This window comes from Podarcis erhardii (assembly GCF_964252035.2).
Source record: "Podarcis erhardii genome assembly, chromosome: 4".
In the NCBI taxonomy this organism is placed as follows: Eukaryota; Metazoa; Chordata; class Lepidosauria; order Squamata; family Lacertidae; genus Podarcis; species Podarcis erhardii.
The window spans coordinates 57,266,409-57,474,560 of record NC_138508.1 but is presented as its reverse complement, the minus strand read 5'-3'; the positions used below and the strand labels follow the sequence as shown (position 1 = coordinate 57,474,560).

The following is a 208,152-nucleotide window of genomic DNA, read 5'->3' as shown; positions in this document are numbered from 1 at the left end:
GCTTGCCTGTTCCCGTACTTGATAAGCCGACCGAGGTGCTGGGACCCGCTGCGCTTTCTGTCCCGGAAGAAGTAGCCGTCATGTGGGAAGAGGTTGCGGAGCCCTCCACCTGTGGAGAACTTGGGCTTCTGGAGAAGGACACAGCAGGGGAACCGGTGGCCCCAGCCACGCTTGTGGCTGGCGCTGCAGAGCTCTGGCCGCCCAGGGTGCTTGCAGCTTCCGAGGAGGCTGTCTCTTCAGTCGGGCTGGCTGCGTTCGGAGTGGTGCTCCTCAACGATGCAGCAGGCGTTGGTGCTAGTGGAGAGGTGACGTGAGCTGTGGCGGCTGAGCTGGACTCCACGGAGGTGTCCCGCACTCCGCTAGGAGAGGTCTGCCCGCTTTCCAAAGACGTGCTGGATGAAGCCATGATGGAGGCACTGGATGCTGGGCCTGCCGCCCAAGTGGTAGCCGGGCTCTCTGTTGCCACTGGAGCTGCGGAGCTGTTGTCAGCAGTGTGGGTTGTGGCCGAGAACACGCTTGTCCCTGAGATCCCGGGAGATGTTTCTGAAGAAACGTGCTCCGTGGTGGTCACCTGAGGTAGCGCTTCAGAGCTGGAGAATGCCCTGCTCCCAGAGGGTCCAGATGATATGACGGACTCTGTCGTGGAAGAAGAGGAGACTTCCAGCTTGCCTGTTCCCGTACTTGATAAGCCGACCGAGGTGCTGGGACCCGCTGCGCTGTCTGTCCCGGAAGACGTAGCCGTCATGTGGGAAGAGGTTGCGGAGGCCTCCACCGGTGGAGAACTTGGGCTTCTGGAGAAGGACGCAGCAGGGGAACCGGTGGCCCCAGCCACGCTTGTGGCTGGCGCTGCCGAGCTCTGGCCGCCCAGGGTGCTTGCAGCTTCCCAGGAGGCTGTCTCTTCAGTCGGGCTGGCTGTGTTTGGAGTGGTGCTCCTCAACGATGCAGCAGGCGTTGGTGCTAGTGGAGAGGTGACGTGAGCTGTGGCGGCTGAGCTGGATTCCACGGAGGTGTCCCGCACTCCGCTAGGAGAGGTCTGCCCGCTTTCCAAAGACGTGCTGGATGAAGCCATGATGGAGGCACTGGATGCTGGGCCTGCCGCCCAAGTGGTAGCCGGGCTCTCTGTTGCCACTGGAGCTGCGGAGCTGTTGTCAGCAGTGTGGGTTGTGGCCGAGAACACGCTTGTCCCTGAGATCCCGGGAGATGTTTCTGAAGAAACGTGCTCCGTGGTGGTCACCTGAGGTAGCGCTTCAGAGCTGGAGAATGCCGTGCTCCCGGAGGGTCCAGATGATATGGCAGACTCTGTCGTGGAAAAAGAGGAGACTTCCAGCTTGCCTGTTCCCGTACTTGATAAGCCGACCGAGGTGCTGGGACCCGCTGCGCTTTCTGTCCCGGAAGAAGTAGCCGTCATGTGGGAAGAGGATGAGGAGCCCTCCACCTGTGGAGAACTTGGGCTTCTGGAAAAGGACGCAGCAGGGGAACCGGTGGCCCCAGCCACGCTTGTGGCTGGCGCTGCCGAGCTCTGGCCGCCCTGGGTGCTTGCAGCTTCCGAGGAGGCTGTGTCTTCAGTCGGGCTGGCTGCGTTCGGAGTGGTGCTCCTCAACGATGCAGCAGGCGTTGGTGCTAGTGGAGAGGTGACGTGAGCTGTGGCGGCTGAGCTGGATTCCACGGAGGTGTCCCGCACTCCGCTAGGAGAGGTCTTCCTGCTTTCCGAAGACGCGCTGGATGAAGCCATGATGGAGGCACTGGATGCTGGGCCTGCCGCCCAAGTGGTAGCCGGGCTCTCTGTTGCCACTGGAGCTGCGGAGCTGTTGTCAGCAGTGTGGGTTGTGGCCGAGAACACGCTTGTCCCTGAGATCCCGGGAGATGTTTCTGAAGAAACGTGCTCCGTGGTGGTCACCTGAGGTAGCGCTTCAGAGCTGGAGAATGCCGTGCTCCCGGAGGGTCCAGATGATATGGCAGACTCTGTCGTGGAAGAAGAGGAGACTTCCAGCTTGCCTGTTCCCATACTTGATAAGCCGACCGAGGTGCTGGGACCCGCTGCGCTTTCTGTCCCGGAAGAAGTAGCCGTCATGTGGGAAGAGGTTGCGGAGCCCTCCACCTGTGGAGAACTTGGGCTTCTGGAGAAGGACGCAGCAGGGGAACCGGTGGCCCCAGCCACGCTTGTGGCTGGCGCTGCCGAGCTCTGGCCGCCCAGGGTGCTTGCAGCTTCCCAGGAGGCTGTGTCTTCAGTCGGGCTGGCTGCGTTCGGAGTGGTGCTCCTCAACGATGCAGCAGGCGTTGGTGCTAGTGGAGAGGTGACGTGAGCTGTGGCGGCTGAGCTGGATTCCACGGAGGTGTCCCGCACTCCGCTAGGAGAGGTCTGCCCGCTTTCCGAAGACGCGCTGGATGAAGCCATGATGGAGGCACTGGATGCTGGGTCTGCCACCCAAGTGGTAGCCGGGCTCTCTGTTGCCACTGGAGCTGCGGAGCTGTTGTCAGCAGTGTGGGTTGTGGCCGAGAACACGCTTGTCCCTGAGATCCCGGGAGATGTTTCTGAAGAAACGTGCTCCGTGGTGGTCACCTGAGGTAGCGCTTCAGAGCTGGAGAATGCCGTGCTCCCGGAGGGTCTAGATGATATGGCAGACTCTGTCGTGGAAAAAGATGAGACTTCCAGCTTGCCTGTTCCCGTACTTGATAAGCCGACCGAGGTGCTGGGACCCGCTGCGCTTTCTGTCCCGGAAGAAGTAGCCGTCATGTGGGAAGAGGTTGCGGAGCCCTCCACCTGTGGAGAACTTGGGCTTCTGGAGAAGGACGCAGCAGGGGAACCGGTGGCCCCAGCCACGCTTGTGGCTGGCGCTGCCGAGCTCTGGCCGCCCAGGGTGCTTGCAGCTTCCCAGGAGGCTGTCTCTTCAGTCGGGCTGGCTGCGTTCGGAGTGGTGCTCCTCAACGATGCAGCAGGCGTTGGTGCTAGTGGAGAGGTGACGTGAGCTGTGGCGGCTGAGCTGGACTCCACGGAGGTGTCCCGCACTCCGCTAGGAGAGGTCTTCCCGCTTTCCGAAGACGCGCTGGATGAAGCCATGATGGAGGCACTGGATGCTGGGCCTGCCGCCCAAGTGGTAGCCGGGCTCTCTGTTGCCACTGGAGCTGCGGAGCTGTTGTCAGCAGTGTGGGTTGTGGCCGAGACCACGCTTGTCCCTGAGATCCTGGGAGATGTTTCTGAAGAAACGTGCTCCGTGGTGGTCACCTGAGGTAGCGCTTCAGAGCTGGAGAATGCCGTGCTCCCGGAGGGTCCAGATGATATGGCAGACTCTGTCGTGGAAGAAGAGGAGACTTCCAGCTTGCCTGTTCCCGTACTTGATAAGCCGACCGAGGTGCTGGGACCCGCTGCGCTTTCTGTCCCGGAAGAAGTAGCCGTCATGTGGGAAGAGGTTGCGGAGCCCTCCACCTGTGGAGAACTTGGGCTTCTGGAGAAGGACGCAGCAGGGGAACCGGTGGCCCCAGCCACGCTTGTGGCTGGCGCTGCCGAGCTCTGGCCGCCCAGGGTGCTTGCAGCTTCCGAGGAGGCTGTCTCTTCAGTCGGGCTGGATGCATTCGGAGTGGTGCTCCTCAACGATGCAGCAGGCGTTGGTGCTAGTGGAGAGGTGACGTGAGCTGTGGCGGCTGAGCTGGACTCCACGGAGGTGTCCCGCACTCCTCTAGGAGAGGTCTTCCCGCTTTCCGAAGACGCGCTGGATGAAGCCATGATGGAGGCACTGGATGCTGGGCCTGCCGTCCAAGTGGTAGCCGGGCTCTCTGTTGCCACTGGAGCTGCGGAGCTGTTGTCAGCAGTGTGGGTTGTGGCCGAGAACACGCTTGTCCCTGAGATCCCGGGAGATGTTTCTGAAGAAACGTGCTCCGTGGTGGTCACCTGAGGTAGCGCTTCAGAGCTGGAGAATGACGTGCTAACGGAGGGTCCAGATGATATCGCAGACTCTGTCGTGGAAGAAGAGGAGACTTCCAGCTTGCTTGTTCCCTTACTTGATAAGCCGACCGAGGTGCTGGGACCCGCTGCGCTTTCTGTCCCGGAAGACGTAGCCGTCACGCGGGAAGAGGTTGCGGAGCCCTCCACCTGTGGAGAACTTGGGCTTCTGGAGAAGGACGCAGCAGGGGAACCGGTGGCCCCAGCCACGCTTGTGGCTGGCGCTGCCGAGCTCTGGCCGCCCAGGGTGCTTGCAGCTTCCCAGGAGGCTGTCTCTTCAGTCGGGCTGGCTGCGTTCGGAGTGGTGCTCCTCAACGATGCAGCAGGCGTTGGTGCTAGTGGAGAGGTGACGTGAGCTGTGGCGGCTGAGCTGGATTCCACGGAGGTGTCCCGCACTCCGCTAGGAGAGGTCTGCCCGCTTTCCGAAGACGCGCTGGATGAAGCCATGATGGAGGCACTGGATGCTGGGCCTGCCGTCCAAGTGGTAGCCGGGCTCTCTGTTGCCACTGGAGCTGCGGAGCTGTTGTCAGCAGTGTGGGTTGTGGCCGAGAACACGCTTGTCCCTGAGATCCCGGGAGATGTTTCTGAAGAAACGTGCTCCGTGGTGGTCACCTGAGGTAGCGCTTCAGAGCTGGAGAATGCCGTGCTCCCGGAGGGTCCAGATGATATGGCAGACTCTGTCGTGGAAGAAGTGGAGACTTCCAGCTTGCCTGTTCCCGTACTTGATAAGCCGACCGAGGTGCTGGGACCCGCTGCGCTTTCTGTCCCGGAAGAAGTAGCCGTCATGTGGGAAGAGGTTGCGGAGCCCTCCACCTGTGGAGAACTTGGGCTTCTGGAGAAGGACGCAGCAGGGGAACCGGTGGCCCCAGCCACGCTTGTGGCTGGCGCTGCCGAGCTCTGGCCGCCCAGGGTGCTTGCAGCTGCCCAGGAGGCTGTCTCTTCAGTCGGGCTGGCTGCCTTCGGAGTGGTGCTCCTCAACGATGCAGCAGGCGTTGGTGCTAGTGGAGAGGTGACGTGAGCTGTGGCGGCTGAGCTGGATTCCACGGAGGTGTCCCGCACTCCGCTAGGAGAGGTCTGCCAGCTTTCCGAAGACGCGCTGGATGAAGCCATGATGGAGGCACTGGATGCTGGGCCTGCCGTCCAAGTGGTAGCCGGGCTCTCTGTTGCCACTGGAGCTGCGGAGCTGTTGTCAGCAGTGTGGGTTGTGGCCGAGAACACGCTTGTCCCTGAGATCCCGGGAGATGTTTCTGAAGAAACGTGCTCCGTGGTGGTCACCTGAGGTAGCGCTTCAGAGCTGGAGAATGCCGTGCTCCCGGAGGGTCCAGATGATATGGCAGACTCTGTCGTGGAAGAAGTGGAGACTTCCAGCTTGCCTGTTCCCGTACTTGATAAGCCGACCGAGGTGCTGGGACCCGCTGCGCTTTCTGTCCCGGAAGAAGTAGCCGTCATGTGGGAAGAGGTTGCGGAGCTCTCCACCTGTGGAGAACTTGGGCTTCTGGAGAAGGACGCAGCAGGGGAACCGGTGGCCCCAGCCACGCTTGTGGCTGGCGCTGCCGAGCTCTGGCCGCCCAGGGTGCTTGCAGCTTCCGAGGAGGCTGTCTCTTCAGTCGGGCTGGCTGCGTTCGGAGTGGTGCTCCTCAACGATGCAGCAGGCGTTGGTGCTAGTGGAGAGGTGACGTGAGCTGTGGCGACTGAGCTGGACTCCACGGAGGTGTCCCGCACTCCGCTAGGAGAGGTCTGCCCGCTTTCCGAAGACGCGCTGGATGAAGCCATGATGGAGGAACTGGATGCTGGGCCTGCCGTCCAAGTGGTAGCCGGGCTCTCTGTTGCCACTGGAGCTGCAGAGCTGTTGTCAGCAGTGTGGGTTGTGGCCGAGAACACGCTTGTCCCTGAGATCCCGGGAGATGTTTCTGAAGAAACGTGCTCCGTGGTGGTCACCTGAGGTAGCGCTTCAGAGCTGGAGAATGACGTGCTCCCGGAGGGTCCAGATGATATGGCAGACTCTGTCGTGGAAGAAGAGGAGACTTCCAGCTTGCTTGTTCCCTTACTTGATAAGCCGACCGAGGTGCTGGGACCCGCTGCGCTTTCTGTCCCGGAAGACGTAGCCGTCATGCGGGAAGAGGTTGCGGAGCCCTCCACCTGTGGAGAACTTGGGCTTCTGGAGAAGGACGCAGCAGGGGAACCGGTGGCCCCAGCCACGCTTGTGGCTGGCGCTGCCGAGCTCTGGCCGCCCAGGGTGCTTGCAGCTTCCCAGGAGGCTGTCTCTTCAGTCGGGCTGGCTGCGTTCGGAGTGGTGCTCCTCAACGATGCAGCAGGCGTTGGTGCTAGTGGAGAGGTGACGTGAGCTGTGGCGGCTGAGCTGGATTCCACGGAGGTGTCCCGCACTCCGCTAGGAGAGGTCTGCCCGCTTTCCGAAGACGCGCTGGATGAAGCCATGATGGAGGCACTGGATGCTGGGCCTGCCGTCCAAGTGGTAGCCGGGCTCTCTGTTGCCACTGGAGCTGCGGAGCTGTTGTCAGCAGTGTGGGTTGTGGCCGAGAACACGCTTGTCCCTGAGATCCCGGGAGATGTTTCTGAAGAAACGTGCTCCGTGGTGGTCACCTGAGGTAGCGCTTCAGAGCTGGAGAATGCCGTGCTCCCGGAGGGTCCAGATGATATGGCAGACTCTGTCGTGGAAGAAGTGGAGACTTCCAGCTTGCCTGTTCCCGTACTTGATAAGCCGACCGAGGTGCTGGGACCCGCTGCGCTTTCTGTCCCGGAAGAAGTAGCCGTCATGTGGGAAGAGGTTGCGGAGCCCTCCACCTGTGGAGAACTTGGGCTTCTGGAGAAGGACGCAGCAGGGGAACCGGTGGCCCCAGCCACGCTTGTGGCTGGCGCTGCCGAGCTCTGGCCGCCCAGGGTGCTTGCAGCTTCCCAGGAGGCTGTCTCTTCAGTCGGGCTGGCTGCGTTCGGAGTGGTGCTCCTCAACGATGCAGCAGGCGTTGGTGCTAGTGGAGAGGTGACGTGAGCTGTGGCGGCTGAGCTGGATTCCACGGAGGTGTCCCGCACTCCGCTAGGAGAGGTCTGCCCGCTTTCCGAAGACGCGCTGGATGAAGCCATGATGGAGGCACTGGATGCTGGGCCTGCCGTCCAAGTGGTAGCCGGGCTCTCTGTTGCCACTGGAGCTGCGGAGCTGTTGTCAGCAGTGTGGGTTGTGGCCGAGAACACGCTTGTCCCTGAGATCCCGGGAGATGTTTCTGAAGAAACGTGCTCCGTGGTGGTCACCTGAGGTAGCGCTTCAGAGCTGGAGAATGCCGTGCTCCCGGAGGGTCCAGATGATATGGCAGACTCTGTCGTGGAAGAAGTGGAGACTTCCAGCTTGCCTGTTCCCGTACTTGATAAGCCGACCGAGGTGCTGGGACCCGCTGCGCTTTCTGTCCCGGAAGAAGTAGCCGTCATGTGGGAAGAGGTTGCGGAGCCCTCCACCTGTGGAGAACTTGGGCTTCTGGAGAAGGACGCAGCAGGGGAACCGGTGGCCCCAGCCACGCTTGTGGCTGGCGCTGCCGAGCTCTGGCCGCCCAGGGTGCTTGCAGCTGCCCAGGAGGCTGTCTCTTCAGTCGGGCTGGCTGCGTTCGGAGTGGTGCTCCTCAACGATGCAGCAGGCGTTGGTGCTAGTGGAGAGGTGACGTGAGCTGTGGCGGCTGAGCTGGATTCCACGGAGGTGTCCCGCACTCCGCTAGGAGAGGTCTGCCCGCTTTCCGAAGACGCGCTGGATGAAGCCATGATGGAGGCACTGGATGCTGGGCCTGCCGTCCAAGTGGTAGCCGGGCTCTCTGTTGCCACTGGAGCTGCGGAGCTGTTGTCAGCAGTGTGGGTTGTGGCCGAGAACACGCTTGTCCCTGAGATCCCAGGAGATGTTTCTGAAGAAACGTGCTCCGTGGTGGTCACCTGAGGTAGTGCTTCAGAGCTGGAGAATGCCGTGCTCCCGTAGGGTCCAGATGATATGACAGACTCTGTCGTGGAAGAAGAGGAGACTTCCAGCTTGCCTGTTCCCGTACTTGATAAGCCGACCGAGGTGCTGGGACCCGCTGCGCTTTCTGTCCCGGAAGAAGTAGCCGTCATGTGGGAAGAGGTTGCGGAGCCCTCCACCTGTGGAGAACTTGGGCTTCTGGAGAAGGACGCAGCAGGGGAACCGGTGGCCCCAGCCACGCTTGTGGCTGGCGCTGCCGAGCTCTGGCCGCCCAGGGTGCTTGCAGCTTCCCAGGAGGCTGTCTCTTCAGTCGGGCTGGCTGCGTTCGGAGTGGTGCTCCTCAACGATGCAGCAGGCGTTGGTGCTAGTGGAGAGGTGACGTGAGCTGTGGCGGCTGAGCTGGATTCCACGGAGGTGTCCCGCACTCCGCTAGGAGAGGTCTGCCCGCTTTCCGAAGACGCGCTGGATGAAGCCATGATGGAGGCACTGGATGCTGGGCCTGCCGTCCAAGTGGTAGCCGGGCTCTCTGTTGCCACTGGAGCTGCGGAGCTGTTGTCAGCAGTGTGGGTTGTGGCCGAGAACACGCTTGTCCCTGAGATCCCGGGAGATGTTTCTGAAGAAACGTGCTCTGTGGTGGTCACCTGAGGTAGTGCTTCAGAGCTGGAGAATGCCGTGCTCCCGTAGGGTCCAGATGATATGACAGACTCTGTCGTGGAAGAAGAGGAGACTTCCAGCTTGCCTGTTCCCGTACTTGATAAGCCGACCGAGGTGCTGGGACCCGCTGCGCTTTCTGTCCCGGAAGAAGTAGCCGTCATGTGGGAAGAGGTTGCGGAGCCCTCCACCTGTGGAGAACTTGGGCTTCTGGAGAAGGACGCAGCAGGGGAACCGGTGGCCCCAGCCACGCTTGTGGCTGGCGCTGCCGAGCTCTGGCCGCCCAGGGTGCTTGCAGCTTCCCAGGAGGCTGTCTCTTCAGTCGGGCTGGCTGCGTTCGGAGTGGTGCTCCTCAACGATGCAGCAGGCGTTGGTGCTAGTGGAGAGGTGACGTGAGCTGTGGCGGCTGAGCTGGATTCCACGGAGGTGTCCCGCACTCCGCTAGGAGAGGTCTGCCCGCTTTCCAAAGACGCGCTGGATGAAGCCATGATGGAGGCACTGGATGCTGGGCCTGCCGTCCAAGTGGTAGCCGGGCTCTCTGTTGCCACTGGAGCTGCGGAGCTGTTGTCAGCAGTGTGGGTTGTGGCCGAGAACACGCTTGTCCCTGAGATCCCGGGAGATGTTTCTGAAGAAACGTGCTCTGTGGTGGTCACCTGAGGTAGTGCTTCAGAGCTGGAGAATGCCGTGCTCCCGTAGGGTCCAGATGATATGACAGACTCTGTCGTGGAAGAAGAGGAGACTTCCAGCTTGCCTGTTCCCGTACTTGATAAGCCGACCGAGGTGCTGGGACCCGCTGCGCTTTCTGTCCCGGAAGAAGTAGCCGTCATGTGGGAAGAGGTTGCGGAGCCCTCCACCTGTGGAGAACTTGGGCTTCTGGAGAAGGATGCAGCAGGGGAACCGGTGGCCCCAGCCACGCTTGTGGCTGGCGCTGCCGAGCTCTGGCCGCCCAGGGTGCTTGCAGCTTCCGAGGAGGCTGTCTCTTCAGTCGGGCTGGCTGCGTTCGGAGTGGTGCTCCTCAACGATGCATCAGGCGTTGGTGCTAGTGGAGAGGTGACGTGAGCTGTGGCGGCTGAGCTGGACTCCACGGAGGTGTCCCGCACTCCGCTAGGAGAGGTCTGCCCGCTTTCCGAAGACGCGCTGGATGAAGCCATGATGGAGGCACTGGATGCTGGGCCTGTCGTCCAAGTGGTAGCCGGGCTCTCTGTTGCCACTGGAGCTGCGGAGCTGTTGTCAGCAGTGTGGGTTGTGGCCGAGAGCACGCTTGTCCCTGAGATCCCGGGAGATGTTTCTGAAGAAACGTGCTCCGTGGTGGTCACCTGAGGTAGCGCTTCAGAGCTGGAGAATGACGTGCTCCCGGAGGGTCCAGATGATATGACAGACTCTGTCGTGGAAGAAGAGGAGACTTCCAGCTTGCCTGTTCCCGTACTTGATAAGCCGACCGAGGTGCTGGGACCCGCTGCGCTTTCTGTCCCGGAAGAAGTAGCCGTCATGTGGGAAGAGGTTGCGGAGCCCTCCACCTGTGGAGAACTTGGGCTTCTGGAGAAGGACGCAGCAGGGGAACCGGTGGCCCCAGCCACGCTTGTGGCTGGCGCTGCCGAGCTCTGGCCGCCCAGGGTGCTTGCAGCTTCCGAGGAGGCTGTCTCTTCAGTCGGGCTGGATGCATTCGGAGTGGTGCTCCTCAACGATGCAGCAGGCGTTGGTGCTAGTGGAGAGGTGACGTGAGCTGTGGCGGCTGAGCTGGACTCCACGGAGGTGTCCCGCACTCCGCTAGGAGAGGTCTGCCCGCTTTCCGAAGAGGCGCTGGATGAAGCCATGATGGAGGCACTGGATGCTGGGCCTTCTGTCCAAGTGGTAGCCGGGCTCTCTGTTGCCACTGGAGCTGCGGAGCTGTTGTCAGCAGTGTGGGTTGTGGCCGAGAACACGCTTGTCCCTGAGATCCCGGGAGATGTTTCTGAAGGAACGTGCTCCGTGGTGGTCACCTGAGGTAGCGCTTCAGAGCTGGAGGGTGCCGTGCTCCCGGAGGGTCCAGATGATATGGCAGACTCTGTCGTGGAAGAAGAGGAGACTTCCAGCTTGCCTGTTCCCGTACTTGATAAGCCGACCAAGGTGCTGGGACCCGCTGCGCTTTCTGTCCCGGAAGAAGTAGCCGTCATGTGGGAAGAGGTTGCGGAGCCCTCCACCTGTGGAGAACTTGGGCTTCTGGAGAAGGACGCAGCAGGGGAACCGGTGGCCCCAGCCACGCTTGTGGCTGGCGCTGCAGAGCTCTGGCCGCCCAGGGTGCTTGCAGCTTCCGAGGAGGCTGTCTCTTCAGTCGGGCTGGCTGCGTTCGGAGTGGTGCTCCTCAACGATGCAGCAGGCGTTGGTGCTAGTGGAGAGGTGACGTGAGCTGTGGCGGCTGAGCTGGACTCCACGGAGGTGTCCCGCACTCCGCTAGGAGAGGTCTGCCCGCTTTCCGAAGACGCGCTGGATGAAGCCATGATGGAGGCACTGGATGCTGGGCCTGCCGTCCAAGTGGTAGCCGGGCTCTCTGTTGCCACTGGAGCTGCGGAGTTGTTGTCAGCAGTGTGGGTTGTGGCCGAGAACACGCTTGTCCCTGAGATCCCGGGAGATGTTTCTGAAGGAAAGTGCTCCGTGGTGGTCACCTGAGGTAGCGCTTCAGAGCTGGAGAATGACGTGCTACCGGCGGGTCCAGATGATATGGCAGACTCTGTCGTGGAAGAAGAGGAGACTTCCAGGTTGCTTGTTCCCTTACTTGATAAGCCGACCGAGGTGCTGGGACCCGCTGCGCTTTCTGTCCCGGAAGACGTAGCCGTCATGCGGAAAGAGGTTGCGGAGCCCTCCACCTGTGGAGAACTTGGGCTTCTGGAGAAGGACGCAGCAGGGGAACCGGTGGCCCCAGCCACGCTTGTGGCTGGCGCTGCCGAGCTCTGGCCGCCCAGGGTGCTTGCAGCTTCCCAGGAGGCTGTCTCTTCAGTCGGGCTGGCTGCGTTCGGAGTGGTGCTCCTCAACGATGCAGCAGGCGTTGGTGCTAGTGGAGAGGTGACGTGAGCTGTGGCGGCTGAGCTGGATTCCACGGAGGTGTCCCGCACTCCGCTAGGAGAGGTCTGCCCGCTTTCCAAAGACGCGCTGGATGAAGCCATGATGGAGGCACTGGATGCTGGGCCTGCCGTCCAAGTGGTAGCCGGGCTCTCTGTTGCCACTGGAGCTGCGGAGCTGTTGTCAGCAGTGTGGGTTGTGGCCGAGAACACGCTTGTCCCTGAGATCCCGGGAGATGTTTCTGAAGAAACGTGCTCTGTGGTGGTCACCTGAGGTAGTGCTTCAGAGCTGGAGAATGCCGTGCTCCCGTAGGGTCCAGATGATATGACAGACTCTGTCGTGGAAGAAGAGGAGACTTCCAGCTTGCCTGTTCCCGTACTTGATAAGCCGACCGAGGTGCTGGGACCCGCTGCGCTTTCTGTCCCGGAAGAAGTAGCCGTCATGTGGGAAGAGGTTGCGGAGCCCTCCACCTGTGGAGAACTTGGGCTTCTGGAGAAGGATGCAGCAGGGGAACCGGTGGCCCCAGCCACGCTTGTGGCTGGCGCTGCCGAGCTCTGGCCGCCCAGGGTGCTTGCAGCTTCCGAGGAGGCTGTCTCTTCAGTCGGGCTGGCTGCGTTCGGAGTGGTGCTCCTCAACGATGCATCAGGCGTTGGTGCTAGTGGAGAGGTGACGTGAGCTGTGGCGGCTGAGCTGGACTCCACGGAGGTGTCCCGCACTCCGCTAGGAGAGGTCTGCCCGCTTTCCGAAGACGCGCTGGATGAAGCCATGATGGAGGCACTGGATGCTGGGCCTGTCGTCCAAGTGGTAGCCGGGCTCTCTGTTGCCACTGGAGCTGCGGAGCTGTTGTCAGCAGTGTGGGTTGTGGCCGAGAGCACGCTTGTCCCTGAGATCCCGGGAGATGTTTCTGAAGAAACGTGCTCCGTGGTGGTCACCTGAGGTAGCGCTTCAGAGCTGGAGAATGACGTGCTCCCGGAGGGTCCAGATGATATGACAGACTCTGTCGTGGAAGAAGAGGAGACTTCCAGCTTGCCTGTTCCCGTACTTGATAAGCCGACCGAGGTGCTGGGACCCGCTGCGCTTTCTGTCCCGGAAGAAGTAGCCGTCATGTGGGAAGAGGTTGCGGAGCCCTCCACCTGTGGAGAACTTGGGCTTCTGGAGAAGGACGCAGCAGGGGAACCGGTGGCCCCAGCCACGCTTGTGGCTGGCGCTGCCGAGCTCTGGCCGCCCAGGGTGCTTGCAGCTTCCGAGGAGGCTGTCTCTTCAGTCGGGCTGGATGCATTCGGAGTGGTGCTCCTCAACGATGCAGCAGGCGTTGGTGCTAGTGGAGAGGTGACGTGAGCTGTGGCGGCTGAGCTGGACTCCACGGAGGTGTCCCGCACTCCGCTAGGAGAGGTCTGCCCGCTTTCCGAAGAGGCGCTGGATGAAGCCATGATGGAGGCACTGGATGCTGGGCCTTCTGTCCAAGTGGTAGCCGGGCTCTCTGTTGCCACTGGAGCTGCGGAGCTGTTGTCAGCAGTGTGGGTTGTGGCCGAGAACACGCTTGTCCCTGAGATCCCGGGAGATGTTTCTGAAGGAACGTGCTCCGTGGTGGTCACCTGAGGTAGCGCTTCAGAGCTGGAGGGTGCCGTGCTCCCGGAGGGTCCAGATGATATGGCAGACTCTGTCGTGGAAGAAGAGGAGACTTCCAGCTTGCCTGTTCCCGTACTTGATAAGCCGACCAAGGTGCTGGGACCCGCTGCGCTTTCTGTCCCGGAAGAAGTAGCCGTCATGTGGGAAGAGGTTGCGGAGCCCTCCACCTGTGGAGAACTTGGGCTTCTGGAGAAGGACGCAGCAGGGGAACCGGTGGCCCCAGCCACGCTTGTGGCTGGCGCTGCAGAGCTCTGGCCGCCCAGGGTGCTTGCAGCTTCCGAGGAGGCTGTCTCTTCAGTCGGGCTGGCTGCGTTCGGAGTGGTGCTCCTCAACGATGCAGCAGGCGTTGGTGCTAGTGGAGAGGTGACGTGAGCTGTGGCGGCTGAGCTGGACTCCACGGAGGTGTCCCGCACTCCGCTAGGAGAGGTCTGCCCGCTTTCCGAAGACGCGCTGGATGAAGCCATGATGGAGGCACTGGATGCTGGGCCTGCCGTCCAAGTGGTAGCCGGGCTCTCTGTTGCCACTGGAGCTGCGGAGTTGTTGTCAGCAGTGTGGGTTGTGGCCGAGAACACGCTTGTCCCTGAGATCCCGGGAGATGTTTCTGAAGGAACGTGCTCCGTGGTGGTCACCTGAGGTAGCGCTTCAGAGCTGGAGAATGACGTGCTACCGGCGGGTCCAGATGATATGGCAGACTCTGTCGTGGAAGAAGAGGAGACTTCCAGGTTGCTTGTTCCCTTACTTGATAAGCCGACCGAGGTGCTGGGACCCGCTGCGCTTTCTGTCCCGGAAGACGTAGCCGTCATGCGGAAAGAGGTTGCGGAGCCCTCCACCTGTGGAGAACTTGGGCTTCTGGAGAAGGACGCAGCAGGGGAACCGGTGGCCCCAGCCACGCTTGTGGCTGGCGCTGCCGAGCTCTGGCCGCCCAGGGTGCTTGCAGCTTCCCAGGAGGCTGTCTCTTCAGTCGGGCTGGCTGCGTTCGGAGTGGTGCTCCTCAACGATGCAGCAGGCGTTGGTGCTAGTGGAGAGGTGACGTGAGCTGTGGCGGCTGAGCTGGATTCCACGGAGGTGTCCCGCACTCCGCTAGGAGAGGTCTGCCCGCTTTCCAAAGACGCGCTGGATGAAGCCATGATGGAGGCACTGGATGCTGGGCCTGCCGTCCAAGTGGTAGCCGGGCTCTCTGTTGCCACTGGAGCTGCGGAGCTGTTGTCAGCAGTGTGGGTTGTGGCCGAGAACACGCTTGTCCCTGAGATCCCGGGAGATGTTTCTGAAGAAACGTGCTCCGTGGTGGTCACCTGAGGTAGTGCTTCAGAGCTGGAGAATGCCGTGCTCCCGGAGGGTCCAGATGATATCGCAGACTCTGTCGTGGAAGAAGAGGAGACTTCCAGCTTGCCTGTTCCCGTACTTGATAAGCCGACCGAGGTGCTGGGACCCGCTGCGCTTTCTGTCCCGGAAGAAGTAGCCGTCATGTGGGAAGAGGTTGCGGAGCCCTCCACCTGTGGAGAACTTGGGCTTCTGGAGAAGGACGCAGCAGGGGAACCGGTGGCCCCAGCCACGCTTGTGGCTGGCGCTGCCGAGCTCTGGCCGCCCAGGGTGCTTGCAGCTTCCCAGGAGGCTGTGTCTTCAGTCGGGCTGGCTGCGTTCGGAGTGGTGCTCCTCAACGATGCAGCAGGCGTTGGTGCTAGTGGAGAGGTGACGTGAGCTGTGGCGGCTGAGCTGGATTCCACGGAGGTGTCCCGCACTCCGCTAGGAGAGGTCTGCCCGCTTTCCGAAGACGCGCTGGATGAAGCCATGATGGAGGCACTGGATGCTGGGCCTGCCGTCCAAGTGGTAGCCGGGCTCTCTGTTGCCACTGGAGCTGCGGAGCTGTTGTCAGCAGTGTGGGTTGTGGCCGAGAACACGCTTGTCCCTGAGATCCCGGGAGATGTTTCTGAAGAAACGTGCTCTGTGGTGGTCACCTGAGGTAGCGCTTCAGAGCTGGAGAATGCCGTGCTCCCGTAGGGTCCAGATGATATGACAGACTCTGTCGTGGAAGAAGAGGAGACTTCCAGCTTGCCTGTTCCCGTACTTGATAAGCCGACCGAGGTGCTGGGACCCGCTGCGCTTTCTGTCCCGGAAGAAGTAGCCGTCATGTGGGAAGAGGTTGCGGAGCCCTCCACCTGTGGAGAACTTGGGCTTCTGGAGAAGGACGCAGCAGGGGAACCGGTGGCCCCAGCCACGCTTGTGGCTGGCGCTGCCGAGCTCTGGCCGCCCAGGGTGCTTGCAGCTTCCCAGGAGGCTGTCTCTTCAGTCGGGCTGGCTGCGTTCGGAGTGGTGCTCCTCAACGATGCAGCAGGCGTTGGTGCTAGTGGAGAGGTGACGTGAGCTGTGGCGGCTGAGCTGGACTCCACGGAGGTGTCCCGCACTCCGCTAGGAGAGGTCTGCCCGCTTTCCGAAGACGCGCTGGATGAAGCCATGATGGAGGCACTGGATGCTGGGCCTGCCGTCCAAGTGGTAGCCGGGCTCTCTGTTGCCACTGGAGCTGCGGAGCTGTTGTCAGCAGTGTGGGTTGTGGCCGAGAACACGCTTGTCCCTGAGATCCCGGGAGATGTTTCTGAAGGAACGTGCTCCGTGGTGGTCACCTGAGGTAGTGCTTCAGAGCTGGAGAATGCCGTGCTCCCGTAGGGTCCAGATGATATGACAGACTCTGTCGTGGAAGAAGAGGAGACTTCCAGCTTGCCTGTTCCCGTACTTGATAAGCCGACCGAGGTGCTGGGACCCGCTGCGCTTTCTGTCCCGGAAGAAGTAGCCGTCATGTGGGAAGAGGTTGCGGAGCCCTCCACCTGTGGAGAACTTGGGCTTCTGGAGAAGGACGCAGCAGGGGAACCGGTGGCCCCAGCCACGCTTGTGGCTGGCGCTGCCGAGCTCTGGCCGCCCAGGGTGCTTGCAGCTGCCCAGGAGGCTGTCTCTTCAGTCGGGCTGGCTGCGTTCGGAGTGGTGCTCCTCAACGATGCAGCAGGCGTTGGTGCTAGTGGAGAGGTGACGTGAGCTGTGGCGGCTGAGCTGGATTCCACGGAGGTGTCCCGCACTCCGCTAGGAGAGGTCTGCCCGCTTTCCAAAGACGCGCTGGATGAAGCCATGATGGAGGCACTGGATGCTGGGCCTGCCGTCCAAGTGGTAGCCGGGCTCTCTGTTGCCACTGGAGCTGCGGAGCTGTTGTCAGCAGTGTGGGTTGTGGCCGAGAACACGCTTGTCCCTGAGATCCCGGGAGATGTTTCTGAAGGAACGTGCTCCGTGGTGGTCACCTGAGGTAGCGCTTCAGAGCTGGAGAATGACGTGCTCCCGTAGGGTCCAGATGATATGACAGACTCTGTCGTGGAAGAAGAGGAGACTTCCAGCTTGCCTGTTCCCGTACTTGATAAGCCGACCGAGGTGCTGGGACCCGCTGCGCTTTCTGTCCCGGAAGAAGTAGCCGTCATGTGGGAAGAGGTTGCGGAGCCCTCCACCTGTGGAGAACTTGGGCTTCTGGAGAAGGACGCAGCAGGGGAACCGGTGGCCCCAGCCACGCTTGTGGCTGGCGCTGCCGAGCTCTGGCCGCCCAGGGTGCTTGCAGCTTCCCAGGAGGCTGTCTCTTCAGTCGGGCTGGCTGCGTTCGGAGTGGTGCTCCTCAACGATGCAGCAGGCGTTGGTGCTAGTGGAGAGGTGACGTGAGCTGTGGCGGCTGAGCTGGATTCCACGGAGGTGTCCCGCACTCCGCTAGGAGAGGTCTGCCCGCTTTCCAAAGACGCGCTGGATGAAGCCATGATGGAGGCACTGGATGCTGGGCCTGCCGTCCAAGTGGTAGCCGGGCTCTCTGTTGCCACTGGAGCTGCGGAGCTGTTGTCAGCAGTGTGGGTTGTGGCCGAGAACACGCTTGTCCCTGAGATCCCGGGAGATGTTTCTGAAGAAACGTGCTCCGTGGTGGTCACCTGAGGTAGTGCTTCAGAGCTGGAGAATGCCGTGCTCCCGTAGGGTCCAGATGATATGACAGACTCTGTCGTGGAAGAAGAGGAGACTTCCAGCTTGCCTGTTCCCGTACTTGATAAGCCGACCGAGGTGCTGGGACCCGCTGCGCTTTCTGTCCCGGAAGAAGTAGCCGTCATGTGGGAAGAGGTTGCGGAGCCCTCCACCTGTGGAGAACTTGGGCTTCTGGAGAAGGATGCAGCAGGGGAACTGGTGGCCCCAGCCACGCTTGTGGCTGGCGCTGCCGAGCTCTGGCCGCCCAGGGTGCTTGCAGCTTCCGAGGAGGCTGTCTCTTCAGTCGGGCTGGCTGCGTTCGGAGTGGTGCTCCTCAACGATGCATCAGGCGTTGGTGCTAGTGGAGAGGTGACGTGAGCTGTGGCGGCTGAGCTGGACTCCACGGAGGTGTCCCGCACTCCGCTAGGAGAGGTCTGCCCGCTTTCCGAAGACGCGCTGGATGAAGCCATGATGGAGGCACTGGATGCTGGGCCTGTCGTCCAAGTGGTAGCCGGGCTCTCTGTTGCCACTGGAGCTGCGGAGCTGTTGTCAGCAGTGTGGGTTGTGGCCGAGAGCACGCTTGTCCCTGAGATCCCGGGAGATGTTTCTGAAGAAACGTGCTCCGTGGTGGTCACCTGAGGTAGCGCTTCAGAGCTGGAGAATGACGTGCTCCCGGAGGGTCCAGATGATATGACAGACTCTGTCGTGGAAGAAGAGGAGACTTCCAGCTTGCCTGTTCCCGTACTTGATAAGCCGACCGAGGTGCTGGGACCCGCTGCGCTTTCTGTCCCGGAAGAAGTAGCCGTCATGTGGGAAGAGGTTGCGGAGCCCTCCACCTGTGGAGAACTTGGGCTTCTGGAGAAGGACGCAGCAGGGGAACCGGTGGCCCCAGCCACGCTTGTGGCTGGCGCTGCCGAGCTCTGGCCGCCCAGGGTGCTTGCAGCTTCCGAGGAGGCTGTCTCTTCAGTCGGGCTGGATGCATTCGGAGTGGTGCTCCTCAACGATGCAGCAGGCGTTGGTGCTAGTGGAGAGGTGACGTGAGCTGTGGCGGCTGAGCTGGACTCCACGGAGGTGTCCCGCAGTCCGCTAGGAGAGGTCTGCCCGCTTTCCGAAGACGCGCTGGATGAAGCCATGATGGAGGCACTGGATGCTGGGCCTGCCGTCCAAGTGGTAGCCGGGCTCTCTGTTGCCACTGGAGCTGCAGAGCTGTTGTCAGCAGTGTGGGTTGTGGCCGAGAACACGCTTGTCCCTGAGATCCCGGGAGATGTTTCTGAAGAAACGTGCTCCGTGGTGGTCACCTGAGGTAGCGCTTCAGAGCTGGAGAATGACGTGCTCCCGGAGGGTCCAGATGATATGGCAGACTCTGTCGTGGAAGAAGAGGAGACTTCCAGCTTGCCTGTTCCCATACTTGATAAGCCGACCGAGGTGCTGGGACCCGCTGCGCTTTCTGTCCCGGAAGACGTAGCCGTCATGTGGGAAGAGGTTGCGGAGCCCTCCACCTGTGGAGAACTTGGGCTTCTGGAGAAGGACGCAGCAGGGGAACCGGTGGCCCCAGCCATGCTTGTGGCTGGCGCTGCCGAGCTCTGGCCGCCCAGGGTGCTTGCAGCTTCCGAGGAGGCTGTCTCTTCAGTCGGGCTGGCTGCGTTCGGAGTGGTGCTCCTCAACGATGCAGCAGGCGTTGGTGCTAGTGGAGAGGTGACGTGAGCTGTGGCGGCTGAGCTGGACTCCACGGAGGTGTCCCGCACTCCGCTAGGAGAGGTCTGCCCGCTTTCCGAAGAGGCGCTGGATGAAGCCATGATGGAGGCACTGGATGCTGGGCCTTCTGTCCAAGTGGTAGCCGGGCTCTCTGTTGCCACTGGAGCTGCGGAGCTGTTGTCAGCAGTGTGGGTTGTGGCCGAGAACACGCTTGTCCCTGAGATCCCGGGAGATGTTTCTGAAGGAACGTGCTCCGTGGTGGTCACCTGAGGTAGCGCTTCAGAGCTGGAGGGTGCCGTGCTCCCGGAGGGTCCAGATGATATGGCAGACTCTGTCGTGGAAGAAGAGGAGACTTCCAGCTTGCCTGTTCCCGTACTTGATAAGCCGACCAAGGTGCTGGGACCCGCTGCGCTTTCTGTCCCGGAAGAAGTAGCCGTCATGTGGGAAGAGGTTGCGGAGCCCTCCACCTGTGGAGAACTTGGGCTTCTGGAGAAGGACGCAGCAGGGGAACCGGTGGCCCCAGCCACGCTTGTGGCTGGCGCTGCAGAGCTCTGGCCGCCCAGGGTGCTTGCAGCTTCCGAGGAGGCTGTCTCTTCAGTCGGGCTGGCTGCGTTCGGAGTGGTGCTCCTCAACGATGCAGCAGGCGTTGGTGCTAGTGGAGAGGTGACGTGAGCTGTGGCGGCTGAGCTGGACTCCACGGAGGTGTCCCGCACTCCGCTAGGAGAGGTCTGCCCGCTTTCCGAAGACGCGCTGGATGAAGCCATGATGGAGGCACTGGATGCTGGGCCTGCCGTCCAAGTGGTAGCCGGGCTCTCTGTTGCCACTGGAGCTGCGGAGTTGTTGTCAGCAGTGTGGGTTGTGGCCGAGAACACGCTTGTCCCTGAGATCCCGGGAGATGTTTCTGAAGGAACGTGCTCCGTGGTGGTCACCTGAGGTAGCGCTTCAGAGCTGGAGAATGACGTGCTACCGGCGGGTCCAGATGATATGGCAGACTCTGTCGTGGAAGAAGAGGAGACTTCCAGGTTGCTTGTTCCCTTACTTGATAAGCCGACCGAGGTGCTGGGACCCGCTGCGCTTTCTGTCCCGGAAGACGTAGCCGTCATGCGGAAAGAGGTTGCGGAGCCCTCCACCTGTGGAGAACTTGGGCTTCTGGAGAAGGACGCAGCAGGGGAACCGGTGGCCCCAGCCACGCTTGTGGCTGGCGCTGCCGAGCTCTGGCCGCCCAGGGTGCTTGCAGCTTCCCAGGAGGCTGTCTCTTCAGTCGGGCTGGCTGCGTTCGGAGTGGTGCTCCTCAACGATGCAGCAGGCGTTGGTGCTAGTGGAGAGGTGACGTGAGCTGTGGCGGCTGAGCTGGATTCCACGGAGGTGTCCCGCACTCCGCTAGGAGAGGTCTGCCCGCTTTCCGAAGACGCGCTGGATGAAGCCATGATGGAGGCACTGGATGCTGGGCCTGCCGTCCAAGTGGTAGCCGGGCTCTCTGTTGCCACTGGAGCTGCGGAGCTGTTGTCAGCAGTGTGGGTTGTGGCCGAGAACACGCTTGTCCCTGAGATCCCGGGAGATGTTTCTGAAGAAACGTGCTCTGTGGTGGTCACCTGAGGGAGTGCTTCAGAGCTGGAGAATGCCGTGCTCCCGTAGGGTCCAGATGATATGACAGACTCTGTCGTGGAAGAAGAGGAGACTTCCAGCTTGCCTGTTCCCGTACTTGATAAGCCGACCGAGGTGCTGGGACCCGCTGCGCTTTCTGTCCCGGAAGAAGTAGCCGTCATGTGGGAAGAGGTTGCGGAGCCCTCCACCTGTGGAGAACTTGGGCTTCTGGAGAAGGACGCAGCAGGGGAACCGGTGGCCCCAGCCACGCTTGTGGCTGGCGCTGCCGAGCTCTGGCCGCCCAGGGTGCTTGCAGCTTCCCAGGAGGCTGTCTCTTCAGTCGGGCTGGCTGCGTTCGGAGTGGTGCTCCTCAACGATGCAGCAGGCGTTGGTGCTAGTGGAGAGGTGACGTGAGCTGTGGCGGCTGAGCTGGACTCCACGGAGGTGTCCCGCACTCCGCTAGGAGAGGTCTGCCCGCTTTCCGAAGACGCGCTGGATGAAGCCATGATGGAGGCACTGGATGCTGGGCCTGCCGTCCAAGTGGTAGCCGGGCTCTCTGTTGCCACTGGAGCTGCGGAGCTGTTGTCAGCAGTGTGGGTTGTGGCCGAGAGCACGCTTGTCCCTGAGATCCCGGGAGATGTTTCTGAAGAAACGTGCTCCGTGGTGGTCACCTGAGGTAGCGCTTCAGAGCTGGAGAATGACGTGCTCCCGGAGGGTCCAGATGATATGGCAGACTCTGTCGTGGAAGAAGAGGAGACTTCCAGGTTGCTTGTTCCCTTACTTGATAAGCCGACCGAGGTGCTGGGACCCGCTGCGCTTTCTGTCCCGGAAGACGTAGCCGTCATGCGGAAAGAGGTTGCGGAGCCCTCCACCTGTGGAGAACTTGGGCTTCTGGAGAAGGACGCAGCAGGGGAACCGGTGGCCCCAGCCACGCTTGTGGCTGGCGCTGCCGAGCTCTGGCCGCCCAGGGTGCTTGCAGCTTCCAAGGAGGCTGTCTCTTCAGTCGGGCTGGCTGCGTTCGGAGTGGTGCTCCTCAACGATGCAGCAGGCGTTGGTGCTAGTGGAGAGGTGACGTGAGCTGTGGCGGCTGAGCTGGATTCCACGGAGGTGTCCCGCACTCCGCTAGGAGAGGTCTGCCCGCTTTCCGAAGACGCGCTGGATGAAGCCATGATGGAGGCACTGGATGCTGGGCCTGCCGTCCAAGTGGTAGCCGGGCTCTCTGTTGCCACTGGAGCTGCGGAGCTGTTGTCAGCAGTGTGGGTTGTGGCCGAGAACACTGAGATCCCGGGAGATGTTTCTGAAGAAACGTGCTCCGTGGTGGTCACCTGAGGTAGCGCTTCAGAGCTGGAGAATGACGTGCTCCCGGAGGGTCCAGATGATATGGCAGACTCTGTCGTGGAAGAAGAGGAGACTTCCAGCTTGCCTGTTCCCGTACTTGATAAGCCGACCGAGGTGCTGGGACCCGCTGCGCTTTCTGTCCCGGAAGAAGTAGCCGTCATGTGGGAAGAGGTTGCGGAGCCCTCCACCTGTGGAGAACTTGGGCTTCTGGAGAAGGACGCAGCAGGGGAACCGGTGGCCCCAGCCACGCTTGTGGCTGGCGCTGCCGAGCTCTGGCCGCCCAGGGTGCTTGCAGCTTCCCAGGAGGCTGTCTCTTCAGTCGGGCTGGCTGCGTTCGGAGTGGTGCTCCTCAACGATGCAGCAGGCGTTGGTGCTAGTGGAGAGGTGACGTGAGCTGTGGCGGCTGAGCTGGATTCCACGGAGGTGTCCCGCACTCCGCTAGGAGAGGTCTTCCTGCTTTCCAAAGACGTGCTGGATGAAGCCATGATGGAGGCACTGGATGCTGGGCCTGCCGTCCAAGTGGTAGCCGGGCTCTCTGTTGCCACTGGAGCTGCGGAGCTGTTGTCAGCAGTGTGGGTTGTGGCCGAGAACATGCTTGTCCCTGAGATCCCGGGAGATGTTTCTGAAGAAACGTGCTCCGTGGTGGTCACCTGAGGCAGCGCTTCAGAGCTGGAGAATGCCGTGCTCCCGGAGGGTCCAGATGATATCGCAGACTCTGTCGTGGAAAAAGAGGAGACTTCCAGCTTGCCTGTTCCCGTACTTGATAAGCCGACCGAGGTGCTGGGACCCGCTGCGCTTTCTGTCCCGGAAGAAGTAGCCGTCATGTGGGAAGAGGTTGCGGAGCCCTCCACCTGTGGAGAACTTGGGCTTCTGGAGAAGGACGCAGCAGGGGAACCGGTGGCCCCAGCCACGCTTGTGGCTGGCGCTGCCGAGCTCTGGCCGCCCAGGGTGCTTGCAGCTTCCCAGGAGGCTGTCTCTTCAGTCGGGCTGGCTGCGTTCGGAGTGGTGCTCCTCAACGATGCAGCAGGCGTTGGTGCTAGTGGAGAGGTGACGTGAGCTGTGGCGGTTGAGCTGGACTCCACGGAGGTGTCCCGCACTCCGCTAGGAGAGGTCTGCCCGCTTTCCGAAGACGCGCTGGATGAAGCCATGATGGAGGCACTGGATGCTGGGCCTGCCGTCCAAGTGGTAGCCGGGCTCTCTGTTGCCACTGGAGCTGCGGAGCTGTTGTCAGCAGTGTGGGTTGTGGCCGAGAGCACGCTTGTCCCTGAGATCCCGGGAGATGTTTCTGAAGAAACGTGCTCCGTGGTGGTCACCTGAGGTAGCGCTTCAGAGCTGGAGAATGACGTGCTCCCGGAGGGTCCAGATGATATGGCAGACTCTGTCGTGGAAGAAGAGGAGACTTCCAGCTTGCCTGTTCCCGTACTTGATAAGCCGACCGAGGTGCTGGGACCCGCTGCGCTTTCTGTCCCGGAAGAAGTAGCCGTCATGTGGGAAGAGGTTGCGGAGCCCTCCACCTGTGGAGAACTTGGGCTTCTGGAGAAGGACGCAGCAGGGGAACCGGTGGCCCCAGCCACGCTTGTGGCTGGCGCTGCCGAGCTCTGGCCGCCCAGGGTGCTTGCAGCTTCCCAGGAGGCTGTCTCTTCAGTCGGGCTGGCTGCGTTCGGAGTGGTGCTCCTCAACGATGCAGCAGGCGTTGGTGCTAGTGGAGAGGTGACGTGAGCTGTGGCGGCTGAGCTGGATTCCACGGAGGTGTCCCGCACTCCGCTAGGAGGGGTCTGCCCGCTTTCCAAAGACGCGCTGGATGAAGCCATGATGGAGGCACTGGATGCTGGGCCTGCCGTCCAAGTGGTAGCCGGGCTCTCTGTTGCCACTGGAGCTGCGGAGCTGTTGTCAGCAGTGTGGGTTGTGGCCGAGAGCACGCTTGTCCCTGAGATCCCGGGAGATGTTTCTGAAGAAACGTGCTCCGTGGTGGTCACCTGAGGTAGCGCTTCAGAGCTGGAGAATGACGTGCTCCCGGAGGGTCCAGATGATATGGCAGACTCTGTCGTGGAAGAAGAGGAGACTTCCAGCTTGCCTGTTCCCGCACTTGAGAAGCCGACCAAGGTGCTGGGACCCGCTGCGCTTTCTGTCCCGGAAGACGTAGCCGTCATGTGGGAAGAGGTTGCGGAGCCCTCCACCTGTGGAGAACTTGGGCTTCTGGAGAAGGACGCAGCAGGGGAACCGGTGGCCCCAGCCACGCTTGTGGCTGGCGCTGCAGAGCTCTGGCCGCCCAGGGTGCTTGCAGCTTCCCAGGAGGCTGTCTCTTCAGTCGAGCTGGCTGCGTTCGGAGTGGTGCTCCTCAACGATGCAGCAGGCGTTGGTGCTTGTGGAGAGGTGACGTGAGCTGTGGCAGCTGAGCTGGATTCCACGGAGGTGTCCCGCACTCCGCTAGGAGTGGTCTGCCCGCTTTCCGAAGACGCACTGGATGAAGCCCTGATGGAGGCACTGGATGCTGGGCCTTCTGTCCAAGTGGTAGCCGGGCTCTCTGTTGCCACTGGAGCCACGGAGCTGTTGTCAGCAGTGTGGGTTGTGGCCGAGAGCACGCTTGTCCCTGAGATCCCGGGAGATGTTTCTGAAGAAACGTGCTCCGTGGTGGTCACCTGAGGTAGCGCTTCAGAGCTGGAGAATGACGTGCTCCCGGAGGGTCCAGATGATATGACAGACTCTGTCGTGGAAGAAGAGGAGACTTCCAGCTTGCCTGTTCCCGTACTTGATAAGCCGACCGAGGTGCTGAGACCCGCTGCGCTTTCTGTCCCGGAAGAAGTAGCCGTCATGTGGGAAGAGGTTGCGGAGCCCTCCACCTGTGGAGAACTTGGGCTTCTGGAGAAGGACGCAGCAGGGGAACCGGTGGCCCCAGCCACGCTTGTGGCTGGCGCTGCCGAGCTCTGGCCGCCCAGGGTGCTTGCAGCTTCCCAGGAGGCTGTCTCTTCAGTCGGGCTGGCTGCGTTCGGAGTGGTGCTCCTCAACGATGCAGCAGGCGTTGGTGCTAGTGGAGAGGTGACGTGAGCTGTGGCGGCTGAGCTGGACTCCACGGAGGTGTCCCGCACTCCGCTAGGAGAGGTCTGCCCACTTTCCGAAGACGCGCTGGATGAAGCCATGATGGAGGCACTGGATGCTGGGCCTGCCGTCCAAGTGGTAGCCGGGCTCTCTGTTGCCACTGGAGCTGCGGAGCTGTTGTCAGCAGTGTGGGTTGTGGCCGAGAGCACGCTTGTCCCTGAGATCCCGGGAGATGTTTCTGAAGAAACGTGCTCCGTGGTGGTCACCTGAGGTAGCGCTTCAGAGCTGGAGAATGACGTGCTCCCGGAGGGTCCAGATGATATGGCAGACTCTGTCGTGGAAGAAGAGGAGACTTCCAGCTTGCCTGTTCCCGTACTTGATAAGCCGACCGAGGTGCTGGGACCCGCTGCGCTTTCTGTCCCGGAAGACGTAGCCGTCATGTGGGAAGAGGTTGCGGAGCCCTCCACCTGTGGAGAACTTGGGCTTCTGGAGAAGGACGCAGCAGGGGAACCGGTGGCCCCAGCCACGCTTGTGGCTGGCGCTGCCGAGCTCTGGCCGCCCAGGGTGCTTGCAGCTTCCGAGGAGGCTGTCTCTTCAGTCGGGCTGGCTGCGTTCGGAGTGGTGCTCCTCAACGATGCAGCAGGCGTTGGTGCTAGTGGAGAGGTGACGTGAGCTGTGGCGGCTGAGCTGGATTCCACGGAGGTGTCCCGCACTCCGCTAGGAGAGGTTTGCCCGCTTTCCGAAGACGCGCTGGATGAAGCCATGATGGAGGCACTGGATGCTGGGCCTTCTGTCCAAGTGGTAGCCGGGCTCTCTGTTGCCACTGGAGCTGCGGAGCTGTTGTCAGCAGTGTGGGTTGTGGCCGAGAGCATGCTTGTCCCTGAGATCCCGGGAGATGTTTCTGAAGAAACGTGCTCCGTGGTGGTCACCTGAGGTAGCGCTTCAGAGCTGGAGAATGACGTGCTCCCGGAGGGTCCAGATGATATGACAGACTCTGTCGTGGAAGAAGAGGAGACTTCCAGCTTGCCTGTTCCCGTACTTGATAAGCCGACCGAGGTGCTGGGACCCGCTGCGCTTTCTGTCCCGGAAGAAGTAGCCATCATGTGGGAAGAGGTTGCGGAGCCCTCCACCTGTGGAGAACTTGGGCTTCTGGAGAAGGACGCAGCAGGGGAACCGGTGGCCCCAGCCACGCTTGTGGCTGGCACTGCCGAGCTCTGGCCGCCCAGGGTGCTTGCAGCTTCCCAGGAGGCTGTCTCTTCAGTCGGGCTGGCTGCGTTCGGAGTGGTGCTCCTCAACGATGCAGCAGGCGTTGGTGCTAGTGGAGAGGTGACGTGAGCTGTGGCGGCTGAGCTGGACTCCACGGAGGTGTCCCGCAGTCCGCTAGGAGAGGTCTGCCCGCTTTCCGAAGACGCGCTGGATGAAGCCATGATGGAGGCACTGGATGCTGGGCCTGCCGTCCAAGTGGTAGCCGGGCTCTCTGTTGCCACTGGAGCTGCAGAGCTGTTGTCAGCAGTGTGGGTTGTGGCCGAGAACACGCTTGTCCCTGAGATCCCGGGAGATGTTTCTGAAGAAACGTGCTCCGTGGTGGTCACCTGAGGTAGCGCTTCAGAGCTGGAGAATGACGTGCTCCCGGAGGGTCCAGATGATATGGCAGACTCTGTCGTGGAAGAAGAGGAGACTTCCAGCTTGCCTGTTCCCATACTTGATAAGCCGACCGAGGTGCTGGGACCCGCTGCGCTTTCTGTCCCGGAAGACGTAGCCGTCATGTGGGAAGAGGTTGCGGAGCCCTCCACCTGTGGAGAACTTGGGCTTCTGGAGAAGGACGCAGCAGGGGAACCGGTGGCCCCAGCCACGCTTGTGGCTGGCGCTGCCGAGCTCTGGCCGCCCAGGGTGCTTGCAGCTTCCGAGGAGGCTGTCTCTTCAGTCGGGCTGGCTGCGTTCGGAGTGGTGCTCCTCAACGATGCAGCAGGCGTTGGTGCTAGTGGAGAGGTGACGTGAGCTGTGGCGGCTGAGCTGGATTCCACGGAGGTGTCCCGCACTCCGCTAGGAGAGGTCTGCCCGCTTTCCGAAGACGCGCTGGATGAAGCCATGATGGAGGCACTGGATGCTGGGCCTTCTGTCCAAGTGGTAGCCGGGCTCTCTGTTGCCACTGGAGCTGCGGAGCTGTTGTCAGCAGTGTGGGTTGTGGCCGAGAACACGCTTGTCCCTGAGATCCCGGGAGATGTTTCTGAAGGAACGTGCTCCGTGGTGGTCACCTGAGGTAGCGCTTCAGAGCTGGAGGGTGCCGTGCTCCCGGAGGGTCCAGATGATATGGCAGACTCTGTCGTGGAAGAAGAGGAGACTTCCAGCTTGCCTGTTCCCGTACTTGATAAGCCGACCGAGGTGCTGGGACCCGCTGCGCTTTCTGTCCCGGAAGAAGTAGACGTCATGTGGGAAGAGGTTGCGGAGCCCTCCACCTGTGGAGAACTTGGGCTTCTGGAGAAGGACGCAGCAGGGGAACCGGTGGCCCCAGCCACGCTTGTGGCTGGCGCTGCAGAGCTCTGGCCGCCCAGGGTGCTTGCAGCTTCCGAGGAGGCTGTTTCTTCAGTCGGGCTGGCTGCGTTCGGAGTGGTGCTCCTCAACGATGCAGCAGGCGTTGGTGCTAGTGGAGAGGTGACGTGAGCTGTGGCGGCTGAGCTGGATTCCACGGAGGTGTCCCGCACTCCGCTAGGAGAGGTCTGCCCGCTTTCCAAAGACGCGCTGGATGAAGCCATGATGGAGGCACTGGATGCTGGGCCTGCCGTCCAAGTGGTAGCCGGGCTCTCTGTTGCCACTGGAGCTGCGGAGCTGTTGTCAGCAGTGTGGGTTGTGGCCGAGAACACTGAGATCCCGGGAGATGTTTCTGAAGAAACGTGCTCCGTGGTGGTCACCTGAGGTAGCGCTTCAGAGCTGGAGAATGACGTGCTCCCGGAGGGTCCAGATGATATGGCAGACTCTGTCGTGGAAGAAGAGGAGACTTCCAGCTTGCCTGTTCCCGTACTTGATAAGCCGACCGAGGTGCTGGGACCCGCTGCGCTTTCTGTCCCGGAAGAAGTAGCCGTCATGTGGGAAGAGGTTGCGGAGCCCTCCACCTGTGGAGAACTTGGGCTTCTGGAGAAGGACGCAGCAGGGGAACCGGTGGCCGCAGCCACGCTTGTGGCTGGCGCTGCCGAGCTCTGGCCGCCCAGGGTGCTTGCAGCTTCCCAGGAGGCTGTCTCTTCAGTCGGGCTGGCTGCGTTCGGAGTGGTGCTCCTCAACGATGCAGCAGGCGTTGGTGCTAGTGGAGAGGTGACGTGAGCTGTGGCGGCTGAGCTGGATTCCACGGAGGTGTCCCGCACTCCGCTAGGAGAGGTCTGCCCGCTTTCCAAAGACGTGCTGGATGAAGCCATGATGGAGGCACTGGATGCTGGGCCTGCCGTCCAAGTGGTAGCCGGGCTCTCTGTTGCCACTGGAGCTGCGGAGCTGTTGTCAGCAGTGTGGGTTGTGGCCGAGAACACGCTTGTCCCTGAGATCCCGGGAGATGTTTCTGAAGAAACGTGCTCCGTGGTGGTCACCTGAGGTAGCGCTTCAGAGCTGGAGGATGCGGTGCCCCCGGAGGGTCCAGATGATATGACAGACTCTGTCGTGGAAAAAGAGGAGACTTCCAGCTTGCCTGTTCCCGTACTTGATAAGCCGACCGAGGTGCTGGGACCCGCTGCGCTTTCTGTCCCGGAAGAAGTAGCCGTCATGTGGGAAGAGGTTGCGGAGCCCTCCACCTGTGGAGAACTTGGGCTTCTGGAGAAGGACGCAGCAGGGGAACCGGTGGCCCCAGCCACGCTTGTGGCTGGCGCTGCCGAGCTCTGGCCGCCCAGGGTGCTTGCAGCTTCCCAGGAGGCTGTCTCTTCAGTCAGGCTGGCTGCGTTCGGAGTGGTGCTCCTCAACGATGCAGCAGGCGTTGGTGCTAGTGGAGAGGTGACGTGAGCTGTGGCGGCTGAGCTGGATTCCACGGAGGTGTCCCGCACTCCGCTAGGAGAGGTCTTCCTGCTTTCCAAAGACGTGCTGGATGAAGCCATGATGGAGGCACTGGATGCTGGGCCTGCCGTCCAAGTGGTAGCCGGGCTCTCTGTTGCCACTGGAGCTGCGGAGCTGTTGTCAGCAGTGTGGGTTGTGGCCGAGAACACGCTTGTCCCTGAGATCCCGGGAGATGTTTCTGAAGAAACGTGCTCCGTGGTGGTCACCTGAGGCAGCGCTTCAGAGCTGGAGAATGCCGTGCTCCCGGAGGGTCCAGATGATATCGCAGACTCTGTCGTGGAAAAAGAGGAGACTTCCAGCTTGCCTGTTCCCGTACTTGATAAGCCGACCGAGGTGCTGGGACCCGCTGCGCTTTCTGTCCCGGAAGAAGTAGCCGTCATGTGGGAAGAGGTTGCGGAGCCCTCCACCTGTGGAGAACTTGGGCTTCTGGAGAAGGACGCAGCAGGGGAACCGGTGGCCCCAGCCACGCTTGTGGCTGGCGCTGCCGAGCTCTGGCCGCCCAGGGTGCTTGCAGCTTCCCAGGAGGCTGTCTCTTCAGTCGGGCTGGCTGCGTTCGGAGTGGTGCTCCTCAACGATGCAGCAGGCGTTGGTGCTAGTGGAGAGGTGACGTGAGCTGTGGCGGTTGAGCTGGACTCCACGGAGGTGTCCCGCACTCCGCTAGGAGAGGTCTGCCCGCTTTCCGAAGACGCGCTGGATGAAGCCATGATGGAGGCACTGGATGCTGGGCCTGCCGTCCAAGTGGTAGCCGGGCTCTCTGTTGCCACTGGAGCTGCGGAGCTGTTGTCAGCAGTGTGGGTTGTGGCCGAGAGCACGCTTGTCCCTGAGATCCCGGGAGATGTTTCTGAAGAAACGTGCTCCGTGGTGGTCACCTGAGGTAGCGCTTCAGAGCTGGAGAATGACGTGCTCCCGGAGGGTCCAGATGATATGGCAGACTCTGTCGTGGAAGAAGAGGAGACTTCCAGCTTGCCTGTTCCCGTACTTGATAAGCCGACCGAGGTGCTGGGACCCGCTGCGCTTTCTGTCCCGGAAGACGTAGCCGTCATGTGGGAAGAGGTTGCGGAGCCCTCCACCTGTGGAGAACTTGGGCTTCTGGAGAAGGACGCAGCAGGGGAACCGGTGGCCCCAGCCACGCTTGTGGCTGGCGCTGCCGAGCTCTGGCCGCCCAGGGTGCTTGCAGCTTCCAAGGAGGCTGTCTCTTCAGTCGGGCTGGCTGCATTCGGAGTGGTGCTCCTCAACGATGCAGCAGGCGTTGGTGCTAGTGGAGAGGTGACGTGAGCTGTGGCGGCTGAGCTGGATTCCACGGAGGTGTCCCGCACTCCGCTAGGAGAGGTTTGCCCGCTTTCCGAAGACGCGCTGGATGAAGCCATGATAGAGGCACTGGATGCTGGGCCTGCCGTCCAAGTGGTAGCCGGGCTCTCTGTTGCCACTGGAGCTGCGGAGCTGTTGTCAGCAGTGTGGGTTGTGGCCGAGAGCATGCTTGTCCCTGAGATCCCGGGAGATGTTTCTGAAGAAACGTGCTCCGTGGTGGTCACCTGAGGTAGCGCTTCAGAGCTGGAGAATGACGTGCTCCCGGAGGGTCCAGATGATATGACAGACTCTGTCGTGGAAGAAGAGGAGACTTCCAGCTTGCCTGTTCCCGTACTTGATAAGCCGACCGAGGTGCTGGGACCCGCTGCGCTTTCTGTCCCGGAAGAAGTAGCCGTCATGTGGGAAGAGGTTGCGGAGCCCTCCACCTGTGGAGAACTTGGGCTTCTGGAAAAGGACGCAGCAGGGGAACCGGTGGCCCCAGCCACGCTTGTGGCTGGCGCTGCAGAGCTCTGGCCGCCCAGGGTGCTTGCAGCTTCCGAGGAGGCTGTGTCTTCAGTCGGGCTGGCTGCGTTCGGAGTGGTGCTCCTCAACGATGCAGCAGGCGTTGGTGCTAGTGGAGAGGTGACGTGAGCTGTGGCGGCTGAGCTGGACTCCACGGAGGTGTCCCGCAGTCCACTAGGAGAGGTCTGCCCGCTTTCCAAAGACGCGCTGGATGAAGCCATGATGGAGGCACTGGATGCTGGGCCTGCCGCCCAAGTGGTAGCCGGGCTCTCTGTTGCCACTGGAGCTGCAGAGCTGTTGTCAGCAGTGTGGGTTGTGGCCGAGAACACGCTTGTCCCTGAGATCCCGGGAGATGTTTCTGAAGAAACGTGCTCCGTGGTGGTCACCTGAGGTAGCGCTTCAGAGCTGGAGAATGACGTGCTCCCGGAGGGTCCAGATGATATGGCAGACTCTGTCGTGGAAGAAGAGGAGACTTCCAGCTTGCCTGTTCCCATACTTGATAAGCCGACCGAGGTGCTGGGACCCGCTGCGCTTTCTGTCCCGGAAGACGTAGCCGTCATGTGGGAAGAGGTTGCGGAGCCCTCCACCTGTGGAGAACTTGGGCTTCTGGAGAAGGACGCAGCAGGGGAACCGGTGGCCCCAGCCACGCTTGTGGCTGGCGCTGCCGAGCTCTGGCCGCCCAGGGTGCTTGCAGCTTCCCAGGAGGCTGTCTCTTCAGTTGGGCTGGCTGCGTTCGGAGTGGTGCTCCTCAACGATGCAGCAGGCGTTGGTGCTAGTGGAGAGGTGACGTGAGCTGTGGCGGCTGAGCTGGATTCCACGGAGGTGTCCCGCACTCCGCTAGGAGAGGTCTGCCCGCTTTCCGAAGACGCGCTGGATGAAGCCATGATGGAGGCACTGGATGCTGGGCCTGCCGTCCAAGTGGTAGCCGGGCTCTCTGTTGCCACTGGAGCTGCGGAGCTGTTGTCAGCAGTGTGGGTTGTGGCCGAGAACACGCTTGTCCCTGAGATCCCGGGAGATGTTTCTGAAGGAACGTGCTCCGTGGTGGTCACCTGAGGTAGCGCTTCAGAGCTGGAGGGTGCCGTGCTCCCGGAGGGTCCAGATGATATGGCAGACTCTGTCGTGGAAGAAGAGGAGACTTCCAGCTTGCCTGTTCCCGTACTTGATAAGCCGACCGAGGTGCTGGGACCCGCTGCGCTTTCTGTCCCGGAAGACGTAGCCGTCATGTGGGAAGAGGTTGCGGAGCCCTCCACCTGTGGAGAACTTGGGCTTCTGGAGAAGGACGCAGCAGGGGAACCGGTGGCCCCAGCCACGCTTGTGGCTGGCGCTGCAGAGCTCTGGCCGCCCAGGGTGCTTGCAGCTTCCCAGGAGGCTGTCTCTTCAGTCGGGCTGGCTGCGTTCGGAGTGGTGCTCCTCAACGATGCAGCAGGCGTTGGTGCTAGTGGAGAGGTGACGTGAGCTGTGGCGGCTGAGCTGGATTCCACGGAGGTGTCCCGCACTCCGCTAGGAGAGGTCTGCCCGCTTTCCGAAGACGCGCTGGATGAAGCCATGATGGAGGCACTGGATGCTGGGCCTGCCGTCCAAGTGGTAGCCGGGCTCTCTGTTGCCACTGGAGCTGCGGAGCTGTTGTCAGCAGTGTGGGTTGTGGCCGAGAACACGCTTGTCCCTGAGATCCCGGGAGATGTTTCTGAAGAAACGTGCTCCGTGGTGGTCACCTGAGGCAGCGCTTCAGAGCTGGAGATTGCCGTGCTCCCGGAGGGTCCAGATGATATCGCAGACTCTGTCGTGGAAAAAGAGGAGACTTCCAGCTTGCCTGTTCCCGTACTTGATAAGCCGACCGAGGTGCTGGGACCCGCTGCGCTTTCTGTCCCGGAAGAAGTAGCCGTCATGTGGGAAGAGGTTGCGGAGCCCTCCACCTGTGGAGAACTTGGGCTTCTGGAGAAGGACGCAGCAGGGGAACCGGTGGCCCCAGCCACGCTTGTGGCTGGCGCTGCCGAGCTCTGGCCGCCCAGGGTGCTTGCAGCTTCCCAGGAGGCTGTCTCTTCAGTCGGGCTGGCTGCGTTCGGAGTGGTGCTCCTCAACGATGCAGCAGGCGTTGGTGCTAGTGGAGAGGTGACGTGAGCTGTGGCGGCTGAGCTGGATTCCACGGAGGTGTCCCGCACTCCGCTAGAAGAGGTCTGCCCACTTTCCGAAGACGCGCTGGATGAAGCCATGATGGAGGCACTGGATGCTGGGCCTGCCGTCCAAGTGGTAGCCGGGCTCTCTGTTGCCACTGGAGCTGCGGAGCTGTTGTCAGCAGTGTGGGTTGTGGCCGAGAGCACGCTTGTCCCTGAGATCCCGGGAGATGTTTCTGAAGAAACGTGCTCCGTGGTGGTCACCTGAGGTAGCGCTTCAGAGCTGGAGAATGACGTGCTCCCGGAGGGTCCAGATGATATGACAGACTCTGTCGTGGAAGAAGAGGAGACTTCCAGCTTGCCTGTTCCCGTACTTGATAAGCCGACCGAGGTGCTGGGACCCGCTGCGCTTTCTGTCCCGGAAGACGTAGCCGTCATGTGGGAAGAGGTTGCGGAGCCCTCCACCTGTGGAGAACTTGGGCTTCTGGAGAAGGACGCAGCAGGGGAACCGGTGGCCCCAGCCACGCTTGTGGCTGGCGCTGCCGAGCTCTGGCCGCCCAGGGTGCTTGCAGCTTCCCAGGAGGCTGTCTCTTCAGTCGGGCTGGCTGCGTTCGGAGTGGTGCTCCTCAACGATGCAGCAGGCGTTGGTGCTAGTGGAGAGGTGACGTGAGCTGTGGCGGCTGAGCTGGATTCCACGGAGGTGTCCCGCACTCCGCTAGGAGAGGTCTGCCCGCTTTCCGAAGACGCGCTGGATGAAGCCATGATGGAGGCACTGGATGCTGGGCCTGCCGTCCATGTGGTAGCCGGGCTCTCTGTTGCCACTGGAGCTGCGGAGCTGTTGTCAGCAGTGTGGGTTGTGGCCGAGAACACGCTTGTCCCTGAGATCCCGGGAGATGTTTCTGAAGAAACGTGCTCCGTGGTGGTCACCTGAGGCAGCGCTTCAGAGCTGGAGATTGCCGTGCTCCCGGAGGGTCCAGATGATATCGCAGACTCTGTCGTGGAAAAAGAGGAGACTTCCAGCTTGCCTGTTCCCGTACTTGATAAGCCGACCGAGGTGCTGGGACCCGCTGCGCTTTCTGTCCCGGAAGAAGTAGCCGTCATGTGGGAAGAGGTTGCGGAGCCCTCCACCTGTGGAGAACTTGGGCTTCTGGAGAAGGACGCAGCAGGGGAACCGGTGGCCCCAGCCACGCTTGTGGCTGGCGCTGCCGAGCTCTGGCCGCCCAGGGTGCTTGCAGCTTCCCAGGAGGCTGTCTCTTCAGTCGGGCTGGCTGCGTTCGGAGTGGTGCTCCTCAACGATGCAGCAGGCGTTGGTGCTAGTGGAGAGGTGACGTGAGCTGTGGCGGCTGAGCTGGATTCCACGGAGGTGTCCCGCACTCCGCTAGGAGAGGTCTGCCCGCTTTCCGAAGACGTGCTGGATGAAGCCATGATGGAGGCACTGGATGCTGGGCCTGCCGTCCAAGTGGTAGCCGGGCTCTCTGTTGCCACTGGAGCTGCGGAGCTGTTGTCAGCAGTGTGGGTTGTGGCCGAGAGCACGCTTGTCCCTGAGATCCCGGGAGATGTTTCTGAAGAAACGTGCTCCGTGGTGGTCACCTGAGGTAGCGCTTCAGAGCTGGAGAATGACGTGCTCCCGGAGGGTCCAGATGATATGGCAGACTCTGTCGTGGAAGAAGAGGAGACTTCCAGCTTGCCTGTTCCCGTACTTGATAAGCCGACCGAGGTGCTGGGACCCGCTGCGCTTTCTGTCCCGGAAGAAGTAGCCGTCATGTGGGAAGAGGTTGCGGAGCCCTCCACCTGTGGAGAACTTGGGCTTCTGGAGAAGGACGCAGCAGGGGAACCGGTGGCCCCAGCCACGCTTGTGGCTGGCGCTGCAGAGCTCTGGCCGCCCAGGGTGCTTGCAGCTTCCCAGGAGGCTGTCTCTTCAGTCGGGCTGGCTGCGTTCGGAGTGGTGCTCCTCAACGATGCAGCAGGCGTTGGTGCTAGTGGAGAGGTGACGTGAGCTGTGGCGGTTGAGCTGGATTCCACGGAGGTGTCCCGCACTCCGCTAGGAGAGGTCTGCCCGCTTTCCGAAGACGCGCTGGATGAAGCCATGATGGAGGCACTGGATGCTGGGCCTGCCGTCCAAGTGGTAGCCGGGCTCTCTGTTGCCACTGGAGCTGCGGAGCTGTTGTCAGCAGTGTGGGTTGTGGCCGAGAACACGCTTGTCCCTGAGATCCCGGGAGATGTTTCTGAAGAAACGTGCTCCGTGGTGGTCACCTGAGGTAGCGCTTCAGAGCTGGAGAATGCCCTGCTCCCAGAGGGTCCAGATGATATGACGGACTCTGTCGTGGAAAAAGAGGAGACTTCCAGCTTGCCTGTTCCCGTACTTGATAAGCCTTCCTTGGTAGAGCTAATTGTCATCTTTTGTGCTGGAGATTAGAGCATGATTATTTTTATGTAGATATAACATAACAGCATTGTTTATCATCCTAGGAATAGTATATGTTGTTTAACAACTCAAATCTTTTTTTCATCATTTTTTGGGGGCAATTTAAAGTTCGTGTTTAAATTGCGTATAGTCATTTTTTTTCAGTTTGGACCTCAACATCTATTCTTTATTCAATTATTTTCAGCTCAGACAAGGTGTTCTGTGGTGAATGAGAAGACTCCTTTTGTTGTTTTCATTATCTAAGAAAAATATGTTTCTGCTGTAGCCTGGATATTCCCTTGAACTCTCATATCTGGGTTCTCCACTTTGTCGAGATAGGATAGGAATATTTCTCCTTCCATGTGTAATATGAAAATGTTGCTCTTCCGTCTTTTAATTATCCATGTAGCTTTTTGTTGGAATTCATTTATGTTTATAGCTTTTTTAATCAAGTCAACTATGCACTTGTGGTTAATCTGCATCCAGAACAACCATCTACATATCCATCTACCGTATATATCCTGCATCCCCAGTCTTTATGGTGTGTTACATGCACACAGTAGGGCAGCCATGATGGATCATGATGGATGACACTATCGTATGTCTATTACACTTCTGTATAAGTTGCTTAGATCTTTGTGGACATTTTTTGTATTTTGGGTAAGGCTAATTAAGATCTTGGCAGCATGATTAGTGTTGCAAATAAACCACCATTAAGGCAGAATAAGGGTGAAAGCAAAATATGTTTAGCCCACCAACACTCGAGTATGTAAAAAACAAACCACAATTTTAAAAAACTCCCGGTGAACACATACCAATAATCTGAAATAACACAAACAAGTCCAAGATGATGTCTGTATGTTTAGCAAGCAGAATCAATGGATTTATTAAAAAGGTGATAGGTTTACTTTAAAATGTGAAAGTCCTTTCCTGAATGAGGTCAGGCATTGTAGATAAAATAAACGTGTACTATCTTTACATTATTCTTTGGTATGGTCATGTTTGGAATACAGCATTCAGTTTTTAGCCTAGCAAATATCACAAAATTCTAAAAGCTGAAAAATGGACAGCTTAGATGATCAAGGGACTGGTCTAGCTTCCTACAAATAATTCCTTGGCTTATTCAGTTTATGCAGGGGCGAGGGATCCAATTATGCAGAGTGCTTATTAAAAAAATTAAAAGCAGATTTCCCCCCCAAGAAAATTTATGAAGGGGGAAGATTGCTACCTCCATGCTAACAAAGTTCCTGGGAACTATGTTGCATCATTTGTCATACAGCAATATTCCCAAGCCAGCCATAAAAACACTTTAAACACTCCTTTAATTGTCCCACCCCACTGATTAGTGGGATTGTTTGAAATAATAACAACTCTTTATGTTGGGACAATTCAAGGCGTGGCAGAAAATACTATCAAAGTTCATCCGGCAAGGGGGGGAAACCAAGAATTAAATATAAATTTCTTAGAAATATAAAAGAGAGAGGTGGATTCTCATTGCCAGATTTGAAAATTTATTATGAAGCATCCTGCTTATGCTAGTTGAGGGATTGTATTCTATTGGAGAATATGGATTTATTAGACCTAGAAGGATATGTCAATAGATATGGTTGGCATGCCTACTTATGGTATGATAAAGTCAAAGTACATAGAGGGTTTCTGAACCACACGATAAGAAAATCAATTCACGAGTTGTGCAATTGATACAAAAGCTTATTGGAACGGAAAACCCCTTGGTGGCTCTCTCCACTTGAAGCAAAAGCGGTAAAAAGACTAAATATGAAAGGAAAGTGGACCACCTACAGGGACATCTTGATGGAGTACACAACAAGCTAAAATTAAAAACATTTGATGAAATATTATAACTAATGACAGATTGGTTGCAATATCACCAGGTAAACAATGTGTTTAATGAGGATAAAAAGAATAAAGGCTTTGAAACAACAAGATCTCAGCTAGAGACAGAGTTGTTAGATGACAAGAGAATTTTTTAATCGAAAATGTACAAATTATTATTAGAATGGCATAAAAAAGATCAAGAGGTTAAAGTGGTCATGATACAATGGGCTAAAGACTTTGGTTATAAAATTCAGTTAGAATCATGGCGAAAGTTATGGAATGAAGGAATTAAATTTACTGCCTTAAAGAATTTACTGCATTAAAAGAAAATGTTATGAAAATGATGTATAGATGGTATATAACACCAACTAAACTTGCAGAAATGTACAAGACTAGAAATAAAGAATGTTGGAAATGTAAAGAAAAAGAGGGGAATTTCTATCACATGTGGTGGACGTGTAGTAAAGTAAAAGCTTAATGGGACATTATATATAATGAGTTAAAGAAAATGTACAAAAGTACATTTGTTAAAAAACCAGAAGCATTTTTATTGGGTACAGTAGGTGAAGAAATTTCAAAAAGAGATCAAAAAAAGTTTATGTATACAACAATGGCAAGAATTCTTTTAGCCCCAAAATGGAAGCAACAGGAATTACCAACAGGCAGACAAAGATGGTGAAACATGCAGAACTGGCCAAGCTGACCGAGGAAATCTGAAAATAGCATGATCAAGCTTTCCAAAAAGATTGGAGTAAATCTGCACAATATTTGAAGGAAAATTGTAAACAATGAACAACGCTAGTAGGGTTGATTTGAAAAGACTTGCAATGTTAATGATTAATACCTTTTTATATTTATTTAAAAATATGTGAAAACTGGAATGAATGAATTATAAATTGGAAAGAGGTAAAAATGCTATGATACAGAAATGAATTATGGAAACCATGAGGTGGGAAGGAGGGAAGTCGACCAGCTCATATGAGCAAAAATATATGTGAATAATAAGGGTGTATTTAAATGTTATGAAATGGAAAACTTAACAAAAATATTTTTTAAAAAATAACACTTTAAACAGACCTAACATATAACTGCTGTGCTAAGTGCAGCACATTGCCTTTCTTTAAATATTTTTTTAAGGCAAAGGTTACTGAACCTCCATATGTGTTGTTTTTTGATAACATTTTATTAATTTTCCAAAAATAAAAAAAATAAAAACATCACAAAAACAAAACAAATTGACTTCCCTCTAGACCCTTCCTTGGTTCCATTATTTGACTCCCTATGTGTTATGACCATCACAGGAACACTGCAGAAGATTTTCCTCCCACCTTAAGTGGAGACTGAACATAAGTATTGGAGTTTGGTAAATATACTGCAGCAGTGTGCAGAAAGAAATAATCTAGTTAGGACTGCTGGTTGAAAGAATAAAGAAACGTACTGTTTATTACACATGGCAAACAAAAGCCATGCGGAGTATAGGTTTTGCTTTTACCTTACCTCTGCCCACATTTCTCAGCAGAGGTCCAGGCTTTCCAGGGCTGCGTCTGAACAGTCCCCCTGCCCAGCACTTTCCCCATGAAAACGTGCTTTTTACTGCTGAATCGGAGCAAACAGCAATCCGTGGATGAGCTCTAATCACAAGTGTTGTCATTTACTCCCAATAAAAAAAAGAGAACCTGCTGGATCTGGCCCTTCTAGTCCAGCATCCTGCTCTCACAGTAGCCACTCAGATGCCTGTGGGAAGCCCTGAGCACAACAGCCCCCTGCAATTCCCATCATCTGATATTCAGAGGCATATGGCCTCCAACAGTGGAGGTAGAACACAGCTATTGCGGCTAGTAGGCACTGATAGCCAGGGCACAGGTGACAGTAATGGCAGGGCAGGGCGGCACCAAGTTCAGCTCACTATCCCTATTAGCTCTGCACCTATGGTCAGCACCTATGGTCAGCATCTGACTTGCCCATCCCTGAGGCCACCTCTGTGCACAGTGAAAAAGTACCATAATAATCAAGGACAAGTACCATAATAATCAAGGACAATAGGAGCCTTCTTAAGAGGAAAAGTATGTATAAATTGAAAATAAAACTAAAACAACATAAAATAAACAATTGGGAATCAGGTGCTGATATTCAGATCTTAATAAAGGTGCCAGCATAAAATGGCTTTCATGACCGCAAAAAAAGAAATGATGGTATTCCATACCAGTGAGTACTAGCACACAAAATGTGCTACATAAATTAACACATTACTAGTATACCCCCCCCCCATGCTGTCATATCTGGCTCTGGCTGTAAATTCAAATCAGGCAGCTGAAAATGAAAGAAGGCCACTCTTTGTTTGCCTCCTCCATGTGAGGTCCAGAGGGTGGCAACAAGAGAATGGGCCTTTTCTACAGTGGCTCCCCATTTGTGGAATGTTCTCCCCAGGGAGTTTCGCCTGGTGGTTTCATTCTATATTTTAAGATGCCAGGTGAAAATGTTAATCTTCAACCAGGCCTTGGGGTGATTAATATCGTACAGCCTTTTTAATGTGTCTGTGGGAAGGAAACCAACCCAAAAGTTATAAAGTAGTTGGCAAACTGTCAGATTCTTTTTCAGACTTACACTTAATGAAAATGGTAAAGAGGGGTTTTGCAGACATTGCATGTGTTTCAGAAATGTAGAAAACATTTCAGATGGGGACTTTATCACAAATTTGTACTAGACCCCAAATAAGGGTAGGGCCTTGACCTCAAACATGCCAACACATTGGATCCTCATCTCCCTGATTTTTTCATAAAGTTATCCCAGCAGCTAGTGATAATCTGATAGAGTCATGATCTAATTGGAACTGCGCTGTTCTTGCAGTGTCCAACCATGCCTCTGGAAAGCACACAAACAAGATATAAGTGCCACAGCGCTCTCCCTACTTGTGCTCCATCATAACTGGTACAGTGGTACCTTGGGTTACATATGCTTCAGGTTACAGATGCTTCAGGTTAGAGACTCCACTAACCCAGAAATAGTACCTCGGGTTAAGAACTTTTCTTCAGGATAAGAACAGAAATTGTGCTCCGGCGGCGCAGCGGCAACGGGAAGCCCCATTAGCTAAAGTGGTGCTCCGGGTTAAGAACAGTTTCAGGTTAAGAATGGACCTCCGGAACGAATTAAGTACTTAACCCGAGGTACCACTGTATTCAGAAACATTTTGCCTCCGAAACTGGCTAGCAGCCATCAACAGCCTTATCCTCCACGAATTTGCCTAAACCTCTTTTAAAGCCATCAAATTTAGTAGTCTTTACAACACCTTGTAGGAGCAAATTCCAGAGTTAATGTGCTGTGTCTGTCCTGAACCTTCCAACTTTCAGCTTTGTTGGATGGTCCCAGGTCCTAGTATTATGAGAGAGGGAGACAAAATTGTCCCTCTCTTCCCCCCCCCCACTATGCAGGGTTTTATACACATTTTGCCACCCCTCCACTAGCCTTTATTCTAAACTAAAGAGGTCCAATCGTGATATACCTTTCCTGAAACAGAAGTTGCTCCAGTTCCATGATCAGTTCCCTTTTTCTGAATCTTTTGGTGCTACAATATCTTTTTTGAAATACAGCAGACAAAACTGAAGACAGTATTCCAAATGCGGCCACACCACAGATTTGCATAACAGCGTTATGGTATTGGCACTTTTATTTTCATGGTCTTTCCTAATAATCCATATAACATGGAGTTTGTCTTATTCATAGTTGCCACACATACACTGCTGTGTACCTATAGAGGGGAAATTAAGAGGAGCAGCCTCTGGACCCAAATAGTCATTTAGCACAGCAGCACCACTAAAATTGTTCCAGAGGGTTGAGGGATCTTCCACAACAGATTGGGGGGGGGGGCACAAGACTGGGGGGGAGGCTGGGGGGGAGGGGAAAGGGAAGTTCCTGCATCACATGCACAGATCAGCCTTTAAAAATGTACATCTTGAAGTGAATGCCATTATGGTGAAGAAGTGTATTGTGCCATACATAAATGCATCACATAACATACATTAAATGTTAAAATTAATACCAGGTAAAATTTGGGAGACTTCCAGAACAGATAGGGGACCCCAGCAGAGCCCCCAAGACTCTGCAGCCAGTGCAACTGAACCAGTCACATTTCCCTAAATCTCTCTCTGCCAGCACTTCTTCAAAGGGCTGCAACGCTGAAGGGAAGCATCCTCTGCCTTCTGCCATCAGCCAAGAGTCTTAGGCCCAAAGGGGAGGCTTTGCCCCAGGCAGAACATCACAGCAAGGGGGATCTAACTGGCTCCATCCACTGGCCAAAGAAGGAACAGCTCCACACAGCCTGCTTCCCCTTTACTTCCCAGAAAGAACACTCTGTTCCAACCGCTTGTTCAGAAACAAGGGGAGAGGACACTCTGGCCCCATCCTTGGGTCAAAAGAACAAGAGTCACTCATTGCTATTCAAGCAAACGAAGATCAGCCTAGTGGGAAACAGATGTATATGCCTGTAGCCAACCACTTCGTAGTGACTCAGAAGGACTTATTTCCCACCTCTTCCTTTCCTTCCACTCCCTTTCCATAATGTGTCTTGTCTTTTTAGTTTGGATCTCGCTGTGTCTCTCTTAATTGATATGACCTGCTTTGGGAGTTGGCAATTGCCTGAAAACATCTTCCATCATCTGCAGTCGAATACCCATATAGTAGTACATCAACTTCAAATTCAAGAATTTAGTATGCTAGCAAACCTTGCCAGAGAGATACGTAGTATGAAATCATTAGGAATACTTCTCTCCAGCTGGGGCCTAGATAGGCAGATTTTTTGCATTTCCAAATGCTTTCTTGCTGCTATGCATGTGGGTGCCTTATTTGTACACTGATAACATCAGCAACAACAGGGAAAAGTGAATAAGTAGCATTTAATTCCACTTGAAAAGGAAGTTTTCTTTCAGGGGGAATAGAAATGGGCTCAGTAGAATTGTTTCCTAATCCTATCACTCCAGAAATCTAGCAGAAAAAGCCTCAAGGTTTAAAGGAGCCAAACCGAAACACAAACCCTTGGCACATTTCGAGCCAGAACCAAAGTATTTTGCTATTACCTTGAAAGCTTGCTATACCTGTGCATCTTTTTTTTAAAAAAGAAATCTGCTTGTCAACAGTCTTTACATACAATAAAACACAGAATGGGCTTTACAGATTAAGCAGTATGGAGGGGAGAACACCTGAAATGATTTACGTAGACAAGGCTGCTTCTAGCTCTTTCAAATCACTTGTTTGGGACGCTTTGCGGACAATTGCATAAGAAAAACACACAAAAAGGTTTTGTCACTAAAGAGAGTCTCAACTTACCAAGCAAAATGTAAAGACTGAAATTCCATACATATCTCCAAAGCTCCATGGTTCCTTTGGGGTTCCTTTCAGTACCTGTTCCATTTGTGAGACTGCCACTTTGCACCGACGCTGTCTGTGTTATAAGAAGGGTGAGGCTGTATTGTCACGTTTCCACCTGAAGCAATTCCTCATGCCATCAGGAACAAAAGTTACTTTACTGTTCCAACACACACGCATACTTCACACATACTTGCACAGAATGGCTGTAAATTTTAAAATGACACACCAGGGGATGTTCTTGGTGGTTGTTTTTTATTGCCAAGCTGCAACTTCATCTGAAGCAGAGTAGCAAAATTCACTTTCCCTGTGAATCGCCTTGCAATCTAGTGTTTATGTACCATTAATGCTGTGCCACACAGCATCACAACTTGCTGACATTGTGAGCAGCATCAAGATATTGCTGGCAGAGAAGCCCTGCTACACAGGTAAAAGCCACCATTGCTGCCAGCAACCTAAGCAGCCCCTTCTAACTTGCAGTCTAACATATCCCATAAATATAAGCACCTGAACAAGTCTGGTCCTCCACGAGGCAGAATGAGGCAGCCGTCTCAGGTGGCAAGTGCTGAGGTGCAGGGAATGGAAGAAGCTATGTGCACCACAGGTTCTGTCTGGTGCCTCCTAAACATGCTGCTGCCCTCAGGTGCAGTGAAGGAAACTATTCCATTGCCAGAGTCAAATTAAAATGCAATTGCCTGTCTGGTCAGCTTTCATACATGGGACAGGGGGAGTCACCATCTTGCCTCAGGCAGCAAAATGTCTTGGGCCAGCCCCACACCTAAACTATTGAGATTATTTTTTTAATGTAACAGTGAATCATATAGGGACATCCATCAATTGAAGTTTAATAGATACTATATTTACAGTCATAGCTCGGGTTAAAGACGCTTCGTGTTAAATCATTTCAGATTGCGTCCCACGGCGACCCTGAAGTACCAGAAAGGATTACTTCCAGGTTTCGCCGCTCGCGCATGCACAGATGCTCAAAATGATGTCACGTGCATGTGCAGAAGCAGCGAATTGTGACTTGCGCACATGCAGACGTGGGTTGCGTTCTGCTCATGTTGCGAACAGGGCTCCGGAATAGATCCCGTTCACAACCAGAGGTACCACTGTACTAGAATTTGGAATTTTGGGTAACTGAGATTCAGATAATGGAAGTTCTACGCCTGCCAGGTGGGTGAGTGGGGTGGTCCAATTTGTCATCAGTTCTGAAAACACTGCACTGGCTGCCAGTGAGCTACCAGGCTCAATTCAATGTGCTGGTACTAAATGGCTTGGGACTCAGGTGCCTAAAATAGCATCTTCCCCAATATTAACTACCTCAGGCCCTACAATCGACAGCGGAAGGCCCCATTGGTAGTACTGCCCAGTTGGCAGTTACCCATGACAGGGTCTTTTCAGTGGTGGTTCCTCATTTGTGGAATGCACAACCACCCACACACCCCCGGGTGAGGTGTGTCTGTTTCCCTCATTTATTATATTTCTACAGGGGTTAGTCTTTTGCAGAAAAAAAACAAAGTCTTGCAGCATTCAAGGGAAAGTTAAAGATATTCCTGTTCACCCAGGTATTTGGTGTCTGGGAAAAAACCTGTTCCTGGCAACTTTGATATGATTAGCTGAGAGAGTATGTGACTGTTTTTAAGAATATTTTAAACATTTAAAAAATACTAAGTTTTTATCATATTCTAATTGCATTGTTTGACTGTTTGATTGTTTGCTGTCATGGGCTCCTTTTGGAAGAAGGGCAAGATAAATAAAATAGAATAATATAAAACAAATACCAGATTATTCTTGGTAAACTGATCTGTTGTTAAGTGAAATGACTCAGTCAGTTTCATGTTGCCGTTCAGCAGAAGGCCAAGACAAAAGTGTAAAAAATATAGTTCTAAAGGGAGGGGAGAAAGAAGCACTAAGGCTGGTACTTCTCAAAGCATAGGGTTTGTGCTGCTGTTCCCAAGCACCAGCCAGCCAGCTGGTTGCTGGATGCTTGGGAAGCCTGCACAAGCGCTTTTGACATGTGGGAGGGGCAGCCCACCCACCAATCAGGTGATGTATTAATGATGTCATAGCTTCTCTGAATTATTCAAGCCCCTTCGGCACGACAAGGAAATGATCCATGAAGGATCCACCAAGAATTGATGCTTTTGGATTATGTTGCTGGAGGAGACTCTTGAGAGTCCCATGGACTGCAAGAAGATCAAACCTATCCATTCTGAAGGAAATCAGCCCTGAGTGCTCACTGGAAGGACAGATCCTGAAGCTGAGGCTCTAATACTTTGGCCACCTCATGAGAAGAGAAGACTCCCTGGAAAAGACCCTGATGTAGGGAAAGATGGAGGGCACAAGGAGAAGGGGACGACAGAGGACGAGATGGTTGTGAAGGACCACACATATCTGCTATTTGGGTCCCTGAAGCACAGATTCACACAAAGCGGCAAAATGTTCTTGCAGGTTATTAACAGGATTTTTTATTTGAAGTGCATATGCAGAACAAAGGCACAAGGCAATCAGTACGCAACCTGTACACAGTAGTTAGGTTGCGCCCCTTTATATAGATTTGCAAAATAGAATACCACCTGATCTCTTGTAAGTCACCTGATTTCTTGTAAGTCACCTGATTTCTGGGAAATCGAAACTTATAATAAGTTCCTCCCTCCTTCCTGCAACCTCCCTCATCCTGGTGTGACAATAAATCCTTGTTCTTTATCTCTATCTGCCCAGGCTATACATTCTAACGAAGGGCCCATTTGCAATGTAACATTTAAGCATGTCCTACAATAATAGAACAATTATATTGTAATATGCTTCTTCAGTTGGATAGTGTTCTCGAAGCTATCAGCATGAGTTTGACTAAACTGCAGGAGGCAGTGGAAGACAGAAGTGCCTGGCGTGCTCTGGTCCAGGGGGTCATGAATAGTCGGACACGACTAAACAACAAATTAATGATGTCATATGATAAACAGATGGGTGGCCCCACATACCTATCAAAATTGGCCAGTCCTGTTGAGGATATGGGCCATAGAGCCAAAAAGGTTCCCCAACCCTGTGTTATGAGTGTTACTGTTGTGATTCCATATTCTGCTCTGCCTGTATATTTGTGTAAATAAAACTACTTATCACAAATACACTACAGTCTCCAGTGTTTTTCTTTCAATAAAACCAAATCCAAGCTCTGTGCAGGCCTTTTCTGCAGTGTCTCCCTGTTGGTGGAACGCTCTCCCCAAGGAGGCTTGCCTGGTGCCTTCATCATACAGTGGTGCCCCACAAGACGAAATTAATTCGTTCCGCAATTTTTGTCGTCTAGCGAATTTTTCGTCTTGCGAAGCACGAAATCCCATAGGAATGCATTGAAAATCAATTAATGCGTTCCTATGGTCAAAAAAAGTCCAAACAAAGCCAAATTTGGTACAACAACAGTTTATTAACTGCTCTTTAAAGTCACACATACTGTAAAGAGCAGTTCAAAAATTGAAGGGAAAATAAATTAACTTTATAAACATGACAGAAAAACATTTAAAAATCAACAAAGTGTACAGTACATTTTCTAAGACTCTGGGGAACCACTCGAAGAAGGCTCCTCTTCCACTCTTTGCTTCTTGGTCAAGAACCTGTCCATAGTCTGCTGCTTTATCCGCCTTTTCAGCAGCTCCCTGAAAGACGACATGACCCTCGTATCATAAAAGTTCCCAGCGTCATGTGCCACGTGCTTCTCATGGTGGTGTAGATCTGCAAAAGTCTGCACCTCCTTCCACTTCTGGCAAATGTCCCTCAGTCTTTCGGAGGACAGCCGTTCCTCAGTTGCTTCCTCCTCTTCCAGTGAGGCCTGCTCCTGCGCAGCCTCTGCCTGCAGAACGTAGCCCTCCGTCGTCACAACCTCCAGGAACTCCGCTGCAAAGTCTTCAGCCGCAGGAACATCAGAACTGGCAGCCTCTCCATGCCTGACCACACTGTGGATGCCAGATCTTGTCTTGAACCGGTCAAACCAACCTCTGCTAGCCTTGAAGACTTCTGGCTCGGCTGAGGTTCCTGGCTGTTCCCGGATGAGGTCAGCGTGCAAGGCCTTGGCCTTCTCACAAATGACGGCCTCAGACACTGTGTCCCCTGCACGCTGCTTCTCTTCTATCCAGATGAGCAGCAACTTCTCGACCTCCTCCAGGACAGCTGGGCGGTTCTTCACGATCCTGGTGACTCCCTTGGCTGCATCAGTCGCCAGGATCTTCTCCCTCATCTTCAGGATGGTCCCGATGGTCGATGGGTTCCTGCCGTACTCCCTGGCGATGTCCGTCACACGCATTCCGCCGTCGTGCTTCCAGATGATCTCCTTCTTCATTTCCAGCGTCACCTTCTCCTTCTTCCTCTCGCCGGCCACCGCAGCAGCAGTCTTCTTGGGTCCCATGGCAGCACAGCTCCTACCTTCGTAAACTCAGAAACAGAAAAAAAAATCAGTGATGTGCTTCAAACCCAAAAAATACAAAAGCAGCCAGCCACCCACCACACAGAAATTAAAACCCAGAACCAAGGCCTTGAATCCCAAGCACCCCAACCCCAAATCCAAAATCCAAAACCCCCCAAAAAAGTTTTAAAAGTTTAGCTTACCAAATGGATGAAAGAGAAGTTCTGGAAAAGCTTCAACAATCAACCACCGACGTCCTCAGAAACCTCAAATGGCTGCAAAATAAGTTTAGGAAAAGCTTCAAAAATCGCCAATGTCTTCAAAAACCTCAACTGCTCCCACAGACACGCACCAACCCACCCACAACACAGAAATTGCAAACCCCTCCCCAACTGCTCCCCCAGCCCCTCCCCAACTGCTGCAAACCCCTCCCCAACTGCTTCCCCACCCAGACAAAAAAAAATTTCAAAAAATAACAACATGGCCAGCACTCAGAAATTCAAACTCAGAAAATTTTTCAAAAAAAATCAACCTGGCCCAGTGGTCACAGAAAATCATAAAAATTCCCAAAAAAGGCCCACAAGCCCCCAGATTATCGCAAACCCCTTCCCAACACCAAGTCCTTGAATCCCAAACACCCCAACCCAAAATCCAAAACCCCCCAAAAAAGTTTTAAAAGTTTAACTTACCAAATGGATGAAAGAGAAGTTCTGGAAAAGTTCTGGAAAAGTTTTGGAAAATCTTCAAAAGTGAGCAAAGTCTGAGAAAAGGCTACCAAACCACGTGCTAACAGTTGCTCCTCGAAGTCAAGTCGCAACTGCAGCTGCTCAAGCTAAGCACCCTTGGTTTTAACGGTTTTTACACAAAGGAAACAAAGTCGCGAGACGTTTTCGTTTTGCGAAGCAAGCCCATAGGGGAATTCGTCTTGCGAGGCAAATCGCGGGCGAAAAAACCTTTCGTCTAGCGAGTTTTTTGTCTTGCGAGGCATTCGTCTTGCGGGGCACTACTGTATATTTTTACATGGCAGGCAAAAACATTCCTCTTCTCCTAGGCCTTGAGCCAATTAAACAATCTATGACCTTTTAAATTGGGGTGTGGGTGGGTGGGTGTTACTATGGCATGTATTTTTGTGTTTTTATATTGTAAACCACCCTGTGATCCTTGGATGAAGACTGGTAAATAAATTTAATAAATAAATAATATATAGGCCATTGGCAACTTTTTTTTTTAACTTCCCAGATTTCTCATGGAAAGGGTAAATGTTGGTTTAAAATTGTGTGGATGGGAGGGGGAAATCACAGACTGACATTTTGATGCCAATGTCTGCGGAGCCTGAAAAAAACTTGCATGCATGAGTTGCACCCATCCTGCAATAAGTAGTTACCTGGAAACATTTTTCCATTCAACTGAATTATTATAAGAGTGGAGGCTGGTCAATTAGGGTGATGGGGGCACTATCCTACCAACCTCAGTCTGCCCTCAACCTGTCCTCACCTAGCTTACACCCAATTCAGGGGGTCGATCCTGGCTGTTATCTTCCTGCTTCTTAGTCCCAGTTTTGACCCTGTAGAACTCAGCAGCAGGGAGAATGGGGACAAAACTAAAATTAGTTTTCTCCTGCTGTCCTTTGTTCTCGCTATGCTTTCTTTTGGCCTCTCACCTTTCTACCCTACTAGTCCCAATAGGCACCAGCCACCATTGCAGCATATTATTATTATTATTATTATTATTATTATTATTATTATTATCCTGACCAGTGTCTCTCTTTGAGGCATATACAAACTAACTCAAACAAAACTGCAACACAAAAAGAATTTCAATTTGCTAAAAAAAGAAAAGAAATGAAATAATGGAAATAAATGAAGGATATTCTTCCTTCTAGCAAGAGTTCTATGGTTAAACTCGATGTTATCACACAGAATCATTTCAGTTTACCTTACTCACCTGCTTCCCTTTCTAAAGTCATACAAGTGGGTGAGACTGAACATTTAAAAGAATCATGGCATTCTTTTAGACATCTTTCCATCGTAGCTTTGTACAAGGTTTTACAGAGTTAATAATCAGCTAAACAGAAATGGGAATTTAAATTCTACTTTAGTAATTTAATACTTTATTGTGTATGTGAATGAGTCAGACACACAATAAATGGCCAGACACTCATGCATGGCTTCCTGAGTAATTTTAGTCAAGAGCTGCAGTCCTCTCAATGCTCACCTGGAACAAGTCCCACTGATCAAAGTGGGGCTTGCTTCTGAGTCAATGTGCATGTTATCAAGCTAAAGGAGGGGTGGGAAACCCAGGGCACCAAATGTGGCCCTCCATGCCTCACTATCTGGCCCTTGGGACTCTCCTAGGGAATGCCCCTTTAACCAGGCTATGTTGTAGTCTCATTGTTGAGCAACAAAGTGCAGAAATCAGTGACATGGGAGGCCAGACGACCAGAAGAGGCTCTGAAGTTGACTTGCCTGAGGCAGAGTCAGCGTTCGAAGTCAGGTCCAATCCTAGGGTCACACAAACAGCAATCCACATGGCCAGACAGTCCAGGGTCAGGGTATCTGATGATCATTGGATCAGGGGTCAAGGGTCAAGATGAGCAGGAAGCAGCAAGGTAGGGCCAGGAATTACAAGCGTTGTTAGCAGTATCTGACTGCTGCTGCTTCTGGAAGCTCTGCTTAAGAAGGCTGAAGTTAGTTGATTCTCATCAGTGCCTTCTCCTCCAAGTGCTTGAAGGCTGATCAGCTAGCTGCAGGTGGAGTCACTCTGCCTTCTCCCCCTTTAGGCTGCTGGTCAGCAGGTGAAGCTGACAGGCTATCCACCTCATCAGACCTGCTGGACTCTTTCATCAAGGGACTTTGCTGGCTAGAATGTATTGTTGAATGGTAAGAACAGCATTTGCTTGCCTGGTTGGAGGATAAAGGGTTGTTCCAATATGTGCAGAACAGTGGCGTAGCGTGGGTTGTCAGCACCCGGGGCAAGGCAAATAATTTGCGCCCCCTAACCCGCACGCCTGGCACCACCCCCCCTCCACAGTGGGCGGCGACCCGGCGGCTCGGCTCGGATTCGCACAGCAGTGAGAGAGAGTGAGTGAGCCAGGTAGGGGCAGAGAGCTGCGAGTGCGAGCGCTCCCCCCCAGATGTTCCGCCTGGTGCGGCCGGCCCCCCCCCCTGCACCCCCCACGCTACGCCACTGGTGCAGAAACCCCTTAGTTGTATGTGTCAATAGAGAGCAGCCTACTGTAGAAATCTGAGAATCCCACCCTTTACTCTGCCCAACCTGCCTCTGTCATGCAAACCCTGGTTGGTTCTCCACAATGCAATGCAGCCTTCAGTCCCACCCCAGAGCTATAGCATAAGGATGTGAAATTCTAAGTATGTGTTCAGAATCAGACCCCCTGTTGTAGCCCCTGTTAATATAGACCACCCCATAAGTTTTGTCGTTTGGTCCTCATCAACCGGCAAAATGTTTTTGAATTTTAAGGGCTATCCATAAGCAGTCTGTCACAGTAGTATTCCTAACTTGAAGAGTGGATTGGACTGAAAAGAAAGACATCTATAAAATCAGCATCGTGTGTTAGACTTTAAGGTGCCACAAGATTCTTTGCTGTTTTTGCTGCAAAAGACTAACATGTCTGTTTGCATGGGTTTTAAAATGTCCAAATCACCCCAGATTGCTTCAGATTGCTTCAGATTTTAGGAGCTTCTGAAGGATCCTGGGGTACACAGCCCTACTACAAACCATTGTAAGGATTCTGTTATTCTTTAAGACGGAACTGCTGGATATATATGTTTGGTGTGCTTGGGTGGTAGGGTGACCAACAGAGGATAGGACTAGTATCCTATCAAGTTTAAATTAAGCAACATAGAGTCATGCAGGGCTTTTAAAAACCTGCCCTCTAACTGACTTTTAAGCAATGTTCCCAGCACTCTTCTTTTGGCACATCTCTTCGATGTACTTCAAGCCTGACTTATTCAGCTTGTCTTTTATGCATGCTTTTCACAATCTTTGAGGTGAGTTTGCACTGCAAACACTTGAGCATAAAAAAGTAAAGCCTTGCAAACCCATGTTATGTACAAAGCAAGTAAATGAGGAATTGTATATGTTAAATCAGTAATAGATCAGAACCAGCTTTAGATGCAGGCAACTGAAGACACACCACCGATTAAAAGCACATTGAAAGCACATTGAGTGCACATAGCTTCCCCCAAGGAATCCTAGGAAATGTAACTTACTCCTTGTGGCAATTTCCAGGATTAATTGGGGGAAGTCATGTAGCTGAAATGTGTTTTAAATTCATGGTGTGTACACAGTCACAGACTACTATATGGGCAGAGAACTACCATATTTTTCGCCCCAAAGGACACACCGGCCCATAGGATGCACCTAGTTTTTTTTGGGGGGGGGGAAATAAAGAAAACAAATTTTATTTCCCCCCCCCCAGGCGCGGGGCTGGGGCTTGTGGGGCTGGCGGCAGGGAGAAGCGCGCTTCTCCCCATCGCCAGCCTCCAAACCAGGTCAGGGAACAGCGGGATGGCGGCGCTGCGCCTCCCCGCTGTCCCCCGAGCTTGTGGGGCTGGTGGCGGGGAGAAGCGCGCTTCTCCCCACCGCAAGCCTCCAAACCAGGTCGGGGAACCAAAGCCCGGGGCGCGCCCCAGGCTTCGAGATGCAGGCTACTATCCGCAAGCCTGGGGAAGCTGATGGGAACTTCCGCGGGCTCCCAAGGCTTGCGCAGAGCTTCCTGAAGCCTGGAGAGCGAGAGGGGTCGGTGCACACCGACCCCTCTCGCTCTCCAGGCTTCAGCGAAAGCCTGCATTCGCCCCATAGGACACACACACATTTCCCCTTCATTTTTGGAGGGGGGAAAGTGCATCCTATAGGGCAAAAAATACGGTATATGGGCATCTCTCTCTCTCTCTCTCTCTCTCTCTCTGTGTGTGTGTGTGTGTGTGTGTGTGTGTGAGAGAGAGAGAGAGAGAGAGAGAGAGAGAGAGAGAGAGAGAGAGTTAAGTGGGGCTTTAAATGTGCATTTGCTCCCTTCCCCTTATATTGCACATTAGACTGCATTGGAAATTCAACAGAGTTTAAACTTTGAATATCTGTTTGAGATATGATGGAAGTTTCTATTATTCGTGGAAAGAGGAAACATTGCACTGGCCATGCCCATGTAGACAAAAGCTTGAGCGTGTGAAAGCTAACAATTTGAATATGTTATATTTTAACACATGCACCAAATAAAAGAAAATCACGCCCTCTTTGGAATTAACATCAGGATATTTGCTTGCCAGTGACTCATATCATCAATTAAATTGGCAGCACAGATAACAGAAGCTATAAAAAGCCACAAGTGTTTTTACTACTAAAAAACTCATTTTATTATGACCTCAGTTTTGACAAAAGTCACCCTAACCCATTGGTGGTTTACTGTTTGGGGAGTGGGGAATAAATAGAGGAGGTGAAGGAATGATGCCTCTGGAAGATAGACAGCCTTTGCAACCTGCAGCACAAGGCTGGGGAATCTTCTAAAGCCCAAGGGCCACATGCCCTTGTGGAAAACTTTTCAGGGGCCACCTGCTAGTGGAAGTCACTGCCAGAAGCAAAAATGGGCAGAGTAATGAATTTATTTATGAGTTTGTTTATTACATTTCTATCCCAGGTAGAAAAGCTGGTTCTTCCCCTCTCCATTTTATCCTCACAACAACTCTATGATGTAGGTAAGGCTGAGAGGCAGTGACTGACTGAAAATCACTCAGTCTGCTTCAAGGCTGAGTGGGGATTTGAACCCTGGTCTCCCAGATCCTAGCCTGACACTCTAACCACTACACCACACTGGCTCTTATCACCTTTGTGCAGTCGACTTCATTGCAGTCTTGCAAAAGTCAGTTTTGTACACCCCCAACACACACTGTTGCCTCTACCCAGGCAAGCAAGAGGCACAGTTCAGGAAGGCATTGCAGCCAGGCAAATGAACTCAAGGGAGGCACAGAGCAGAACTAGTGAGGGATATGGACTGAGAGCTAAAGGCCACAGTCCTTAGTGGAGGCCAACCAAACCCCAGGGGCTTAGGGGAGCATCCGAGGATCTCAAGGCTCATGGTGGAGTGTAAAGGAAGCACTACTGTATTGTTATGGGTTTGTGGGGGATAAATGTCAGTGTGTTAAAATGGGATGTCAGATCCATGTATCTTGAAATATGTGCTAGATGCTTTAATCCCCTGGAATTAGCATATGTAAAAGCTAATTAAGCTAGGTGAACTTTCTACATTGTTTATTAGGCACTTGTTAATACTAGGGAACTAACAAGTAAAAAAAAAAAGAAAAAGGTACAGTGGTGCCTCGCAAGACGAAAAGAATCCGTTCCGCGATTCTCTTCGTCTAGCGGTTTTTTCGTCTTGCGAAGCAAGCCCATTGACAGCTTAGCGGATTAGCGTTATTAGCGGTCTAGCGGCTTTTAGCGATCAGCTGTTAAGCGGCTTATCAGCGGAACAGCTGATAAGCGGCTTAGCGGCTTAGGAAAGGGGTAGGAAAAGAGGAAAAAACCCGCGGGAACTCGCAAGATTTTTTCATCTTGCGAAGCAACCCCATAGAGAAATTCGTTTAGCGAAGCGCCTCCAAAACGGAAAACCCTTTTGTCTAGTGGGTTTTCCGTCTTGCGAGGCGTTCGTCTTGCGGGGCACCACTGTAATTGAGTTAGTCTAATTTCCTTTTTTAAAAAAATTATTTTCATTTTTTTTTAAAACAAAATTTTTAAACATTCACATCACTTTCAAATTTTTCACTCCTGGGATTACCTAGATCCCTTGGACCTCCCCCCACCCCCCAGATTTCCAAATTTTCCCATATTTCTTTGCATCTAATTACATTTTTCTAGATCATTTTGTCACTCTCCCCCCCTTAGCTAATATTACATTATATGTGTTACAATAATCCTGCTAACATTTTTAAGTATACACAGTGGGGAGTTAGTCTAATTTCCTTGGAGGTGGTATCCTGGAGGTAATGAGCCGTTAGCACAACATTGGATCCATTAGGATTAGAAGTCAGTGTTTGGGTAAACTAGATGTTATGTGTCAAGGAGAGAGCAGGAGGCAGAGAAAATGGCTAGTCTCTGTTTGAATCCAATGCTGCACTTATTGAAGAGGCAAGGCCCTCTTGCAGTGTAATACTGGGGCTCCTCTAACATAGACTCAGGCTGTGCATACGTGTAAATAAACCATATATCATAAAAACACCACAGTCTCCACTGCGCCTCATTTTCCAAAGGAAACACAGAGCCTGGTGGATAAAGTGTAGCTGGAACTCTCAAGAATCTCGCAGTGCTCTGGAGATTGGGGGTGGCATGCAACAGTAAGTTTAGGACAGAAGTGCCCCAAACAATCAAGCCTAGCTGTGGTTCAGCTCATCATTTTAATGGGTTTAAGCATACCTAACTCTATGTTGAATTTAGGTTCTCACAGCTTAAATATGCTCTTCATGGAACAGTGTCTTTGAAAGGGCTAGATTTGAAAATTATATTTATTCTTGCTTCTGTAGTGGGAGAAAAGGCAGCTATCTACCCCCTAGAAGCAAAGTATACCTAGAAGCCTATTTGTACAAAGTTTTCTTGAGGTAATCATGCATTGCAGTGGCACACAAGGTCCAAGCCTGGGCTACATGGTAGGCAATGGAAACCAGCTGTTAATCCCCATACAAGCATGACTGCTGCCCAAACAACTTTATTTCTTTCTTTTTATAAATTTATTTGATTTTTCAGATTAAAATTATGCAGTCACATATCCAACATACAGCATATAAACAAGATTCCAAGGAATCTCTTGGACTTCCCTCTTCCCCTTTGTGGGTCCTATTGTCAATCATTTCCTCCTGCACCTTTTATGATAATCCAAATCTTTTACTTCTCCATTTGTGTCCAAGATTCACCATTAAACTACAAGTGATATTCCAATCCACGAATGATTCTAACTGTATACAATGGGCTTTAAGATAAAGTTATAAATTCACCCCATTCCTTATTAAAATTTTGGTCTTTCTGATTTCTGAATTTTAGCCATTTTAGCATAATCCATCAACTTGATCTGCCATTCTTCTCTGGTAGGGACTTTATCTTCTTTCATTCTCTCCCAAACAACTTTCATCCCTTTTCCTCTGCAAAATCTTTTTCTCCTTAATTCAACAAGAAGCTTAAAATAAATTCCAGGTTAATGACATTGCAATGTATTGCTGAATAGTTAACTGCTTTTAGTTATTTGCTTAATGTGTTCCTCTATTTTTAATGTCTTTACGTCAAAGTGCGTTGAGAAGGTTCTGATGAAAATAGTACAGCTCGTGAAGAGCTTAAACTGTGACTCAGTCAGAATTTGTTCTGGCATGTTTATTTAAGTTTTAAAATCAGTTTGTACGGACCTGTTGCTTGACAACACATAGTTAACACTAGCTCTTCCATGCGTTGGAAGAAAATACTTGTAAACCTTTGATTCTTATGTGAAAATGTTGTCACATAAAGACTGACCACTACATCCAGTTTGCAATAAACTTTGTGGATAAAATTGCTCACAGCCTACAGTTTATTGAGTTGAAGTGAAGGTATGCATAGTGTCTGTATGGCAGATTTCTATGCATAACCTTCATTTTTTAAAAAAAATAAATAAATTTTTATTAATTTTCCAATGCATTTATACATTTTTAACCAAATTGTAACAAAACATCTCTTTTGGACTTCCTTCAGCTTCTCTGACAATCATCCATATTTATCTCTTAATTACGCATTCCCTTTACACATATTGCCGTTTGTCTTCCCTCTCCCTTCTATTTCTTTTTTGACAATATCTCTCAGTTTTTACAGCGCCTCTCGAAACCCCACTAGCGTTGTTTGTATATCGCATACATTTTTCAGATACTCTACAAACTTTCCCCAGTCTTCGATGAACCTTTGGTCTCGGGCATATCTGATTTTCCCAGTTAATTTGTGCAATTCCGCATAGTCTGTCAATTTCAATCTCCAATCTTCTATTGTCGGTAATTCCTCTTGTTTCCATTTTTGAGCCGATAAAATCCTTGCCGCTGTAACTGCATACTGAAAGAGTTTACAGTCTTTTCTTCTTATTTCTTTTCCTGTAATTCCTAAAAGAAAGGCTTCTGGTTTCTTCACAAAATTAAATTTTAACATCTTTTTCAATTCATTATAAATCGCATCCCAGAAACCTTTCACCTTCTTACATTCCCACCACATATGGTAAAATGTTCCTTCTTTTTCTTTACATTTCCAACACTTGTTACATGTCTTATACATTTTTGCTAATTTTACTGGCGTGATATACCATCTGTAAAACATTTTCATAACATTTTCCTTCAACGCAGTACATGCAGTAAATTTCAGATTTTCTTTCCATAATTTTTCCCAATCATCAAATTGTATATTATAACCAAAGTCTTTGGCCCATTGTATCATTACCGATTTAACCTCTTCATCTTTCATGTTCCATTCCAACAGTATTTTATACATTTTTGACAGAATTTTACATTCATTATTTATTATATCTACTTGAAACTTTGAATCTTTTTCTCCATATCCATTCTTTTATGTCTTTTTTAAACATTTCATTAACCTGTAAATAATGCAACCAATCATATACATGTTCTTTAATTTGTTCATATGGCTTTAACTTCCATTTTCCCTCCTCTTTAATCACCATATCACCATATGTGATCCAATTACCTCTCATATTAATTGTCTTTATACTCATAACTTCTAACGGAGATAGCCAGTGTGGAACTTTTGGTTCCAATAAATTTTTGTACCTGTCCCATACCTCTATCAACGAATTCCTGAAGATGTGGTTCCCAAAACCTTTATGAATTTTCTTCTTATCACACCATAGGTATGCCTGCCATCCAAATCTGTTATCAAAACCTTCAAGGTCAAATAATTCCTTATTGTCTAATTTTATCCATTCTTTTAACCAGCAAAGACATGCTGCTTCATAATATATCTATGCATAACCTTCAGCCGATGTTGCCTGAAAACTGTTAGTGCTCTGATTGCCTCTGAATGCCTTCTCAGTGCCTTTCCGTCATGACCAACTACGTAATTCTAACAGGCAAGCTCTCTGTCTCATTGCAAAGCATTAATGTTGTCATTGGACTCCAACTCCCATTTGCCCCAGCCAACATGCTCTATTATCAGAGATTATGAGAGTTGTAGTTCAACAGCATTTGAAGGGCCCAAGTTCCCCATCTTGGATCAATGAAGAGGAATTGGAGAGGGAGGAATTTCTTCCTTCAGAAGAAACATTTTTTTATACTCTGTATGGGAGGGGAGACAGGGTTAGGGTCAAAAAAAAGAAACTGGACCCAGCAGACTTTAACACCTGAACACTGATTTCAAACCTGTCATTTCTAAGTATGGTGGTCAAGTGAGCTATGGTGGTCCAGATCCAGGGATTCTTGGATGAAACCAATAATCTAGACTCTTTTCTAGACCCATTTTACTCAGATGCAAGTCAAAGATCAGGACATGAACTGCTTTAAGGGCTCAGATGGACAATCAGCATCTTGAAGATTGCTCTGCTCATTATTCTGGATTTCTCCATGCCTTTTGTGTCAACAAACTAATCAAAAACGTTTGAACTGCTTAGAATGAATTGGAGCTGGGGCACTGCATGATAGGGGTTCCATTTGGGGGCAAAATCTGAAGGCAGCATTGGGTAACTTTTCCTCTGTTCTAAGGGATGTAGCATGTAGGGTACAGTGGTACCTTGGGTTAAGAACTTAATTCGTTCTGGAAGTTTGTTCTTAACCTGAAACTGTTCTTAACCTGAGGTACCACTTTAGCTAATGGGGCCTCCCGCTGCTGCACGATTTCTGTTCTCATCCTGAAGCAAAGTTCTTAACCTGAGGTACTATTTCTGGGTTAGCGGAGTCTGTAACCTGAAGTGTCTGTAACCTGAAGCATCTGTAACCCGAGGTACTACTGTACTAACAGTCTTCATCTTGTCTCCTATACCTTGTAACATCTTTATATAATGTTTAAAATACTGTCCCTAGGAATGAGGCTGACTACACCCAATTCTAAATATTGGTTCAGCAGTAAGTTCCTTAAATGTGTTTGAGCTCAGTAATAGGTTGATTGAGGTATAATAAACTAAAACCAAACAAGGAGTGTCAATAAGCACTTGGATAAGGATGAACCAGTATATCATTAGACTTTCAAACAGCTTGTGATACACGTGTTTCTAAAGGTAAAGAAAATCTAGAACAATTCTATCCCACCTGGTGGGACTTAAGTTCCTATTCTCCAGAATCAAGCACACAGGACTCAGCCCATGGTGTATTGTGAAATTTGGATATTGTAATAGAACTTACAATTTACTTTCTGTTTAAATGAACTAATGATTTCTGCTCTGCCCTTGTTATTTTTGACTTTATCTACTTTTTGCAACTGTTATAAATCAATTAACAGAAAAGGAAAAGGGTAGTAGTATCCATATTGTTTAATATGGAAATAAGATATTGAGGTAATAATAGAACAAGATGTGTGGGACAAAATATGGCTAACTTAATCAAATAAACCTACATCAACAATTGTGGGTTTTTATATGACACCAATGCTTTAACGTATGACTGAGTAGTACAGTTAGCCAACCTAGCAACAGTAGCACAACCAAAGCCTAATGCTGCATACTTATATGAAATCAAATAAAAGATTAGCGCCTTCACTTTCTGTTTACTATGAATAACATAAAATGCTAGTGTTTGTTTTATAGTGCAAATGTGTGTTCTCCTGAGCAACTGCTCAGTGGTTTCCCCTTTTGGTAATGAAGATAGAATTTCCCTGAATCTCACTCCATCACACACTGTCAAATTGCTTCACTAGAATACACCCCAGTTGTGTGTGGGATGTGATCCAACCACTATTGATGATTACTCAGAGAGACCTTAACAGCAAAACTCAGAAGTAAATCCCATTGGGAGATAACCAATGAAGCACAAATTTCCACTGTGCAGAAGGACGTCACTTACCTCTCTTCCCCCTGCAGTGCTCTGTACCAACCTCACCCCGAACCAGACTTGTAGGGGTGTTTGGGGGGGGGTTTCAGAGACAAAGGGGAAGTTGTTTGTGGGAGAACAAGTCAGTTTTACTTGTGTGCTGATGCTGTTGAATGCCAGCCATTGACTTCAACTGGACTTACTTTCAGTAACATGTACAGTGGTACCTCGGGTTAAGTACTTAATTCGTTCTGGAGGTCCATTCTTAACCTGAAACTGTTCTTAACCTGAAGCACCACTTTAGCTAATGGGGCCTCCTGCTGCCGCTGCGCCACTGGAGCACGATTTCTGTTCTCATCCTGAAGCAAAGTGCTTAACCCGAGGTAATATTTCTGGGTTAGTGGAGTCTGTAACCTGAAGCGTATGTAACCCGAGGTACCACTGTATAGGATTACATGCTACGGCTAAGTGTGTGTGTCTTCCTGGGAATAAATTCTATGAAATTCTCTGACTTCCAAATAAGCCTGCATATATGATCACGGCCTATGCATCCTACAATGAGGAGTTAGTTACTCCTGTTAAAATTGAGGATTTACAAATATGCCTTGCAAAAATGAAACCAGTGTTCTGAGAAATGGACAAACCACTTGGAAATAGCCATCAAAAACTAGGCATCTCTTATTACCTGGATTTAGTAATTCCCTGGGGACCGTGGAAGTTTACTTTACCTGCAGCTATGTATACAGACTTTTGAAAATAATTCCTGTTGTTTGCACAATGAGAGTTTACAGAGAAGAGAAGTATTTCCAGTATACAAGATCAACCTGAGTCATTGGCACACAATACAAACTGTTCTGTGTTAAACACAGAACAAAATCACACCCTACAAGAACTGATTTTAAAAATACAGGTGGGGAAGTTGTCTTCCATACCTGCATTTGCACAGCTGCATTTAAAACTGTTGTGTTAGTTGAGGCTTGTGTTCATCATTTTTTTCTAGGCAAGAAATAGTATGTGGTGCAGCCTTACCTAGTCTGTAAAGGTAAAGGACCCCTGGACGGTTAAGTCCAGTCAAAGGCGACAATGGGGGTACCCACTTCAGACTGCAGGTAGGATATGGTATGCTTGAATCCTTGCCATGGAAAAAGTCCCTGAACCTGGAAATCTAGCATATCAGGGGGAAAGAAAGAAAAACTAGCATGTTAAGTTGGTTTTATTTGTCTTATTTATTAATTAAAGTATGTATGTATAACATTTCATTAAAAATAGAGTGGTTTACAACCATTGTACATAAGACCATACAATGAAAACCACATTAAAAAGTTTAAATCAGGGCATGGAATTGCATCAAGACATGTACAGTAATTTCCCAACTGTTATCTGAAGTGGTAACTGTCTGGACATGTACGTGGTTCCTTCCAATTCTATGATTCTGTCTATGATTCTGTGTAGACTGACTATCAGATCTTCAAACTGAGGATTTCCTGCTTTGCTGACTGACATAACTGCACCAGTTTGAAAATGAGACTGGGAATGGTAGTCTTCAGGTTAATCAAAATAGGTCATGTCAAGGGACCAGCCAGTTGCACAGCTGATTTAGCACTAGTGTTTAAATCAAAATGATGCTTGGGTGGGTGGGGTGGGATCTATGCCTTAATGCATAAGTTCTCAAAAAAATATCTGAACTACAGTTTCTCTTTGGGACTGGATCCCCTGCGCCAGCCCTGGTAGACCCTGCTCTGCTGCTTAAAGGTATGATAGGAGTTGTGGTCCAACAACAGATGGAGTAGGCTACCCCTGCTGTATGGTACCCTTCTTTCCTGAATTTTTGCTGAGCTCATCCCACAAACATGCAGGCATGCTATACATTCGCTCCCATTTCCACACTGGGAGAGAAGCTGGCACCTGCTGGCTGGCCTGATTAGGCAATTTCACCTGTGTAGTGGCTATCTCAGCAAACCAGTCCAGAGTGCCACCAGTGGCTCCCAGGAATCACCCCTGCCATTATTTACATGATCTCCAGAGGTTAACCCCATTCTTGTGTCATTCCCCAACCCATCTGGTTGTCAGAGCTGGACAGGGTGATAGTGCCACCTATCCAGGGTCAGGGATGGGCTATATAGTTAGATAAAACAGTCCAGTTTCTTCCTTGATGTACAGTATTATTATTGCCAGCAGTGAGACAAAATAGCTACCAGTGTTACAAGTGCCAGGAGCCACATTAACGGCTTAATCGCTCAACTTAATCTCTAAAATACCTCAACGGCTATTCACCTTCTGGGAAGAAATGACAACCATTTGGCTCTTGTTTTGTTGCCCGGTCAGATTGACCAGTTATTTACTAATTTGAAACTTTTCCAAGAATTATAAATCCATGTATCATTCTTTGGTTAACAGTGAATTACAAAGTGTGTGCACAATATTAACTTGCAGGCTGCAACTGCTTGCTCTTTTTAGCTTTCGTAACTGATGTGAGTTCTCCTGGACTTCTAAGTTTCGATGTGTTTGTCTATGCTGGATTCTATTATTGTCTTTTTGTTTGCGTAGTTTTATTGTTGCTGGGTTGCTTTATTGATTTATGCTTTTACTTAGTTGCTATATTGTATGTTTCACTTTTGTCTATTTAAATGTGTATATTATCTGGATAATTTTAGTATTATTAGACAACTCATATGGAAACAAATACTGAAGCCAACTGATGTCTCTTTCCAGATATTGATCAGTTTCAAGCTAGAATGCATGCCCTTTTTACCTATAACTTACTGCCCATATATTGCTCAGATTTTATATTATATTAAGGTGTCCATACTATTGCAGACATATTCTTGGAAATCAGATAAGGGGCTGCAATGGCAAGAAAAAAAGCCAGGCTAGAATGGGCATGCCACCTCTTACATGGCACACTGGGGCAAAATTTGACTGTCTTATTCACAACTATGTTCCTATACAGTGGTACCTCGAGTTAAGTACTTAATTCGTTCTGGAGGTCCATTCTTAACCTGAAACTGTTCTTAACCTGAAGCACCACTTTAGCTAATGGGGCCTCCCACTGCCGCCATCTCACAATTTCTGTTCTCATCCTGAAGCAAAATTCTTAACCTGAAGCACTATTTCTGGGTTAGTGGAGTCTGTAACCTGAAGTGTATGTAACTGTATAGTTCAACATCTTAGGTGTTGCTGATGAACAGAAATAAGCTTGATAAAAATATCATCTCATTTGTCCCACCAACTCTGCATTCTTCAAGTATTGTCCCATGGTTGTGGGTCTTGGGAGCTACATATTGAGAAGTGGACATCGCTGCCACTCAGTACAGAGAGGAACTCAATACATATAGGTTTTATCTTCTTGTGCCACTGCATTAGCCCGATTATTTCCAGTTGTGGTAGCATACTAAAAGGCTATCTGTACTGAGTTCAGCACGTGTCATCAGGAGCCACACAGTCCTCTCTCGTTCTTTCAGTGCACACTGCTAGACTGGATTTCAGCATGACTTGGCCCATAATCTTGGTCTGATCCAGCAGCGCTGCCACCAGTGGATTTCTGGGATCCCACATGATATTGAATGCCTCTAGTACAATCCCTACACATTAGTCATGGGTGAATTTCCATAACAGATGTAAATGACGGCAACCACTGTCTCAAGTAATGCATGTGTCTGCAATTATATTCTGGTTAGGGCAGCTATATGTCTGGATTTTCAAAGATGGAATTGACGTCCGGGGGGAATTTTGTAAATGCGGCACTTTGTCCTGGATCTTAGGCAAGTCAATCGAAAAATTGTGTCCTGGTTTTTACTTTTTTAAATATGGCAACCCTATATTCTGGAAACTTCAGTAAACTAATAAGAACAGTGTTTCAAGTAATAGTGGTTCCAAAACTTTGCAATAATGATATTATGGATGAAACCACTTTCCCCAAAGTAACACAGAAAGTTTCTTCTCTGAAAAACTTGGCTCATAATAAAAGGTACTACGTTGTTGGTTTTTAAACTTCCTCAAGAAACCTTAGGATGACGGATGTATTCATGGGTCAAAAGTGCTCTTCAAGTGAAGCATTTCATACTGAGCATGCAGGAAGCCAAGTATCGGTTGAGACGGAGGTGAAAAGGTGACACTTGTTTGCTGTAAATTATGCTTTATGTGTATCTGTTTGTACACTAAGACCTACAGTCTCATATCATGAAATGAATCTATTGTAACCCTAGTGCAACCATTTACCAACAGGGCTCCCTGAGCAAGTGGGGCTTATTCATAGGTAAGCATGCCTTGAATTTAGCACTGAATTAACAACTTTTCAAGCTACAATCATGTAAGCCTTTGGACTTCAAAGGATGTTAAAACAAAATCAAAAACCATAAATAAGCTTAAAAATGCATTTATTGAAACAGCCAATAATAAGCTAATAATATTACTTTGTATCTAATTCAGCACTAGGGTTTTATTCAGCATAAATCAATTGGAATTTGCCCCATTTTGTTTTTGACTATTCTAAGAGCTTCCAGGATTTTAGCTAGCCCCTTTCATTAGCTAGCTGGGTTACTTAAGATAACCCAGTTAGGGTCACTTTTACACCTCCAGCACTAAACACCACTATGTGGAAGCAGTTTTGGGAGGTTTCCATGCAGGTGATGTAACATTTAAAGCCCTACTAACTATGCTTAAGTAGCTCACGAGTGACCATGTCAAAACTATCAATATTATTACAGCATAGAAACACAGAAATTGCAACCTATAAAAATAGTTTCTCTTTTCATATATGCACAAAAGCCAATTAAATTGTGGAAATGTACAATAAATGTACCAAAAATATAGACTCCTAAAAAACAACAATGGTTTAGCATGTCTCTCAGGCTATCTCAACAATTTTATTTGCACATCAGACATTTTACCAAATCGTTACCTTCATGTTAAGATTTAACTAGCACTGCGATGTAAAATAAGGATTGAAAGAAAGAAGTGCCCACCCTTTAGAATCTTTTAATTACCTTTGTATGGCTGTGGGAATATCTAAAATCAGTATGTACAGTCCATATATGATTACATGTCCATGGGTCAATGCTAAATTTGTAAGATCTTTCCCCCACCCCTTTTGAGGGATCCTGTGCTTTCAACATTTGAAACTCAGCAAATAAGGCTTTCTCCACAAGTAGATGTACAACAACTTAATGTCAAGTGGAAATTCTGCTGTTATAGGCACTGGATATTTGTTGACAAGCCTAGTCTATGCATACAATGGCATAGTGAGAAACGTTGAATAATTGCAATGTATTGCCACTGAAGTAAACAATAAATAGAGGCAACATAGAATGGACCCAGCAGGGACATGATTGCTGCTTTGTACATTGGAATAACCCATCTCTCATTCCTCTATTACTCTAGATGCTGAGTTGCCAGTCAACTAAAGCACAGTTTGCTGTGGTACATAAGGTTGTGTCTGAGTATCATCCTTTTCTCTAGCATGTCTCATGTTATTGCCATTGTCGTTCCTATCAGTTTGGAATTTAAGCAAGTTCATGGAGATGTCTAAATTCACCTAGTGGTTCTTGTACTGCAAAAATATCATAAATTAGGGAAGTGCTTTAATGATGAATATTCTTGACTGGCGAATATTCGGGGGGGGATGACCAGACCAGTTGCAGAAGTGATTCTTTCTCTTTGTAAAACCAATTTAACATGTGGTTAAAAGCAACAAAGTTTATATATAACAGTGTTGAATTGGTTTTAAACAACAGCTTTAAACATGCATTTCTTCCTGAAAATGCAGATCTCATAATGCATTCTAGGAGTCAGGCTTTTGCATCAAGATGGCAATGCTACAGTCCTTTAATTAAGTGCCTGAATGGAAAATCAAAATGCTCTGTCATTGAGTAAACGTTCTGCCTTTCTTGAGTGAGTGATATCAACAATGACAGTACTATGAGGGGAGTGAGAGAGGTTTTTGGGGTTTTTTAAGTGAATGTTATTTTTTCCTCCTGAAAGGATGCAAGAACTGTAAAGTGCTTCAACATAGCAACAGAAAGTAGTAAGTTCTTAGAGGACTTATGTCAAGACCAGGAGATACATCTGAGCATTGGCTATTTGTGGTTAAGTTTGGTGGGGTGCATCAGGTCCAACATCTTATGGAGCAGCATTATATTCATAGAATGTTTCCAGCTAGAATACCAAGAGGGGGGAAAATACTTGATTAGTGGCATGACACTGGCTGTCCTCCTATTCATCACATTTCTATCGCACTCTTCTTCCATGAAGCTTCATTTCATCCATTGGGGTGATTCTATTTTATCTTCACAAGCCAATTAGGCAAACAGGGAAGGCTTGTCCACACTGGTGTTTACTGCGGGTTTGCAGCTTTTTCCAATCCCATTTAATCTGTGTAGTCCACAAACTGTTACCCTCAAACAACGCCAGTCTTGATGCTTCCCCCCGTAACTTCAAGCTCACTCAATACCGAGATAATCAGATAAACTGAGGATAATGAGTCTCCAAACGACTCTACTCAGGATCACAGAGTGGGTAGATCAATCATCTTCTTTCTCCTGTCCACATGCACTATTCTCTTAATGTTTTCATTTCTCTTCCAACTGTGCTTGTACTATTTCTAGTGTGCTCCAAACAGAGAGAAGCATAGCCTTATTTCCCCCTCTCTTGATCCCTCAAGTTTTGCACAAATCCAGAAAGCTGTGCAAACAAGCCATGTTACAAATATCTACACCAGATACTGCACAGCAATCAGAAAAATGTGTGCTAAGAATTTACAGTTGTCTGACTATGTGCTTTTTGCACTCTTCATGGGTGGTTGTTTTTTAAGGTATCAACACATGATGCCCTGTCACGACTTAAGCAGCATAATCAACTCAACAAATTAAAAAGCAGGGACAAACACTAAAGGAAATGCCTGCCGGTATGTACCTGGAAAAAACTAGTTGCATCTTATATACAAATTCAAAGACATGCAAGTGGATGAACAGTTACTAATGTTGGCAAACAAGCCCAAAGTGAGGTGGCTAAAGCTGCCCAACGAGCTTTAGTACTGAGTAGGAGTTTAACTTCCCATCTTCCTAGCCTTGCTTCCTAATGGTTTGTTCACCACACTGTACTGATTGATTGTGGATACTGGATGCATAAAGGACAAATTTTGTAAGGAAAACTAGTTTTTACATGTAGATGGCCACACACACACACACACCACACACACACACACACCACACACACCACACACACACACCAGAAAGGAGCAGCAAAACCCTAATTAGTTTCCAGTCCATATATTTGCACTAGGGAAAACTCGTTTTAAAAGATTTCCCAGGGACCACACAAGCTAGCCCTTTGAACAATAGTTCAGTGAAAGGTAGAACTTACATTTGGAAAACTGAAATGTTCAGTCATAGAACACTTGGTAGTTAAAATTGTCAGACTTGATTTTGAAATTGTACGCCCCGGCCTTGCGTTGGTGTTGGAAAATTAAAAGACCTGTTATTGCCAGTATAAAAGCAAATACACCAATGACAATGAGGACTATGTAACCTGCTCCTAAGCCATGCTTTTCTTCAGCTGAAATGAAGGAAATAAAAATATTAGATGTGATGATATATTGGCTTGCATACACACAATGCATTTAAAGTATATCCTTTTCCAAAACAGAAGCCTGAGAACTGTAGACTACCCAATACAGAGCTATAATTCCCATCACCCTTGACAAACTACATTTACCAGAATTCCTTGGGTGACTGGGTGCTTTAAATGTGCTTATAAAACATAAAGGCAAATGAGGTAAAATGTTACCAGATTTCAAAAGTGCAATCCTATTCATGTTTTCTTGGAAGTAACTCCTTTGAATACAAACTCCTGTTGTATTCAGTAGGGCTTGCCTTCAAGATAAGGCTCATCCACAAGTCAGTTTACCCCACCACTTTCTCCCAGGAAAATCCACTCTTTACTGATGAATTGGAGCAAATATCAACTGGGTTTTCCGCAGATTGAAATTTGCTACAATTCAGTGGTGGAAAGCGTGTTTTTCCAGATTAAATGGCAGGGCAAACTATTCACTTCCATGTCTAGAAAGCATGGCACAAGAAAAAACAACCCCAATTGGACCTGTACTTTCTAGGCACAGGCAAGTGGAAGAGTGGATGATTCCTACATCTGTATAGGATTGCAGCCTTAATGTCTGCAAAGATAATCCCATCTTCTCACTATCACAAATCAACAAACTGCTGCTCCTGCCCAGGGAGGAAAGGGATGGGGCCAGACAGAGAGAGATGACGATCTTGTGAGCTAAGCAAATCAGCAGTGGCCATGCTGCCCTCTTCCTCCACATACAGCTGGTGGAGAACTTTCAGACAACCACCAATGAAACTTCTTTTTATTAACGTGTGGGGACTGGATAAATGCAATAGTCATGAGATTAGAATAGTGCCAGTACAGCATTAACAAACAATAATTAGTCTGCTGTGTTATCATCTTGAAGCACTTCAGGGCTTGCTGTGTGGCCCTCATTATGCTAACTTTAAGGAGGGAGAAAGGAGAGTCAGAGGCAGTTTTAGGGTAGTATGACCAGAATGGAGTGTGAGAGTGGGGGGGAGGGCATATTTTAGTGTCGCACAGGGTGCCGCTGAAATTTGAGAGCCTACAATCTGCCACTGAGTGCGTGAGAGAGCCCAGCATGAGCCCATGCTCTGAGGTGGGCCAGATGTCCGGCTGCATCCCAGCCCTAGGCCTGCTCCTGGAGCCAAGTGGCTGCTCTGGTTGGTTTGGGCAGGGAGTGTGTAATTCCACAGCACAGTTCTGTTGCTTAGTTCACAGCACCCCCAACCCATTTATGACCATTCTTATCATTTTCGCTCCTAGCTGTCTCTCAGTATTAATCTTTGCAAGCCTGGTGACTGATTGCTTACCACCGGATTTGCGCAGAGGCCCCCAAGATGCACTGGGCATTGCTATAGTTTCCCCAGTCCTCATCAAACGGAAACCATTGCAGTTCTGAAAGAATAAAAATGAAGAAACATTCATTGGTGGCCTTCTCTTTTTCCAGTGTGAAATGTTTAGGTGCCTACCAATCTGCAGACCATCTTAACAGATTTTGCAAGCTCACTGGAGGAGGAAGAGGAGTGCGGGGGGAGCGCACCGTCCCTGGCAGCACGATCCTGGCAGGTGCCATCATGGCTGCCCCACCACCACCCACACTGGGCGCCCCACCCCCGCCTGCTCTCCACACACACACACCCCCCCCCCGGTGCCGGAGCATGAAGCTGCGCCACTGTGCAAGCTACTAGTTTGAGAACTATTTGTACACCACCTAGACATTTAATGATATGGCAGTAGAGAAATACTTATATAAGTAAAATTAAAAACAGAACCGCTTGCATGGGAGAAAATATGTATCACATATTCTCTGAATTCAGGGGAATGTTTCCTTTTACAGTTCAGAAATACTAGCAGGTCTAAGAATCCTCCATTAAGATCTCTGCCAATACTAATTTCATTATCACCATATTAATTTACTTAATACCTAAGACTACTATAGGAACTAGTTTTCCATTGTACAGTTTATACTTCTACTAAGAGATTTTTTCAAAGTCCTTTTCCTGGACCTTCAAAGCTACTGCTAAGTATTGACTTCAATCCATAACACTCAAAGTAGTCATTTACTAATAGATTTCAAAAGGTCATCTAAGAAGGGTCAGCAACTAGGGATGGGAGAAATTTGGTTTCTCTCATTTTCTAACTTTTCCTATCTGAAGCTCACTTCTCCATATAAATTTCCAATTTTAATTTTTTTAGAAGAGTCATCATAAAATTTATCAGCAAACGTATCCAACTATACACATTTTGCCTAGCATAATGCCTTTTTATATAATCTTCACTAATATCTTCACAAATAAATGCATTTCTGTGTACACTGCTTGACTGAAGAACTGCACCGCAAAATTCAGAGATGTGCAAATTTTGAATGGTGGCTATGTTTCACATTTTGAGGGTGTACTGGGGGCTGCAGGGGCAGTGGTGTAGCGTGGGTTGTCAGCACCCGGCAAGTAATTTGCGCCCCCTAACCCGGTAGGGGCAGAGAGCTGCGAGTGCGAGCGCGCCCCCCCAGATGTTGCGCCTGGTGCGGCCGGCCCCCCCTGCAGCCCCCACGCTACGCCACTGTGCAGGGGGGGAGTGAAGTCCAATGGGACAAGCAGACATCTGCTCACACAACATTGGAGTCTGCCTTATATGTTCTTGGGTAATTTTACTGTTGTAGTTGGGGAATACATGGGAAATATATACCCCCTTCATCTTGTTTTCCAACAAGGTTTTCATGTAGGAAATAATAAAAGCTGCCTTACCGTCTTGCAACTACTCCTTGGAATTTCCAGACAAACATGGATTTTGCAATGTAGATAAACCACTGAGTCATTGACAAAGGAAAATATTTTCAGTTTAAATTGGGCTTTGTTGGATATCCCATTCGAAATCATAGTGGTGTGTGCATTTGGAACTGGACAACTGAAAAGAGAACAGAATATAATTCAACACTGTCCATGCTAACTTGTATTTCTGTTTTTGAGCTTCCTTCAAAAATTGATGGTAGCCGTCCAGAGAGAGAAAGTGAAGCAGACACACTTCCATTAGCAGCTATGGAATAGCTTATAACAACAACTGCAGTAGCAATACCTAGCAATTTTCATTTTATTTCCCAGGAGTATTCATGCATTATAACAATTTAAACAAGGCATATATGGGTGTACATTATCTTGTACTTGATCAAAAATAAACCCAACTTTTCAATACTGCCTTTTTGCCCCAACATAATTCATTTAATCCAGGAAGAAATACCACGTTCCTTTTTATAATCAATCCATGATCAAGGGTAAGTTTTGGTTTTTTGTTCTTGTGAAAGCCCATTGTAGCTGCAGTCAACTTGGGTGTTCAGCATTTATATATACTGCTGGGGAGGATTCAAGCCACTTCATATTCATTAACTTAGTAATCTTTACAACTACCATTCACAGTAGTTCAATAAAATCATGCCAACATTACAGACAGGGGGCAGAGACTGAGAAATAATGGCTTGTGTTAACCCTGAGTAATAAGATGAAATCTAAAGAATAATTAAACTAAATATTAAGTAATCACAGACTTGCCAACTTGAAATGATGCTCTTAAATGCTGTATTTTAATTTTCAGATAGCACTACCTGGTACATGGTTTTTGTGTGACACCCTGAATATATTGCGTGTAACATACCTGCCATCTATAAAAGGAAATGACTGAGGGTCCTTTGAGTTATTAGTTGGAGTTGCCCAACATTCGCTGACGACCACCTTGAGGTTGCTATCATGTCTCTGTATTCCCACTTCAATCATTAGGTCATCACTAGCAGAGATGGTGAAATTTTTGGGAATTGGGGCATTTTCAATGAATAGCTGCATTTCTGTTAAGAAGTGTCCTGATCCATGTAAATCCTCAAAAATGGCATAAACCCTGCAAGATAATCAGTTGTTAAAATTCATGGAGTGCTTTTTTATGAGCTCTGTTCCTCTGTCCCATATACACATAATACCAGTATTCTTTCTAGATTCTGTGTACAACACTATGTGTGCACGCACACACATAAAACAGAGTCAGACACAACAAATATACAACAAAAACCAGAGAGCTAGACAGTGCTATATTCTATCCTAAAAAGCAGGTGCAACTACAGCTAGGACCAGAATTGGGGAGGATTGATGGTAACTGACTCCCCTAATAACAACCAACACTCAGCAGATATTAACAATATTAACTAATTTAAAAATTACAATGTGCAGAACTAGATTTTATTAAAGAAAGTCTTCAGAGAAGCATTGGTATGGCCTGGCATTAGGAAGAAATTAGATCCCTTAAACTGGAAACTAAGCATAAACAAAATCTATATCACTCCACCCAAAATGTTTCCAGTTTCTTTTCTCCTAAAAGAGTGTACTCTGAAGAGGAATGGAAAACCATGACACAGTTCTGACAATTACCTCCATTTGGCCCTCCCAAAACCACTGTGATTGGAGAGAGCCCTGGTAAAATTATTCTCTGTAAGCTACAGCTGCCTGTCACAAAACCCCATCTTCTCCCTCTTATCTTTTATGGAGGTTGTAGAGAGTGTATCCATTTTTAGTAGGCTGTTATCTGAGTGTTAGTGTCCCTCTGAGTCTCTTGGAGGGGGGGGGAATCTTCACTACAATTCCTTAGTGCAGTGGTTTTCAACCAGTGTGCCATGGCACCCTGAGTTGCCTTGAAGGATGGTCAGGGGTGCCATGGGCAACACTGGCCTCTGTCCCTCTTTCCTTCCCTCTCTCCTTTAATGCCCTCTCGTGTATCTGCCTCCCAAAGGCTTGCATAGCTGTTTTGTTGCAGCAGCCCTGGCTACAAGCTCCACAGGCAAATGGTGCCTCTGGGGCTGGTCAGAGGGTGCTTCCCAGGTCCCTGTGGGGCAGTGTGACAAGGCACCTCTCTTTGGGGTGGAGGGGGCAGCTCAGAAACCAGGGCAGCGGCTGCAACTGCCCAGAGGACTCCCAAGGAGAGGGGAGATGAGGCTGAGGGAATACTCCCCAAGGGAGAGTGTTCAAAAAAGGGTGAGGGGCTGCCAGCTCTGCAGGCAAGGGGTGACATAACTGGGCTCCTGAGCCCCAGGGGGTGATGCAGAAAGAATGTAGTTGGTTAAGGAAGCCGTGGACTCAAAAAAGGTTGAAAACCTCTGCCTTAGTGTATAATGAAATGAAGGTACACTGAACCATTTGGATTTGGGGTATTAAAATTCCCACTTACCCTTCTGGAGTATATCCAGATGAAGTCAAGAGATCATTTTGAAACACACAAAGGATTGGACTGACAACCTTCAGGTGGCGGAAGACCCTTGAAGAAAGCAAATCATTCCGAAGAACTGATTTTACTATGGTGTGTGTTGTGTTCTGGGGGGAAAAACAAATGCAACAGAAGAAGAAAATCAGGGTTTGTTTGTTACATTTTAAGAATAACTTTGGAGGACACACTGGCTTCAGCAAATAAAACAGAACAATCGGGCATGGAACCTTTTCCATATGAGGAAGGATTAAAACAATTAAGTTTAGTCATCTTAGAAAAGCACTAGTGAAAATATGGTATAAGAGTGAAAATATGGGCATTTGGTTGAAGGGTGGTATATAATTTTTTATAAAATAATTAATACAATAAAATCAGGAGTGAATGGGGGGTTTTCTAGAACTGGCACATATCCACTAATTCACACAACTCTCAGTTCATGATGGCTACCAGGAAATGTCACACCATCTTGTCTCTGTAGCCAACCAATTGCATGTAGCCACCATTATGCACAGGAATAAGCTTTAGACATATTAATGCATGTGACAAAAAGAAAATGTAGTTCTTCCTGTATCAGGCCACAGAACAGACATGTTGATTATTTTTTACAAATACACCTGCATCATTAATTAATTAATTAATTTATACATACATACATACCCCGCCCATCTGGCTGAGCTTCCCCAGCCACTCTGGGCAGCTTCCAACAAAATATTAAAATACAGTGTAGGCAGAACTATTGCCAATAGCTTTAAAACTTCAGTCTCCCAAATCTCTATAAAGGGCCATAAAGCAACTGCAGCTATATTCTGCAGATTGAATAGAGGCAGATGTTTCTTCTATTCACCCTGACTAAAAACAATTAGCAGGTTAGGCATCAGTGATGGAATCCACAGTGCTGTTTCTGCACAAGAGCAAGGAAAGGAAATGGAAGGTAAGAATATATTATTATTATTATTATTATTATTATTATTATTATTATTATTATTATTAGCAATGGTTTATATCCAAACTGCTCACCAAACCAAAAGCCTATATCTCATTTACTATCCTATTTTCATATGTAAGCAGTATCCTTTAGGGATTGTGGATAATAATTTTCCAACCTTCTCTGTTCTTAAGCAAGTTCCCCAGTTGGTTTGCAGGGTGCAAGTCTGAACTCTCTAGTTTCAGTGACCTTTGATGCTTACTTTGTTATCTCAATGAACTCATTATTACTATATGTCAGTAAATATCACTTAATGTTCTCTTCCGAGATTGAAGTGACTTACGGTTTGTACTTCAGTTCCACATTCGTTCCACCCAGTCCGAAGTATGACATGACTGGAATTGCTGGAGCTTACATTGCAGTGGGGTCTTCCCAGGTACAGGGAAGATTCTGGGATAGATTCTTGCTTCAGAAAGTCCTTCTGAATGGTGATGACAATTTTTTCAATCTCGCAAAGCACTCTGACTGCTTTCTTAATTAAAATCCCCTGGTAAGGCTTACTGGGTGGTAAGGATGAGACTTGAACATTCGGTGTTGTTTGTGTAGATGCATTGCTAAATATAGTGCTGGTGGTTGCATTTTCCAAACTTCTGGTTTTGGGGACAGAAGAATCCTCTCCAGCAGGTGATGGCACATGGTTTGAAGTATACGGATCTGTCAAAGGTAAAACTGTGCTGCTCAGGTCTTTTGTCTGGGTACCTTCTGCATCAGGGTTGGAAAAAAGTGCTATAGAGTGGAAGGGAAAGGTATGGCAACTTGCATTATTCAATTACTTTTCTTACAGGGAGTGAACCAGAACACATTATTAAAATGGGTTTAAAGTGGGAATGTTGTTCCATTTAAATTTTCTCATCAAAAGGAGTAGTTTCAGGGGGGCTGAAATATTCCCTTTTAAAAAGCTTAAATTGTAACAATAGGGCTTGTTGAATTTTTCAGTTTTCAATTCCAAAAATGAAAGGTGCTAAAAGGTTGTAACATGACTTGGGAATAAAAATATATTTTGGTTAAATTAATATAATTTAATTTTGCTAGGTAAATAAAATGCGTGTAAAATCGCATAGAAATCGTTTAAATGATTGCCATTTAGTGAGCTGATGTCACAATACTATGTAGGCCATTGGAATTGACTAAGTGCTGATGTCACTGAGGACAAAATTAATTCAGCAAGTGAACTGCTTCCTGAATAGGTGAACATTTTCAAGCCTTTCCCAAACAAACACCAAAAGGGGTGGAGGGGTGGGGAGAGCTTTTCAGTTCTGCTGAAAATGTTCACAGAAATGAGCCCCCTTTCTGTATTACAAAACATTGGACTCCAGTGAGCAATATAATGTAATATATATAATTGATCCAGCAGCACCTTATTTCAGGCTTATTTTGTGTGAACATCTGCTACAGTATGTTTATAGACTGTACTGTAATCCCACCTATGGTGAATTTGCTAAATATGCTCTGATCTTATATTCATAAGATGAAATGAAAGTAAATATTGAAACATTGCCTTCACAGTTTCTCCCGGGTCTCTCAGCATTCGCATTGACAAATCCTTCTTTGCAGCTGCATTCATAAGATCCATAAGTATTAGAGCAAGATGCATCAGAAGAACAATCTGTTTCTTCCCTCTCACACTCATCATAATCTGTTTTTTAAATAATAATAATAATAGTAATAATAAAGAGAGTGACAATTCATGAGTGATTATTATTTAGCTGCACTTGCAGTTATAGTACTGGCAGTGTTATAAGCCAGCATTCTCACAGGCTATCGAGAAGTTCCCCCCCCCCCACCTTTAAGTACCAACCCCAGCTGGAAGGGCTTTGATTCACCATGAACACCATGGATATCAGCTTTCCCCAAAAAGATGCCAGCCCTGGGTCCTAATGCCACCAGTTCCATACTCCTGAAGAGGGGTTAGGCCCTCCCAACATGATGCCAAGGGTGGACAATGCATGTAGGAGATTTTCTAGAGGAGATGTCATTTTGACTGAGGTGAGGTGCCATTTCATAGCAATCATTCCAAGGCTGTAATCCTTTAACATTTACTAATGAATAAACCTGCATAGGATTACGCCGCATGTGTGTGTGTGTGTGTGTGTGTGTGTGTGTGTGTGTGTGTGTTTTAGATGCCATTTGGGAGATGCTGCTTTTCTACTGTTACTAAAGGAGGTGATTAGACTGGGAAGCAAAGACATGGTTTCAAACCCTCCCTTGGCCACAATGCCCACTGGCTGACTCTTTATAGACAGTCACACTCTCTCAGTTTCACCTACTTCACAGGGTTGTTTGGGGATAATATGGAGGTGGCTGCACCATGTACCTTGAGCTCCTTGAAGGAACAGTGGCGTATAAATTAAGTAAAATAAACAAATAAAATGCAATGTCAAGAATGGTTCTACATTTGTGACCGAACATAAGCTGTTTTAGCTTGGAAATGATGAATCATACATTTTATTTTGTGAGATAAATAGCCAGTACAAACACTAAAGGTCCCGTAACAGCTTTTCATTTGTCACTTTCATTCATGACCTACTTTTAGAATTGAAGTCTGAAGTCCAGCACTTACCATTTTTCAGGGTTTGAGAAATTACAACAATAAACTATTGCTTACCATGTATGGAGAGACTGCTGTTATCAATCATGAAATGGCGGCTGTGGAGAAAGGCCTCAAGGAAAGAACTGGAAACGTTGTTTGCATCCATGTCTGCTGTAATCAGGAGGTTGAAGCTCACCACTACACTTCCATTAGTCACACTCGTTATCAACATTTTAATCAAGCCAGCATCCATTTTCGGGAGAATATTAAGGGGCAGAGACGTACGGACCTATTGTCAAAACAGAATGAATGTAGTGGATAAAAATGTGCAGTGAGAATGACTTGGATTTTGTGTGCAGGACGTTTTACAGACAACTCAACATATCAGGCACTGGGAACTGCTTCATGTTTAGACCCAAGATTAGAGAATATTCAGAACTGAACCAATAATGCACAATTCTTTCCTACTACCCTTTGAACTGGTTGGACCAGCATAGTTTTACCCTTTTTATTATAAATGAGAAGCCCACATTATAGACAGGTATGAAGAGAAGACTGTTTCCCATAAGTAGGTACCTAGCTTTTCTGGGTTTTTTGCAAGTTGTTATTTTAGGGTTGTCTTGTTTGAGTTGTGATCTTATCATTTTATGTTTGTAAGCTGCCTAGAGAACAATGTTATTGCGCGGTGTTAGATAAATAAAGTTGATAACCACCACTACAAGACAACTCGATTTTTCATCATTTGATAACTCTCAGTTGAATGTATGAACTTTATGGGGAAAAACAGGGATGTGAGGTGGCAAAAACCATAGACCTAAGCTCATGCATTCAATGAATGCATCATGCTGCACATGCATAGAGCCTGCCCTCAACTTTGGCTGAACATGTGGGAGCCAAGGGATACATGGAGGTTCAGGCTGGGTAGTGGCAGTGTGGATGTGAAGGTGAGAACATGGCTCTGATCACTGCTTCATACTTGCAAGACAACATGATGTTGCAATCTTCAAGTGATGAACACACGTCAGGTTCTTGCCACAGGACTACTAGATTAATAATAATAATAATAATAATAATTTATTATTTATACCCCGCCCATCTGGCTGAGTTTCCCCAGCCACTCTGGGCGGCTCCCAATCAGTATTAAAAACAATACAGCATTACATATTAAAAACATCCCTGAACAGGGCTGCCTTAAGATGTCTTCTGAACGTCAGGTAATTCTTTATCTCTTTGACATCTGATGGGAGGGCGTTCCACAGGGCGGGCGCCACTACCGAGAAGGCCCTCTGTCTGGTTCCCTGTAACCTCACTTCTCGCAATGAGGGAACCGCCAGAAGGCCCTCGGCGCTGGATCTCAGTGTCCGGGCTGAACGATGGGGGTGGAGACGCTCCTTCAGGTATACAGGACCGAGGCCGTTTAGGGCTTTAAAGGTCAGCACCAACACTCTGAATTGTGCTCGGAAACGTACTGGGAGCCAATGCAGATCTCTCAGAACCGGTGTTATGTGGTCCCGGCGGCCACTCCCAGTCACCAGTCTAGCTGCCGCATTCTGGATTAATTGCAGTTTCCGGGTCACCTTCAAAGGTAGCCCCACGTAGAGCGCATTGCAGTAGTCCAAGCGTGAGATAACTAGAGCATGCACCACTCTGGCGAGACAGTCCGCGGGGAGGTAGGGTCTTAGCCTGCGTACCAGGTGGAGCTGGTAGACAGCTGCCCTGGACACAGAGTTAATCTGCGCCTCCATGGACAGCTGTGAGTCCAAAATGACTCCCAGGCTGCGCACCTGGTCCTTCAGGGGCACAGTTACCCCATTCAGGACCAGGGAATCCTCCACACCTGCCCGCCTCCTGTCCCCCAAAAACAGTACTTCTGTCTTGTCAGGATTCAACCTCAATCTGTTAGCCGCCATCCAACCTCCAACCGCCTCCAGGCACTCACACAGGACCTTCACCGCCTTCACTGGTTCTGATTTAAAGGAAAGGTAGAGCTGGGTGTCATCTGCATACTGGTGAACACCCAGTCCAAACCCCCTGATGATCTCTCCCAGCGGCTTCATATAGATATTAAAAAGCATGGGGGAGAGGACAGAACCCTGAGGCACCCCACAAGTGAGAGCCCAGGGGTCTGAACATTCATCCCCCACCACCACCTTCTGGACACGGCCCCGGAGGAAGGAGCGGAACCACTGTATAACAGTGCCCCCAGCTCCCAGCCCCTCTAGACGGTCCAGAAGGATGTTATGGTCGATGGTGTCAAAGGCCGCTGAGAGATCCAGCAGAACTAGGAAACAGCTCTCACCTTTGTCCCTAGCCCGCCGGAGATCATCAACCAGCGCGACCAAGGCAGTTTCAGTCCCATGGTGAGGCCTGAATCCCGATTGGAAGGGATCCAAATGGTCCGTTTCCTCCAGGCGTGCTTGGAGTTGTTCAGCAACCACCCGCTCAATCACCTTGCCCAAGAATGGCAGATTTGAGACTGGGCGATAGTTGGCCAAATTGGCCGGGTCTAAGGATGTTTTTTTAAGAAGCGGTTTAATGACCGCCTCTTTCAGCGGGTCTGGGAAGGCTCCCTCATGGAGGGAAGCGTTCACCACCCCGCAAAGCCCATCGCCCAGCCCTTCCCGGCTCGCTTTTATCAGCCAGGATGGGCAAGGATCAAGGAGACCGGTGGTCGGTTTCACTCGTCCAAGCAGCCTGTCCACATCCTCGGAGGTAACAGATTGGAATTGATCCCATGTAACAGGACCAGACAGAACTCTAGCACTCTCCCGCCCTGGCCCTGCTCCCACGGTGGAGTCTACCTCCTTCTGAATCTGAGCGATTTTATCTGCAAAAAACTTTGCAAAAGCATTGCAGGAGATCTTGGGGTCCCTACCAGGCCCCGTTGGTACAGGTGGTTCTGATAGATTGCGAACCACCTGAAAAAGTCTCCTGCTGCTGTTTTCTGCAGATGCAATGGAGGCGGTGAAGAAGGCCCTCTTCGCCGTCGCCATTGCCACTTGGTAGGCTCGACGTTGAGCTCTAACCCGTGTCCGGTCTGATTCAGAATGAGTTTTCCGCCACCGGCGCTCTAGCCGTCTCAACGATTGTTTCATCACCCTCAGCTCCGGGGAAAACCACGGGGCTGTCCGGGCTCCATGCAATCGGAGAGGGCGCTTCGGAGCCAGACAGTCAATAGCCCTGGTTAACTCCGCATTCCAGCGGGCCACCAGGGAATCAGCTGAAAGGCCATCAACTTGGGATAGAGCATCCCCTACCACTCTCTGGAAGCCAATTGGATCCATTAAGTGGCAGGGGCGGACCATCCGAATCGGTCCCACCTCCCTGCGGAGGGGAAGGGTTGCGGAGAAGTCCAGTTGCACCAGGAAGTGATCTGACCATGGCACTTCTTTTGTTTCACTTTTAGTTAATGTCAGATCACCAGCATCCGTAGAGGTAAACACCAAGTCTAAGGCATGTCCGTGGCTATGAGTTGGGCCAGACTTATTCAGGGACAGCCCCATGGAGGCCATGCTTTCCACGAAGTCCCGAGCGGCCCCTTGTAAGGTCGTGTCGGCATGGATGTTAAAATCCCCCAGGACAACCAGGCTAGGTGTCTCCAGGAGCATATCCGCCACGACCTGAAGCAGCTCGGGCAGGGAATCCTTGGTGCAGCGGGGAGGTCGGTACACCAGTAGGAATCCTGTACTGCCCCTATTGCCCAACTTCCAGAACATGCACTCAGAAAACTGGGTCTTCCCAATAGGACGCCTGGTGCAGACTAATGACTTCCTAAAAATCACTGCAACCCCCCCTCCCCGCCCACATGACCTGGGTTGCTGTGCGTAAGAGAAACCTGGTGGGCAAGCAGCGGCAAGGGCAGGCCCATCTGCTTCATCCAACCAAGTCTCTGTTACACATGCCAGATCAAATCCTCCATCCATGATCAAGTCATGGATGGCAGTGGTCTTATGAATCATTGACCTGGCATTGCACAGCAACACTTTCAGGTCATGTGGGTATCCCTTGCTGATTCTAGTATCCATCCGGTCAGGACCAGACCCAGAGGCAGGAATAGTCCTCAGACAACGACTAAACCTGCCTCCTCTGTAATGACATGGTCTGGTCTTAGCGTAACTCCTCCTCCTACCCGTGATCACTGAGATCGGTTGTCCCAGTGCATTCCCCCCTGTGGGACATGCCCCAGCCATTTTGTGGGCTGGGGCCCACTCCCCGGCAGCCCTGACCCCTCCCCCTAAGAACAAAATAACAACTTATACAAACAAACAAAACTAATAAAACAATACAAACAAAAAATGTAAAAATTACAAGATCATAAAAAAAAAAAAAAATTCCCCAAACCCAACCAAACATCCATCCCACCCCCACCCCCCACATACAAAAAATCCAAAAGAATTTTTTTAAAAAACATTTTAAAAACACTCTGTGCCCCTCCTGCAGTAACACTGTCCTAGTGAGGCCTGTCAGGCCCCGCCCTGGGCCAGATGGTAAGTGGCAGGAAGGAGCAGGGCCCTCAAGCACTCACTCAGGGGAGTCCTCCTGGGCAGCCGGCAGCAAGCACCAAGCAGTCCTTATGAGGCTTCAGGCCCCGCCCCAGGCCAGATGGTAAGTGGCAGGAAGGAGCAGGGCCCTCAAGCACTCACTCAGGGGAGTCCTCCTGGGCAGCCGGCAGCAAGCACCAAGCAGTCCTTATGAGGCTTCAGGCCCCGCCCCAGGCCAGATGGTAAGTGGCAGGAAGGAGCAGGGCCCTCAAGCACTCACTCAGGGGAGTCCTCCTGGGCAGCAGGCAGCAAGCACCAAGCAGTCCTTATGAGGCTTCAGGCCCCGCCCCAGGCCAGATGGTAAGTGGCAAGAGCAGGACCCTCCAGCACTCACTCAGGGGAGTCCTCCTGGGCAGCAGGCAGCAAGCACCAAGCAGTCCTTATGAGGCCTGTCAGGCCCCGCCCCAGGCCAGATGGTAAGTGGCAAGAGCAGGACCCTCCAGCACTCACTCAGGGGAGTCCTCCTGGGCAGCAGGCAGCAAGCACCAAGCAGTCCTTATGAGGCTTCAGGCCCCGCCCCAGGCCAGATGGTAAGTGGCTAGAGCAGGGCCCTCAAGCACTCACTCAGGGGAGTCCTCCTGGGCAGCAGGCAGCAAGCACCAAGCAGTCCTTATGAGGCTTCAGGCCCCGCCCCAGGCCAGATGGTAAGTGGCAAGAGCAGGACCCTCCAGCACTCACTCAGGGGAGTCCTCCTGGGCAGCAGGCAGCAAGCACCAAGCAGTCCTTATGAGGCCTGTCAGGCCCCGCCCCAGGCCAGATGGTAAGTGGCAAGAGCAGGACCCTCCAGCACTCACTCAGGGGAGTCCTCCTGGGCAGCAGGCACATTATACAGGCACATTACATTATACAGGCACATTAACACATTATAAAGCCCTAATTGAGGCCCAAGATTCAAGATCACCTGAGAGACAATGGTTGTGTATCTCATTCCTCTCGCTGTGCTCTTCTGCCCCTGCCCCCCGCAATCTGCTCAGGAGGATCTTCCAACACTCTGGAGCAGGTTTTGAGGGGGGGGGGATTCAGCAGAGAGGAGAAAAGTGAGAAGCTCCACTGGACAACAGTACAACACATTAAATACATAATTATACCCATTTTATACCATATTGAGTTTTCCAACTCTATCATATTTACTTACCTCAGTGAAAAACAACTGTGTAAAATTTTGATACTCTTGACTACTTGTGTTGCTGAACCCTGAGCTATAGTTGAGATTTGATATCCTGACGGTTCCACTAAGTATCTGGGCAGCTGTGAGATTGGAGGAAAAAATGTAAACATACACGTTTATTAGTGTTGTATTCAGAATACAATTTCTAGGCCTCTAGGAAATTTCAGATAACTCTTTTTCTAAACTCAAATAGCAAAGCTGAGTAAAAAGAACTTTAAAAGAACTGGAGGAAAATAACAAATGTTGCTTTTAGATACAGAGAGGTTTTTTTCACTATTGGGCTGTTTTGGATTTATGAATGAAGAAGCAGGTATTCATAAGACATGAATGGCTTCAAAATTTTCATGTGAGCAGGAAATGTGAAAGGTCACATCCACATCATTTAAAGTGCTCTTAAATCACTTTAACATTCATGGTTTTCCCCAAAGAATCCAAGAAACTTTAGTTTGTTGAGGGTGCTGAAAGTTCTTGGGCGATCCCTTCACATATCTACAATTCCCAGGACCCTTAACAAACCACAGTTCTCATGATTCTTTGAGGAAAGCCATGATGGTTGAAGCAGTATAAGAATGCTTTAAATGTATGCCGTGGATGTGACCCAACTCATTGCCAAGCTAAATGGCCAAATTTTTGTGAATAGTCCTCCTCCTCCTCCTCCTCCTCTTCTTCTCATATTTAGCATTCCCCTATAAGTATAAAGGGCCGACATTTCTCTTATAGACTTGTGGTTGCCAGATTATAAAAAAAATTAACTTCTAAGAATGTTTTGCCTGCCTTTACTTTATGTTGTATACTTTACTCTATGCTTTATACATTTTGCTCTTCCACTGGCTGTGCTGAGGGAGGGAGGTGCCGCCAGCATTTTATGCCTCATTGGCTGCCCAGGCAGGTGGCAGCCAATGCCCTTTCAGCCTGTGAGTCACCTCCCCCCCAAGAGCAGGTCTCTTATTGGCCAACCTAAAATGCAGGAGCTGCCGGAAACTCCAGCCAGCTACCCAGGAGGCCAGTGGAATTCCCCAACAGCCACCTGGCCATGTGCATTCTGGCTGCGGAGGGATGGCAACTGAGTGCAAGCATCCACAACAACCGCCCACCTGGAGGAAGAGGCAAGTGTCCATTACCTGTCTTTACTTTATGCTGTACTGGTATGCTTTTATTTCCACAAACTTCTGTCTCAATTTCAACAGTGTACAAAATCCCAGGTTCTAGTCCGGAAATAGTCAGGTTGTGGCTCTGGGTCTTAAGCACTTGTATAAGCTCCTTTCCATTAAGCAACAGAAACTGGAAAGAACTATTTAGTGGAACATTTGTGGTCCAAGTTACTTGAAAGCTGGTACTGGTTATATTGGAAAAAATAATATTTGAAGCTGGAAAGCGCATTAAGAAGAAAAAGAGATGGCAATTAAATCTTTGAAGGAAGGAAAACAAAGAATTATCTTAGAAACATCTATTCCATTTGCCACATTTTAAATGAAAAGTTTAATGAAAAGTTTTACAGATTTTACAGTAGAAAGAATCCCCTTCCCACACCTGCCACATTTTGGAACAAATTTGATCTCCAAATAAACTATAGACTAGTGGCAATTAAAGGTGGCAGGAAAGTTGAGGTAACTTTAAACTATGTTCAAACAACGACAACAACAACAGTGTTTGGGTATTTGGCACCCAAGGCAAAATTAATATATCTAATTTCAGTAAGAGAAAGCTACGTGAAACTTTTAATTTCAACAAAGCAAAACTATGAGCTAGTTGACTTATATAGATATTAAACACATATTGTATTTTAGGTGCTTTTACAAATAATAAATGATAATGAAAGTGTACTCTCTTAGAATAATACTGGAATATACATGTTACCAGTCAAACTAAAATTTGACAAGGCTTCTTTTGCCCTTCTGTTATGTTTATAGGATACCTCTTTGAAAGAGGGGACATAACCTCTGTCAATGAGGAATTGGCCTCAATGCTCGCCAGAAGAATCCTACTAGGGAGAGGTGGAAACTGGGTTTGGAGAAAGCATGCCTCCTCTGAGGCAAAGGTTCTACCAGCAGTAGGAAAGCCAGATCACATTGTAGCCAACCCTTTGCAGGACTCATATGACCAGTGGGGCCACCTACTGGCATGCAGCACAAAATTTAAACCGCCAGGATCAGATCAATTTGGGAGCTTTGACTGGGTAATCTGAAGTGCTCTCTGAACTGTCCCTTGGCAAGCACAGCTTGTGTTCAGCACCATTTAAATTTCACTCTAAATGCAAGTTGCACTGCTTTTGACTGGCGTCAGATCCAGTTGGGAACTCCTAATCAGAGCTCCCAAATGGACCCATTACTAACAGTGCAGCGTGCATTCAGCACCAAATTTAGACAGTTCTTCTGTACTTTGGACATCCACTCTGCAAACAGGAGATGTAATTGAGTGAAATTAAGAGAAAGGTGTGTGTTAAAATCTCAAAGGAATTTAAGTGTTTGACTGGCCTGTGGCCATTCTCTTGCATTTTCTACACACACTAACCCTCAATGTCTTTTTCTACATATTAACAAGTTGATTTTAAGGAAAGTTTTAGTGTAAAGGCAGACTCACCACCACAATCTGAGGCAGGGGCGGCAACTGTGTAGCCCCCAGACGAAGATGGTAATGTTGTGGATGGATTTTTCTCAGACCAAGATCTGTTATCTTTCCCCATCTCTTTATCAAGGGTATGATTGAGAACATAAAATGTGGGGTGTTGGGTAACATTCAGGGCTGAAGTTACATTTTGCTGAGAACTTCGCTCAGTTATGAGGCCAGGTGTGCTTGTCTCTACTCCAGAGCCATTTCTCACAAAAGGATAAACTGTAATATTTGAAACGCCAGGAAACATGGACATTGAAGAGTTATGCCTTTCTTGTGTTGTTGATCTCTCTTCAACTAAGTTTTCATTTGATGAAGTTACATTGTCCCACTTTTTTGTCACCAGAGCAGGAGTTTCTGAAGTACTCAGGGTATTATTATTCCTGACATACCCTGTGGTAGTTACATCGTCCCACTTTTTTGTTACTGGAGCCGGAGTTTCTGAAGTACTCAGGGTATTATTATTCCTGACATATCCTGTGGTAGTTACATCTTCCCACTTTTTTGTTACTAGAGCAGGAGTTTCTGAAGTACTCAGGGTATTATTATTCCTGACATAACCAGTGGTAGTTACATTGTCCCACTTTTTTGTCACCAGAGCAGGGGTTGCTGAAGTACTCTGGCTGCAATTGTTCCTCACATACCCTGAAGTGGTCATTCTCTGAGATGCTGACAGGGTTTTGTCTGATGGAAGAGTGCTTGACTCTTTGGTCCCATTTGAGGGCAATATCATTGTCTCAGTTGACTTAGACGTGAATGAAGTCACTGCCCTTACTTCAGACATTGCCAGAGGAGTGGAACCTGTCCCAGGCAGTCCTTCTGTAGCATTTGCTTCAAATGCAGGCACCATTTCTGTAACCGGATCCACAATATCACCTGGAATGCAACATTTACGCATTTGACACAAACCGAAGTGTACAATATGAGTGGTATTTCCTTGGCAAACAACTATACATGAAACTACTGTACTATTATAAATCAATTAATAATAAATATGAAACACTAGTCTCCTTTATGTCTTATTTCATGAGAAGGGCCTCCATTTTACTGGACTCACCTCTGACATTGCACTTGCCCATCTCCTGACGTCCTGACGGTACAGAGGAACAAAGGCAGCTGCTGACTAACACTGAGTCACAACAGTGATCCATATGGCTCAGTACTTGCTACACTGACTGGCAGTGGCTCCCCAGAGTCTAGACAAGGTTCTCTCTCCAGGGATTGAACCTAAGACCATTGCTCGACCATTGAACTACAGCCCTTCCCCATTCACACGAGGCACCTCCTTGCATGGAGTAGCCTAAGCAAGTATGAGTGGCTCCTCCTGCAGACCTTCCCTCCATGTGTGAAGGTAGATCTGGGTGAGCAGTTGGAATGCTGAGGGTGGTTCCACCTGCATGGCCAAGCCATGCCTTTAATTGGTCCAAACCCCTTCATGTAAACAAATGCACAAAGTGGGGCAAAGTAGAATCCTTTTCAATCCATGTGAAGAAGAAAAAAGCCTCCACAGAAAAACTAGTCTGAATCTTACCTTCACAGTTTCTCCCAGGTCGGGATGGATTGGCATCTGTGGTTGTCTTGCATCTGCACATATATGAGCCCAATGTATTGATACATTCTGCAAAGGTGCAGCAATCATTCTCTGCCCGGGTTGCACATTCATTCCAGTCTGTAATTCAAAAACCAAACTTCAATAAGCGAAGCAACTTCGGTTAGGTTAACTGGGACTAGAATGAGAAATAATGCAGAAATTTCTCCAGGGCCTGGGAGATCTACAGACCTAATACTAGTTTCCTCTGTGCTATAACTGAGAAGCTATGCAAGTTTGACATTAAATTAGATAGCCTACCTTCTACTCGGGAGCTATTCTGGTCAACAAGGAATGCAGAACTGTTGAACAGTGATGAAATCATTGGCTCAAATGCAGACAAGTCTTTTGGAAATAATGGGTCTTCTACTATGATTTTAAGTTTCACAACAATGCTACCAGCTTTAAGAGAGTCTATTTGCACTTTCAGCTTTCCCATCTGGTATAATGCAGACATATTTGAAGGAAGTGACTTTCTGATCTGAAAACAGATAAGAGAACTATTGCTAGTTTAATGTAAAACTATATATGCTGAATTTTGTTTTCCACAACACTATCATGTCTGTATTCAGAATTTGTAGAAAAACCTATGTTCCATGGTACACCCACAAAAAAGTGGTAATTTAGTAGGCTACCTGAAACTTCCATTAATTCAGATGGTTCTACACAGTTGTCATTCACTTGCTCCACAATGGTAAAAAAGATGTAGCAGTTTAGTTGGAATAGCATATAGTATCTATACTATAGTATTTACCTATAGTATCCAATTAAAGTGTTCCAACTCATAATGTGCCTCTTTCCTTATGATTATTTGTCACAATTTACAAGAATGGTGTTGGTGGAGAAACAGCTAACCCCTTGAGAAACCATGTTGGAATTTATGCATGTTATGAAAAAGGATTTGTTGCATTGGTGAAGGAATATGGTAGCATTATCAGCTTAACACTTAAAATGGAAGTTGTCCCTGGTGCAGTTATCATCCTATATCTTTTGCTAGGACCCTCTGCTATAAAATATAGTACTTATTGTGAATAAAATATCCCGCTGGTTTTTTTTTTAAAAAAAGAAGTATATATTTTTAGTATTACCTCAGTCATCAGAATGCTAGAAAATGCCTGATATTCGATACTGCTAGCGTTGAGGAGCTGATCCGTGAAGTTATAATTCAAGATCCTTATTGTTAAACCAAATACTAAGGCATCTAAAAGACAAAATATTAAGTGAGTAATATGGGTGGTGGGATGTGATATTCATTTGAGAACAGACAGATCTATCAAAACACATTTCAAAACTATATGAGTATATGACAAAACTATATGAATTAGTAGTTCATACTAATTATGATGTGATAGTAATTAATCTAGGCAATGAAGATTAGCTATAAATCTGCACTGACTCGTTCAAGTGGGCTGAGTAGAGATGATGAAATGCAGCTGAAGGTCTGACCTGAAAAATAAACACAATATCTTGGACAGTCCAGTTTCATACTAGGAAAACCAAATTCTAAAATGGTTGTTACCTGTCTTTACTTTTCTACTTGAGACAATCTTTTTGCCACAATCTTCAGCACTGATGTTCACTGTGTACATTATGCTTGCTTCCAGATTGAACACATCTAGTTTGGTATCATTGGTTTCCATTTGTTGCACGAGTTCTTTGCCTTTGTATATTTCTATATTGAACGAATGGTTCCGTGTCGAATTCACATTCCAAGCCACTTCAAAACTGCTGCTAGTAACACTGAAGATCTTGTAGTTTCTAATAGCTGGAGCATCTGCAATAGCAATTAGGTGAGAGTTACCGCAGTTGCATGTGTACTATGTAATCTTACTCAAAGAAGTAATTCCTGTTATAATCCATGAGCTTTATTCAAAGGTAAATATGCATACTATTGCAGCCCTTAAGTAATAATAGGAATACAAATTCACTGTGCATTTATATAAAATTGCCTCCTGACATTAAATTTAAATGCTAGATTGACCATTTATAATCCTAATCCTACTTTAATCATTTGTTAATTCATTCAGTTGCATTTGTGGCATGCACAATCTCAAAGACTCTGATTGGCTGACTGTAAGATAAACACACAAAATAAAAACTAAAATGTTATACACTACAGTAGTGGTTTTCAACTAGTGTGCCATGGCACCCTGGGGTGCCTTGAATGATGGTCATGGGTGCCGCGGGCAATACTGGCCTCTGTCCCTCTTTCCTTCTCTCTGATGCCCTCTCGCATCTTTACCTCCCAAAGGCCTGCACAGCCGTTTGCTGCAGAAGCCCTGGCTACAAGCTCCCCAGGCGAATGGTGCCTCTGGGGCTGGCCAGCGGGTGCTGATTGCCAGGAGCTGAAGCGGCCTCAGAGTAAGCAAGTGAGGGAGCGAGCAAGGGAGCCCAGCTAGCCAGTCCACCAGCCCTTGCTGTTAAGAATGGACAAGTCCCAGGCCCCTGTGGACAGTGTGAGGAGGCATCTCTCTTTGGGGCAGGGGGGGAGCAGCTCAGAGACCAGGGCAGCAGCTGCAACTGCCAAGAGGACTCCCAAGAAGAGCAGGCTGAGGGAACACTCCACAAGGGAGGGTGTTTGGAAAAGGTTGAGGGGCTGCCAGCTCTGCAGGCAAAGGGTGACATAACTGGGCTCCTGAGCCCCACAGGGGTGCTGCAGAAAGAATATAGTTGGTCAAGGGAGCCGTGTACCCAAAAAGGTTGAAAACCTCTGCACTACAGAATTAAACAAAAAGAAAACATCTGCTACACACCTATTGTTTTCTTTTTTCTTCCTTCGTTGTTCACTTGTCTATAGTTCTTTAAGTGAGGAAAATACAGTTACCAGCAAAAATCTGAGCTATACCATTATCACTGCTATACAAGAATTCTTACCTTATTGCCTAGGTATAGAACCTTATATGCATTTCTTTGAGATTTGGAGATAAAAAATGCTTCATCTACTTCAATAGAAATGTTCGAACTCAGCTGAAGTCAGCAAAGTACATAGTCAATACAAAATGTATCCCAAGCCCCTAATGATCCAGGATTGCTTCCATGTATATGAAGGACTTGTGGGACTGTTTACTTTTGGCCCCAAGGGTTGAATGGTCAGAGTAATAGCTGACCCTCCAGATTGTTAGGGGCACAGTGATGAAAAGGGAAATAGGGGGCTCAGAATTATTGATTTTGGTTTCTGGCAAAAATATTCTAGGAGCTTGTTATCTGCCCAACTTAGATGTATTTTTAAATAGACAGATGCTGCAAACTACAAGAGGTGTCCAGATCTTATAAAGCTGATCTTAATCTCTGGGCTACTCAGGGCATAAGAGAATGTGAAGAAATGCATTACAATATCTGGAAAAGATATCACTATAATGAGATCAAGAAACTGCATGCCATTTTTATTTTATTTTTACAAAAATTAATACAAGATTGACTTGTGGCAGCATTCCTGTGTCATACAAAAGTAGTAAAAAACACACAAGAGTCCTTAAGCTGAACACCATTCTATTTCTCACATCCAAAGTATTTAGCTACCAATGACAGTCCTGCCATGCAGCAAGGTGAAATTATTTGCTTCAAAGGAATTGGTGTATATTTCGAGCAACAAGACTTTTCTAAAGTGTCAACCCTAGTGTGAGCCACTTCAAGCACCAAAATGTCTTGGGCCAACATGGATTGTCACAAGATGAATACATCTACATTTCTTAAGAAGTTAAAGCAATATAAAATGTTGAAGATTTATATTATATTATCTTGAGGGGGACTTCTTTAAAAAACGCATTCTGAATTTTGCAATTGAAACATTATTCAGCGCTGTATTAAAAGGCAAATTCACAGGAGTTCTGTTACATAAATAGTAGTGGTATGCGGGACTGTGGAAACCACATGCCATGTCTTGACAGGAGTTAAATATTCAACAGCGTCATGTTTATTCATTCATGCAAATGTAAGTTTCTTGATTCAATTAGCTTAAAGAAGTGGCTAAATCTACAGCGGAATAAGCAATTATGCAAGCCATTAAAATTCTCCAGGCAAAACCCAACTACGTAGAAAAGACAAACTCTTCCAGTACTTCATTGCTAGAGAACTCACATTTCTCAAAATGATATTTTGCTGCAAGAAACAAAGTTTTCAATACAGAAAACTTTATCAAGGAAGCTTTTGTGTACCAGTCTGAGGCCTCAAAATGGCCAAGTATATTTACAGACCAAAAGTATTGCTGCACGCTACCCCGGTCTCTGAGCAGTAAGGGGTTCCAGGTGCTTATACTCAGGGTTTGGTTTCCTTGGAATAAGCCATAGCAGAGACTGTTGTGTCTATATGATATATGGTTTATTTACACATGTATACAACTTCAGCCTATGATGGAGGGGATCACATAATTAAAACCTCAAGAAGGTCTTGTTTCTCCCATAGCTGCAGCCTTGAATTCAAGTAGACATCAGCCATGTCTATCTCTCTGCCTTTCCAGCCTGTAGCATTTTTGCATCCAGTTTCTAGGTCACATAACTCCTAACTCTAACTTCCCATAGTTAGAGTTGGATTCCAGCAGAAGTCAAGCATGGCTCTGACCCCAGCTTCTGCCTGCAACCAGCCTTCAGCTGTCACACACTCTGGCTTTTGTCTTTCTCACTACCAGACAGGTGAGGGAGGGGGCCCATCCATTTGCCCCTGGGCACTGAGCAACTTCTTTTGTTATATTAACAATGGTCCATTGGGCCATTAACTCACATACAAAAAAAACTTGCCTACTTCCATTAGATTTGAACCACTGCTGGATCTAGGACCCCAGGGATTAGAAGAGACTCAGGAATCCTACAGACTACTGTCCCAAAGTCACAACAGCATTATCTAGTTTATGAATTGGTTCCATTTATGTAATTATTTATTAATGGTATCATTTTACGTAAACTGCCTGGCAAATTTCTACTGAACGGTGGTATGTACAATAAATGAATTGTTTGCTTTGCTGGAACTAAGGTGAATTCAGACAGCTAGTTTTCTACCCTAGGGTGACTTCTATTTACCTCACAGTGGAGATCTACACATATCCCAATGTCACATTTTTTTTTCTCATGTGGTCAGTTTGTTCACTGATACTTTGTACATGCCTCAGAAGCAAGACCTTAAGGTCAGCCCTGATGAGACTGTGCAGGGGTTGGACTGACAAGCCCTGTAACTTATAGATCCCTGGTGTCACCATTCAGAGTACAGACTCAAGGACTTGTTATGGAAATAAAGGGGGGCATGTATTAGAAATCAATTTCACTTCTCCCCCCCAAACCCCGAGACAATGAGCCCAGCCACCTTTTATTCACAGTCGCATAAGCACTACACTACAGCATAGCCATAATCTTGTATGTTCAACTGCTGAAATATACACCCAATATATAGTGATGGAGATTTATGTTAGTGCTTTATGAATGAACACTGTGTTTTATGAATGGACTCTGTATTTTGTGAATTACATAAGAACCACCAATAGGGAGCTCTAGAATCTGACAGCTAACCAATTGGGTACTACCAAACAGCAACCCCTATTGCTGAAAGCAGGTAACCGGCAGGGAATGCTTCAGCTCAGCCTTTGCACTGTTGACTGAACACCCCCTGCTGTGCATATAATGGAGCTCGTAAATTGTATCCCTTCTGGCATCCTGGCCAACTCTATTACACTGGTGTAAACCCTGGTGCACCAGAAGCACAGAATAGCAGCAAATAAAATCCACTCATATGTCAGCAACTGATAAGATTGGTCAACCAGTTCTTCCAAAGTCTTCCTAAATTATAAAGCTCCAAAATACAGGCCAAAAGAAAGCAGGTCTGGGAAGAGCAAGGCATACAATGGGCACCACCGGTGAAAAGGCCCTGCTCCGTGTAACTCCTGCCCTGTCATTTGATAGAGTGCCCACTTGCCCCCCTTCTTGACATGGAATGCTCTCTATTGAAGTCTCCAGGTCCAGTACAAAGACCATAAGAAAGGAGAGCAGGGACCTTGAAGTTCCCAACAGCTGTTAAGCAAGCAAGCAAGGACACAGGTCACCTTTGTCACAGTCACGACGCCTATGTCCTGGCCAGGCCTGCACCCAATCTTGTTTTTGTACAATCTTGTTTATCCTCAGTAACCAACATTATATTATCAACATATACAAGCAGAAAAGTTGTTTTCCTTCATTTGCAAGGAATTGTACAAAACAAAGAGGCACTAATAAAGAAAAGTTCCAGGGTGGCAACAGAAAGCAAACTAATAATGCTTTTGCAGTTCATCAAAACTATCCAGCAATATCAAGTTATAGGAAAACTGGTGCTATTAACAGTAATCCTTCTAGTTGGTTAATTGGTTTGGCAACTTCCATGCACATGACGTGTGATGCTAATTATTTTCCCCAAGAGTTAAATGGTAACTAATCAGAGGCAGCTACAGGAGAGCTATGAGATTCAGGTGAGGGTCAGATGTCTTGTCAATCCCAGCAGGTATATAAGAGTACAACCCAGCCTGCCCTGCCGAGGAGTTTGCTAAAACAGTCATAGCAGATACAGCTGTTGTTAGTAACTCAGAGAAGGTTTGGGAACCTTCAAGCCTCCAAGAGGTCCAAAGTTTAACCTCAGAGGATGCTGAGCCATGGTTAAATGCCATGAAGTCTGAACTTGATTCCTTAGAGAGGAACAAGACATGGGTACTAGTCCAGGCCTGCCCAGGCCACAAAAGGTTTACAAAGTTCAGTTATTGCAAAAGTTTTCCAGTGTTAATTTTATGCATTTTTTAAAATCACCAGTGGTCCCTCGGGTTAAGTACTTAATTCGTTCTGGAGGTCCGTTCTTAACCTGAAACTGTTCTTAACCTGAAGCACCACTTTAGCTAATGGGGCCTCCTGCTGCCACCGCGCTGCCGGAGCACGATTTCTGTTCTCATCCTGAAGCAAAGATCTTAACCCGAGGTAATATTTCTGGGTTAGCAGAGTCTGTAACCTGAAGCGTATGTAACCCGAGGTACCACTGTAATATGTTCTTTAGAGGAGAAATTGTGAATTGTATAATTTTAAATATCCGTCATCATCCTTAGCTTCACTCAATTTTGTTTATAACACTCTTCCATTTTCTTCCAGTTGTGAGGGTGGGAGATGGGGAGGGGCCTCACAAGTGGAGTAGTCTAGGGCCTCTCTTCATCTAAATCCAGCCCTGTTCACAGCCTATTTCTGTATACAGTGGTACCTCAGGTTAAATATGCTTCAGGTTACATACGCTTCAGGTTACACACTACGCTAACCCAGAAATAGTGCTTCAGGTTAAGAACTTTGCTTCAGGATAAGAACAGAAATCGGGCTCTGGCGGCGTGGCGGCAGCAGGAGGCCCCATTAGCTAAAGTGGTGCTTCAGGTTAAGAACAGTTTCAGGTTAAGAACAGACCTCCAGAACGAATTAAGTACTTAACCCAAGGTACCACTGTACTTACATTCTGCTGTTAAGTATGGGACTTTAAACTCTGTTCAGCCCACATGCGTGGGCACCTGGTGGGATAAATTGCAGTCAATATAACCTCGCCTACCTATTAAAACACATTCTACAGTTTGCACATTCAGCTGTATTGAGCAGTCATGTGATGAGAAAACAAGTAATGCACATGCACATTAAATTAGTTTTCTTCACAGTGAAAAAGGAATTAAACGAGTCTGTGAAAAAAGAAATCTGTAATGGAATGGATGGCTGATTTCTTCATACAAGCCACCAGATGTCACTGTAGATATCAGAACTCAGGCAGACTTCAGGAGAGAAATAAAATATCCTACTATGTTCATTTAGGACTTATTTTTTGTTTGTGTGGTGCTCCACTCCATACTGCCTCTGAGAAAAAATGAGCCAAAAGGTGGCCATGCACTATTTCCCTTAGACAAAGAGTTTGCAAAAGGTAATAGTTTTAAAAAGAAAATATAACTTACAGCATTTCGAATCCACTGGTCTGCTGAGTTCTTGTGATGCAGATGTTGAATTTGTAGCTGAAACAGAAGAATTTCTAATTTTAAATAGAAAATTGAGTGAATCTGGACCAGAGTCTGTGGCATCTAAAATAATATTAAAGCGAACAGACTTACAAAGCAACTCCCAGAACTCCCCTCTTCAGAAGTGCTCGCTTTAACTATTCATTGAACAAATAGAACCTGCAACAAAAATTGTGGCATTTTTCTTTTCATCCATGCCCTCTCCTATGTGTTGTTGGTAGTTTTGGCTATGTAAGTGTGAGCAAGGCAAGGCTCAAATCGGTATCTGCATGTATCAGGAGTAGCCAATGTGGTATTGTTGAACTAAGGCACCCATCATCCCTGATCACTGTCTCTGCTGGCAATAATGTGTGCTTTTGCATTTGTCCATTTACACCTGCCTTTGTTTAACATTTACCTATTTTCAGTTTAACATTTGGCCTATAGATGGGAAGTTATAATGCTGTTCATTTTACTTCAAAGAATGTTCAGAGGCAGAGGGCAGCTATGTAACATATGTATTTAGCTTGACTTGGTTTCATCTTGTCTTTATGTACCCTTCCATAAGCTCATGTACTCAGGACAGTCCCTGATTAAATGCCCCAATCTTTGAAAGCAAGGCTGATGAATACGAAGAGCAGGACCTTTTCGGTGGTAGCTCTGCCTTGTTATTTGTTTTTTAAGGCTGATGCAGACTTTAGATTTTTTTTATATAAAAAAAACCATCCACCACCACCACCACTATATTGTGAGAAGTGGAAGCACAAAGAAGACTGTAGCAGCAGTTTTTGTGTTTAGAAAACACAGTATCTTGCATTTTTAATAATAATGGAATCAGCCCCTGCATTCTTCTATATGCCTTCATTTCAGCTGCTGTACAGCGTATACCCACGAGGCCTACAAGGCTGCTTTCCCCACCCCCTTTTGCAATATTTTGGGTTGGGTTGGTGAAGTCATGGCTACAACCCCATGTGCTTGCCACATAATTTGATTTCAAAGTGCGTGGGCAAAGGAAGAGGGGTTTACAGAGGCAAACTGATCGGCGGTGCCTGTTCCTTTGTCTACATAGCTTAAATTCAAACCATTGTGAGGAAAGGAAAATGTGTCACCTGGCTTCCTAATTTCAGGTGATTGATAGCTGGGAAAGTGTGGGCAGTTATATCAGGGTTAGCCAGCCTCAGTACCATCTTCTGTGGTTCTGAGGGAGGCTCTCCTTTCACAACAAATTTTTTTAAAAGCATTTCCCCACCCCGCCTCAGGCTTTTGGTGCAATAAAATGGTCTGCTTGTTTAATGTTCTTTTTATTCTATGCCACTCATTTTAATTTTATAGTCTATGTGGCTTTTAATTGGTTTTAAATGGATTTTATTGTAAAACTTCTCAAGGACTTGCTATAGCCAGAAGGGAAAAATACAAATTGAAAAACAAAGCACATTTTATTTGACCAAAATTTCCTACCACTTTATACTTTGGTAGATTGCTTAAAATGTGTATCCATTTGTATTCATTCTCAGAAGTATCCTTATGAGAACTCCTGGGTTAATACAAATTTCTTGTTTGCAGCAGACATTGAATTCTGCTTAAGAACATTTATTTCCTTTTGCTGAAATTAAATGTAAAAAAGAGGCTTTACAAACTTCTTGGTTTTGACACACACACAAAAACAACAACCACCCCACAGATAAAATAACATGCTAGGCCAAATCCCAAAATAGCTATATAAATCTGAGCTAACTTTGAGACTACTTAGCAGTTGATATAAATCCTTGAGCAGAATCTCGAGAGTATTTTGTGCAGCTGAAAGCCCAAAACAAAAAGGGCTTCTGGAAAGTCTCACAGTGTGAAAGAGAGGTTTGTCAATGTCACCCACACATTGCAAATTATACATGGGATCCACACAATTTCCTCTTCGGCCTAAGGATCCCAGTTTCTCATGTTTACAAAGTACCTTACAGAGGGTCCTATTTCTCATTTGTAAATTAAGTTCGTAAAGCTTTACGTAACTCTTCCCTCAAAACTATGCAAATGGCAGATATATTTTAAATGTTACAACCTTGGACAACTATGTCGATAACTTCATACACTCGCATCACAATGTCCTTCAACAAAGAAGAAACGTTTGCCAATGGAACCAGCTCTTGCAGTCCAATCAGAACCCGGGAAACCAATGTCTCTGTATAGGGTTCTGCCTGTGTTGTACGAATATGATACACTGAGACATCCAGGGGCCATAGTGCGCCAGTAATCTGTAAAAGGAAGAAACTCTTTTTATATATTACATAACTGTGTGAAACTTAAGTCATGCAATTAATCCTTTCGTGTTAAACACACATGGAGGAAATAGTACAATCAAAATTAGTCAAGAAATAAAGGCCACAAGCTTGACCCCCAAATCATCCTTGCATGGGCATCGCAGTGTGTGCCTAGAGCCACTTTGCTCAATGAACATGGCCAGTGGGACCATGGCTGTCAAGTTCTCTGGCAGCAAGGGGTGGGCTAGCTGGCATGGTCCTGCAACTTTCTTATTCACGCTTTAAACATGTAAGGGGTTAATTTGAACCTGCTACTGAAACTCTGGGATCTTAGAAGCCAGATTTATAACGTAACACATAATAGTTCTGCCTTTCATAGAATCATAGAGTTGGAAGAGACCACAAGGGCCATCGAGTCCAACCCCCTGCCAAGCAGGAAACACCTTTGGCACACCAAGTTTTTGCTAATTACATTCTACACACCAAGCGTTCGCTGCTTAGTTGGTTGTGAAAATACTCACAAGCAATCCCTGCTTTTGATCAAGATTCACGCAGAGTAAAAGTCTGGCTCTGTGCGTTGAGAGCAAAAGGTCGGAGAGAGAGAGAAAAAATGGGTATTTTCAAGCTTACCAGTATATATTTAAGGGGAAGCCTTATGTGCCTCTTCAGGTGTATCTTGAGTAGAATGAAAAGGAATGAAAAGAAGATTGCATGCATGTACTTATAGGAGCCTATGCCTTTTAATGTGAGGAGTGCATGTGTGTTAAGGAGGAAGTACAGATGTCTTTTCAGATGATTTGTGCCTTCTCCAGTAGGTGGTAGTCATGGAACCTATTTAGGTTCTGTTGCACCATTACAACAGAATCAACAGAACTGTATGTATTAGAATGAAGACTACTGTATTTATTCATACCATAGAGTGCAGAAGCCGTGAATGATTCAGAAGTTTTGGATCCACTCTTTTTAACTCATCAAAATCCATTTTCACCAGGACTGACACATCATACCAGTATCTTGACACTGTTTGCTCTGGAATTGAAGAGAGGAAACCATTTATATGGAGGGTTAACATTATATTAATGGAAAGGTTTTCAGTTTACAACAGCCATATTTAATCTGCTCAGCAAATCAGTGATACATCCTTCTGATTTCTTAGTCTCAACTATTAAATGATTATCAAAAGTGTAGCTCCTGAGCAATCATTTACTGTACTGTATTTGTTTTAGATTCTATAAACCTGTTTTAATTCTTCTTATTGGGTTTTCAAAGTTCCACCTAAACACACATTCAGACTGGAATTCTATGCCCTGTGGAAATGGGACTTATTTCTAAGTAGATATGCATACAATTGTTCTATCAGTCTTTCAAGTGTTCGGATCAGTGACACTCTTCTAAAAGGTAAAAAGCTAGAAGGAAGGCTATCTGAGAAGCATAATCTTTACTCACCTAGTTAAGGCAAATTTGTTTCCCTGTTAAATAAATTAGGAATTAGACTTTGTGTTTCTACAGACAATATGATCTGGCCTTTTCCTTCCACCACCATACAAAACTATCCCATGCATGAGTACTCAGAAGACCCAGGTAAGTGTTAACATAAAACTGCAACCTTCAGTAGATAAAGGGCTGTTTTTGCTGGAGGGAAAGGCCACAGACACATGAATATTTCAGGTCCCTTCTAGAAATTTCCTTGTGAAAGTATAAGGGTTAACAAACTGCCTAACTGTTTCCTAAGAAGAGGGCCTGTTTCCCCTTTCCAGTGTTCTGACCAATGTATGCAAAGGCATTGGGATGACAGACAAGCACTAGCCTTGCATAAAATTACAATGCCTATTATTAATATCAAATACAATTGAATAATGTTAAGGATATTAGTCTACCTACATCTAGGCTCTGACTGCCCTGCATTGATGCACTGTGTGTACTCTAAGCCACGCCTCACCACAACATTACTGATCACAGACCTGTCAGAAGGCGGCAAATGTTGGTCAGTACTGTACCTTCTGATACAGGATCAGAACAGCCAGTGCCTTTTGATGTCTCGCAGCATTTTTTATGTTCTGGACAATCCAAATCCAATGTGCATGAAATATTTAACGCTTCTGCTTCCTTTGTTGGACAGGCACCAGGTCTTGAGGCAAATTCACTGGAACTGTTTAGGGCTACAGAACAAGACATTTAACAACAAAAATTGCATCTACTAGCAAGGATTTAAAGTTCTACTTTAGGCATGTCCAAGAGCTTGAGTATGGCTTAGCAGGATTTTTTTATTCCTCTCTTCCGACCACATGTACACATGCACTGCTTACCCCACCATGCCATACCTCAAGATGCTATTGAATGTCTTTCTTTGGAGAGGAGGACTATTAATCAAGAAACTCACTGAGTACTTTGGATCTTAGCCAGCATTTGTTTTCATTAAAGCTATTCTATCTTCCTCATAACAACACTGGATACAGCTTGGATAGCTCCTTTGGGAACAACATCATACATTTACAACACATTTAACACACATAGCTTTCTCCCAAAGAATCATAGGAAATGTAGTTTACCCCTTAGGGATGTACAATTCTTGGCACCCTTAACAAACTACACTTCCCATGAATCTTTGAGGGAAGCAGTGGTGGACTTTGGTCCCTCAAATTTCAGTGACGCCCTGTGCAACACTAAAATTTGGCACCCTCACCTCCTCACACCACTCTAAAGCGTTGTTTTGGTGCCCCCTGCAGCGGGGTGCCCAGTGTGACCTCCCCAGTCACGCCTAAAACCACCTCTGAGCAAAGTCATGTGCTGTAAATGTGTGGTATGGCTGAGAGGAAACAGCAGGTGTCCAAGCTAAATAAACATGCCTGTAGATCCAGCCTATGTAATCTGCAAATGATGGCACAAACATGTAGCAAGTCACAGCCACAAAAGTACCCTGAAAAATCAGCACAAGGAACCGGGTTGTGTACCAATTCTGGCTCAGAGCCATAGAAAGCATTAATCTGAAATGTCAAGGTCTTCATTCTTACATCAGCCAAACACAAAGACAGACATCCAGCATGTCCCTGTCAAAGTCTATCAAGCTATAATTGTTATACGAGCAACTCCCAGAGCGAGCCATCTGTCAAGCAACTGCTTAAAAGGTGGAAATTAGTTGACATGTTCCTTCGGTGAGTAGAAGCCTTCCTGATTTACTCACAAGGGTGGCAAAAATGTGTACGGTATACATGCATGAAAGCTCCATCATAACTAATATAAGGAGAATGGAATGACAAAGCGCTTGTAATATTTATTGTGCTTTATTATTTATTTTTAGAACTATTTTAAATCTGTAAACTGATTTGAAAAACTTTAGACCATCAGGGTTAATGTTACTGTTTTTGATGAAGAAAGACAGAGTGAATATTCATAAATATATGATCAGATTTCCTATATAAACCACCCAAAGAGAGAGAGAGAGTTCCCACTTGCTGGTCCATATTTTTTGAGGCTGATGTATTTGTTGTGTGTCCACTGCTGGTCTCCTCAAAATCCCCTATAATATTGTTATAGGTGAACCATGTCTATGCAGTGGATATGCACCAGAAATCCATAGCTTCCTTGTGAGCATTCACTCTCCCTATGTGTTAATTAATTTAGCAGGATTTGCAGCACTGGTATAGTATTTATGTACCAATAGCCCATGAGAATGAGACACTGTACACAGATAAAAGATAACACAGCCTTGCCTACAAGCTTACAGTTTAAGCAAAGCATATGTTCCCTATTCTGACATTAGAATGTGTGTGTGGACGCGCAGAGCAGACAAACAGGAAACGTATCTGCTACATAAAGTGTGAATTGGTCCTTAGTCTGCCATCCAAGCAGAAGTAAATTATGGTTTCCAGTGGGATTGTAGAAAATGTATCAAGGGAAAATTCTCACCAAAGAGCCCCACAGAACTCTGAGCTCCAATCACTTAGTCAAACTAGCTTTGTCTGGGTTCTAACATAAGAGAAAACATTAACCGTAGTTTAGTGACATGCTGTTAATTCATCTCACTAGTTGTCAACTTCCTCTTTTCATCATTTATTTAAGACCATGTCTAGACAGTGCATTACCATTCACAGAAGCTGTGACTCAGGCTCTGAGGTCTAGAAAGAACGGTCTGAAGGAGACAAATGAAACATTCACTGCTGAAGCTTAATGGGACAGCCCTAATGAGTAAGAAATTCAGAATTTAGAAAGCTTCTTTAACCTAATGACAAGAAGAGCTTCTGCTCCACCAGGACCCTAGGGCAACTTCTGTCTAGGTGCCTGCCCACATTTAGAGTAGAAGCTCATGTCACTGAAGTTCTTAATTGTCTGATTTGGGGGTTGGACTAGATGACCCTACAATTCTGTGACTCAGAATATAATTTTGTTAAGCTTGTAATGCTGAGCTATCTTATGACTCAGCCAGCATTTCTCTCAGATGCTCTTCTCCAGCTAGAAAAGATTTTGCATACGTACAGTCAGCATTCAATGGACCACACAAGCCCAACTGCTTTGTAGGCACCTTTGCAATAGTTATTTCTGCACATGACTGCAGCTCTTTTGCTTACTATGAAATGACATTAACAAAAACGGCATATTCTTTGTAGGCAGATTCACAAAACACATTTTATTTTTATTGCCAAGCACCTAATCTCACTGGCCAACTGCTGTAAACTATGTGACCAGACCATCTTAATAAGCTTCCATTCATTTGATAAACATTTTCTTTATTTGGGTCAATTTGTTTCTACCAAACAAGACAATGTTTTATTGTCCCCAACATTCTCATGTTCCCAAGTGCAATTGTTTGAGGGGAAACAGTTCAATGTTCAAGCAGCTGTCCACCATCACAAGTGCTGGAAACTTCCATTCCCAGGGAGCAATCTGACAATCCACATATATGTTTGCAGAAACACAAGAGTGTCTGCACCAGTGTTACAAATGGAGATGAGACTCCTGCAAAATATAGGAATTTTTCCCAGATTGCTTCCCTCCTTCCCCCTTCTTCTTATTCTTTTTCCCCGTATCACTTTTCAAGAAAACTTGGAATCACCAAAACTGAGCTTGGGAGTTTACCCATTACTATTTTAGAGGCAGGCCTCAGAATGGTTCTCTTAATTTATTTTGCCTTCAAAGATGCTAATAGCATGTGCTAATCTTTCATATAAAATATTCTACTTCCTTTTCCTTGATAGATTATTTTGATGGAAGGGCAGATTGAGAGACAGCACTTCCTTGTTCAGGCTAATGGAAATTTTGTTCCTACAGAATATGTTCTGCTTTGTGTTGCTGCTTAGGTATACATTTATGTTTAGTACCCAAAAAAATGCCACCCCATTTAAAACTAAATAAAAACTATTAATGGTGATGATGATGATACTTTTTAAAAAAGACCTTTGAGTTAATATGAACTCAGTGATAACAGAAGTGAGTGAGTGTTATATGAGACATACAAAATGCAACACGTCTTTTGGATATGATCATCAAGCAGGTAACAACAAAATTTCCAGAGCCTAATCTGAAAGCAGGTTATCTTTACTAAGCCTTTTCAACTAAAACAGAGTTTAGATACAAATGGCATGCTGTTTTATACAGATCTATTTGAACCTCAGCTGCCAGAGCAGTAATAATTTAATAATTGATCTGGCCTGTGAATACTTCCCCCTTAAAATAGCTGAAACCCACAGGTTTCGTTGAGACTTGTTCATACACAGCCTGAGCATGAAGATTACCTGTGCGCTGATAGTTCACCCAAGAGCAAGCTCTGGGCCCCAACAGCTTCCCTCATGACACATATAAACTGTAATGATTACTGTGGCTGACACACAGCCGCATAAAGAGAGCCTATATGCAAAAGTCACAGTTCTGGTATAGGTTAAGTGTGTACAAAGCTAACTTGTCTCATGTCCCACTGTGTTGAAAGCCCACATGCCCAGGTTGGAGTGAGCTGACTCAAAGCTGCATCTGCAGGTATTCTAGTGTCGTATTTTTGCAGTTCTTCTAATTTTCATTTTTCATTGAATACTTACATAAGGCACAGTAGAGACCAACTTGCTCATACCCACTGCAACAATCTGTCAGATTCATACTCTCTGGGACGGTGACAGGATGATATTCTTCGTTGTAATAGGTTTTGGTGCAAGTCCTCCACGGAATCCACCCTCCGCATAGTGTTTCCTTTTCATACGACTTTCGATAGGCAACCATTTTGTTCACATTTTTGTCTATAGTATAATTGCATAAATGGTAGCTGAGCAAGGAGAGCCCTTTCTCTAGAGAGAAAGAAAGAGTGATATAGGAATTAGTGACACAGTAGGTGATTTTTCAAAAGCACTCACCTATCAATGTACTTGGGAACAACTGCAGGTGACCAGCCACTGTTTTGTTATTGGTGTGTGTGTGTTCAAACAGATTAGGTTGGATCCAGATTTCCCATCATGCTTAAAGTAGAGCCAATGAATTTCAGTTGATTTACTGTAAGAATGAGTATGTCTAGGTCTGATCTATTTTTTCATGTACTCTAAGAAAAAATTCAAAAGATTTTAGTAAGATCTGGAGATCCAGATCTGGAGTAAGATCTGGAGATCCAGAAGAAAGACAGCCAGGCCAATAAACAACAAGTGCAAGAATTAATGTAAAGATAGAAGTAACTTTAAACATTTAAAATCTTTATTTAGTTCTATTTCATGTTTTTGAAGGAAGAGTAAATTTTCTTTCAACTTGCTTTCCTTGAATGAAGTGGTATTCTATGTCTAATGCTAAGCAGGGAAATTTAGGGAAGTTTTTAATGTTTGATGTTTTGTCACTTTATTATTATTAGTATTAGTATTATTATTAATATTCTGTTGGGAGCTACCCAGAGTAACTGGGGAAACCCAGCCAGATGGGCGGGGTATTATTATTATTATTATTATTATTATTATTATTATTATTATTATTATATTGCCAAGTGTATAGCAAAATGGGATCTCCTTGCAACTATGTGTACATCAATCAGAAAGATTGGAAGGAAATCCAAGTGTGATCAGCAATCTTATACATTTGCTAAAATCCTGTTTTATTAAGTATTGTGTTGTTGTTGTTGTTGTTGTTGTTGTTGTTGTTGTATTTATTCAAAATCTATCCCACCCGTCCTACAGCCTAGAGTTCAGAGCATAGAGTTGTTCAGCACTCAGAGAAGGACAATTCCCCTGTGTAGGGTTGCTAGGGACAATTCAGAAAATGTTTACAAATTAGCATTTACTGCTCTATAGCTTCCAAACACAAGGATTAGACTGCCATTAAACTAATTAAAATGTGTTTTGTTGGATGGATTCTTTTAACCAGCTACAAGCTGAAATTTCCAGTATGACCGTAAGAAGGTGATTACTAGGTTTATTATTATGGACTGATTATCACCTTGGCAGTACTTTTTCACCTGTGCAAGCAAACATATTTCTGAAAATTAAAGTGCTATCCTGTCAACTAGCAATAGCAGAAAACTTCCAAGTTTGTAACACAGATTATTTGCAACAGGAATATATCATGATTCTTGGAAATATTGATTTACTACATCCATTGGAGACTGTGACAAAGGTTATGTGAATCAAATGTCTTACAGTCTTGCAATATTGTTCTTGGGTAAAAAAATATACCGTATTCAGTAGACTAAAACTGCTAACAATGTGTGAAGACAGCAGGTAAAGTAAATTACACATGGCATACTTACGGTAATTGGTTAAATAACACATGATATATATACTGCGGCAAATAACCAGTGGAAATGTCATGCGAAAGAATGACACCCCTTTGGGGTGATGCCAACACATATTTACCCTTCTTTTTTCCTATCCACCTGTTTTTCTTTTCTCCTTTGTCATTCTGTTATGAATAAGTTTCTGCAAAATTCAGTATTTGGAAGGCTACTGAAGAATGTCTGGGAATAAAGTTATGTACACTAGCTGAGGATTCAAAGTCTCCACTTTTTAATGTTGGGACAAATTACGAATAATGAGATAAGTCAGGCCTCCTGCAGCAAATAGCAGCTCAGGGCACAGTGTTATTCAATAGCCTTATAGAACAGAAGCATGGGTGGGAGAGGGAGAAGCATGTAGCTTCGGTTTTATTTCTCAACATCTTGACATTCTGAACCAATGATACTGATTACACAACCACCACCACCACCGCACAGCTACAATCTTATAGGATTCATAGTGGCTACCACTGTAATGAAACTGCTGGTTTTAAATTCAGTTAGGTAGCCATGTTGGTCTGACGCAGTCAAAATAAATTTTAAATAATTAAAAATTGTCCAGTAGCACCTTAGAGACCAACTAAGTTTTTAAGGTATCTAAAAAAGTGTGCATGCACACAAAAGCTTATACCCAGAACAAACATAGTTGGTCTCTAAGGTGCTACTAGACAATTTAAAAAAATTTTTTACTGGTTTTAATTCATTCAGAATGCAGCTGTCTGCAAAAGCTTTCAACTTTTAAGGATAGACTTTTAGAACAGCAAATATTTCTAATTATTCAGAAATCATAGCCCAGTCTAGATGATAAGGGTCAATAAGAAATTAAACCAATGTTTAAATATTGATCTGAATACAGTGGTAAAAGAAGAGCTACACAGCCTTATTGTTCCTATCCATGATTAGGCTAAGCAGCATGGTGATCCCATGAGGGCCGTATTCTGGGTCCTTTCATGGTTCTGACCCATCAACCAACTGTTTTGAAAACAAAGGTCAGCACACACATTTGCAGGCGCAACATCCTTCACTCCTGTTCATCACATCTCTTGTTGAAGGCCTCACCACAACTGACCTAGCCAGTCTTGCTTACTAAGCTAACCTCACCACCACCCCAATCAAGAACGGGATCACAGGATTCCAGAGCTAGAAACAGAACTGAAAAACCTCTACATCCACAAATTCTCAGATAATTCTGCAGAGGCAGTTTCTCTGGTCTATAGTTTACATAGCATAATGACCCTGGTTCGCATCTTTTTCAAGGCGCTTCATGATAAAAAGCTGCTTCACTTGCCACCCAGAATCCTATATCCAAAAAACACCAAGCACTAAATCCATAATTGCCAATCAGCTAGGATGAATCAAAGAGTTATCCTGAAAATAAATGGTCCCTGAGGTAAAAGTAGATTTTTGAAGAGCAATGTTCAGTGCTGCGTCCAAATTAAAATTAAACATGAAACTACGTAGGTATCAGTAAAGTGTTTTGCTACTTGCCTGTAAAGGTGTTAACTGTTCTCTGCCCTGTAGTGGTACACAGAATGAAGACGGACACAGCAAGGATCCTAGCCACTGAATTAAAGGTCCTCATCATTTTTTGCAATGTCATTGTTCCCAGGGAACAAAATAGCAGTTGGTTTTACATCCAGATTTTAGGAAATAAAGCAGAAATGCCCTCGTTTTTCTCCTTAGTGTACAGGTAAAGTGATTGGCCTCAGAACAAAGAGAGAATCTAGGCAGTGCCTTGCCTGTGGAGGTTCATTAATGCTTTCCCCACGGAATGCTTGCATCTCAATTACTAATCCTGGTCCTCGGCAACCTGATGTAGTCGCTTGCAGAATAACACCCTGATTAAACCTCACTTATTTGTAGCCAGCTTCCACGAAAGTCGACTGGTCTTAAAAACAAGTACATGAGTATAGCATGGGGTGGGGGGTCAGCAGGATTAGAGGGTAGCTCCAACCCCTTGTGAAAGAAGCAATGGAAGCTGGGATGTAGTCTAGATTGAACTGGGCCCAGGGAAGAGACTTCTTTAGGGGAGAGCAGGAGTAGTTAAGAGTCAGAGGGTGAAACCACCATCATGTTTCATCATGGGGAACCTGTGTGCCGTTGAGGGGCCTACTCCTTTAGGAGGGAAGTAATCTCGGGGGGGGGGGGCATGTTGGCAGAGCCAATCCCTTCTCTCTGTGTCTCTGTCTCTCAACCTCCTAGTCTCTCTCTGTGCCCCCTCCTTTGTTCTAATCTGCTCCCTGAGATTAGGGGAGCGTGGAATGAGTAAGGGAAGAATGTGTGGCTCTGAAACATGCTGCAAATGTCTTTCTGGATAAAAGCACAAGAAGAAAGATCACCTCAACAGTATCATCTGAATTACAGCTCAAAAATAGCACACTGTGTGTGATTAAATGGAAAAGAGGACTTTTAGCAGAGCTGTTTGAAGTTAGACCTGGCAGGACATGAAGGTTGTGTGGCAATAAGATGAGAACTCCTGTTATGGACAGGAGTTCATATGCAGCACCAGTCCCTGTTTGGTTTTCTTAGCCTTATCTACCTTTCATTTTAACTTCTACAGCATGCACGTGAGTTTTCTTGGGAACAAAGTATTTTGGTTTTCCTTGTAGGATTAGTCCTATTTGCAGCATTATATGCATGTTCAAATTCTGTGCTGCAAGTGGTCTCAATCAAAAGATAAATGAATTTGATTGTGCAATGTTTCCATTTACCTTTAAGAGGAGCTTTCATATCCCCTGAGGATGCGATTCCCCCCTGGCTACGGTTACTATAGTGAATGTTTCAGTGCCGTGGAAACAAGTCAAAAGAGGTTTTCAGTGAAGGACTCAAAATAGATTTGCCAGCCATTTTGGACAACAGAAAATATTTTCAACACCCTTTTGCATAATTTGTCAGGTGGGGGATTTTCCTACCCTTTTTTTACTTCTTGGATATGATTGGTAGTCTTTTACCTTTGTCTTAATTTTCTAAAAATCTGTTACATTCTGTTCAATTCACACCTCGGATTCCTTATCATGATACCCAAAATATTTGAACCTTTCCTTCCATTCCCTAAATTCAATTGTCCCAACCATTTCTATTTTCTTCCCTCTCCTTCATTTCTTTATGTACATTTATTTGAATGCAAAGTAAAATGAAATTCATCCATAAAGCAGCTTCTTGTTTATTGGTTGTGTGGTTTAAACAAAATAAAAAAATTCCTTCCAGTAGCACCTTAAAGACCAACTGAGTTAGTTCTAGGTATGAGCTTTCGTGTGCATGCACACTTCTTCAGATACTGGTTGTGTGGTTTGTTACTGACCACTATTTGCTGGTAACACTAACTGTAAAAAACAAAACAAAACTTGAAGATACAAAGTTGTAAGTATTGGTTGCTTTTATATTTGCACCACTCTCTGGACAAACCCACCTCTCTGATCTCCTCTAGACCATCCTGATTAGAATTACCTAGGATTAAGACAGACCCAATATGGCTTGCAGGTGTCAGATCCCTGGCTGCACACCTACCAACCCACCCCCACAGCAAAAGGAAAAATAAAAGCCATTTGGAAGTACCCAGAGTAGCAGGGAATAATACTTTTTCTTCTTGAAGTGAAAGGTGGTATAAGGTGGATTTGTTGTACTAAAACTGAAATGTTGATACTAAAATAACAGGAACTTGTCCATTCAATTAAATGGTATCAGCTGTTGAAGAACTGAATATTGCTGTACACCATCCTGTTCTGTTGTGCTGTAGGAAACTACAGAACGTAAAAGAAAAGAATGTTCTGAAATGAGTAGTATTAATGGACAACCCATTCTTAATCTGCACTCAGACCAAAAACAATACAGCAAACTCATTCTCATTTCATGTATTCTGCTTGTGTCATCTCACTCCATCACAAAACCTCCCTCCTGGAAGCCAGCAGCTGGGTTCTAAGGCCTATCACACCCCACCACTGCCCACTGCCCAGCAGTCTTAAGAAGATGGGACTTCCCTAGTTCAGGTACCCAAATAATATTTTTTTTCATCAGTGAGTTTGAACTGCGCTGTCATATTACCCCTAACTAGCTCCAAATGTGTTAGGCAGATTCTATCCTTATGAAGCAAATAGATGGAGAGGGATGAGTTCATCTGTTTTGGAAGAGCAATTGTCTGTGCCTTGTTATCTAGCCTACGTGCTTAACACATGGCCCATAACGGCATAAGTTCATTAAGCTGATCTGAAAATAATTTCGGGTATGTATAAAGACAGCACAGCTACCAGCTTAAGGATATTTATCTGCATATCTCCTCACTTCTAAAAACTATTACACCCATCCTAATAAGTTATAAGCCTTGTTTTAAACAAAACTCTCTTATTTGCTAGTTCCTATTACGATCAATATCCAAAGTTTGTTTGTACAGTGGTACCTCGCAAGACGAATGCCTCGCAAGACGAAAAACGCGCAAGACGAAAGAGTTTTCCATTTTTTGAGTCGTTCCGCAAGATGATTTTCCCTATGGGCTTGCTTCGCAAGACGAAACGTCTTGCAAGTTCTTGCGAGTTTGTTTCCTTTTTCTTAAAGCCACTAAGCCGCTAATAGCCGTGCTTCACAAGACGAAAAAACCGCAAGACGAAGAGACTCACGGAACGGATTAATTTCGTCTTGCGAGGCACTACTGTAGTATAATTGCTGGCCTATGATGTGCATGTATTTGGGCGGGAGGTATGGATAACTGGAGATAGTGAGAAGCAGTGGAAATGTAAATTAATGGAAGCCTCTGTAATGTTGGACACTGAGAAGACATGACCTTCTCTAAATGACCTTGCATCTTCTTCTGCGCATGTAACTCAAGGCTCTGACTTTAACAAGCCGTAACCTGCACAGCTCCCATAGCACCTTATTAACTTGTTTATCCTTTCCATACTTTTGCATTCAAGTAAAACATGTTACATAATGATTATAAAAACAAAATCAAACATATATCTGCTTTCAAATTAGTATATTTATAAAGTGTCCATTTACTATGGGTTTTTTTATATCTGTAAACAAAAACACCAGTATTTTTTTGTTTTATACATGTAAATACTCAAAAGCAGTGTGACACCAACAACTGAATTTGGAATAGTTTTATTTTTCTCATGTGGGTGATTCACTTGCAAAGAGCTAAATGATAAATTACAGTTTGTGAACTATCAGGGGCAGATCCCGCAGGCAATTCATATCCTGTGTTCATTACATGTCCTTTTTTAAAATTATGATTTATTTTGGCTCAGTTGCTAATACTGCTGAATAAAGCACAGTAGCAGCCGCAAAACTGCCAGGTTTACAAATATAGTTAAGTATAAGACAGTGAATTTGCATTTACCAGAAGCTAAGCTTGAATCTGATAAGCTCTCTTGTCAACATCAATAGCAACTACTTCAAGGAAATTTAACCTATAAGGAAATATAGGATTTTGTAGTTGCTAAAAGGGATTAAGAAAATTCAACAGTATTTTCAGCTACTGACAGCCTTTGTTTCAGAGTTCTACACAGGCTTTATACACCCACACAAGAATGGGGTAAGCATCCATTATCTAAATATACCTGGATTTTTTACCTAAATTCATTCAAACTTTAGGGAGAAGAAAATTGTTAACTTTATCCACCCCAGGGTGCATCAAACAGTATGTGCTTCCTTCCAATCTATTCATTATTTTGTAGTGCTGAGATATATAGACAGGAGAATGGATTTTCTTAGTGGCGACACCTTGAAAGTGGTATGCCCTCCTTTTGGAAGTCTAGCTGGCACTAACATACCCTCCAAAATTTATCTGAAGAAAACTGGGACATCCATCCTATTTAATAATAATAACAATAACAATAACAATAACAATAATAATGTTATTATTTATACCCTGCCCATCTGACTAGGCTGCCCCAGCCATGTATTTATATATAATAAATATATTTATTACATATAAATACATAATAAAATATGAAACATTTAAAAACATAGCTATACCTACAGGGCTGCCTTCAGATGTCTTCTAAAGGTTATATAGTTACTTATCTTTGCTTGGGAGTCACATAACTCCATACCCTCCAACATTTCTCCCATGAAAATAGAAAAAGCAGGACATTCCGGGATCAAATCAGAAACAGGGATGGCTTCTGTAAACCATGTCCATGGAAAATAGGGGCACTTGTGGGGTTTGCAGTAATGGTTTAATCTTTTTGCTATCAGCTCCAAGTCCCCCCGTGCTTTTAAATACTGCAATTTCATAGCAGCTATTGGTTTTAAGAAATGTAACTAATTGGAACATTAGTTTTATCTTCTCATCCAGTGAAATGCAATGTTTGCATATGTTTGTAACCCACCCTGTGGTCAAGAATGATAAAGATAAAAATCTACATAAATAAAATGCTTTCACCTCTGCAACACATCAGATACAGAGCTGATTCTATCAAATTGGCTGACAGCTCATTTGTACAGTGGTAACTTGGATTAAGAATGTAATTCATCCCAGAGGTTCTTAACCTGAAACTGTTCTTAACCTAAGGTGCCACTTTAGCTAATGGGGCCTCCTGCTGCTGCCGCACCGCCGGAGAACAATTTCTGTTCTCATCCTGAAGCAAAGTTCTTAACCCAAGGTACTATTTCTGGGTAGCAGAGCCTGTAACCTGAAGCGCCTGTAACCTGAAGCATCTGTAACCCGAGGTACCACTGTATAACTGTTATCCACCACCCTTTCAAGCTTAAATAACATGCTAAAATAAGTTTTTTACAATGACAGCCACCAGGTCTTGAAAGATGCTTAGGCCATCACATCATAACTGAAACTACAAAGTGATATTTAAAAAAGAGTCAACTGTTTGTGAACAGCTCCAAGGACGTCCTTAGAGGAAGCCTACAACCACTTCAGAACAGACTTTAAGGACTAAGTCAAATATATTATGTGCTATACACCTTTCAAAAATGTAGTTCATTGGGAGTAGGGAAATAATACTGTAGCACCCTGCTTGTGGTTAACGCTTAGCTGGAATGAAATATTCAACGCAGCAATAGAGAAATTAAAATAATAATTTATTTGTCAGACAAATAAATGATAGGCACAGTGGTATATGGTTACCAAAGCTCTGCCCCTTCCAGCCCTGATGGCCAGCATTTATATTTCCTCAGCCCAGCCCCCTTGCTCCTCCTTTGGCTGCCTCTGTCCAATCAGCCTGGTTGAAATTCCTATTGGCTGTTTGCTAGAACCAATAATAAAAGATACACCCATTTCCTATTATCTTTTATGGGAGACAAAGAGCTATATTTCCTTCTATCCATAAATGGCAGACAAGTAGCCATATATCTTACATTTGCCTCGACAAGGCACCTTAATTACCAGATCACCTTTTGCCCCTGTTGCCCCTGCATTCCAAAACAAATGGCTAAAACAAATGGCTCGTGGTATTAAATTCTATCTAAACAGAGATCTTGGGTTCACATTCTCACACACCATCAATGAAATAAGAATCTAACATAAGAATCTAACATTTCTTACTTTCTAAATCCTTTGCCTAATTACATTAAGCCAACAAATCTCATACATAACACAGATAGCTTTTTAGAAGAAAAGGCCTTTGCAAAGTAAAAAGGAACTCAGTAAAAAACAGCTTCAAAAGAAGCCTCTTTAGTTTACACCCCCCTTTCCCAGCCAGCTGCTTTTCCCATTAGCTCTTCCCAAAATTTATTGCACTTTAACTCTCTCAGTATACCTTAAACCTTAGGAAAATATGGCTAGAGTCTGGTGGGAGGCACATGGTATTATTTTCTGTAAAACAATAAATCTTACTATTTACCAACTCTTAATTAGTGTTTTTGCAGCTTGATTGTATTCTGTAATATGTAGGGTCAGTGTAACATTTGCTCCCAGCCTGTAATTGCCTTTTACAACTTTGAGAAACTTGTCTCCTGCTACTGCTATAAATCAGGGGGGCCCTTGTTCAGGACAGCAGGAAGATAAACAACTGCCAAAGTACTTAGCCAGCTGGTTTCTGCCTGGCATGAAACATACAAACATTTGCAAATATATCTTTAAGCTCATTTTAAAATACAGGCCTTGATCAGATGCCTCAATAGATTTAACAAATCCCCAGTATAGAAAAAAATTGTGTGCAGGAAAACCTGCCAGAGGAAAGGTTTTTAGGGTCAATTTAAGTTTGATGTAGGAGGTCCTCTTTATCAATATCTTATATTTTTGCTCTTAAGGTCAAAATAGACATGCATGCTAAGGAGAATCAGACTGAGACGGCAATGCGAGGGGAGGGGAGGTTTAATCCAGTCCCTTGCTGCTGCCACCATTTTTCTGACTGAAACTATGCAGCCCAGCACCAGCCCTACCAATAGGCAGAGGTGGAAGCCTCCGCTGAGGGTTCCCCAGTTGCACTATTCCCATCCTTCTGAGCTGGGGTGCCCTAGAGGCAAAAGTGCTTGTTTCTTGTTGACCTGGGCTGTTTTTCTGCAATGTATTGCCAACAGTGCCTTTAGGAAAGGCACTTGACCAGATCAACAGAGAGGCAAACAGCCCAAGCCATGCACTCCAGAAAGTATTGCCCATGTGTTGCTGTGCTCATGAAACACATTCTGGCATTGCAGCTACCGCACTGCATTATTTGAGTGGGCAGGGGGCAGGTGGAGGGGGAAGCAAATTTTGGTGAGGTGTTGAAGGACGAAGTTGTGCTATCCTTCACTCCCTCTAAGTAGCCTGCTGCCCTCAGGCACAGCGGAAGATGCTGTCTCATCATCACCTACCAATCCATTTGTGGAACCGGCAGCAAAACATTTCAGGCCAGCCCTGATTATATCACTCCTTCCACCCCCCCTCCAAAAAGAAAAAAGAAAGTCTGCTAAATCCACATGAGACAAATAGCATTTTAGTGAGATAATTTAGATCAGGAAAATGGCAGAAGAAAATGTTAAACTCCTCCCCTGTGCTGAGGCCCCCGATTCCCGCCCCCACCCCCTGCCGCTTTAACAATAAACCAACCATGAGAAAACCTTTCTACAGATATCCTACATCACGTCTAGTTTGGTTCTTAGTTCAGACTTCTTCGTAATGTTTTAACTTTCTATGAGCAGAGAGAATGCTAGAATAAAATCTTTATCCATGATATGCTAGCTTTCTATTGGCAGGGAGCAGTTTCGGTTTTTTTACATTTTGAGGACACACACAAAATAAGCCTAAGGTTTTCTCTTTAAAGCCTTCTGAATGTTATATGCACAAACCTTTTATACACTACAATCAAGAGAAATGGTGTTCCATTACTATACTGCAAGTCCTGCCAAGAAACCTAATCCCTAAAGCCTTGTTAACAGGAAAATAACAGCTGTACATAACTACTATACTAATGAAGAAAAAATGTTTACAATTACCATTTTCATTGACTTTTTTCAGGGTGTGCGTTTGACTTCTCTACACTTATGGTATGAGCACTGTTTTTTTAAAAGTAAAATGGAATTTTTGCTTTGAAATTTTAGAATTTGTACCTCAGGAGCGTTTTGATAGCTCAGTATATTACAAAAAAAAATGGACATAAACCAAAGGAAGTTGGGTAGACCTTACTCAGAAGCAGTTCCACAGAATTCAGTATTAAGCATTTTCAGATTGTACAGCAAATCCCGTTTGAATCAACAGGATTGTATGTGTCCAGATGTGTGCATGCTAAGGAGAATCAGACTGAGACGGCAATGCGAGGGGAGGGGAGGTTTAATCCAGTCCCTTGCTGCTGCCACCATTTTTCTGACTGAAACTATGCAGCCCAGCACCAGCCCTACCAATAGGCAGAGGTGGAAGCCTCCGCTGAGGGTTCCCCAGTTGCACTATTCCCATCCTTCTGAGCTGGGGTGCCCTAGAGGCAAAAGTGCTTGTTTCTTGTTGACCTGGGCTGTTTTTCTGCAATGTATTGCCAACAGTGCCTTTAGGAAAGGCACTTGACCAGATCAACAGAGAGGCAAACAGCCCAAGCCATGCACTCCAGAAAGTATTGCCCATGTGTTGCTGTGCTCATGAAACACATTCTGGCATTGCAGCTACCGCACTGCATTATTTGAGTGGGCAGGGGGCAGGTGGAGGGGGAAGCAAATTTTGGTGAGGTGTTGAAGGACGAAGTTGTGCTATCCTTCACTCCCTCTAAGTAGCCTGCTGCCCTCAGGCACAGCGGAAGATGCTGTCTCATCATCACCTACCAATCCATTTGTGGAACCGGCAGCAAAACATTTCAGGCCAGCCCTGATTATATCACTCCTTCCACCCCCCCCCTCCAAAAAGAAAAAAGAAAGTCTGCTAAATCCACATGAGACAAATAGCATTTTAGTGAGATAATTTAGATCAGGAAAATGGCAGAAGAAAATGTTAAACTCCTCCCCTGTGCTGAGGCCCCCGATTCCCGCCCCCACCCCCTGCCGCTTTAACAATAAACCAACCATGAGAAAACCTTTCTACAGATATCCTACATCACGTCTAGTTTGGTTCTTAGTTCAGACTTCTTCGTAATGTTTTAACTTTCTATGAGCAGAGAGAATGCTAGAATAAAATCTTTATCCATGATATGCTAGCTTTCTATTGGCAGGGAGCAGTTTCGGTTTTTTTACATTTTGAGGACACACACAAAATAAGCCTAAGGTTTTCTCTTTAAAGCCTTCTGAATGTTATATGCACAAACCTTTTATACACTACAATCAAGAGAAATGGTGTTCCATTACTATACTGCAAGTCCTGCCAAGAAACCTAATCCCTAAAGCCTTGTTAACAGGAAAATAACAGCTGTACATAACTACTATACTAATGAAGAAAAAATGTTTACAATTACCATTTTCATTGACTTTTTTCAGGGTGTGCGTTTGACTTCTCTACACTTATGGTATGAGCACTGTTTTTTTAAAAGTAAAATGGAATTTTTGCTTTGAAATTTTAGAATTTGTACCTCAGGAGCGTTTTGATAGCTCAGTATATTACAAAAAAAAATGGACATAAACCAAAGGAAGTTGGGTAGACCTTACTCAGAAGCAGTTCCACAGAATTCAGTATTAAGCATTTTCAGATTGTACAGCAAATCCCGTTTGAATCAACAGGATTGTATGTGTCCAGATCAATTTTACTTCAATAAAATTGTGACATAGCTAATTTTCTTTGGATTTCATCCATCTCTGAAATACTCTGCCATAATTCTATGCACATCAACCCAGATGTCCACTGAGTTAATGTGTTGCAGATGGAAGACAGTCTCTAAGTCTCAATTTGTTTTTAGTAATTTGTAACGGCTAAACAATAAAATATAAATGCAATATGTAAACAACTGTAAGTACATTATTGTGCTTTTGGCCTGTGGTGTGTGTGTGTGTGTGTGTGTGTGTGTGTGAGAGAGAGAGAGAGAGAGAGAGAGAGAGAGAGAGAGAGAGTCCTCCCAGGTGGTGTGTTAACTGCCTTCCAGTACAGTAGCTAGGCTAGTGAGAACAAGTGGTTAAGGTCTTTTAAAAATGTTTTTATTAAAGATTTTCATGGGGAACAAAAGAACATACAGAAAAAGAAGGGCTGGAACTCCCCATGAATGCCCCCCTTTTCTCTTATACTGGCAATAGCACCCACAGGAGAGGTACAGGAACTGTTTCAGCGAGTTCCCCTGGTTATAGTCTGAGACGTTATTGTAATAGGCAATATGGGGTTGACAGGGTGGGGTGGGGAGAGAAGTGGGAAGAGAGAGAGCCAGAAAATCTAACCTCTAGGTTAGATCACCACAACACATTATATGTGAGAATGTCTGAAGACAGTTCAGAAACTTCCGCTGGCACAGAATTCAGTGGCTGGTACAGAATTCAGAATTCAGCTAGTGCGGAATTGCTCACAGGGGCAATACAGTTTGAGAAAATGACGTAAGTCATGGCCCAACCACACTGATTCCCAATTAGTTTCCGGAGCCAGTTCAAAGTGCTGGTTTTGACCTATAAAGCCTTAAATAGCTCAAGACAGCAATACCTCGAGGACCGCTCCTCCCTATGAACCGACCTGGACTCGGTGATCATCATCTGAGGCCCTTCTTCATGTGCCTCTTCTACAAGAGGTCCAGAGGGCACCAATACAAGAACGGGCCTTTTTTGCAGTGACTCCATGCTTGTGGAATGCTCTCCCCAGGGAGGACAACCTGGTGCCATCATTTGTCTTCATGCGCCAGACAAAAACTTTATTAATTGGCCTTTAACTATGTGTAGCCTTTAGAAGTGGGTGGGATGCTTTTACTGTATTTCTCTTCCTCTTGGTTTCAATATATAGTAAGCCCACAATTTACACACATTTAATTTGTGCACATCCAGCTTTACAAGAATGGAAATAAATAAATAAGTGGTGGAAAGGGGTCAGGATTCTGGAGAAAATTACTCTGGCAATCCCACCCCAGAACATAACCCGCACCTAAGTTATCATAGAATTGTAGACCTGGAAGGGACCATGAGGGTCATCTAGTCAATCCCCTGCAATGCACGAATCTTTTGCCCAACCTTCAGATTAAGAGTCTAATGCTCTACCTACGAGGCTATTCCTTTCCTGGGGTTGCAGGCTTACTGTATCTATGTGAGGTTTATTGTCTATTTGTTTGGTTGTAAGTTACTTTGGATGACAAACTTAATGAATATAACTTATACAAACTGAATAAAATAACAAACTGAATAAAATAAAATTAAAACTTATACAGAGAATGCACCGAATCAAGATTCCCTGGTAACAAGCACAGCTACAGAAACTGAAAACCACAACTCAGCTAAGTTGCATTGTCATTTCGCAGTTCTCACAAATCATGGGAGAGCAGCATGAATTCTTCTTCACGCATGCTAAAAGCATGTTTGCGCTTGTCCTGTGCCAGCTATTTTCACTTCTTGTGTGTGCTTTTTTCAATAAACAAATAAAATTCAAAGCTGCTCAGCAGGCTTGTGATTCGCATTAGATACGAGGCACGGAAAGGCCTCGCCTGTGTAAACTCCCTGAAAATAAACTTGGCGCTGAATCAGAGCCTCGTTTCCCTCTGCATTTGCGGGTGGGAAGGGGAACCTCGCCTTGATCAGCGGCAGGGCTGCAAGACGGAAAGGCGCTCAGCAGGGGCGCCGGCCGCTTGGAAGACCCAGCTCGCGCTATGAAGTCTTTGACTCCAGGAGGACGAAAAGAGATGCCACTTATTATTGGCGCTTCCCAAGGCACAAGCGGCATTTTATTAAGAAAACAAAGACTGCTGGAAAGATATTTATTCCCCACCCCTTCCTTCCTTCTTTCTTCAGGACTCACACAGGCAGCAAGTTTCCACCCGGGAGTTTTTATTTGGCAGGGGCGCGCGCGCGCGCGCGTGTGTGGCGTATCCTGCCGCGGGAAGTGCTTACTAAGGGGAATCCACAGAGGAAAGACTCCCTTCCTCATTCTTTCAAAAAGGGGGGGACGCCTTAGGTCGGCTTCATGTCCCTCAGTCCTCCTCCTCCTTCCTTCCTCCTCAGCGACCTGCTGAGTTCCCGCCGCCCTTAGCAACGACCAGCGCCGCCCGCTCCCCTACTTGGCTCAGGCGGCCAAGGCAGGGAGCGCTCGCTGGCTGTGGGGAGGAGAAACATCGCCCGCAATTGCTATGACACCCCATTAAACACAAACACGCTCCACCGCCATTTCGGGCAATTTATGCTCTCCTGCCGCCGCCGCCGCCGCCCCCCCCTCCCCGCCGTCCCCGCCTGGCGCTGACCAATCGGAATGTTGCGCACGTGACGAGCGTTCACTGCGATGACCTCATCCCTGGTGTGGGATGACGTCAAATTCAAGATGGATGGAATCACGGCGGTGGCGGCAGCGCGCGCGGGTGAATCGTAAAAGGAGGCGGCCGGAGAGTGGGGGGGAAGGAAGGGGGGAGCCTGTCCAGCGGCGGAGAAGGTGAGTAGCGGGCCCCAGTTCCTGCCTGCTCAAGGCGGGTCTCCCCCCACCCTGCACAAAGGCGTGGGTTTCCCCATGCACAAAGGCGTCTTTTCCTGACGTAACTCTGAGGTATGTTTTTCCCCCCCTCCACCGTGTAAGGGCTGCGGTCCCTGAGCTCGCATCTGCGCCTGCGCAGGTTACAAAACGGGTTCCCACCCCTTTGTGGCGCATGCGTTGATCCCAGCAGCCTCGCTCATGGTACGGAATACGCATGCCCTTGTGTTCCTCTGGGTGTCTAATACGCATGTCTGTTGCCCGCTCTCGGTGCATGGTTACTTCTTTTCACTGCGCCTGTGCGTTGCCCATACGGACACAGTTGACCGCACACCCGCTATGCTCGGGGGTAGTCCCTGTGGGTGGGGTGAAAGAGGGCTCTGTGAGCGTGCGCAGGAAAATGGGTGTGGTGGGCTGTTGAGCCTTATGATGTCATTCTGGGTAAGGAGTAGGGGGGGGGAATTGCTCTCTGCAGGAGGAAAAGGGTGCTAATGTGCCCTCTCATAAGTGCTTTACATTTCTTGAGATGCTAGCATTCGGAGATGGAGGTTCAAGCACAAATAGAATCTGCACCCTGTGACATACTTTCCCCCAAACCAACATACACGTGGGTTGGTTATAATAGCCAGATGTGATTTTGCTTTTGTTTTATCACTTGCTGACCCCTCTTAATGAAAATAGTCAACTTACACTGGTACCTAAAAAACTATGAATTAAGGTTTGTCCTTGTTGGTCTAGGTTACTGCTGCTTTGTTAACTCCACGATTTTTGTATTTTACAGTACAATCTTATGCATGTCAACTCTAAAGTATGCCCCATAGACTTCAAATGGGCTTACTCCCAGGTAAGTTAGTATGGAATTGAAGCCTTACTGTAATATTGTGATTATTTTTTATTGTTAGTTTTTAAATCAGAAATGTGCTTTATTGTCATGTGATTGATTCAGATAAGATAGCATTATCTCATCATTGCTTTATAGTCAAAAAGTAAAAGGAGAGAGAAATGAGAAATCATAGTACAAAGGCATATGCATAGATAAATAATCTATTAAGATTATTCAAAACAAAAAATTCCTTCCAGTAGCACCTTAAAGACCAACTAAGTTAGTTCTAGGTATGAGCTTTCGTGTGCATGCACACTTCTTCAGATACACTGAAACAGAAGTCACCAGACCCTTCTATATAGTGAGAAGGTGGGGAGGGGTATTACTCAGAAGGGTGGTGGGAATGGGTGATTGGCAGATAGCTGTGATGAGCCTGTTGACGACTCTTAACGACTGCAATAGGTCTTACAGGAAAAAGCAAGGGGTGAGAAGGTGAAAAATGGCTTTGTCATGTATAATGAGATAAGAATCCAATGTCTTTGTTCAGACCAGGTCTCTCCATGGTTTTAAGTTTGGTAAAAGGTAAAGGTACCCCTGCCCGTGCGGGCCAGTCTTGACAGACTCTGGGGTTGGTGCGCCCATCTCACTCAAGAGGCCAGGGGCCAGCGCTGTCCGGAGACACTTCCGGGTCACGTGGCCAGCGTGACAAAGCTGCATCTGGCGAGCCAGCGCAGCACACAGAAACGCCGTTTAGCTTCCCGCCAGTAAGCGGTCCCTATTTATCTACTTGCACCCGGGGGTGCTTTCGAACTGCTAGGTTGGCAGGCGCTGGGACCGAACGACGGGAGCGCACCCCGCCGCGGGGATTCGAACCGCCGACCTTTCGATCGGCAAGCCCTAGGCGCTGAGGCTTTTACCCACAGCGCCACCCGCGTCCATAAGTTGCAATTCAGCAGCTTCTCTTTCCAGTCTATTTCTGAAAATCCTTTGTAATAGAACAGCTACTTTGAGATCTTGTATAGAATGTCCTGGGAGATTGAAGTGTTCTCCTACTGGTTTCTCTGTCTTGTGATTCCTGATGTCAGATTTATGTCCGTCGTCAACAGGCTCATCACAGCTATCTGCCAATCACCCATTCCCACCACCCTTCTGAGTAATACCCCTCCCCACCTTCTCACTATATAGAAGGGTCTGGTGACTTCTGTTTCAGTGTATCTGAAGAAGTGTGCATGCACACGAAAGCTCATACCTAGAACTAACTTAGTTGGTCTTTAAGGTGCTACTAGAAGGAATTTTTTGTTTTGACTATGGCAGACCAACACGGCTACCTGTCTGTAACTGGAACTATTAAGATTATTGATAAGTTAATAATGGATAGCTGACAGAGTGGAAGAATATGCGGAGATAAATTCTTTAAAAATGGTGAGTAGAATCGAAAATGAGATAAAATAAAGCAGAACATCTAAAATGGAAAGTCCCCAAATGAAAGAGCTGTTTAATGATCAAATCACTGTGATTGAGTTGTAAGGGTAAATATTATCTTCAGTTTTCTCATTCTATTGACTTATGAAAAAGTCCAGTGCTCTGTGGACTTATTCTCATGTTGATCTATGTCTTCTTAGATGTGCATTTTAATGCATGTTTCAAATCAAAATGTTTATTTGGCTTTACGCCCATCATTTTTAATGCATGTTATTACTTGTCATTTATTTTCCAACCAGACTTTTAATTGAACACATGCTTTGATCTTCTCATATTTTGCAATGTAAATTCTGGCAAGAGCTAGGAGAGTTATAGTTGCTTCAAAATCAATTAGTCTCACTTCAGATTTCAGGTACCAAAGAGGAGAAGATTTTATGGTGTATATATATCTTGGGGCAGGGGCAGGGGACTTTTGTCGTTTAAAGTTAGGCTATGAATGTGATAAAGAAATACAGTGTGGTGCTATCAAATACCATTGCCTGCTGAAATCAACTCAACCATACTGATGCCAAATCCAGCCACACAGATCAACAAGAAGTAACTTGAGATCCAGCTAGATCAGCTATAGAATCTGCTACTTCAATCCCAGAACTGTTTTCATTACAAGGTGCCAGCCCTGGGATACACAAAAATAAAGTGCATCTGGCCATGTCCTATGTGCTGCCCAGCCATCTTTTGAATAACTATAACCAGCCCATACAAATAAAGCATTCTGTTTAGATTTAATTTCAGTAGGCCCAAGCAGATGCGCCAAAATGGCTTCATGTGGAACATGAGTTTTGTGATACATCTAGCAAATGTGTGTCTCAATATGATACAATGGTATCTAGTGATCTAAGTGAAAACTGATTGTGTATACAAATAAAACAACCCCGTAACACAAAAGAGTCTGAGGAATACAGGGTTACTGCTCATTGCAAGAGCAGATGACAAAATAACAGTGCCTTCAATTTCAGCCAATATCCTGACTAAAATGGTCTGAACAAGATGATGAAATTCAAGTAAATGAGACGGGCAGGTTTTCCTGGATAAAGTAGCTTTATATGTAGGTGCCACAACTGAAAAGGCCCTGCCGCTTATGCGCAGCCATCACACTTCAAGGCAATGAGGGCATTCACTGAAGTTTTTATGACAATGGGCCAAGCACCAGGGGAAGAAGCATTTGTTAATAAAAACGGACCACTTCTGCTCTGCCCCCTTCCCACTTCAGTCACACAAGGGCACAAAGTTAAAACAATCAAAAATCCTAGTGAAACAAAAGTGCTGGTGGAGTGCAGCTGTTCCTTTCCCAGAATGCTTTGCCATTTCACTGGAAAGGCAGTCATGGAGAAGAAGCACTTGGTGTGAATTTCTTGGCCACACCACAGGAAAGAGAATCCCCAACTCAGAGTGACCATCCTGTGCTCCCAAGGTGAGGCAGAAGGCATACTTGGGCATCAAAGTCAGACATCACCTAATGTGGCTATAATAGACCTCCAAGAGAGGGCCACCAAGTGTTTCCCTCCAAAGTCCTGCCTGTGTCAAAGACAGGGTTGTGAAAAGCTAAAATGAAGATTGATGACAAGACTATTACCCCCCCAACTTTGCCTCTCTTGTGCTTGAGTAATGCAGGCTACTTTCTCCATGCTCTTCTCTAATATTTGAAGTGAACTAAGCTGGGGAAAGCAGCTGAGAGATGTGAAGTGCAGGTGGGGTGGGTTTTTCCTCGCAAAGTGTTCAGTTGTATGCGTTGGGCTTAATTACATGTGCTTTAGGCTTAGTAGGAGATGAGAACTAAAGTGGTACTCCAAAAATATTGATGGAAGAGGGTTTTAAGGAACCTTTGAAGGAAGAAAGAAGTTGCATCATGAAGGTGTTCTGTATGAGCATTCTTGACATAAGGAGTGGAAGGGAGAAAGGGCACAGTTGTTTAAGTGAGCAGGAAACCTTTAAATAGCTAGCAGGGTGGGATGAAGGCCACGGGTAGTGATATATCTAGATACAGTAGTGGAGATAGCATGGTTCAAAGCCATGGAGGACTGCACTTCAAAGGCGAGGGTGAGGTGTTTTTACGCAAATTGACAAGAAACCAGTGCAGGTGTTTATGCAGGATGTCACATACTGTAGGCTGAACAGCAACATTGGTAAACAGGTCTTGCTTCAGTACCCAGCATGGTCAACTAAATTCTGGGCCTCACCAGCTCCAGGAGACCCACTTGGGCTGTTGCTGACCACTTTAAAAATGTTTTTTTTTTAAAAAAAACCAAAAACAATGGATGGCCCTGTGCTGTATAGAAGTGGTGGTAAAAAGATACAGCCAGTGCTACAGTGATCATCTTTTTTTCCAGTACCTCTGTACACCTGGGCAAGTGCTTGATAAGTCTGAGGTAGGACTATGGATTACAACTTGCTCAGGGGCCTCCTCTCGCTCCTGACACTGCTAAGCAGGGGGAAAGAAAACAAAGCCAAAACCTGACTTGCAATATAAGAACATGGGCAGAATGAGTGGGAGCAAAAGTTTGTTCATGGCTGGCCACTTGTGGACTTTTGAAGGAGACATACCACAGGCCCATGTGTTCACACACATTGTGACATGACAGGCTTTGGGTTGTGGCTTGTTTCTTCCCCTGTGCAGTGCATTAATGGAGGAGGAGCAAAGCACCTGAAAATGTGAAACTTTTTTTTTCAAGCAAGCTGTTTTATCTCCCCCAGATCATCTGAGATGCAGACCTGAAAGTAACTGCAAATTAAGGAAGAAATGGAATCCTGAATCTTTCTGTTGTTTTTGAGCATATTCTAAATTCAAAAAGAGAGAAGGAAGGTCTTATGGTATGTTTTATTTTTAAATTACATTTGTTTTAAGATTATACTTTTTTGAAAAATTTCATTGTGTTTAGAGAGCATACCTGTTGGTGGGACAGGGGGACACTGCTGGAATGGGAGCCCTGCTAGACATACCTTGCAAGGTAGAAGTGAGGGTGAAGGAACAGTTTCTGTTCTTCTGTCTTTTCTGGGCATTCCCTTCTTCCTTCACTCTCCATTTTGGAACTGTTTCCTTCCCACTGTTTCCACTGGGAGGGAAATCACTTAGGTGAGCTCGAGGGCTGGCATATGTTTCCCCTGGTTTGGGGAGTAGTGTGTCCGGGGGCTGGGGATGCTATGGGTCTTTCAGATCCATGCCTTCACCAGATCTGCCACCAGCATGCCCCTTTTGTGACTCTTCTCATGTTGGAAGTCCATCGTCAATGAGGCAAGAGCCATGGAGGTTTTCATGTCAAGCGGGTGCTACCCAAGGTTGGACCTTCCCCTCTGGAGTCAAATCTCTCTCTCCACCCTTAGAGTGGGAGGTCTGAAACACTCTATGGCCCCTGAGATGCTTTCCCAAAGGACATAGCATTGGAGGATAATAGTAAAATTAGCTGGAGAAAAGCTAGCCTATTTGGATGCAAGGCTAAACTATAGCTAAGCCTTACATGAATGAGCAGTTTGTGTTGCTAGGCTACATCTCTAATCATCTACACCCATTGGCCACAGGTTTCCACTGCTGAATTATATAAACAAGAACTGTTCCTAAAGTTTTCTTCACTTCTTTTCTGCTGCATAACTCATGATACATATAGGTGTTCAACCCTCCTGCTCTTGACACAGCCTTGTACACTTGAGTCAACCTTGCTCTAACACACAATCCTATACATGTTTATCTGGAGGAATGTTCCCTCTGAATTCAGTGAGACTTAACTTATCAGTCCACTATCTTACTGAACAGTAACCTTTCTCTCTCTCTTTTTAAAAAAGAATCCTCTTGGGTTTTCTTGCTTGGGCTGCAACAAAATTATAATATGATTGCCTATATAATTGTTTGCATAATTCATTTACATTGGCCTAGCATGCATATATATATATATATATATATATATATACACACACACAACTTTTTAGAAGAGTTGTTCATGTAATCCTTATGACAGTTGTTTCATGAGGCTGTCGGTAAAAAAAAAAGGATGGAACAATACTTGCCTTAAGCTATACATGTAAGATACAAAAGGCTCAGTTTCCCAAACATTGGGCTGGAGCCAGACTAGGTTAGTTGCGCTTGATTACCATTGAAAGCAATTGGATTTAAGTCATATTGATTTCAATTTGAACAGACTAATTTAGTATCGATCCAAGCCAGCCTGCACGTGTACAGTGGGTTTGAAACTATACAGCACAGTGTCTATGTTTACTTAGTAATAAGTCCTGCCGTGTTGACTAGATCTTTCTCCTTAGTAAGTATATTTCGAACTGTGCCCTGAATATTTGTTTAGAAATTCATGGGGGGTTACCCCCCCCCGAATCTGACTTTTAAGTATTTGCATGCAGTTTGCTTTCATATATTGGGTTATTTTTTGTTACAGAACAGGAGGGAATACCTAAACACATTTTTTGAACTCTGCTAGCTACTGTATGTAGTAATCACTACATTGGGGTGCCTTTTTAAAGATAAGTTAGCTTCCATATGCCTAGAATCATATCTGGTTGTTGTTGTTTGCATTTATGAATTGCTACTGATAAGGCATCCTGGAGTGATTTGCAGTACAATAAAACATATATAAAACAGTTTAAACAATTGCATATATAAAAACAACTATATATAAATCAGTTTAAAATGGCAGCAAATATATGAAATCAATTACTGTGCACTAGGCTAGGCCTGTTGTAGTGGCTTACTGTGGGAGGAATTCAACTTGCGCTCTTCTGTTCATTCTGTGTGTGCAAGCATTCATTGCTGCAAGATGGAAAATCCCCCCCCCTCCTTCCTCATGTTGTTCTGGGGGTTTACCTGGCTTTCCAGCGTGGATTTGGGAAGAGAAATGTCCACACAGCACTAAAGGGAGCCGTTGTGATGGCTTTTGTTAACACACCAGGTTAGTTGAATCAGGGCCGATGTATTCAATGTATTGCTGTTTTAACTCCCATGGTGTATTAGGCATATCATCTTCCCTCTGTCTCCAAAGGAAAACAGATTACTATTTATATATTGACTTTTCAGCCTGTTACTGGAGGAGAATCCTGTACTTTTACAGCTTCCTTCCTTCCTTCCTTCCTTCCTTCCTTCCTTCCTTCCTTCCTTTCTTTTTTTGTTTCTTGTAAATGTACCTAAACGCTATTGGTTTTATTTTTTCTTGTCTTCCAGGTATACCTAAATCATGGAGGGACTCTTGCATTATATAAATCCAGCACATGCTATTTCTCTCCTAAGTGCTTTAAATGAGGAACGACTAAAAGGGCAACTTTGTGATGTTGTTCTTATAGTGGGAGACCAAAAATTTCGAGCTCATAAAAATGTTCTGGCTGCCAGCAGTGAATATTTTCAGTCTCTGTTCACTAAAAAAGAAAATGAGTCTCAATCAGTGTTTCAGCTTGACTTTTGCGAACCAGATACTTTTGACAATGTATTAAACTACATTTACTCATCATCCTTGTTTGTTGAGAAAAGCAGCCTTGCTGGTGTGCAAGAAGTGGGCTACAGTCTTGGGATTTCCTTTCTTACTAACATTGTTTCCAAAAGTCCTCAAATTCCATTGCCTGCATGTCCTATTAAGAAGATATTTTTCCAAGAGGATGATGAAAGCAGTTCCCAGAAAAGAAGTGTCATAGTTTGTCAGAGCAAAAATGAAGCACAGGGAAAAAATGTTGGTCAAACCTCACATGATGTAAGCCATAATTCTAAGTCCTCGTCCTCAGTTGCTGTCAAACCTAAGCGGCCACAATCTACACAGCCAACTGAGTTTCTACATAGCTTATCGCAAAATGAAAGGAGATGGCTGAAAGACAGTTCTTTAAGATACTCCAAGTCCCACGAGCATTCTTCGGCTACAGCAGATGATCAAAGCAGAACTAAAAGGAATGCAGTATTGTCACAGAAAAAATCTGTAGAGGAAGAAGTGGGAGCAGATGAAGCAGGAGGAAGTGAGCAGTTCCTAAGAGGAAAGGCAGCAGAAGTACCTTTGAAGAGACCTTGTCCACCAGTCTTATCCTTACGTAGCTCATCTGAATCCACATTTTTGTTGAGAGAGACTGGAAAAGGAGCTGGTCCAGGGGAAGACAGGAATTTGCTATACTATTCAAAGTTAGGATTAGTGATCCCATCTAAGGTATCTGGTCCTGCGAACCAAAGTATTGACAGGAGTGGGCCGCTTGTAAAAAGTCTCCTTCGAAGGTCATTGTCCATGGATAGTCAAGTTCCTGTTTATTCGCCTTCTGTTGACTTCAAGTTTTCTCAAGGAACTTCAGCGGTGAACAACGCACAAGGGAGAATGTTAAATGTAATGTCACAAAAGCCATCTGTGAAAGAGTCTTCAGGAGAGGCAGCTCCTGATGACAAGACACATGTAATGTACCCCCATCGCCTTAGGTCCTTTAGTGCCTCCCAGTCTGGAGACAGGGAGGTCGCTTCACCTCTTAGAGAAATACGGATTAAAACAGAACCTAGCAGTCCACTTTCAGAGCCTTCTGAAATAATAAGAATTACTGTTGGGGATGCTTCATCATCTTCCAATAAGATCAATGCTTTTAAAACAGAAGATGATCATAAGGATCTCAGTAGACTCCCAGCTAAAAGGAGGTTTCAAGCAGACAGAAGGCTACCACTCAAAAAAATCAAAGTGGATGAACATGCTTCCCCTGGGTCTGAGGACAATTTTGAGGAAAACTCAAATCCTACCCCCCGTGATGCTGATTTCCCAGATTCTGACATTAGCAAAGATGAATATAGTGAGCTGGAAGAAACAAAGCCTAACAAAAAGTTTAAGTGCAAACATTGCCTTAAGATATTCAGGTCAACAGCAGGCCTTCATCGTCATGTCAATATGTACCACAACCCTGAAAAACCCTATTCTTGTGATATTTGTGATAAGAGATTTCATACAAACTTCAAAGTTTGGACGCATTGCCAGACCCAGCATGGAATTGTGAAGAACCCTTCACCTGCTTCCAGTTCTCACGCTATCTTGGATGAAAAGTTCCAAAGGAAGTTAATTGATATAGTGAGGGAGCGAGAGATTAAAAAGGCCCTGATCGTCAAGCTAAGGCGTGGCAAGCAAGGTTTTCAGGGGCAGGCTGGTTCACAAGCACAGCAAGTCATCAAAAGAAACCTGAGGTCGAGAACCAGAGGAGCCTACATATGTACCTACTGTGGGAAGGCATATCGCTTCCTCTCACAGTTCAAGCAGCATATAAAAATGCATCCAGGGGAAAAAGCAGTTGGAGGAAATAAGCCACTTAAGCCCAAAGAGGAACCTCGTGTCGAAAGCCCAGTAGAAAACAAAAAAGTTTACCAGTGCCGCCTTTGTCACGCTAACCTTCCCTCTCTTATTGAACAGGGGAATCATGAGCGGCTCTGCCGGAATGCAACTGTCTGCCCATACTGCAGCCTCCGTTTTTCTTCTCTAAACCTGAAGCATGACCACGAAATGGCATGCGAATACAAGAAGCTCACCTGCCTAGAATGTATGCGCACTTTCAAATCCTCTTTCAGTATTTGGCGTCACCAGGTTGAGGTTCACAATCAGAATACCATGGCTCCGACAGAGAACCTGTCTCTGCCGGTTGTGGAACACAACGGCGAAGTGAGCGGAACTTCCAGGCTGCATTCTCAGCTGGAGCCGAACAAGACGAACAGCTTCGTTGCAGCCAAAGAAGACAGCGTGTTCAGCGACTCCTCCGAGCAGATTAATTTTGACTCGGAAGATTCCTCATGCCTCCCCGAAGATCTGAGTGTCTCCAAGCAGTTTAAAATCCAAATCAAAGAAGAGCCTGCAGATGATTTAGAAGAGGAGGTCTCTGAAGGCAACCAGGAACACAAGGAAACCATCTCCAATAAAGACACTGGCTTGTGGCCTTGTGAAAAATGTGGGAAAATCTTTACGGTGCACAAGCAGCTAGAGCGCCACCAGGAGCTTTTGTGTTCTGTGAAGCCCTTCATTTGCCATGTATGCAACAAGGCCTTCCGCACCAATTTCCGCCTGTGGAGTCACTTCCAGTCCCACATGGCACAAGCTACAGAGGAGCCTGTGCGAAAAGAACCTGAGATTTACGCACCAGCTAATTCTCCGTCGCCCCCACCTTTGCCTCCTCCCCCACCCCTTCCCAAAATACAACCTTTGGAACCCGATAGCCCTACGGGGTTGTCAGAAACTCCTTCAGTTACTGAGAAATTATTTGTCCCTCAGGAATCGGACACACTCTTTTACCACGCTCCACCACTTTCAGCGATCACTTTCAAAAGACAGTACATGTGCAAACTCTGCCATAGGACATTCAAAACAGCATTTAGTCTTTGGAGTCACGAACAGACACACAATTAAAAGAAGAAGAAGGCATAAAGAATGCCTACAAGGGATTTTTAAGATTTAATTTCCCTGATGTTTCTGAAGTTACAGCATTTGAAATGAAGTTTTTATATATATATATATATAAAGGGACAAGAACCCTCAGCAATTAAATTTGACATTTGTGGTGCAGCTTTGGATGTGGAGATTAAGGTAAACTCAATTTATTGTTAGTAAATTGTTCACATTTTAAGGCATTGTGGTCTAGGATCTCTTAATAATTGCATTCATTTAAATCTGGTTACATGTTCTTCATCCTCTGATCCTGGTATATATGGATTTATATAAAAAGGCAACAGCAAGTTAAAAGAGTTTAGAATAATGCAAATCCTGAAAAATGTTTATTGTTTTCACAGAGATTAATTCTCTCATGGGCGCCATAGAAATATTATTCATTTGATGTTAAGGAAAGAAATGGAGAATTTTGCTGTGTTGACCTTGATCTTATTGAACGTTAGCAATAACAAATAAAACCTCGTTTGAGTTAACTTTACCCTTATTGAAAACTGATTAACATGGAGTTTTTTGGTTACTGGAATTTTCTGTATGGATATTGTGCAAGATACGATACAATTAAATGTTAGCAATATGTGAATATTTGGATTTTTATATATAAAGTAGCAGCCAGCCTGCTTCCAGCCATTTTAAAGCATTTTTGAAGGAAGAGTATCAAAATGAAGATGCTTTATTTGGGCCTCAGAGGCCGATATTCTATAGATATTTTGGTAACTAGACAATGTGCTAAGCAACTGCCAACTGATATCCTAATGCAAACTATATTACTGTTTTAAATACAAAACAGCATTGAGTGGATGTCAAAAATTAAGTTGTGCTTTGTTTCTTCTGATTTGTATTGGTGTGGATGTGTTTTATTACAGTGGAATGTATGACTATGCTAGTTCTGAAAAGGAGAAGCAAATGCCATTTTTTTGGTGGTGAGCTCTGCTGAGAATACACGAAAGTTTTTTGGGGGGGGGGAGTTCAGATGTAAATATTTACATATGTATAAGTGAATAAAATAAATACACAGAACCTCTATTAAATATAAATAGTTCGGAAAGGAAAATGCAGTACCACAAATGTATTTCACAAATAACGAGCAGAATGTTTCTCTTACCCTGTATCATACTTTGAGTATCTTTTTGTTTTGTACTTAAATAAAAAAAAGATTGTTTAAAGCATATGAAGTACAATCCAATGCTCACTTAGGCATGCTTAAGGCCTATGGGTTGTATTCAACGCTGTTGTTCCACTTGTACAGCAGGCTTCCACTTGTGCAATATAATGTCCCCCATTCACCTGCAGACCCCTCAAAATCTGCTCCAGAGGCTTGGGGGACCCTCCAGAGTAGATTTTGGGGGAGTAACGGGGGGTGGTAAAGTTTTGTTGTGCGAGCGGAATTCTGTCACACAGCGTTTGATAGGACTCGTTGATTTTTGTGGGTCTAATCTTGCAGTAGATGGTGACATGCAGTCATACTTACTGTGTTACGAGCATGTAAATTCCACTTCATCCAGTGCAATTTACACACACACCTATTTATAGGACAGGGGTAGCCATATACCTTTTCCAAAGATCCATGTGTGCTTAGATAATATGCACAAATTCTTGTACACATTAGGGTTCTCATTCATTGACTTCACCTGTTGAAATAAAGGGAGAAACCATTGGGTAGGCAAGTTCTGTGTGCACTTTGGTACTCATGCAGTTGGAAAAGACTACTGGAATTGGGTCATTGAGTTGTAGCAGGGCACTTGCTCCCAAATGTCAGAGTAGCATCATTAATATAGATATCTGCCAGGAAGCTCTTAAGGTTTTGTTTCCTACTCAGGAATCGACATTTAAAACTAATGAATTGCTAGTTGCATTTTAAACTTGATCTAAGGTATGAATGCTGTAGTTGAATTACTTAGCTTTTGGATTATGGGAAAAGACAGTAAACTTTGGTGTTCAGCACCGAGTAATTATGAGATTCATTAAAAGGAGTGAGAAGTTGGTTCTCGAGTTCGTGTGGAGCGGGAGTAATAACTGGCACCCCAATTTTAAATGAATTTATTTTTAAGAAATTCTTTTGATATCAATAGAATCAACTTCCATGGCAGTCCAGAAAGAACAACAACATAGCACTTACTACATATTTGTAAATTAGTCCCATTAAGTAATTTTGATCTATTTAATGCCATTCATGTGAAATATGGTTGGGGTTTTTTTTACTTGTTTTCTGAAGAATAGTGTATGAGAAGCTGCTTTTGAAACCCAGCTATATATTAAAAGCAGCTTCTGATGAAGCATGGGAAACTGCTCTTCAGAAATGCAAATAAAATAGCTCATTACCTGTGTGGATCTTCCATGGTTCCATTTTAAGAGCCAACAGGGTGTGAGGCATACAAAACTTTGATCTTTCTTTCCTAAACTTTGATTTTGCATAGCTTTCAAGTAGAATAAGAACATCAAGTGATAAAAGCATGAGACTTAATTTCAGAGTTGTGGGTTCGGGCCCCATGTTGGGTAAAAGATTCCTGCACTGCTGGGGGTTGAACGAGATGATTCTCTGGGTCCCTTTCAGCTCTGTGATTCTGTGCAGTGTAATAGAATTCTAAAAGTGGAAGCGAGGCCTATTACTAGCGAGACCTTTTCTCTTTGTGCTATAATCAAATATTTGTATCAAAACTTTGCTTATTCCATACTTAAAAGGTATTTAGGGCAGCTCGCTCAGGGCTTTTCTCACACATTCCAGCATTCCTTACCCATATCTGTGTGTAGCACATAAATACCTTCTGCAGAAATAGCAGTAGAACCTTTTCCAACTGCTGTGACAAGAGAAATCTATGCTAGTTGCATCTTTTCTCCTTTAGTTTACACGTTGCATGTCTCCATATGTGTATCTGCCTAAGGACGGCCATGACTACTCATATGTAGACAGGAACGGAAAGTGCAACTCAACCTACCTACAGCTTGTCCATTGGTTTTATACACAAATCAGTTTCATTCATCAGAACTTCACTGATGTTAGTTATAGAACTTGCATTAATTTCAATGGATTGGAGTCAATATCATCCTTTCTAGATACCAGTATTTTATTCTAGCAGGGCTCCTGTGCCTTTAAGCAAATATGGGGCAGACATTTCCCCCAGCTTTGACTCCATACTGGGAATAGCTTCACCTATTGAATTTCTTCTTACAAGCCCTGCTAAAACCAGTTCCCCCCACCTCAGTCCTAGAAAAGGGAAATATGCCTTCATAGCAGTGCTTTGTTAACTGAATCCTCAAGCATCTAGAAAAGGGAAGTACCGGTACTATGCCTGTCTAATGGTGCTTCACTAACTTAATCCTCAAGCCGAAACTTCAACAGGAGTTCTGCTATATTACTATTTGGGTTATAATAAGGTAATAAAACCTAAATAACTAGGATTTTAAAGACTACAATATGCTTTTTAGGAAATGGGGCTTTTTCTTAAAAAATAATACTAAGGATTTTTGTTAGTTTCTAATGTTAGGTCTGTTTTTGTTACCTTTTTCACATCAGTTCTTGTTTATTAACTGATTAAAAAACAACCCTGCCTCTCAGAATACTTTTTTGGGTACGTTTATAGACAGAGATTTTCGCTCTGGGTTTTTAATCCAATACTTTAAAGAGCTGTAAGAGTGTTTATTTTGCTGGACATGGAATAAATATACTTCTGCTTAAAGATTAATATATGTTTTAAAAGTTATAAATTATGGAATATGTTGCTTATTATATACCTTAAATCTTCAAGGAATATATTTAGTTTGACCATAATAAAAATAAAATGAAAACTATTGATTCGTTATTTATCATGTTTAATTCTGCAGTGCTGTAATGAAATACTAAAATAGTCTCATTCTACACAACAAAAGGCTTTGGCCTTTTGTTTGAGCATATATTTTTATCAAATAAAGTTCACAATCTCTCAAACTGAGGGATTTGAGGTATTAACATGAGAAAAATTGCAGATTTTAAATACATATTTTTCAATACTTATTTAGGTCTGTTGCTAAAATGGACAAAATTCAGCCCTGTTCCAAATAGTCACTTGAATGAGAATTTAATGTCAACATGTTCAGAAGTAGCCCTTGAAATTAAAGTAATTTCAGACTTGTGTAATAAGAGTATTCCTCCAGAAAAGCTTAATCAACATCTGGAAATTGACATTTAATTATGAAAGCACCAATACCTGAAAAAGTGTTTTTGGTTTTAAGCAAGTGCTTTGCTGAATTCTATCTACAAATAAAAATATCCAAATGGTAATAACTGTGGAAAAACTTCATGGAAGTATTTCTCTAAAAAGGCTACATTTTTTAGCTGTTTAAACATACTAAGGAAATGTAGCATTACTTTCCCGTCTACCTTTGTTGGATTTTTCTATATGGAAACGAAGGGTTATGAAAACAATTTTTTTTGATAAATGGATCCTTAAATTATTCTCTCCCCCCCCCCCAAAGCAACTATTGATGGCTCACTTGGAATAGTCACACTTAGGTCAATGGGATAATTTTAGAGAATTATATCTGGGTGTCACCTTTGTGATTATATATTGGGATACTTTATTTACTCTCCTATATTTACTAGGAGGGACGCGGGTGGCACTGTGAGTTAAACCACAGAGCCTAGGACTTGCCGATCAGAAGGTTGGCGGTTTGAATCCCTGCGACAGGGTGAGCTCCCGTTGCTCGGTCCCTGCTCCTGCCCACCTAGCAGTTCAAAAGCATGTCAAAGTGCAAGTAGATAAATAGGTACCGCTCTGGCAGGAAGGTAAACGGCATTTCCGTGCGCTGCTCTGGTTTGCCAGAAGCGGCTTAGTCATGCTGGCCACATGACCTGGAAGCTCCCTTGGCCAGTAAAGCGAGATGAGCGCCGCAACCCCAGAGTCGGTAATGACTGGACCTAATGGTCAGGGGTCCCTTTACCTTTTATTTACTAGGGCAGTGCACATGATCTTGCCAGATCCCAAACCAAATTCAAGTTGAACTGGGATGCAGCTGGATTGGATTGAGGCAGCCCCAGGTCAGGTCAGGTCCACCTGGAATGATCTGGGAGTGTCAAGGACGGCAGTCTAGCAGCAAGGGCAGGGGCAGATGTGCAGGCAACCTGCATGTGTTATTCTCTCTCCCCCCCCCCCCACATGAAGACCATGCTTAATCAGGGTTTTTAAACCTAATTAAACGCTGTGTAGAGACCTGGATTGGTAGGGGCCCAGATCAGAGTTGGTTCAATCCTAGGTCAGATCAGGGCTGCTCCAAAGCAAATATTTATCTCTCTCGCATTACACAGCTTTCCAAATTATTGTACTAATTCCTGGATTCAGAAGTGGGAAATCCAAATAAATTGCATTTAGCAACATGGTCAAAACTCTGAACCCGGCAACTTTGATTCCAAACTAGTTCCATGTATCGATTTAGTCGACAACTTCAATGAAATTGTTTCAGACAGTTTTTCTATATCTTTAGCACCATGTCTGAATCCTGACTCGAGGGTTAGAGCAGGCATAGGCAAACTCAGCCCTCCAGATGTTTTGGGACTACAACTCCCATCATCCCTGACCAATTGTCCTGTTAGCAAGGGATCATGGGAGTTGTAGTCTCAAAACATCTGGAGGGCCGAGTTTGCCTATGCCTGGGTTAGAGACACAAAAGATTGTTTTTTTAAGAGCTGAAAGTGGTTCTCCCACAGTTATATTTGATTCAGGAGATCTTTCAGGTTTCTAAAATTACAAACCTTTCAAACCTGTTTATCAATGCCATAGGAAGGCGTATATTGTCATAGGTAACAATGCCTTTACCATGTTTCTCTGGAAGTGTGTTTTTATATCTTCTTCAACCCTAACCCATTGTCATTAGCAGCTGGTATGTGCCTATAGTCCTCTGTAACATTGTTTACATTTTCTTGCCTGAGTATTAGGGTAAAATAAACGTACATTTCTTTTTCCTACAGTGGTAACTAGTTCATCAGTACTGAAACCTTGTATAGAGCTGAACCTTACTGTAATAGTCTGGGCTGTAGTGTCATATACAGGTAACTCGCAGCTTATGTGCATTTAACTTGTGCGCATTCAACTTTACACTCTTGGCAAATAAAAACAAATAAATAAAAAGGGGTCATCTGGTGGGGGGGCTTTGGCAATTCCACTCGCCATTGCACTCAATGTGTTTTGACTATATGTGATTTTTGGCTTTATGTGTTATTCCTGGAACTTAACCCCCGTGTAAGTTAAGAGTTGCCTGTATTCTTATCTCAAAGATTTTTGTATGGCTTAACTTGACCTGTGAAGGAACACTATCAAGATAAGCACTCCATGAGGTCCTTAACCATTTTACCACTTTATATCATGAAGAAACTATCTAAATTATAGGCCACCTATGGTGATATCATTTATTTTTAAAGGACCACTGTTGTCAATAGAACTAAATCTGCTTCTAATTGCAGCATTGGCACTTATACGGTAAACAATTAAATGCCTACATTTGAATGTTGCTAATTCTTTTTATAGCTCTTGAACCTTATTGTGTGGACTGCACCAAGTTCTTGTTTTTGTGTTTTACATTTTAATTTACTTTTGCATTTCATAGCACTTTGTTGGTTATACATACTGCCAGTTACCTTTCAGCTGTATATGAACTGGTTGCTAATTTATTTTATCCCCTTCCTACAGCCAAAGGTCAAATCTAAATGGCTTGAGGGAAGTTTCAAAAGAAAACTAACAAAAAGGCCTAATTTTCTTGATAGTATTCCTATCTACTCTGGGGCTTCTTTAAAAGGGCAACTGGAGTAGCCATCACCAATATGCAGAAAGGACTGTAACTTAACTTCTATTGACATTGCTTCTGATCTCAAACTAAAGATATATACAAATTTCATTAAAAAGGTCTGTTTTTATATTTATTTATATATTGTAGGCATTATACTGGTTTAATACATCTGTGCTGAATTTTAAGTAGCAATCCAATTAACTTTTTTAGGACTGAGAAATCCTCTTTTCAGAATCCCTTCTTTTAATGTAATGTTGCTGCTTTGTATTACTTTTCTACTGTATGTTTTCTTTACCTAGATCTTTATTAAGAAAATTTGGAGTAAAATAAACATGTTCTTTCGAGTGATTCTGTCTCATGGGAGTCTAATATGAAATAGGCTACCAGTGCTCCAGTTCTCATTAGGTGGCAGTAAGACCCTGCAATATCAGAGGAACTTATCACTAGTTTAATGTGTTGCAGCATTGGGATACATAAATTTTGTATTTTCATGCTGTGAACTGCCCTGAGATCTTTGGATGAAGAGTGGCATACAAATTTAAATTTCAGAAGCGTCACAGTTGTATGCAGGAGTTCTTCCAGGGCCACCTGTCCTGTCCTTTCCACCCTCCACCCTCTGCCACTGCAGTTCCTCCTTCCCCTTGCAGTAGTTTTCCCTGTTGCCCTGCCTGTGTAGTTGCTTAAAGGCGCACTCTGATTCTTGGGATCAATAGCTAGGCCAGCATAGTCTCCTTCCCCACTCTTGGCCCCCATGTTTATAATGGAAGCTGGCAGCCCAGGCAACTGATGCTGAGATCTCATTAAAATCCAGCTGTGCAGTGGAATTAAACAGCATTTTTTCCTTAGCACTTAAAAATCCAAGCAATTGTTTTACTGTTAAGCTAAGCAGCAGCTTAGATGGGCACCCTGGGCTCCATACTGGGGTGCCAGAGAGCCAGGGCACTTCATCCCCTCCCTCTGTTCTCCTATGGCTGCTTTCAGGGGAAAAAAATTAGCTCTTGGGATTCTTGGCAAATAATTGTGGCTCCAGAGCTCAAACTTCCCTGCTTTAGTTGGACAACCAGAAACCCGATGAAATGATCTGCTACAGGCATGTGAGATCCTTCCAGGGATGTTCTGGATTTAGTGTAAGCTTAACCCAAGTATTTTTGGTTATTTTAAACCTACCTTCTAACCATATGTCACACCTGCCCCTTTACATTTGATATCTTAGCAGGTACTGTTGTACTACAGACCCATAACTGGGGGGGGGGGGGGAGGTGCTGATGTAGAACTTTTCCTAATGTGTAAACATGCTGCATGGAGTTGACTGGGGAATGCACAGAGTACTTTCAGAAAGCTTGTTTCACACAGAGGATGCACGATGAGAAAAAAAAATGTGGGGGTTTTTACATAATCTCAGTAACCCAAACAGTAAGCATAAAACAATATACAAATACAGTGGTGCCTCGCAAGACAAAATTAATCCGTTCCGTGAGGCTCTTCGTATAGCGGTTTTTTCATCTTGCGAAGCAAGCCCATTGACAGCTTAGCGGATCAGCTGATAAGCGGCTTAGCGGCTTAGGAAAAGGGGGGGAAACCCGCAGGAACTCGCAATACATTTCATCTTGCGAAGCAAGCCCATAGGGAAATTTGTTTTGCGAAGCGCCTCCAAAACGGAAAACCTTTTCGTCTAGCGGGTTTCCGTCTTGCAAGGCGTTCGTCTTGCGGGGCACCACTGTACTTAGAAGTTACCATCTATCACTTATATAGGTAAACATACAGTGTCCATGCTTTTCTGCTGTTTTCTTGTTATTATAGGTGCCAAAACCACACCAGACCATACATTTATATAACAGTCTGACCTTTAGCCTCCTTCAGTTTGTCAGCTTTTCTGTTATTGCCAAACTTTTCCAAGCCAAGGCGGCTCCTTTTAGCCTTTCCCAAAACATGGCCACCTTTTGAGGAGCTACCTTCAAAAAATGCCCTATCAATTCTTTATTTTTTCGGTCCCTATTTTGTCAAAGCTGTAACATTTCTGTTTTTGGTCTTGTGGTACATTGTTATGCAGTGCCAAACGACTTGCCTCAACTGTCAGTCAAAGAGGTGACCCAAACATTAACCCACATGGTCTATGTGCGAATATTCAGACACACAGCTGACCAATTTTAGGGAAATACCCTTTGCTTAGCAGTTATACCTGTGTGGGGTCTTGGCTCAGCATCTTTAAATAAAGCCAGTCAATTTATCTGTGAACTTCAATAACACACTTTGTGGGGGGGGGGTTGGGGGCATTATTCAAGTAATATTTTTAAGGGTCTTACCAAAGAATATGCCATAAAACAATACGATTTGGGCCTGCCTCGAAACCTTGACAGCAAAGGGCTCGTGAGCCCCCGAGATGCGCCGCAAGGCTGCGCGCGCAGGCTGAAATCGGACCTGACATCGGAGATGGTTTCCCATTATCCAGGCCGCTGGACGGCCACTTCCGCAGGCTTGGCCGGAGCAAAGGTGGGCGCAGCCCGCTGCTGCGCCTTTAAGGACTGTGAGGTGCCGGCTGGGAAGGGCCGCCGAGGGATAAGGAGCCGCTGCTGCTGCTGCTGCTGCTGCTGCTGCCCGGTCCGCGTGAGAGGGGAGGAGATTTCCTCCCTCCCCGCAGGCGGCGGGGCAGCTTAGCTGAGAGCCGGACAACAATTCCCTCAGCGCCCGGAGGCGGGACAGCTGCCGAAACCTGAGGAGCCGCGCGCGTCGCGCAGGGCTGCCCGCAGAGGAGCAGAGCGAGGGCAGGATGCGGCTGCTGGCTCCTCCGCTTCCCGAGGCCGAGGAGCGCGCTTTGCTGGCGGCGCTTCTGAAGGTTTCTTCTCGTCCTCCTCTTCCCGGCCGGCGGCTGCGGTAGCCGCGCGCGTGTGGCGCTGCTTGAAGGCTCGGCTGGGCAGGTCCTGCCCTGTGACGCGGACTCCTCCTCCTCCTCCTCCTCCTCCTCCTCCTCCTCCTCCTCCTTCTCGCGTCCGGCTCGCTGCTGGCTCCTGGCTCGGGCGACTTCTCTCTCGCTGAGGGAGGCGAATGTCCTTCGCGAGCCCTTCCGTCGCCGGGGCTGCTGGCTCTCGCCCCTCCGGAGAGGGGATTCTTCTTCTTGCTCCTCGTGGGCCGGCGGGGGCGCGGAGGAGCCCGATGCCTTGAGGCGCGCGGGGAGGCGGGGAGGGATCCTGCTGCCCTGTGAGGAGGCTCCCCTCATTATGGTCAGTCATGGCTTGGCTGGCTTACTGGCTGGGCGAGCTGCAGCGCCTCTCGCTGCTCTCCTTGTTCGCGGCCGCCTTGACCGTGCTCGCCGTCTACCTGGTGCAGTGGGGCCTGGGCGCGCTGCGGCAAGGCGCCAGGAGGCAGACGGCGCCGGCGCCGGAGCACCTTCTGCCCCAGGACGAGGGTCCCCTCTTCGCCTGGCTGCTGTCTCTGAGCAGCTGGAGGAGCCAGTGGCAGAAAGCCTGGATAGCGGCGCTTAACCGGGAAGCCAAATCAAGGGAGGTAAGACCAAGCATTGAGGCGAGCTCTGCGCGGGTCCGTCTCCGGAGGGAGCTGGGCTCGCCATCCCATTCCCTGCAATTCCTTCTCACCTCGCTGGTCGCGATCTCGCCTCGCCAAACTGTGTCCTATAGACCTGCAACTCGGGAGGAGAGGACTTCGTGCACCTGAGGAAGCGCACCGTGGTCCAGAGAAGCTTCCGCCATCGTCATACTTTAGTTAGTCTTGGAAGGTGCCACAACAAAACTGCGCGCTGTTTTTGCTGCAAACAGACTACAGGGGGATACGCTAAGGCGCTCTGCAGTCTGAAATTGAGCAACGACAAATAATATTTACGGGGGGGGGCGGGGGCGGGCAGAGAACTTGCACTCAAGTCAAGGTGCCATGAGAATTGCACCGTAAAAGCTGCTCGATTCTTAAGTGTTGTGAGTTGCACTGGTTGCACTGATCCGAGAGCAGGCGATTTTTGTTGACCACACACTGGCAGGACCTTTCAGCTTTGCTTAGGGAGTAGACTTGGTTGATGTCAACAGAGGGTGATTGATAAGCGCCCAAGCATAAATGTATAGGGGCTGTATAGTTGCTTAAAATCAGTGAGACTTTATGTGGAATGATCAGTGTAATTTTGTTTAACCTGAAATCTAAAATCTAAAAAAAGGGATCTTTTCCTCCTTGCTACCAGACAACTATTTGCAAGTAGGTTATGTATAGACTCACTGGGTTTTCTTGAATTTCTGGAAAATGGAGCAATTCCTTCACTATTGTTTGTGATTTTGTTCACTTACCTTATCCCTTAAACTCCTATCCCAAGCGTTCATTCATTCAGCCTCCTTTTCTCCCACCTATGGGCATAGACATGATTTATTTTAAGGAGTGGACAGGCTTTTTGTTAGGGGAGACACAACTGAGTTATCTGTGATGAAATTGGTCAGTTAAATATTTTTTTATTTACTTACTTGATTTAGGGGCAGTTACAGATAGGTAGCCGTGTTGGTCTGCCATAGTCAAAACAAAACAAATTCCTTCCAGTAGCACCTTAAAGACCAACTAAGTCAGTTCTTGGTATGAGCTTTCGTGTGCATATCTGAAGAAGTGTGCATGCACACAAAAGCTCATACCAAGAACTGACTTAGTTGATCTTTAAGGTGCTACTGGAAGGAATTTGTTTTGTTTTGATTTAGGGGGGCAGCTGCCCCCCAGGAGCTCTCTTTATTATTATTGCTCTTATGTTTTTGTTTCATGAAATTTATATAAAATATAAATCAAAGTGGTTGTGCCGTGCATAGTCATCTAGCCCATTGGTCTGCAACTGGTAGGTCACGACCCGCTTGTGGATCATGGCCTGAGCCAAGGTGGATTGCAAAAGGAGCACTACCACCAGAGGCATACCTAGGGTCCCTTATTGGTGCCCGCCCCTGAAAAATCATTTTACTGCACCCTTTTGTGTGAAGGATGGCAACCTTATCCTAAATTTCAGTGCTTCGCCACACACATATATACGCTCCGTAGCCTGGTAGGTGATTTTTGCTCAAGTGCCCCCCAGGCCTGCAACCCCGATGAAGGCCAGATTCACCGACCCTTAGGCTTGCCTCTGATTAGCACCCTGCAATTATATGTATGGTAAAAGGTTAAGAAATTTGCGTCCCCAAATGCATGTTTGGTTTAAAACTGGGTCCTGGGTCAGGAAAGGTTAATGATACCTGACCTAGCACGTTGCTTGTCTGTGTTCCATTAGATCTTAATAACTTTAAATCAAAAACAAAAAAACCCTGCAAACTGAACTGTAAATTGTGAGGGGGTCAAAGGCTAGGAAGCAAGCACACTGTAGGAAAGCTGATAGGAAAGTAACAATGCCTTGCATCCGTACATCCTTTCCAAGAAAGCAACTGCATCCTTTTTCTTTTGATGAGTTCACTGCCTGGCAGTGCAATGTGTTTTTACTCTCTCACTGAGCCGTCCAACTCAAAACAATGCTGTCATCAGGAAGCCAGTGAAACTCTGATTTGCTTCTTCTGCTTCATCACAGACTCGAGAAGAATGTTAATGTAACAACTGAGCATACGCAACATATAATAAGCAGTTTGTAGTTAAATGTGACTCCATTGCTAACGTTGCAAGTTCGAGAGATTACACACACACACACACACACACACACACACACACACAGGCTTGAAATCCTAAATTTTTAGCAATGCAGATGACTACTAAATTCTCCATCTTTCCATGAAGGGGTGTGCTAGCTTTATTTATTTTACTTATTTGTTACTTGACAAATGTGAACAGGTCATTAAAATCACATCATACATGACTGAAAGTACAAAAGAGAAAGGTAAATGTACCCAGTCTTAAGTGACCATGACTCTTTTTTAAAAAAATGTTTTTATTAAAGATTTGGGGGGGGGGTTACAAAAGTTCATACAGTGTCTCTGCTTACAGTTCATAGAGTCCTTCCTACAAATCAGTTAAAATTTTTTTGCACATTTTAAAATCTTGTGAATTGTCATAAGCCAGTGGAGCAGCAGTAGCTTGAGTGCAGGACCAAGAACAGAAAGTCTCAGCTGTTCAGCAACCTTTCCATTGGCCACAGTTTGAGAACATCTGCAGTAGAGCTTTCAGCACTGCTTAAAGTTTACTTGTGTTCAACAGTTGTATTCCTTTCCCCTGCCAATGATTGACCAATTATATTTCTATGCCACTTTTCATTCAAATGAATCCCAAAGCTGCTTATAAATAACAATTCAATAATAGAACATCACAAATACAGCATGAATCAACCAGCAAAACAATTATAAATGATCAATCAAACAATTGCGATCTATAAAACACTATTAACAAAACTACTAAAAAAAGCTAAACATCACAATTACAACAAAAATCATATTATAGGATCCAAAAAGTACTTCAGCCATCATAATCTATAAAACAATAATAACAACAGTAACAAAATAGCAACCAAAAATAAGCTAAGCACAGTTGAATTCATGCACACATTCTCCTTACCCCATGACTCAAGCTTTCATGTATACTATAATGAACTGAAAGTATGAGCATGTAGTTTACCCCCCCCCCACACCAGCTACAGCTGGTAATGTCAGTTTAATAATATTTGTGTATATGACTCTCTAACAGAACAAAAAACACATTGTGTTTTGCGTAGTACTTGAACCTCAGAAAACACAAATAAGGAACTGGGGCTATTCACCCCAATTTCATACTTGGGCCACCCCAAATCATGCAATTGCATTTCCAGGAGATTGCCTTGTATGAGACAACCCAAGCACTGTATCTTGTTCACTGCCGTTTTGTGTAAACTACTGGCAATTGTTGTTGCATGCCTAGCATTCTTGATAATATTTGTAGAAATGAATAAGGAATTGGAGGCTGTACCCCACAATAATATTTGAGCAAACCCTAATCATACACAGACACAACCCTAAGAGTGTCCTCAATGAGATGCAACATCCTACAAGATTGCCTTGGGCGAACTAGAATCTGTTGGCCTTAGCCCCTAATTTGCAATTATACAAATAATACTGGCCTACCCTAAAGAGTCATTAGGAAGACTGGGGGAGTTAATGTGAATCCTTTGAACACTCTAAAGTGCTGTATAATGCTAAGTAACTTGTTGGTAAAATTACTCTGTTTAGTATTGTCAGTATGGGGTGGACATGGACTGCTCACAGGGGTTAGTTCTTAAAACTAAACTTATGTCCACCACAGTATTAAGTAGCCATTACTTGGTTTCTGTTTATACTGAAGTAATAATTAGGTGACACAATTAGGTGACGATCTTGTATCCACATGATTTATGGCACACATTACTAAGCAAGATAAATATAAGTTGCTTTTTGGCTCTTCTAATATAAGCAGTTGAGCTTCTCAGGCACCTAATTCAGATGAAATCAAGGAGCTGTTATGGCAAGCATATTTGCATACTTAATTGTCAAATATTTCTTCCTAAATTTAGTCCTAGGACTTGGAATTTAGCTGAACATCCAGCTGTTTGGGGTTCTTTGGAATCTGTGAACTTCAATAATAACATATACTCTGAAACCCATGCCAAACAGGGAACTGAGAACATCAGAGCCTGCTGGATCAGGCCAATGGCCCATCTAGTCTAGCGTCCTGTTCTCACCATGTTCATCCAGATGACTGTGGGAAACTCTCAAGGAGGACTTGAGCTCAAGAGCATTCTTCCTTCCTGTGGTTTCCAGCAACTGGAACTCAGAAGCATTTCTGCCTTGGGCTATGGAAACTATTTCAAATAAATGTTACTTTTCTCCCCCAGGACTCCCGCTTGTTTACATTTGAAGAACATGCAGCTCCTCAGCCTCTAGAGCTTGTGGTACAACGTGTTGTAAGTGTGGTAAAGTCTGCTGATGAAAAGGTGAGCTTGCTTGATCTGATAGTTCCTTACTTTGTGGGTCTCTTGTCTCGTTTTCCCATCCCCACCAAAATGTATGCATTTGAATATCTGAACTCTAGATCTGGGTCAAGGACAATTTTAAAATGATACATATCAGTCAGTGTAACAATATGTTATTTTCTTTATTGGACTGCACACCCTATCTTTGTCTGTCTGTCTCTGATTGCCTTTTTCTTTTATGATCATTAATATACACAAATAAAGTGGTCTGTACTAAAAATGCAGTATGCCCCTATGCAACTGGTTAATAACTTGCCCTCTTAGAAACTGCATTCCATAAAATATAAGCTATACAAATATAAAGACCAGGAATGGATATATAATTGTAAGGGCTGCATTTTGTTTTTCTAAGAAGCATATGCATAGTGTTTTAGCATCTGATGTTGGAATAGAAGCCCTGTGAATACACAGAAAGCCCTAGTTAGAATCTGAAATAATAAAAGCATTACATTTTAAGAACTCTGTCTTTGTTAGTAATATCCCAACCGACTTGGTTGTCAGGCTCCTGATGTGGTTGGCAAACTACATAGTGTTTAATTTAACTGGTACTACAAAAAAATTTTAGGACTGCTTTTTTGCAAGGCTGTTCTCACTGGAGTGTATCTGAAATCACTCCAGTGGAGAAAATTATTCACAAATCAGGCACAAGTATGCTAGGAATTGACATACCAGTGTCTCCATGAGAAGCAAACACAAGCACAAGTCCTTCTGGCTTCAAAATCTTTGAGTAAGTTGCAGAAGTACTCCTGTGAGCAAAGGTAATAATATCAAAACAGGAGTAGGATCAAGGGTTCAATTTAATCTCCTGTAAACAAGCCTAGTCTGAGGTATGCCTTCATCTTGTAGGCTGGCCTTTCTGGATGGAGTTACACTTTTATCTCTCTGTTCCTGCTGTTCTTAGCTTAAGGCACACCCTGAACAAAGTTCACATAATATTGTCTGTAATTTCCAACTGTTGTGAACTGTGGGAGTGGCACTCTGCAGACTTTCACTTCATTGTTAAATACATGCTTTTCTCTAGCAGTGGGTGTGTCCTCTCAGTCACGTGCCTGTGAATATTGATAACAGAAAATCATACAGTAGCAATAATCCTCTTTTATAAATTTCTTGCTATGGCCAGGATTAGCTTATATTGACAAATGCAATGTGAAGACTTCTTCAGTAACAGCCTGAAGTAGCATAACTATTCATACACGCTGTGCCTTGTTAACCGATTTCTTTGTTGGAATACTTTACTGCTGATGAATAGCTACCTAGCACTAGTGAAATTAAGGAGATGTGGGCCTGATCAGTACAAGGAAGAAAGATCACTAGAGCTGTCTTCAGGCATTTTGCTAGCTAACTCTTTCCTCAACAGGAGTGAACAATTGATCAGAACAGGGGCAGCCCCTTGTCACTGTCTCATCACTGCCTGTTAACATAAACACACTTGTCAAATGCCCAATGAGTACTTTAGAGACCTGGTTATGCTGTTTGATACATATATATTGAGCCCTCTCCCTGAGTTCCTTTCAGTAGATTCTACTCTAGACCCTAAAAGAGTATAGACCACTTAATTTGCCACCTGAAAACATCACTGCTGGGGAAAATTGTAAGTGTTGCAGCTTTAGGAACCATAGTGACAATTTAAGGCATAAATCCCGTGTATGCTTACCTGGGAATAAGACCTACTGAGCCTAAAAGATTTCTTTAAGCTGATAAATAATGCCAGTGGAATCACAGTAAAGGGCTCCCTGCTTGCTGTTATGGTGTCTGTCCTGAGAGTATTGTATGAGTTGGCTGTTGAGTGGAGAGTTGGATATTTGCGGTCTTTTCTTTTTTGTAGCAAAATACAACGATTATAAGGACTAGTAATGTAACAATATCACTATGCCAAGAAGTATGTGTTTATAGTTTTCACTAACTATCAATACCATTCTGGTTACAGGTAGGTAGCTTTGTTGGTCTGCCATAGTCAAATTTTTTTAAAAAAATAATTCTTCCAGTAGCACCTTAGAGACCAACTAAGTTTGTTATTGGTATGAGCTTTTGTGTGCATGCATAGACACTCTTCTATCAATACAGTCTTTCCCAATTTGCTACTTGTGATGTTTCTAACAAAAAGTTTGGCTAAATTGTGCATCATGCTGGTAAATAAACAACCTTTTCCATGTTAGCCATGTAAAATTTGCACAGATCTCTTAATGACAGGATTAATGACTAGGGTTATGCTACTCTGCTTTTGAAAGTTAGCAGACAAGAAATAGTTAATAGGAATTGCAAGGCAAACCTGTTCTTGGGAAAGAGAATAGCTTGAGAAAGAGAAATATGTGCTTCTAATAGCCTTCGCCATTATTATTTGCAAAGGTTGTGGGAAAGGAATCTGGGGCAGGGAGAAAATGTTGTACTCTTGCAGGTAAGCCTAGAGGCGAATCGTGGTGGTTCATTGGTCTGGTCTTCAGCAGAAGCCAGACTAATAATGGTAATAAGAAAGCGTCTTCTTAATTTTGTCTGACCATCCTGAGCTAACCTTCACAAATCTCTCTGTGGCTGAAAAGCAAGCAAGTTAAATAATATATTTGTGTATTCTAATAGGATGTTGAAAATCTGCCAGGCACATGAATTTGCATTAGAGGCTGATTGTATTAATAACTAAACTTAGAGCCACAAACAGTAAGGGCATGATTTACAAATTTTAAAAATATTGATTTCAGTTAAATGGCATGGCGGAGAAAAAAGTGAGGGGGTTCTGCTTCTGCCTGTGTAAAGGGTCCCCCCCCCCCTAATGAAGCAGAGCAACTGGTCTGTTAAAAGCATGTTGCAGAAAATAACTGAGCTAGTTCCCTAACTTAATATATCTTCCTGTTAAATTTCATTTTCTGGTTATTTCATTTGACATCCCTTGTCTCCCCCCGCAAACACATACATTCAAAATTCCATAGAAAGTTGAGTGTGTCAGTTTTGGAGGAGATGAAAATGAAATGGGTGGGGAGAGAGTAGGAACTGACCTGCTGAAGCCCCAAACAGCTTGTATCCTGGTTGTGGGGGCAACTCCCTGAACAATCCAGCGCAGTTTCAGGAGGGAGGGAAGAAAAAACGCCCACCTCTTCCCTTTCCCTAGAAACTTCCTCATTCTCCAATACAGTGCAAGGCAGGGTGGAGTGATTGGACTCAGGGCTAGCTCTACATAGCAACGTAGGAGGGAAAGGTGTCAGGAATGTGGGAAAGGGGGAAAAAAACCCTTTACTTCTCTCTCTCCGCTCCCCTACAAATCCCAAATACTTGCTGGAACATTGAATGCTCTTGTCAGCAGCTGGGCATATAATGCACCATTTTGAGTTGCAGGTCCTCACTTCTTTGTTCTATTTCTGTCTTTAGAGGAATATAATTTTGGTTCTAAAATTAGACTTTTTGATACAATGGACAGTATTATATGCCAGTTGTATTCACCTGAGGAGGTGGGGGAGAGGCCTCCTTTAATTTTAGACTACATGTGTTGCCACAATGAAAGCTTGAACTCTACTGTCAGTGACAGTCAATTACATAAATGCACATAATAGTGTCCTATATAAATGTGTGTATGCAGTGTCTCTAAAGCCAAGTTTTACTTTTATTCCAGGTGGTCTCTTGTAATGTAATTGGAAATGCCTTTCATTTTATTGTCAGTATGCCCAATCCTTCTTCTGTTTCTTCATCTGTTACTTCGGAATGTCAGTCTTACAGTGTAAAACTGTCTCCACTTCATTTGCAGGTAATTTGTTTTGCTAAATTTTACCTATAGTTTTATTTATTTCTATTATTAGGTTAGCCCAGATAGTCTAGTAAGTGGAACTTTTGAAAAGTCCTCCGCGGGTTTAATATTGACTGCATTTGAAGAATTCTGCTAACCATGGTTTAGATGTGTAGGCTCAACCATTCCTCCCCCCCTTGCATGCAAAGCTTAAGTCATTACTTTCTTATTGAATCAAACCATAGTTTGCCAGTACATCTGAACTTAATAGCTGTAGTTTGACTGAACCCTCAGAATCAGGATTCTAACTATAAACAGATATGGAGACATTATGAAATGTTGTGTCCCTAATATGCAGTTAGTGACTGCTATGGCTCAGCTTTTAGCAAGCGTGAATTATAAATGATGGCAGGTTAAATTGATCTGATTGTTTATGGTTATCAATGAATTGTGTGGGTGACTGGGCTCCCTTTGTGGCTATGGAAGGCAAAAAAATAAAAATAAAAAATCTACAAGCACAAAATATTCAGATTCTGACAATGGGAAATTCCCAGTACTTGCTTGATGAATTGCAACCATTGTGAATTGCTGGAAGAACTAGTAGAATTAGGGTACAAGATCTGTTAATGGGCAAAACTAAAATGGTAATGATATCATATTTACAGCTGAAACTTTCAATGAAATCCAAAGAGGAAGACATTCAGGTCAAGTGGTCTTTCATCTGGACCTCAGAAACAAACACTGAAATTAAGCCTACTAAAGTACAGGAGGTAAGTCTGTTAGCATTTGCTTGTGTCTAGCATGATTTCCATCAAAACTACACGTTAAATTAATGATAATGTTTGCAGTAGCTTATACAAATTTGATTCTAACTTTTTAAATATCACTAATACCTTGATCTGACACCTAGAAGGACTTTCTTCCAAGGCAGATTACTTAGGAGCAGGATGTTTAGCTGCAATCCATGGCGTACTGGCTTGGAAGCATGGCTCTTTGAAATGATTCAAATTAAATGTTTAGGTGTCAGTTTTGCATGAGTAATTATAAGCCACTGCTTCCAATGCTTACCTTTAATAATAGTCTACAGATATTTTAATATTTGCCACACAGAGAACAGTGATTAACTCCACACACCCAACGAGACTTCTTTTACATTCCCCACCCCCTTTGAGGATTAGTTTCCTGCCCCACACACCAAGCCTGGAAGACTTAAAAGCACTTTGTGGTGCAACAAAAAGGGCCGCTGTTTGCCCAAAGTTGTGTACTGGGGGGAGGTTATGGATGGCCTTCTCCTCCTACAAGGGTTTTTTTAAAGCTCTCTCTTCTAAAAGTCAAGGTTGTTTTTTTTTTTTTAATAATATTTATTAAGAATTTCCAATTATAACAATATAAAAAAAACAAAACATCCAAATTTAAGATCTTATTTTCCATAACATCTTTCCAGGACTTCCCCTCCCCTCCCCCTCTTGTATTCCAATTCTTACAAATAAATTCAGCAATTTATTATCCCAAATTTTAACCTTATTATCATTAGCCCAATTTAAAAATATTTTCCCATCTCCTAAGATCGACCTATTCCCTTCCGCGCGTTCCCCCCTTTAATATACATAATAGATTAAAATATAATAAAATAAAATATGATTTTGATTTTACAGCCTTTGGATTCCAAATCCCTCCCCCTTTTCCTGGTTGCGTTTCCCGTATTGATCAACATCTGATGTCTTCCTGGAGTTCCCACATTTATTTAAACCATAGTCCTTTACCAGTCTTCTTTAATTTTAAATGTCCAATCTTGGAAGGAGTCTATCTCAAAAAGGCCCATTTTTTCCATCCAGATTTTTATATACTTGGGAGTAAAACTCCAATTTTATTTCTTAAACCTTTCAAATCTGGATTTCCCAAATGTTCCCACTTCCAACTTTGTCCAATTCTTATTATTCTTGTTGTTCTTGTTAGTCTCTCTCCTTTTTCTTTTCCTGTTTTCCTGCACAAATGTTCTAATTCCAAAAGCTTCTAAATTCCACTGCAGAGGCTCTGTTATTCAGGAACGAAACATGATGCCAAGTCCCTTCTATTTTCAATAGATAAGTCTATTGTCTATTTTAGCGTGTAAACCTCTGTAGTCAAAATAATGTTCCATTTCTGCAGTTTCCCAGGAGATAAAAAGTTCTGTCAAATTCGATGCCAACAACTTGTAATATCCCTCGGCTCCTCTAGGTGGATTATAATAACTCAGTTCCCTTCCAAATCACGTCCACCAGTCAAAGTAACTTTATTATTCCTTGTTTTAAACATTTTGTATCCAATTTGTAACAAATATAACCGGCAAAGTCCTCGTAACAAAGTTCTCATTGTTGTTCTTCTGCTTTGACAGCTCTTTGACAGCTGTCAAAACCTCTCCTTGTCATCTCCCAGCGCTCTCACTAAAACGCTCCCAGGTTCCGGGGGGGGGGGTTGCTTTTTGAATAAATTCCACTTTTCTCCTCCAGCTCAATCTTATAATTTTCCATCGCGAAATTTCATAACTTTATTAAAATAAGGTTGCGCTCAATCTTAGATGTTAAGTCCTTTACTTTAGCTCCTCTACAACAGGGGGGGGGCTGACTTCCTTTTTATGCCTCCCCCGCTCATTCCGAATTCTTTAAAAAATTTCTCGCCTTTTTTAATCCAAGTTCCGATTACTCACGGGTTATGCTTTTAAGTCCAAATTTCCAATGGAAGAAGTCAGCGCTCTCCGTCGAATGGCATGCGGCTTCGCTCGGCAGGGGAAGCGGAGGACTCAAAGCACCCCCCCCCCGTCACCCGTTCCGCAGCCTTTAAAAAGGCTCCTTCGCGGGTCGGGGGGGGCTCAAAAGGTGCCAGCCGAGTCACCATGTCCATGGGTTTTAGCGCCCATGGTTTTTAAGGGTCCCCGCGTCGCCGGCGCGGTAGGACCCAGCCCCTACCGAGCAGGCTCCCTCCGGAGCTCGGAGGGAGTCCGCCATTCGGCGATGGCGCCAACCCGGAAGTCCTAAAAGTCAAGGTTGAAAGGCCCCACCTGAGTGGCAGCATTTATGAGGGTCATGCAACTAAAATATCAGATAGGAGGCAGGATTGGATTTAGCTGCTGTGTCTCCCGCTGAATATTCAGAACTAGAAAAGGGGCACTAAAGCAAATACTGGTATTTAAGTTGTTGCAGCGCAACTTTTAGGGGTAAGAATAAGGAGGCTAGCAGAGGGGTGTACATGACTGAAGTATTGAAGAACAGTGTGTGTTCAAAGGGTGTTGACAACATGCATACATGACCTGTATCATACACTGGTCTTAGCTAAAGGTGATATTCTGTTGGTCCTGTGTCTTAGTCATTATCCACAGCTAAATGTTGCACATGGATCAGCATCTGCACAAACTAACTGCTTTTTTAAAATAATGCAGAGAATTGTCAAGGTTGTTCTGAGTAAATAATGACTTTTCCTTAAATAGTCATAATGCAGCATTATGACCGCAGACCCTTCTTGGTGAGCAGTGTGGATCAGCAATTTTATTAATGACTTGTGGGGCCTTGCCAGGAAGTAAGCCAATCAGTGTGATCTCTTGCTTGGATCTTGGCTGTTTTAGACTTGGCTTTTGACAAAGTTGCTCTAATTGAGTGCATCATGGCTTTACCATCTGCTTTGACTATTTCTCTTTGCTGTAAGTAAGAGCATAGGAAAGGAGCTTATGTCTACACATATTTCCATTTTCCTGATGCAACTTAAGCCCAGAGAAGTGGAGCAAAAATCTGTTTTTTTCAGTACAGTGCATGTAGAGCAATATAGCTGTGGTGTCTTTCGAAAGTGAACCAAGCTTCTGAATTTTACAAGCAGTGCAATGTATCAACGTATTCTTCCTTTTTTAGGACCAGACAGCTGGGGCATGTGCGGTATCAGAAACACTTAAAGGTCTGCTGCGGTATCTCATAAATTCAGCATCTCCCTCTGTGATTCTGAGTACAAAACATACAGATGTAAAGGCATTGCAGGTATTTATCTATTTTTATTTTAAAGTCTGTTTTTATTTGTCACTGCTGTGCCTCCATCTTCATTAGTGCTGTGGTAAGTTATGACTCAGGGCTTTGGCTAAATCTATTTGTCAATTCACACATATGTATGACTGTTGGAAGTTAATTGATGTGAACATAAATTGCTTGGAGTTTATCTAAAACAATCTTATTTGTTTTGCTTCCTTTTAATAGAATGTACAAAAAACAGGTGTTGTGCCTCAGGGCACCAGTCCTCCTAAACCTCCAAGGGCTCATGAACTAAAACTACTGATGAAAAACATCAAAGCTACACTGACCAATCAAAGCATTGCAGGTAAATAACTTGGTTTTACTTTCCTTTGTCCCCATATTATAATCTCTTAATTCTGCAAAAATAACAAGCAGTGGTCACAAATTATATCCCATAATTGCAGAGAAAGGCTTGGGCTTTGCCTCAGGGATACATGACTGGTTGAGATTTGGTTTATTCTTTTTCCTCTCTGAAGCTTCAGGATTTTGTATGTAGGGTGGAGAACTCTCACAAGGAGGCACATCGTATGGCAAGCTAACACCTCAAACAAATTGCTTTCTTTTCTTTTGAGTTGCAGTTCCATGTGTGGACTCCAGGCCCTTAGGAGACATTTCTCAACACTCCTGCCAAAATAAAATTCCCAGAGTTGCTTCTGAGGTTAGGAAAGAACTTGCCTTGCACTCTGAACACTGGGTGGCCCATACCCCACTGGGAAGCACCCCAGAGAGATGTGATCTTTCTCTTTCATGTAGAGTGCACTCTTCATTGATCTCTGTAATATGGGCCTTCTATAATAATACTTCTTAAAAATATTATTTTTAACTTCAGTACAGAAAAATATTTCTCTCCAGCCATCCGTTTTCATACCTTACATTGCTCATATGTTGCTTCGCCGATGACAGTATTTTAATAACTGAAACACTTTCTTCTGTTGTATTAACTAGAAGTTCCTTACACAACTCAAAACATCAGAACAGCCAAAAGGTATAGGTGGCATTACATTATGTGTGCTGTGAACTGTGCAGCATGTTTACGAGAAGCTGACTTAAAAACTTGCCCATCAGGTTTTGTAAGCTTCTACAAGTCTATGCTTGCTTGTTTCCCTAACTTCAGGGCAGGCCAGAGTTAAGGGCAGAGCTCTTCACCTTGCCTTTGCATACTGTTTTTAACTGAGTGTTACCCCTACTTTCCAAATCTTGGCCGAATTTGGATGATAATTGATCTTGGAGCAGTATAGTCTTTGACGGTCTTTCTTTTGTTGTGATTTGAATCATGGTTTGGTTGTATTTTTCCTAAGGAAGCCCTAGATGATTGGCTAATAGGATCTTTGAGTCTCCTGAGCAGCTTTCAAACATTAAAACAGTTTTTTTTAGCATACATCTATAATTGCATTTCTGGCTACTAAGGGCTTGAATCAAAAGGGAAATGGAGGATTTTGTTTTGAAAATAACCTGTATTTTCCATTGTGCACACAGAACATTCTCCTGCCCAAAAATGGAATGATTAAGCTTCTGCTCACAGGAACCTTCCCGAGTTCCTAACTTCATTCTTGTAACTTTGCTTCTGCTTTGTTGTCATGTAGATAACAGACCTTGCACTGCTAGCCATGTTGGTACAGGTTATACTTCTCACACAACTCCCAAAGGGTTTCTTGGATGAGGTCTCTTGCCAGTAGTTCACTCAAATGTGAAAAGCATAAAGAGGTACCTTAAGCAATTCTCACTTGAAACAAACTCCTCATCTTTTGCCTTCATTGCAGGTGGCATTAGCCCAATATGTATAATCCAGCTCAATGACCCTTTGCAGAAGTTTTCAAGCTCTGCAGCCAATAGTCCCATGGACTTCTCTTGGAAAGATGAATTCATCTTGTAAGTTCTGATTTTAATAACACTATAATAAGCACAGTGGAAAATGTTATACCTTCTATTATCCTCCAGATGTCACTATGGGGCAGGGGGAAATCCTATCTGCTAAGCATTCATAAGTTATCATGATATTTCCTAAATATTCTAGTGCCAATGCCTGGGGACAGGGCGGGGGAAGTTTTAGTTGCTGTTTGTTTTAAACAAACATGGGTGGCGCTTGGGTTGTCCAGTGAATAAAGATTAAATGAGAGAGGTTGTATTTTCTTAATTGTTAGCAGCTTAATACATTTTCAGTATTGCTGAAGACAGTACAGTGGTCTTACCAAATAAGTTCTTTTTTTACTTTTTGGTAAATTTGATATACTGCAATAAGTAAGGTGTGTGGAGAGGTAAGTTTTTTATTTTTCTTGCAAGGTTCTTTTACCTTTTAGCAGACAGGAATTCACCTTGTGAAACTTTCCAGGATGTGGATAGGCTGTAGTCAATAATCTATATTGCAAAATATGAAACTATATGACAGTCTGAACAATTTTCTAAAATGCTTGTTTTTTTCTGTTCACAGTGAATTAAATGCCAAATCAAAAGAACTGCAAGTAAAGATTGTAGAAAAAGGGGGACTGGATAGTAAGTATTGCAGATAAATTCATTTTATGTGTCTAATCTTTTATTTCTGCAACAACAATCTAATAGGATGCTGATCTACTAGTGGATTCATGTACAGATAGATTTCAATGCATTTCTTTTCTTTTCAATGCAGGTGGTTTCTCAGCTGTGGCTGCTGTACCTTTGGACTTGTTCAGGAGACAGCCTTCTGGACACAAAGGTTTTGCACTGAACAGTCAGCTTGGCAGTAGTAGCTCTACTGTAGGATCCGTTACTGCAGAGGTAGAATTTTAAGTTTATAAGCTGGTTTCTCGAACTAGTTTTTTCCTCCTGACCCAACCAGTTTTAATCAGCTCCCAACTTCTTGCTTTCAGGCAGCTTTTGAAAATGAATGGCTTTCCCTGAAATATGACTCAGGTGTATACTCAATTTGCATAATTTGGTGCTTTGGAAACATTTCATAGGATCATAGAATTATTGAGTTGGAAGGGACCACAAGGGTCCTCTAGTCCAACACAGTTTATAAATTCTTTTAGTAAATGGAAGATATGTATACCATGCAAAGTAGCTAACAATAATGCAAAAAGTACTCTTTTTATGCACATGATTTCCAAAAATCAGTGGGACTATGGTCATACATTGCAGGTTTTTCTTTTACATTTGGCCTATAAAAATTTTTAGCACCAATTTGTCGCTACTGAACTGTCCTTAATTGAATTTTTAAATCCTATTTTTCTTCTTTAGTTCTTATACATAGAACCTTCAGAGTCTAGAACCTTGCAAGTTCCCCCCAAGATTCCTGTTGCAAAAGTAGAGAAAGATCGAACTGTGATGCCCTGTGGGACTGTGATCACTACTGTTACTGCTGTGAAAGCCAAGCCTTTAATAGAAGGGAGACCATCTATTCTGCATTCAGGTGAAAGAATAGAACACAACTTTGGATTGCTCCCAAAGCTTGACTTTAAAAAAAAAGCAATTCTTTGGTACATTTTTAAGATGTATGGAAGGCAGGTAATAAATTATCTAATTATCTGTGGCTCTGGTACATGATGATGTCACACAAGGTTGGTTCCTGTACCAGTATAGCCTGGTACTGAGTTCTGCAAATAGCTGCATGAGTTCAAAAATTCATACACTTTATCATCTAGCCAATTACTTTAGGTACATATGCCAGCATGTGTAAATACTGAAATATTGTTGAAAACAAGGAATTAATTTGGAAAAAGAGTGCAGCTTTTTTCATACCCTTTCAGGAGGTGATGGGTACAAGGAGTAAAAATTTTAAAAATGTTGTTAGAAGCTGCTACCATAAGAATTTCCATAAGGTTTATTTTTCTTAATTTTTGTGCATGGGTAGCTTCGCCAAGTATTACCAAGTTGGTACAACTGGTGCTGTTGTACTGGGGGCCGCAGTGCAGGGGGCACTAAATGAATGCTGCATAATGGAGCAAGAGAAGCGGGAGGAACACCAAATTTTGGAGTCACACAGGGAGCAGCTGAAATTTGAGCCCAAATTCCACCACTGACCAAGCACTTACCCTTATACTTAAGAGATGCATTTTGAACAGTCCTTGGAAATGAATGAGAAGTTAGAAATGTATTGGTGACCAGATGAAAGGCAGGCTGCCATCAGGGGACTTGGAAACTTAAAGACATCTGCAATACATTCGCGCGCGCGTGTGTGTGTGTGTGTGTGTGTTAGCTATATTGTAGCACAGACAAGAAAACAGAGCAGGTCTGCAGCATGTGTTCAACTTTAGAATCATTTGTTTTCTTTAGTCCTGAGACTATATTCACACACACACACACACACACACACACACACACACACACTCGATTGAATGTCCAAGTAATAAAATCCTATTGCAGCAATGAAGATGATGGATTGTTACTTTTACTAATTTATGAGACGTCTGTTTAAAATCTGCCATGCCAGTCCTTCAGCCTGCAAGTGGAGATATCTACTATGCATGAATTATAAATTTACTATAGCATAAAAGGCATCTGTGCAATGTACCGGTAATTCTAGGCTCACTTACATAATAAGTGTGAATTTTTTACAGTGAGAAAATGCTAACACTAGCTGACTGGCTTGAATCACAATAAAATTAATCTGGCTTGCAGTTTTCACAAATTGTCAAGAATGTCCAGTTCTGTGCTTATTGAACTTGTGTCCTGCTTTTGCATCCATGACCTAATGAGGTAGCTTTTAAAATGTGCCGAAAATATATAGAAACTCCAAAAATGAAGACCAGAATGGTTAAAGCGCTGGTCTGTGAGCCTTTCCAATATACGTACCTGTTTCATTCAGCAAGACTGTTATCAGGTTTGGTGAAAGGATTTTGGAAGGGAGAAATGTCATGGGAGGGAAGAATTAAAAATGCACTTCCTAGTGTTTAGACTCGATCTGGAAATCCCCAGAGCTGTTTTTAAGGGTTTGGGGTTTTTTTGTTTTTTTAAGTTGCCAGTAGATTGAATCATGGAACTTGCATGTCTTGCCTAGTAGAGCTTTATTAAGGAATATATTTTGAAATATGCAGATGAGAAAATAACTGATACTCTGTGTATTAGATTCACCAATCCGAAGTCCTGTTAGAACGAAGGTGATTGAAAAGGATTTGTCTGTTCAGGCAATCCATTGCCGGAATACTTCTTCAGTAAGCAAGGCTTTATCATCATCAGATACAGGTAAGTTATGGCTAAGAGAACTGGGCTATGGTTGTAAGGCAGCTCTTTACCTGATGCATCATCATGTAAACCTTATGTCTTGTTTTACTTGTGCAAGGGCTCACAGAGACCTTTAAAAATATTAACATGTAAAAATATAGCATTAAGTTTAAGACACAACTCAAGGGTCGGAGCTGAATTATTATTATTCTTATTTATTAAATTTCTATATCACCCCTCATCCGAGTACCACAGGGTGGTTTACAATATAAAAACACAAAAATACATAACATAGTAACAAACAAAAACAATACCCTCCCTCCCCGTTTAAAAGGCCATAGACTGGCTAATTAAACAAAGGCCTGGGAGAAGAGGAATGTTTCTGCCTGGCACTAGAAAAATGTAAGAAAGGTGCCAGGTGAGCCTGCCTGGGGAGAGTATTGCACAGGCAGGGAGCCACTACAGAAAAGGCCTGTTCTCGTGTTGCTGCCCTCCATATCTTTCACAGAGGGGGGCACACGAAGAAGGGCCTCTGATGATGATTGCAGGTTTCGGGCTGGTTCATATGGGGAGAGGCAGTCCTTGAGGAATTGCAGTCCTGAGCCGTTTAAGGCTTTATAGGTTGAAACCAGCATTTCAGTGGAGTGCACTGGAAAAAATATTGGTAAATCAAGGCTTGGTTTACATAAATAACTGGCTTTCTACTAGATTCCTGCTTTGATTCTTTGTGTCTTCAGTTGTTGCCTGCATCTTGCAACTTGTCTGCATCTTGTCATTCTCTTAATCACGTTCTTTTCAGAGCTGCTGGTGCTGAATGGCACAGATCCTGTGGCTGAGGTAGCTATTCGGCAACTAAGTGAATCTGCGAAGCAAAAACTCAAGTCTCCCAGGAAGAAAAGCACGATCATAATATCAGGGGTGTCAAAGGTAAGATCAGTCAGCATCCCCTGAACCCCACCCTTTATGTAATTCCCCCCCGCTCCTAGAATTTACTTTAAAAACTAAATAAATTTCTTGCTCAAAAGGGCAGAATAACCAAAAAATCCCCCAAGGGTTTGGACATGTCTAGAACAGCTCCTCGGTCCCTATACATTTTTCATAACCAGTATAATCTCTGCATCTCTTTTGTTTTACTGTTCCAGACTAATTTATCTCAGGATACTGAAGCTGCACTCATGATGGACTATGCGGCAGCCATGGATGGCTCCTATAAGCAAGATGAGTCTTCCAGTGTAGAAGGGTCTCTTGCACAGTCTCCTTCCAATGAAAAACTCTCACTGTATGTATCCCAAACAATACCTGCCCATGAAGATCCCCAGGAAAACAGCCATGATGCCTGGACTTTAGATGACAGTAGCGAGCAATGGCAGAGCAATGCACTACTAGACCAAGACTGTGATAAGATGTCTGGGAGCTCCATAAGCATCTCGGAACCTGGAACTGTGAAGAAATCCAAAGGTAATGTGATTTCTCTTGGAGCTTTTTTAAAAAATAAAATAAAATTATGAGCACACTTTTTAAGCAGTTTCATTACCTTTCCATAATTAATTCTAAATATGTAAACTTGTTTAAGAACACCATCTTCTCCCCTATTCTAGTTAATATGTCTGCATTTACTCATCTCTCTGCCTTAGTAAATGGGTGCTGCACCTCATTCAAAAGCAGTACCCTTGAGAAAGTACAGTTTTGGCAAAAAGTATCTACATAAAAGGGCTTCTAAAGAATGATGTACTCGGCTCTATATTTATTGTTTGTTTTATATCATTTTATTTATGAAACATATATCCTGTCCTTCCTTCCAAAGCAGGCCAGGACAGCAACGTGTTTAGACTTGAACAAATCTTTTTATGAGTTTTCTATAATTGCAAGAATTGCAATGAGCAATTCTTGTAAACGTCCACATATAGTGGTGCCCCGCAAGACGAACGCCTCGCAAGGCGGAAAACTCGCTAGACGAAAGAGTTTTCCGTTTTGGAGGTGCTTCGCAAAACGAATTTCCTATGGGCTTGCTTCGCAAGACGAAAATGTCTTGCGAGTTCCTGCGGGTTTTTTTCCCTCCCCCCCCCTTTTTCTAAGCCGCTTATCCGCTAAGCCGCTAAAAGCCGCTAAACCGCTAATAGCGCTAATCCGCTAATCCGTCAATGGGCTTGCTTCGCAAGACGAAAAAACCGCTAGACGAAGAGAATCGCGGAACAGATTCTTTTCGTCTTGCGAGGCACCACTGTATTACCTTAGTTTCCGTTGTACTTCAATAATTCATTCATGTTATACCATCTTTCTTTTTCTTACTTAAAAAAACCCAGCTTTAATATATCCTAAATAAAGGTGTTCAAGCACTTTAATAAGAGCTGTTGCACACTACACCATTAGTAAGCACATCATGTGTACTCGTGCAGTGTGCTGGCAGCATACCCTGTAACATGAGAGGTGGCTATATGTTCTCTCTTTTTAAAATTATGTGCAATCTATGAATACATACTACAGTGGTACCTTGGGTTAAGAACTTCATTCGTTCTGGAGGTCCGTTCTTAACCTGAAACTGTTCTTAACCTGAGGTACCACTTTAGCTTACAGGGCCTCCCGCTGCTGCCGAACCATTTCTGTTCTCATCCTGAAGCAAAGTTTGTAACCCGAGGTACTATTTCTGGGTTAGCGGAGTCTGTAACCTGTAGCGTCTGTAACCCGAGGTACCACTGTACTGTCAGCAAAACTAACTACAGTTCCCCCCAATGCATACAGACAACCCAAGGCAAGTCCTGTGACACTTTAATTGAAATTGGTGAGTTTGTACAACTTGGTATGTGAAGCAGCTCTAGGAGCACCACATGCAAAAGGATGACTTCTTATATGCAGTGCTTTTTTTCTTTAAAATTGTTTAGGGGTACACTCATTTTGACTGAAGAATATCACTATTTTATAGTTCAAATTGGGAAAAATAAATAAATAGACAAAAGTACAAAGATTCACAAAATGTTTAGGGGTATGTGTACCCCTGCGTCCTCCCAGGAAAAAGCACTGGTTATATGAATTCTAAATTTGGTAGAAAAAAATTGCGTGTCAGTGGGTGCTCTTTAAAAATGCAATAGTGTGACAGCCTTACAGTGTGGGTGGTGGTTCTTTTTAATCTTAGTTTGAGAAGTTCAAGAGCAGGGATTTTTAAAAAATGGAAAACTAGGGTGTTTTTATATATATATATAAGGAAGACATATATGTAAAACACAACTTCAGTTTCTCAGCCAATATAACTTGGAACTTGCATATTTTGAATCTTCATTATATTTACCTCCTTACCTATATTTCTGACTCCAAATTTCTTACCTATTCTCTTTGTAAACATAAGTGGACCACTATGCCAACCAGAATTAATTGCCTCCACAGTAAGTTATCTGTCTTGATGTTTTTGAGAGTGTGTAGCTTCACTGTGAGACACTTAATATAACTTGAATAACCTTTTACTTTAAAAAGAAAACCAAACCAAGAACATTTCATCTGTTTCTTTTATGGCTATACTGATTACACCTCCGAAAGGTGTCTGTAGACATAACCATTCATATAGGTTGTAGCTCTAGCTTAGTTGGTACACCTGTTAGTCTGTGTGAATGAATTTTCCTTAAGACAACTGGAGAAATTGTCGTTCTTCTGCTTGCTGCTTTTGCCCTCTTCCCCTAAAGTCCTTCCTCCCTGCCAGCTAGGCTCAGGTATCAGGAGTAGGCCCAGCCAGAAGAAAAGCTTCTGTGAAAAATAGTTGCAGACAGAAGGCAGTGAGTGGGGAGAGAATTCAGCACCCTTTGCCTGCATGTTCCTTTGGTGCTTTAGATCTCACCCACTCTCTGCAGAAGTGATTGGGGCAGAAGAGAGCTGCATTAGAAGACAAAAGGACTGTCACATGTCATTTCAAGTCACTTGCAAAGCACTTGTCATTCTGAGCTGCAATGCACAGAATCTAGTCCATTTGGAGCTAGAATTCATTAACTGTGGAAATATAATGCTCATGCTTGGAGGTGCTGTGAAAGAGAACATTTTCTCTCAAAGCCAAGCTCTTTGTAACGTGTTACAAACTTAGTTCTTGTATCAAGAGTACAAAAGAGGGGTGTACGTGCATAGTAATAGCCACTTCCCCCATTTTAAACAAATAAAACTAAAAAGGAATTGGCCTCCTGCATGTACTTTGAAAAGGAAGTGGTTGTTTGCATATGTGTGTGTATGCCTTCATGTCTACTGCAATAAGAGAATATTTTGTACTCCGCAAATTTTAGTATCCAAAGAAGCCCAAAAGTCATTCTGCACTACAGATGTGAAGGCTCCTCCTGCTGGATAGGACCATTTCTCATTGTGCTCACAGAACCTTTCTTTGCATGACTTGGCTTCCTTGAATATACCCTTTACGCATTTGTAGTCAGTACTTAATTTATGAGCGGAGAGGTGCTTATTCCTGAGCTTGCTGGATGCTATGCCCTTTGCCATGAAAGCTCTTCTTTCCAGTCCCAGATGTGTTTGGCTTGGTTGTGATTGGTTCGCACTGAGGAGAAAGTACCCTGCTCTGCACGATCCATGCTCTATAACCCTGACAAGTGGGATAGATACGTTTTTTTAAATAGTAGGTGGTGGAAGTGCATGGCAGCTGTTCCTCCCACAAACCCACCTTACAGGAGATTATACTTTCTTGTTGCCTGGAATGAGCTGGCTGGATATTTTAACTGCAGGTGGCTTGATGGGACATCATATTGTACAACTTTAGCAAATGAAGCAGCTACTTTCTATACCACGAATGGGTGCCACAGACAACAGCAGGCATTGTGTGTGTGCATGCATAGCTGGGCTCCTGTGCTGCATGCTGGCTCTAAGCATTGCAGCATTTGTTTGAGTAGTCAGTTACCTGGTACCGGGTAGAGTGGGCAGCTAGTGTTGAGGTGTCGTGTGCCACGTGAGGGGTGTGTGCCATGTGGTTTGCCCTTTGCCCCTTAAATTTGCCATCTACACTCAAGTGCATTGGAGGGGAAGGCAGGTGCATCAACCTGTCCTTTGCCTGAGACAGCAAAATGTATTTGGCCAGTCATGCCAAAAACTTAAATCCCAGCAGCACAGAGTAAACCCTGTTGTTGCCTAGGAATCTATAAAGTGAGATTGCTAGATATGATACAACAAAGAGGCTTTTAACATCATGCGACTTATTTGTCTGCAGGTTCCCCCAAATGAAAGGTGGTAGCATAATCATTTGCTTTGTTTTAAGACCTCTAAAGCTAATGACCCCCGATGTTCAGGTTCTTAGTGCTATTGATCAGTACTACGGATGGGAAACTGCACCAATACTTGCATTGTAGTTGGAGGGAAAGGGGGAAGGAGGAGTATAAACTGATTTTCTGAAGCCTGACCAATCAGGGGGCTTATAAAAACTAGTGTTGTCACCTGCCTAGTCTGAAACTGGATTGACCATTTATTTACTTCTCTAATTCTAATAGCATGCATTTTGGTAAAAATTATTGCACATAGTTAACATGAATCAACATGTGCAAAACAAGCAATTGCTTTGAAGGAAGCTGTCCTCTGAGGTGGCAGTTGTAAACTATGCTAGACTGGGGCCGTAAATCTCCCTGGCTCTTAATAGTGTGGAATAACCTGTTTGCAAAATTTAGCATTAACACACTAAGCCAAAGGAATCATTCATTTGGAATCGTAGCTTCATTTTGTGCTGGTTACATACCCGCTTAGCCTCTTTGCACAATCCCATACAATAAAAATAATGCAACTTTCAACATATCATTGCACTGATTCATTTTCCACACTCATCTTATACTTACTTTCTATACCTGAAGGATTAAATACATTATAGAAATAAAATAAACCTGAAAATTTCATTTCTTGAAAGTAGCTATGGACACTTATGCCAGATACCCTGACCTTTTTAAAAAAAGCAGTTGGTAAAATTGCTATCAAATGTTTTGCTGACTTCATAAATCAGAGTAAATAAAGCATCAGTTCCATTTCTCTATAATAGCCATCCAGCCCTAAGCAGCTGTACAAGTAAGAGTGGGTCTTGTTTTGTGGTTTAATATGTATCATTGTAGCTTGTCACTAGGGGAATGATCCCACTAAAGCTAAGCACTCTGAACTCTTAATATCATAAGGAGGGTGAAGAACTTTAATTCTCCCATCTGAGCCTTGAAGTTGAATGTCAGGAAGACTAGGCTTATTGGTGATACCCAACTAAGATGTACTTGGAGAAGACACACTGAAAATCAATGGAATTTATTTTCAGTCCATTTATTTCAGTGGGTCTGATTTTGAGTATGACTTAGTTGGATATCACTGTCTGTCTCTAAACAACTTAACTGAGGCTCCTTGCTATACAGAGTGCTTTTCTTTGACTGCCCTGGCTTTTCTACTTACCTATAGTTGTATAAAAGTTATATTGGCATGAAGTGATTTAAATGTGTATACTTCTCCATAAGGACGCGGGTGGCGCTGTGGGTAAAACCTCAGCACCTAGGACTTGCCGATCGCATGGTCGGCGGTTCGAATCCCCACGGCGGGGTGAGCTCCTGTCATTCGGTCCCAACTCCTGCCCACCTAGCAGTTCGAAAGCACCCTTAAGTGCAAGTTGATAAATAGGTATCGCTTTATAGCGGGAAGGTAAACAGTGTTTCCGTGTGCTGCTCTGGTGCCGGTTCGCCAGAGCAGCTTCGTCATGCTGGCCACGTGACCCGGAAGTGTCTGCGGACAGCGCTGGCTGTCCAATACTCTAGAGGCTCCCGGCTTCTAGAGTGAGATGAGTGCACAACCCTAGAGTCTGTCAAGACTGGCCCGTACGGGCAGGAGTACCTTTACCTTTACCTTAACTTCTCCATAAGCCTTTCTAATAAGTGTACACCTTCTAATATATACTTTTATGGAAAATAAAAGGCTTGATTCCCTTATTCTCAGGGATGATCCTAAAGTGATACAGCTGAATTCTTACACTGTACATAATTGTCAGACAAACCGCTACCAAAATATTTGGGGTTGTTTAGTCGCTTAGTCGTGTCCGACTCTTCGTGACCCCATGGACCAGAGCACGCCAGGCACTCCTGTCTTCCACTGGCTCCTGCAGTTTGGTCAAACTCATGCTGGTAGCTTCGAGAACACTGTCCAACCATCTCATCCTCTGTCGTCCCCTTCTCCTTGTGCCCTCAATCTTTCCCAACATCAGGGTCTTTTCCAGGGAGTCTTCTCATGAGGTGGTCAAAGTATTGGAGCCTCAGCTTCAAGATCTGTCCTTCCAGTGAGCACTCAGGGCTGATTTCCTTCAGAATGGATAGGTTTGATCTTCTTGCAGTCCATGGGACTCTCAAGAGTCTCCTCCAGCACCATAATTCAAAAGCATCAATTCTTCAGCAATCAGCCTTCTTTATGGTCCAGCTCTCACTTCCATACATCACTACTGGGAAAACCATAGCTTTAAATATAGGGACCTTTGTTGCCAAGGTGATGTCTCTGCAATATTTGGGGTAGTTTCCAGTAATGATGTAGTGTTAGCAGTGTGAGCTATGAACAAGCTCTCCAGATTCCATATAGACCCTGAGCTATGACTAAATGGCAATACGAAAACCACCATATTGGCTTCAGCTCCCTCCCCTGAGAGAATAGTGACTCGCCTCATAGGGTTGTTGTGGAGGAATGAAATAAATTACCGTAAATACTCAGAGCTACATAAATGCCAAGTACTACTACTGGTATTCTAGCACATCTACTAAAATATATAATTAGGACTATGGTTTCTGCTTCTGTTTTTAAAAAAGAAAGTCAATGACTAAAAAAGAAAAGAGAAATTGGATTGAAAGTGGGGCAGGTGCTTTGCTTAGGGAGTGTTACTATTTCAGATAAAGGCTACTTAATACAGAAATTGCATCCTACTAAAATGTTTCACATCTTCCCTATTGCAGGTGGGCTATTAAAAAAGAGTGCAAAGCTGTTTTTCCTCCGACGGCACCATCAAAAAGACCCAGGAATGAGCCAGTCACATAATGACCTCATCTACCTAGAGCAACCCACATCGGACGGTACTCGAAAAAAGGGGGGGACTTTAACACGCATTTTGAACAAGAAAATTCTCTTCAAGAGCAAGAGCAAGAGCAAACTGAATGGCACATCAGTTGAACCGTATGCATAGAGCCTAGTACATGCCAAATGTATATGACCTGCACATGAGCAACTGTTTACAGAAATATAAACTATTATATGCTTACTGAGATTCACTAATGCTGTGGTCCATGGAACAGGCTGGGCAGCAAAGCAGGGACATGGTATTGGTAGAAGACTTATGGCTATTTTTACATTGCAAAGACTAAGGCCTTAGTCCTAACCATACTTACTTGGAAGTAAGCGCATTGAAATCAGCGGGCCTTAGTCCAAAAACACTTCTTTTTAGATATCAGGCCTAAAATACAGTACCAGGGAGCTATAGTGGACAATTGTCTGCATGAATGTATGTTAATAGTGGCATATCATGGTTCCGTTTTAAAGAAAAAGCAATGAAGAGTAGCAATACAAATTTTAAACAGGGTATCGAGCTGTAGAAGTGGAAAGAGCAAAGAAATCCTGATCCAGATGTTCTGAAGTGGAATACATGCATTTGCAATGCAATCCTGTATATAATTACTCAGAAGCATTTCCTGCAGTATGCAGAGGAGCTTAATCCCAGGTGTAGAAAATTGCAGCCTCAGAATGTTACTGGAAGGAAAAATGAGATGCTGAATGGGGTAGCCTGATAGAATAATAATAATTGCTAAAGCTGTGTAAATTAGACTTGCTTTTGATAGATAGAAGTCATACAAACTTGTAATTTATGCAATTATTATGACTCTTAATTTTAATATTATGTGCATATACTATGAAAAAACTCTTTTATTTTTAAGATGGTATGCTGATGAATGACTTAAAACTTATCTGTTATCCTTTGAGAGATCTGCATTGCCAGTGCAGCACTGTAGTTCGGGGAGCCCACCATTTGTTAGACAAATGTACCCCATCATAACAAAAGTAATGAATGACAATACAGTATGTTTAGTCTTTTTTCTTTCTCATTCCCATTTTGGAACTAAATACACACATTGAAGGATGTATGTATTTCAGTATTGAAATAGTTTGCTGTTTAAAATATCAACAAGGCTGGGGAAACCTTTACTGATTGGTAGACAAGAGAAACATAATACATGTGTATAGCTTTAAACTGACATTCGTATTATATATATTTTTTACTGAAATTGTAAACGTTAGCCTATTTTAATAATTCTGACTTCATTGGGACTTACTTTGGAACAGGTGGCTTGATTGAAGTAAACAATCAACCCTTGTTAACTTTTATTCAGGTGAAACCTATACCAATACCACTGCTGCTTATAACCACTGAATCAAGAGAGATCATTGGGATAAGGGATACTGTTTCTGATATATGCATTAGTGATTTACATAAGTTATACAGTGGTGCCCCGCAAGACGAACGCCTCGCAAGACGGAAAACCCGCTAGACGAAAGGGTTTTCCGTTTTGGAGGCGCTTCGCAAAACGAATTTCCCTATGGGCTTGCTTCGCAAGACGAAAATGTCTTGCAAGTTCCTGCGGGTTTTTTTCCCTTAATCCCCCCTTTTCCTAAGCCGTTAAGCTGCTTATCAGCTGATCCGCTGATAAGCCGCTTAACAGCTGATCGCTAAAAGCCGCTAAACCGCTAATAGCGCTAATCCGCTAAGATGTCAGTGGGCTTGCTTCGCAAGACGAAAAAACCAGTATACGAAGAGACTCGCGGAATGGATTAATTTCTTCTTGTGAGGCACCACTGTAATGATGGTTTGGATGCAGCATTCTAAAGGCCAATATTCAAAAGGAGGCTGTTGAGGTGAAGCAACAGTTTCCAGTATGCTGGGCAAATGCTAGCTTCTAATATGAAAGCTTATTATAGATGGACTGTTAAAGAGTATTAACTTATAAAAATGAAATATTTGTGTATAAGCACCATGTGATCCTAGTTAACGCTTTCTTGGAGGTAAGGCCCATTTCATAATGGATGGGGCTTGCTTCCATGTAAATGAATTTAGGATGGATTGAAAATGCGTTCAGTTATGCTTTTGCTTTATTGTATAGCTTGACGATGGCACATAAGTGGAATGAAATGCAAAACTGTTTTTAGAAAGAGAAGCACTTGTTGCTCTAACTTACAAATACTTGAAGACATTTAAAAACTATTTGAAAACCTTAAAGCTCTGTTGCTGGATTTAAAAAAAAAATGCCAAAGGTACATTGTGTGGCTTCTTCATTACTGCATGCTGCCTTTTACATATCCCCACCCCCACTTCCATTTTGTTTTTAGCAGCCCAAAGGCAAAGACGCAGCCTGCCTTTTTCCACTGGTTAATAGGGAGGGGGTTGTTGTTTTGCAGTACACATAACTTGTAGCTTACACACTTTTAACATGTGCAGTTTCAACTTTTTGCAGTTGAAGTCCGGCTGGTTGGAATCGTACAAATTAAATGTGTTCAGTTGTGGGTGAACATATCAGATGACACAGCGATTCTTCAAACAACTCTTGTTTATTTACAGGCCAGAACAGAACTGAACAGCAAACAGCTCAGCCGGCCTGCTTTTATAGGCAGCCGGCTATCAACATTGTAGCAACAACAACCCAGGTTTTCCCGCCTAAAGTACGGTAACTGACGTGGACCTGAGTGAAAACTATATACATGATAGTCCTGGTGGCCAGGGTGAAAACTTCAGTACATAACAAAATGCACAGAAGGCAGAGAGATTTTAAGTTCCCATACTTGTTTACTTGGCTCTCAGAGGCTCTCTTGAGAACTCTGTCTAGCTTCGTGTGTGTGTGTGTGTGTGTGTGTGTGTGTTCACCAAGACCTGTGCTCCAGAGGGAAAGACTGTTCACTTAGGGGCAGTTCTAAGAGGGTGCTTTGAGTATGTCAGGGGTGGGTTGTGCCTATGCACCATCTCCTCACATAAACTGTGAGTACTTGTATTTTTAAACGGCTCTTTTGTGCAGAACTGCCCTTGCACAAAACAGCTAAGTTAAAAAAACAATTGCCCTTGCAGCTCCAGGAACACGAAAGCAAAAGTGGAGAAAGGAAGCAACATACTTCCACGTGAGTGACTTCAAATCCTTACCTTGCTTGGAGTAGCATACATTTATTTGACTGCTCATTTATGCAAACAGTGGGTTAAATTGTTACTATCATAATCCACCTGGGACCGTGGGGTGAAGAGTGGGCAATCATGCTAATAATACACTGGAAAACTTGATTCAAAAAAGACTTAAAAGGGGTGTGTGCACATAAGTGCCTGTCTGCATGTCCACAAGGCACCATCAGGCTTCCAGAACTTAAGGTAGGTGAAGTATTAATTGAGAGTTGAGGGGAGGGAACAACACAGTGTGAATACAACCTTGTTGTTGGCATCTGTTTCGAGAGACAATGGAGTGTGTCTCATGGGGTGAAGTCAAATCAATGTGTTAGTAGCACCAAAGTGACCTCCCCGGAGTGCAAGCCTGGGCAGTGTGGATACAACCATCTCACTTGTTGGATTATCCCACCTCAATACTGGTTTGCACTCTGGTTTGTGCTCATGAGTAGACAAAGGTCCATGAATGCTCACATGAGAACTGACCTAGGAATGTATTAACACACTAAGTGTGGACCCAGCTTAGCTGAAAGAAGCAAGTTATCAACCTTTTCTGCTCAGCTTGCATTGCAAGTAAAAAAAGAAAAGAGCAGTACCTATCTCCCATCGTAAAGGGGTCTAGAAAAACTCTGGAAGATTTTGTCAAAATATCATTTTAATAACACACAGGGCACCTCACACCAAAATGGATGAAGCTTCTGTATTCTAAACTGCTGTGTGCCCCCCCCCCTCACCTGTATATTGCTTTGTCTGGTATGGTATAGTTTTCCCAGTCACCTTAAGGATGGGCAGAGACATCTTAACGGGGTGGGGGTGGGCACAATTTGAGTGGTAGAGCCACTGGCAGTGAATGCTCTGCTGATTCCAGCTACTCTGGATGGAATTTAAAGGCCTGTTTTAAGAGAGAAATTTAACTGTTCTGGTGAAACGCAAGCAGTGAAGGAGCCAGACGAAACTTTCAGGGGAGGGCGTCCTCCCCAAGAGGATATTATCTACGGCTAATACCTGAAACGACGGAGAAAAGGGATGCTGGCGGTGGTGGGAGGTCTCAGTTCTTGGGCAGGATGAAATGGACGAAGGCGGTCGGTCCCTCAACTAACCTAAACCCAAGCCTTTGGCATTAATGAAGGTCAACACCAGCACTGTTGATTGCTCTCAGAATAAGCTGGTACCCCTAATTAGTGGAACCCAACGTCTCATCCTCCCCTAAACATCTGTCTCTGACACGCTGAACCATTCGGACGCGCAACCTTCCATGTGCATTAATTCCGACGCGGTTATGCAGCCCTGCAAAAGTTTGCGCTACGTCTCCTTCCTGAATGTCATCCAGCACTTCGTTGCCTTTTAGAAAAACACGAAAACTGCACGGCATGTTTTTCAGAAGCGAGTCCCTCGTCAGGCAACTAACACCGCTTAACCGAAACTGTAATCCTGGGCAGGTGCCAGGATTTCACCCGTGCTCAGCTGTGCCAGGCGGTGGCGCGCATGTGCGCGTGTCACACAGAGCTGCCCATCCTCCCTTGGCTGCTGCCGTTGCCATAGAACTTCTGCCCTCTCCTCCTCTTAGCACAAAGCGGCTCAGCAGAAGCTCGCCTGCCACTCTCCCCATCCACCTCGCCCGTCCGCCCTGGTTTCACAGCCGCCGCGCCAGCAACACTTCTCCACTCCACCCCCCCCCGACTCCCTGAACTACGATTCCCATGGTGCCTCGCGAACAACCAAGCTCCAGCTTCCGGTGGCGCGTGGTTTCCGGCTCGGATCGGAACCTGGAGCCCGGATTCGATCCGGGTGTGAACATTCCAAAAGCAGGTAAGGCAGCCCCCCCTCCCCCACCCTCCCGCCTCGCCGCGCGCCGCCCCCTCGCCGCCGGGAGCCGCCCTCGCCCCCCGCGCGGGGACTCTGGGCCGGCGGGCCCCCTCTGGCGCGCGCGGGGCGCTTCTCGGGGAGGCGCGGCGGGGCCCCGGCAGCGGCCGCGGCGCCGCCTGCTGCTCCCTCCCCTCCGTCCCGCTCTCCTCCTCCACGCCGCCTGTTCTTTGTTACAGGCAGGAGCCGCCTGCGGCCGCGCGGCGTGGAGGGGGCGAGGCGGGTCCGAGGCAAAACCCGGCGGAGCCGCTCCCGGATCCCCAGCCCAACCCAGGCAGCCGCCCGCCCGCCCGCCCGGGCAAGGCTCGCCTGGCGCCTCCGCCGCCGCCGCCGCCCTGGGCTGCGTTTCTCTCCCGCCCCGCGCCCTCTCCTCCTTTCCCCTCCAACCCTCACCGGACCTGGGTGGGGCAGCCCCTGTGCTCGGGGAGGGAGCGCGGCGGGCGGGCGGTGCACCCCAAGAGGCGAGGCTCGGGCTCGCCCTGGGGCTGGGAAGCGGAGGACTTCGGCTTGCCCGGGGGCAGGACAAAGCGCCCTCCGTGCCTGCGCCTGGTGCGCGGCTGGAGAAGGGCAGGGCAGGCGCCGCTCTTGCGAAGGGGGCGTGTGGAGGTGGCCTGCTCCATAGACTGCAGCGACTCGGAGTGGTGCGGGACTCTCTCCTTAAAATCCGCAGGCAGCGCTTTCTCCCGCAGATTGTGCCCTCTCTCTGGCGCCCGCTTGGTCCTTTGGTGCCACATACACAAGGTCACACACACGCGCGCGGACCTTCGGCATATCTGGCACGTCCTGTCTTTGCAGTCGCGTTTTCTCAATGCATTGAAACAATGTGGGTTTCTTTAAAATAAACATATAAAATGCTCTTTTTAAAAAATTCTCCACTCGCCTCGGTTGAGAAGTAGATCTGGTAGAATAGCTTGCTGATTATGCCGATGATGTTATATTCTGATAAATTAATTCTCATGATATTTTAAATATTAAATGTATGCTTGAGTCAGGTATTTTCCCCATTCTCCAATCATCCATTTGGCTATAAGCAGTTACTGTTGGAACTATATTTCATCCTCTGATGTGGATGGACTGGCAAAGGTTTGTTAGCCAGGCAGATTCATCCAGTGGCATAAATTGCTCTCTTTTTATCACATTTTTCAAAATACTAGTTTAATCATAGGGGTCATGTCCATGTTTGAAAATAAATGTGAAAACTGCAAGTGTTAACTGGTTTTAATAAAAAGACATTGAATACAGATGCAGTGTTTCTTGACCTGTTTACCTGTATCGAGGGCCACATACTACACTGTCAAAAATATTAACATGTCAGAAAGGAATGTGTGAAGTGACCCGTCATAGGTGGCTTGTAAAATCCCCAAAATGGAATTTAGAGTAGGATTACTGTTCATGTACTAATCTGATATGGGGGTGGAGGCTTTTCCAATTTTTGGATTCTCCATCATTAATACTTATTTGCACTCTGGCTTGTGTTGACACACTCAGCGTAACGTCATGGAGTGTTTTCAAGGGAAACTGCCGATTTCCATGGTGCATTTATTTTTTCTCCTTCACACATGGTCACGTCCTGCTGAGGAAGTTAATTAAGGCTCCATGTTCCAACCACTGTTGATAGTAGATATAAAGGGGGAGGTATGTTTGTTCAATAAATTTTATTGTTTAATGGTGCCCACAGCGTACTTGATGATTGATACATTCAACTGCAAGATGCATGGGTGCCATTGTATGGTCCTAAAACACCTTTGGAACCCATGAAGTTTGCTATTAGAGGCCCATTTAAGGTGGCAAAGATGCTTCAAAATAATCTCTCGTAAATTTAAAACCAATACTATAATATTCAATAAGTGAGCAAAATAAAATATTGGAAAGCATTTTTCTTGTTTCCTTGCACAAATTCAGATATTAGTTAATCCATTAATCCGCGCAGTCTCTTTCCTCCTCCTGTTATTGATGTAAATAAATTTTCTCTAATACCTTTAATCATGCAAATACTTGCATGTTTGTCTTAAAATCTCATCTAGTTGTAGGATTGGCATTGGACTGTTTACTAAGTATCAGGTGTCTATGTTTTCTCAGCTATACTCAGATATGATCTCACTCTTTTGATGCTGCTTTTTTAATTAGTTCTGCTTCCTCACCTATCTTGCCCAAAGAAAAATGTACCAATTAGCAGTTTACTGCAAGTTATTATCTGTGTTTATTTCATGGATGCTATTTCTGTAGTCATGTAGCCTTGATATCAGTATGATTATTCATTTATATTTTTGCAAAATGAAAGCATTGCAATAAAATTAATTAGTATGGTGCATCTGAATTTTGCCTTGTGTGTCAATGGGAAACTAAGGCATTAAAAATACCAAAAAGAAAAAAGAGAAGAAAAAAACATAGTGCTAACAACAGTTATAAGCACTGAAAATTTCCACGAATGTATAAATACTGCAACCAAGTATAAAATGTATTGACTCTGCTTTTGTCAACATGTTGATTTGCAACTTAAAGACTTGTATAGTGCAGTGTTCCACACCCCCTTCCCATCTGTCATCTATATGGCTCAGCTGGTTAGTGTGTGGTACTGATAATACCAAGGTTGCAGGTTCGATCCACATGTGGGACTGCTGCACATTCCTGCATTGCACGGGGTTGGACTAGATCTTTGGAAGTCTTCCAACTATGATTCTAATTTTGGACTATCCAGGGTTCATTCTCGTTGTACCACTTGTGAGCCAAAGTCAATGTTTGGGACAGTAGTGCTAGACCAGTGTTTCCCAAACTTGGGTCTCCACCTGTTTTGGGACTACAATTCCCATTATCTCTGACTACTGGTCCTGCTAGCTAGGGATGTTGGAAGCTGTAGTCCAAAAACAGCTGGAGACCCAAGTTTGGGAAACTGCCCTAGAGGAAGGTGGAGGTCAAAACACAATTAAAGTCAGTGTTCATTTTCCTGGACATGTCTTGTTTATCTCCCAGGATCCTGGTGCTTCTGGGATGTTTACAAGCAGGGTATAAAGTTAGCCTTCTGTCCCCAGCATGTGATATTCAGAAGAGTACTCCTGAGTATGTAGGTGCCATTTAGCTATCATATATTAGCTATGGAGAGAATATCATTTGAATTTAATCACTTTTTGAGCCATCCCAGCTAACAGACTTATGGGGTACTTGTTACATAAAATACACACTTGAAATGATTTGCTCACAAATCAAAACAGCATGAGAGTCAAAATAGTGTTTCCAGAGAGCTAGGATTAGTTGTACTGGGCATCCATGTTGTGGAAAGGATGTTTGCTGCTACATAAAATTGTGAAGCATCCCTAATTCACTTAGTCCCTATATCTATTGGGAAAACATCCTGTGCCCCACAAGTTCAGAGGTAGTTGGTGAATTTCATGCTTAACCACATGCGCATTCTAGGTAATTAAGCCAAAGTGAACTGCCAGGGTCCTTTATGCCTTCAGGTAAATGTACACAAATGGAGATAATTGAAACCAAGCTCTTTCTGTTTTATAGATTGCCTCTCCATAAGCAAAAGCTAAAGAGCCCTCTTAAGAAGTGCCATGTCTATGTCCTTGCTTGTCTTTTCTGCAATCGGGAGTTTTATTTCTAGAAGACTCCCAAATAAATACCAGTTTTGGCTCCTCTCCTTTGTTAGCTATCGCAGTTACCTGGAAAACATTTCAGAACAGAATCTGCTGTTTCTGAAAGTACCAGATTGAAAGCTTAGAAGCGGTCGTCAATGATAGGTGGGGAGACGAGTATCTGAGTAAGCAGCGAGTGCCATCTTAGAAATAAAAACTTCAGATATATTCTTCGGATTGTGGTGGATTATGTGACGCTCCAAGTATCTCCTCAAGGTGCAATGTGTGAATCTCAGTTGTACTCAGTTTTGCATAAGAAAGCTGACACCTTTCTGCAAAAAGTAGTGTTTCTTGGGCTACCAGTAGCCTTCAGTTTTCTCAATAGCAGCACACCCTGTGGTCTGCATGTCATGCCAAGTCAAACTATGGTTTCCCAAACTTGGGTCTCCAGCTGTTTTTGGACTACAACTCCCATCATCCCTAACTAGCAAGACCAGGGTCAGGGATGATGGGAACTGTAGTCCAAAAGCAGCTGAAGACCCAAGTTTGGGAACACTGGTTTAGCAGGACCATACCGCCTCCAGAGAGGAGCTCACGGCTGCTATGCCCTTCCCTGGTCCTTTTTGCTGCCATGCTGCACTGAGCTAAACCAAAGCTGGACTGCAACAGTAAGTACTGGGCTCCGAGAATCATATAATTTCTGGAAAATATTGGGTCATAAGTGATGTGTAATTTCCTCCCCACAGAGGTGCATCTGACACCATTGCATAGCTTTATGCTGAAGATTTTACCCTGTTCTTTTTACACTTGAGATACATATAATTTAGGACCCACTCTAGTTGTGATTGAAAATATTTTTAACCTGTTTTCAGTTATGTATTTTATATTGATATAACCTGCCCTGGAACGTTCTGGTGAAGGGCATGTCAATCTAAGTATTATTATTATTATTATTATTATTATTATTATTATTATTATTGAATTGCACTTAAAGTAAAATGAGCCAACAAACCTGCCTTTTGCTATTTCAGGAAACAGTACTGAGAATAATAACTCTTTACCAGCTGTTTGATCCTTCCAGATGTGCACATTATATGCACAGTTTCATAAGAACTTATTGTGGAAATCAATACGTTTCAAATTATTACATTTTGATACTTTTAATTGGTCTTAATTGGTTTTCATCTTTCCACATATGTTGGTCTCATGTTTTTCTTTGCAACCTCAAAGCTAGGTACCTCACTTTTATTTTTATTTTTCAAGTGACGTCCATTTTCAAATGGGATTGGCTAGGGCTTTCCACCATATGTATAAGATCACTTGGAATGGACATGTGCCATACATAGCTCTGTAAATGCTTTTTCCTGTATGGAAGTTATGTTTGTTTAGGAAACTTGTCATGTTCTGCAATTCAGACACAAGGTTGAATGTTAAATTTTCAAGTTATTGTGCACAGTGTTCTTAAAACAATAACATTAGTGGGTGGTGGGAAGGCAATAGAGCACCCACCATCTCTAGGTAGGGCTAGGAATACCCCATCTGAAACCCTGGAGAACTGCTGCCAATCAGTGTAGACAATATCTGACTGATGGTGTGACTCAATAGAATGCAGTTCCTTTAATTTTGTGAGTTATGTTCTGTGTTTAACTGTAGGGAGTAATATAGCCCTTTAGAAATCAATAGCAAAACTCCAGCCAAATGTAACCTGGGGCCTGTTTTCATCCAGCCTCTCCTAGGCATAAAAAGCACTTTCGTTAGTATGTTGGAATCCACATAACTTGGGCGGGTGAGCTTTTTGCTATGAAGTGCCTAACACTCTCATTGGAATCTGTCCCTTCTGTTTTCAAAGGTCTTCAAAATGGCAGAGGATGGCAGCAAGGAGGCTGTGCTTATCTGTAAGTATCCAAGAATACTTCTGCATTAAATATGCCTCTGAATATTAATTGTCAGTGAGAGCCAAATAAGGGCTGCCACCTCTCCTGTGTTCAAAATAGAAGAGAATGGATGTCCGATCCCGGCACCCAGTAAAATGCGGACAATTTAAGTGGTTGTGTTCCATTTAGGAGAGCCCATAGCTGTCAACTTCTCCCTTTTCTTGCGAGGAAGCCTATTCAGAATAAGGGAATTTCCCTTAAAAAGGGGAAAACATTGACAGCTATGAGAGCCAGTGTAGGCAGGAACTGAGCAGGCACAGCAAACAGTCTGCCATGCATTGTAAATTTTCTGGGGATATTTACTAAGACCTTTTGCAACTGCTTATAGGAGGTATTAGTGGGCACATTGGCAAGCTATAAAGGTGAACAAATGCAAGCACATATACTTAGTCTTCCTCTTGTCTGGGGATGAGACCTGAGAGGTTAAACTAGGATTTACAGAAAAGAAGGGGGATTGGAGAGGGGGACAGAAGCATGGTGTTCAAAACTATAAATGACTGGTTCTCAAAACTTTTTTCTCTGAGCCATACTTTCAGAATAAAAATTTGATTGTGCCACACTGAATTTTGTAATGATTAGAAATACATTGGGAAACAAAAAGAAACAACAACTAGCAGTGCTTGATTTATAACATAGAACACAACTACTTTATAATATGATCATGGGAAACCAGAAAGTATGAAACAATGCAGCTACATAAGAACTTGAATCATTCCCAAACTAATGATAAACGCGTCTTCTCTGGCACTATGTTTGAACCGTGATTCTAGCTCACAACTAGGATTGTGCTCAGTATCATTTGATGTTTTTGATGTCATTTTGAAAAGATATCTATCCATATTCTGCAGATAATAAAAATTATTTTGATACTATACTATAGTGAAATGTTTAAATGTTTCTTTGATTGTCCTTGAATCTTTTCGCTACACTTGCCATGCTTTCCTGCCACACCAGTTTGGGGCACCACAACCTTTCAGAACTGCTGCCATAAATGCATGGGCCCAGATTGCACTGTGGATTTACAGATTTTATCTGAGGTATCAGCTGCTGAATCTGGGCATACACACACTGAATTTTACATGTGAACACCCTTTCAAACAGTACACCTGGGCATTGGTGTCTCGTGATATCAAAGGTGGGATAAGTGCACTTGTTTGGCATAGGGTAAAAGGTGTGTTTTGTTCCCTACTACTAGGTAAACTTATTATAAGGGATTGAAGATGCACCACAGAAGAGTATGGAGAAGTTTGAGATGCATGTGCTTGGAAAATGCACAATTTATTTTATTTTATTTTTGCAGTTCTGTGAGAAGCTTCTGAATAATCCTTAGTAGGAATTCTTGTTCACTGTGGGATTCTTCCTCTCATGGCTAGAATTTAAGTGGGGGTGGGGGTGGGGGTGGTACTTAATTTATAGCAACTGACATCACAGACATTCGTAGCTTCAAGCAGTCTCATTTTACAAACCAAACAATTTGTTTTGTTTCATTATTTTGCTGTTCTGTGTTTTTTTCTTCACGCACCATCACAATAAATAAATACTGAAGGGTTAGAACAGCACTAATAGCTTTGCAGATGCCCCCAAGGCATAAAAGAGCATGCAAGAGTGCTGTTTAGTTGTGATGACTCTGCAGTGCTGACAGCTGTGGTGCTTTCTTTGTTTTTTTACCAGCAAGCTAAGCCGATGTGTCTGAGATACTACTAAAAAAATACAGGATGACTTGTAGCAGAACTACAGGAGACAGCATTAGAGAGCAAAATAGTGAGTTGCAGTAGTGTTGGTTTGAAAGCAGAAGACCAGGGATTGGAAACCATGCTCTGTTTGTGAGGCTACCTTTGAGGTTGGTCAGGAGGCTGCAGCTGGTCCAGAATGTAGCAGCTTGGGACCATACTACTGCCAGCAAATAACGCCTTGCCTGGGGGTTTGCACTGACTGCCAAGTTCAAGGTGTTGGCATACCATGCAGGCCCAAGTTATATACCCGGTGGGACACTGTGGTTGGCGGGAGATGTCTCTTACAAGTTCCAAGGATCTCAGAAGCCTGCACCACTGTAACTCAGAGCAGGGCTTTCAATGCACTTTTCCAGTTGGATGAATGGATCTCTGCCATGGGTGCCTGTTTGCTCCCCCCCCCCCAAAAAAAAAACCCAACAACATATATCTGATCTTTTAAAAACTGTATCTTGTGCATTGCCTTAAGACCTGTGCATGGAGGATAATTAATAAACAAGCTCTCTGTAGGCTGTGTGGGTGCAGGTCTAACATTTGAATGAGTGAAAGGTAGGGTTGGAAGCAACCTTCCTTGGCACAAAAGACGATTAGAGGTGATGTTGGACTTGCTTTCCGACTAAGATCCAAAGAAAAGACATGGAAGCTGAGCCACAGCTTTAAAAGAGGATTAGGCAGGTGCATGGAGGGCAAGGCTATCGGAGACTACTCTCCGCAATGCTTTTGTTCTACATCCACTGTGGAGAACAGTTGCTGGAACCCAGAAGTTTGGAGAATGCTGCTGCACCTAACTCCTGCTTGCAGACTTTCCGCGGGCATCTGGTTGGCCACTGTGAGAAAAAGGATGCTGGACTAGAGGGGCTTGATCCAACAGGGCTCTTTTTATTACATTATATTTGGCTTAGCATGTTATTCAGGCATGCCTAAGCTCTCTCATAGGACAATGAGGAAACTGCCTTGTACTGCGCAAGACCATTGTTCCGTAAACTTGGTGACTTCAGCAGTTCCCTAGGATCTCAGACTTAACTGGAGATGCCAGGGCTTGAACTTTTGCATATAAAGCATGTGCGCTGCTCCCTCCCCAACTAGGAGGGGAGGAATAAAGCAGCTGTGAGGAGGGAAGCCTGCACACTCACCTTGTGTCCTGCCCACGGTTGTTTACAGGCATGGGGCTCTTCAAAATAAGGAACTGGGTTCCTCTGAAGCTCAGTAGATGGAGCTTTTTTATTCTGAAGTTCTTTCCCTGCGTACAACCACAGCCAGGCTAGTGTTCTTTATCCCCGAATTCGCCCTGCCAGTCTGTGCAAGTCCTGGGCCTGTGCTTAGAACAGGGCGTTCTGAAAAGCATGGCCTGGATGATGGAATGGATCTACTGTTACAAAAAAGGGAGAAGCAGCTATGGCTGTAAACAAAGCTCACTCCTAGAGATGTTTGCTTCTTCTGTGGAGCCTGGGAAAATGGTGATGCCTCTTGGTTTCTGGAATAGCCTTTGCTCTGAACACTGAAGAGACGTAACTTGAGGTAAATTGAGCTGGAATGGTTACAAAACAGTCTGGTGAAAGGTGTTTGTGTAACATCCAGAAGAAAGCGGCTTTGCACGCATTGATTCAGAGAATATGAATATTATTTTCCAGCCAGAATCGGTTATACCAAGTGTTGCTTCCCCTTCCTCTAAGCATCCTTCCTCGACTGACAAAACTATAATTGTTAGACATTTATTCAAAGCCTATTTTCTTTGGGAATTTTTGCAGGTGCTGTTATAGTCTGATAACACAAGTGCCATTTTATTCCTTATTTATCCCTGGGATGAGTTGAACTATACTATTGATTCAAACAAGTACGTGGCCGCCGGGTAATTGAATATCACAGTTGTTGGAGTACACTGTGAAGCTGCTTGGCTTTCTCCATGGCTACCTGCTTTTTCTTTTGTCTGTTTTCAGGGTGTGAAGATTGCAATCAGCATCATGATTCCGAATGTCCAGAACTGGGCCCAGTGGTGATGGTCAAAGACTCCTTTGTGCTAAGTCGGGCAAGGTAAGCCAACTCTTGCCTTGTTGGCTTGCTTAATTTTAAAGTAAATGAAGCCAGATTGGCAATGCAAAAGGGAGTCTTCTGTTCTCACTTATTTTGCTTCTAGTGTCACATTTTGAACTAGGAATGCTCCCAGTCTTGGAAAACTCACATGCATGTAACTTTAAATGTTTCCCAAACAATTCTAAGCTGCAAGATCTCATTCTGGAGTGTTTTCAGCAGCATGAGAAGATGGGGAGCCAATTAGTCCCTTTTTAACCGTTGCCTTTTCTTATATGTAGATGACAGCTTCCTGGCATTTATCGCAGTGAGGGAGAAAAGCAAGGCTAATCACATCTGTGTCGGGGGAGTATGTGGATTGTACAATGTGAACAACACAAAAACGGAATTTACAGACGACTCAGTTTAGTTGTACCTAAGTCATTGTGCAAGCAGAACGACTACCCTGCAAATCTCCTCTGGGGATTCCTTCAACCCTCCAGAGCAGATTTGGGGGTGCTTGGTGGGGGGGGGTGCTGGGGAAGGAGAGAGGGAAGGGAAATTCCATTGAAGTCATTGCGTGAGTGCAGAGAGTTCAGTTGGATACAACCCTTTCTTCTAAGTGGACTAGTCTTGTTTGGAAGCATGAGAAGCAGAGAAAATGTCTTTCGTAGGCAAAGGATACAATACCTAGATGCCAGATCGGTTTTCTCCTCAGTCATTGGTGATGTTAATAAATTGTCAATAAAAACAGCAACTTGAAGTGAAGATCTTCTTAGGTTGCCTAAGCATCTTCAGTCGCACTTCTCTTAATTATTAGTATTATTAATGCTGTTTATAGCATTCCTCAGTGTAGCATGGTATGCATTTTATACCATAAAACCCGGGACTCAGAGTCACTTCAGAATTTAGATTTCCTACATGGAAATAACTTCAGTGAAGGTGAAAGTGGGTGTAGATCTGCACAGGGTTTTCATATCTTTTCCCATATGGAAGTGCTTGCTGAGGAGGGACTCTGTCACCAAGCACATGCATTGAATGCAGAAGGTCCTGGGTTCAGTTCCTGGCATTTTCCATTAAAAGGATCAAGTAGCAGGTGATGGGATAGGCCTCTGCCTGAATAGCCTGCCTATCAGAGAAGGCAACATTTGTCATAATGGACAAATGTTCATAAGGTCACTACCTATGTTTTTATAGAAAAAAATAATTTTTGAAATGGTCCTGAGGAATTGCTGATTACCACTTATTAGAGAGCTGTTGAACCCATTCATAGGCAATTACTAATCCTCATACTATATAACGTTGTGGAAGGTTGTGTCATTTTTCTTTATTTCAATTACTCTGTCAGTGTAGAAGGTTTATATAGAAAATTTATCCCTTGCAATTGATAATTTTGTCACTGAGGAGAGAGGACTCGGGGCCCATCCAGATTTTCTTTCACACCACAATTTCCAGGCAAAGATCCGTGCTTTAAAGCTCCATGTCTGAGTGGGGTTTCCCCCCCCCCCTTCCTGGTGCTTTCTATGGGAAAACTGCATTTTACTGCTGAATTGGTGCAAATTGCAATCTATGTAAATTGCCATTTGTTCCAATTTAATGGTAAAATGTGGGTTTCCCCACAGAAAGTGTCATAACAACAACAAAAAGACCTCTTGAACACAGAGGGTTAAAGCCCAGGTCTGTGCCTAAAAAAATGGCACAGATGGAAGCCTGGATAAGGCCTCAGCTCTTCCCTGTGGATGCCAGGGCTGAATTTTTTCTTCTGTGGATGCTGGAAGATCTTTTGTAGAGTCATCTCATTTATGCGTCAATATATTCATTTCTTAGATCATCCCTTCCCTCCAACCTGGAGATCAGGCAAGTTGAAGATGGGATTGAAGGCATTTTTGCAGTAACACAGCTGGTGAAGCGTACCCAGTTTGGCCCCTTTGAATCAAAGAGAGTTACCAAACTGGAAAAGGAGCCAGCATTTCCATTAAAGGTACAGTGACACTGTTTGGGTTGGTGATAATGTGAAGGCACTAAGAAATGGAGCAACCAGGCTCTACCATTGTCTGAACGTGTATTTGCTTCATTTGGTTCTTTTTTTAGTTAGCCAGTTCATTCATTAATCATTCCCTGCTTGTCTCCCTCTCTCTCTCACACACACACAGTAGCCTTTTCAGTACCAATAGCTAATGCTATAGTGTTTTTGTTTGTATGGCCTGCAGAAATCTTCTGGTTTTAGTTCCATCTGTTAACTTTCAACACGTGCAGTCAGGCAAGCAAGATGTGCTGGTGTTGGCAGTCCTCATATGGGGGAAGATGGAGTAAGAAATATGGAGCGGACCTGATCCTAGCAGGGCTTGCTTTTTGTACCAAATTTGAAAGGCTCAAAATACTAGCCCGGGTGGCACAGGAACAGTTGGGAGTGCACTGTAAGACTCCTGATTGTTCCTTTGCAGCCGCGACTTTATGTGCCCTACACATTGATGGGAAAGGTTTGCGTTCACCTTGCCTGTATCTGTGAAGTCAGGGGTATGAAATAAAAGTCAGACCAGTTCATATTATTACATTACCACTCACTACAGTAGCATGGAAGCCAGATTCTTCCTCTCATGCCGTTACAGTAATGTAATGCAGGGACCACATGGGCAACTCATACTATGGTAACAAAAATGCATCCTTGTCTACGGCTATTTATTTGTTGATCATCACTGCAAAGTTTGCATTCCCTCTTTGCTCGGGTGTCTATTAGGTTTTTCAGAAGGATGGACCTCTAGTGTATTTTGATACATCTAATGAAGATGATTGCAACTGGATGATGATGGTGAGGCCAGCCAACCAGTACGAACACCAGAACCTGTCTGCCTTCCAGCATGATAATGACATTTACTTCACTACATCCCGGGACATCCCACCAGGCACGGAGTTACGAGTGTGGTATGCTGCTTTCTATGCCAAAAAAATGGAAAAGCCCGTTCTAAAGCAAGTTTCTAGCATTGCCAATGGTACGTTGGGTTGCTTCGTGGATGGGTGGTGGGTAGTTTTTTTAACTATCTCAAAAAAATGTTCCCACTTTCTCTGTGGGGCTTATTTCATGCAAACATCTCCCTCACATGAAAAGAAATTGATAGAATCTATGTCCTGATTCATATTATTTGTTACATGTAATGGAATGCTTCCTCTACTTTTAAATAGAAAACAGCTTCCAAGGATCTAAGTTTCAGCAGAGGCACACCAGGCATTGTAACAGCAATGTGGTTAGTAGGAAAATAAACTAATGCAAACATTATTTCTCTCATAGACGTTTGTTTAGTAGTGATGGAATGTGACCAAGAAGAAAACAAAATTACTTCGAAGCCTCCCTGTTCCAGTGGCACTTATTCTCTCAAAAAATTAAAATTCCCCCGTTCTAAACTTTCAGGTATGGAAACTCTTCGGTTCTTGTTGTGTGAACACTATATAGCCAAATCACCTGTTAGAGCAGAGCTTTCCAAACTTTTCATGCTGCTGACATGCTTTTTAGACATGCATCATTTTGTGACACAGTAATTCAGTTTTACTAGCAAACCAAATGTTAAACTAACCCCTTTCCAGCCCTGGGAGGAGTGTGGGGAGAGTTCACACAACACACGTACACACTGCAGCCAACACACTAATGTGTCGTGACAGACAGTTTGGAAAGCTCTGTATTAGAGAAAAATCTGATGGCGTATGATAGGGTTTGAGGTGGAACTGATCTCTGATGGGTATTGAAGGAAAGGTTTAAACCTGATATTTTGAATGTCTAGACCGGGGTTGGGTGGGTGAAATGGGGGCTGTGGCCTTCCAAATGTTACTGCACTACATTTCCCATCACCCCTGACAACTGGCCATGCTGCCTGGGGCTCATGGAAGATGGGGTTACTAACACCATCCAGAGGACCACGGGCTTCCCATCCCTAATCTAGAGCTTGCCGCTCAGTTTGTTTAAGATACTATGTCCCTAACTTTTGTTTGTTGTGATGTAGTGAGCTCTCTAGAAAGTAATGAGCCGCTGAAGCAGAGTCCAGCCAGTTGCCATTTTAGAGCACAGGTGGGAAACCTGGGGTCCTCTATATGTTGTCTGGCTCCATTTCCCCATCCATGTGTCAGTGTTTTCGAAAGCTTTTCAAGAATCCCAGCTGCTGATGAGCAAAAGGGAGCCACTGTTAAGATCCAAAACTCCACAGGCGTAATTTTTAAAGGTTGAATGTGCTTACAGCTACAGTAGTTTGGCTTGTGTTTTCTGAAGAGAGCATTTGAAAAGTTCATTTCTTTGCCTCTTATCTTTAGACAGGGGTGGGGAACCTCGGGCCCAGGGACCACATGTCGCCCTCCAGAGCTCTCTGCCTGGCCCCTGGGGCTCTCCTCAGGTCACACCTTTAGCAGACCTGCTCCAGCCCCTCATCATGTGCTTTTGACTGGCAGGAATTTGACCTTGAACAGTGATACCGTATTTTTCGCCCTATAGGACGCACCGGCCCATAGGATGCACCTAGTTTTTTTTTGGGGGGGGGAGATAAAGGGGAAAAGAATTATTCCCCCCCCCCGGGCGCGGGGCTGGGGTGGGGGAAGCCCGAGCTTCCCCCTCAACCAGCCCCCAGAACGGGACCCAGAGCCATGCCGAAGCTGCGTGCAGCTTTGGCATCGCTCTGGGAGCTTACAGGGCTGGAGGAGGGGGAAGCCCTCCGCCAGCCTTCTAACCAAGTCGGAAGACAGCGGGAAAGGCGTGCTGCGCCTCCCGCTGTCCCCCGAGTTTGCGGGGCTGGCGACGGGGAGGAGCAGGCTTCTCCCCCCCCCCACCAGCCTTCTAACCAAGTCGGGGGACAGCAGGAAAGGCGCACTGCGCCTCCCGCTGTCCCCCGAGTTTGTGGGGCTGGGGCTCTCCTGAAGCCTGGAGAGCGAGAGGGGTCGGTGCGCACCGACCCCTCTCACTCTCCAGGCTTCAGTGAAAGCCTGCATTCACCCCATAGGACGCACACACATTTCCCCTTCATTTTTGGAGGGGAAAAAGTGCGTCCTATAGGGCGAAAAATACGGTAATCCTCCCAGTTGAAAGCACTATCAAAATGAAGGTTTGTACTATGGCATGAGGGTCTGCTCTCCTCAAAAAGGGTCAAAAGTCACCAGTTTTTTCACAACTTTGTACAGAGGTTGTGTTTGGAATATTGTTGACTTTAGGTGGCATTAAATTTAAATGAAGGGAAGGCCCTTTACTTCTAATGTTCAGCCATGCCCGTATATTTTTTTTGTCTCATCGCTCTTCTCTTGCAGAGCATCGCCGGAGTCACTTGGAGCAAGCCAAAGGAGCTCCACAGAGCAACCAAAAAGATGCAGTTGCTGAAAAGGTTATGGAGGCCCCCCCTGCAGACCAGCCCGTAGCCCGTGAAAGTGCCAACACCGCAGTGGAAGGGAAAAGAAAACCACGAAGGGGCAGGAAGCCCAAAGTGGCAAGACCAGAAACTCCCATTGTGATTGTGGACAATAAAGACTCTTCTGGTGAGCCCAGAAACTACTAAAAGTAGCTATCAGTGATACTTCATTTCATACCCTAAATCAGGGGTGGGGAAAACTTTTCACCCAATGGGCCAGATGGTCATGTTCGCCCCTCCTCCCTCAGGCCAAGCTTGACAGGTAGGCCTAGCTGCCGACCTGTCGTGCTGCCCACCTGTCATGTGAATCCAGTCACAGTAGCATCTGGTGAGCTTTTTGCCTGTAGGATGCCCTTCAAAGTGCTACCCCCCCCCCAGCAATTCATATGGGGCTTTATAGGCTGATTGGTGGCATCTGCAAATACCCTAGCAGCTGAGGCAAGTTTTTATCTGTCCTATACCTGACATCATCTATGATATGGGTGGGCATGATGTGGCCAAAATAGCCTCACAGGTGGGTCTAATTAGGCCAATGGGCCACTGATACCCTAAGCCATTGATGACCAAACTTGGCCCTCCAGCTGTTTTGGGACTAAAGTTCCCATCATCCCTGGCCACTGGTCCTGTTAGCTAGGGATGATGGGAGTTGTAGTCTAAAAACAGCTGGAGGGCCACGTTTGGCCAACACTACCCTAAGCAAATTACTTTGCATTACCAACTGCTTTGCTTTACGGGCAGAGGTCATGAAGAAGCTAATTTTCCATTTTATGACATATTTGCATTGGGGAACTAAATTTATTAAGAAGTGGTATATCACAGCATGTGAGCATATTGAATTGCCTTGTACTGAGCCATCTAGTCTGGTATTACTGTCTCTGTCTAACTCCGGCTCACTGAGGCAGGTGTGGGAAACTTGGTTTTCCAGGTGTGGCCGAACTGTTGCCCTAGTCATTGTCTTTGGCTTAACTAGGGTGTGCATGAACCATTAAGCTCAGTTATCTTGTATGGCTGTATATTTAGGGTTCATAACTGAGTGGCCTTTCTTGATAACAATGAATTCATTTGACAGAGGAACATGTTGCTGAAATTATAACGGAGATTCCACCTGATGACGTAGCTCTTCCTCCTACAGAAGAAGCAAGGTTTATGGAAGTGGTGTTAGCAAAGATACCCAGTACTGCAAACAGTAGGAATTCTATAGCGAAGTAAGTCCCTCCAGTAAAGGCAAATGCTAAAATGTTCTGTTTCCTCATTATAAAGGACCACTGCATATTCAATATTTTAATATGAAAGATTCAGAGGTTGGGGAGGGGACACAATGCAGTGTTGAATGCAGTGACACAATGCAGTGTTACTTTTCCATTTGAATCTAATCTTGCTCTTCCATGAATGGAAAGGCTCCTTCTGTTTGTAGACGTGACTCAAATTCAGCAGGAATTCCAGCTAGAAGAGGGTTTGAATTCCAGCAGGAATTCCAGCTAGAAGAGGGTTTGGTGATTTTCTCTATCTTCTCTCTAGCCATTCCTTCCCTCCCATACTGTTCTAAGGGTTCCACAACCTTTTGGAGTAGATTTTCAGAAGGTATATGGGGTTAAATAACAAAATAGAAATCCTAACCATACGTGACCTTCCACTCTCAGCAATTCTGATCCCACCGGAAAACCTTTATTATCTCGGACATAATGAAACATGAAGCATTTCAGATTTTAAAAAGTGATAATTTGCAATAACATAAGCAGACCGAAACTCTGCTTATTTGAGGGAAAATATAAGAATACAATTCAGTCTGGTAAATGCATGGTGAAACCTTGTACCCTAACAATGATACAGTGGTGCCCCGCAAGACGAACGCCTCGCAAGACGGAAAACCCGCTAGACGAAAGGGTTTTCCGTTTTGGAGGCGCTTCGCAAAATGAATTTCCCTATGGGCTTGCTTTGCAAGACGAAAATGTCTTGCGAGTTCCTGCGGGTTTTTTCCCTTCCCGCCCCTTTTTCTAAGCCGCTAAGCCGCTTATCAGCTGATCCGCTAAGCCGAAAAGCCGCTAAAAGCCGCTAAGCCGCTAATAGCGCTAATCCGCTAAGCTGTCATGGGCTTGCTTCGCAAGACGAAAAAACCGCTAGACGAAGAGACTCGCGGAACGGATTAATTTCGTCTTGCGAGGCACCACTGTACCATACTTTTCCTTGTATAAGACTAGGGTTTTTTGTTACTAAAAATAATGTTAAAAAGCGGGGGTGGGGGTGGTAGTCTTATACATGGGGCAATCTCCCCCCATTTTCTTAATTTTGTGTCCCCCCAAATAGGGGACGTCTTATACACGGAAAAATACGGTAATTGGTTTTATTTTAGATAATTCCCTTGAGCAAATGTACATAGTGGTAGTTCATATGGGGATAGGTGGTCCTTGAGGTATTTCAGTCCTGAGACAATATTGCTTCTAGGGTGCACATGGCAAACCATCTCTTTGAAAGAGCCCCCATGGAAAGCTAACATAGCAGAGAGGAGCTTCATGTGTAGGGAGCTCCTGCTATAGGATGCTTCCAACCAACATAATTGAAGTGCTGGCCAGTGAGAGGACTATGCCAGCACCCTGTCCTGTTCCAAAGGGTTGCTAAAAAATGAATCCTACAGTATGCTGACTGTACGAGAAGAGATACGATAAATAGTAAGAGGACACTGAGATGGTGTTTGCACAGAGTGGTGAACTGCTTCGTTGTCACCTGCCTCTTTCTCTCCAATTCGGCAGGTTTTCTCACCATCAAAGCTCCATGTCCCTCAAGAGGAGCTTGCTCCTGTCCAGCCGACATGGGATGCGGCGCAAGATGATCAAGCAACTTGGGGAACACAAGCGGGTCTATCAGTGTAACATCTGCAGCAAGATGTTCCAGAACAGCAGCAATCTCAGCAGGCACATCCGCTCTCACGGTAGGTTCAGGTGGGATCACCTGGTTTTGTTTTCAGAGCTCCCACAACTCATTGGAAGAGAGCTCTTCAATCTAGCAGGAAAACAAAATTAAAAGAAGTTTTATATGATGGGACATTGAAGCAGTACCTAAGAAGAAGGGCTGCATATTTTCACCCATTAGGGTAGCAGTTTAGTGAGATAGTTTTCCAAAGCCTAGGGGAATCTCCCGTCCCTTGAAACATGTAAGCCAGAAGGGATGGATCAGAAAAGATGACTAAGGGCAGTTAATATTACACAAAAATTGTAATGGTTTTCGTTTGATGTGTCTTTCTTCAAGGAAACACTTCTTTTTCAGTGATCCGGTGTTTAAACTTCAGTTTAGCATTGATGGAGTGATTTGAGATACTGCAACAGAAGATAGGTGCAAGTCATGTTCAGTAGTACACAAAACACAACTGATGACTCAGCTGCTTCACCCATGTTCCAATTTTGGTGGTGGTTCATCCTCCAGATGTGCCATTATCATTATAATGCTGTACCGTTCACCCACTGCTAGTTTTAAGCCAGCAGGGCTGCTCCCCATCCATGGGCTACTCTGTCAATTTAGAAACATGGGTGGAAATTGATAAACAACTTCAGTTAGTATGAAGTGATGCTTGACCCAGCTGTGATAACAACTGATGCAATGCATTCCACATCCTTGATATATGTAAATGTTTGGTTTCTCCTCTCCTCCCCCAAATAAGGAGACATGTAAAAATGAGCCAGTGTCATGTGGTTACAGTGTTGGATTCTAGGATGTGGGAGACCGGTATTCAAATTCCCACTCAGCTGTGAAGCTCACTGGGTGATATTGGGCCAGTCATTAACTTTCAGCTTAGCTTATCTTACAGGTTTGTGAGGATAAAATAGGGAGGAAAACCATGTACAACATTTTGAGCTCCTTGGAGAAAAAATGGGACATAAATGTAATAACGAATACATAAATAGAAGTGCCTTATATTACATTTTTAACATCCAGCCTACAATCCTGTACATGTCTGCTCAGAAGTAAGCCCCAGTGAGCACATAGAGTGTTTTAATAATTGCAGCCTCTGTATTAATGAAATTCCTGTCTTTTTCTTTTTGGGGTAACACATTTTTCTTTAAAATGTATAATTCTGAAGTAGTCTGTATTTTTTCCAGTTCCTTTGAAAAAGAGCTGCCTGACCCACAATGTTGTAGTTATATTTAAAGTATCATTTATTAAATTAAATGTACATATGAACAGGTGGTATTTGAGGAAGGTTTACTCAGAGTAGACACATCAAAATTAATGGACCTAATTTAGTTGTGTTCACTAATTTCCATGGGTCTCATCTGAGAAAAACTTAGTTGACCGCCACCCAAAAGTTTTGGAACGTATGGTATCACTTCCTCTCTCTGCTGTTGTAGCAAGTTCTTTGCTAAGCCCCTATGCTGCCAAATCTTTCCATAATGTCTGAAGTTGCTTCATAAGTTGCATTTCTTTTTTTTCTTTTTTTAAATTTTTATTAAGAGTTTTTTTATTACAATAGAGAGAAAAAACAGCATAGCAAAAAACAAACAAAAAAGAAAAACAAACATAAAATTTAGCATCAAATTATAACCAACTTTTCTTCATTTTTGGACTTCCTCACATCTCTCGCTCCTACTTTCCAAATTTATAAAACTTTAACCAGCAATTTATCACCTTATTTCCATTCTTATTGTACACTTTTCCAATATTTTGTCCCTAACTTTGAATATTTTTATCTAGGTCTTAAATCTGTAATCTTACCATAATATTTATTCAAAATTTATTTTTCTCATAAAATTCACTCATTCTCACAATCTTTTCACCAAATTTTATGGTGCCCTGTTATTTTCAAATCCCTCATCCTTCTTAACACTCATATAATTTACAGTGTTTTTGTAGGTAGTCCTTGAATTTCTTCCAGTCCTTTTCCACTGCTTCCTCTCCCAGGTCTCGGATTCTGCCAGTCATTTCTGCTAGCTCCATGTAGTCCATCAGTTGCATCTGCCATTCTTCCAGCGTGGGCAAATCTTGAGTTTTCCAATATTTAGCGACAAGTATCCTTGCTGCTGTTGTCGCATACATGAAAAATGTTCGATCCTTCTTTAACACCCTCTGGCCAACAATGCCCAAAAGGAAGGCCTCTGGTTTCTTAGGGAAGGTATACTTAAATACCTTTTTCAGCTTGTTATATATCATTTCCCAGAAGGCCTTAACCCTGGGGCAAGTCCACCAGAGGTGAAAGAACGTTCCTTCAGTTTCCTTACATTTCCAACACTTATTATCTGACAGGTGATATATTTTTGCTAGCTTGACTGGGGTCATGTACCACCTATATATCATTTTCATAATGTTTTCTTTCAAGGCATTACATGCCGTAAACTTCATAACTTTTCCCAGTCAGCAAACATGATATTATACCCAATGTCCTGTGCCCACTTTATCATAGCTGATTTAACCGTTTCATCCTGTGTATTCCACCTCAGCAACAAGTTATACATTCTTGAAAGTACCTTAGTCTTAGGTTCTAACAGTTCTGTTTCCAGTTTCGATTTTTCCACCTGGAATCCTAACTTTTTATCCAATTTAAAAGCCTCTTTAATCTGAGCGTAATGTAGCCAATCTCGCACTTTGTCTTTTAGTTTCTCCAAACTCTGCAATCTCCAATTGTCTCCATCTCTTTCTAATATTTCCCAGTATTTCGGCCATTTGACCTCCATATTGGGTCTTTTCACAGCTTTAGCTTCCATAGGTGATAACCACCTTGGGGTCTTATTTTCTAATAAGTCTTTATATTTTGTCCAGACATTAAACACTGCTTTCCTTACAATATGGTTCTTGAAATTCTTGTGAATCTTAACCTTGTCATACCACAGATATGCATGCCATCCAAAAGCATTGTTAAATCCTTCCAAATCTAACACATCAGTGTTTTCAAGGAGCAGCCAATCTTTCAGCCAGCAAAAAGCTGCTGATTCATAATACAACCTTATGTCTGGCAGGGCAAACCCCCCTCTTTCTTTAGCATCAGTTAATATTTTAAACTTAATTCTGGGCTTTTTGCCCTGCCAGACAAATTTAGAGATATCTCTTTGCCACCTCCCGAAACACTCCATTTTATCCACAATCTGTAAAGTCTGAAATAGAAACAGCATCCTTGGCAATACATTCATTTTTATAGCAGCAATTCGGCCTAACAAGGACAGTTTCAATCTTGACCAACTTTCTAAATCTCTCTTAATTTCTGACCAGCACTTTTCATAATTGTCCTTAAATAAGCTCAGATTTTTTGCTGTTATGTTCACCCCTAGATATTTTACTTTTTTAACCACGTTTAACTCTGTCTCCTTCTGAAACCTTTCTGACTCTGAAACTGTCATTTTTCTCTCCAATACCTTAGTTTTTTGCTTGTTTAATTTAAAACCCGCCACCCGACCAAAGTCTTGAATTAATTGTAATGCCCTTTTCGTACTAGATTCTGGCTCCTGTAAAGCCAAAACTAGGTCATCTGCAAAAGCCTTGAGTTTGTACTGTTTCGCTCCGACCTGAATTCCTTCCACCAACCGGTCCCCTCTAATCATATTCAAGAGCACCTCCAGGACCGAAATGAATAACAGTGGGGAAATAGGGCAACCTTGTCGTGTTCCTTTTTCAATTTTAAACTCTTCTGTCACCACATTGTTAACTATCAGTTTAGCCTTTTGTTCTGAGTATATTGCATCTATCCCATTTTCAAATCCCCGTCCCACTCCCATCCCTTCCAGATTTTTCTTCATAAATTTCCAAGAAATGTTGTCAAAGGCCTTCTCCTCATCTATAAATATTAACACTGCTCTAGTATTAATATTTGTTTGCAGAAGTTCCAAAATGTCAATAATGTTCCTTGTGTTAACAGACAAATATCTTCCTGGGAGAAAGCCGGCCTGGTCTTTATGAATCACTTCACTTAAAACCTTTTTAAATCTGTTTGCTAGAATGTCTGCAAAAATTTTGTAATCCACATTTAGAAGGGAAATGGGGCGGTAATTCTTAAGTTGTGTCTTTTCCAATTCTGATTTAGGTATCAATGTGATGAAGGCTTCTTTCCACGTTTCCGGTTGCATTTCTATGAGGGAACCAATTCTATGAGTTGCATTTCTATGAGGGAACCAATTCATAGGCAGAATGCCCATGAGTAGTGCCCAGAGAAAGAACAGGCCCATATGTAGATTTTCAGGAATACATGAGGCTTTTAAAAACCATATACAGTATGATGTGCATGCATTTTGTATTCAGTCATAGGTTCCTATAGCATATTAATTGTCCCTGGAGCCTAGCACATAGGATATTGTGCTAAATGTTCCATTTGTCTTTTCCAGGTGTGGTTTTTTTTCTTTTTTTTACACTTCAGTGATATAAATGATCTAGCACTTTTCTTCTCTATTAAGCATGAAATAGTACTAAACACTATCATTTTTCCTACTGGGAGCAGCCCAGATGCAAATTTGGGACTGTGTGATATCTGTTTGGTCCCAAGTTAACTGAATATTTGATACATTTTATTTTAGTGCTGCTAGTTATTCCTGAATTTTTCTAGATGGATAAGCAGGTGACTTAACTCTGTCTTGTTCTGGTTAATCCCTTAGGTGACAAATTGTTTAAGTGTGAAGAATGTGCCAAGCTTTTCAGTCGAAAAGAGAGTTTGAAGCAGCATGTTTCATACAAGCACAGTAGGAATGAGGTTTGTATGGGTCTCCATCAGCAAGCCGTTGTGGGATGAAAGTGGGTTGCACACCATGGTAGGTAGGCAAGGTCTGCAGATCTCAGAATGGGCCTTCTCCTACCTGTAGTTATTTTGTTTGTACATAGAAAAATCTGGTGCCTTTACTTGTACAAAAGCTTAAGAGCCTCAGAAATTACCATAGAAACCTCTCCTACAATTTATCAGTGTTTAAATTTTCTGGGGGGTTTTGTGGGGGGGGGTGACAGCTCTATTGGAGAAACAAATAACAGAAAATATTTTTTGAAAAGTATGAACTTCATATGTTTGGACATATTTATTATGATTCCTTTTCTGTTTTCCACTTTTTAATCCTCAGGTTGACAATGAATACAGGTACAAGTGTGCTACATGTGAAAAAGCTTTTCGGATAGAAAGTGCGTTAGAATTCCACAACTGCAGAACAGGTATGATAATCAAACCACATTACCTAAGTCACATGAGATGGTCTGGAATTGTATTTATCTAGTAAGGAGGGAGCAGTAGAAGTCATCTGGACATTCCGTTTTTATTGCTTATGCGGACAAAACTATAAACGGCTTTTAAAATACCTGGTATGCATAAAATAACATTTAAAAACTATCAATAACGTGCGGATAAAATCAGCATGACGAGAGACGTTGAGGATTGGATTCTTCTGCATGTAAGACAGATGTTCTACTACTGAACTGCAGCACTTCCCATAATCACCATCATATGTGTGTGCAGGATGGAGTGCTGTATCAGTACAGTATCCAAATTACCTCAGGTTACATACGCTTCAGGTTACGTACGCTACTAACCCAGAAATAGTGCTTCAGGTTAAGAACTTTGCTTCAGGGTGAGAACAGAAATCGTGCTCCGGCGACACGGCAGCAGCAGGAGGCCCCATTAGCTAAAGTGCCGCTTCAGGTTAAGGACAGTTTCAGGTTAAGAACGGACCTCCGGAACGAATTAAGTACTTAACCCGAGGTACCACTGTATCCAAGTGGTGTCGCAACTGGCATGCCAGATACCATCTCCCACACTCGCTTCACTCAGAAAGCTATTGCTGGTGGCATCGACACAAGCCACAACAGACTGTCTCACAGCAGCGCCCTACTTTTGGAGACAAGGGCTTGCATTTAAAATGGGCTGTGCAGGATTAGACGAGAGGAAGCTTCTTGTTGGTTTTCAGAGATGGCCCCTGATTGAGTTGTGCCGCTGGATTCCACGGCTTATTCTTAGAAACAACTAAATGGTTTTTAAAAACTGCTTTTATGAAATCTGCCCTTCTTCCCCTTTTTCATGCAGACGACAAGACCTTTCAGTGTGAGATGTGCTTCAGGTTTTTTTCCACAAACAGCAACCTCTCAAAACACAAAAAGAAACACGGGGACAAGAAATTTGCTTGCGAGATCTGCAACAAGTTGTTCTACCGGAAAGATGTCATGTTAGATCACCAGAGGAGGCACCTGGAAGGTAAGTACATTTGTGATGGATCTTTTTCCTGGACCTTTAATAATTTTTTGCCTATGGTAATCATTTAAAAATTTGACGGGTGGCACACTAAGGCTGGTTCTTTTCTTCATTCGTGGTAATGCATCACTGGAATTGAGGGTGAGAAGGCTTTGAACCATCCAAGTGTAGCTATTTGCCTGGCAGGTATGATCTAAATTGTTCATTATTCAGGATGCGATTTAAGGGCTATTCACGATGACCCCCTTTTTACATGGAAAACTCTGGTATGTCCTTAAGTTGCATCCAGATATCTGAACCACAATAGCTGAACCATTGTGCTTTCAGTCTAAATTACGGGGTTATAGTGTTGGACTACGACCAGAAAACCCGGGTTCAGATACCCAGTCAACCAAAATACTCACTGCTTGACCTTGGGCCAGTCCCTTTCTTAGCCTAACCTGCCTATCAGGATTATTGTGAGAATAAAACAGTAGAGGTCTTATTTGCTTATTTATTTATACTCCGCCTCTCAAGGCAGCTCGCAGATTTAAAAAAAACCAAGAACTGCTAAAAACATAGAAGAAGGTAGGAATGTTTTCACCTCTTTGATCTCCTTGAAAGGAAAAAATGGGATACAGATGCAATAAATAAATAAAATAGATGGCATGCATGAGACACAAATCTTTGCACAACCAAGGTGCTACCTCCTCAGCCCAATATCCATGTTTATGGGCAAACCTAAAATTAAGCAGCACTTCTTACAGACAGGGTGTCATTTCCATGCATTGCTGTATTGATTATGGTGTGCATTATTCATAGAAGTAGGAAGCATGGTTTATTCTTTGTTTGTTCTTTTTTTGGTGGGAACTGTTATCTTAAGGAGTGAGGCGTGTAAAAAGAGAGGACTTTGAGCACAGCACAGAGAACATGGTTCGCTACAAGAAAGAACCTTCTGGTTGCCCTGTTTGTGGAAAGGTAGGATTTTCCATTGACTTACATTCGTGGAACTTTTGTTTCAAACCACAGGCATACTCACATACATTTATTTATTTTGTCGTGCTTTTAACACACAACAATTCAGAACGTGTTCTGGATGAGTTCCCCAAATCCTTACAACTATGGCAAACTTTTCCAGTCTGTGTAACTGACGTGAGGTTAGCAGAGACGGCAAAGTCCACACAGATTACAGTGGTACCTCGGGTTACGAACAGCTATGCTTACAAATGCTTCGGGTTACGAACTCCACAAGTGTCCCGGGTTGCAAACTTTGCCCAGGGATACGAACGTAATCTGCTACTGGGGCTGCAGGAGGCCTATGTAGGGAAGGCGTGCCTCGGGTTAAGAACACTTCAGGTTAAGAACGGACTTCTGGAACAAATTAAGTTCATAACCCGAGGTACCACTGTAATGTTGCACAAGCAACTTGGTGACCTTCTTTCCTTTTTCTTGGGTGCTTTTTTGATGGGTGGTAGTTGAGAGAGAAGCAAAGCAGGAAAAGCTTCCACATGAGCATGGTCCCAGTGGTCCTCTGACAGCCACAGTCAAAGTATCGTGAGAGATTGTCTCGTTAAGTCCCATAGGTTGAGCTCCCCGCCCTGCTTCCCAGCATGTGGAATGGTGTGTTGCTATTTAAGAAGCTCCAGCCCATAGTCCCCTTGGGCATGCAGAACTAGACATGCAGTGCTTTGGGTTCTAACCTTTGACTTGTTCAGCCATCCATTCATTGGTATTATGACCTTATTTGGTCAACTGCTGGCTATTAAGAGCTTTGTTGTTAAGTTGGATGTCATTACTATGGAACGGAAGTGACCCTCCTTCCTATGCCAATGAAAAAAGTTTTGGACCCAGAGTTGAGATATGTGCAGTGCAATACTGTACATGTTTATTTGGGTGTAAGTCCTAATTAGTTCAAGGTGGCTTATTCTCACATAAATATTCATAGGATTGCTCTGCTAGAATCAAATCCCTGGTAAGAGACATCCTCAAGAAATGGTCTTAGTGCAAGGCTGTCGTGTCCTCGCCCCAACCCTGTTTTGCATTCATAATATTAAAAGGGAAATTAATGGTCATTGTAAGGTTGTTATGAAAACAATCATAATAAAGTGCAGTACAGTGCAATGCACATTAAAAGTGTTGTGAAAATGACAAAAAATAGTAAAACAGATTTAATAAAATCTTAAACTTTGAGTATAAGGATTTGAAAATGAAGTTACAGAGATCAGCTGGAAAACTTTGTGAGTAGTTCTGTATTAGAAGTCAAAGTTTAATTGTTGGGCAGTTCTCGAGCTGGTTTAAATTCTAATCTTCAGTAATGTCACCTAACTTTAGTTCAAAGTATGAACCAAGGGTATTTTAGATCTCTCACATGTGACGGGAAAACAGAATTCGCCTGCTAACATCTTTCTTCCCCTTCAGATATTTTCATGTAGGAGCAATATGAACAAGCACCTCCTGACCCATGGAGATAAGAAATACACCTGTGAGATTTGTGGCCGCAAATTCTTCAGAGTAGATGTGCTCAGAGATCATATTCATGTTCATTTTAAGGTACAATGTTTAACAACCTTGAAAGCGCTCAGTATGATTTGACTGGAGCTGGAACTGGAGCTGAGTAGGGTTACGAAGAAGCTACCAAGGAGAACTGGGAAGCCACTGAAAACAGGAGGAGCAGTGGTTTAGCAGGCGATAAAGGCTGAAGGCCAATTTGGAAATCATGAGTCCAGCCATGTGGCGTTGGTTGCTTCAGCTTTCCTTAAAACTGAATTATGAGCCGTATAATATATTAAGCAATAATATTCCCATTTAAAGATATTTCTACAAGTATGCAATATCGTTTAGAATCGTGAAGAAGCTCAGTAGCGGACCGGGGGGAAAGGGGCCATTTCCCCCCCTATCGTCTGTCAATTCAATACGACTAAGGCATGAAGAATAGTTAGCATCTGTTGTTGAAAGAGGGAGAATCATTTAGGGGAAAGCATGCAGAAGATTCAGTGAATGTCATACCTCAGCAGATTTAGTTTTTGAAAGGTTTGGTTTTTGACACTTAACAGGCAGTAAGGTGTGAGCAAGAAGGTGATATATTTCACTATATATTGATTTTGCACAAAGCTCAGTCATCTGAAAACAGGCAACAGAACAACAAGCCATAATTCGGATAGTTCTGGTTTGTTATTAATGTAAATTCAGCTGAGAAGCTTGTGAGGCTATTGTTTTTCCTTTGTTTCAGAGGACTTAATAGAGACAGGGTGGCTGTGTCTGCTTAGTTTTTTTGGTCAGACAACATTTTGAGTTTGCACTTCCACTCTGTATAGGACATAGCAATCATGGATGACCACCAGAGAGAAGAGTTCATTGGCAAAATTGGAATATCTTCAGAGGAGAACGATGAAAACTCAGACGGAAGTGTGGATTCTGAGCCTCACAAGTATAGCTGCAAAAGGTGCCAGGTAGTTTTACTCCTTTCAAACATTTTGTGGTGGGAATGGGGTGGGAGAGTTGGGTTGCTAAAAGAAATGTCGAAAATAGTGAAAAGATGTTCAGCTACGTTCCCTGACCCAGAAATCTGCGTCTCTTCTGGTGTGTTTGTGTATATGGAGCTCTTGCACATGCAGTCAGTAGCATTCATTTCAGTGGTGGCAGGAGAGCTGAATGTACACTTGAACATGTGCTGCCTCTGTTGAAATAATCAAGCTAGATGTTGCAAACTGGAAAGCTCCATTTGGGTATTAACAGCCTTCCTGTAAGAAATCACAGGGGCAGCTGTGTGTGGAGGCTGGAGGCCGATTGAGAGACAGCTAATCAATGGCTTTAACCCACAGGTATTGGCAGAAGAGAGACATTATTCTCATGTTCACACAGTATCTGTTATTCAAATACATTTAATTTAGGCAATGTTAGTTAAGCACTTTACTTTAAAAAGAAAAAAAGAATGTAGTTTTCATCACTGTAAGGATATCATGATTTCGCTTTTTTAAAAAAATACTGCTCCATCTTTCTTCATTGCTATGTTAAGGAGTCCTGTCTGTTTACATGTAAAATGTGCGATAGGCCACAGCCACTTCATGCCTGTCTTATATAAACAGGAGCTGTCTGGTTGATTGTAGAAGGAAGGTGGCTGAAATTGTTAATAATATTAGTCTGGTTTCCAGCTCACCTCTTCCACAGAGGTTTGTGTGAAATTTTGCTGAAACAAGCATCCAGTTTCCTTTACATACCCTTTGTTGGTAATTCTAGAAGCCCATAGCTAACAAATTGGCTGGCTAAATAAAATCTTATTCCACTACCTACTCTGCATCTTTCCTTCAGTGTCTTTGGATCTGCAATCTTTGCCCCTTTGTGGCTTCCCTACCTCCCAGGTGCAGACTTTAGCTATCTCCTGCATGACCTATTAATCCTAGCCAAACTAGCAATAGTGCCTTCCCTTACAGAAATTGGGCTGAAAACAGCTTTTGCTCCCGTAGAAACCAAAGATCCTGAGCCATCATATAAACTGCACCACATGCAGAAATCAACACAGATATTGTGTCTGATTATTAGCTGGCCTTGTCATTTATTTCAGTGCTGCATTAGCTTGTGGTTACTATTTCCAAAGGTTGTCCACCTCTCCCCAGTGTGGTGCATTCACTGTTGTTTCATTCTTCAGTTGACGTTTGGCCGAGGAAAAGAGTACCTGAAACACATTATGGAAGTTCACAAGGAGAAAGGCTATGGCTGTAGCATCTGCAACAGACGCTTTGCCTTGAAGGCAACTTACCATGCGCACATGGTCATTCATCGGGAGAACCTGCCAGACCCCAATGTGCAGAAGTAAGGAGATAAGTCTGACAAAACTAAATCAACAATGCAGTCTTGCCAGATGGGCATGGGAAAAATACATTGACTTCAGTGGAACCTACACATGAATTAGAAGCAGGATTGCAAGCAGAGAATGATTTCTTAGCAATGGAGCCTTAGCAAAGATGATCAGTCAGAGACAGGCCCGAGGGAAATGATGGACTGTGACAGTGGCCTACTTAAAGTGTGTTTACCTTGCAAAAGTAACTGAATAGTTTTGCACATGTGCTCCTGTTTCCCCTTCTCTACCCTGTGGAGAGGGTGCAGTTTTGAAGTGTGATGCACTCCCAGGTTAATAATGACCATGGCGGCAAAAGAAGATGGGAAATACTTGAATGTAATTAGTGAAAGAATATTACGAGTGTGGAAGCACAATGTTCTGCTTCAGACAAGGTTTGTGTGTGTGGCAAGGGGTGGGAGATGAGAGATAGCATTTCCAGGGCACATATGTCAACTTGACCATACTTTGGATTTGCCCCGGTTTATATCCTATACAGCGAGAAGCTGCAAAGAAAAAGTCCAGCTCAAGAAACTGCTAAGACAGTGGGCATTGCATGGACTTAGCCCTAAAGCAAAGTTTAGAATTAAGATGAGACACAGAAGGGAATAATGTAAAAGCTTTCAGTTATGTTTTGGACTGGATGACATAGCAAACTGGCCAAACCCAGATCAACTGTTGCTATTCTTAACGATGGTTTGCTGTAACAAGCCAACTTCAAGTCACAGTTTAAGAAGCTGACTTCCTAATACAATTTAGTGTTGGGATATAATGCTATAGTGCGGTTAGTCTTAAATGGAAGCTGCTGATCTCCTTCTTGCTGATTCACAATGGTGAGAGAGCATGCAAGCCTAAGGCTGACTGCCTTTGTAACACTAAACCATACCACAATGTCCAAATCAAGCCACTATACTTTAAAAAAGAAAAGAAGGTATACAGTAATGCTATTTAAATATTTCTAGATGGATAAGTCAATACAGTATTTTTTATATACTTACAAGAAAAGTTTTTTAAAAACCGGAAAGCCATGCATAACATTGAAAATCCTAAGCACTTGTAACACATTACAAGTGTTCACTTGTAATGCACAGAAATTTTAAAATCGGTATTCCTGAACCCATGAGCTAATGCAGGGACTATTGTCTAGCTAGAGAGACAAATATAGCTTGGTTTTCTACATCCCTCAAAAGTGTAGTGTTACTCTATTAATGAACTGTTTCAAATAATTTTGTTCTTCAAATAAAAGTACACCTTTGAGATCATAGATTTTCAATTAATTAGAAAAAAAGGATGTCTCTAGCTGATTTTTATTTCCTATTTTAGATATATCCATCCATGTGAAATCTGTGGAAGGATTTTTAACAGCATAGGGAATTTAGAACGGCATAAACTTATTCACACAGGTAGACTCATTTTATTACTGTTCTTTTAATAACAAATATTTTCTTGTGCTGTTTTTTTTTTATTTCATAATTGAATCCTGTTTGTCGGGTACATAGATTGTGATGGATTAATTCTGTGCTGAGAAAACTCTGCACTAAAAATTGCCCCAAAATAGCTTTTTTCTTTTGAGGGTGGGGAGATGGGTGGGGAGATTCATCAGCATACAGAAAGTGTCCGTCATTACATTAGCTGCAGCTCATGAAGTCTATAGAACCAATGCAATTTGCACAGTCCATTGTGCTTTGGGTGCATCTTCTCATATTCCCCTGGCCTCTCTTTTTTGACTCTGTGCACTTGCTGTCCACCTGGCAAGGGGGAGTGATGAGCCTGCAAGTGCTTATCATTGAAACACACAGCTCTGCCTTGCGGGTAGACAAGTCAAATGGGACGTTCTTTCTCATTAGGAGAGGACATATTTCTCATTCAGTTCTGTAGCCTCAAGACTCAGTGCAATTCAGTGCATCTCTAATTTTGTAATTTGCCTCAGTCATTCTGATCATAGCTGCCCCCCTATCTGTCTCTTGTCCCATCTCCTTCTGCTTCCTTTTTGCCTCTTCTTTCCACAACTCTTTTTAGAGGTTCCTATACAGCTTTCCATGTATCTTTTCTCTGTTTCTATCTCGTTCCACATCAGTTCGTAAAACGCTTTTATTTTGAGAGTGGGAGGGACAACTGCCGAAAGGGTTGACTTCATTTTTACCTGCACGCAAAACCTAACGTGCCCCACCCCAGTCCCCTTCAAATAACAATTTGTTTTGTTTTGTTTTTAAGGTGTGAAAAATCATGCCTGTGAGCAGTGTGGTAAGTCATTTGCAAGGAAGGACATGCTGAAAGAGCACATGAGAGTCCATGATAATATTCGAGAATATCTGTGCGCGGAATGCGGCAAAGGTATGAAATTTCCCTTTTATATCCCTAAGTAAATGGTATGTGGTAAAAAAAAAAAAATGGTTATTTCAGAATATGAATCTACCTTGATAATCAGAGTGATTCCTTACAAATGACTGGAATCATTCTTTTTACGTTTATACTGTGCTGATTAGGAATCTGGGGTGCTTAATGTTTGTTTAATTTTTCATGAGAAGTTGCTCTGTCGCAAAGCACATCTCATTACTGAGTCTTCCATATGTGTGCCCAGCTGATATGGCGCTGCAGGACTGTGGGTACTGTACTGGCTTTTTCATCATTGATTGTGAACATGCTTCATTAAGGACGTGAACGCTATACTGAGCCAGACCATTGCTCTGTCTATCTCAGTATTTTCTACAGTCACTGCTGTATGTGGGAATGCCAGAGAACAGAACCTGGGATCTTTTCCACACAAAGCTGACACTCACAAATCAAGGATGTTATAACTGCACCTAAGATGTAGCATGAAATTTACTCCTTATAGGAGTACCGGGTGTGGGTTCTAATCTCCACCCAGCTGTGAAACATACTGGGCAAGTCACTGTCTCTTAGCCTACCCTACCCTACAGGGTGGCTGTGTGGAATGAAGGGAGCTGGGGAACTCTGCCCACTGTCCTGAATTTTGTGGAGGAAGCGTAGGATACAAATGTAGTTATTAATAATAATGACAGAATTGGTTGTGAATAAGAGGCTTAAGTGTCTTTAAGACTTATTGCAGAGGAAGTCCCGTTGATTTTGTTGGATCTTGTTTCTAAGTGTTTCAGTTAATCAGTGAATAATTTGAAATATTTGCATCCCACCCCGTCCTGCATGCAGGATGGTTTTAAATTCTCACTTTTTAAAAAAACCCACCTGTATCGATGCCGTCTTATTTAAAACACCTGTAACTTCCCGGTATTTGCATGCTTGCATTTTCTACAGCTCCTTGCTCTTGCAAGCCCCTTTCTGCAATAACACATGTTGTCTGGATGACACGATTCAGTGTGTGAACATTCCTGCCTTGCAGCAGTGGGATTAAACAGGACAGCCTTTTGCCCTTCTGTGGTGGTTTTCCACTTCACTTGAATTTCAAGAGCCGCCTTAAACATTGTGAATTACTTCTTAGGCTTTTCAAAGACAGCAGCTGAATGAACAGGATTCTTTAAATAAATAAACTGGCACGCACGTGCATGCTGAGCCTCACCATTCCCAATAAAGAGCCTTTCAGAGATCTTTCATTGCCCTTTTCCATGGGTCTCTTGAAGCTTTTGGGTGAATTGCTTTCTGAAATAGACCCAGGCGTTCTCTTTAAAGTTTCCTTAGAGGTGGCCATTGGCTTGGAGCATTCTCATGCAGAGTCTTTTCCTTTGCATGCCTCTCAAGCAGAGGGTGTTGAAAGGGCTTCCCCGCCATGCTTAAGCCTTGACTTTATCCATTACAGGCATGAAAACAAAACACGCCTTGCGGCACCACATGAAGCTTCACAAAGGGATAAAGGAGTATGAATGCATGGAGTGTCATCGGAAGTTTGCACAGAAAGTCAACATGCTGAAGCACTACAAAAGGCACACAGGTGAGCACCACGGAGAGGAGGAACTCCACAGCCCTTGCACAGGGCAAGATAAATTGCCTGAGAGTCAATGGGGCCTACAGACCTGCTGCTCTGTAATACAGTAGTGATGTCAGTTACTTCTTACAGCACCAGTCTAATGCATGTGTCCCCAGGACTAAGTAGCTCCAGCTGCATTTGAAGGATGTTGCTTGCTGCTAAAGAAATGTGTGTCAGGTTGCAGTTTTACTTGCCCTAGACCCTTTATCAAATTTCCAGGTCTCTGTGGAGGGTGTGCAAATGTGTATTACAGGCACACATATAGATGTTGACTGAGGTTAATACCATTAGACCTTTTTAAAAAACAACAACACAAAATATACCCAGGTAATTTTGTCCATAGCTATTTATGGTTAATATAGTTAGGAAACTAGAGGAAGATGCCTGCATTTTTGAAACATATGAAGAGGGGGGAAACTCATAGTGCGACTATGTAGTCTTTGTCAATAAATTCCATTTTGCTTATTTCTACTTTTAAGAGCTCCTTGATTTCATGAATACAGTCGTGCCTTGGTTCTCACTTCTGTGCAAATGTTAAGAAGTTTGGGGAACCAGATGGAGCCCTGCATAAATGCCAGAGAGTTAATAAGTCCTGTCCCCCTCCCCAGCACTGCCTGGAATCTGCTCTCCATTTAGCATTTACTACACTGCTTAGTTTAGCAAACACCAGCATGACTTTGGGCCTAAAGGAACAATTAATTGGCCATTCCTTTTGTAGCACACAATTTCATATTTGCCATAAGGAACTGTGGGTGGTTATCATTTTGGTACTTAACCTAGTTTCTAATTAGCAGGAATCAAAGATTTCATGTGTGAGCTCTGTGGGAAGACATTTAGCGAGAGGAATACAATGGAGACTCATAAGCTCATTCACACAGGTAATGTTTGGCTGGAACTCTATGCCACTGATTCTGAAATTTCCTTTACAAAGATAAATGCTAAGACTCTAGGTCAACGTTTCCCAAACTTGGGTCCCCAGCTGTTTTGGGACTACAGTTTCTATTATCCCTCGCCACTGGTCCTGTAGTAGAATTTTTAAAAACCTGTTATCTTGATTCAGGCCTCACCTTATAAGAATTGAACTTTCTGAAACCTCATAATTCAGTGGCTTCACACTGGAGCTTCTCTGTGAAGCTTCCTTTGAACATAATTGTAGCAGCCTGTGTTTGGTGCACTTCAGTTCCCTCTGATCTCATTGCTTACTATTCCACCCTGCCCTGCCCCCCAGAAATTCATGTGTGCATAGATCTGCTGACTTGGGATAAGCCTTAATACACCTGATGAGGTGGTCTCTAGTCCATGAAAGTTTATGCCATAATAAACCTGTTAGTCTTGAAGGTACCACAAGTCTTCTTTTTATTTCATCCATATGATATTCTAAAAAAAATTCATGTCAACTCTTTGACATAATTCAGACTTTGAGGGAGAGTTGAGCCACGTTCCCTCATTGGTTCGGTGCTCTCAGGTTTGCTAAGGTTAGTAATATCAGATCCTGTCAGCCCCTGATCTCAGAAGGCAAATGCAGCCTGATAGTTGTCCCCAGACACCCAAGTGTCACATTTCCATGGAATTCATCACTCTGCTTTAAATTCCAGTCCATCCTAATTAGTATGTAAGTGCCTCCCAGTTATACAAATATAAAATGCTTCCTCCAGGTTCCATACCATATAACTCTTTAAAAAATGGAAAACTGTAGGTAAAATGTTGTAATATTAAGATGCCCTACCTGAAAATTAATGCTCAACTTCTTGTTTTACTTGCTACTACTAGTGGGAAAACAATGGACTTGCTCAGTGTGTGATAAAAAGTACGTCACAGAGTACATGCTTCAGAAGCACATTCAGCTAACTCACGATAAGGTAGAAGCGCAGAGTTGTCAGCTCTGTGGGACGAAGGTTTCCACCAGAGCTTCAATGAGTCGTCACATGAGGCGAAAACATCCAGAGGTGAGTTTGATGACAGATTAAGAGTTCATGATTTTTGCTGACTTCCTGGGGAGATGCATTCTTTACATGCTACCTTGCTATGAATTTTTAATTTTTGTGCAGCTTTGTTGTGACAGCTGCCAACGCTTGCTATTCACATCTTAGGAATGCAAATTCTTAATACGGCACACGCCACTTACTGATTATTTGGGGCAGAAAACAGAACTTGTAGCCCTAACACTGGTGTGTTCCTTTAAAATGCTAAGAACTGCACACAGTTTAAAAATAAAGCAGTCCAGTCCCAATCCAGAGGTTGACATTTAGATGACATAACATACGTAGAAAAAGGGATGGGGAAGGATGAGGAACACAAGTTCAGGGTTTCTTATGTAGTTCATACAATGACCAGTTTGAATGGAAAACATTCAGAAGGACCCAAAAGGTAGCTAACCTTAGTTGAGCTGATAGAGTGACTAGCCAGATTTGAATGGCTGTATAAAATGTAATATAAAATATGCATACGTATATGATATAAAACATAATATCAAAACAAACCAATCTGTCTGTTACATATAAGCGTAACTGTTCCTTATACACAATTGAAGGGTAACACTACTATAAATATGTTATTCCTTAATATAAATATTGTTTTCCAGGTGCTTTCAGTTAGAATTGATGACTTGGAGCAGCTCTCAGAAACCACAACTGTTGATGCTTCATCTATAGGAATTGTACAGGTAAAATGCAAGTGTAGCCTAATATTAACTCTTTTGTTACCTTCAGCCCTTATTTGGACATTCAAAGTAACCATGTGCCAACTCCACCCCCCAGTATCCCCACATGTGCCAGCTTCAGCCCTGACCTTCCTGCATTTACTGGGAAAGGTCTGAAGGGAGATTCCAAGCACATTCAGCTGAATGCACTCAGACGCCTTCAGGAAAAGGTTCCCCACCCTTGGACTTAAGCCCACTTTATCAGGTGCATAAAATGTCCTCAGTTGCCAGATACACATCAGTACAGAAGGGGGAAAGAACAAGGGTGCTGGAAGGCTATGAAACGCAAGAGGTACAGCCTGACATTTCTGTATAAAGCTCAAATCTATGCAAAATAAGTACACTGACCATTCGCAACATCAGGAATAGCACAAATCTTCCTGCCTTTGCTGCAGTAATAAACATGTGTAGCATGAAAGGAAACCATAGTCTTTGTTGAGTCCTCGACAAATCAAATCAAACTTACTGATATTTTTTCTAATTCAGCAGTTTTGAACAGGAATTTCTCCTGATGTTGAAGTGTTGAATTCAGTGACATTGTGCTTTCATTGAAAACTCCCCTTGCAGTCAGACCTAGCCCTGGAACCGGGAGAGTTACCGGAAGGCAAGCATATGAAGGCTCATAAACGTGGTCATAAACGAAAGCATAAGCCCGATGAAGAGGAAGAAACCCAAGTGCCTGAGGATTCTGCCTTCAGTGAATACACAGAGAAAGAAGTGGAATTCACAGGGAATGTGGGAGATGAGACCAATTCAGCTGTGCAAAGCATTCAGCAGGTGAGTGCCCTTTACCAAGGGATCGGGAGAAGGTGGTAATTACAACAACAAAAAGTGGCTTTTTATCCTAGGAATATTAAAAGGTATTTTAATGTATGGATGGATTTTTTCAGTAGGAGAATTTGTAGAAAGCTCACCAGTATAATATGCAGGGGAGAGGAAGGAAGAGGTCCCTGGTGGCTGAAATCCCCTGAAAATTCATTTTGCCTCTGTATGCAGAGTCAGTGCCAGTTGCTAAATTCATTTCTATGTGAGCAAATATTAGGTTGCGTTCTGGGGACGTCTGCTAAGGCACCATTTAGATCAAACATCTCTCATGGTGCAAACACTGATTACCTCATTGTTGACGTTGTGGGAGAATAGACTTTGCCCCAACCACACTAGACCTTTCAATGCAACCACTTTCTTTCTTCAGTAGGAATGAATGCAACCAGTAGCCTGGGAAATCTAGGCCCCTCTTCTTTGTTTTGTAGGGTTGCGATACGTCCGGGAATCGGACAGCATTTTGGTGTTCGGGGTGATTTTCGCAAAATCGGAAAAATGTCCGAGAAAACCCAGATGTATGGCAAGGGGGGTCATTTTGTGTGTTTTTTAAAAATCATTTAAAAACCCCCAAAGCCCCAGAACTTATGGCAACCGTATTGTTTTGCCCTGCCGTCAGCATAGCCTTGCTCATCTCTTGGCCAGGTAACTATGACCAACTTAGCTTGAGGGTGAGATACAAGCAAAGTATTTTGTTCTAAAAAGTAATTTCAATTTCAAAACATACTAGAGATGAACTATTGCAATGGGAGGGGGATGAGAAATACCATGACCACATGACTGGAAATACCAGAGTTAAAGAAATTCAGAATTTTGCCCTCAATTTGGGGAACTCGGCTGAAAGTATTGCCTGAATCGCCAGTAGTGGTGATCACCTTTGATGAAAATTAATTTAATAATAATAATAGTAAATAATAATAATATATTATTTATACCCTGCCCATCTGGCTGGGTTTCCCCAGCTACTCTGGGCGGCTTCCAACAAGATATTAAAAATTCAATAAAATAATAATAATAATAATAATAATAATAATAATAATAATAATAATTTTTTTTAAAAAAAAACAACGTCAAACATTAAGAACTTCTCTAAACAGGGCTGCCTTCAGATCTCTTCTAAAAGTCAAATAGTTTTTTATTTCCTTGACATCTGATGGGAGGGCGTTCCACAGGGTGGGCGCCACCATGTATGATCTAAATCCATGAAGTTTAACACTGTTTGCTTTCAACTCTGAATTATAACAACAGATATCGTATGAGGGGTGGAAGGAAGACCTTCTGCTATAGCCTTCCCCAACTTTGTGCCCTTCATATGTTTTGGACCACAGCACCCATCAGAGGCAGCCACTGGCCATGCAGGCTGGGCTGATGAGAGCTGCAGTCCAAAGTATCTAGAGGCCACCAGCTTGGGGGGGAAGCTATTCTATTATAGTGGGGTAGGAGAACTGAAAATAATGACAATATATTTCACATCTTGCAACTAATGGTATCAGATACTACATGGGTAGAGGAGTCCAAAAAACCCAGGACACAATTTTCCACAGCCGTCTAGCTGCTATGGTGGCTCATTTACCAGAATTAATGTATTTAGCATTAATTATGGAAGGGTATACCTGATTCTGCCCAAACTAAGTCTCCTGGAGTTAGAAAGGACCTGTTCTTGTGTTGCCAACCTCCAGGCCTCCCATGGAGGAGACACATGAAGAAGTCCTCAGGTGCTGATCCCCGAGTCTGGGTTGCTTTATATCAGGCACGTCCAACTCCCAAGGGACTGAGATCTACTCACAGTATAAAAAGAGTTGTCAAGCTTTTTTTAGGGGAAGATTGATCAAAGTTGTTGAGCTTTGGGGGGGGGGATGGGTGGCCAAAGTTATTGAACCTTTTGGGGGGAATCTAAAAAAAAATTGATACCACAATAAACCGAGACCACCACTATTGACCAGTAGGTCGTGATCAACCTATTGGACATGCCTGCTTTATATGATACATGTGTTCCCATCATGCCATTGACAGGCAAAGAAGAGAGGCAGAAAAGTTGACTGTTCCTCACAGCATGCATTTCTAGTAAAAACGATCACTACAGATAACTCTGAATTTCTCTTTTTTCAGGTGGTGGTGACTCTCGGAGACCCAAATGTCACAGCCCCTTCTAGTTCTGTTGGTCTGACCAATATTAGTGTTACCCCCATCACTACACCAGCTGGAACCCAGTTTACAAACTTGCAACCTGTGGCTGTGGGCCACCTGGCCACTCCCGAGCGCCAGCTGCAGCTAGACAATTCCATCCTCACCGTGACGTTCGATACAGTCACTGGTTCCGCCATGTTGCACGGCAACCGCCAAAATGATATCCAAATACAGTCACAGCCTGAGCCAGCAAACCCCCAGTCAGTCGCCCATTTTATAAACCTGACTACTCTGGTGAACTCCATCGCACCGTTAGGGAGCCAGATATCGGAACAGCATCCCTTAACCTGGAGGGCAGTGCCTCAGACGGATGCCCTTCAAACGCAGGCCCAGCCCACGCAGCAGCAGCAGGCGGGGCAGCAACAGGTTCAAACAGAACAGCAGCAGCAGCAGCAGATGTACAGCTACTAACTTATACTTGTAAGGAGACACCAAACTGTGAAGGGGCTTGTAGGAGCCCATGGGACACATACACCGCAGAATTGATTGCTGGAAACCAAACAGAAGTGGAGGAAAGAGTGCATGCAATGAGGGCATGCTGATATCGGCCCAACAGCTTGAAAGGCAGAGGCCTTGAGAGTCGCTACCAACGCCAGCCCTACTCAAAATATGGGGTGAAATCAGCTGCTGGGAATAGCGAGAAGTCTGAGGTCTTGGGGGTTGTGGTACATTTGGCAAGGAGACAGGGAAATAAGAAATAGTAAATACAACAGCAGTATCTTCTAAAACCATACAGCAAGAGCGTTTAAGTCACACTGAGTTAGGTTGCGACTAACTTGACAGCGGGATATAAGGATGTAATTGAGCAAATAAGAAATGTTTTTGTTTTCCTTAGACCATTCCTGTATTTAATGGAACGTTTGGGAAAAATAAGTGGGTGGGGATAGTCCGTGATGTGAAATGTGCCTCATTTCATGAATCATTTCCATGTTGGTGATGGAGAACTCACTTTACCAATAAGACAGCTTGGGTTGTCACCTGGGGGGGAAAATAGCCAGTCTGATGTTAGAGCAACATTTACGGTCTTCTGTTTAGTAAAATTAAAACTTGAATCAAGCTTGTTGTGGACTAAACACTTAATGTGATAATAGAATCATTTACAGAACTGCTTGTTGATTAAATATTACATTTAGCTAATAGATCTGAAAGAGCAGTTCTTCCCATTGAAACTGACTTTGCCAGTTAGTCTTCTATCATGTCATAAATATTCGGGAGTCATTGTTCGATATTACCCTTTGCACTTCGCACTGTATTCTTGGTGGATATTTACAAATTAAGGGGCACTTTTTAAAGTGATCTCATGTATCTTTTCATTATTTTCTTCGTAATAACTGATACATGATTTTGCTTGGGGGAAATCTGAAATGCACAACAACAAATTGCCTGGGTGCAAGTCATAATATAATACCGTTTGTAGGTTATGTTGACCACAAGGAGGCAGCCTAGACTAAAGTTAATGAAAAATCACTTGCTTTGATAAAGTTAGGTAGTTATAGAGCTGTTGTATCATCTGTTCAGGCAGAAGAGGGCGTGTTTTGTTTTGCATCCGTATACAATGTATCTGCCATATCATGTGTTTAAATACAAATTCAATCTTCATCTTTTATGGAATGACTTAAAGAGCGTACCATCAGAAAATAAAGGAGGAGAATCCCAGCAGTACACAAAGAAGAGAATGAATAAGTATTTCCTTTGCCTTTGCCTTTGCCTTTGCCTTTGTGAACAACTGTTCTAGCTAAACGATAAAGGAAAAATAAGATTTGACAATTGACTGATGATTTCCTCACAGTTCCATTTGCTCTCGACTGTATGCCGTTATTTACAGAAGCTTTTCTAACCTTCCAGTACACA

General features: G+C 45.1%; 5 protein-coding genes across 8 annotated transcripts; 3 read left to right on the top strand and 2 right to left on the bottom strand.

The window, feature by feature from the left end:
* Positions 1 to 45,778: 45,778 nt before the first annotated feature.
* LOC309340457 (putative CENPB DNA-binding domain-containing protein 1) lies at positions 45,779 to 47,016 on the bottom strand. The gene is made up of 2 exons (XM_081859229.1): positions 46,291 to 47,016; positions 45,779 to 46,215 (listed from the first exon to the last, which is right to left on the bottom strand). The coding sequence occupies exons 1-2, from the start codon at positions 46,771 to 46,773 to the stop codon at positions 45,922 to 45,924; spliced, it is 777 nt and encodes a 258-aa protein (XP_081715355.1). The 5' UTR covers positions 46,774 to 47,016; the 3' UTR covers positions 45,779 to 45,921.
* Positions 47,017 to 64,442: 17,426 nt separating this feature from the next.
* On the bottom strand, positions 64,443 to 116,607 carry UMODL1 (uromodulin like 1). 2 transcript variants are annotated; one of them, XM_081858944.1, is made up of 22 exons: positions 116,281 to 116,606; positions 101,225 to 101,467; positions 97,196 to 97,357; positions 96,112 to 96,227; positions 95,000 to 95,192; positions 92,908 to 93,030; positions 86,509 to 86,763; positions 86,078 to 86,190; positions 85,251 to 85,470; positions 84,933 to 85,070; positions 83,372 to 84,277; positions 81,913 to 82,158; positions 80,759 to 80,871; positions 75,158 to 75,371; positions 74,051 to 74,188; positions 72,836 to 73,206; positions 71,532 to 71,674; positions 69,978 to 70,214; positions 69,077 to 69,236; positions 67,643 to 67,727; positions 66,108 to 66,299; positions 64,443 to 64,901 (listed from the first exon to the last, which is right to left on the bottom strand). In XM_081858944.1, exons 1-21 carry the CDS (start codon positions 116,315 to 116,317, stop codon positions 66,127 to 66,129), a joined length of 4,386 nt encoding a protein of 1,461 aa, XP_081715070.1. In that variant the 5' UTR covers positions 116,318 to 116,606; the 3' UTR covers positions 64,443 to 64,901; positions 66,108 to 66,126. The 2 variants fall into 2 exon arrangements, with proteins under 2 accessions (XP_081715070.1, XP_081715071.1); XM_081858945.1 differs by lacking the exons at positions 74,051 to 74,188; positions 75,158 to 75,371; positions 80,759 to 80,871; positions 81,913 to 82,158; positions 83,372 to 84,277 and having other exon boundaries at positions 72,836 to 73,278; positions 116,281 to 116,607.
* A 209-nt stretch (positions 116,608 to 116,816) lies between these two features.
* On the top strand, positions 116,817 to 131,925 carry ZBTB21 (zinc finger and BTB domain containing 21). Of its 2 annotated transcripts, none has more exons than XM_081858947.1 (4): positions 116,817 to 116,923; positions 117,630 to 117,692; positions 121,845 to 121,961; positions 124,309 to 131,925. In XM_081858947.1, the coding sequence occupies exon 4, from the start codon at positions 124,322 to 124,324 to the stop codon at positions 127,478 to 127,480; it is 3,159 nt and encodes a 1,052-aa protein (XP_081715073.1). In that variant the 5' UTR covers positions 116,817 to 116,923; positions 117,630 to 117,692; positions 121,845 to 121,961; positions 124,309 to 124,321; the 3' UTR covers positions 127,481 to 131,925. The 2 variants fall into 2 exon arrangements, with proteins under 2 accessions (XP_081715073.1, XP_081715072.1); XM_081858946.1 differs by lacking the exon at positions 116,817 to 116,923 and adding an exon at positions 116,971 to 117,289.
* Positions 131,926 to 137,399: 5,474 nt separating this feature from the next.
* C2CD2 (C2 calcium dependent domain containing 2) lies at positions 137,400 to 164,120 on the top strand. Its single transcript, XM_081858948.1, has 14 exons — positions 137,400 to 137,773; positions 142,059 to 142,157; positions 145,795 to 145,926; positions 146,571 to 146,675; positions 149,784 to 149,906; positions 150,120 to 150,240; positions 151,697 to 151,805; positions 152,365 to 152,426; positions 152,560 to 152,687; positions 153,150 to 153,321; positions 154,977 to 155,093; positions 155,872 to 155,999; positions 156,215 to 156,530; positions 162,992 to 164,120. The coding sequence occupies exons 1-14, from the start codon at positions 137,498 to 137,500 to the stop codon at positions 163,216 to 163,218; spliced, it is 2,115 nt and encodes a 704-aa protein (XP_081715074.1). The 5' UTR covers positions 137,400 to 137,497; the 3' UTR covers positions 163,219 to 164,120.
* A 3,775-nt stretch (positions 164,121 to 167,895) lies between these two features.
* Positions 167,896 to 207,907, top strand: PRDM15 (PR/SET domain 15). Of its 2 annotated transcripts, none has more exons than XM_081859040.1 (24): positions 167,896 to 168,033; positions 173,512 to 173,557; positions 177,264 to 177,357; positions 179,161 to 179,314; positions 180,071 to 180,323; positions 180,620 to 180,739; positions 182,611 to 182,835; positions 183,778 to 183,913; positions 185,456 to 185,634; positions 190,274 to 190,368; positions 190,727 to 190,814; positions 191,680 to 191,847; positions 192,707 to 192,801; positions 194,242 to 194,373; positions 195,138 to 195,272; positions 196,469 to 196,632; positions 197,981 to 198,060; positions 198,872 to 198,991; positions 200,430 to 200,561; positions 201,392 to 201,475; positions 202,368 to 202,543; positions 203,179 to 203,259; positions 203,863 to 204,072; positions 206,224 to 207,907. In XM_081859040.1, the coding sequence occupies exons 2-24, from the start codon at positions 173,521 to 173,523 to the stop codon at positions 206,710 to 206,712; spliced, it is 3,447 nt and encodes a 1,148-aa protein (XP_081715166.1). In that variant the 5' UTR covers positions 167,896 to 168,033; positions 173,512 to 173,520; the 3' UTR covers positions 206,713 to 207,907. The 2 variants fall into 2 exon arrangements, with proteins under 2 accessions (XP_081715166.1, XP_081715165.1); XM_081859039.1 differs by having other exon boundaries at positions 201,389 to 201,475.
* Positions 207,908 to 208,152: the final 245 nt, after the last annotated feature.

Bases quoted from the DNA above. Each gene is read 5' to 3' on its own strand.
- LOC309340457 (XM_081859229.1), bottom strand. From the start codon at position 46,773: ATGGGACCCAAGAAGACTGCTGCTGCGGTGGCCGGCGAGAGGAAGAAG. The intron at 46,216-46,290 runs GTTCCTGCGGCT...CTGCAGGCAGAG, and splicing joins GAGAGGCTGCCAGTTCTGAT to GCTGCGCAGGAGCAGGCCTC.
- UMODL1 (XM_081858944.1), bottom strand. From the start codon at position 116,317: ATGAGGAAGGGAGTCTTTCCTCTGTGGATTCCCCTTA. The intron at 96,228-97,195 runs GTACAGTACTGA...CTTCAATTCCAG, and splicing joins TTCTGATCCTGTATCAGAAG to AGCAAACAGTGTCAAGATAC. The intron at 85,071-85,250 runs GTAGGCTATCTA...TTTGAATTACAG, and splicing joins GAATAGCTCCCGAGTAGAAG to ACTGGAATGAATGTGCAACC.
- ZBTB21 (XM_081858947.1), top strand. From the start codon at position 124,322: ATGGAGGGACTCTTGCATTATATAAATCCAGCACATGCTATTTCTCTC.
- C2CD2 (XM_081858948.1), top strand. From the start codon at position 137,498: ATGGCTTGGCTGGCTTACTGGCTGGGCGAGCTGCAGCGCCTCTCGCTG. The intron at 149,907-150,119 runs GTATTTATCTAT...TCCTTTTAATAG, and splicing joins CAGATGTAAAGGCATTGCAG to AATGTACAAAAAACAGGTGT. The intron at 152,688-153,149 runs GTAGAATTTTAA...TTTCTTCTTTAG, and splicing joins TAGGATCCGTTACTGCAGAG to TTCTTATACATAGAACCTTC.
- PRDM15 (XM_081859039.1), top strand. From the start codon at position 173,521: ATGGCAGAGGATGGCAGCAAGGAGGCTGTGCTTATCT. The intron at 183,914-185,455 runs GTAAGTCCCTCC...CCAATTCGGCAG, and splicing joins AGTAGGAATTCTATAGCGAA to GTTTTCTCACCATCAAAGCT. The intron at 202,544-203,178 runs GTGAGTTTGATG...ATTGTTTTCCAG, and splicing joins TGAGGCGAAAACATCCAGAG to GTGCTTTCAGTTAGAATTGA.